This window comes from Ahaetulla prasina, chromosome 1 (assembly GCF_028640845.1).
Source record: "Ahaetulla prasina isolate Xishuangbanna chromosome 1, ASM2864084v1, whole genome shotgun sequence".
In the NCBI taxonomy this organism is placed as follows: domain Eukaryota; kingdom Metazoa; phylum Chordata; class Lepidosauria; order Squamata; family Colubridae; genus Ahaetulla; species Ahaetulla prasina.
This window is the reverse complement of record NC_080539.1, coordinates 333,615,385-333,903,742: the sequence shown is the minus strand read 5'-3', so window position 1 is coordinate 333,903,742 and position 288,358 is coordinate 333,615,385. Positions and strand designations below refer to the sequence as shown.

Below are 288,358 nucleotides of genomic sequence, written 5' to 3'. Positions count from 1 at the left end.
GTAGTCACTACATAAAACTGTGATTCTGCTTGTAATCTGATTTTGGCTTTCCTTTGCTTTTGTGAACTACAAAAAGTCATATACAAGAGGATTGGTCATAAAGTTACTTTTTCATCACCATCATAAAATGAGGCAGTTGCTAAATGAGGACTGTCTTTATTGTTGTTAAGGAAGTTGATTAAGTAAATCCATGAAGCTACCAAGAATCAAACCTGACTTGGGGATGTCTATGCCTTAAAATTCAACGTAACATCCATTAGAATTACCATTCCAATTAATGTGAACATTAGTTTTAGTAATAAATCCCATTAATTTCAGTGGGATTTGGTTTGCATAGTACCTATGAATTCTGAAAACATCTTATTTAGAAAGTCGATATATCATATGAAATATTAAATAAACACATGATAGAATATACTATTCAAGTCCTAATAGATTTAATATGCAAATTCATTGAAGTCTTGCATTAATTATTTCAATGATCTTCAAGTAGTAAACTTGTGGTAAATTTGGACTTCTTAATAGGCTTCCAGACAGGAAAACTAGCCTCTTCTCTGCTGTTTTCCAGACAAGCAGTTAAGCCATTTTTATTCCAGTAGGTTTTTATGTATTTTAAATTGGCTAATTATAATCTCACTTTATTTATTTTCTACTCTGACACTGAACATTCTATTTAACCATATAAATATGACTAGGATCCATTTTAAAGCCAAAAGATAATCTACTGTACAAGTGTTTTAATATATTTTTTTTAAAAAAAGAAAGACTTATTTTTGAGGTTTTTAATTGGAAGGTGTTTGAATTCCAATCTTAAGTGAAAACAAGTTACAGATACAATATTCTTTGAGTGCACTTAAAACGTACATAATAAAGGGTAATTAAACCAGACCTCTCTTTCTCTCTTGCTATATGAAATAGACTGCAGTATTCTGATTACACACCCTCTCCAAGTGTTGTGCAGTAGTTTTTGATTCAAAAATATCTCTGTTGGGGGGAAATGTATACAAGAACACCAAATGATCAGTCTAAAAGCTTATGTGGTCTAGTACTCTATGAAACACAGTCATTAACTAGATACACTGGAAAAGTGTGCACTATCCTGCCAGGAAAGAGGATTAGGGCTTTTCCTTACTTGTTATTGGCAATTTTATTGTATTCAACTCATGAAATAGTATCCACCAATACACCAAGATGTGTAGTAGCCTTTGATTGTTCTTCATCAATGTGTCTCATCCCCCTGTGAAGACTAGATAACCATAGGCAAATATGTTAAAAGTGGATTCCATAATTTATCTAAGCATTTCTCCTCCTATTTCTGAATCTCCACACAAAGAGCTTCAGTGCATGACCTGACATTGCCAAAGGGTAGTATCTATCTATCTACATTTTCCATTCAATGCATGAATTTATGTATTTTTGTAATACCAGTAGTGGGTTTCAAGTCCTGTCACTACTGGTTTGCTTGTGGATGCGTGTGTGCTTGAGCAATGTCCAGGCCACTGGGCAGAGCCTCCCACTGCTGCTGCTACTAGTTCGCCTGATCCGGGGTGAACTGGTAGCAACCCACCACTGTGTAATACCCCCCCACCTAAAATGCTTCAACCTTCTAGCCCAGGGCTGTCAAACTCACGGCCTGCAGGCCAGATGCGTCACGCGCTGGCCACATCCACACCCAATTTAGTGAGGGGGGGAAAGTTCCGATACATCACATGATGCCACCATGACGCCGCAAGTTTGACACCCGTGTTCTAGCCATTTTGATTGCTTTAACAGCCAAAACAGGTACAAAAATATTATTACAGATGTGTGCATATGTATATGAGCAATGTAAATATGAAATGTTTTATACTGTTTTAATCTCAATATTGTCAGTCCTCACCAAACCAAAAAAGAAACAGTTACTTCTAAAGAATTTCCTTTATTATTCTTCACATGTAGACAGAAATCTGGTCAAACTAAGGCAAACTAATTGCATCATTAAAGATATACTCTAGAACTATGTTTTTCAACCTGATCAACTTTAAGATAGATGTACTTCAACTCTCAGAATTCCTCAGCCAACTTTGAAGTCCATCTATCTTAAAGTTGATAAGGTTGAGAAACACTGCTCTAGATGTTTTAGGGTGAAGCTGACTTGACTCTCTTCCTTCCAACCAAACTATCTAAACCATATTTCATTGTCACTTATTCCTCTGGAACGCACTATCTTTCTCCTGGGAATCTAGCATCAGGGTTCCAGGTAAGAGCCCATAGGAATTCAAAACTTCAAGGCAGGATTATTCAAAGTACAGATTTATTAGGCATGTCATATTGACACAGCTGGTGAAAACCCAAATCTAAAGTCTCCCAGGTTTTCCCCACCCAGTTCAAAATCCAAAGTTCTGCCCCACGTTACACATAACCATCACATGCGGCAATCAGGTCTCTGTCCCCATTCCGGATGCCTCCCATCCACGCCCCTCCAGGTGCTGGTGAGAGTGACCTTGGTTCCCAGAAGAAAGAATGTTATTTTGGCTACATATCACCCTCAACTATCTCTACTCCCCCTCCCTTTCCCACAGCTCCAGCGAGCCTCGCTGTGGCAACCCTGAAGACACTCAGAGATGGCTCCAGGGTTGACATCTGATTACATTCCACCACAATAAGGAACAAAGTGGACATGCACATTAAACAGATATACGTCTCATCTCTCAACTGACTTATTTCTTTTTCCAGAGATGAGATTTTTAGAATCACAGCTCCGTGTCATATATTTTTTCATAGCAGACCTTACATAACAGACAATTCTTACTTTTCCATGTGAGGGAAACCACAAAATTAACATTTGTAAATACACCTTCATGTTCTTGTGTCTGCCTATAAGATTGCCAATACTTTGCTTCTGATAATGCTCCTATAAACAGCAGCATTAATTTTAGCTTCTGGACTTTATAGTTTTACCAGGAGAGCTATGTAGTGGGAAAGTTGTTTTAATTCCAAATGAGGAATTCATCTTGACTCTGTTCTGAGCCCTGAGCCTTTATGCTCAACCACATAAAGTTTTTGATTTCTACCCTAAATCTCACTTCCTTGACATACTATTTACTTATTTTGATGACCGGTTGACATTAAAAAATTCAGCATGAAAAACATTTATTGGGCTGGAAATGTGAAGGTGAGGGGAAATTGTTTAAATTCAGCCCATAAAATTTCACCATGGCAATGGGAATTCTCCACTTGAAAAGAAAAGGGTTTGGGGTTTTAAACATTCAAGAGAAGGCTTTGGTAAAGTACACTTAGTTGGAAAAGGCATTTTGATCATAAAATCAGCTGTTACTCTGCAGTTTTGCCTATTTCTGTCTAGTACCTGGGATGTATATATATTTTTTCCCTGCAAAGAAATGGTTTTTTAAAATTATATATATATACCCTCCCAAACAAAATCTGTTTTTTAAAAAAAGTTTGCTCGTGTTGCAAAACACTATCTGTTAAGTCCTCCAGCTAGGCTAAAAACCTATCCTACTGCTCCTCGGGAATTCTAGTGAATTAATAATGCCACTGATGAATATTCAAAAGTAGGCAGCTATTGTGCCTTCAAGCACATAATTAATTATTCATTACACATTTTTATTCACTGAATTAAAAAACCCAGGGTGCTCTGGGAAATGAAGTGTACTTCACTGCAGGGGCATGAAATTCTACACTGTCCCTTTAAGGATTATTACTCTGTATTTATGGTTGCCAGGCAACATAAATGCTGGGCAATTAGATCATGGGTTGTCCCTGAAGACTGATGGGATAATAAGCAGTAGTCAAGTATTAAGTTGACCTAGTAAAGGTCCCATATGAATAAACCTGGGGTAGGACCACAGCTGGCATCTTTCAAATGCAACTTTTACATTTGTCTCCTGTAAAGGAGGAGTGCATTCAGACAGGAATTTCACATCTGGGAGAAAAGTGAAAGGCTGCAGGCTTTGGATTAACGTTGCTTAAGTGGAATGGATTTAATGTGATCAACACTCACTGCTATGTCATTTTCCAGCTGAAGTTAACCGAATATTGAGTTTAAAAGTACAGCATCAGTCCATCAAGAAATGGAGTCCAAAATATGGTTTTAGTAAGTCTTTCCTTATCCCCATATTAAACTTCAATTTTCATAATTTCCAGTTGGCATAACTGGGAAACATAAGATTATAGTCAGCATACTTGGAAGGGTGGGAAGGGTGATTGATGCAATGTTATAAGCAGCAAAAGATTTCTTGCAAAGGTTAGGAAAAGATGAGACACAAGTTCTGTTTCCTGGGACCTGCATCAGTTCTGTGATCTAATCTCTTCAGTACGCTGCATCTAAATACACATGAACATGCTAAAATTCCAATTACAGAGGAGGAGGAGGAGGAAAAGGGGATTTAAAATATGGTGCCTCATCTGATATACAACTCATCAGATACACAGTTGTTTCTTGTGTACATGGCTGCATAAACAGCTATACTGTGTATAAACAGCCATCATATAAAACTATTCTGCTCTAGACGCTATACAAGCACAGTCTCCAAAAATATGGTGGATGTGTTCCAGAAAGTCATAGCCAATGCTGGCTCTTTGGCTCCCTTCCTCTTTGAATCTCTGAGCTTTCCTTTTTACGTGGCCAAACACTGGTGGCCCCATGGTGCTGAGTAATTTATGAAAATAGCAACAACCCTGCCATTTCAGAAAGTAGGATGCAAATATGTTCTATGCTTGCATATGGTCTTTTATGGGAGTCACATACCTTGCATAATTTAGCACACGCAGCTAGCTCCATCAATCCAGGCCACCAGCCCCATGTAAAATTACACAATCTAATATGTTGGATGGAAAAGAGTGCCAAGAGCTGCCTTGCCGTGCAGCACAATACTCGGGGATATAAGAAAAGCTTTGTGTGCAAAAAGTCAGAACTTTAGCATTCGCTTTAAAGAGGATAACATAACATAACATAACATAACATCAGAGTTGGAAGGGACCTTGGAGGCCTTCTAGTCCAACCCCCTGCCCAGGCAGGAAACCCTATACCATCTCAGTCAGATGGTTATCCAACATTTTCTTAAAAATTTCCAGTGTTGGAGCATTCACAACTTCTGAAGGCAAGTCGTTCCACTTATTAATTGTTCTAACTGTCAGGAAATTTCTCCTTAGTTCTAAGTTGCTTCTTTCTTTGACCAGTTTCCACCCATTGCTTCTTGTTCTACCCTCAGGTGCTTTGGTGAACAGCCTGACTCCCTCTTCTTTGTGGCATCAGGCCACTAGTAAGGGAAAAACCTTTGCAGAGATGTTGCAGAGCTCAAAGTAAGGGGCTAGATCAGGGGTGAAATCAAGCAGGTTCTGACAGGTTCTGACAGGTTCTGGAGAACCGGTAGCAGAAATTTTGAGAAGTTCAGAGAACCGGCAAATATCAACTCTGGCTGTCCCCAGAGTGGGTAGGAATGGAGATTTTATGATATCCTTCCCCAAGAGTGGGAGGAATGGGATTTTGCAGTATCCTTCCTCTGCAGTGGGGTGGAATGGAGATTTTGCAATATCCTTCCCCCAAGAGTGGGAAGGGAATGGGGATTTTGCAGTATCTTTCCCCCTGCAGTGGGGTGGGAATGGAGATTTTTCAATATCCTTCCCCTGCCACGCCCACCAAGCCATGCCTACCAAGCCACGCCCACAGAACCGTAGTAGTAGTAAAAAAATTTACTACATTTCATCACTGGGCTAGATGGACAAGTACCCAAAGCCAGTAGAGATTCCTCTCTGCTTGATTTCAAGGATATGCTCTAGATCCATATCAAGTCTGAATTCCACAGTGAATCGGGGTCTTTATGGGAGTCACATACCTTGCATAATTTAGCACACGCAGCTAGCTCCATCAATCCAGGCCACCAGCCCCATGTAAAATTACACAATCTAATATGTTGGATGGAAAAGAGTGCCAAGAGCTGCCTTGCCGTGCAGCACAATACTCGGGGATATAAGAAAAGCTTTGTGTGCAAAAAGTCAGAACTTTAGCATTCGCTTTAAAGAGGATAACATAACATAACATAACATAACATCAGAGTTGGAAGGGACCTTGGAGGCCTTCTAGTCCAACCCCCTGCCCAGGCAGGAAACCCTATACCATCTCAGTCAGATGGTTATCCAACATTTTCTTAAAAATTTCCAGTGTTGGAGCATTCACAACTTCTGAAGGCAAGTCGTTCCACTTATTAATTGTTCTAACTGTCAGGAAATTTCTCCTTAGTTCTAAGTTGCTTCTTTCTTTGACCAGTTTCCACCCATTGCTTCTTGTTCTACCCTCAGGTGCTTTGGTGAACAGCCTGACTCCCTCTTCTTTGTGGCATCAGGCCACTAGTAAGGGAAAAACCTTTGCAGAGATGTTGCAGAGCTCAAAGTAAGGGGCTAGATCAGGGGTGAAATCAAGCAGGTTCTGACAGGTTCTGACAGGTTCTGGAGAACCGGTAGCAGAAATTTTGAGAAGTTCAGAGAACCGGCAAATATCAACTCTGGCTGTCCCCAGAGTGGGTAGGAATGGAGATTTTGCGATATCCTTCCCCCAAGAGTGGGGAGGGAATGGGGATTTTGCAGTATCCTTCCCTCTGCAGTGGGGTGGGAATGGAGATTTTGCAATATCCTTCCCCCAAGAGTGGGGAGGGAATGGGGATTTTGCAGTATCTTTCCCCCTGCAGTGGGGTGGGAATGGAGATTTTTCAATATCCTTCCCCTGCCACGCCCACCAAGCCATGCCTACCAAGCCACGCCCACAGAACCGTAGTAGTAGTAAAAAAATTTACTACATTTCATCACTGGGCTAGATGGACAAGTACCCAAAGCCAGTAGAGATTCCTCTCTGCTTGATTTCAAGGATATGCTCTAGATCCATATCAAGTCTGAATTCCACAGTGAATCGGGGTCTTTTGCGTTAGTTGTCTAAAGGAGGACCTTTCCTGACACAAACAGCCATTTCAAAACTGGGTAGAAGAGCTTCCAATAAAAATGCCTTACAGCCTTGGATTGCAGACTCCAAAATTCTTCTAGAGAGAGTGTGCATAATTTGCTGCTTGAGAGGGAGACGTTTCCTTTTTTTTAAAAAAAAGGCTTTTGTTCTACCACTTTCTAGGCCTATCGAAGAAAAAGTGCAACAGGAGGAAAGCTCCAATCGTTTTCTCATTTAAGGAAGAGAAGAAATCCACCCATGCTGGGATTTTTTTCAATACAGGGTAAACTCTCCCGGAGAAAATGGAGCTTTATTTTTTTCAAATCCTGCTCTTGATCCAGAGAATAAGTCAGATTAAATCCCAAAGATGCTTTTTTCAGGAGGCAACTGAACTTTCTTGTTTTTTCTTTTGAAGACGTTTTGCTTCTCATCCAAGAAGCTTCTTCAGTTCTGACAAGATTCTTCCATTCCTTGCTTAACCTGTCAGAGCTGAAGAAGCTTCTTGGATGAGAAGTGAAGCATCTTCAAAAGAAAAAAAACAAAGTCTAGTTGCCTCCTAAAAAGCACCTTTGGGACAACCATGACCTGAATGACTGAGAATCTCTACAGACTTTAAGTCAGATTAAGGTATTTCTGAAGCTCCAGATCCAGCTCACAAAGTGAATCAGTCAGTTTTGTATATCTCAAGAAGGTGCCTGCCTTTGCATCATGGCGTCAGTAGGGAATAGTCTGAGGTCATGACATAATAATACTACCCAGATTTAAAATTTTAAGCTTTTAAATTTTTGCCATGAATAAAAGCTTAAACTTGTTCTTTGCTTTCTCTTCTTTTCCCACAAAAAATACTACCAATTCCTTCTACTTAATTTCAGAACTGTCTTTTGTTCTCTCAGAATTATTTGTAAATTGAAACACATCTGTCGTAGGGTATTCCTACTTCCACTACTACAAAAAAGGTAAAATCTGCTCTACTGTCCCACAGGTGACATAGTGATAATGGTTTTGTTATACTTTTCTATCATTTATTTTATAGAGATAACTAGGAAACTATGCCTTATCTCTATCCACAGACATTTCCCTGTGATGCAGCATGAAATAGTTCACAGTTGGAGATGCAATGAAGATTTCTATACTTTTGTAATATGAAGAGATTATGCACACGCACACAATACACAGATACATCCAGAAACAATGCTCTTATCAGAAAAAATGCTGATGCTTGTAGGTATATCCTGCACACAGACTATTTAGTTATCCCATCCCTCTAATATAGCACATATCCAAACATCCAGTCCTGGATCCTGATTACAGGATCCTGATTACAGCATCCTGACAATAAGTTTATCAGTAGGCAGAGGTGGAAGAAAAACATTTGTTTAATTACTGTTACATTAACTCAATTGCTATAAATACTGTCGATTGATTTCTGCAGGTATTCATCAGGGCTCTGATTAAAATTTTCAGGTCTTTCAATTATTTGTCTTGGCTTTAAAATTGTACCTGCTTATTTGTTTTGCTATTATATTTTAATCCACTACAATCCTCTGACTCTCTGTAGTTTATGGAAATAAAACAGCCACAATACAACAACATAAGTAAAGATAAACTTCATAAATTTAAAATTAAAACAATATCTCAGTCATAGCTTAACAACGTGTAACACTTTAGTAACTCAATAACAATAATTGTCCAGATTCTCTTGGTAAAGAGATGGGCAGCATACAAGGGTGGGTTCTACTTACCTGTAATACCGATTCGCATCATGCCCATGTGCAGATCACTTTTGATGATGTTCGGGTCAGTGGGCTGAGCCTCCCACCGGTTATACTACCGGTTCTATAGAACCAGTCCAAACCGGGGGTAACCCACCACTGGCAGCATACCAATTTAATAAAATCAATAAATAAAATAAACGTAAATAAGGAGGATATCTGGATCAGAGGTTGGCAAATGCTTCAAAAGAATGATTACAGGCAACTATAGGAAACAGAGGTTCAATGTTTCCAAACAACACAAGCAACCTTCTCCTAATTCATCTAAGAAGAAAGAAATTATTATTAGAGTTTTCCATATTCATCTCCTTTTCAGTATGTTGCTTTAAGCTGTGAATAGTCACATACATCTCTATAAGAGATAGCTCTCCAGATAATGGTAAACTCTAGCTGATTTATTTATTTATTTATTTATTTATTTATTTATTTATTTATTTATTTTATTAAATTTTTATACCGCCCTTCTCCCAAAGGACTCAGGGCGGTGTACAGCCAAAGATAAAACACGAAATATATACAATTAAAACATTTAAAACATAGCAAATTACAAAAAGGCTGATAATTAAAAATTTAGTTTTAAAATTTTAGAAATATTAATAAAACCCCGAATTAAAATTTAACACTATTATGCCAGTCCCGCTTGAATAAATAGGTGTGTTTTTAGCTCACGACGGAAGGTCCGAAGATCAGGCACTTGACGTAAGCCAGGGGGAAGTTCGTTCCAGAGCGTCGATGCCCCCACAGAGAAGGCCCTACTCCTGGGGGCCGCCAGCCGACACTGTTTGGCAGACGGCATCCTGAGGAGACCCTCTCTGTGAGAGCGTACGGGTCGGTGGGAGGCAAAGGGTAACAGCAGGCGGTCTCGTAAGTACCCGGGTCCTAAGCCATGGAGCGCCATGATGATCCAGCCATCATGACCAGGGGTGGGTTCTACTTACCTTAACTACCGGTTTGCATTTTGCTCATGCACTCGCTCCATTCTCTCTCTCTCTCTTCTGCGCATGTGCAGAAACTTCTGCGCATGCGCAGATCACTTTTGATGACGTTCAGGTCAGTGGGTGAAGCTTCCCGCTGGTTTTACTACCAGTTCTATAGAACCGGTCCGAACCAGGGGCAACCCACCACTGATCATGACCAATAATAAAGTATGATGAGAATAATTACTTAGCAATATTTTGAGGACTGGGAGCACCAACAGGATTTATTCATGGCCTGAAAGAAACATGAAAATGTAGATCAGTTTAAAATACCAAAAACTAAATGAGTTCAAATGCTTCTTATGTTTCAAAGGATAAAGAAGGAAGAACAAGTTTATCATACATGTAATAACAATAACAATATATTAGAAACTCCTATCAGGCAGACAGTATTTATGCTACAAGATAATCAGTCAAATAGGATCACAAATAACGATTGTTGCTTCCATCATTGGAATGAACTAACTGATTTTTAGTCCACCAGTGGTCATTATGTTTGATCTAGCTGTCCATGATGCACTGAATGGACAGTCAACTCAGCTGGTGCTCATCAAATATGATCCAGCCACAAGATTATCCAGGCATGATGAGCCAGATGAATTCCCAAGATCAGCTCTTTTGAAATGAACCCCTAAGTGCTTCTTACTCTCTAAGTGCTTGTCTGACTTTTGATAGTCAGCCTAGTCCTCTGGAACCAAAACTCAATAACAAAACTCTTTGTTGCCATGTGGTAGCCATCCAGCATTTCCATAGCCTATATCTGATTAGTCCTTGCTGTTAAAAGGATTCAAATGGTGAAACTAGAACAGAATCCAAGTTCTTCAAGATGTAATAAACCTGTTGTGATCTATCATAGTGCTACCAGACCTGGATGACAAAAACCTGGATGACAACTAAATGGAAGCAAATACATAGAAACTCTACCTAATAGTTATTTAGATATTTGCTGTCCTGATCTCATAACTCTAGTTTGGCAATGGTTCTAAACAATTGGAAGACAGAAACAAGTGGATTGTGAAGATGGTAGAACTTGCTGAAATGGCCAAATTGACTTTTCTGATTAGGGAAGGAACAGTAACTACTTTTACAAAAAAAAAAATATTGGAAACCATTTATGGACTTCTTGCTGAAAATGGACAAAAATGAATTGATGATTTTGGAAACTACTGAATAAAAGGGGTTGTTTCTTGGAAGAAAGAAACAATGTTGTATAAATGGGAAGAGTGGAAATGGTAATAATTATGTTTCTAACCATTGTAAAGAAAATTGGAGGATGCCTCTTTTGATTTTTTTTCTTTTTTCTTCTCTTTTCTCAACTTTTCACTGTTTCTCACATTTTATCTTTCTTTTCTCTTTTCTCTTTCTTAATTCTTTCCTTATGTATCTGTAGCTGTAAAATATTCTCAATAAAAATTATACCTTTAAAAAAAGGAAGAGAGAGATAAACAGAGGTGGAGTAGTAGAAGAAGAAGAAATATACAAGCTAGCAAGATCTGAAACAGGATGTCAAGAGAGATCATCATCAAAGAATTAAGCTGTCTGCCAGTCATCACTCATGGGATAGTTTTCAAGATTCAAGGTAATGGATGCTCAGTAATATAGGGATTAATGTTTCAGTTTTAAAGGTTGTCCTCTTCATGTTGCTGTATCCAGAAATGTATGCAGCAGAAAGGATTCCGAACTTTTGAATCTATTTCTATGGTATTTGCTCATTTCTCAGTAGCATTCTCAGTCTGATCATCCACTTATGGCTGTTTTAATAAAACGTGAGCATTTTTATAAGAACAAATAACTGATCTAAGCTTGAAGCTAATCTAACCTTGAAGCCATTTGCTCAAATTGTATATACAACACAAACATGAACAGAACAAGAAGCAATGGATGGAAACTAATCAAGGAGAGAAGCAATCTAGAACTAAGATGAAATTTCCTGACAGTTAGAACAATTAACCAGTGGAACAACTTGCCTCCAGAAATTGTGAATTCTCCAACACTGGAAGTTTTTAAGAAGAAATTGGACAACCATTTCTTTCAAATGGTATAGGGTTTCCTGCCTGAGGATGGGGTTGGACTAGAAGACCTCCAACGTCCATTCCAACTATGTTATTCTATTCTGTTTGCTTCTATTCTATTCTATTGCACAAATTTATCTCATCTGTCTATGCAGTGGAATGGAATGGTGAGACCATTAATCTATTAATAATAGTTGTACAACTTTGCCTACATGATGACCAGATTCCATCACAATATTTTGCTTCAACTTTACCTTTATAACCTTTCTTATATTTTTAAATCTTTTTAATGTTTCTTTAAATGGTTTTGTTTAAATTGTGTATACCGTACATGCGAGATGGGCAGCTACATACATTTTATAAATAAAGATACTTAAAGCTTGAGAAAGTGAAGCTTACTGACTTTTTTAAAAATATCATTTCTGCTTTTCTTATTAAGAAAGCTATGTGATAAGATTATGGAAAATAGGGCTACCACATCTGGATTGGAAAGCTTTGAATAATCGCTAAGTGGCAGAAAAGAGAAGATTCTATATCTCCTTTTGCCATCTAGTGGTCAACCAGATTTTTGCAGCCCACATATAGTAACCTAAGGGAAATACGGCTAAAGGAATACTGCAGAGTGTCCATCATTTTTGAGGCCTCAAAGAAAAATGTTTTAGGCCTCCACAAAATTTCAGATGATCAAGGAATACAAAATGAAAACTACTAAATCAAATGTAATAATTTCGTGGCATGACATAAAACCAGGGGTGGGCTTTAGCAAGGCGTTCTCTGCCCAGTTACTGGGTGGGCGTGGCCATGGTGGGCGTGGCCTAGTCAGCCTCCTGCACAACGGCAGGGGTTGGGTTTGCCCTCCCCAGACTCCGGAGGCTTTTCCTCAAGCCTCTGGGAGGGCATCACCGAGCCTCCGTGCACATCCTGCACTTACCTGCATCCAAAACAGGCCGCTTGGGGACTCTTGGGAGAAGCAGGGCAGAGTGGGTGGGGCCATTCAAGATTGGGATTTGGAGGTTCTCTGAACTGCACAGAATCTTAGCTAGAGGTTCTCCCAAACCACACGAACCCCCAGCAGCCCACTCCTGCATAAAACCTTTAATTTCCAAAAGGGGCAACAGTAAAAGGAAGTTATACCTATATCCACAAAAAGATTCATGAAAAGGAACAAGAAATAGAAAAGTCAGAGAGAGGAAGCTTAGATGCATCAACTAAATTTCAGTAAAAGGACAGGAAAAGATATGAAAGGAACTGAATGGCTGCTAACTTCTTATTCTTGAACTGGCTGCATCACCATCAAATAAAGGAGAATATTTGTAGCTCAGGGTTAAAATGAGGACTTTTTGGCGCTCTCTGAGCTTAGTTGTTTTGCAGATGTTTCATTAGCCAAACTAGGTAACATTAATGCTGGTGAGGAGTGGGGTTTTCTATCAGTTTATAGTCTAGTGGCCTGCCCTATCAGTGTTGGTGGAAATGGCCTTGGAAGTTCTTTGTTTGAGCTATTTACTGTTGGCTTGTTTGGCAGCTCCTTGATTGGAGTATCGTTTATTTCTTGATTTTTGGTCTGATATTAATCTTGGAGTTAATATATGCTCACCTGGGCATTGATTGCTGATGGGAATGTGTTTTTGCCTTCTTGTTTCCTTTTTGGCTCATTGATTGTCTTTTTTTGCACAGTATGTAGCTATTGGTTTATGTATACATATCTATTAATTTTTTTCAAGGAACCCCAGCTGGCTACAATACTAATACAATATGTGGTATTATATAATATCAATATATGATGTTCTTTGTTGTGGTCCGTCAGCAGCTTGCGGAGCTGGCAATGGAGTTGGACAGCGATGAGGCAGAGGAAGAACATGGGCTAGTCCTGGAAACTGGGGAAGGCCCGGATGAGGGCTCTGCGTCAGAGGCAGAGATGGGGCCAGGACCATCGGGGAGTGATGTGCCAACTCTGGAGCTTCCAGAAGCTGACAATAGTGAGGCAGAGGAACAGGAGGAGCCTGTTCCTAATGCACGCATGAGAAGAGCTGCCAGAAGGCAAGAGCAGTTAAAAAAAAAGAGGATGACTCGGGAGTAGGACCAAGAGATGATTGGCCCCTCCCATAAGGCTTAAAAGACCAGCAACAGCATTTGGGCTCTTTATCAGAAAACAACATTGATAGCCTTGCTCCTTGTCTTGTTGCATTTATTTCTTGTCGGTGTCTTCTGCTTTTAAATTTTTGCCAAGAAAAGCCTTTGGCAGTTTGCCTAATTAGACCAAGGTTGGTGATAAGACTGAAGAATTGTGTTATGAAGAATTTGCTTTGATTTAGTTTAGACGACACTGGGAATGAGTTAATTCTCAGCTGTTCTAATAAAGTCTGTTTTTGAACTGATTGCGTTTACTACTACCTACTTGGCCTGGGTCACAACATTCTTCAGATGGTAACATCTTACAATTTTCCTTAGTTTATTACAATCAGGTCCCATAATTTGTATGTGACTATATATTTTTTTTACCAAACTCTTCAAATCAATAATTCTAACAAACTGTTGTCACTTGAACTCAAAGTTCTTACCACTTTAAAATCTTCAAGGATCTCCTTCCTTCAATGATCAGATCCAAGATAGCAGATTTTCTAGTACCCACTTCCATATTTTAAAAGAGGAAATTGTTTATTTATTTATTTATTTATTAGTTTGTCAAACATGTACAAGATAGTAGGTATGAATATGAACATAGACATGAACGAAGGAAATGAATACAAATAAATGGGGACAGTAGGACAGGGACAGTAGGCATGCTGGTGTGCTTATGCACACCCCCTTTACTGACCTCTTAGGAATGAGGTGAGGTCCACGGTAGACAGTTAAAGGTCGAAGCTGTGAGGATTTGAGGATGTAACAACAGAGTCAGGGGGAGCATTCCAGGCATTGACTACCCTGTTGCTGAAGTTGTATTTTCTACAATCGAGTTTGGAGCGGTTTACCTTGAGTTTGTATCGATTGTTTGCCCATGTATTATTGAGGTTGAAGCTGAAGAAATCATTGACAGGTAAGACATTGTAGCAGACAATTTTGTGTACTAAGCTTAGGTCAGACCACTGAGGTCTGTTTGAAAAAATCTGTTTGATAAAATGAGATTTTATCCTCAACAAAAGTCAATTTTTTTTAACATCATGTTTTTGGAAGAATACTATATTCTAGCAAATGTAGCAGTTGTTCAAATCTCCCACCATAACCACTGATATACTGAGGCTACAGTTATCTGCTTTAATAAATGAAATACTTGTTCTGGCTGATTTTGGTGGTCTGTGGCAGACTCCTACTAAAACATCTCCTCTGCTAGATCACTCTTATGATGTGTGCAGTTTACTGAAACACATCCAGGATGTGCTGTTATTGTCTCAGTCCTCCAAAAGTTCAGAATTCTTCTACTAACAAAAACTAAAACTGATCTGTAGGAAATCTCTCTCTCTCTCTCTCTCTCTCTCTCTCTCTCTCTCTGAGAGGGGGGAAGAGAGAGAGAGAGAGAAAGAGAGAGAGTGGGGGAGATGTTTAACATCTCTGGAGGCTACAGGACAGCCTCAGCATCTGACACAGAAAAGTTGCTCTAAATTCCTCCAGGCAGGTTGGAAAGCAATGCTGGTTTGAATTATGTGAAGGGCCTGTGGAGCATACATATGCCCTGTTTTCTGGAACACTTTTCTTTCTGGAAGTCTTGCCAACTTGGGTTTGGCAAACAGAACAGGAAACCAGCCTCTCTATGTATGGCATTCTGTTTCCTTTATATAAATGGATTTGTCTTCCAAACTGAAGTTTTTATTGTTATTCAGGTGTATTTCTTCTTCCCGAGTGGCACTCTTCTTTTGGAGGCACATACGCTCCCCCCACCCTTTCCCTTCTACTCGGTCTGTTTGCCTCTTTATCCCACGCTGAAATTCCATTTTCATCTCCAAAAAGAGTAGTTGAAAGGATAGGGTGAACGTTTCATTACATATAGGCTGTAACGACTTCATATATGAATAGAAATGCATGGATATAACAACCCTAAATATATTGTTCCCGTTTCAGTCATTCGAGAACAATGAAAAAAAGGCAGGGCTCTTCCCTTTGCTCCTCTCTGAACTTCATTACCCGTGGAAATAGACTGTGCTGTGCATCTCAGTCGATGGCTTCCCTATTTGGCATCTCAGGTTTCGTTCGTGGCACTTCCACACCACAACTGTTTTTCTTCCACAAACCCCAGGAAACAGTTTGAAAATCACTTGTTGGGTTTTTTTTCTTCTCATCACAGCCCACTTCAAACACCTATTGTGCTCCTTCCAGATGACCATTTAGAGTGGTGTTTTTTAAATTTGCCAACTTTTAGCTATTTAGGTGTCAACTCCCAGAATTCTCCAGCTAACACGCAAGGCTGAGAAATTCTCAGTGTTGGCATCTACAAGTCAACAAGTTGCAAATTTGAAATACATTGATTTAGAACATCAGGAAATGACTGAACTGGCCTTTTTCTCCTCACGCACACTGATTTGTAAGTAATCACTGCCAGAGGGGCCTATAAACCATCGTAATACCATCTTTCCCTCAGCTTGGTACAGGCTACTGGCTGCAAGCTCCTGAAAGGCTAGTAGGTATAGAAAAGAGCCAAAAGACAGAAATTCTCACCAATGCAAAAATGGCCCACCTCCAAACTACTTAGAGCTCTAACATCTCAAAAAGAAAACTTCACCCCATTCTACGGCTTAGCTGGAAGCTAATCCAGACAATATCCCTGTCACCATGCTGAAGTAATGTTAAACCCCCCAAGTGACATTTCCCTTTATTTATTTATTTATATATATTTTTTATTTTGTCACAACAGTATATATAAGCATATGCATGAAATAATTATACAATATATAAGCATATATATAAGCATAAGTATGTAATAACTATATTAATTGGATATAATGAAAGGAAGCAATAGGACAGGAATGGTAGGCACATATGTGCTCTTATGCACGCCCCTTACAGACCTCTTAGAAATGGGGTGAGGTCAATAATAGACAGTTTTTGGTTGAAGCTTTTGGGATTTTGGGAAGAGACCACAGAGTCAGGTAGTGTGTTCCAAGAATTAACAACACTGTTACTGAAGTCATAGTTTCTGCAATCAAGATTGGAGCTCTTAACATTAAGCTTAAATCTAATGTGTGCTCTTGTATTGTTGCAATTGAAGCTGAAGTAGTCTTCGACAGGAAGGATGCTTGTATCCCTACTGTTATAACTCAAAACAAATGAAATATTACAATTGATAGATTTCTCTGGCTTCCTTCCTTCCTGCTAATAGTTACTTGCCAGTGAGAAAAATAACCAAAGTGTTTTTCTGAATGTAGGAGGTGGTGGGGTTGGAGAGATATAGATGGCCTTTTAGAATGGAAAGGTTAGTCACTTTTCAAGATCTCAGGAGATGTTCTTCAGCTGTGTCCTATCAGCCGAGCCATTTATGAACATGAGTCTAGGGGTATTCTTGAAAAGTGCTAAATCTAGGTCAAAAAATGACCCATGTTGGCCAATCAAAAGCTTGGATGAAAGACTGGGATAATGATGGAGGATAATGCTCCTGCTTGTTGTACTTCTTCCTGCTTCATCCTGTCTCATATCTCCTCCAGCATTCACTCCCTACTAGGCAAAGGACCTCCAGACTAGTTCAGGGACTAAGAGACGGAACTAGAAAAGGAGGAGCAAGAGAACCCAGATAATAGTTACATGCTTCAAAATTTAGGGTGATGTTTGAACTGAAAGAGGGTTTCTTCTGCAATTGCATGGGCAACACAAGGATCCATAGCCATCACTGGAACACCTTGCTTTCTTTGTAGAAGAGGAGTGTGGTTAAAAAAAAAAAAGAGGAAAGATGATAGCCACAGTGGTGTGATCAGAGCTCTGTCCACTTTCGTTATGTAAAATGCAAAAAAAAAAACACCCCACCATTAAATATGTTTAATGTTACAGTTCTACAGAGGAATTATTGAGTCTGTCATCTGCTCCTATATAACTGTCTGGTTTGGTTCTGCAACCCAACAAGACAGACACAGACTTCAGAAGATAATTAGAACTGCAGAAAAAAAAATTGCTATCAACCTGCCTTCCATTGAGGACCTGTATACTGCATGAATAAAAAAGAGGGCTGTGAAAATATTTACAAACCCCTCACATCCTGGACATAAACTGTTTCAACTCCTACCCTCAAAATGACTATAGAGCACTGCACATCAGAACAACTAGACACAATAACAGTTTTTTCCCGAAGGCCATCACTCTGCTAAACAATTAATTCTCTCAACACTGTCAAACTATTTACTAAATCTGCACTACTATTAATCTTCTCATCGTTCCCATCACCCATCTCCTTCCACTTATGACTGTATGACTGTAACTTGTTGCTTGTATCCTTACGATTTACATTGATTGTTTCCTAATATGATTCAATTGCTTATTTGTACCCTGTGACTATCATTAAGTGTTGTACCTTATGATTCTTGACGAACATATTTTTTCTTTTTATGTCCACTGAGAGCATATGCACCAAAGACAAATTCCTTGTGTGTCCAATCACACTTAGCCGATAAAGAATTCTATTTTATTCTATTCATATGGTGGCACTTTGATCACATTACCACAACTGCCATCTTGACTCATTCAGATATATTTTGTAGAAACCCCTTTTGTGGAGCCTTGACAATCTCTCTCTTTTTCTTTCTTTTTCTCTTTCTCTCTCTCTCCCTCTCTCTCTCTCTCCCTCTCTCTCTCTCTCCCTCTCCCTCTCTCTCCCCCTCCCTCCCTTTCCAAAACAGCAAGAAAAAGGAAAATACCAATTGTCCTATATTTGACAGAGAAGAAGAAGCAGAAGTCCTCCTAAAGACAAAAAGTATCCCTACTCTTCTCTTCTGAACCACAAATCATCTTTGTCTTCTTCTCTATCTCCCTGTTCTGATCCCCGCAGTTCATTAGCTACCTGCCCAAATGAGCCCCCATAATGATCTGAATCAATGGAAAATGCTCGTGTATGTCTTGTACGCCAACAGATCAAACAGAACACATCAAAGGGAAGAAGAAGAAAGACAAGAATGAAGCAGCCGGGTTTCATGGTCCCTCAATGCTGCAAAGCAGAGTCCCATTCCCTTCACATACAGCCGCTACTCTCATCCAGAGACAGAGGCAATGTAGTTGTGGGCTCTTCCCAAAAGCTCAGGGAGAAGGAGGAGGGGGAGTTTCAGGGGTGGGGGGGGCAGGGAGGCAAGAAAAGACAGTCTCTAGTGACTACATGACCAGTTATTGCACTATTCGTGCTCAGACACACTGAGGGGCTAATTAGTACTTTTAATATGCAAATGAGAACTGGAACAGATTAAATCTAGGGGAAAAAAACAGCTGGTGAATATGTTATTTTAATTATTGCTCCAAAGAAAATATGGACATATTAAGATGATGACAGAAAGGCCTGCTATTTTACCTGCATTTGCAAAGTTGCAGCACAGACACTGGTAAAGGGACATATCAACAATAGGAAACCTACAACCAGGAGAGTATTAATAATTAGTGCAGACTACTTGCAATAACCTGAACTCGGGGTTCATCCTCATAGTTCCCTAGTTCCCTTAACATGCCTCAGTAAATATTTTTAAATGGCATATACAAGATACAATTCCTGACTGGATTACTGCAACATGCTCTTGATGGGGCTACCCTTGAACACCATCTTGAAATTTCAACTGGTCCAGCATGCAGCAACATGCACAATTTTGGGTGTCCCAAGGTTGACCCTCACTACTGTTCTGTGAGCTGTACTGGGTCCCCTTTTCTTTCAACATGAACATGAAGGTGCTGTTTATCATCTTTAAAGCTCTGAATAACAAACATCACATTATTTGTGAGATTGTCTCCCCCCCCCCAAAAAAAATATTATCCCATTCCACTAGCTCAGACAGGGTGGGTGTAGTCCAGGTGCCTTTCCTTAAAAATAGCTATCTAATGGGACTTAGTCAATGCACTCTCTCGATAGAGTGCACTGATTTGCATTGACCTAAGATCTAACACAGGGGTCTGCAAACTTGGCTCTTTTAAGACTTTATTATTAATTTATTTATTTAGTCACACAGTATATATAAGCATAAGTATGAAATAACTATACAATATATAAGCATATATATGAGTATGAGTATGTAATAACTATATTAATTGGATATAACAAAAGAAAACAATAGGACAGGAATGGTAGGCACGTTTGTGCTCTTATGCACGCCTCTTACAGACCTCTTAGGAATGGGGAGGTCAATAGTAGACAGTTTTTGGTTGAAGCTTTGGGGATTTTGGGAAGAGACCACAGAGTCAGGTAGTGTATTTCAAGCATTAACAATTCTGTTACTGAAGTCATATTTTCTGCAATCAAGATTGGAGCGGTTAACATTAACCTTAAATCTATTGTGTGCTCTTGTATTGTTGCAATTGAAGCTGAAGCAGTCTTCGACAGGAAGGACTTTGTAATAGATGATTCTATGAGTTAAACTCAGGTCATGTTGAAGGCGGTGTAGTTCTAAATTTTCTAAACCCAGGATTTCAAGTCTGGTGGCAATTTCAAGCTTTGCTGGCTGAGGAACTCTGGGAGTTGAAGTCCACAAGTCTTAAAAGAGCCGAGTTTGCAGACCCCTGATCTAACAGAACCTATCCTCCTGCCATTCCAGAAAACCTTGAAGATTTGACTTTTCCACAAGCGTTGGGGTGGAGTGTGGCAGGAGCCAGCAAAGTTGCTTGTTGGCATTTGGAGATCTGTTGTTTTGGAAGACACTGGATTTAAAAAAAAAATATGGGTATTTTTTATCATTTTTATTATTATTTGTAAGGCATCCAAGGTAATGGTACATGATGGGCAGCTATATGTCTTTTAAATAAATATCCTTAAGATATTGCCTACGTCTCGTGTCTAGCACAGATATACGTGGGTTGAAGATTGTTTTGAGAGAATATTAAATCTGTTTTTAAACATGGGTTTAGCCCTTCTGTGCTGCACAGAAGGAAAATGCTCTTCACTGCCAATGTGGGCTTGATCAAAGCCCCCCAAAATGCAGTGGAATTTCTTGCTCTCCAAGATCTTGGTCTCTGATCCTCCCAGGAAAAATGATTTGCACACAGACTCTAGGATCACTCATTTATTTTATTTTTGCAAGGATTCATTCAGGCAAGCAACTAATGAACTGCAGGGCTCAGAACAAGATAATAAAAACTGCACTGGAGAAGAAGGGAGGCAAAGGTAATCTGTGTGATCAGAAAGGAAGATTAGACGTCTTTGACACTCTGTCCTTGAGAGGGCTCCAGTAGCCTCCCACCTCCTCCAATCCCTCATTGAAGATCCTTTCCTCAATTTTGGCACAGCATTCATTATCCTTTTCTTTGTAGGTCAGTAAGGGAACAGGAAAGACACCTTCACTTTTTCCGTCATTATTTTGTTAAATCTAGCTGAAGAGATCATTTGACTGTCTTCATAAATCAACTTTGAAGCCACAGAATTAGTTCTGCTGCTGGCTGCTTCTCAGTTTCTTCAGGCTGCTGGTGCTGCCCATTGAGTGGAATCTCAATTTTGTTTTCTCTGGTTAAGAGAAGTTGGTATCACCTAATAGCCAAGAAGTTATGCCGACTCTGCCCTCAAACTCACTCAGATAAACAGGGATTCATCTCTCTTTTTTTTTTTTTTGCAAGTGCAACATTTAGTTTCAAACATTGTATAAAGTTTTTGCATCATTGACATAGAAGGAGCTTTATTTTATTTATTTATTTTGTCAAGCATGTATAAGGTAACAGATACAAGTAGAAACATGATACTGATTATGAATACAGGAAATGGATACGAATAAATGGGGACGGTAGGACAGGGATGGGAGGCACGCTGGTGCATTTAAGCATGCACCTTACAGACCTCTTGGGAATGGGGTGAGCTCAACAGTACATAGTCTAAGGTTAAAATTTGGGGGGTTTTGGGATGAAACCACAGAGTCAGGTAATGCATTCCAGGCATTGACCACTCTGTGGCTGAAGTCGTATTTTCTGCAATCGAGTTTGAAGCGGTTTACCTTAAGTTTGTATCTATTGTGTGCTCGTGTATTGTTGTGGTTGAAGCTGAAGTAGTCATTGCCAGGTAGGACATTGTAGCAGATCATTGTATGTACTACACTTAGGGCAGACCAAAGGCGGAGTAGTTCTAAGTTGTCTAAGCCCAAAATTTATATTATGTTTCATGTTATATTATATTTTATGTTATAGTCTTTCCATAAAAGCAATAGTCCTATACCACCCTGAAACCAGGGGTGAAATGCTCCCGGTTTGCACCGGCTCCCCCGATTAGGTAGCAATGGCAGCTGCTGGTTTGGAGGACCGATAGAAAAAATCCCTGGCTCCGCCCCGCCTGCCTCTGCTGAGCCGCACCATCAAAAGAGGTTTTTGGGTTTTTTTTACTTTTAAAAGTTTTTCTTCAGCTGAAACATGCCTTTAAAAGTGAAAAAAAAAACCTCTGATGATCGCGGGGCTGAGCAGAGATCAAAACCCTTTAAAAGTTTTTTTAAAAAAACCCTCTTCAGCCGAAGGGGAGGGGGGAAGAAAAAACCCCCAGGATTTAAAAGCCTCCTCTGGCGATACCAGAGGAGTTTCCTGATCCTCACAGGCTTTTAAACTCACTTTTTAACAGCCCCCACTTACAAAAACCCCCACCCATGCCCAGCCAACTCCCCCTCCTCACTTACCTATAATTACTGCTATTTTCCGGCTGCAACTGCATGCTTTCTTCAGCTACTGAAGAAAAAAAAAAGCTTGCTTTGACTTCCTGCTTTGCTAGCTGAGGAACTCAGGGATTTGAAGTCCACAATAAAATAAAATAAAATAAAATAAAATAAAATATTTGTGCAGCTTTCTGAGATTTGGTGTGTTTCTGTAGTGTTTCACTCTAACTACACAAACACACAAAATCTCAGAAAGCTATATGTGGCATTTTGTGTGTGTGTGAGTTGTGTGTGTGTAAAAGTGTGAAAGTTGGTTTTTGAGCTTTTTGTGGCTGTGTGAAGTGTGAAGTGCTTTTACATTGTGTGTGAGTCAGTTCTGTTATGTTGTGTTGTGTGTATGTAAAGTGTGAAAGTTGGTTTTTGATACCTCTTATTGTTTTTTATACTTTGTTTATTATTTTTATTATTTATTGTTATTGGCCACGCCCACCCAGTCATCTGACCACCAAGCCACACCCACCAATTAAGCCACGTAGGGAAAATTTTTAAATTTCACCCCTGCCTGAAACATATGTGTTATTTAAAAGTTACTTAGGTATTCATAAGGGATAATTTGTTAAATATAATATGGAGAATGTAAAACTGGATAGGCACATAGGATATGAAACCGAATTGTAAATAGATATTACTATAATTTAAATAAGGATGTATTTCAAGATAGAGATGCTTAGAATTAGAATCTTTGTAAATATGTTTGTTATGATAGAGATAACAATATGGAAAAACTGCCATTAGTGTTCAATTTTTGCTGTGTCTTTTTTTCTGCTTTTTTTCTTTTGTTGTGTTTTTTGGATTTTGTGTTTTATATGTTGAAAATTTAAAGTTACTTAGGTATTCAAAGCAGAATTTTTAAAAAGTTTCCAAGTGACAGAGTTGTTTTTATTTGAAAAGAAGCAGATAACAGACTCTGGTCAGAACTCCCTCAATGGATGCTAGTATGAAGTAGTGATTAAGATGTTGGAGTAAGAGAAGAGGAGGAAGAGGAAAGGAAGGAAGAGGGATAGAAGAGGGAGAAGAAAGGAGTAGGGAGGAAGAAGGAGAGGAGGTAGATAAGAGAAGGGGAGGATGATCGTGGAAAGTAGAAGAAGGTTGAGAAGGGAAGAGAGTTAAAGGAAAGGGGTGGTGACCGGGCAGGTCTGATTAATTGTATGTGATGGTACATTAAATATGTTATTGGATATTAATGTTAAAATAAAACTTTAAAAAAAAAAGATGTTGGAGTAACACTAGGGAGACCCAAGTTCAAGTCCAACCTCAGCCATGGAAACTTTCTATATGGGTTTGACTGAATCAATGACACTCAGCTCAACCAACCTCAAAGAGACTAGAATTAATTGCTCTCCTATGGTAGCTGCATTCAGCTCTTGGAGGAAAGGAGGAACAATGTTTATAATTTCTGGCAAAATTATTTCATAGATTTCAGACCCATAAAATGTATACAAAATAATTTATGAAATTATAAAAAATGTGTATTTAGGCAAAATATGGATATAGGTAATTAGATGTTCACACATAGACATAAATGTATAGGTAATCCTCAGTTAATGATGGTAATTGAAGCAGGAACTCTATTGCTAAGTGATGAAGTCATAAAGTGCAACATCACGTGACCATGCTGAGGTATGATGGCAGTTCTGCCATTTCCAGTTGCCACCATTAGGTGAATCGCATGCATTCATTAGGCAAGAGGTCACGTGATTGTCATTGGAGATCTGTAAGCTTCCTTTTAATTTTCCTTGTGAGAAGTCAGTGCTGAAGGTTACCAAAGGTGACCATGTGACCATGGGACACTGCAACAGCCTCAGTTTTGAAGATCAACTGTCTGTTTGTTCAGCACCATAATAACTTTGAGTGGATGCTAAATGGGTGATCTCAGACATGGAAGACCCAGGTTAAAGTTCACCTTGGGCCTGAAATCCCATAGTCATAGTCATCCAACCTATTCTTCAAATTTATTATTTTGCAGAAACAAGTTGGAGATTAGAATTATCAAATGTATAAATAAAAATGGATGTGCAGCACCGCAGAAGTCTACTAATATAGAAATATAGATAAGAAGTCAAATTTGCTAATTTTAAGATAAAATTTAAAGAAATGGTAATGGTAAGAAATAAGTTTCATGGACTTATTGCACTGCACAAATATTAGTCAAACAACAAGAGAATATATGTCCACCAGATATTATTCATAGTAGGATGAAGAGGTAAGATTAAAGCTTAAGACTGATAAAAAATATAGTCAGGGAGTATTTTTGAATGGGTGTAAAACTCTAGGCTCAGATGAATAGCCTCCTAGGGTTGACATGCTAATGATTATGTCAAAATTGTATGTATTGTCTTGAGAAATCATGGAGAACATGGGAAGTGTCAGGTAAGTGAAAGAGAGCAGATGTTGCTCCTATTTTTAAAAAATGGGGAGAAACATTCTAAGGCACTACACACATGTTACTCTGACAACTCTGCCTTGAAGATTCTATAGCAAGTGTTTAAGTATCTTAAAAATAATATGGTGATTCCAATAAAGGAGAATATTTGTAGCTCAGGATTGAAATAAGGAGTCCTTATGGTGCTCTCTGAGTCAGAGAGCACCAAGGACCCCTCAATATGGTGATTTCCAAATTTTGAAGAACAAATTCTAGCAGTGTAAACTTACCTCCTTTTTTTCATTGGATAACTTTATGGAAATGTTACGGATGTAAAATATCTTGATATCAGCAAAACATTTAGAATAATACCCCCTGTCATTTTGATTCTCAAGCCAGTTAATAGTGTGCTGGATGATATGACAACTGTAGATACATAATTTATTAAGTTAATCAGATGTCATAGTCTGGTTCGACTCCAAGTGATTCTGAGGACAATTGCTCTCCAATCATCCTAACTAGTTTTTTAGGAGTACTTTTTCCAAGGATATTTCAGTAATCTCTTCAATCCTATGAAGAATATCTATGGAGATTCTCAGTCATCCAGGTCATGGTTGTCCTGAGCTGAAGAAGCTTCTTGGACGAGAAGCGAAACGTCTTCAAAGGAAAACTAGAAAATCCAGTTGCCTCTTGAAAAAGTACCTTTGGAATCCTATGAAGACTTCTTCTATCAGCATTGCCAAGCATAATCATTTTTTCAACTCATCATCTGCTCATATCACAATCCCATAGTATGTGAATTTCTGCTTGCAGATCATGAACAATCAATCATTATTTATTCTTGTGTGGATTGAAAGGTTCTGCTTGAGAGACATGGTACTCTTAGTAAGTAAGTAGTCAATATCTCCAAATATATAAATCAAAAGCTTATATCTTTTCTATAAAAATCTGATCAGAAACTTCATCTCCCAACCCACCAACCAGAGGCCAAGAGAACTACCTGTTGCAGTAAGAACATGTTTTTAAAAAGCTGTACATGTCACAACCTGTTGGCATCTTTATAATTCAAATACATATTTTCCTGAGATCTTATGGCTACCATGTGACTTGTTTAAAACGTTACTGACAGGTGTGAGGGTGCCCAAGCTCATTTCAAAACAAATTTTCTACTTCAGATAAATTAGCTGCACCTTCCAGATGTTATCTTCTAGACAACTGCTGGACCATCCCTGAAATGGCCTGGTCTGGAAAGAGAAATAGAATGCTTTGGAGGTCTTTGGAACAGTAGGTTTTCATGAAAAATGGTGTGGTCTGCATACATCATAGTTTGCTGTTTTATTTCGTTTTAATTTCAGGTGCCACCTGTTCTGATATTGCAAATTTTATAATAAAATTACTGTTCAATGTAAACAGACACAGATATAGACTTTTGTTTCATTTCCCTTCTCTCTTCTGAATCATTGTGTCAGGGAATTTGGAAGTAAGGAAATTTCTCAAGTAAAGGCCAGTGCTCTGTCTACATCTGTGGAAGAGAATGCAGAGATTCTACATCCTATTTTGGTGGTTGCATGGTGAGGGTTTTAAAAAAGTAGAATTGAATTGGTTGGAAGAAAATGCAAGAAATATGATAGACGAGTTTGAATCTGCTTACATGCAGACAGTTCTTCACTATCTATTAGAATTGCTCAATAGTCTTGTTTGATCCTTAAACTACTTGCAATGAAACTTAGTCCTTACCATGTCACGTGATTCCTTGAAAAGACAGCAGCAGCTAAGTTTTTGAATTGGAGAACCTGACACTCTCCTTCTCTAACTATAGTTCTTCATTGCAAAAACCCTTCAGAAAAAAAGGAATAGGTTTGGCATACCCATTAGCCTTAATATTAATCCCTAATTATTAAAAAGGTAAAATAAGTCTGCTTCAAAAATCAAGGAGAGCTTATCAACGGTTGTTCAATAAATTACAAAGGAATATCAAATAGGATGCCAGAAGATTTATTTATTATTTATTTATTAATTTTATACGCCACCCATTTTGCTATTTGAGGTGACTGTTTAGGGCTCTGAATTCTTCAAGATTTTTGACATAGAGGAAGAGTTAAAAGAATGTATATGAGGTTTGCAAATAAAAAAAGGGTGGTATTGTGAATAACAGAAAACAGACATAAAATCCAAAATAAACTTGACGGTTTAGGAAATTGAACTCAGAATAACATAATATAATTTTAAAAGTGCAAAGTTATACACTTAAAAACAGACTTCAAATGCATAAGTATAGAAAGGGGAATATGTACAGTAGCTTAGCAATAAGTCTTTGAAAATCATCTTGGATTGTTGTTTTTAGTTGCGAAGTTGTGTCCGACCCATCGTGATCCCATGAACAATGTTCCTCCAGGCCTTTCTGTCTTCTACCATCCTCCAGAGTCCATTTAAGCTCATGTTGACTGCTTCAGTGACTCCATCCAACCACCTCGTTCTCTGTCGTCCCCTTCTTCTTTTGCCCTCAGTTGTTACCAGCATTAGGCTCTTCTCCAGTGAGTCTTTCCTTCTCATTAGGTGGCCAAAGTATTTGAGCTTCATCTTCAGGATCTGGCCTTCTACAGAGCAGTCAGATGTGATCTCCTCTAGGACTGACTTTGTTCGCTCGCATTGCAATCCAAGAGATTCGCAGGAGTCTTCTCCAGCACCATAGTTCAAAGGCTTCAATTCTTTGGCGCTCAGCTTTTCTTATAGTCCAACTTTCACAGCCATATATTGCAACTGGGAAAACTATAGCCTTGACTATAACACTTCTGTTGGCAGGGTGGTGCCTCTGCTGTTTAGTACGCTGTCTAGATTTGCCGTGGCTTTCCTCCTCAGGAGCAAGCATCTTTTAATTTCTTGGCTGTAATCCCCATCTGCGGTGATCTTGGAGCCCAGGAAAATAAAATCTGTCACTTGCTACATTTCTTCCCCATCTATCTGCCACGAATTGAGAGGGCTGGATGCTATGATCTTAGTTTTCTTAATGTTGAGTTTCAAGCCAACTTTTGTACTCTCCTCCTTCACCCACATCAAAAGGCTCTTTAGTTCCTCTTCATTTTCTGCCATTAGAATGGTATCATCTGCACATCTTGGATTACAATTGTTTATAAGATGAATAAGGCTTAATGATGTGATGCTGTTGCAAAAAAACCCACAAATACAAAAATACAAAGGATGATTAGAGAGCCTTTTATTTCAACATTGTGATCTATCTCATTCTAGGTTTACAAGACTACAGTCTATTATTTCAGGACTTTTCATTCCTTTTCTACACTGAGAATGTGTGGTATGCATGTCCAATGATTTATGTTTTAGGATGGTTCTTTGGGGAGATCACAATATCTGTTCTATAACTAATACAATCAATTTAAATTTAAGTTATATTCAGTTCATGGTAGGACCAGATTTCATAACATGGGCGGACAGAGGAGAAGAATGTATCCGCAAGTGCAGCTGGAAAAACAGTTGAAAGAGTGAAATGAAGCAAGCATGGAAATTAAGTGGGTAAGTAAGTAGAGAAAGTCTAAGAAGTAGAAAGTAGTTGATTCTTCATTAAAAAAAATAGATGTGTAGTAAAGGGATTTCTAAGACCCATAAACTCCCAATAATTGTTTACTTTTAAGAAAACAATTTTACTGCAGACAATTCTGAAAAACAGCAATCAAGTAACCGATTCTGAAACTGCTACAAATTATGGATCATTCAAAATATATTACTTTTCTAGTTCCTCCCATTTATCCTGCAGTGATGTCACTTCATCATACATGAAAGGCCAAAAGGTATTGCAAACCCAATGCTGGAGAATTGGGTTCAGACTGAGGATGCTCTTGCTAGGGGAGGAATCTTTTCTTTCCATAAAAATAAACTTCCTCATGTTCACTGATTGTCTAGCTAAGGAAAACATAGATCATTTTTTATACAACAAGGTCAATAGCAACTTTGAAAGACGGGCTAATCTTCACCAAGAACACTGAGAAAAAATTGACTTTCCTACTCATAAACCATGCAGTAAATCATTCCTACCTGCTTTCTAGGGCTCAGTGGCTAAGACGGCGAGCTTGTTGATCGAAAAGTTGGCAGTTCAGCAGTTCGAATCCCTAGTGCCACGTAACGGGGTGAGCTCCCATTACTTCTCCCAGCTTCTGCCAACCTAGCAGTTCGAAAGCACATTAAAAAAAATGCAAATAGAAAAATAGGGACCACCTTTGATGGGAAGGCAACAGCGTTCTATGCGCCTTTGGCGTTGAGTCATGCTGGCCACATGACCATGGAGACGTCTTTGGACAGCGCTGGCTCTTTGGCTTTAAAACGGAGATGAGCACCGCCCCCTAGAGACAGGAACGAATAGCATATATGTGCGAGGGGAATCTTTACCTTTACCTTTACCTGCTTTCTAATAATGCTTTCCCATCTATTTTAAAAGATGGGGAAAAGCCAAACCTTCAAATGTTACATTGTTTGGCCTTGGGGATTTATTTAGTTGTCCCTGTGTGATGGCTTGTTATTTGAACAAATTACTCTGGATTGAAGAGTACAGATGCTTTTCGGTGGAATCAGCTCAGGTATTTAACTTCAGGATCTGCCACCCTGATGCATAGCAGTGCTGCAGCCAAATTGTTTCATGTACTTGTGTTCAAGCTTTCCTGGAAACTTCATTACCTCATTTCGGCAACATCCTACAGTCAAAACTGGCTTCTTTTATCTGTTCTGTTGGCAAAACTCTTCAGAAGCTCTATTGATTCCCAATTGGGGGCCCCCACACAGATTTAAGGACTGAAGAGAATATGTGCTACAAGATGTATCATTACACTGTGGAATTTTTAGCTGTGGCTTTTAATCTTTGTACAACTGACAGCTCCTCTTTGACTCAGTCTCTGGAGTAGAAGCAACCAGTTGCCATATTGTATCCTGAGTTTTAGAATTGCTGCAGCTGCTAAGTACAGGTTAAGAAAATGTCTGAGACATCTTTTATCTCTTATGCACTGGGACCTTGGCTCAGCAGCATGTAATAGGAGCCATGACAATTTTATAGGCTTTGAAAGCCAACCTCTACTTCCCTAAGCAGGCCAAACCCCACTGTTCTGCCTCTTCAGTTGTAGAAAAGATGTTTTCTGAAAATAATTGGGCCTGGCAGCATCACACTTGTTCCCAAAAAATAAAACCAGTAGTTCCAAATCTCACTGAATATTTGTGCTCTGTAAAACAGTCACAGGCTTAGATGTTGTTTCCAATGAATCTGGGATGTTTGAAGGAGCAGGGAAAGCCATGAATTGCTCTGGGTTTATCTAAGGAAAGAAATCATTCTAGCCTTTCTTTTTACCAGATAAAAATTATTGCGTTTATTATAGTCTCCGCTGGTGAAAAAGTTATTGTACATTTCTTGGTCATTAAATAATATTGAATTGCTTACTGGATAGTATTATGAACAGTCCATTTGAATATGTATCGTGCAGTTGCATTCGGTTTTTCTAATCAAATTGAGTAAGGAAGGTTCAGTCAAAATGAAGCAATTTACCCAGAGGGATAGCAAAGCGTAACATTTCAGTGGACTCCCAATCCAGAGTTTCACACCTATAATTTGTATGGGAAGAATAGAAAAACTCTTATTTGCTTCTGTGCTAAAAAAATTGAGAATTTGTTCTCCTAATTGATACATTCTCTAACTCTTCTATAGTATTATCTTTCAGAGAAGGTTTAAAAAAAAAAAAAGAAATTAGAAAAAATACTGAGAAACTTTTTTTTCGAATCAAAGCCTGCAGACTAAAAATTAATGATTGTAGATTTTATTTTAGTTAAATGTTCAGTGTTAATATAGTTAAACATCTGATATGATTATTCTTGAGCCCTCCTCCTCTTTGTATTAGAAATTTGAAGTTGGTAATGACTTTTAGAGACTTCTGGAAACCAGCATCAGGGCTTTTGGAAGCCAGATGTCTTCCAATTATGTTTCTGCTCTATTGCAATGTGTCAGGGTTTTTTTTTTCCAAAGCAGCTTTCTTACCTTATCAGGGGCACATACTATGGAACTATTTAACAATCACAATTTCATTACAACAGATCATTCACTGCTCACTCCTTTTCTATCAGCATTATATATCTTGTATATATAATATCATTATATATCATTATATATCATTATATAACTTTAGTAACCATTCTGCCAAAGAACACAAGTTCATCTACTTGCTCTAATTTTTCATTATTTATGTATAACTTACTCTTATTCACTTTTTCCTCCCTGGGAATCACAATAACCTTTTATACAATAATGTTCAAATCCTCTCTGCATCACACATTCTAATATTCTGTACAAATAATCTAGGTTTTCAGTCAATAGCAGGACAACATGTGCATACAAAGTACACATATATTTATGTCTGCAACCAGGCATATTTCTAATGTCTACACCAGCATTTACACATTTATGTATAAATGCATTCAACAACCAAAAAGAATTCACAGTATTAAATCATTTACTAAGCATTGAATTTACTCTTGTGCCTTTGCTATTTTCATCTTATATCCATCTTACTTGATTTAGCAACCAACCATCCATATTTATGCAAACATTCCATACTTCAATTCTATTAACTTTATCACATGCTTTTTCCAAATCAGTAAACATACAGTAAATGTTCTTGCTCACTTTCATATATTTTTCATTGCCTTGAGGAAGAGCCAAAATCTGATTGTAATGAAGTAAAAGTCTGAAGTAAAGTCACACTTTCAGTATAAAGCCACACTGCACTTGCCAGATTTTTTCCCCTCATTGCTACCACTTGTATCCTTTCAATAAGAACTGTGCCAAACACTTTACTAGGCACACTTAACACACTAATCCCTATGTACGTTTTGCATCCATTCTTGTTTTCTATCCCTTTGTGTAATGGAACAATAATGGCATTCTTCCAATCATCAGACACAGATGCAATCTTGACAAACACGTTCAACAAACCAGATTCATATTTTAGCATTTCTCCAGTTACAACATTTACATATATCTGAAGATTTATCATTTTTCAGCATTAGTTTTAGGACTTTCTTTTCAACAATTTTATTTCTTAAATACTAATATTTATAAAATTCATTTTGATTCCACTATTTGCAAATCTCTAAAGTTGCTTTTCACTTCAGTTCTATGTCTTCTATTTTTAAATCTGTTCCAATTCTATTCACTCTGTTGTTTAGCCCTCTTTACCTACTTCCAGAAGAGCACTTTATTTCTTCCAAAGCCCCTTATAACCAATTTCTCTGACTGACTGAATTATTTGAATTTTTTTTATTTTTAACAACACTTTTTTTTATCCAGAGATAGTAAACTTCTTTTTTTCATGTGAACAAAAAAATAATTCAGGCTTGTGAAAGAGCAACATGGATGAACAGGTACAGTTGACTGATATTTTCCTTTAATCTGCATGAATGACCTTTGAGCCAAGTTCAACTGCTTGTGACATGTCCCTACCAGAGATGGGTTTCAGCAGGTTCTGATCAGTTCTGGAGAACCGGTAGCGGAAATTTTGAGTAGTTTGGAGAACCGGTAGTAAAAATTCTGACCTTTTCCGCCCCATCTATTCTCTGCCTCCCGAGTCCCAGCTGATCAGGAGGAAATGGGGATTTTGCAGTAAGCTTCCCATGGATTGAGGAGGGAATGGAGATTTTGCAGTATCCTTCCCATGCCACACCCACCAAGCCATGCCCACTAAGCCATACCACGCCCATCAAGCCACACCCCCAGAACCAGTAGTAAAAGATTTTGAAACCAACCACCGAAACCTACTCATATGTTCCTGGTCACAGTACCTGTTGTGCAAGCCTAGCACTCGGATAAATACTTTTTAATACCCAATGGAAAGATCCTTTACATACCAATGGAAAACGCCTCATACCTTTCTTGTATCTGGAAAAGAAGTCTTTCGTCCATTACTAAGAAAAAGTTATTCAACCAAAAACTTGAGAAACCAAACCCAGTATTTTGAGAAAAAAACTTTTTGCAATGTCTTCGCCAACTCTTACACTGATTTATTAATGACTTTGATACATTACAAGGAATTTAGGATGACTGAAAAGAGCCTGGCTTAACCTGCACATTCATGTCATTATCTTGAATTTATGACCCTCCAGAAACACCCCTGGCTCGATCAATTCTGCTTCCTTGAAGAAAGGTAAGTAGAAGTGCTTGGAACATTTCCCTAGTCTTACTGAAACTCTTCCGACTTCCCTTAAAGCAGGGGTCTCCAAATTTGGCAAACTCAGCAAAGCTGGCTGAGGAATTCTGGAAGTCGAAGTCAAGAAGTCTTAAAATTGCCAATTTTGGAGACCCCTGCTTTAAAGTTTCTTATGGTCCAAGCAAAAAGGTCTTCCAGATAAGCTCTGAGTCTGCCCTATGTGACATTTCTATGACAATTCTAGGTTGGCTTTCCACCTTGGTAGAAACAATTTCATTCTTGCATTCTGCATTTGGTGTTTCCAGTATGTTGTTCAGTTGCCATGTTACCTTAAAATCCTCCATCTGCCTATTTTGCCATTACACTTTTCTTTTTTAAGGATTATTATCTTACACTGCTAAAGTGCTAATATTCAGTGATGGGATTCAGCCAGTTCGCACCTATTCGGGAGAACCGGTTGTTAACTTTCTAAGCAGTTTGGAGAACTGGTTGTTGGAAGAAATCTTATTTTTTTTTACCACTTTACAGGGCTAATCCTGGAAGGAAGTCAGGAAAGAAACATTCTGGTGCTGTTTCTAGCCTAATCTTTATTCCGCTGCTTACAGAAACTGCCTCTCTGGTTAACCCTTATTACATTGTAACTGCTAAGGCGAAGCGCCCATAGACATAAGTGACGTTGAGTTGGCCACGCCCACATGGTCACATGACCACTGAGCCACGCCTACCCAGCTGGTCATTAGGGCAGAGAACTGGTAGTTAAATTATTTGAATCCCACCACTGACTATATTGTAATGAATATGATGCCAACCACCCCTGGGAGCAATGAAGAAAATTTGAGGTCACTGATAAAGGGCTATTGAGAGTCAGAAGATCATTAAAAGACAGAGTTGTGATGTAGTGGAGCTGTAACAGAACAACAGAGGAGTAAAAGTTTTAGATTGTGGTTTGAAAACAATGAAGCCATCTAGTTGATGTTTTCCAGGATATTATAAGAAATGACATAGTAAAAAGTTGGGATTTAGCAGAAAGAAAAGGAAAACATCACAGAAGGAAGTGCTATAAAGTTGTAACATAGTGCATAATGCATTAATTTATCATAGATATAAATCACTGAACAGGTAAAGGTTCCCCTAGCACATATATGCTAGTCATTCCCGTCTCTAGGGGGCGGTGCTCATCTCCGTTTCAAAGCCAAAGAGCCAGAGCTATCCAAAGACATCTCCATGGTCATGTGGCTGGCATGACTCAACGTCAAAAGCGCACGGAATGCTGTTACCTTCCCACCAAAGGTGGTCCCTATTTTTCTACGTGCATTTTTTATGTGCTTTCGAACTGCTAGGTTGGCAGAGGCTGAGACAAATAACGGGAGATCACCCTATTACGCGGCACTAGGGATTGAACCGCTGAACTGCTGACCTTTTGATCGACAAGCTCGGCATCTTAGCCACTGAGCTACCATGTCCCTTACTGAATAAATAGGGGCAAGCAATAAAACGTATATATAGAGTCAGAAATATATAGCTGAGACAGAATATATGTTAAGAGATGCCAGGTTTTGCGAAACACTTCTTCAAAAACACTCTTTTATTACATCACACTTTGCAGCCCATCCAATCTCCTCCACTTGACCCCCATAATAATATTCCTATGGTAACCTCTGTGGTATATTTATTGATCTTGAACAAAGTATGTGAGCATCAGATATTGCTTCGATACTAGTTTCAGCAACGTCTTCATAACGAAGCAGGTTGGAAATCAGGGTCAGTAGTAAACCAACATGGAGAATTCCCAAATAAGAAAACTGTGCAAGATGCATGTTTTGAAGATCAGATATGGATCAGATGACCAGTAAAGGAGTAACTGACTTCCCAGAAATAAAAAAAAAAAACACCTTCCTTTTCTTGTCCATTTTCTTCGGATTTGTCATAGTCTAATTTTTGTACAGTTGTTGGCATTTTGGAGCAATTATTGCAAGATTATTGGGTTATTTCTTATCATACCCATTTGTTCTGTAAAATAGTTCATTTTATTATGACCTGATATGTTCATTCAGATTTTGGTGTTGCCATTGCTAACCTTACAATGACTACTTTTCTGTCAGATGCATAACTGCTTTCAAATCTTGAAGTTATGTTCAAATAACTGGTAAAATTACCTCACAGATATCTTAACATGTCAAAAAATTAGCATGATAGTTCATGCAATTTAGAGTTGAGTAAAGGGAACATGACTGAGGAACACATATGTTGCCACAAGATTTTCTACGTCCAAGAACATGATAGCCTTGAGAGGTACAATGAGTTTTTTTTTTAAAAAAAAAAACCCTCTATAAAGTATAATTATATTGTGAGGCTAAACATGTAAGCTGTAAAATAATTCAGATGACTTTGGCAATGTAAATACATTTGGAGTATGTAACGGTACATGTAAATGGTGAATTAAAAGTCTACTGTTATGTGGAGGGAGGTTTGGAGCTCAACTTGAAATAAATAATGACACCAGCAAGAGTTAATACCTTATGCTTCAAGAGAAATTGGCAACTTAGAGAAAATGCAAACTTCTTTTTTATTTTCCTGCTAGCTAATTTGCTTGAAAGAAGAACCTGCATTTAAACAATTGTCCAAGCACAGACGGCCAAGTTGCAGCTTTGGAAAGTTACCATCATCCTCTCACATCCTACATTTAAAAGCTTTGGAGCAGCCTCGTTTCCTTCCAATTCCGCTTCCCCCTCCCCACCCCTCCCTCCTTAATTTCCAAGAGAGATGAAATCTGGAGCAGTGGGTTTGCGTCTGTCTTTTGGCTTTAAGCCCCAGATTATGTGGAGTTCCCACCAACAATAACATTGCAAGGTGTCGTCTCCATGTGCATCGTCACCAAAGCAGAACCGAGGGGCTCTTGGGTTTCTTTGTAGGATTTTGAGAGAGCAGACCCATTTTTGAAAGAGCTGCATATGTGTTCAGGGAACTATCTGTACAGGGCCTGTGGTGCTCCTCTTCACGCAACCCCCCTGCCCTTTCCACGCCCCACGTTGGAACAGCAACAGCAACAATCAACCCCCAAGGATAGCTCACATTTCTGACCAGATTGTGCGTAAAGGTTCCAACAGGCGCCTGGAAAGTCATTCCAGCAATTAAGCGTTTGCTAGTGATTTTTCTCCCCCCCTTATGAAGGATATGCCCCACTGTGCAGGGTATTGCAGCCACCCTCCCTGTCAGGCCGTTTCACAGTAGCATTGTGGCGCCATGGAGAGTAGCTAATTGGATTTGTTGTCACCTCCCGAAGCTGCCAGGAGCTCACGTCTGCTCTGGTTACAGATGAAGACATCACGGTGACAGGCTTAGAGATGGCTCAGCTGGCATCCTACGGACACTAATAGAGCCATGTTGATTTAATGTCCGAGCGGAGAGGTGCGGACAAGCTGTTCAAGTTTTCTATTCCAAACAAAGCAAAGATCTGTTATATCAGTCATTTGAGGATCAGTAAATAAACTTCCATTTGGGTGCCTCTCAGTTCCCAGCACCTAACTGACTCTACAGAAGGATGACAAAGTATTTTAAACACTGAGATGGTACTTTCTTCCCCCCTCAGCCCCCTTCATTGCATCTAACCAGAGAGAGAGCACTGTCTCTATGCTTTATATTGCCCTGAGGGAAATCAGTTAATTCCTTCATACATAAATTTTACTTAACTGTGTAATTATGGATGAATCCTATTAGTCTTTAAATTGCTCACTAGTTAAAAGGTATGTGTGTTTCTGTGGGATGTGTGTATGTGTGGAAAATTTACAGAACATTTGATTTAAGATTAAAAAGTTGATTTGTAGTCATCTGATTTCTTCTGATCACAGAAGAAAAACAGAACGGAGCCAAACATTTTAATATTCTCCCATATGCACCAATTCCGTGTTATAATATTAACAATTTGGGAACATTAACAACATTAACTCAGTCACTGTAAAAAGTCTATGGATTAGTTAGTCCCTGTTATTCTCACAGTATAGACTGCAATGTGGTAGATTCGAGAGGACCTGTGCATATACACAATGAGTTTTTTTGTGCACAGGAAAGAGGGTTGAACCCATTGGAAGGTAAATTAAAACTCTGTATGAATACATGTGGCTGTGGAGTGCAACCAATCATTTTACTTCTCAAAGTACTTCCTAAAAAGGATACCTGATCTTCAGGTGAGGTCAGTGTCATGAATATGGAATGGAAAAGCTGAAAAATTCCAGAAAGCATGTGACATTCTGCATCAATATTTTGGTTCCTTCTTAGACGTGATGTCTTGGACACTAACAATGACCACTGAATAAAGTAATTACTTTAGGTAGGAAGGCAAGGAATTTTAGTCCTAAACTATGTGGAGCAGTAGTGAAATCCAATTTTTTTTACTACCGATTCTGTGGGTATGACTGCAAAATCTCCATTCCCACCCCACTCCAGGGGAAGGATACTGTAAAATCCCCATTTCCTCCCCAATCCTGGGGGAAGGATATTGCAAAATCTCCATTCCCACCCCACTCTGGGGCCAGCCAGAGGTGGCATTTTCTGGTTCTCCATATTACTCAAAATTTCCGCTGCCGGTTCTCCAAACTGCTCAAAATTTCTGCTATCAGTTATCCAGAACCCGTCAGAACCTGCTGGATTTCACCACTGATGTGGAGGTACCTAGGGAAATCTGAATGATTAATCAAGATCAGCTGACCTTATATTTACACTGTAATACTAACAGTGAAGTTGAAATGAAGTGGGGAGGCAGTGTTTGTAGTTGACAACAAGAATAAGCTGGGGCCCTGGAGTTTTTTTAGAGGGGCAGATGCTTTTTTAGGATGAGTGATGCCTTCTTAATTATTCCTGCCTTTTTTCCAATTTGCTGTATTTATTCATATAAATATTTTTATTTGATTTCACACACTCACACACACACACACACACACACACACACACACACTCAAACACAAACCACTTTGAGACAAAACTGCTTTCTTACCAAACAGCCTGTAATAACATGAAAGTAAAACAGCAATGAAAACCAATAAAGCAGCAAAACTAAAAGGGTTTTTAATTTACTGAGTCAACATTTATATACCAAACTAATAATAAAATACTTTCTTGAGTAAAAATTAAATGATAAATTATTACATAGCACATGCCTTAAACTTCAATCAATCCTGAAAAAGTTATCATTCCTGGAACTTCGTTGGGAAACTGAGAAAGATGAAATGGCAATGATGTGCTGTATGTTTATGTGACTTGGTGTGATATACCACAAACACTTATTTTTATATCTGGCGGGTGGGGATGATTTTATATGATTAATAAAACCAGTATGACCAGGATTTTAATTAAGGCTGTTTTTCAGTTCTAGAAAATCTAGATCAGAGTTTCTCAACCTCAACAACTTTAAGATGTGTGAGTTTCACTTCCCAGAATGCTGGGTAGGGAATTCTGGGAATTGAAGTTCATATATCTTAAAGTTGCTGAAGCACTGGTCTACATCAGTGGTAAAATCTAAATTTCTTTCCTACTGGTTCTGTGGGTGTGGCTTGGTGGGCATGGCTTGGTGGGTGGGGTTATGTGATTGGGTGGGCATGGCTATGTAACCATGTGACTGGGAGATCAAAAGACAAAAACTCACTAACAATGTCTTGCTGGAGCAGGGTTGGACTAAATGACCTCCAGGTCCCTTCCAGCCCTGGATTATCCTCTGAAGCTACGTCTAGTGCCAGGCTTGTAGTCCTTCCTTCCTCTCCTTTTTCGTCCCTCCCTCCATCCCTCCATCCCTCCTTTCTTTCTTTCTTTCTTTCTTTCTTTCTTTCTTTCTTTCTTTCTTTCTTTCTTTCTTTCTTTCTTTCCCTCCCTCCCTTCCTTCCTTCCTTCCTTTCTTTCTCTCTCTCTCTCTCAAAAACGAAACCCCCCCCCCATTTTTTGCCTAGCAGGCTTCAGCTTTTTTACCTTTTAAAAAATACTTTTAAAAGTTAAAAAAAAGCCTCTGACGATCAGGCACCTCAGATGGGATCATCAGAGCCTTTTTTTAACCCTTTAAAAGCATTTTTTTGGCCGAAAAGGTTGTTAAAAAAATGCTTTTAAAAGTAAAAAAAAAAAAAAGGCACGGCTCAGCTGGGCATGGGGGGCAGGGATTTTTGCTACCAGTTCTCTGAACCACCCGCCACCATTGCTACCGGATCGGGAGATCCAGTCCGAACCGGGAGCATTTCACCCCTGGTCTACATGAACTTTAGTTTAGCCTAAGGCTAATGGTACAGATAGTCCTTGGTTTAAAACAGTTCACTTAGTGACTGTTCAAAGTTACAACAGCCCTGAAAAAAAATGAGTTATGACAATTTTTCACTCTTATGCCCACTTCAGCATCCCTATGGTCATGTGGTTTACATTCAGATGCTTGACAACTGACTTGCATTTATGACTGTTGCAGTGTTTCGGGAACATGTGATCCTTTTTTACAACCTTCTGACAAGCAAAGTCAATGGGGAAACCAGATTCACTTAACAACCATGTTACTAATTTAACAGCTGCAGTGATTCACTTAATAAAAGTGGCAATAAAAGTCGTAAAATGGGGCAAAACTCACTTAAGAAATTTCTCACTTAGCGAAATTAATTTTGGGCTCAATTGTGGCCATAAGTTGAGAAATACCTGTATATACTTCCATACCAGACAACACAGTATCAACAGTAGAGACCTTCAAATTTCTAGGTTCTACCATATCACAAGATCTAAAATGGACAGCTAACATCAAAAACGTCATCAAAAAAGCACAACAAAGAATGTTCTTTCTGTGCCAACTCAGAAAGCTCAAACTGCCCAAGGAGCTGCTGATTCAGTTCTACAGAGGAATTATTGAGTCTGTCAATTGCACCTCTATAACTGTCTGGTTCGGTTCTGCAACCCAACAAGACAGACACAGACTTCAGAGAATAATTAGAACTGCAGAAAAAATAATTGCTACCAACCTGCCTTCCATTGAGGACCTGTATACTGCATGAGTCAAAAGAGGGCTGTGAAAATATTTATAGACCCCTCACATCCTGGACATAAACTGTTTCAACTCCTACCCTCAAAACGACGCTATAGAGCACTGCACACCAGAACAACTAGACATAAAAACAGTTTTTTCCAAATGCCATCACTCTGCTAAACAAATAATTCCCTCAACAGTATCAAACTATTTACTAAGTCTGCACTACTATTAATCTTCTCATCATTCCTATCACCCATCTCCTCCCATTTATGACTGTATGACTGTAATGTTTATATTGACTGTTTCCTAATATCATTTGATTGCTTATTTGTTCCCTATGATTATCATTAAGTGTTGAACCTTATGATTCTTGATGAACATATCTTTTCTTTTATATACACTGAGAGCATATGCACCAAGACAAATTTCTTGTGTGTCCAGTCACACTTGGCCAATAAAGAATTCTATTCTATTCTATACCACATTTTTTGTCCCACAAGAGATAATAAAATAGAAGCTGAATAAGTAGATGACTTTAAACCAGCCACTGTCCCTTAAGCTATCCTATCTCACTGAATGCTTGTTTGGGGAATACATGAAAGAAAAAGTACTAACTATACCTCTTTGTGCTTTTAGAGAAAAAAGGATATAAATGAAATATTTTATTATTATTAAAAGCATTGCTTAAGTTAATTGTAAAACTTAAGAAGCTTCTCAGTTGTACTGAGAATTTAATTGTCATTGTCAAAGCAATTTTTTTGGTTATGTATATGATTTATACTATCTCACCGCAGTAACTCTTTCTCTCCTGGAATTTTCTGTATATGAATGGGAAGCTTAGAAAGTTAGAATACAATGGAATGGAATTCTTTATTGGCCAAATGTGATTGGACACATAAGATATTTGTTATTATGATAGTGTGCATATTTTCTGCCAACTTAATGTCCTAGATCATTGTTTCTCAACTTTGCCAACTTTAAAATGTGTGGTCAATGTATCCTAAAGTTGCCAAGATTGAGAATCGAAGTCCTGGATAATAGATCCATCAAGTATCAGAAAGGGTTACATCAGGATCTGGGCAATTGTGTGAAAGCCAATTGTCCACTGGCTCTTAGCTTTACCTGAAGATCTGGAGGCTGATGAGGGGAACATAGCCTGATAGATTGAGACTTCACCCGGTATATCTGCAGAATTTGGTCAAAAAAGTTAAGATGGCTGCCATTACAGTGCAACTGAAGTGCCACTAGTTTAGTTTAGTTTAGTTTAGTTTAGTTTAGTTTAGTTTAGTTTAGTTTAGTTTATTATTTTATTATTTATTTCCAAGAATTACAGAAGTAATTCTAAGCATATAACTGGCAGCATGATTTCACTTCCAGATTAAGCCAATTATTCAGAATTTTGCCTGCAAGATTGCTGAGTCAACATTTTCTTTTCCTTTTCCTTTGGATCAATAGTGTGGAGAAGCAATAGGCTTGGCCTGGGGAGAACCTATTTCAGGTCCACCTTCAGCCATCTACAGCTACTGGATAATTGTTGAATAATGTCTTTCCTTCTCTCTCTCAGCTCAGTCTAGTACACAAGTTTAGGATTAGAGGAGAACTGCCTTGAGCTCTTACTGGGAAAACGGGATATATAAACCAAATGGGTAAATAATCAAATATATAAATAGTTTGGATGTATGGCAAGGGGAAGTAATCCCCAGAGGCAGAATTGAGTTTAAAGATTTTCTGCAGGACTAATTCTTTGCTCTGGAATTCCTTTGAAAGGAACCAGAGAAATTGTTTGTGTCTGAAGTAGCCTTGTGAAAGGAAGAAAAATGGACTGAAGCCCCCACTTCATCTCTCCAAAGACTATGTGTGCATTAACTAGCCTTTTATCCCTTCATTTTCCTGACATAATTCCAATTCTTCCATCCACCATCGCTTTTATCAACCTGGGAAAAGATCTATGGACTGTCCATTGCTATCAAATAAATCCCTTGAGGTTTTCTTCTAGAAAAAGTTCTTGGTAGCAGTGGTGTTATAAAAAATCAGTTAAATGAGCATTACTCTGTTTTGAGGAATAATTCTGTTAGCGGAATGTAACATTTCACTCATATTTTATAGATTCTCAGTCTCATTCTGCTCTCTGTTTTGCCTCAACGTTGCTGGAAATAAATCAAGCCAGAAGGAATAAAATGAATCCAAAGTGCACCTGATGTTTCTCTGCCAAAATAGTTCGTTGCCCTAGGCAGGAGAAATACTTTCAAACAATGCTAATAAAAGAGAGTTCTTTGAAAAGAATATATAACTCAGATGATCAACTGGTTACTTAGAACGCTGAGTAGTGAAACAAACCATATAATAAATAAAGACACATTTCCATCTCCCGAATGTTTGAGTTTCTACTTTTCTTAATCTGTTAATCCTTTTTCTAACAGAAACATAAAAGAAAAAGTAGGAAAGAAAGACTTCTTTCACATCTTTACTCATACCACTTTATTAATACCACTTGGTAAGGCCATATTTGGAATACTGCATTCAGTTTTGGTCTTCATGATGTAAAAAAGATGTGGAGACTCTAGAAAGAGTGCAGAGAAAAGTAACAAAGATGATTAGGGAGCTAAAACATATGTAGAATGGTTGCAGGAACTGGTTATGTCTAATGAAAAGAATGACTAGCAGTGTTCCAATATCTTGGGGGCTGCCCAGGGGTGGGTTCTACTTACCTTTACTACTGGTTTGCAACGGGACTGCATGCACGTGCACTTCTACACATGCGCAGGTCATCCGCCGCTTTTATTACCGGTTCTAAAGAACCAGACAGAACCAGGAGCAACCCAACACTGGGGTTGCCACAAAGAGCGAGTCAAGCTATTGTCCAAAGCATCTGAGGCAGGACAAGAAGCAATGGGTGGAAACTAATCAAGGAGAGAAGCAACTTAGAATTAAGGAGAAATTTCCTGACAATTAGAACAATTAATCAGTGGAACAACTTGCCTCCAGAAGTTCTGAATGCTCCAACACTGAAAGTTTATAAGGAGATTTTGGATAACCACTTGTCTGAAGTGGTGTAGAGTTTTCTACCTAAGCAGAGGGTTGGACTAGAAGACCCCCAAGGTCCCTTCCAACTCTGTTATTATTCTTATTCTCATTCTCTTTCAGATTATCATCTCCCCCTTTTCTTCTGTTTCCTCCAAGACAAAGGAACAGTTTAATCTATTATGTATAAGCATATAATAGATCTTTCATTGTGGTATGTAAGCGGTCTTCATACGTTTCAAGTGTTGTGAACAGAATCCATTATAGGTTTTTTTTTCATAAATCTTGGTTGTGCAGTCTTGGGTTTGCATGATGTGTGATGTAGTCCATGCTGTGCTTCCTACCTCTTTTTTCCCCTAAGATTTATATTTAACCATTGCTTTTAAATCTACAATTAGTCTCCTCCTAATTGAGATTCATTAGATACACAGAGCTATAATAATTATTGCAGATCAGGAGTGTCAAACTTGTGGCATCGCATTGTTGTCACATGACGTATCACAACTTTTTCCCCCTTTGCTAAACTGGGGGTGGGTATGGCCAGCGTCTGGCCTGTGGGCCGCGAATTTGACAGCCCTGTTGTAGATCATATGTTTCAAACCTCTCTTCTGGGAATTGAATTTACTGACTACTGTGCTACTGACAGTGCAGCCAACTTTATGAACTATAACAGCCTTGTTGAACTAAATTGATAGAAACAGAGATTCACTATATGTGGATGTTCTGTAAGTAATATCCATTCACTATTGGCTGTCTGTATGCATATTGCTAAATCTCAATATGGTTTCTTTGGTTCTGGCTGCACAATTCCTAAAATGGAACACTGACATGTTGTTCAACCAACTGTGGTTCAAAATAACCATGGCTTGGTGTAATTTCTCACTTTGCACAAGATGTTATCTCTTAATTTCCGTGGCTCTTTTCTTCAGGGCTGACTTTACTTGCATGGCATGCTTATCTATGATTGGTTTTGTTGCATTTTCTATTTGATTTACACAAAACATTTAATTATAAACTAACCATAGAAACTGAATTTGCACAATGCCCTATTCAGGCATCTGTAGAGGAGTCAACATCAAAATGGTTGGTACAACTCAGATTCACTTACCTTCCGTACTGGTTCCCAAATGTGAGCGTGTATGCGCACGCACACACCACCTCTGAGCATGTGCACGGCCTTCTGCACTGTGCAGTGCTCACGCATTATGTCTGGGTGGATGGGCAGAGCCTCCCGTAGTCGCCACTACCGGTTCGCCCGATCTGGAGAGAACCAGCTGAATCCCACCACTGATACAACTAGAAACATCAAGAGTGTTGACCCCTTTTTGTATACATGCCATTCATCTGGTGTATGTTAGAAAGGAGTAGTGATTTGATAATGTCCACCTTCGCTTCTTATAGATGCTATTGATCCTTACTGTAGGTACACCTTCCTTAGGCTAAAATAAAGTTCATTAGTTTACTTTTGTGTATTTTGGGCAAACATCCACTTTTGCTTTAGTGAAACAGAGTTTCACTACAGGAAATATTTTCCTCATGAGTTCAGTCATTATCACCTAGGTTGCTGCTTGCTAATGTATGGTTGATATGCTACTCTTTCCTTATCTTTGCTATTTCTGCCTTAAAAACATGCAAAAGAATTATTTCAAACATGTCTTGAAATGAAATCCTTAAAGGTATCCAGCTGTCTTGGCAAGGTCAGTGTTCTCTAAAGAGTTTATCACCCCTGCTATACTTATCCCATTCTACCAAAAAAATGAAACATCTGCAGGCATTGTGATACTTCCTTATTATAGCCAATGAACTAATCTTTCTTTCCTTTTCTTTTTTCAAATTGAATCTTTCTTCATTTCAAATTGAATTCTGACTTCTAATAGTTTGAATAAATTCTCAGACCTCAGCTCTGAAATGTTGAAGCGCAAACTTAAATCGAATCATGTCCACCTGAATCTCAAAGTTTTGATTTGCACCAGCCTATTGTGCATAAAAAGATTTGCTCAATATCTCAACATACAATTCTTGATTGAAAACTTCATTTCTTGAGGTTAAACTTGCAAGGATGAAATCAGCACACTCTTACTGATAGCAAGATCTAGCAATGACCCATTTAGGGCCATCTGGGTAGCAGACAGCTAGGAATGTACTTAATTCCACCAAACTAAGTTTCCATAGAAAGAAAAAGGATAAGTCAGGAGGGTAGAAGAAGACAGCACTGATGCAGAAAACAAGTTTATTTAAATTAAAGGATTTACCACAACAAATATATACATATAAGTAAAATATGCATATTGTTTTGCGCTCTCCAATTTCCCAAATAGAAATTGCATGGAATATTGATAAAATCTACTAAATTTGCTGAGCTGGTAACAAACATGCAGGCCCCCCATTCATAACGTATTACACCCCATGGAATATCACAACCTGAGTAGTAGATTTGAACTGTGATTAATTTTAAGTAATCAGAGATACATTTCCAGATTTGCCTGTGGTTTAATTCCAACTCTCTTCTTCTTTTTCTTTGTTTATGAGAATCAACATGGTGAACTGTTTAAGGAGTTGGACCAGAACTGGGGAATTCTGAGTTCAAATTCACCTTTCATCATGGAAATGTGATGATTGTTTTGCAGCCTGTAATTCCCTCTTAGGCCAACCAACCCTGTCATGGGCTTCTGGAGAAAGAAAGTAAGGAAGGGAGGGAGGGAGGGTTATGCATATAGTGACCAGACGTCCTGCTTTTGGCGGGACAGTCCCGCTTTTTAATAATTTGTCCCGCGTCCCGCAGCATTTCAAAAAAGTCCTGATTTTTTTCCCCACTCCCATTCTGAAAATGGGAGGTGGCAACGCAAGAGGAGGAGGAGGAGGCGGAGAAGGGGGCGCGAGATTGCCCGCTGCCTGGAAGAGCCGAGAGGAGAGCCGAGGAGAGCCGAGCCTGCCTGGAAGAGCCGAGAGGAAAGGAGAGCCGAGCCTGCCTGGAAGAACCGAGAAGCAGCAGCTGCTCCTCCTCCTTCAGCCAGGTGGCGAGACTCAGCGCGCATGCGCAGCCCCGCCCCCCGTCAATGGTGTCCCGCTTTGCCATCGCTGAAATCTGGTCACTTGCAGCTTGGAATGAACCAGTTTCCACAATGACAAAACATTCCAATAGATTTACTATGCATAAATAGCAGAATGTTCCCAATTGTCTGAAGTACAAAAAAAATCCCATTGTATTATGTTATCATTGAACAAATAGAGCATAAAACATAAAATTAATAAGGTTGGAAGGGATGTTAGAGTTTTTCTAGTCCAATCCCCTGTTCAATCTCTTCTTTAAACCTTATATTGTTCCGCCTCTTCATTCTGCACACATACACACCCAAAATAGGGCTTCTTTACAAATAATGTTTTTCTCTCCACTGTCCCGCACATGCCCCAGAGAGGACTGGATGGGGAATGAAAGGAGATAGGGAGAAATTGATTTTACCAACTCTGTGAGTGTTAGTCAACAGTTGGAGGGGAAGGAATGGCAGGAAATAACAGCCTTTCAGCCATCATAGTGATAATTGGAAAGCTATGAAAGATGGCTCTTCCTCATTTGGCTGAGACCCTTGTGATCATGCATTACAGTTAGTCCTCACTTATGATGGGGTAAAAAAAATACCTTTGCAATCAATCCTATCACAGTATCCCATGGTCATGACTGCTATTCATGTGCGTTGCAATTAGTTTACGACAGAGTTAATAGAGAGGCAAAAATAAAATTATAAGTCACAGTGATGTAAAGTTTCACTTAAGATTTGCAGCGCTTCACCTAACAGCCAAATGGAAAGTACGTTCGTTAGCCCATCATGGTCATGTGATTTTTCCAGTGACCACAGTGCTTTGCAACCTAGCTGTCAGTCCCAATTGTGGTCGATGAGCAAGGACCACCTGTACTGGGGTAGTGGCTAGTTCATCCATCCTGTGTGAATAGCTCCACTGAGAGCTATTTTTTGCTTTACTCAAAAAGGGGGGGACAGCATGATGGACAAGTATGCGATTGAAGAATTGTGTAGAACTGACCTGTATTAAAGCTGTGACTTACAACACAATCGAGACCAGAATTTTCATTGCTAAGCAAGGTAATTGTTAAGCAAATCACTGCAGTTAAATGAATCACGTGGTTGTTAAGTGAATTTGACTTCCTCCACTGACTTTACTTGTTGGAAGCCGGCTGGGAAAGTCTCAAATGGCAAACATGTGTCCCCAGGTCCCTGCAATTCTCATAAATACATGCTACTTGCAAAATGCCCAAATCTTTGTCACATGATTATGAGAATGCTGCAATGGTTTAAGAGCCAGGGCAGATCATAATGCTTTGTTTTCCATTGTTGTAACTTTGAAGAAACACTAAAATGGTTGTAGGTCAAAGACTATTTGTAAATAACCCACTTTGAGCAGGCTTTATTCAAGATTTTATTATAAATTTTATAAATGGTTATTAATATTACTTCTCACATAACGCCTATTATATTGGAAAGAATAGGTAGAACTGCACTTTTTGGTGTCTTCTCACTTGCATCCAGCCAGGGGATGTTCATAGGTGGTCCAAAGTCACCCAACCAGCTTTCATGCCTAAGGCAAGATTAAAACTCATAGTCTCCTGGTTTCTAGACTAGTGCCTTAACTATTATACCAAAATGGGTCTCAAGGTTTTCCTCATAAAGCTGATAGAAATCCATGGCAATTTCAAGGAAAATAAAATTGGTACTTCTAAGGTTATAAGTAGAGCTCTCCACTTACAGGGAGATTTCTATAGCTTTCTTGAGTTAAAATGACAGATGGATAGCACTTCAATTAAGCAGTGGAGAAAAACCCAGTCTAGACTTGCTTAGCTGCAACTAAAGAGTTTCATTCTTCAAATCAGTGTTGCAATTTTTGAGTTCTCTTCAAGAATGGATTCACATAGAGCTCGTTGTCATATCCAAATGGAAGGTTATTAGAACATGGTGCTGTTGTGTAAACCCAGTCAATCATTATTTGTTCAGTAGCCAAGGTCAAGGGAATCATGAACTGTGAACCCAGTCTGTCCCAGTATTAGGTCAATGTGATCATATCATCAGTAGAGTACTTAACTTTGGGTAGCACAATAGAACTTGGATAATTTTTTTTATAAAAACTGTAAAACGTGTAAAGCATATATTTTTAAAAGGTAATAAAATTGTGTTTTAAAAATACTTCAGCAGCAATACATAGAGTTTGGCAAAGTTCTGTTCTCTTGGCTTTGCTGAACTCCTGAACACAGATGTCCCATTCGTGTTTCATTAGGACATCAGCTTCACAGAGGCTCATGACCTCCGCACCAGGCAATAATTACCTGGCTCAGACCCATTCTCTCGCCAGCTGGCTGGGGAGCTGGTCTCCTCAGGCCGGGGCCTTAATTCCATCAGCCTTTTCCAGTCAACTGGACAGCTCAATCAGCTGAAAATATTTTAAAAATTGGACAGCATAATACTCAGACAGCGTTGCTTTGGCCTGGTCTAACAATGCATTTTCCAAAAGTAAGAGAATGGAAAAGATAACCTTTCCAAAAGAGGAACTGAGAATGCTCTCTATGGAGATGAAGAGTTGATGAGGGCTTTTTGTACCTTCTTTGATTTTGTTTTAAAAAGAAATATTGCCTCTGAAGATTGGAAAATTATTTTCTTAGAATTATCTTAACAGAAAATGAATAGGCAACGGCTAGAGGTAGATGGAAATACACATTTTACATGCAAAAAAAAAAAAAGCTCTTTTCTGGCCTCTGCAGACAGGAATGGGAAAGCAGCAACTCTAAAAATCTAGAACAATATGTTTCAACCTTAACGTGGCTAGGGAATTCTGGGAGTGGAAATCCACATAGGTCAAAGTTGTTAAGGTTGAGAAATACTGCTGTAGAACAACTTGCTTTTCATTCTGAGGTCTTCAAATTCACAGTCAAAAAGTAATCCTGGGAACCTCATGATTTAAGATGGAAAGAGGACCCACTAGTCCAGTGATCACCAACCGGTGGTCCGTGGACCACTGGTGGTCCGCAAGAGAATTTTGGTGATCCACAGAACCATAATTTACATTTTTATATTGCACTAAATACTATTTATGCTTTTGAAAAATTCATGTTAGTGGTCCGTGGGATTTAAAATTATGAATTTAGTGGTCCCTGAGGTCCGAAAGGTTGGCAGCCCTTGCACTAGTTTTTCTGCATGAATTCTCTAACACAGCCATTCTCTCATGAAGAAGAATACTGCAATCTACTCTTTAAGACCAGTCTAAAGTGATGCTTCTGACTGATGGTGATGCTATCCATTCAGTCATGTTCAATTGTTGGCAATTCTATAGGCCAGGTTTCTCCACACCTTCCAATCTTGCACTGCTTCTTTGAATATGTTATTGACTACCTATGCTAAAACTGGCTTTTAGGGCAATTCTGCACTGCATATTAAATGTTTCTTAAGCCACCTTCAGAAATTATAATATGGATTTTAGTGTGTTAGCAATGGAGACAGACGGGTATAGACGGTATACCTTGCTTCTTGCCTTTACCATCTATGCACCGAAGGCAGACATAGTTGGCTAGTTCCTAGGTGGACCAATCTAGAATAGAATAGAATAACAGAGTTGGAAGGGATCTTGGAGGTCTTCTAGTCCAACCCCCTGCTTAGGCAGGAAACCCTGCACCATTCAGACAAATGGTTATCCAACATCTTCTTAAAAACTTCCAGTGTTGGAGCATTTGCAATGTCTGGAGGCAAGTTGTTCTACTGATTAATTGTTCTGTCAGAAAATTTCCCCTTCTAAGTTGCTTCTTTCCTTGATCAGTTTTCACCCGTTGCTTCTTGTTCTACCTTCAGGTGCTTTGGATAATAGCTTGACTGCCTCTTCTCTGTGGCAGCCCCTGAGATACTGGAATACTGTTATCATGTCTCCCCTAGTCCTTCTTTTCATTAAACTAGACATACCGAGTTCCTGCAACCATTCTTTGTTGCCTCCAGTCCCCTAATCATCTTTGTTGCTCTTCTCTGCACTCATTCTAGAGTCTCCACATCTTTTTTACATTGTGGAGACCAAAACTGAATGCAGTATTCCAAGTGTGGTCTTACTAAGGCATTATAAAGTGGTATTAACACTTCACATGATCTACAATCTATTTGTTACTGCCTTCTCTTTTGGGTAAAGATTGTTCCCTTCTCACCAACACATGTGCCTCTCCTTTGCTTTCTCAGTTGTTTGCAATATTTCACAGCCTTTCCTCATAGCCATTTTAGTACTGATACTAGCCTTTCTTTTTTGTCTCTTATGGTACCATCCTAGCACCAAAGCTATGATAATCAAAGCAACAGGGAAGAGCTTATTCTCCGCTCTCATGTTCCTCCCCAGAACTACAGAAATTCTATATCAACAAAGAAGTGATAGTTGAGCTACAGTTTTATGAATCTCAGTATTAAAATATTTTATTTTTTAATTTAATATTTAAAATTTTAGAGACAATTTTAGCATTTGAAAAGCTAGCTTTCTAGATGAATGTTGTGACAAAAGAAAAAAAATCACACATGCACAAACTACGCACATATTATTGGCTGAGCCATAATGTGCTTTGTATGGTTTACATGCTTAGCTTCTTGAGTGACCCTACTCATTGTGATTACACAATAAACCAGGATTAAATTAACTATGATTTAATGCATAAACCAAGAGACTAGTAGGTGATCTGCAGGTATATAGTTTTGCTATGAATCTGCTAAGACTGAATAATTTTAATTTCAGTTTTGAAGATAGGTGACACTTCAAAATGGAGGCTGGCCTACCAGGGTCAACTGAAAATTGAATAACATGACTTTCAAAGTTTCAAATGTAGTATCTGGGGATTAAATGTGTAAAGATATTAAATATAAACAATAGGGGCCAATATATTGATAGATTTGGCACTAGGTGTTTGGTGAATGAATGTAATTTTTAAAGGACTACAACATTTTTTATTGTTTTAACTGATTTTTTTTATCATATTGTATTTTATTTTGTTTGCATCCCATAGTTTTTCCAGGTTCAGCTGCATAAGTTTAGTTAATAAAGAAATAAACAAGTCATTTGTTAAATAAGGTCAATTAAAGCTGTACAAGTTATATAGGAAATTAAAAACCCCAAAAAGTATTTCATAAGGTAGATAGGAAAACATTAGATTGCATATGGCATGGTATGATAAGAAAAGAAAAGTGAATTACAAGTACTGATGTAATGTATTTATAAGTTTTTTTAAATAGAAACATCATTATGTTGCAACCTGATTCTCACAATCATGGTATCTATGCCAAGTACTAGAAATCTCAGAATGTCTTATTCTTTTATTTACATTTTTGCTCTTTGCTATACAAACAGTTCTGTATCATCTTGAAGACAATGATTATGCATAAGAGCTAGAAGTGTAGATGCTGTTGACCAGCCTGTGAACATGTATATCTCCTTTGAATAACACAATCAAACATGATCATATTACAAACACAAATTAAATTTGGGTTATTGTATTGTTTTTATATAATTTGAGCCTAATTGTATTTCTGTTATTTCATTTTGGTTTAAAACTTGTTGACACAGAGCTATATCTAGGCCAATTTTTTAAGTATCACCAGACAGTTAAAATATAAATTCAACACAAAAATAGTTTGTCGCAAAAGCGACTGCCTGCAAAAGCTCCTGGAGTGGGCTGAAAGGCAAAAGTGGAAGCAGTATGCTCCTTCCGATATTTGGGTAGACCAGGTTGCCCTGATAGACCAGTCTCACCAGAAAAAACACTTCTCACCAGACAGATGATTTGGAAAGCTAGCATGTGATAAGTTGATGCTGATGCTGTCAGTGGTGTCATCACGATAGGAAAGAACTCATAATTCTGATTTAACAGTGGAGTCACTCACAAATGCTTCAGTATTATTTAATATAACTGCTAAGTCTACCATAGAAAAAAGAGAGCATTCCTTTTCTCAGTGATTGCGCTACTCTGAAGCACAAATGTCTCTTAGCCTTTTGCTGGTTAAAAGATCCCTATGACAAGAGGCAATGTTTATTTATTTCTAATTTTCTATAAAGGGTAAATTTCCTCTTCCATGTCTTTGTTATTATATATATATACATGGAACACTTTGAAATCCAAGCTCTAGAAAAATCTGATCACAAACCCAAACTCTGGCTCAGATACGTAGACGACACCTTCATAATCTGGCCACACGGGAAAGAAAAACTTGACAACTTCCTTACACACCTCAATAGCCTACACCCCAAAATACAGTTCACCATGGAAACAGAAGTTAACAACCAACTTCCCTTCCTGGATGTCTTAGTCTACAGGAAACCCAGTGGCTCCCTAGGACACACCATCTACCAGAAGAAAACACACACAAACCGCTATCTGCATGCACTCTCACACCACCACCCAGCACAGATCAACTCCGTAGCCAAGACACTCATCTCCAGAACAAAATGCTTAGCTGACGAACAACACCTAAAAACTGAACTACACACTCTCACTAATGTACTAACATCCAATGGATTCCAAAGAAATAAGATTACCAAGCTAATCCAAAAAGAACCCCCCCACTAAAACCCAAGACAGAGAACAAGAAAACGGCACAGCCCTCCTCCCATATATAAAAGGCACCACAGACAGAATCAGCAAGATCCTCCACAAACACAACATCAAGACAGCATTCTGCACAAACCAAAAAATATCCACCATCCTAAGAAACCCCAAAGACAAAATTGAGTTAGAAAATCAAGGAGTATATGAAATCCCATGCACCGCCTGCCCCACCACATACATCGGACAAACCAACAGAAGAATAAGTGCACGCATTGAAGAACACAAGAACTCAGTCAAAAAAGAGGAACCAACTTCTTCCCTGGTCCAACACTTTAAAGTCACAGGACATGATATTGACTTTAAAAGACCAGAACTATCGCCAAAACTGAACACTTTAACAACAGAATAATCAGAGAAGCCATTGAGATAGAAAACGCCCACACAGCATGAACAAACGAGATGATACCTCCGCCTACCAGCCATTTGAAACCCGCCCTTATTGACAAACGAGTCCTTAACACGAGGAATGACACCAGATCCACACTCACGAGGTCCACACAGGATGTCACCACCACACATCCACCCAGAAAGCAGACCCAAACCCACACTGATCAGGAAGCACGACCAAGGACCAGAAGCCAGACCGCAGCTGCAACATTAGCCATTTCAAACCCCTCCAATCCATACATGCAGCAGACTGACACCCACTACGAAGATGTAGCACGACCACAACCACGAAGCCAAACAGCAACAGTGCAGCTCACCAGCTCAAATCCCCCTGCAACTCAGACTAATCTGAGCACAACCAAGCCCCCACCCAAACAGGACACACCCCCAGCCAATCAGAGCACAAAAAAAACCCCAGCCAATCAGAGCACAGTGTTGCAGGGGGATTTGAGCTGGTGAGCTGCATTGCTGTTGTTTGGCTTTGTGGTTGTGGTTGTGCTACATCTTCATTGTGGGTGTCAGTCTGCTGCATGTATGGATTGGAGGAGTTTGAAATGGCTGATGTTATACACACACACACACACCAATCTTAGGAGCGTGCAAAGTATGCAAACTTTCCACTCACAGTTTAAGAGGGGAAAATATATCAGATTAGTTCTCCCCAACTTTTGTTGGAGAAATGTAAAATGAGGCTGGCATGCTGAGTGAATGAGCATGAGTGCTGATCTGGAGACACACATAAAATGGGAGCACCCAGCCTTGGAGTTGATACATATTAATTCCCTTTCACTGGTTTTAATGGGAAGGAATTTGTAGGGAGAAAAGGGGGAAGTGACAGGCTACATTGCTTCTTTTTCACTTAATTCATATCATAGGTATTAAAAGACAGCATACCTGTCTTTAGACAACATAGTCCAAAGATTGCTCATTATCTGAAAAGAAATTACTTATCATCAGGCTGAAGAACAGCTCAGCAAGAACTTTATATAAAGAATGGAAACAAGTCCAGTCTTACAATTCAACAATAAGCAGCCAATTTAAACAGCTGATGACATCTCCTAAATTAAAGCTAAGCCTCCACTCATTAATCTCCCAGCCTACCACCCAGAGTCTCTATATAAATACAATTAAATAACAGCTCTCTACAAGTGTCTTGCTCTCTCAACTGGTTGCCTCGTAGTGTTACTCAGAGGTTTTTCTGAGTGACATTCTGGAAGGTAGTTATACTATTTTTCTGCACAGGCAGATATAATGGCTACTTCACTATGTGCCATGTTAAAGGTAAGCTCTGTTGCCACTGAGAAACCGTCACAGATCAGAGCGAGGACAAGAACTCCGCAAGATCTTATGCGGTTCTTCCTCTTAGGCTGTGCCTATAGGAAGCAGCTTTGAAGCAGTTTCTTGAACCTGAACAAATGGGTCAGAGTATAATTTCCATACTTTTTATGGCTTGCTGCATTAGGAATATGGAAGCAAGATTTCAACTCATCTTCTGGTATGAATTGCATATTTTCTTACATTGAATTGGCTAAAGATTTGAGCTAAGCCAGAAATCATTCCTGAGTGGTTTTCTGGTGGACATTATACTAATTGAACATGGAACTTAATGTCAATTGGGATGGGAAAAAGGGGAAACAGTGGTTGGGGCTAGGATGCCCTGGGTGAGAGCAAGCTACGTCCTGAACAACAGAAACTAAGTTCAGAATGATCTATTAACAAAAACAAGTAATGTGACCATTTCTTAACTCAAAGTTACCAGCTATCGTTTCTGCATTGATGGAGGGAGAGATAGAGAGATCAGAACAAGATCCGGTCTCCATTGCAAACTTGCATAAGGTTGAATTTACCAATCTGTTTGGGTTATACTGTAAATAAGAGCAGGATTAGCTGCCATTCCACATGGGATCTTAGACTAGCACATGCATTTTCAACCAGATGCTATTAATCCAAGAGTCCCTGTCAAAAAGAGATCAGTATAGTTGTGTTGTACCTATTTTGGGCTTTGGAGTATACATCACACTTTCTTTTTGTATGTCCCTGAATTTAACATTCATTTTCTGGACTTTAACAATTTAGCAGCTTGAACTCCATTCTTCAATTATGTTTCTATGAGAATCAAACCAAGAAATCCTCAGGAAACATTTATGAAATTCAGAGGCCAAAACACCCTGAGTCCTGGAAGCCATCTTTTACTTTGGATCTTCAGGGCTGCCACATTTAGTACTGTGGGAAACTGGGAGGGGGGATTGTACGGAGTTGGAGAAATATCTAGCCATAATAACATTCTTTATTATATCAAGAACATCCTGCCCTGCACCTGGAGTGGTGTGACTGTGAGGCATCTCCAGTTGGGATGGTGCATTGATTGGATCATGTAATGGACATGTGGGTTCTGAGGCAGGGACTTGCACTTTCTTTTGGGTGGGGAAAACCTGGAAACTTTCAGATTCAGGTTTTCCCAGATGTGCCATATGACATCTCTATTAAAATGGAACTTTGAGGAACTTCTAACCTCAGTCTTCTTTCATTGGGGGTGGTGGTGTTATTTAGAACTCTGACATTAACCTGAATCTCATTTAAAACTTCAACCAGCTCTCCGAATTCCAGGATGCTGTCCGAGGTCCTGAGCCCCGAGCACCAACCTGACACTGGGCGGTGTGAAGACACAGGGAAGATGAAGGAAGACAAAGTGACCACGGAGGGTACCATGGGGGCTGGTTCGATGGTCCACATCGAGACCCTCTACTCCTCTTCCAAAGCTGTGGCGAAGGCAGCAGAGGCTGCCGAAGTGGAGTGGAACACTGACAGGGTGCTCAGTCCAAAGAGCAGGTGCTCTGGCAAGCCGCTCAACTGGATTCTTCCCTGTGGGGCGAAGCCGTGGAAGCTGTGCTTCCCCAGGAGATGTTGACTGGGGTTATGCTGCAGGAACAGCAGATGGGAGCAAGCAGAGCAGAGCAGACCCAAGCCCTCAAATGGAGAGCATTGGGACCAGCTGATCTCAGCAACTCCCAAGAGTGGGGCTTCTCACCACGTTCCCGGAGCCAGTTGCTGGCGAGCCTACCGCAGCGGTTCAGCATGGACAGCATCACACAACCTCCTAGTACTGGCCCACCCAGATGGACTCTGACTCAACCCATATTCACCTTTCCGGGCCCGGGGTCCACAGCAGCACCAAGTGGAGCATCAACCTCCTTTCACTCAGCACCATAGCCTCACACATCGGGGCCGATCTACCAGAGTGACAGCTCCTGGTGGAATCGGAGCGGTGCCACAGCAAGGCCCATTAAGCCAATCCAGTCCAGTGTTACAAAACCCTCAAATTTTTTGAGAAGTGTAAGATTAATGTAAATAGCCTTAGTTGATTTCTTTATTTAGCTATTTAAGAAATTACAAAATTGAACATAAATATAAAAATTAAATAAAATAAAATAAATAAATAAAAACATCTGAAATGCAGTAAATGATTGCAAAACTTAGAGAACTAGTTTAAAGGAAGGGGAAAAGAAAGTGAATGTTGATAAGTTGAGGGAACTAGAGATGTTTCCAAGGTACAGGGGCTTCCTTTTTGCATTCTGATATTAAGCACTCATTGTTCATAGTAATTTCCTCTCTTAAAGGCAAGGACACCTAAAGGGTTTCTAGGAAAGGCAGCAACCAGCTAGCTTGTTTGCCCCAGAAGGCAAGGTTTCCTTGTTGTCTCCCTTTTTTAAAGAACCTTCCTTTTTATTCAATCAGAATAGAGCTGGAAGGGACCTTGGATGTCTTCTAGTCCAACTGTTCAAGCAGGAGACCCTGTATTTCAGATTTCAGATAAATGGCTGTCCAATCTTTTCTTAAAAACCTCCAGTGATGAAACACCTACAACTACTGAAGGCTAGCTGTTCCACTGGTTAATTGTTTTCACTGTTAGGAAGTTTCTCCTTAATTCCAAGTTGCTTCTCCCCTTGACTAGTTTTCATCCATTGTTTCTTGTCTTGCCTTTTGGTGCTTTGAAAACTAAGTTGACCCCATCCTCTTTGTGGCAGCCCCTCAAATACTGGAATATTGCTATCATGTCCCCCCTAATCATTTTCTTTAGACTAGCCATATCCAATTCCTGCAACTGTTCTTCATATGTTTTGGTCTCCAGGCCCTTAATCATTTTATAGTTGCTCTTTGCACATTTTCCAAAGTCTCAACATATTTTTTATAATGTGGTGACCAAAACTGCAGTATTCCAGTCTTACTAAGATGCTATAAAGTGGTGCTAATACTTCATGTGATTTTGATTCTTTTAGAATCTTCTGGAGTTGCAATTTCTAATTTCTTGTTAATGCTTTAATATAATTTCTCCTTATATAGGCTTCTCTCTTGTCTTCCTTTCCTGCTTTTCCATTTGCTGAACCATGGGTCTGCTTATAGTATTAAATTCCTCTTTCTTGCTTCCTCTGGCAAGTTAGCACCTGTATCAACTTTTCCTATAAAATCTAAAAAAGATATGCAGGTGGGTGGGAAGACAAGTAAATAGATCTATACATAATCATTGAAGGCTGGGGATTGTATAACTTGAAGTTCAACTCATATGGTAGGGTTCTGAGTTGAGAAAAAAATGCACTAAGCTGTGTATTAAGTGGCCACTTTGTCAAATAAACTGAGTTTATAAAAAGAGTTCCTTTCATGAATAACTCCATAATTTATTTTGCAGGATAAGCAGATTTCAGGTCACATGCAAGCGAGGCTCTCCATATTCTGCATTAATGGCAGGCAAATTCCATTTCATGATGATTTCCATGCTGTGTTGGATTTAAACTGCTATCAACTATTGCTGTTTTTAGCTTTGATAATGATATTGCTTTTTCCTTTGTTTAAAAACAGTTGCTAATGGTAATGCTTGATAAATGTGGCTAGCACGGTGGAGAAATTCTTTGCATTCCCGTGAAAAAGGCATTGTTTTCTATGCTTCTTTCACAGTGGAAGAATTTCTTTAAACATTTGCAACAGGAAGAGGAGAAATTATATATGCCCCTTATTAAGTGCTCAAGATGGCTAAAGGATCTGTCTATCTCTTCTTACATTAAAATGCTTCTCATTTCCATTAAAAAAATTTGCAGCAGTGTGGGGAAGTATCCCTATAATTTTAAAATCAAAAACCGATAAGCAGGCATGGGACAGTATGAAAAAGAGAGAAAATAGATTGTTGGGTCACTCTGTTGCAGCAAATAGATATTCACAACCTCTCTTCCCTCCCCATTACAAATGTCAGAGGAAATTTCCCCATTTCTTGACAATTTTCTTTCCTTGCTCTCCATTCCACCCACCCTATAACAAGGAAATAATATACATTAATATGCACACACAATTATTTTATATTTTTCAATTTCTTTTGTAAGTTGTGTTTAGAAAGGTTTTATTCAGGAAACTCCTTCCATGTATTTTAAATAAATCCATTGATGCCATAAAAATAGAGAAGGAATGACAGGGTCTTGTCACGTTACTTTACTCAGACACTTCTTAAGGTTTTACAGTCTTGGATATTCCCATTTCATTTGCAGAATTATTGCTATAGCCGTAACAACTTTCCCCCCTCCTTCCCTAAAATGAAAAGTTCACATATCATACATATCAGGCTTCATGCACTGAATTGCTGAAGCAAGAAAGAAGCAATGGTAGCTATGTGATTGTGTGAATTTAGGTAGGTCCTGTCACAGGAGTCAGAAAGAAACAGGGACTTGAAACAACCTTTTTCTCCTAGGGCGATTAATCCAGATCAATGTGAAAGAAAATACTCTGGTATGAGGTGGACAGGGAAATGAATACGTAATTTCTTCTTTTTAGTAAAAGGCAGTGAAGGAACCTCATGAAGGTTGATCTGAATACTCTGGCACAAAGAGTAAAATAAAGAATCGGTAGTAGCAAGCACAGGCTTTTGTGTTATTCAATAATACACAGAGAGAAAGGGGTGAGAGTGAGGTTCAAGGCAAGCGCAGAGTAACATAATTTCTCTCTGCACAATCACAAATAAAATGACTCTCAATTGGGCAGGATTAAATTAAAGACGGATCTTGTACTTGGTGATGGTTTGATAGAAGTGAAGTTTGTAGTGCTTGTATCATGAACATAAGTGGGTGTCTCTAGTGGCTACCTAGTATTTTCTTTATACTCAAGCGTTTTCTATACAACACACAAATGCTAACTGGTTTTCTCACATGTTCATAATATCTTTTCCCCCTGTTATTTTTTAAATACTATTCAGGTAACCCTTGCTATAAGAGGCTGATTTCCGCATCTGCAAATCCCAGAGATAGCTATTTATAACAATTGAACAATTGTTCAAGATTTTTTCCCCTTTAATAAAGCATTCTGTAGAATACAAGAGAACCTTTTATTTTATTCTCACATTTTAAAAGTTTCTTAGATCAGGACTGAAAATCGCTATTTCAAATCATTCTCCGTTTTCAGATCACCCATAGAGCTTTCACAGATATTCGCATTCAAGAGTGAAAGTTTAGCTAGAAGATTCAGGCTTTCTGACAAACACCGCAAGTTGGAAAGCAGAGTTTTTAAAATATACATGCACCCCCACATATGCATGAAAAGGACATCAGTGCTAATTTGAAGATATTTCTTTTGGTGTAAATGAAAGAAAAGAAGAGGGAAAAAACAAATTCTGCCTTGGGTTTTCAAAGCAAACAGGTTTACTTAAGCTTTCTTCCAACATGGAGTTAATGTGCAGTCATACATTTAAAACATGACTTAATCACTGGGCTTCTTCTCATGCTTACTAGTGAATATAACATTCAGAATCAGAAGGAGCCGTTCATTGCAAAATTCCATGAATTATTTTTCTTATTGTTGGTTTTTTAATAATTTTTGAGCTAGCAATCCTACATCTATTTAACCTGAGCATTAGCCCCACTAAAAGCAGTGGGAATTACTTCTGAAGAAGGGATTTTGGCATCTGGGAGGTTAATTTTCTTTATCAAAAGTGTACAAAAAATTTCCTAATTTTGCAGAGTAGCAATTTGGTTAAAAAAAAAATCAGCAATGGGGGAAAATGTTGGTTATGCTGCAGGAACAGCAGATGGGAGCAAGCAGAGCAGAGCAGACCCAAGCCCTCAAATGGAGAGCATCGGGACCAGCTGATCTCAGCAACTCCCGAGAGTGGGGCTTCTCACCACATTCCCGCAGCCAGTTGCTGGCGAGCCTACCGGAGCGGTTCAGCATGGACAGCATCACACAACCTCCTAGTACTGGCCCACCCAGATGGACTCTGACTCAACCCATATTCACCTTTCCGGGCCCGGGGTCCACAGCAGCACCAAGTGGAGCATCAACCTCCTTTCACTCAGCACCATAGCCTCACACATTGGGGCCGATCTACCAGAGTGACAGCTCCTGGTGGAATCGGAGCGGTGCCACAGCAAGGCCCATTAAGCCAATCCAGTCCAGCGTTACAAAACCCTCAAATTTTTTGAGAAGTGTAAGATTAATGTAAGTAGCCTTAGTTGATTTCTTTATTTAGCTATTTAAGAAATTACAAAATTGAACATCTGAAATGCAGTAAATGATTGCAAAACTGTGTGGATATTACTGGATAAATGTTAGCCCAATAAAAGAGATCATCATCTGCTATTTGTATGCATTTACTTGACACTAAAAGATCTTTGTGAAGGATTGCTGCCTCTTCTTCTTCCTTTTTCTCCTAGGGCGATTAATCCAGATCAATGTGAAAGAAAATACTCTGGTATGAGGTGGACAGGGAAATGAATACGTAATTTCTTCTTTTTAGTAAAAGGCAGTGAAGGAACCTCATGAAGGTTGATCTGAATACTCTGGCACAAAGAGTAAAATAAAGAATCGGTAGTAGCAAGCACAGGCTTTTGTGTTATTCAATAATACACAGAGAGAAAGGGGTGAGAGTGAGGTTCAAGGCAAGCGCAGAGTAACATAATTTCTCTCTGCACAATCACAAATAAAATGACTCTCAATTGGGCAGGATTAAATTAAAGACGGATCTTGTACTTGGTGATGGTTTGATAGAAGTGAAGTTTGTAGTGCTTGTATCATGAACATAAGTGGGTGTCTCTAGTGGCTACCTAGTATTTTCTTTATCAAAAGTGTACAAAAAATTTCCTAATTTTGCAGAGTAGCAATTTGGTTAAAAAAAAAATCAGCAATGGGGGAAAATGTTGGTTATGCTGCACTAGACATTCAGTACTCAGGGGATCAATTATAAAAACACTCGTTCAGCTATTTCTATTCAAATGAACACCTGAAGAGAAGGTCTCAAATGGTTTTAAAAGTGTGTGGATATTACTGGATAAATGTTAGCCCAATAAAAGAGATCATCATCTGCTATTTGTATGCATTTACTTGACACTAAAAGATCTTTGTGAAGGATTGCTGCTGCCTCTTCTTCTTCCTTTTTCTCCTAGGGCGATTAATCCAGATCAATGTGAAAGAAAATACTCTGGTATGAGGTGGACAGGAAATGAATACGTAATTTCTTCTTTTAGTAAAAGGCAGTGAAGGAACCTCATGAAGGTTGATCTGAATACTCTGGCACAAAGAGTAAAATAAAGAATCGGTAGTAGCAAGCACAGGCTTTTGTGTTATTCAATAATACACAGAGAGAAAGGGGTGAGAGTGAGGTTCAAGGCAAGCGCAGAGTAACATAATTTCTCTCTGCACAATCACAAATAAAATGACTCTCAATTGGGCAGGATTAAATTAAAGACGGATCTTGTACTTGGTGATGGTTTGATAGAAGTGAAGTTTGTAGTGCTTGTATCATGAACATAAGTGGGTGTCTCTAGTGGCTACCTAGTATTTTCTTTATACTCAAGCGTTTTCTATACAACACACAAATGCTAACTGGTTTTCTCACATGTTCATAATATCTTTTCCCCCTGTTATTTTTTAAATACTATTCAGGTAACCCTTGCTATAAGAGGCTGATTTCGCATCTGCAAATCCCAGAGATAGCTATTTATAACAATTGAACAATTGTTCAAGATTTTTTCCCCTTTAATAAAGCATTCTGTAGAATACAAGAGAACCTTTTATTTTATTCTCACATTTTAAAAGTTTCTTAGATCAGGACTGAAAATCGCTATTTCAAATCATTCTCCGTTTTCAGATCACCCATAGAGCTTTCACAGATATTCGCATTCAAGAGTGAAAGTTTAGCTGGAAGATTCAGGCTTTCTGACAAACACCGCAAGTTGGAAAGCAGAGTTTTTAAAATATACATGCACCCCCACATATGCATGAAAAGGACATCAGTGCTAATTTGAAGATATTTCTTTTGGTGTAAATGAAAGAAAAGAAAAGGGAAAAAACAAATTCTGCCTTGGGTTTTCAAAGCAAACAGGTTTACTTAAGCTTTCTTCCAACATGGAGATACTGTGCAGTCATACATTTAAAACATGACTTAATCACTGGGCTTCTTCTCATGCTTACTAGTGAATATAACATTCAGAATCAGAAGGAGCCGTTCATTGCAAAATTCCATGAATTATTTTTCTTATTGTTGGTTTTTTAATAATTTTTGAGCTAGCAATCCTACATCTATTTAACCTGAGCATTAGCCCCACTAAAAGCAGTGGGAATTACTTCTGAAGAAGGGATTTTGGCATCTGGGAGGTTAATTTTCTTTATCAAAAGTGTACAAAAAATTTCCTAATTTTGCAGAGTAGCAATTTGGTTAAAAAAAAATCAGCAATGGGGGAAAATGTTGGTTATGCTGCACTAGACATTCAGTACTCAGGGGATCAATTATAAAAACACTCGTTCAGCTATTTCTATTCAAATGAACACCTGAAGAGAAGGTCTCAAATGGTTTTAAAAGTGTGTGGATATTACTGGATAAATGTTAGCCCAATAAAAGAGATCATCATCTGCTATTTGTATGCATTTACTTGACACTAAAAAGATCTTTGTGAAGGATTGCTGCTGCCTCTTCTTCTTCCTTTTTTCTCCTCTTTTTTTTTTTGGTAAGCATGCATCTTTTATCTCCTATTCCCGTAACAATTTGGGAATTAAAGAAAACATACCAGATGAGCTGTTCTTTAGGATTAAAGGGGCCACATTTAGCTGAACACACCTGAAGAGAAGGTCTCAAATGGTTTTAAAAGTGTGTGGATATTACTGGATAAATGTTAGCCCAATAAAAGAGATCATCATCTGCTATTTGTATGCATTTACTTGACACTAAAAAGATCTTTGTGAAGGATTGCTGCTGCCTCTTCTTCTTCCTTTTTTCTCCTCTTTTTTTTTTTTTTTTTGGTAAGCATGCATCTTTTATCTCCTATTCCCGTAACAATTTGGGAATTAAAGAAAACATACCAGATGAGCTGTTCTTTAGGATTAAAGGGGCCACATTTAGCTGAACACACCTGAAGAGAAGGTCTCAAATGGTTTTAAAAGTGTGTGGATATTACTGGATAAATGTTAGCCCAATAAAAGAGATCATCATCTGCTATTTGTATGCATTTACTTGACACTAAAAAGATCTTTGTGAAGGATTGCTGCTGCCTCTTCTTCTTCCTTTTTTCTCCTCTTTTTTTTTTTGGTAAGCATGCATCTTTTATCTCCTATTCCCGTAACAATTTGGGAATTAAAGAAAACATACCAGATGAGCTGTTCTTTAGGATTAAAGGGGCCACATTTAGCTGAACACACCTGAAGAAGGAAAAAGCCTATTTCCTTCACCACTTATAAATATGGAATGATGTGCTTGGAGGTGAAGTCACAAATTCCTAGTAGATTTCATCAGTCAGTGCTTGAAAACAGATTTACATTTACCCTTTGGACCCAGGGCATGGGCCATTTCAAGTCCAAATTGTACTAGCTTTTTCCTCCAGTTCCTTTGGCCGTTTCTCCCACCTCCCTCCCCAAAAAAATTTTTTTCATCTTATGCAAAATCTCACCACTACCATTTAAGGAATACTGCCCTCCAGTATTCCTATATTTATTTAGAAAGGCTGAACAATTATTCAAAGAGGCTATACTTTGCAATATGTCGATCCAGATTGTCTATTCTTGGAACTGGAAGAGGCATGATGTGTCAGATGATGACAGTCATCACCAAGACTTGGGACTTCTGAAATGAACACCGGCATGGAAGCAAACCAATATAGTTTTGGTGCTCAGGAGGAAAAAAGAGAGAAAGGGGTGGGAGGGGTGGAGAAGTGGGGGTGGAGAGAGAGAGAGAGAGAGAGATGCCAGTAACAGCACTGGAAGCAGCATTACCATCTGGAAAGCAAACAAACAAACAGCTCTTAAATGTCAGTGAGGAATATGGTATAGTTATATATGTAAAGTATTTTTATTGATTTCTGTAAACTGCTACAGCAACCTTTTAGGTGAAGTGTGAGACTTAAAAAGTAAGAAAATAAATATCAAGATTAATAAGTTAAATGAATTATCCAGAAGTATGTATCTAGGGGCAGTGGAGAAAAATAAAGAGATAGCAACTAATATTCACAATGAAAATATTTTTTGATGTGTGATTTGGAAACACAAACATTAAAACTATTATGTTACTTTCAATCTTTCGTATAATTTCTTTTGCTTCCAACAAGGTAATTTTTTTTCTTTTTGGGATTTGAGATTTTAAACCAGGAAACAGAAGGTTAAACTTCATTTTTAAAAGAGAAAATAAATTTATTTACCTAATCATAGTGTTTCTTTGTTAAGCATTTCACTATAAAACGTAGCAATGCTTTAAAAACTAAACAAGATATTCATGATTGTTATGCTCATTTGGTAGATTTTAATCTAAGTGAAATTCTTATTTGTTTATGTAGAAAATGTAGAAAAGTCACTCCAAATAGCACAGTCCTGTGATGTTTTCATCTTTTTAGGATTACTTCATATCTATTTGCTTTAAAAATGGGGAAGGGGGAGAAAACCTAAAAATAACAACAGATTTGTGAACATGCATTTGCAGTGACTGATTTTCTTAGAGAGCAAAAATAATTTCTGCGGTCCATAATCAAATCAATATATATATTTTAATTCATTCATTCTTAATTGCACATTGGTGAGGGGAGAGGAAGGAGCTAGTACCACCTTTTAAGCAATGAAATATTTTTCACTCAAAAGTAATGCCATTTCTCTTCCCATTTCTAGCTCCGAAATTCTAAATATACTGCCTGGGTTCAGAGATGGTTTATCACGCAAGCACACAACTGTACATTGAAAGCGTTCGTTATATATGTCCACTTGATCCTTCTTTATCCCCCAAACCTTTATTGTTGCTTTGATCACTGTGTTTTGAAGAAGGAAACAGAAATTACTCTGAAGGATAGCAACTGTCAAAAAGCAAGCTCTGATTCCAAATCTTACAGTGACACCTGCAGTCGAGTCCTACTCATTGATAATTTTATCCTGAGGCATAAATGCGTCTCTTGTGCCGTCAATAACATGCCCATATTTATTGTGCTGGTCCATTGAGGTACAAAACTATATTGGACAATGTCCATCCCAAAGAATGTATGAATGAAGCTTCAGTTTATCAGACATATATTTACATTATTTGCATTAATGTAAAGCTGTCAGTCACTTGGAATCTAAAACACTATTGCACGATATGAGAAAAACCTGGGCATATGATCCATGGTGGTTCACTAGCAGTTCACCTTATTAATCTAATTCATCCAGTATATTCAAGAACAGTGAAGGACAATTCGGTAATAGTACGTAGTGTGTGAACTTAAATTTCTCTCCTTTCTGTCTCTACGAGATGTTTAGTCACAGACTGGACAGAATGTCTGCTTGATGAAACTTTGTAAAAGCTGATCTAGATGAACCAGTCATCTATTTCAGTATAAGTCCATGTTACAAAGATTTTATGTTGGTCCTACTTCTATGCTTTTAATAATATCCTTAAAATACTAATATAGAAAAAGGCCACCAACTTTGTATATCCCAGAGTGAAAGACAGAATAATCTTAACTCACTGGGAAGCCTATGGTCTATTAGAAAATTAGGAAAAATATCTTTAAAGAAGGAACATTTTGAGAAAAATTATCTGAAAAACAGGACTTCTCCCTTTCTTTAAACATACCCAAACAAATGCAGGATAGTTGTGAATGGTTTAATTTATGTTTCTGGATAGGGCACAAAGTTGAACTAGTTTAAATGTAAGCTTCTTTAAATATAAAATATTGTTTTTAAGATAACCTTTAAGATTAAGCAAGGTAAACTTTCCTTATCACTTTCTAATTCTGCAAAGATAAGTTATCTGTTTAACTGCTCAATGTCGGATTGCATTGCTATTTAGCATAGGATTTAATTTAGCAAAAGGATAGAAAAAAAGAGGGAAAGAGACCGTTATCTGGAACAAGCAATATTTAACATTAACAAACAAATCAGACATGTGTGAGGAAGACTGAAACCTTGCCAATTACAAAGAGAGCCACGTATAGATGCATTATTCAGTGCTGCATCTAAAGAGATTTCAGTTTTCTGAACCAATTCAGCGCCTATGAACTTTTATGCTTTATGGAAGAACTGTCCTTCCTTGATTCAGCAGTAAACTATGCCAGCATAAAACGTATCATGCCCTATTTTGCATCTCTGTTACATCTGTTTTCAAATTACTACAGATACTAGAGTTCCCTCCAAGGTAGTTGGTGATTTTACACACCTTGAGGCTATCCTTGGACTATGTCAGAATGAAGCCGGAAATACTTCCTTAACACTGATACAGCTGAGAAGAACCAAAGCCTGTCTGCCTTGTGTGCTGGAGACAAGAAGGCAGCTTCAGGCTTTTGAGCACATTTATAGCACATGTAGGTGCAAGTAGGTAAGAACCAATTTGCTGTAGTAGTTAAGGTTCTGGCCTAGAAACCAGGAGACTGTGAGTTCTAGTCCAGCTTTAGCACAAAAGCTGGCTGGGTGACTTTGGACAAGTTATTTTCTCAGCTCACAGGGTTGTTATTGTCGGGGGGGGGGAATTATTATTAGGCATATTTGTGTGTGTGTGTGTGTGTGTGTGTGTGTGTGTGTGTGTGTGTGTATGTATGGCAAGATGTTTTATATTCCCAAAAGAAGACTGGATGGAGATGAACATTTCTGGTTCCCACAGAGGCACCTTCTTCTGAAGAGTTTCCATAAAATACATATTTTTCTGGTGTGTATGGCGCTCAAAGTAACTCAAGGCACTAAATTATCCAGAAGTCTAGTTTATTCTTCCAGGTTAGCAAGTCAGATCTTTATCAGTTTCTATCGCTTCTAACAGTACTTATCCGTCAATATATAGACAGGCACTTAGGGCTACAACTTGAGATCCACAAATCTCTATGCTATTGGTTTATGTGAGAATCCACTATGGCTAAAGGTCAGAGACGAACTGCTCAATCCTAGGTAAAATTATTTCTACTTGTAGCTCAGTTGAAAAGGAAGTCTTCACATCTTCCTTGAAAACATGAAAAAGCCTACACACATTTCATCCATGATCAATATAAATATTGTTTATTCTGAGTGGGTTGGAGTCCCTAAAAAGCCTACTCCCATTTGACTCTTCCATGTCTTTGGGTTACAATTCTCAGAATTCTCAATTGGCATGAGAATTCTGGGACTTATCCTGATGTCTGAAAGTACTTGATTAGGAAAATTATGTAGGATATTTGGTGAGATTCTGCCTATTTCTTTTCCCCTGCAGCAGACTAAGCCTAGGAACTTCAGTGTAAACTAAACAAACTAAAACCAACATCTCCTGCTGAGCTAGCAATCTTACTTTTTCTTCTAATGAAGGAGAAAATTACTCCAGATTTCATCCACTCCATCCAGCCATTGATTCTTTATCACCAGGAAGTCTCATAATATCTTTCACGTCAGAGGTGTGGTTAAGATTAGGATACGGGCTAGGGTTAGAGTCACAGTTACGGTTCTGCAGCTTGTGATTCAGCAGCGTTACACCTGGATTGAATTATTTTCATTTCCCGATAGTTCATCAATCCTTTGATAAAGGTCAATAGCCTAAAGTGTACAATTGTTCTTGCCTCAATGCAATCTTCTTAGGGAAAGGAAAATATTGCACATTTGTCTCTTTGAGTCACAAAATTCTATTCACTTGTATAAAATAAAACAGAAGAAAAAGTACAATTATGTTCTGATTTTTCTGTTTTCATATACTTTGATCCAGTGGTGGGATTCAAATTTTTTTACTGCCGGTTCTGTGGGCGTGGCTTGGGGGCATGGCAGAGGAAGGATATTGTAAAATCTCCATTCCCACCCCACTCCAGGGGAAGGTTCCTGCAAAATCCCCATTTCCTCCCAATCAGCTGGGATTCAGGAGGCAGAGAATAGATGGGGGAGGGGCCAATCAGAGGTGGTATTTACCAGTTCTCCGAACTACTCAAAATTTCCACTACCGGTTCTCCAGAACTGGTTAGAACCTGCTGAATATCACCTCTGCTCTGATCATAGTCCTATATACAATATCACAAGCAGGACATTATGAGATGTGTGTGTGTTGTAACACCAATATTTTGAAATAATCACAATAATTTAAATAGAAACATATACATACTACTATATGGCTACTATATAAGAAGACCTTTCCTTAAGTGGAAAGTTGTGCAGAATAGGCAGGGCAAGAACCGCTGAACTCATTTTGCAAATGGTTCCTTAATTCAAAAATAGCCCAACCCAACTTGCATCAGTCTATGAATAATAGAGCCTGACTTATACTTGAATATGGAATGAGAGAATTTTTGTTCCTCCATTATGCAGCTTTATTATATCTTCAGCCACATTATGAGCTTAATAAATAAATGCCATGACAATGGCATTTGTTGTCACAAAAAAATGAAATTTGCAATTAAGTTAGAATTATATAAACAGTAAAGGCACGCCACATTTCTTTGAAATTGGTGTATAAGGGGTTGAGCTATGCATCTTTCAGATCTGTTTTTTAAACTGCAGTTTGCTCTGAAGGGTCACGTTTCAGAGAAATTACTCCAAGGATTTACCAAACCTTTCCTGATTATACATATAACTTTTTATTTAGAGAGAAAATGGACCTTGTACAAAAGGCTATCTACAAATAGATTGAAAGTTTTTGTGCAAATTAGTGGTGGATTTCAATTTTTTTTACTACCGATTCTGTGGGTGTGGCCTGGTGGGCATAGCATGGCCTGGTGGGCGTAGCATGATCTGGTGGATGTGGCTTGGTGGGCATGGCAGGGGAAGGATACTGTAAAATCTCCATTCCCACCCCACTCCGGGGGAAGGTTACTGCAAAATCCCCATTTCCTCCCCATCAGCTGGGACTTGGGAGGCAGAGAATAGATGAGGGTGGGGCCAGTCAGAATTTTTACTACCAGTTCTCTGACCTACTCAAAATTTCTGCCACCAGTTCTCCAGAACTGGCCAGAACCTGCTGAAACCCACCTCTGGTACAAATCATTTTAGAAAGGAATAATTATGCTTCTTTCTGCACAGATTGGAGCTATTAGAGAGTAGAAGAGCTTAATTTATTTGACTTTTGCATAAAATAAAATGTAGTCCTCACTCCAGCCAGTTAAATAAAGCCACTACAAAATGTCTTCTATTTATAAGGAGTAGTGAAGCATTGAGGTGACTAGAGTAAATGATTAGATCAAGAATATCCTCTAAAGTTCTCTCCAGGTGATCATCAAGTCAATGTGATTTGGCAACAAATTACGGTCTGATTTCAAGAATCACTCTCTTGTAGATCTATCGCTCATTGAACCTCAGTCTACCTGACTGTCTACCTTCCCTCCCCACCAAAGTATTTGGTGCTAAATGTAAAAAAGTGTTTAAAACAAAAATAGTGTTTCTTTAAACAATAAAAATCATTTTTTGCACATGGAAGAACTCTCAAATAATGTATCAGAGATGGAACATCACAGATGATTCATTTTTCCATGAGTGAAGACCCAAATCTGCATGAGATTTTTGGTTTGATGCTGAGTTGGAGCACAGCTCTAGTGCAAAGTAATATGTCCTTGAGTGGCTCAGACTGCTAAGACAGCCTGTTATCCGGGGCCGGTTTAGCTCTGCCTGGTAAGGCCTGTTATTAAGAACACAAAGCCTGCAATTACTGCAGGTTCGAGCCCGGCCCAAGGTTGACTCAGCCTTCCATCCTTTATAAGGTAGGTAAAATGAGGACCCAGATTGTTGGGGGGGCAATAAGTTGACTTTGTAAATATATACAAATAGAATGAGACTATTGCCCTATACATTGTAAGCCGCCCTGAGTCTTCGGAGAAGGGCGGGGTATAAATGTAAACAAAAAAAACAAACAAAAAAAAATTAACAGCAGCTGCTTGCAATTACTGCAAGTTCAAGCCCCACCAGGCCCAAGGTTGACTCAGCCTTCCATCCTTTATAAGGTAGGTAAAATGAGGACCCAGATTGTTGGGGGCAATAAGTTGACTTTGTATATAATATACAAATGGATGAAGACTATTGCTTAACATAGTGTAAGCCGCCCTGAGTCTTCGGAGAAGGGCGGGATATAAATGCAAATAAAAAAAATAAAAAAAAATAAAAATGTTCCAAAGGTGCTATATTGTTAATCTCATAAGAATAAGCTACAGATAGTTTCTGGCTCCTTGGCAACCTTTGTCTTTAAAAACAGTTCTACATGGGTTTTAGACACCAGTGAGAATTGGTCCTCAGGAATGCAGGCCCAAAAGTTTTGCTGATCTCTCTCTCTCTCTTTCTCTGCATTACAGGCAGTCCAGAATTGGAACCTGAATTTTCATTGCTAAAGCAGTTTTTATTTGAGTTGTGAAGATAATCCAGCTCCCCTATTGACTTTCTCAGAGGCTGGCTGGGAACGATGCATATAGTGATCACATAACCTGGGGACACTGCAACCGTCCTAAATACATGTCAGTTGCCAAGCCCCCAAATTTTGATCATGTAACTGTGAGGATGCTGTGACTGTCATAAGTGTGAGGATAGGTTAGATATCACATTTTTTCTGTGCCACTGTAACTCTGAACAGTCCCTAAATGAATGGTTTATAAGTTGAGGACTACATGTATTATGAATTACTAGTAGCCTTTCACATCATCTGAGTATGAACTAACCGGGAAAAGAGGGGGACTCCCATAATCCATTACCGTATTTTTCGGAGTATAAGATGCTCCGGAGTATAAGGAGCACCCTAGTTTTGGGAGGGGAAAATAAGGGGAAAAAATCTGCCTCTGCCTACCAGCATCCATCGGTATTCATCTGGCTACCGTGTTTCCCTGAAAATAAGACCCTGTCTTATATTTTTTTGAACCCTGAAATAAGCACTTGGCCTTATTGCCATGCACTCAAAAGTCCGATTGAGCTTATTATCAGGAGATGTCTTATTTTGGGGGAAACAGGGTAGCGTCCTTAGCAAACACCCAGGTCAGCTTCAGCACATTAGCCTGATTCAGCATGAGCAGTTGATTGGTGGGTGGATTGTCTCCTGGATTACCCCCAATCAGCTGTTCCCAGAGGTGAACTTTAGCAACAGGTTTGCTAGTTGCACCTCTTTGGGGCAGATAACGCGACTTCAAAAATGCAGCTGGTCGTTGCAGGGCACTCCAGTGAGTACAGCAGGGGAAGTGTGGAACTGGTTGGACAAGGCAGCAGCTGTTCTGGGTTGCCATTTTGGCTTCTGCACCTTGCTTTTTCACCTCCCAAAAGCTCCGTTTGAGAGGCTGACTTTGCAAAGAGAAGCTCCTTTGCAAATGGAGCTTTTGGAGGCTGTTTGAGAGGCTCTCCGTTTGAGAGGCAGCTGTCGTGTCCCACTCCTCCGCTGACGGCCGGGTCAGGGAAATCCGAATCAGGCTTGCCTCTGCAGCTCTGCCCAAAGTCCTAGCAAAGTCCTCAGAGCAGGCAGGAGACCAGAAAGTGACTTCAGCAAGATAAGTTCGACTTTGCCTGACTCAGAGACTGCCAGAAAGCAGATCCTTTATATAGGCCATGGGGTGTGGCTCCATGACTCAGCACTCATTAAGGCCTGCCCCTCCCTTCCTTCTGTTGCCTCCGCCTATCCAGTCTTCTGATGTGAGGGTCACTCCAATCAGCAGCTGTTGGAAATAAACTTTCCTCAGGCTCACATGCTGTGGAGGAGGGGGAGGGGTCTAGCTGCTCCGTTTGCCTGGGCATGGAGCCAGGGCTGGGGCCGGGGGGTGCTCCCTCCTCTGCAGCCTGCTTGGGCATGGAGCCAGGGCTGGGACCGGGAGGTGCCCCCTCCTCTTCAGCTTGTCTGGGCATGGAGCCAGGACTGGGGCCGGGAGGCATACATTCCTCCGTGTTCGGGAGCAGATAAGAAGGCCCCGGCTGCTGTGAGAGCGGGCAAGACACAACAGCAGCCTTCAAAAACTCCAAAAGCTCCCTTTGAGAGGATGCGCAGAGGCCGAAGGGTGGGGGCTGGCGGGTGGGCAGGGCTACATTCGGTGTATAAGACTCATCCAAATTTTCACCCTCTTTTAGGGGGGAAAAATGTGTCTTATACTCTGAAGAATATGGTACTTGTTTTGCCATTTCACTGTTGTTATTCTGCTTTACCATGCTGCTTGTAAAATAGATGAACCAGCTAGTCATATTATAAGGGAAGCACTGGGCTTTATCTCTGATTTTGTGTTCTTGAATTTCACAGATCTACTTCTAGAGACAGAGAATAGGAGGGATCATTGCAAAGTTCAGATCTAGTATTCCTCCTCCCCTTCCTCCACCAACTACTCCTTGAAAACTTTATAATTTGCTGGTCTTCTCATGTATTTGAGCTGCAAATCTCTGTCTGATTCCTCCAATATGCAAATATCCTTACTACGAATGTGTTTGAGAGAGACTATGTTCAAATGTGCAAAAAAAAAAAAAATTCTTTTATAACTTTTCTCAATATTCTGCTGATTGCCAGCTCAGTAGCAGATGTGCTGTGCTTAATGGTGCATATACAAGAAGCGTTCCCTAATCCCTAAATGAACTTCTTATCTCTAAATATATACAGGATAAGCTATATAAACTCCATTTAGTTACTCTGCTATTAAATCTACCAGAACTGAAAAGGCAATGAATATTGTTAAAGCTAGCACCTGTTAATGAAAAAAAAATATTATGCCCCCTCCCCAATACAAAACAACAATGCCAACAAATCAAAATTATCAAAACAGAAGTTAAAGCAAGCTAGGATTGTTTAGGCTCACTGAGAGAGCATTTGGCACTTTCACTAATGAAGAAAGATTTCCATTCCCACGTAGAAAAGCAAGAGGTATCAACCCATTACAAGATCCTGTGTCCCCTCTGTGAATTTACCACTTATTGCTAGATGGAGCTAATGTGGATAAAGGGAGATGTGTTCAGAATGAATATTTCATTAGGGCATTTCTTAATAAAGGTTTAGGAACTGCTAGAACAATTGGTACAAGCTGAATTACTTTTCTGCTTCTTGTACAAAGGAAGATCCTCATGTACCCTACTTTATTCAGATTAGTAGTAACATCACCACATAGATCTCTGGAGTTAATTTTCTCCTTGAGAATGAGAGTTCAGTTCAAAACCAGTGTAACGCGCCCCCCCCCCAAAAAAAAGTCCAATTAGAAAGGAATGAAAGGGCCTTCAGGCTGTCCCTCCAAATTTGGCACCTGAATAATTTAAGCAGACAAAAAATCACCTGGCCTATTTTCCTCTGTAGTAAAAGGCACTTCTGTGCTGCTCTTCCATTAATTATTCCTGAGGTTTATAATCAAAACACATAGCAATGATGCCAGAGACAAGAAGACTGGCCTGGATATATAGGATCTGATAATGTCAGTCCAATCGGACTTCGCAGTAAGCTCAGCACTACATTTTGCCATATACTTAATCCTGCAAACAGAGACTTGATTATAGCAGAAGCTGATAGAGATTAATACTGCTAGATAAATTGCTTAACTGCAGACAAAATAAAGTCATACCTATAGAGAAGAACTGCCTCCTGCAGAATGTAGAAATCAAGCCGGTGTGTCTCTTCTGGAGTTTACATCTTAGAATTTTGTCTCCCAAATTTTTGAGTCAGTGAAAAGAGGGCCCCTCTCTTATTAGGACCGGGTCTAACTGCTCAACGTCTACACAAGGACTTGATCTGGCTAGAAAACCACTGCTTCTCAGCTCCCCCACTCCAGCCCTTATATTTCCCATGCTTAGGGTAGAGTAGACCATTTAGCAATCACAATAGCATTTAGACTTATATACCACCCCATAGTGCTTTACAGCACTCTCTGGGTTTACAATGCAAGCATTATCTGCATATTGCCCCCAACATTCCTCATTTTACCAACTTTAGAAAGATGAGTCAACCTTGAACCCCACCCAGTTCAAACTCTGGACTGTGGGCAGAATTTGCCTGCAATACTGCTCTTTAATCACTGCGTCACCAAATCCTCTCTGTTGATCTTTCTCACTTATATAGTCTCTTACCAGTCATATCTTCTACGTCTGCCGCAGCTCAAAGAGGCTAGACAAGTAAGATGGTGATGGCAAATGCTTTTGTTATTTTCATGTTCATTGCTGCTTGTACTGATCAGAAGGAAGAAGCTGGAGAACAGAAAAGTACCAGTAACAAAAAATTTTTTTAAAAAAATTATTATTTTTTTAAATACTTTTTTTAAAAAAAGTAGCTTGAAGAATATCCAATGATATTAACTTATGGTTGCAATGAATGTGCAATGCATGCTACAATAAAAGCCACTGTAATACCAGTTGTGTCAAGCACATGTAGGCACAGCAAGTATAGATAAGTCTGCCCCATTATTCTCCTTTTAAGGAGAACAGAACAATGGGATTCAGTGATCTGGGTGATCCACATAGGAGTCCTAGAAAGACATCACCACACCTTTTCCCCTCCTACGTAGCTCTGGCAGATAAGGGGATCCTATTTATATTATTCTGTAAGACACCTAGAGTCGCCTTGATGAGATGGGTGGCATAAATAAATTATTATTATTATTATTATTTATTAGATTTCTATACCGCCCTTCTCCCGAAGGACTCAGGGCGGTGTACAACCAGAATAAAAACCCAAACAATACAATATACAATTAAAACAAAATTAAAAAACTTATATACAATTGGCCGAAAACTTTAAAACATTTAAAATTTTAAAAACCCATTAAAATTCATATAAAATTTAGAAATATAAAATATAAATTTAAAAATACAACAAAATTTAAGCCAGCCCAGCGTGAGTAAATAAATACGTTTTCAATTCGCGGCGAAAGGTCCGAAGGTCAGATATTTGGCGTAAACCAGGGGGAAGTTCGTTCCAGAGGGTAGGAGCCCCCACAGAGAAGGATCTTCCCCTGGGGGCCGCCAGCCGACATTTTTTGGCGGACGGCACCCTGAGAAGTCCCTCTCTGTGTGAGCGTACGGGTCGGTGGGAGGCATGAGGTAACAGTAGGCGGTCCCGTAAGTAATTCAAATAATTCTGCCCCTTTTACTTTTCAGTCCCAGTGGAAACATAATGGAAGTTGAATCCTAAAATTAATTGCACTCCATTAAAGATAAAGCTTTTCTTCAGACCGGATGATCAAACTTAATGTGGGATGGATATGGGATAGCACAAACAGCAGCCTTGCAGAGCTGCAGCTTTCAGCATTTAGTGCTTCAACTTGCAGCGCACCTGCCTACATTATGCTCAGATATGTCCAGGCAATTCTATTGTCACCTTGGATAAACATTAAAACATTTACCATGTTTATGATGGAAAACATGAGGAGGAGGGAGGGAAATTCCTCCAAACAAAGAAAAGCCAACGTTTAAAAGAGAAATTGCTTATCCATATGCAAATGTTTTGCGATTATTCCATAGAAAAGCTGTGTCCTAGTTTTTGAAATATATATTTCACTTTATGTTGCACACAGCTGGGTTTATATTGGCACTCATGCTAATATGCAAAATACAAGTCTCTTGCATTCAGAAATGACTCTCTTTATAAAATGCCAGGAGGGCACCTGCTTTCTTTTGAAGGCTTGATCGTGCCAAACACTGAGCAGCCGTTTGTGGCCATTTTCCAGCTCTGACCACATAGCTTTCCTGGCTTCATGCCAACTCTAGACCAAAGAGTGTTTACTTCAATTACTATGGCCTGGTCAAAAAGTTTCACACATTCCATGGGAAGGCTGCAATAATGAGATGCAGCGCATTGAAGAGGGAAGGATGTCAAAGTTGATTGTGCGCAGTGTAATTACAGGGAAGCTTAGATGCACTCACACACTCACACAGTGTCCTGATCAGCTGGATGAACAGGAGTCTCATCTGCATAATACAAAATACTCCTCACATACAGAATATTAACCAGTCTTTGCAAAACTTAGATTGACATTCACACGGTTGCTGGCTAATCAGAAGCTACAATTCACATTCATTTGGAAAGTGAAGAGTGATATCAACTGGAAGGGATGTGCTGTTGTATCACTATACAAAGAAGTCATTACTCTGCCAGAAACAAATCTGTTATTTGATGAAGTTTTAGTTTCCTGGAAAATGTTTGAGATCAACTTCCATAGACTTTACCAGCTCATCTGATTCTTTTCCAAACCACTATTCTCTATGACATCCTGCATTTCATGTGATAATTGCTAGAAAGGCAACATGTAAAATAATTACACAGCTAAAGAACTCTGCATGTGATATCCTAGTTCAAAATTCAGAGAGAAGGAGAAGAAAAGATGGTCAGGCAGTTAGCCAGTTCAAAAAAACCTTGTTTTTGAAAATATTTATGAACAAATGAGGAGCCTCCATAGACTCTTGCATTATCATTGCAAAGCCCCACTTATAAGCTAATTCGCCTCATCCAAAAGTTGTGTTTTCCCTTTGTGACTCCCAATAGCGCCAGTGCATCCCTTGGTTGCATGTGAGGTTTGTGAAGGCATGTGAGGTTTGTTCTTCTCCATAAAAAAATGAATGAATTCTAAAGAAAAGATGCTTCATCAACATCATAGCTCTTGACGTTGCTCTACTACCAAGTCAGAGGAAAACTAGATCATTTTTTGGTAAAATCTCACTTGCCCTCCTTAATTATCAGGAATTATATAGGCTTTTGTTGTTGTTGTTGCAGTAACTATTTTGAGATTTGATTTCATGAGTGTGCTTTCAGGACTGATAGGATTTCTGCTAGAAGGTGTCTTGTTTATCTATGGAACTGAATAACCCATAAATACATAATCAGATGGCTCAGTGGAAGAACATATGCTTTGCATATAGAACCATAGAGAATGCATGTTTTACACCCAGATTGAATCACTACCATCTTCAGCAGAAGGGAATGTGAAAGTTCTCTATCAGGAATTCAATAGTAGTTCTGTCCAATTAGATCAGTAGAGTCAATTAACTTCACGGCTTAATTTTTCATTCCTTTTAACTTTTTATATATGATTTCAACCCCAGGTAGAATAAATTTAGATGACTGCCCAAGATCACTGCTGAACTCTAGAAGTCTTCCAGGTTTCTTTTTAAAAAAAAAATGCAAGCTGCCCTGATGATGTCATTATCATTAATCAAAATCTCTCCTTCCCCTCCCCTTCAAATTTCTGTATTTAGTTAACAGTGTAATTAGAGGCAAGTGGGAAAACAGCACTGTCAAAGAACAGCCTGCATCAAGTGCTTTGTTATTCCCTTATGATTTTGAATAGGAACTGGAGAGAACATTTTAATTAGCATGTTAGGGCCATTTCACACATTACAAAACAATAAACCCAGGTTTGCCATAGTGTTTGCAGTCAATACGAAATTGCCACTGACCTGATTTTCTGAGAATTCCTACAGATACGTGGGCTTTTTCACACAATTATTTTTTGCATTTTGGAAGCATAAACTTCACAATATTATATGCAAGGACACCCATAACATGCAGTTCAGAACTGACTATAAAACAGATTGTTATATACAACTGAAAGTCTTGTTGGCTTAATTGTAAAACATATAAAATAAACAAAGGGAGTAAATACTATAAATATATAACAAGGAAAGAATGGCAGGTTTCAAAGTAACAATTATTTGTCTGTGTTCACACGTAATACATGCTAAGATTTTGTAATAAAAACCTATGATAGAGGGTAAATTGTGATCCTAAAGATATAGTTGAATTGAAGAAATCTAATACATACAATGGTTGCGTTCTTCATCCCTGATGAGTTTTCATTGAATAGTAGCACCTTCTTTGCCTTCATTAAACTTAGCTTTCACCCATACAACCTTTTGAGATATTAGACACTGTTATAGAACATCAACATCTTCTTGAGGAATGATTTTCAGTCCTTTTTTTTTTTTTTTTTTACATTTATACCCCGCCCTTCTCCGAAGACTCAGGGCGGCTTACAATGTATAAGGCAATACATTGAGAAGCTTAAACCCCTATATCCGTGATGGCAAACCTATGGCACGCGAAGCCATATCGGTGGGCACGTGAGTTCAGCTCCGGTGCACATGTGTGCATTGGCCAGCTGATTTTTGGGCCTTCTGGGCCCACTGGAAGTCAGGAAACAGGCCTCCAGAGGGCCTCCAGGGGTGGGGTGGGGAAGGCCCATTTTTCGCACTCCCCAGGCTCCAGAGCCTTTCTAGGAGTTTGTCAATTTCCAGTCCCACCAGAAGTCAGTAAATGGGCTGTTTCCAGCTTCTAGAGGGCCTCCGGGGTGTGTGGGGAAGGCCGTTTTAGCCCTTCCCAGGCTCCTAGAAAGGCTCTGGAGCCTGGGGACAGCAAAAAAACAGGCCTACAGGGCCCACGGTGCCATCACGTGCCAAAAGTGGGGGAAGCAGAGGTGTCGCGTGCACATGTGCAGGACGCATAGAATTATAGGCGTGGGCACGCATGTGCATGACTCCTCCATGCTCCCCACGCTTTTGGCACACAATGGCAAAAAGGTTAGCCATCACTAGATATCTAGGGATATCTCCTGTTCACCAGAACTATTAGAAGTGGTAATCATGGTCTTTGATACTTTTTAAAAAATTAAGCATACAACTAGGTAAAACATGCTTCTAGAAAAAAAACACATATGTGCAGTTCAAAAGAAAGAATGGAAAGAAGATCCACAAGGGACTACACCCGTAGTACTGTAAAGTACTAATAAGCCGCAGTGTGGCTCAGGCTGTAAGAAGCCTGTTATTAAACACAGCTGCCTGCAATTACTGAAGGCTCGAGTCCCACCAGGCCCAAGGTTGACTCAGCCTTCCATCCTTTATAAGGTAGGTAAAATGAGGACCCAGATTGTTGGGGGGGCAATAAGTTGACTTTGTATATAAATATACAAATAGAATGAGACTATTGCCTTATACAATGTAAGCCGCCCTGAGTCTTCGGAGAAGGGCGGGATATAAATGTAAAAAAAAAAAAATATTCAGGAGCTATCAAATTGACAATAACGAAGAAAGAATAACATGGAGTATTATGGAGGAGTCCATGGCTGGATGATAGATTAGAAAGCTGGACAACTTGATACTGAAACATTTGGTTGCAGACCACATTTTTAATACAATTTGGTTTTACTTTGATTAATTTTGTAGAAACGAGAAGAAGCCAAGGGCTTGGAGGTTTTAACAATAGAAATGTTATTTAATAATACCTCTGCCTTCTGACATGACAGTTGATTTCCATTAACCTTTAAGTTTAATTATGCATGCCAAAAACTTGCCAAATAAATATATTAAAAGTACATTTCAATCCCTGGCATTGCTTCCCAAAATACTTCTGTGATGCCATCCCCCACAAAATCCAGCTTTTCTGATACCTAGTGGACACAACTCCCTAGTTCCAATATATATCTGCAAATAAACTTATAATTAAAATAGGGCCTCAAATTTCATACTCTCCCATTTAACCCCATCTGCAAACTACGGGTGATATTATCATCAAGTGACTTTTGTGTCTGTTATATTTTACTCCATTTATCTCTTATTCAAATTTTTGCACATGACTTTATCCTAATAATTCATACGCACCATCAAGAAACCAGGGACAGTGAGGGAGGAAAGGAGTCAAGAGAATTAGAGATTCCGTGTCCATCACTATGCACCTTTCAGCCCTACTGCTGACTCCCTGGGTGACCTTGCTTAAATTGCAACCTTTCGGTCTTCCTTTATCCATCTAATATGAATCTAACTCCTATGGCCCAATATTTGTTTAGCTTCTAGGTCTGTTATGAAGCTTAATTAATGTTTGCCAAAAGCTTTGAGATCAGATGATTGAAAGTGCTTATATAAAGTTCAAAATATGACAAAGACAATGAAGGTGTTTTGGGGAGGCAGTGGATGGACATTTTGGCTAAGTGCCAGAAAGTTTAATTGAACCAAATAGCTTGCAGTATCAGGGCCACCTTTCTTTCTAATTCAGCAATTAAAAATATCCAAAGTTCTTTAAATAAGGACTCAAACATATTCAGCTGTATATGGATCCAGTTGCCTATATTTCCATGATCTGAAAACAGAGCTACCAAAGGGGGGGGGGGCGCCTTAAGCATTGTGCTGTAAATAAAATCTGCTTTACATAGCTTGTATCCTGTGGACAAACATCTATCACAAATTACAAGCAAAACCTTTCAGCTTAAAGCAATAAACTGGTTCTTTCTGGGTTTTTTACACATAACCTTTAGCAAAAGCTGAATGTGTTTATATGTCAGATATTTCTAATACTTTCTTATTAAGCAGTAAAAAGGAAATTAAAATTTAAATATAAAGCAATTCAGGTTTTAAAAATATTAAGTGTCTCCAAACCTTTCCCATTATTGTAACTGGCATGGTAAAATTAAGGGACATCCATACATAAGCTGCCTTAAGTCTCCAAAGACAGGATATATATTCACTAAGGAGTTAAATGACAATTATACTTATCATTTAATTTCTTTCAACCCAAAAAAAATGGAAAGAAAATTACATAAAAGGATCAAGCTTGTCTATTTGTCTTGACACTTACCAATACAACTTCCTGATGAACAGAACAGACTGGAGAGGAATGTAGGGTAGCAGCAGCTGGACCAAAGCCCAATATTATGATTCCTCCATACTAAGACATCCTCCCCAAGCATGCATCTATGCAGCTTTTTGTATCTTTTGAGTTTAGGAGCATCGTCAGAATCCAGGACTTTCATCAAAATGATGGAGGCAGCATCCTACGGCTGTAATGTAAGCTCCACTCCATTTGTATGTGCAAGGTCACAATGGACACACAAAAGGGTTCTAGCCTTTACCTCGTAGCCACAATGTTGATTTCATCATTTGTTCCACCACCACTGATGGGATGCAAGACTAACCAAAGCTCACCCAAAGAACTTTATGCCCAAGCAAGAGCATGAATCTGAATCTCACAACCAACTGCTTCCCCTCTTGACTTTGTCAAGCTATCTCAATCTTTGGGAAATCCTTTGTGTTGGGCTTGCCTCTCCTTTCTCCTCAAATTAGGAATGGGGATGAGCGGCTTTCAGTGTTGATATTCAAAATTTGGAATGTATAATGCACAAACATGAGTCCCCCGGGAGATAGGGCGGTATAAAAATGCGATTAAATAAATAAATAAAACTGAATTGAATGATTTTTCAGGCCTTTTTGGTGTTTGTTCTTTTAAAGGTTATTTTGACATGGCTGTTATTTTTGCTTTTTTAAAACATGTATATTCATGTATTTTGTTCTTTTGAAATGCTTTCTTTTAAAAAAAATATTTGGTGAGATTAATTGCTTCTTAAAATACTTACAAAACATTCTGAAGATAAAATAATTATTATAACATAATGTTATAATTAATTATAAAATAAATAATAATAATAAAATAATATTTAAAATAATTAAATATAAGATAAAATAATAATTAAGGACAGTGGAAGAGCAACATTTCTATCCTATGAGAAAAAGGAATTTAAGGCATTTAAAAAGAATATTAAAAACAGATTATTTCTAATCATGATTAAAGTTACTAATTTTCACAATTGTTTTTGTACTTAAGGGGAAAAATAATTTTGAAAAATTATTTCTATTCTTCATCCTAGAAATGTATTTCATCCAACTTAAGTCAATTAAAATAATCTATTTCCTCATTTAAAGAATTATACATAGCAATATTTTAGTGAAAAGATAATGGATCTGACATTTTTAGAATAAAAATTTGATTTTTATATACAAGGAAGCTAATCCTAATCGAAATCCTATGTTAAAAACAAATACCATCGTAAAACAAAATTACAAAACATTATTTTCCCAAATGTTAAGCATTTATTTTCCTAAATGTTAAGCAGACACGTATTTTAGTTTAAAATGTTCATAAATGTTTAGGCCAGGGAATCTAATAAATTAATAAATTTATTATGAATAGGCCACAAAGCTCATAATGAAACTCATCTTTCCTTTCCCTTGGATCAAGGAAACTAATCCTAACCCAAATACCAGCATAAAACAAAAATGACCAGCAATAACAAAAGATATTCCTATTATGAAAGCTCTGAAAGGCTCCACATCACTGATAACTTTCACATAATATCTAAGCAAGTCACTTCTCTATTGTAGGCAGTATTCTTGGCTGTGACAGTAAAACATGCCCTCTGTTGCTGGTGGAGAACATTTTCCCAACTGTCTCTTTTTGACTACTTCAGTACCAGGTTTTTTTAGTAACAATTCCAGCAGTGGACTGAATGTAGACACAACTGAAATGGAAGGTTCCAGGGAGTGCATATTACTCTGGGTCACCCACTGGGTGGGACTTAACATTGGATCACAATACATGAAATGAAAGGGTCAAACTTTTCTACGACAATTTTTCCGTCCAACATAAGACAAAGTGGCAATACAGAAATTCCAAACTGAAAACCCATGGGTTTATCAAATATAGAAACCTGAGAACTAAATATATAATCCCCGCAAGTCCACTCTCACATGTGCTGTTTTCAAGTGTTTAAATCTTCATAGTTTCAAGTTTTTAAGCCTCCTATCAAATGTACAAGTGGGAATTCCAAAGTTGCTTTTTACCTGGATGATTGAGAATCTCCATAGACATACAAGTGTAAAGTATATCTTGAGAGTATCCATTTGGTTATAGTCGTTAAGGCACCAGACTAGAAACCCTATGTTCTAGTCCTGCCACAGGCACAGAGCCAGCTGGGTGACCTTAGGCCAGATATTCTCAGCCACAACATCAGCTAACCACTTCTGAAAATCTTGTCAAGAGAATTATTTGAACCTGTGCAGGCAGTCACAAAGAATCAACATTGTCTTGAAACCAATAAAATAAATATAAAAGGTGTCTTGAAGTACACTAGTTTTCCAGTATATTATTTGCACTCTCTCTAGGACTGAGCTTTATATTTGTTTTTTAAAAATCTCAAAACACTTCTATCAGCTATAGCATTTGTAACATTCAGGTACCATAGCTCACTTGTATCCATTATGACTCCAAACTGCCACTTTTATATGCATACATATAATGTCTACATATAAAAACATGACTATTATATAAAACCGTTTTTATTATAAATGTGCATATAAAATGTGACTTTTATGTTCGTGTTTAACTATTTTCTGTGGGATGTTCAATCTGGTGCCTGTCATGAACAAAGCAATACTGTTATTCATTACACAAAATACATATCTCTAAATTTAAAGGAAGGTGGAATTTGAGGTCATATACTATTTGTCCTACAGAGCAATCATTGTTTAAAAAAAAACAAACCTAGACACTGCTGTTATGTTAAAAAATTATCCACCCACTTTTACTGGGGAAAAAAGCTCTTCTTTGGGTAGAAACACTTATTTAAAAGCGGCAATTTAATGTTATGTCTCTATAGACTAATTAATGCACAGTTTTTTCAATTGGTTACTAAACAATTTTATTTGAATTCAGCTTCTCTGCACTTTGCTTTAGTTTATTTTGCTTTATCTTTATAGAAACAATGATGGGAATTCCTAATGTGCTTAAAGCAAATTAAAATCAGTTCCCTTTAGCACTATAAATATCGTGAATATGAACATGGATTGAAAACGGAATATAGGCTGCTTGTCATGATTCAACCCTCATCTAAATATGATCGCCAAACATTGTGGAATTTAGTATCAACAATATGACATACTAAGCATCACTTGAAAGCCATTAAGGTTCTAAGTATGAACCAAAACAGATGGAATATCCAGCAATGGTTCATTGTGATTTTTTTTTTTAACAACACCCTGACTCGGAAGTTTGATACAAACTTAGCACTCTTTTGGTGATAATAGCGGCAGATGTTTGATGCCTATAGATTTTAAATATTCATTTAACCCTTTCACGTTGCATCTGCTCCTATCAACAAAATTTGTATACACTGATTCTGTTGAATAATGAAGTAATGCTTTGAAGATTAAAACAAACAAAAATAATTAATAAAAGTTCTGTTCTAGTACATGTGCAACGTACTTTTAAATTTGTTTGCTTTTTGTTTTTCATATTATTAAATTAGCAATAAAAATGAATACCACACTTCAAAATTCAGTTTTCTTAACTAGGATGTGTAGAAATTTCCAAATTTCTAGATATGTAGAAATATAATAAAAATACAAAATAAATACATGGACATCAAGGAATATATGAATATATTTTCTCATTTAAAAAAACTGATTTCATTAGTCATTTAAAGATGTACTTATATACTCGGAATACCAGATAGAAGTTCCTTGAAAAGTCGGGAGTTTCTACTTGCATTAAGATGCCTTTGACCTTTATTCTGCTTACTTAAGTTTTACAGTGGCTTCTGTTCCTACACAAACAGTGGCAGCTGGGCAAATTCTAAAATGCATATTTGAAAGACAATACTTTCTAACTAAAGATTATAAGTTAATGCAACTCTTAATCACTTGCTACAAACTGTTATGTTTAAATTTAAACTAACTACATTCCAATAGATATGTAAATCATCTTCTATTTAAGTCAAGACTGCTTTTTCAAGTTTAAAATAAAAATGAGTAGATAACATTGAGACTTTTCAATGGATTTGTTTTAACCACAAAGCTGGTGGAAAAATAATATTAAGTGGTAGGTACATGGATTTTGGTATGTCTTTGTTTTTGTTGTGCAGATTTTACTCACTGAAAGAAAGAAACAGTGCCATCTCCTGGCTGAACTACTAATTTATACTGCTGATCAGTTCAATAACAAAAATAGAAATATCACTAGCAGTTTCAAGCTTAAATTCCACTCTTCCCCAAGTGAATTAAATTCTCATTATTCCATAGTTCTATACTTAGATCAATTATATGCAGCATTAAGTAATGGATATACTCTTTGGTCCTTTGAAAAATAAAAGCCAGGCAGTGTTATTTCAGGTTTTTTTTTAATACAGATTCTGACTCGTGTGTGTGTGTGTGTGTGTGTGTGTGTGTGTGTGTGTGTGTGCGCGTGTGTGTAAAAATTAGTGGTTTTAAATGAGCTTCTTTTATTTTCAGCAATATTGTATTCACATCTAGGTTTCTTATTTAGACTAATTTAATAATTGTGGAATACCACTATTTATACATTCAAAAGAAACCAAGCAACTGTGGGATTGTGCTGTTTTTTTTATTGTTTTCCATGGAGAAATACATCATCTGTTTACAAAATAGCTCTTGAAAAATACAAGGAGTACAGATACTATAAAACAAAGCAACTCCAGTCATGAGACACCTACGTACATCATGCGAAAGCAACAGTCTGATCTCCAGGTTATGAAAACTAGAATTAAAAAGTCACTATACAGGAAAGATTCCAAGTTCCCAGCTTGGCAAAACTTGGGTGCAGATACATGAAACGTTTAATAAAATGAAGGGGGGGGGAGATGTCCTGATGTGTAAACAAGACTAAATTTGTGCCTGGCAAGTTCGATCTAAACTCCATAGCTACACAAAATGCACAGATAGCTTGTACACTTCAACTGATACCCTTCTTGTTTGGGCAGCAGGGGAAAGAGAAGGAGCAAGGAGGGTGTGGGAAAATTTAAGGGGGTGGAAGCTGGATCACTGGAGGCAGAAGAGGGCAGGGGTAAGAATTTTTTATACTAGACTTCATAGACAAAATGGCAGAAAATAAAGATCTTGGTTACTGCGTGGCTGAGGACATAGATAGGGAGTAAGCTACATTCTCTTGACTTTGGAAAATTAACTTATCCGGAAAAGGGAAAGAGCAATTAATTTTTTCTTTAATATGGAAATGCACATGTAGAAGGATTGAGCACAATGCAGGGAAGGAAGTTATTAAACATGCTGATCAGAAAAAATGGGAAGGGCAATTTAACCATCCCACTTAATTTTGCTGAAATCAAGGTTACGTGTAGTTTGTTATCTCCATCTGATAATCACTGGCATTCCACACTTTCTGTTTAGTCATGAGAGATTTCCATTTTTAAACAAACTTGCTAATAATTTTATAGCTCTACAGAACAAAGCAAAAACAACTGGTTAAGGAGAGCTTTATCAGATAATTTAAGTGCCTGCTAGAAATGTGATTCTAAAAAAATGAAACATTCAGAATGTAAAGCTATTTTCAGATGAGCTATCTAAAAATAAAACTGTTAAAACCCTACAGTAGGTAAGATCTGCCTTAAAATATGAAATCTTTGTAATGCAGACAGGACTCCTCTGGAGTATACAAAACTCTTATACTTAATGATGAAAAAGCCATCAAAACAGGACTATGCTTCACAGGCACACTTTTATTTACTGTATTTCATTTCTGGGGGAAAGTAGCATCTGTACCTAAGGGCTACAGAGCTTAAAAGAAAAACTACCAGCATTTCACTGACAACAATAGTCCAATTTTGTGCATACAAACAAAACATGAATTAAATGCAAACATTTCTTTTTCCTCTCCAAAAAATATGGTAATAGGAATGGGAAGGTAATAAGGAGAAGGCTTGATTAAACCGAAGGAAACAATTATTTGCTTTTTGATAGCTGATTTGTATGCACCATAAAATAACCCCAAAAATAAAAAATAGACAATTTCTTAATCATGTCCCATCAAATATTTTAAATGAATTTCACCAAACTTAGAACCTCAAGATCTGACATTTTCTTATAAGGGTTTGCTGCATCCTAATGGTGACTGAGCTAGATACAGTGCATACTTTTACCTTCAGTATACAATATATCAAGCCATTTTCTAATTTGAAGGTCGAAGATTTTGAAGAAATTTTTTAATAAAAATAAAATCTATCAAGCTGAAGCACTAAAATTAGTCATATTCCAATAAAAAAGTACATAAAAGTGCATTTAAGGAATTGTTTTGCCAGTTTTAGCTGAATTTCTTTTCTTCCAAACAATGCATCAACACAAACCCAATCAGTACATCAAATATGGCTAGAAATAGTATTCCCATTCCTTTTTTTAGGCAGTAATCCTTTAAAGAATTTAATGTAACTGTTGCTAACACATTAATAGTACTCCTGGCTCCACAAATACGAACCTGGACTTCCAGATCAAGTGATTATAGCCCAGCAAGGGAAGTGCACAAAATATACCTAAATCCATCTGTGTTCACATTCTCGTCTTGCACCTTCTGTTCTCCTTTCCAGTATTAGAAGACAACAGGTTAAATTGGCAGATACTGTTTATGGACCCCTGAGGTTGGTTTTACCGATTCAATCTTAGTTTTATTGAATTTTTGATAACTGGAATAGGATTTGCAGGGAGAGCAGGGATATCTGAAAGATCGGTACTGGGCATTTTCTGGGTAGAGAAAAAAAGGAAGAAATATTAGATAGAATTTTGATTATACATTATTAAAAGGTTAAACATGAAACTTCCATTTGTTTTAATTGTTTCAAATCTTAGTTCCCCCTCCCCAATTTTACAATTTGGCCAATTTATTTCAGAATGATGCTAATAAACTTAGCATGGATTTTTGAAAATTTACACAGATCAACAAATTTCTCTGCTTCTTCACCAACTGTTGTTTTGGTTATTCAATAACTCCCATTGCAATCTGCCGTTTTCCAGAAATGTAATTTATGTTCAATTATGTCAAAGGCTGTAGAATCCACTATACAGAATTCACTATGGGGGCACAGAAAGCAATGAAATCTATATGAATCCACAAATCAGAATGCAGACCACAGCTTTATACCTCAGGAGGTGGCAGTGTGTTGCCTACCTTGGCAACTAAGTAGGGTTGCTCTTAATTCAAGTTGGTCGGTCAAGACTGCAAAGTAGTATCTAAGAGACAACACAACCACTTCTATGGTACTCCCAAGAAAATGCAAACATGCAGTTGTCAAGAGTCAGGTTGAAGTTGAAGGCTTTTATTTCTACAAAACACAGAAATAGATCCATTCTAGTACCTGAGGAGCTTGTAGAGATACTGTGGTCTGAAGAGTTTCCTGCTGAGAAGCCATATCTGATTCTGTATCAAAAAGTTCCTGAAAAGAAGTAAAATATGCCAACATTTCTTAGTGGATCACTGTAATTCAATTATGAGTTATTTGGATTCCTAACATTTTAATATTAACAAAGTTTATTAAATTTATTTGGAAAAAAATAATCCGAGGTAGTTCAAACACAATTATATCATTCCCCTTCTAACATCTACCTTCAGAGCCCTGAAAAATGATTTCATTTTGCCCCATTTGTGTCACTCCTCGGGGTCGATTCTGTTGAAGTCACTGAGAATGAGGGGGTATTTCACCAAACCCCACTTTCCCTTGGAGGATTTATAACTGTCCCAAGCATATTTCAGAGGACACTCTGGTTGCAAAGGAAGTGGTGAAGTAATTGACATTAAGGTAATTACCAAGCTTCTGCTATTTTTTGGTGTGTTGAATTTGTCTTTTTTGGTTGCTCTGATGGACCATCCAAAAAATTGAAAAAGTCTTTTACAGAAAGTAAGAATTGGATCCAAGCCACTGAGTTCCCTTTTGTAGGTTCTTTTTTCAGTGTTCTGCCAAGTGACAGCCAATAGATGCCTACCAGGAGAAACTTTTGTAAAAGCTATGCTGTAGTCTTTTCAGCTGCAGCTAGAGCCTTTTATTGTCCTGGATCTTTCAAGACTAAAATGTATTTTAATTTTAAACCATTATAATTGTTCTGAGCTGCTGTTAATGTCATTTTAGAGTGTAAGACTGTTTTTATTTTCTGCTATTGAGAAATGGTCATGATGTATTACCTATAATTGAATGTAAAACTGTGTTCCAGTGATAAAACATTGCAGGAAACACCAGAAAATTCCCTGAGCCAAAGAACCTGGCACATTCCTGATTATCACTATTTCTAATTATTTATTTTATTGTTCTTTTAAATCATTAAGCTGTCAACAAATATTAATCGTTTAGAGCATACAGAAATTAATAACAAATGGAAACTGTAGATTTCCTGATGCTGTTGAAGTCCATTTCAAAGCAACATGAACTCCTATAACTAGTGGTCAGGGAGGATTAGTTTGATTCAAACTTTGGAGGATGATTTTCTTAACTTTATCAAATCTCTTACTGAGAGGTACCATATCTGTCAATACAGTTTGAAGGGCAGGAAGCAAGTGGAGAAAATAGTTTTATAACCTCATTATTGATTCCCAAAGGTATGTGATTGGAGTTGATGAAGGTGAAACTTCAAACAAGCTGGACAATTATCTATTGAGCTTACGTGTATTAGAATGTCTTCAGTCAAAGAGTAGATTCTCAAAATATATAACGGCTGGAGTGAAAATGATACCTTGGTTTTAAACATTGTAGGTATTCAATACACTATGGCTACTACACAGTATAAGAAAAGTACCTTAGTTTCCATCTTATCATGATCACTCATATCAATGCAACTAACATCTTCATTTATTTCATCCTGTAATAAAGCAGAATAATCACAAGGAAATGGGATACTTGTCCCAAGAAACAAAAATAAAGTGTCTATCCAGAATTTAATTGCAACTAAGTTATATCTCTTAAGAACACAAGGATCCATAAAACTTGAGCATAACAAATATGAACAAAAAGAAACTAGCCACAATGAGTGTTCATCGTTGTGAAATTGTACTGGCATTCAATTGCAGATATCATGGTTTTTCCTGCTCACATAATTGCATAAGTAGCTAATCAAATGTATAAAATTTATTTCAGGAATAGCTATATTGAGTTCTGACTCATCCCTCTACAAAGCACTGATCTATTTTATAGCAATAGCACTTAGACTTATATATCACTTCATAGTGTTTTATAGCACTCTTTGAGCAGTTTACAGAGTCAGCATATTGCCTCCAACAGTCTGTATCCTCATTTTATGACCAGAAGGGTGGAAGGCTGAGTCAATCTTGAGCCCTTCAGGATCAAACTCCAACTGTTGGCAGAGTTAGCTTGCAAAACTCCATTTTGTGTTTTCATTTTGCTTTTATGTAACAGGGTTTTCTTAATCATCTTGGATACTTTTGGGTTGAAAAGATATTTTGAGTAAATGTTATTTTATATATAAAAATAACGTACGTGTGTGTGTATGTGTGTGTGTTATAACACCAAACTATATACTATCTCTCATTATGAAAATACAGAGATTATTGGTAGTTATTAATAGTTTTTTAAAATTTCTGATCTACCTTTAAATGCTTTCTGAAAGTATGTTATGCATGATTAACTTTCTAAAATTCTTTATAGTGTAAACATGCACTAAGGCAGTGATGATTAACCTTTTCAGCATTGAGTGTGGATGCGCGCGGCGGCCAACAGCTCTTCCAGGTTCCGGTGCGCATGCACACCAGCCAGCTGCTCTCTACCGGTTCTGGCGTGCACATGTGCGCCGGCCAGCTGGTCTTCACGTGAAGACCAGGTGCCGGAACCTGCAAGAGAGCAGCTGGCCAGTGTGCATGTGTGCGACGAAAACCGGAAGAACAGCTGGCGATGGAACGTGTATCCACAGAAAGGGTTGTGTGCCACCTCTGGCACGCATGCCATCATGGCACTAAGCTATTAGTGTTCCATTTAATATTTCTTTAACTTTTATCATCACTCTCTCCCCCTCAGGAATGGGCAATTTTTTAGTGATCAAGACCTGAGAGAACCAAAATGGGAAAAAAAATGTTTTGCTGCGCCAAGGAAATAGAAATACCTCATCAGTCTTTATTTTTTTAGGAGATTCTTCTTTATGGGGAGATGATGTCCTCTTCACACCTGCTACAGGGCTAGTTACTTTAGTTGCAGTGTTTCCTGAAGGTCTCTGTGGTTGGTTGACAACACGGGTTGAAGAAACTACTCTAGAGATGGTAGGCTTTGGTGGTGGAGAGATGGCTGGCTGTGTGGCAGTTTGAGGAATGCTTTCACTTGAAGTACCTATCGAAATATACTTTAATGTTTACAATGTCATCCAATTTTTAGTTTATAACTTCAAGGGCAAAAAACAAATTTGAATTCTTTTCTTCAAGCAAACCATATTCTTCACCAAGGGAGGTTACATTTTATGACTCATTTAATTGTAGTAAATTAAGCAAAATGTATTATTTCTTCTTATTTGACATAATTTATTCTGCGGGGTTTACTATCAAAAGCTGCATATCCTGTCTAAAGAATTAATTAACATGATAGGGGAACTGCAAGCACCAAATCTATGACATTATCCATAGTTTTTGGTTTTTATTCTAGATTAAAAAATTTGGAACACACGTATCAGCATTACAATGCTGAACAAGACTAAAAAAAAAGGCCATACATTTAAGTTCCACCTCTAGTGTTCTCTTATATGCAAGTTCTACTTAGAATTAATCATGCAGAGAAAATCTGGTTTGTACTCCCTCATCCCTAGTTCAAGTTTTGGCTTATATACTCTCATTCAAAGCCTGTGCATAACTAAAGTCAGTAACAACAAGCAAATAAATTAAGTAAAGCAACTTTGTCATTTCTATTTTGCTGCTTAATCAGTTATTTCAATGATTTAAAGTTGCAAATGATAGTTTAATTCTACACTGCAAATAAGTTGCTATTGAAAATCTAAACCCGACAAATGGTTTTCAATAATCTAGGAACAAATTTGAAGATTCATGTGGGTTTCTTACCCCCTGAGCTTTCACTGGAATTTATTTGTGGCACAGTGACTTCAGTAGCTTGTATGTTGGTCACAGATGCTGCTGTCACAGCTGGAGCAGGACTGCTTCTGCTAAAATATTTTTAAAAAGAGAGCATGAATTACAGAAAGGCATCTTTCCCTTCTCCTCCACCTAAAGCTTCTGAAGTTTACTTCTTCTCAGAAAGACTAAGATGGAAGCAGTGAAGTATGACTGAGGAATGCAGTAAGTTAGGTGGATTACTAGTTTGCATGTCTGAATTAACAGTATTATGCTTGATTTGGTAGGCCCATGTGTCACTACTGCTTCATAAGCTGCAATGGTTACCAGTGAACTTCTGAATGCAATTCAAAGTACAGGAAATTACCTTTAAATATATCATACTGTATGATATAGATTCCTGCCCATCTATTAAATAATATCATTTATCAGGATATGTATAGTAGTATGGTAGGGGTACCGTACAATACAACACAATACAATCTTTGTAAAGATCCAAGTTTGAAGGAAGAAATAAGATTACTTGCAAATTTATAGTGTTTAAAATCTGAAGCAAACTATATATTATTTAAAGTTAAAAGATTCTCTGTGTAAATATTATAGTATGAATGATAGATACCAATAATGCTCTGAACATTACGGTAAGTATTGGAGACAAATACCCCTGAGAGCTTCCAGAACTGTTCAAAGGACTTGTCTTCATAGCACTGGTAGGAGAAGGCACAGAAGTGCTGTTATCACTATCCATAGATAAGTCTAGGCTGCTGTCATTCAGCGCCGTCAACCTGACTCCTTCTGTTGAATGCTGCAACCAAGAAGACAATGTATCACCGAAGCAATTCAGAAGAAGTAAAAAAGACACATTGTAATACAAAAACTAAGGGCTATCATTTTATGGGCCTGTTTAACTATTAACATTTTATAGTTTGTTCAGGGACCACCAGCAATTCCCATGCTTTCTGGACTTTCTAGACTACATGTACATATATGCACTGCAAATATATTGCTTTCAAAATAAGCATTCCAAATATATATTGACTGTTTTCTTACAATTATGTTATGAGGTATACAAGTGTTATAGAAAATCCTAAGCTTCTACAAGCTTTGCTTTTTGCAATTAATAACTAAACATTGCTAATGCTACATCCCTGTATTATTTGTAGTTAGCCAGTCAGAAATTAGAGAAGAGCAGAGTACCAATTTTAAAAAATAAAAATAACATGATCCATTTTTTCTGTGCAGCAATGGACCTTATATACTGCTAGTCCTCAAATTACAACTGCAATTGGGACTGGGCTTGGTAAGTGATGTAGTCATGAGGAACAATTTCACAGGACTGCAATACTTAGTGATGGAAATCGAGGCAGTCCCATTTGCAGATGTCAGGGTCATAGGTCATTAAGCAGGAAGTGGAGGGAGTTGCCAGTAAGGAGAGTGGGGTACAAAGGGGGGTGGGATTCTAGCATTTGTTCAGCACCATCGTAACTTTGGTCACTGAATGAATGGTCATAACTTGAGGACTACCTGTACTTTTTTTTCTTTCTCTCTTCTCCTCCATTACCTGCCTCCTGGTTTTAGTAAGAAAAGGTGCAAAACCAAGGTAGTGCTTTATAGGAAACAAGATCAATGCAACTAATTTTTCATAATTTTGATGGTTTTCATACTGCAACGTCTTTAACAAACTTTAAACTATTGTCTATTGCCTTGAGTACAAATGTTTAAGATTACTCCTATTAACCAATGCAAACTATTTAAAATATCAGTAATTACATCTGAACAAATCATCCCAAGCTAAAAGTTAAAGCTAAACCAGGAAGCCAGTAGGTGGGATAAATATAAATGGGATTAATTTCTTATGAATGCGTAAGAATATTTTTTGAGGGAAGCAGTACATACATGAAATAATTAATAACAAAAACAACAGAGAACTAAAACACACACACACAGAGAGAGAGATTTTATCACAATATCAGTTAACACTCAAATGTTACCTTTTTCTTTTTCTGAAGGACATGACTGGGTAGTAATTGATGAAGTTGTTTTTTCCTAACATGCATTGCAGCAATTTTCATATCCATTTCAAACATCTTGCTGTTTATTGCTTGCCTATAAACTATATAATTAGAATAAAATGAAGGCATTTTACATTTCGGAAAGCTGAAACTTCCCCTGAAATAAATTTCATTCTGCACATATACTGATTCAAGCAGCAATATCATAATCTTCACAAAATACAATATCCTGTTTCCCCCAAAATAAGACATCCCCTGATAATAAGGCCAATCAGGTTTTTGAGCGCATGGCAATACGGCCAAACGCTTATTTTAGGGTCCCAAAAAATATAAGACACGGTCTTATTTTTGGGGAAACATGGTATCATTGTTATTCCCAATACCATTCTTATCCTTCCTTTGCTGAGGTATGTATATTTTTATAATATTTATTTTTTAACCTGGATTTTTTATTTTTCCTGTTTCTATATTTGTTGTTCAATTGTTATATGCCATCCAGTGTTGCACATTGTGAGATGGATAGCTAATACAAATTTGACTCTTGGATAATAGATAATGGATCCTACTATTATAACTAAAACCTGGAATTTAATCCAGTTTACCTATCCACAAAATAAAAGATCCCTTCTCTCTGTGGAATGAACCAGAATACAGAAGAATCTTTTCACATACAGAACCAAATGGTTCAAACATTATTTCTTCTTTCTCCAACATCCAGTATCTATATGCTTCAAATAGAGTCTTCCCTTCTCTAAAAAAGCCATTCAGAGAAATAATGCAGAGGAATGCAAGATGAGTTTATAAAAACTACCATCTCTCCTTTTTGCATCACTCATGGATTTAGATAACTGGACATATATGAAACAATTTTTCAAAAAGCTGCACAATATTTCTTTTTATGTAACTTAGGAGAGTTATATCTATTATTTATCCAAAAGGAAGATAGTTTAAAATAGTAGATTAAAAATAAGACGTATAGACGAAACCCTTCCCAGGGGATAGAGCCCAGTTTGCAAAATCTACCAATTCGAATCCTAAAGATTTTTTCCCTTTCATTCAATAAATGTGTGCATGAAACAAGTATATATATATATATCCTTATATGTATGTGTGTATATATGCCTGTCAGGAGCCACACTCCAAAGAAATGCCAGGACTCAACAAAATTATAATTGAATTAATAACTAAAAATTAATTGTTTTAAAATAAATGTTACCTAATTAGAAAATAACTGATTTCCATTTACATAAATTAAAATCATCTTTCACATTATCATTCTTCCTGCTCCTAACAGAAAACAGAAAAGAGGGATAGAAATATGGCAAGATGGATAATTGCATTGGGGGAGTAAGATGAAGGGGAATAGGGAATCTAAAGCAAGATGAGAGAAAATGCAACCAGACAAAGAAGGAAAGAAAAGATTGGGCTGTGTAGTTATTATATACAGAGCTAAATTCACCAGGCAAACAGTCTCATCAAGCATAATTCACTTTGCCGTTTACATCAAATGTTTCATTTAAATGGTTTTCTTGAAGAGATTTTCTCTCATCCAAAAAGAAGAAAAGAAATCAAGGCCCTGTGGCGCCTCTTTAGTAACAAATTTTAGTAAAAGACACAGCACTCCAATATCGGGGGTTTAGAGTTGCTAGACTGAAATAGGATTTATTTGGAAGAGGATGGAGGGGAAGGCTGGTTGGTTATACAGATACAGTTTATATGTTAAGTCAGCTTGTAAGTACATAATCAATTAACAGCTGTAATGTTTAATAACCCATTGTGTCTGACTGAGACCTTCTGATTTTGCCTGAAACCTTTTGATACATGTTGAGTTCATATATTTGAGTTCTGAGCTGCGGGTGGCAATCAGTGGGGTTTTTTGTTCTGTTTCTGTTTCTATTGTTCTGTTTGTCTTTTAACAGATACTCCCTGGGACTTGATCTGCTCTACAGGTATCCTCATTTAATGACCACTTGTTCAGCAACCATTCAAACTTGCACTGAACAAGAAGTATGATGTCCTTGAAGTTCTGGCCAGTGTAAGAACCTTCCCTGCCAGCTTTCCACAAACAATATGGAAGCCAACAGGAAGTCAGAAGTCGCAACCACATGAGATCATTTTATGACCTATGTGATCCTTGTTTAAAAATACAGGTAGTCCTCAACTTACAACAGTTCATTTAGTGGCACTGAGCAAAGGGACTTATGACCATTTTTCAACTTATGACCACTGCAGCATCCCCATGGTCAAATGATTTACTGTATTTTTCAGACTATAAGATGCTCCGGAATATAAGACACACCTAGCTTTTGGGTAGGAAAACAAGAAAAAAAAAATCTGCCTCTGCCTCTGCTTCCCAGCAACTTGCCTCCTTGTAACAAACAGCAAACAGCCTGGTCAGCTACAGCACAGCCTGATTTAGCTACAAGCAGCTGATTGGCGGTTGGATCTGCCTCCTGGAATACCACCGATCAGCTATTCCAGGCTGTGGAGATCGCCGCTACCCATTGCCACTGCCACCTATCACTGCCTCCAGGCACCCCAATTTTGACCTCCGGGTGTCCGATCCCCACAGCCTGGAACAGCTGATTGGTGGTATTCCAGGAGGCAGATCCAACTGCCAATCAGCTGCTAATGCTAAATTAGTCTGTGCTGAGGCTGACCAGGCTATTTGTTGTTTGCTGCAAGGAGGCAAACTGCTGGGAGGCAGAGGCTGAAGGGTGGGAATCAGCTGGTGGGAGGGGCTTCTGCAACATTCACTCTATAAGAGGCACAGCCATTTCCATCCACTTTGGGGGCGGGGGGGAATTTGGATGGTTGACAACTAGTATGGTTGCAGTGTCTCGGGGTCATGTAATCATCTTTAGTGACCTCCTGACAAGCAAAGTCAATGGGGAAGCCAAATTCATTAACAACCGTGTTACCAATTTAACAACTGCAACAAATCACTTTACAAATGTGGCAAGAAAAGTTGTAAAATGGGGCAAGAATCACTTTACAAAATTTCTCACTTAGCAACATAAATTGCCAGAACCACTGTCACTATGCAGCATGATCATGTGACACTGAACTTTACAAATGCAATGCTTAGCAACAGAAATTCCAATTACTATTGTTAACCGAGAACTACCTGTATTGATTTGATTGTTTACCTCATGCAGCTCAGCCTCCTGAATGCCTGATTTAATTTCAATTGCACATGTCTGTGAAATGGGTCTGAACAAATGTGATTGTAGTTTAGAGCCTCGCTGAAGACGAGAGAGTTGGTGGTGTACTGGCAGCGTTGAAGTATATGCAGCAGGGCAATCTGTAGGTTTCCTGCATGATAGGGCATTTATATGTTCTTATTGCTTTGTCTTCAACCTACCCCTTTTGGGGAATATTGCTGAGACAGTGGCAAAGGATCAAATACAATTGGTCAACCAAGTAAATAACCTGTATTTATTTCAATTATTTTTTTCAACATATCAATATTATTCCTGCACAAATTTCTAAAATGCTCCTTTCAGTGTTACTAAATTTAGTTGTATTCCAGAACATTTAATCATCACAAAGGGATAATAAGCAAAATGATTAGGAAACTAGAACAGGCTCTTTACAAAGAAAGACCATAGTGTTTAGGGACCAATAAAAAAAAGAATATGACGGGAGTATCATATGTGGGGTAGAACACACATATTGAGAACTGAAGTTTATGCAATGAAGGTAAATTGAAAAGAATCCAAAAGGAGGCACACTTTAAACGAACAATCACCAACTAGTGGTCCATGGACCATTGGTGGTCTGTGAGAAAAATTTGGTGGTCCACAGAAAAATTATTTGCATTTTTTGCATTGCACTAAATCAGGGATCCTCAAACTATGGCCCCTGGGCAGGATACATACAATGAACGTTTGTGTTGCTGCAGAAAGTCTCCCCCTTCAGGGTCATTTTTTGAGGGTTGGAGGGGGGCAATAATTCTGATTTGGGGACTGCTTCAGCCTCCTGGGGCATGGCTTTGGGTGAAGGCTGAAGGGAAGCACCACTGGTGGCAAAGAGCCAGAGGGCCTTGCTCCAGTGGGACTGCATCATGGCCTGGAACTGGCTGACCATCTAAGCCTGCTGAGCCTCCAGGCAATGGTACCCGGCCTTGCACTCTCGCAAGTCTTCTCTCTGCTTGGAAAGTCTATGCTCATAGTCCTCAGTGAGGTGCTTCTGCTGAGCCTCCTTCTCAGCCAGATCCAATTTGAACTGAACCAGCTGTTTTGCCAACTCTTTCTCATGGTGGCTGCTTAGATCCAACAACTGCTTTCTGTTAGGGCCCTAAGGAGCCCAGGCAGGCAGGCAGGCAGGCAGGTGAGGAGTGGCTGGGAGGGGAGGGGTGAGTAGAGGCTGGTGAGGTACCCCTCGATGCGAGTGACATTGAGTTGGCCATGCCCACACAATCACATGCCCACCTAGCCACACCCACTTAGCTGGTCATTAGGCAGATCATATTAGTGGTCCATGGGATTTTAAAGTATGAATTTAGTGGTCCCTGAGGTCTGAAAGGTTGGTGACCCCTGCTTTAAACTATAAATAGTTAAACTGAAGAATAAACTGCTATTAGATATAAAAACAGCCTCCATTTCAGACAGATTTTAAAAAGAACCTAAAAAATTCATGAAAAATAGAATTACAAAGCTTTTTACTAACTCATAATCAAAGATGGCATTCTTAAATATCAGTTGCTAAGGAACAACACTGAAACAGAACTCCTCCTTTTGCAAGTCTGAGATTCATCTGGTCACCCTCTATGAGTCCAGAATGCTGGAATTTTGTTCTTATTCATTTATTATCATTGTGGAAGCTTTATTGCGTTTTATAGACAAAAGTATAGGTGATTTTGAATTTTCTGTATTAGTATTCAAACTGAATTTAAATCACTGCCATGTTATGGAAACTATAGCGTAAGAGAGTATGATCAGCTGTACTATTACAATTATTGCTGATACTAATCAGAAGACTATAGTATTTATATTTAAAACTTGGGGAGGGGCAAAATTATAAATATGAAGGCCAATACTTTGCTAATTGTTGCCAGTACCATGAAAGCATATTTCTATAATCCAAAGCAAAAATAGTTGCCAAACTAATATAGCTTAGGGGAATGGTTGGAAGAGAACAATTTCAGTCAGTCAAACTTACCAGTATCAGTAAAAGACTGAATGTCAAATGTAAGATCAACACTCAGATTTTCAGAATTCTCAGTTTTCTTGAACACTAATCCAATCACCCACATTGTACGAAACTCTTCCCTGTGGAAAAATAACTAAAGTCATAAAGGACAATAGAAAGAATCCTAAAATATAACTTTCGGTAAATAACTAATTCCAACATCAGCCATTTGTGTAAAATGTTATAAAATATTCAACAGAGCTATGATAGTTCAGTGATTTTAGAATTATATAAAGATCTTGGAATTCTCAGAAACTACTGCTCAGTTGCAAGAGGACAAAACAGCCAGAGACCTGTTAGCAAAACAGGATAAGTAAAGTTGTGTCTAGGCTGATTTCAACCACTTCATGATAGACACAGAAAATTATGGATTTTTAAGTTCCCATCAAATTAAATAAACATTAGCTCATATTGATTTCAACCTTCTTATCTATGTGAGGAATGCAAACCAAATCTAGTTTGGGTATGGCAAGCTTGTTTTCTCCTGTGCCTAATCCATCTATCAAGTCTTTTTCAGCTCCTCTAAAAAATAAATAATAGCTTAACAGAAATGCATTTCTGCCAACACAGACCTACTTCACTCAAGTACATCTCTAAATTAGGACTGCACTCTACCTGTTCAACATTTAATGATTGTTAAATGCAACAAATTTTGGGTTATACATTTTATATATATACATTTTGTAAATAGTACCAAACAACTACTTGAACTACTTTGTCCCTTTATCAAGAAAGGACACATAAGCTGTTTAAGTTTGAGATCCTATTCCATGGTATACTGCAGGTTTAGTAACTGTGAACTGCTTTTCTGATTAAAAACATTAGTATTTTCTAACAATGTAAAGGATAACAAATGGATAAATCTTTTTAATACAACTATTTAAATAACATTGGATGGGATAAACATAATAATAAATGTTATCATTTTCCATAATCCCACCGAAAATTGTCTTGTTTACTTTTGTTGACATCCTACTCATTGAATAGAGTTTGCACCCAGAAGTGCAGTTCTCTGCATAGAAGACTTTGTACAAAAGACTTCTGGGGGTAAATTCAAAAGTATATGTCCATTTGCACAAAGTCTCGCAGAATATCTCAAAATGTGTAACAATCCAAGGCAAAATTTTAGACATGATTTTGTGAACGTCAGCATACAATATCTTCTGCTACCTCACTTACACAAGTGTTGTCAATTTTTCTACTGTCCTACATTTCCTGTGGAGAACAAGAAACTGATTTTCTTCCATGACCTAAATTAAACTGTCAACCTTCTGACAGAGTTAATAGGAAAAACTGCTTTTTTTTCCTTTTTAATAACATTTCTTCCAGTAGTTTTATTAAGTTTTAAGTGCCTTACTTGTCAGGATTTTCTTTGGGTGCTGGGAATGACTGAGGATTTACATGAGCCAGTGTAATGAATTCATTCTTCTCCAAGCTTCCAACCAAGATACGAATTTTTGACTCTACTAAGCCAACCCTAAAAGATAACAGGCAATATTGAATAATAAAAGTAGTAAATCAACTAGAATAAATATAACTGCTTGTGAATGAAATCTCATAGAATATTTCTGCCAATGACAATATTCTCCTTCATCCACTATTTCTCAGGAGGACTGCAGAACCTTCCACAAATGCATGAGTGGAAAGGTAGAGTTGTGGAAGATAAGAAAAAATAGTTGTTTTCACAAGAGAATCCAGTGCATAAAAGAGCTATCCAGAAACATTTAATTATTTCAAATTCATACTTTTTAGAAAATGCTGATTTAGGTTTATGGCATCTAATTTTCCAGGCTAATCTATCCACCATCAGTTAAAGATTTATTCCACCACAGGCAAGGTAGTAAAGATTCTAGCTTTTTTGTCCACTAGAACCTCTTGCTGAATATCTTAATTCTACATGGGAAAAATATGTTATTTACAGAACCTAGCTGTTTCAGAAGTTTTTGGAAATTAATAATATGGTAATCTTTGTGGCTAGGGCTGTGGTTCTCAGTGTGTTAATATCATAGCTAGGAAGTTGGTTGTTTGGAATTTTAGATTTTATGTACTTATTTATATCCCACCTTTATTATTTTTTACAAATAACTGAAGGTGATGAACATATCCAGCATACTTTCCAAATCCTACTTTCCCCACGATAACAACCCTGTGAGGTGAGTTGGGCTGACTGGTGTAAGGCCAGCTAATTGGCTTCCACGGTCAAGATAGGACTTGAACTCACAGTGAGTTCTTGCCTGATGCCTTAGCCACTGGACCAAATTTTATTTTGAATCTTTTTATTTTAGTTTTTTCATTTGTAAGATAGTCCTAGCCTTTTTAGAACTGAATACCATTCAGATTTTAGGAAGTAAATAAATACAATAATCAAAGAAGAAGAGTTATGCATACTTATGGAGCAATGATTGTTTTCTGTGAATTTGCCTCAATATGATTGTGACATGTAGTCAAGTTGGTAGTCAAACATATTATTTTCTTAAGAAGCTATCAAACTCTGAATGAGGCATTATCTGGTAATGCTAGTTTTCTAAAGTTGATTTAGAGCCCTATCAAATAGAGAAAAGAATAAGTTGATTACAATAAGTTGATTAGAATAAGTTGTGTGAAGTCTGGCATTCAGACAAATCAGCCATCAAGAGACACATAGAGATAAGCCATTCAGAGACAGTAAAAAAGCTAAGAAGGAAACAGAAAGATCAAAACACATTTTCTCAGCAGCCAAAACCCAGATAAACAGGGATAAACACCAGACAAACTCCAATCAAGCAGAAAACAATAGCCTACTCCCAATCAAAGAATTACGAAGCAGTAAGACAGACCCCCACCAATACTGGCAGGGCAAGCTTCATTAACACTAATGATGTTACCTAGTCAAGTAATGAACCGTCTGCTTAGCAAACAACAAGTTCAGAGAGCCTCACAATTCCACAAAAATGATTATTGTGCTCTGGTTTTACATGGGTTTTTTCCTCGTTTTTCTTTTTAGTTGTATTTTTTGTTGTAAGTTTTAACTGAGCAAATTTGCTCTGTTGGCAGCCTAAATAAAGTGGGGTGATGATTTAAAATGAATATAATCCCACTTATACTTAGTTTTATTAACTCCGGTTAGTGAAAACAGAAGTAAAGATAGTTATCAAATGATCCCCCAGAATGATTTACCCAATTTTGCATCACACTTTTTTAGAATATGTGCTTATCAGCCAAACAATAAAGAACTTTGTTGTTTCTGAGTTTCACCTTTACTGATCATTTGTTCCCCAATAGGAGGAAAAAGTAAATCACAGATGTGGGTTACAGTGTTATGTATAGCAGTCATTTGCAGTGTTCTGCTTAGACCAAATTATCTGGCCATAATCACAGAAGGATCACATTCAAATGCTAAAAGATGATAATATGGAGAATTTGACTCACCATTCTAATCGTTGTTTTTCGGTTGGTGCACTTGCTAGAAGTACAATATAATGCCTTTGAAAATAAAAAATAACATACTAACTTTCTTTTGAAAATTTGATTTGTATCCTATTTTTCAACATTTATTGTATCTTCCTATATGAACGTTGTCTCCAGTTAACCCAGTATCTGATATAACTATTTTAACTTTTAAAATCTGCCCAGACCTTATATTGGTTAATTTTATCAGTCAAAACAATATTAACAAAATCAAAACACAGCCTTACAAGTTGAAATAAAATGAGATTCAGATTATGTACTTAAAAACTTTACTAGAACTAAGAAATTTATCTTTTAGTTGAAAAAGATGGTTAATATTCTAGTAGTCCATTTTTCTGAAACTGACTTCTAAAACAGAGCCATCTTCCCACATCTATACTGATAGCATGGAATATATTCACGGTAATTCTGAAATATTTTACATTTATGAGTCAGCAAATCATTTACACTTCTACAAAAACTCTGTTAAATATAATGGCCTCAATCCAGAACTCACTATGTGCTTTGATGAGTATGCAGAACTGCTTCAGAAAACAAAAACAGCAATTGTGACAAGAAAAGTTCACAGCAATTATCTGCCTCTACTGAAGTGAATTAGTTTGTGGGCATCTTTTGGCCTGTCTACTGGAAGTTCTGTGATAAATATGACTGTTTTAACATACTGTAAGTTAACCATTGCTTTACAGTGGGTGAGTGCATGCACATATAAAAGTAAAGGTTTCCCTGTCCAGTCATCTCTGACTCTAGAGCGTGGTGCTCATCACTGTTTCTTCAGTAAGGGAGCCAGTGTTGTACTAAGACATTTTCCATGGTCATGTGGCCAGTATGGCTATATGCCAAAGGCGTACGGCACACAGAAATTTGGTTAGGATCACTACAGGTACAAAAAAATAAATAAAACAACAAAAGCAAATCACGGCATTTCTGACTTCCAGAACAGACTTAGAAAATTGTAGCGAGTGATATAGGGAATGAACAATGTAGAATAGTATAATCTGCTACCTGTCATCTTCAAACTCTGTTCTTTATTATTGCTGCTAGGCAAAATAAAACTAGAAGCATCATATGCTCTTGATGGCCTGCAAATAATATTACAATGGACTTTCCCAAACAAATGATAGGATTTGTTCAAATTTCTTTTCCAGCAAAATGTATACAGTAAATTCTTTCATAAAGTTAGTCCAAAATAATCCTACTTTATTGATGTTTAGTTTTGGTTTACAATTCTTATAAATTTTAGGTTATAGTCTCTGATTTGTTATTAATAGTAAACTGAGCATCCAAGCTATTTCAAATGAAATGAAAACTCTTTTTAACAATTAAATGTATCCTAGGCTTGTGCTTTTTCAGCATTTTCTTAGCATGATAATTTGTATCTGAGAGATAGATGCTATTTTCTGATGGATTTTGCTTTAATTAAATACTTCAATAAAGTATAATTTAAGTTCTGAGTTTTTTGTGGCAGAATACACAAAACAAAATATTGGAACATTATTGCATCACCGTTAAATATTAATCAATCTATATTTATTAAACTTGCACTTCTCAATATTTGGAATTGGATCTTTTAATGTAGTATCCTCTAGTTACCACTGCAGTTACTGTTAAGACACATTGTACAGTAAATTCCATACGCTATTACTATACTGAAACCACACATTATTTTAGTCAAGGTGCTTTCTGCATATGGAATTTACTGTAACATTGTAACTATATAAGCATTTTAGATCTAGGGAATCAACCTTTATCAAAACATCCTTGGGAACCTACAACATATGTGTTTTACTTAAACCCAGTTTTACACATAGCTTTTCAGAAAAGATAGTATGCTTGATTATTCAGGTAAGTTAAACTGAAGATTTTTTTCCTCTCCAAAGTAAAATTATTATTCATTGTTTATTTGGGAAGAACGGAAAGGGATGTGCTTAAAGGAGGTCTCTGAATTGGCAACAGAACACTCAAAGCTGTTACAAAGCAAACCATTATATAAAATTCTGTGCAATATAAGGAATTTTGTAGAATTATATGAAATATTTTTCCTTTTATTTCTTTTCTACATCTTATATTTAATTTATATCTCATTCATTAAATGTCTATAATAGATCCTACAATAACCAATGATATGTTTATAACAGTATTATTTTTACAAATGTCCATATTATGTTTTTGCAAAGTAAAATAATCAGAACTCACTTATCTTTTAATAACAAAAGTTAAAATTAACTTTTAAACTTAAAAGTTAAATTTGTGCAATATTTTTAACAATAGAAACTTATGGCAATGAACTACAAAATATATGTGAAATGAGATTTTTATGTTACTGCAACATAAAAGTTTACTTGCTTAAAACATTTACTTACTTAAATGATAAAAGCTTACATAAGAAAAATGTTGAACATCCCTTACATTATGGCAGTTGGAAACATTTTAATATTAAGCAAAAAATAATAATAATCCAAGAACATTGGGGGGGATAACCTCAAAAAGAAGTTCAAAAGTAATATTAGAAAGTATTATTTCTCAGGAAGAATAGTGGAAGCTTGGAACCAACTTCCAGCAGAGGTAATGACTCAATCATCAGTAACTGAGTTTAAACATGCTTGGGATAACTGCATGTCCATCATCCGACAAAAATTTTAAAATAAAAATAAAAATTAATAGCATAATATAAAAATAAATTAAAAGTAATTAATTAACTAAAAAGAAAACAAAAAACAAATAAGTTCAAAAGGCACACTCAATGGACTATTAGGTTTTTTTCTGCGATCACCTTTTTGTTTCTAATGAAATTACTAAAAGTAGAAGAGAAGATAATTGTATCTATTCCTATGCAGAAGAATAACTAGCCCAATTTTCTTTAGTATTCTACAATCTATAATGCAAGAATTAGAATAAAAAAAAACTCAAGACACATTATAATGGTGGCCAGTCTTCTTTTAATAGTGGGAGGGATTGCATTGAAGTATAGGTACCAAGCTCAGACAAAGACAACAGTAAACTACTGCTGAGAGTGGACATCTGTAACTGTAATAGAGGTTACATAAAAATACACACATTTCAAAATATTTTTAATATTTATTTTAATATATATATTCTAAAATAAGTTATATCTTTTCTACAAAAATAGCTATAGCACTTAGATTTATACACTGCTCTATAGAGGTTTATAGCACTCTGAGTAGTTTACAATGTTGCCTCCAACTATCTGGGTCCAGGATCAAACTCCAAACTGTGGGTAGAATTAGTTTGCAATACTGCATTCTAATCATTGCACCATCAGGGCTCCTGACTATTCCACTAATCCAACTCTTTCCCATTATGCTACTTCAATCTCTAATAAGTAATTTGCAAAGCCCCCAAAATCCCATGAAAATATTATAGAGGTGATTTGCTAATTATTAGAATTCACATATATATTCCATATTCAGTTGAAATAATAAAATCAATTCCTATTTCTCCTAGAAGAAATTTAATCAGCAGTGTTTGATCAATTCAGCGTTTGTCCATTACAGCAATGCCAGTCAATTTATCAGTTGAAAACATAGCATTAAACATAAGAATGTTAAGAGATACTTAGAAAGCATCTTTCATACCATAAAATACATACTTGTATTTTTGAAAGAAGTTTGGCGCTTCAAAAAGTTTGGACCACTCTGCCTTACTCAGCAAAATTTCATCTGTGATAGCAAGACCTGAATTACAAAAACACATATTCAGCCTTTTATACATTTTATATTTGAACATAAATTTGCAAATTACAAGGGCTAAGACTAGTATTACAATTAAATATCTTCATTATGAGGGCTTTTTCAGTTTATTATTTAAACTTATCAACAAAGTATCAGAACTCTATACTAACAAGCATATACTCTACTCAGTTTGCTGTGTAAGATTTCAACAAAAATGTATTTGCTTTATCACTCAAGCTCTTGAAAATCAAGAGGGATCAATTTTGGTGCAATTATGTTTTCATGTCATTAAACTGGGTAGGAGTTATATATGATCAGATATTTAGAAACCAAATTGTAGTATGGCTAAAATAATTAACTGAAAGATTTGCTGCCAGTTGAAAGTTTACTGTTCTTAGGATATATATTGTGGTATATAATTACTATTATGGTATATCTGAAAACGTACCAGCTGTAGGTAGGAGCTCCTGGAATATTTTAGAAAGCAAGAACTGGATAAAATACCATACTCAATTACTTTCCATTTGGGAAATGTTCTTCCAAAGTTTTAGTATTTGGGAAATCCATAAATTCATAACTTACTACTATTCATTAAGTGCTTGGCTCTATTATCCATTTAGAACAGGGTTGTCAAACTCAAGGCCCAAGGGCCAGATCTGGCCTGTGGGGGGGGGGGAGTGCACCGCTTAGATCTGGCATGTGGGGCCGCCCTGGAAACAGTGAAGGACTGGCTGTAGTGCCTCTACCAGCAAAAACACAGCTCGGGAGGGCTATATGCAGCTGTGAGTTCCATTTTCACTGGCAGAGGGTTGCAGGAGGCCATCGCAGCAGAAAACAGAGCTTGGGAGCCTGTTTTCGCTGGCAGAGTGGTCTGGCCACCAAAGGCACCCCCAACAAGACTGATGTCAAACTGGCCACACCCAAGTTGGCCATGCCCACCCTGGCCTCCCAAGGTCAAACATATGCGGCCCTCGGTATAATAGTTTGACACCCCTGATTTAGAGCATATACGTAGGGCAGAATTTAACTTTCAGGAATTAGATCTTCAGAATTGCTTACCTTGCTTAAATTCTTCAACCATGACCATACGTGTAGAAACAGACACATTGTAGGTAGAGTTCTGCTGGGGATATGCTGGTGTAATTATAGGCATAAGATGGTACCTATCACTGGGATTTACCTATACATAACAACAGCCAATCAGTTTTCTTCAATCACATTCAAGTAAAAAAATGTGGATCTGTCCATTGAAAAAAAACTTCAAAATGATTATTCTGGTAAGAACTAGTGTGAATCATTTTAAATAGTTAAACGATTTCAAACATAAAAAATGGCCAACGAAAGGTTATTTTGCTTTCAGCAATTGAAAAAAAAAACCTGCTATATTATTATGATCATAGAACTGAATCACTACTTCAATACTGAGGAATGTTGAATTACCTGGCATTAATCCAGGCAGTACAATATTGATGAACCTGGTGGCACATTACTACTTGGATCTGCTTTGTAATATGTAGTCCAAATTTTATTGTAGTATAAATTAAGAAAAGGCCAATTTTATTTTTTTTAAAAAACACAAACAAAAAAAGACTAAGCACCCACAGGATCATATGTTTTTAACGTATCTTTTATTTAGAACAGTTTGTTTGTTGAAGGAATAGCAAATGCATTTCAGTATTTTTAAAAGTTTCATTTTTAGACTTGAAACCCTATTATTCCCTTACATTTGTTTTACTTATCTATTAGAGTACACATTTTTATTGTGCCAAAAGGTAACAAGGCAATAGGAATGGTAAGCATAACATAACATTTAGTAAGGGCTTTTATTGAAGTAAACTATTTATTGTAAACAAAAACTGTACAGTCTTCACATACACCCATTTTGCTTGTTTTGGTGAACCAAACGAGCTCCGATTCCATGTGCTCTGTAGACATAGATCTTAAATCCAGCTGGGATTTCAGCAAGTCCCAAATTCAAATGAGATAGCCACATACAATAGGGAGAAAAATATTCTATTCTTTTTAACCTCTTATGTAAGTCATCCAGAAACCCAATAGATTGTCCAGCAGTACATCAGCCTACAGTACTGCTGAACTAAGGGGATGTGGAGCTGGGTAGGACTGAGTTAAAAAAAAATAATCACCGGGAATCCCATGAAAGTCACTCTGAATTTTCTAATGGAATAATTGAGGAATAGAAAACCATGCTCACAACCATCCACAGAAAAAAGGATACTGTAAGCAACTGCCCATTAGCAGGCATATGTGACATACGTGTACAATACTGGGCCCTCATAGAACCATTATTTCTAATAAAACTATGGATCATTAACACTTAATTCTCAAATTGTATGGTGAATGAACGGATGTAACTTTAAACCTGAAGCACAGTTACATTTTAAGGCTCATCGCTGGTGAATTTTTAGCAACTGAGGGCAGACTTTAAAGCAGACTTGAAATGTAATCCAGGACAAAAAGTAACCATAATCTATATGTTACAAAGAACAGGAAATTCTGAAAAACTACTTGATGTTTGAATTTGTAATGAATAAGTTCTCAGGGGTTTCATCACTTTGCTTTACAGTTTGAACTTATATGGGGAAAAAATAATACACTAACCCTTGGGTCCCATACAGGCAAATTAAGATTGCATTCTTCTGGCTGTTTCAATAGCACTGGATTTGGCCATTCCCTGTTTAGAGAGATTGTAGCACTGAGTAAGAAAAGCACTTATTAAAAAGCAAACAAGCATGTTTGAATGTGAGCTTTTATTTTATACAGATGCAGTATTAGCTGAAACTTTTTTCAAAAGAAATCTCTCTACTTTTATTTATGAAGGAATGTTCTTTCCTTAATTAAAAAAAAATCAGGCCACAGAGTCAGCAATGCCATTTTAAATAAATCACTCCCCCCCAATTAATCTTCATATTTAAAGGGCTCCTGTGGGGGTATATAATTATACTGTTTATGGAGAACATTATTTTAACATTTATAATCCATTTCTCATGCCCGAATGGATAAGAACTGCCATCAGCAAAGAGTATGAATGGTAGGAATATTTTCTATTACTTGGCAAATGAACACAGCATTTGTCTGTTAGTTGTATCCTTACAGAAGAGTGCCTTGATCATTTAAAAATGAATTTAATATGTAAATTAACCAATATATTATTATGTTTTAATGAGTTAACTAACCTTAATAATTCTATTATTCTACCCAATCAAAAGGTGTTTCTTCTGAGAAACAAATTTCAATGCAAATTTGAAAAGCCACATTTTATGCACACCATTCCATCCATCTTACTCAATATTTATAATGTTCCCAGCATAAGGCAATGGTGCATATGTATAAAGTACCACAATGTTTTTACGTTTAATTCTGACCTATACAGGTATTATTGGTCATTCCAGTTCAAACAATATTATAAAAATTAAACCCAACATTAAGAATGACCATGAAGACAGTGATTATGTTTTTTTTATCATAGAGCATTCTTTTTATGAAGAAATAATGAAATTGTTCCCTAGTGGTACCTGGAATTATTTCAGTCTCACCCACCCGTAAAAAAAATCTTAGCGGGGAAGGCTTAAAAAGCATTCAGACCACAATTAAGCATCTCAATTATTCCATGAAATATGTAGCATGGAAATTACATCATGCATGGTCATTGTGGACTAACTATCCTTTAAGGGTCTTAATACCACTGCATCAAACCATTTAGGCTACAAATGTTTGTGTACCCCCTAATCAGTTAAAATTAAAATGGATGACATTATAAGCCAGGAGCTCCTAGGCTCACAAAGGCCATGTTCGGTTTAGTTTAAATGCCTTATATAATGTAAATAGAAGCTTTATACTGGCAGCTATAAAATAACGTTTAGCAACTGTAAATCTCTGCTGCAATGTCTTGCAATCTCCTGGGAGAATAAATGCTCGTTTAAGTGAAACTCTTAACCTGACACCATCTGAATAAATGCCATAGAAACAACACTAAAATTCAGGGTCTATAATAATTTTTATTTTAGTGTAATCTAAAGAGACATACCATTTAGAAAATACCAAGAAAAATTTATGTACAAGAGTTGATGCTATTGCATTTGGATAAAGCTGGCAAGTTCTTGCTACTAGCATAGCCCAGGAAACTCCACCAAGGAAACCTAATATATTGGAATAGATGTTGTGCCCTGTTGTTTAGAAGGGAAAAGAGACAGATAAGTTTAGTTACTTTCATTCAATAGCACAGTATCCTTTTTTAAAATCTAGTTTCATAAGACTCCACTTACGTTTGGCCCACAGTTTGATAGCTCTCAGTGTTAACCTGAAATTGTCAATGTTTGGTACTAGATGGAGAATTTCATCAGTTACTCTGCAACCTGAAACACAGAAGCAAAAAAAACCCTCCATCATAATTTTATGTTTCTTCCAAATACTTGGAAATTTAGTCAAAAGATAACGTTAAACTGTAATATCTAGCTGGGAGGTTTTATATTTGTAATCTAATGCACTTATCGACAAAATGATACACAAACTGATTCTCAATCTCAAGTTTGAAATTCTTAAGTTCAGATGGAAACCATTAAACACAAGCCCAAGTAATTTTGTTATGGGGCAGGCAAAAATTATGATAAATAAAGTACTAAATAATAGTACTAGTCTTAATACAGAGGTGCAGTAGTAGCAGCAATTTATTTCCCAGAAGTTATTTCTCCAAAATGTACTACTTCTTAACAGATAAGACAAATGTGCATTATTATGCAAGCTAAATAATAAGCCAACATTCCAGCAGACAGCTGTTACTCTTCAAAGAATTGTTTACTACTTTCATACCCAAAGCCATGTCATTTAAAAAAACCTTTTTCAATTTGCCACAAATTACTTAGTTTAATGGGGACAAGAAACAAATGGTCCCAACTTCTTAAATCCTCTGCCACATGGTTTTCTACAATAGGTTACACAACTGTTTTATCTTCAGGAGAATGAGAAATAAGTTAATGTCCAATCTGGCTAAATAATGAATTGTGAAAAACATCTACTGTATGCAATTAAGAACGGAAATCATTATGAGAAGTCACTTCCTTAAAAACTAAGGTTCAACTTTTGCTTTGATTACACAAATCTGGTTAAAATAAACTCACCATTAAGACTTCGTATGCATCTAATGTCTAAATTTTTAAGTAGACTATCATCTCGAAGGTCTAGGTCTTCAGGAATAGTTTGCAGTGCTAACCTGGCAAACAAGATATCAATCTAAACAAAAACAAATAAGATAGAATAAGCTCTTAATCATATTATCCCATTTGTTGACAAAATATTACAAAGGTGCAGCTTTTAGGGGAATTCTAATGTAATTTTATTATACAGTTCTCTCAACCAGAATAGCCAGTAATTTTCATAATGCATTTTGCAGCTTTGAATGAGGTAGAAATCTAAACAGAAGATACTTTCATTATTTCCTAATAAAACCTGTTACATGTAATCCTTGCATAAGTTATCATTCATTCAATGACCCTCAAAATTTCCTACAAGTTATAGCCATTGCAGCGTCCGCATGATCACATGATTACAATCTGGAATCTTGGCAATTAGCCTTACAACAGGCTTATTGAATATATAGGGAGTCCTCAACTTAAAACCATTCATTTAGTGATCATTGGAAGTTACAATAGCACTAAACGAAGAGAGTTACAACTAAATACCTGAAGTTATAGCTGTTGCAACATTACCATGGTCATATCATCAAAATTTGGCCACTTAGCAGCCTGCCTGTATTTATGGCTGCAAGGACACTGCAAATATGCTCTTTTGGGTTCCTGCACTCTGCAGCCCGACAGACCTCTGCTATCCTCTTGCTCCCACTCTGACCAAGCATGCTCAGATTGGGCCTCCAAGAGGCAGCTGCTGCCATTTTTCAAGTCTATCTTTCTTTGTCCTTTACTCTTTTACTTTTAAATGAGTCTTGTGACACTCCTTTCTTTTCTCACATCCTCCGAATAGTGCATTCATATATCAAAAGTGCAAGGTAAAGTTCAAGAAGATGTGCAGTTAATTTCACATGACGATTGCAAATAAAATTATGCATGAAGAAAGCCTTTAGTGAAAAAGATTTCATCCCTTACTACTTCAGTAAATAAACAGATTTCCTATTAAATGAGTTTATCCCATATTAAAGTGTGTTTTTGACATTTTGATAGGTTTGGTACTGCTTGTTGCTTTTATAGCGCTACATAGTATGGGACCAGTTTATTTAAAGGACTGCAATAGCTTCTGTTCATCCCATCAGATCTGGCAGAATTGGCGTGTTCCAGGTACGAGTCAGAAAACAATCTCATCTAGCAACTGTAAGGAAGTGTGCTTTCTTTGTCACATGCCCTATGGAACAGCTTCCTTCTTCAAATACATTTGCAAGGTCATAAAAATCTGGGCATTTGGAAAAAAATGTTAATTTGGGAGATTCGGTATGAGTGTATATATCCAATAGTTTATTTCTAATGAATCTTGATGCAGTTTTAATTGCCGTTGTTTTAATATAATTCTCTGCTTTTGTTTCTTTGCTGTCCAGAGTTTCTTAGACAGCAAAGCTTTTAGTTTTGATTTAGCCTCCAAAAGGAAGAAGGCGGAGTCAATACCCATACTTTGGATTCTCATGGCAGTACATCGGAGAATTGTGGACCCCTTTGAAAACAGCCAAGTGTGACTTTATTCTAAAGAGGAGATGTGTAACATATAAGAAAAAGGATTTCATTTACCTCTATTCCATCAAAACACAATTTAATAACAGGAACAAATGCTTCTTCAACAGCCTGAAAAATAAGCATTTTGCAATGAGAACTATTCATTCTATGCATAAACAAAGCTACAGATTGTCCTAGAGTTACAACTCTTTGTTCTGTGATTGTTTCAAGTTATGACATGCTGAAGGGACTTACAACCAATCTCCAAAGTTACAACTGTTGCAGTACCTCTGCAGTCACGTTCAAAATTTAGATACCTGTCCACCCTTAGGACCACAGTGGTGTTTCAACTCTCCTCCCTCTGCCTATCTCTTTCTCATTTATGCCCTATTTGTCCCCTGCACTCTGTGGCCTGAGGCCCCAGATGACTTTTACCATCTTCCTGCTCTGGCTGCTGACCAATTATGCCTGGCCTGGTCCTTTAGGAGGTAACTGCTGACCACACAAGGCTTTCTTCCAGAGATCACACATGGCAGTTTCCTCAGGAGACCTGGGGAAAATGGGCTCACATTGTGGGCTCATGTGAAGAGCCAGGGCGGGCATGCATTGTCAGCAACAAGTGCAAGATGGAAAAGGTCAGCTGGGGATATGGAGTGCAGGGCAGCAAGGTTCTCAAAGCACAGGATAGCAAAAGCTGCAGCAGCTGGGCTTCCTAGGACACAGTGACTTTGTGCTGCTTGGCAGATCTGCACCATGTTACTGGGCCTTCCCAGGACATGGCAACTTTGCACCATACTGCTGGGCTGAATTGTGACAGGTGAGCTTTCAGGGACAGCTATGTTTTTGCACTGTGCTATGGCTCAGAGGCTTCTTGCATTCCCACAGCCTCGGTGCACCAAGAAGCCATTGAACCAAAGTGTGGCAAGTAACCCCAGAGCCATGATGTTTTGGGACCACTTGCTGCACCACAAGGCAGGGTTCAGAGCAGCCAAAAGGGCAGAAATGTCAGAAAGATAGACAGGTTGGGCCGGGGAAGTTGGAGGCAGTCCCTTACTTTACTAAGGTTCAAGGCTGAGAGGGACTAAGCCCAGAATGGCTTGGGGTGGGTCCTTAGCTAACAATTGGTGGAATTAGCTTCACAAAAGCAATAGGGAGCATGAGAATTGCCACTGCTAAGTGATGCAGTCACACGATGTCACACTTTATTCCACAGTTGGGAATTTTGGTCCCAACTGTGGTCCTAATCAAAGACTAAAAAGATGGGATTGGTTTTGAGTCCTACTGTATCTAATTCTATAATAAATATCAACAAAACAATTAAGCAATTGCAATAGAAATAGAATTGCACTGTTGGAGGATATTGCAAAACTAGCATTACTTCATCATGCACTATAGAATAACTTTTTGGATTGTTTGGTTTGGATTTATAAAATTTATAAATTAAAAGAGAATCTGCATACCCGTAAGTCTTTGACCTCTTCCTGTAATTTCAGTTTTTCATAAAATGAGGTGAAAAAATCACTTCTGTCAACATGCCTCGGCGCCACACATAATGCATCAATGTCTGCACCTAAAACAAGCAAACATAAACTGTTAAATATCACATAAACTGCCAAAATGTCAAGGCTGAAATGTCTACTTTCAGTAATAATATTCTTTAGTTCAATATATTAAAGTACATTGGACAATATTCACCATGATTTTCTTGTTAATTTGAATGCATACTTTCAAATCTGCCATTTACAATCACCCCCAAATAATCTAATTGTCAGTTACATTTCTAATTTCCTCAAATTTAAGATAAAATAACCAATTCAAAACATGAAATTTAATATCTCTATAATTTTGCAGCTTATTTCTTCTAGTGAAGAACTGTTATTCTTAATTCAACATTTAAGTAAATGTTTCATGATATGCATATCACATGGCCCAAATAGAAAGCTACATTACCATTGATTGGTAATATTTAACTAAAATAAGACATATATTTTTCATTCTCCAAATATATAGTATTTTAAGCAGAGTATGTTTTTAAATTAATGAAGCTAATGCTAGGTTCTATTCACTTACATAGAATCAACTGGGCAGAATTAACAGTTTATATTAGGGTTACTTTTCACTGAAAGTGTGAAAGGCTGCTTCAGAGCTTCCTGAAGCTCTGGGATGATCATAGACTGCTGCACTGACATCAAAGGAAGAAGAAGGGCTCAACTTTTGGGGATCTTCTTGTAGAGTTCAAAGATGGGAATAGGAGAACTCTTTGATTACAAGAAATCCTTGAGAAATCTCCAAAACAAAGAAAGTAATACACAAATAGAGACTACGAAGTACATAACTATCACCAAGACATGGAAGGATACCCATGCTGGTTTTTGAAGAATGCATTATCTTTACAATAGGTGCAACATTCTTCATTGTTCTGACGGCAAAAATACCAAAGACTAAAAACTACTGTATACTTCATTGTAAGACATAATCACAGAGATTTGAGTTGAACAGAAAAGTTTTAGTTGATTTAATTGAAATAGGAATTGTTAACATTATAGGGCTAACATCACACAGTGGCCCCATGAAAAATTTTCTGCCCAATCTTCTCTAATAGCCAAGATCAGTTTAGAAGAGGTAACCAGATGACACTGCCTGAGGCAGCAAAGGGCCTTTCTTGCCACAAGGAGATGCATCTGAACATTTACTTGTCACAAGTGGGAAACCTTCTACTAATTTTACTTCCAACATAATTCTTGTGAAAATTGTGTACATTTCCGAGATGTTGTACTTTTTTTTTGTAACTGAACACAGATCTGTCTGTCCATCCATCCATCCATCCACCCACCCATGATAAATTACCTTTTGTGTGCACGCCTAATCGATATGAGCCAAATGTAAAAATTTTCCCACCAACGTTTTCTATTACAGATTGTGGAAGATTCTGAAGAAATAAAAATATGATTTGAGTTTTTTTTCAATTTTGTAAACCATGCAGCCAACACTGGAAGTTTTAAAGAAGATGTTGGATAACCATGTCTGAAGTGGTGTAGGGTTTCCTGCCTATGCAGGGGGTTGGACTAGAAGACCTCCAAGATCCCTTCCAATTCTGTTATTATTTTCTGTTCTACTAATATTGAAAGATAGGGAACAGAAGCTAGTTACCATATAGACAGCACAATAGCTATCATGTATCCTGAGCTCCAATTAGTAGTTTATTGCTCAGACATATAGAACAAATTCATCTAAATATAATAAAATCATACCAATTATAATGGCTTTCTCTAGCTCAACAGAACTATACTGAAATATAGAAATATAGTATAGTTCAACATGAACAATTATACATTTAATGTATCTAATGAGAAGTTATAAAAAGTTGTTTCCTTATACACTAAAATCCACTTGTTGAAATAGTGCATTGTAAGATTACAACAAGAAAGAGAAATATAACAAATTGAGGATTGCAAAGAAAATCATTACAAAGTTCAATCACCCTCAGTTACATTCATTTTAGGGAATCCATAATCTCTGTCTACTGGAAATGATAAGACTTGTAAGAGACTAAATAAACAAGTTTCTAATTAAATCTGCAAGGATAAATATCTGAAAGTCCACTTTTTCCCCCTTGAAACGTTTTATTATTTCTGGTTTATTTATACTAAAAACTATAAATATGTAATATTCCTCTCAAGATATCTTTTATCCATCTGAAAGAGTATCTCCTACAAGTTTACACCATAATACATGTGATCTTTTTAAGCTTTGTCATTTTTAAATGAATAAAAATATTCATACCTTAATTTCACTGATTTCTCGTATCCATTCCTTTACTAAGTTATTTAGCTTTCCCAAAATTAGAATTCTGTTGATGAAATATACAATTATTACATCTACATAAATTGCTAATGTTACTATCATCATCATCATTACAATGTTTCTATATTTGATGTTTTTATTTGCTAGGCTGTTAGCTATTTTAGGACTTCCACATGTTTAAAAAAAGTCTTTAAATACTAAATAACATTGTACTTGAAAGGTAATTCACAAAAAATACTCCCATTTGCTAACAATTCAGCAATTGTTATGTTAATTTTGTGCTGAAAAACTGTGCAATAGATATAATTCCCATTTCACTCTTATATGTGATGAACATGACCAGAAAATTCCTATATGATAGGAACAACTATATTGCAAAATAAGAATCAAACTATGAATGAAAATTTCACAAAACTAAACTTTTTAAAATATAAAAACAGAACTGAGATGTCGTTCAGAAATTTAAATTTTCAACAACTGGAGCCTGAAACAATTGGAAGAACATTTTTGTTCTATGTTGCTTCCATTATGAATTTTCATTTTTCCTGAGAAAGTTTCACACAAGAAAACTAAAGAGTTGTATTCACCTGCGTTGCAGTTCTTCCTCCTCTTCAAAGACACCAAAGGGTTTTAGGGTTTCAATTAGCTTTTGGGTAAGTGTACAGTCATTTTCCTTAGGGGAAGCTAAACTGATTGGTGAGGTAATGCCATAATGTTTCTGCGGCTGTTGTGTTTGTTGTGATCCCTGGGTTGTAACTGGACTGCAAGCAAACAAAACAAAATTAAAATAAATAAAATTTTAACAAGAAGTAGTTACTGTAGTCAACAGAAAAAAATAAACTGAAGAAAGCTAGAAATTTGAAAACAGTTATTTAATGAAATATCTATTTATAAATTTGCAAAAGTTATTAAATAAGCATACTATTACATATGAAACCATCTCTATATTAAGTAACTTATTTTGCCTAGTTCATCATCAACTCTTCGTTTTCTTAAGAAAAATTATTAACATATGATAGCACCAAAATAAACAAACCAACAAACCATACTCAACATGTAGTCCTTAATGGAAGTATGTCTACATGGAGGCAAGCATGTAATGGGATACCTCAAGGTTCAATTTTATCCCCAATACTTTTTGACATCTTCATAAACAATTTAGATGAAGAAATAAAATTTGCAGTCAACAAGCTGGCAGGAATAGCCAATGCCAGAAAGATTGACAGACTTGAACACAATAAAAAAACCCGCAATTCAGTGGTAATAAAAGTAAGGTTTTACATTTAGGCAAGAAAAGCCAAGTGCACAAGTATAGAATAGGTCCATGATGGCGAACCTATGGCATGCATATCAGAGGTGACACACAGCACCTTCTCTGTGGGCATACGAGCCATCACTCCATCTCAGATCCGCTGCGCATGTGCGTGTGCCTCCAGCTAACCAGCTGGTCTGTGGGTCTCTGCCGCACATGCACGGGGGGGCATGCATTTGGCGCACATGGGGGGGCATGCTTGCATTCGTGGGGGGCAGGGCGCATGCACCAAGCGTGCATTGCATTCGTGCATGCACACACACGCTTTGGGCACTTGATCCAGAAAAGGTTAGCCATCACTGGAATAGATGGTACCTGGCTCAATGGCAATAATTGTTAGAGGGATCTAGAAGTCCTAGGGAACAACCACTTAAATATGAGCCAGCAGCATGCTTCAATTTCAAAAAACAGGCAGCATAGTCCTAGTCTACATCATCAGAGGGACAGAATCATGATCACGGGAAGTGTTAGTACTAGTTTATAATACTTTGGCAAGACCACACTTGGAATACTGCATCCAGTTTTGGTCACCACAATACAAAAAAGATGTTGAAACTTTAGAAAAGAGTACAGAGAAGAGCAACAAAGATGATTAAAGGACTGGAAGCTAAAACATATATAGAAGGGTTGCAGTTCATTGAGATTTAATATTCTGGAAATATGCCGAAACTGTACTGTTGACTTCATTTTGTAAATGAAAACATTTTGGGAAATCAAACACTTTCAGTGTGATTAACAACATATCTACTGACTTGTATTTCCTTTTTGTTCTAATGTTTCCTCCAAAAGTTTATGAGAAGCCTGAAACTAATTAGGCCACAGTACCTTTTTCCTAGTTCTCAGTATAGATGGTGGAATTAGCACAATAGTTGATCAGCATTTTTAATGTGATATAATTTAGTATTTCCAAACATTTTTCCTTCAAATTTTGCAATTCTGAGGGTTGTGTGGCAGTTCTTAACTTAGCAACTGGATACAGCCATGTATTAGAATGATAGACAACAAAAAATAAAAACAAAACTCATGAAATATTACCAAATTTTCTAGAATAATAACATAATACATGAGTCAGTTTAGTGTTTAAGGCACATGAATAGGAAGGAGACCATGAGTTCTAATGTTGCCTTAGGTACAAAGTCAGCTGGGTGAAATCAGTGAGTTAATCATTTTCACACATCACTTCCAAAAATCTTGATGGGAAACTGAAGGGATTAGTTGAAGCATTTGCCAAGACTCAACATTGACTGGAAGGCACACCAAAAAAAAAATAATAAAATGTACAAAACATAATGCACGCAAAACTGAAATTGACCAAATACAGAATGACCCATACATTCTTAATTTCCAAGGCAGTTAAAATAACAGCTAAATGAGTAGTTTCAGAAAGAAACTACAGTTTATTTGATCTTGTTTCCACAAAAGATTTAAATATATTTAATTAACTTGCCAAACAACATAAATAAGACATTAAGGATAAATATTCCAAATTAACCTTTGAATAACTTCAAATTTTAAGCATACTGCCTCTACAATAATTGCTATTAGTATTGGTCCAGAGCTTTACTCAAGAATATCATTTTATCAAACAGATTAATGTTAATATACATACATCCTACTGTGAGTTTTTACAGCCAGGCAAAAACAAAAATATAAACATTAAAAACATTTTAAAAACTAAATTCAGTTTGGCTAAGAGAGACTAAAAAACTCTAATAAAAAAAACCCATTAAAACTATTAGGCCAGCCTTGCGCGATGAAACAAAAGTGTCTTCAGCTCGCGGCGAAAGGTCCGGAGTCAGGGATTTGACATAACCCTGGGGGCAGCTCGTTCCAGAGGGCAGGAGCCTCCACAGAGAAGGCCCTCCCCCTGGAGGTCGCCAGTCGACATTGTCTGACCGACGGCACCCTGAGGAGACCCTCCCTATGGGAGCACACTGGTTGATGGGAGGCAATTGGTAGCAGCAGGCAGTCCGGTAAATAATCCGGTCCTATGCCATGGAGCGCTTTAAAGGTGGTAACCAGCACCTTGAATTGCACCCAGAAGACCACCGGCAACCAGTGTAGCTTGCGCAGGAGAGGTGTTACATGGGAGCCTCGAGTTGCTCCCTCTACTACCCGCGCAGCCGCATTCTGGACCAGTTGGAGCCTCCAGGTGCTCTTCAAGGGTACCCCCATGTAGAGAGCGTTGCAGTAGTCCAGGCGGGAAGTGACGAGGGCATGAGTGACTATGCATAAGGAATCCCGGTCTAGGAAAGGGTGCAACTGGCGTATCAGGCGAACCTGATAGAAAGCACCCCTGGCGACAGCCGTCATATGCTCTTCTAAAGACAGCCGTACATCCAGGAGGACGCCTAGATTGCGAACCCTTTCTATGGGGGCCAATGACTCGCCCCCAACAGTCAGCGATGGAGTCAGCTGACTATACTGGGATGCCGGCATCCACAGCCACTCAGTCTTGGAAGGGTTGAGTCGAAGCCTGTTTTTCCCCATTCAGACCCGCACGGCCTGCAAACACCAGGACATCACTTCAACGGCTTCGTTGGGGTGGTTAGGGGTGGAAATGTACAGCTGTGTATCATCAGCATACAGATGACATCGCACCCCAAAACCACGGATGATCTCACCCAGCGGCTTCATGTAGATGTTGAACAGGAGAGGCGAGAGAACCGACCCCTGTGGCACCCCACATGAGGCGTCTCGCGGTCGAACTCTGTCCCCCTGCCAACACCATCTGCAACCGGTCAGAAAGGTAGGAGGAGAACCACCGGAAAACGGTGCCCCCCACTCCCAACCCCTCCAGCCGTCGCAGCAAGATACCATGGTCGATGGTATCAAAAGCCGCTGAAAGATCCAATAGGACCAGGGCAGAGGAACAACCCCTGTCCTGGGCCCTCCAGAGATCATCTACCAACGCGACCAATGCCGTCTCCGTGCTGTACCCAGGCCGAAAGCCGGACTGGAACGGGTCAAGATAGATAGTTTCATCCAGGTACTGGGGGAGCTGTTGCGCCACCACACTCTCAACAACCTTCGCCACAAAACGAAGAATTGGAGACGGGACGATAATTCTCTAAAGCAGCTGGATCCAGGGAGGGCTTCTTGAGGAGGGGCCTCACCGCCGCCTGTTTTAAGGCAGCGGGGAAGACAACCTCCATCAGACGCGTTGACAATTCCCTGAAGCCAGCCTCGTGTAACCTCCCGGGTGGCCAGTACCAGCCAGGAGGGACACGGGTCTAATAAACATGTGGTCGCGTTAAGCCTCCCCAATATCCTGTCCATGACACAACCATGATACAACCATGATACAACCATCATGCCACTCTGATTGTATCCAACTGGATACTATATCATATTCCAAGTCCATACCAGTTATAACCAGTTTAAGACTTGGAGTATTTTATTTCAATGGTTTCCAACCTGTGACCCGTGAGATCTATCAATCCCTTGGCTGATTTCTCTTCCATAGACTCCATAAAGTCTCAGAAGCAGCTTTGGGGGAAACGGAGAAAGGCACTATCTTTTTATCATCCATATGTTTGAAACTTAAACCACTGGACTCTGTTAGAATCTCTCTTACAGATATATACCCACAAACTTTACATGTTTACTAATTGATACTTGTTAATGAAATGGTTTTGGAGGGAAAATAAAATACAAGAATGTACTAGCTAAGAAATAGTAAATTAATGTTGTTTCATTTGCCAATCAACTTATCCTTTCCATTATCTGTCAATCTTAAAATGCTGTGTTGTATTCTACTAAATTATTCCTGCCATAGTGATATTTAATATAGCTGAGATCTCAATGTCATGGATAGTTTAAAAGTTGTAGCTGCTTTACATAGATAATCCTTGCTTACTGATCACTTGTTCAGTGACTGTGGTTGCCATTTGTGACTTTGCCTGCCAACTTTCCACAAGCAATAAATGGGAAAGCAGGCAGGGAAAGACACAAGTCACTCTGGTATGTGCCCAAAGGCTTCCTGCAGTTGCGTGTCATTCACTCCCCAGCTTTCCAGTATTCGCATGCAGCCTGTCCAAGCACTTCCCTAACTCACACACAGCTAGCCCTCCCAAGGCCTTTCCCAACCCCCTGTGGCATTTCCATGCTCCTTACTGGTACTTTCCCTGCTCTCTATGGTACTTTTAACAACCTGCAAATCTTAGGTTACAACAGCAACTAGGACTGCTGAAATTGTCATTGCTAAGTGATGTGGTTATGTGACATTGCTCTTTACAAATGCATTGGTTAACAATGGCAAACTCAGTTCCAAATACAGTACTATAGTTACCCAAAGACACCTGCATGTTATTTTATTTGGCAGTCTCCCTCAAATCTGCCCATGCCAGAAACACTGTTTTGGAATATCAAACTGGAAGTGATTGCTGTTGATCAAAAAGCACAAGCATTAAGAAAAAATTCAACCAGCAATATATCTCGATCTAACATATTTCATAAATAAGATTTCAAGTTTTAAAAGATATTCAGAGAACTTGTGCATTATAAAGAATAGTTTTGTTAAATTTAGAATAAATTTCTAAGTAAACACCTATCAACCGGTTATGTAAACTTGAGACAAAAATAATTTATTGTTTATATTTAGAAGTAATGAAGAATAAACATTCAAAATCAAATAAATACATGCATTTGCAATGCTTTTAGACTGTTGAAAGGAATCAAAATAAACTTAAACTGAATTTTTGACTTAACTTTTGACTCTACATCTACAAAAGGACATCCAATAGTGGGTATTTTTCTACCACTTGATCTGTAAGCAGAACCACTGTCATTGTCTTCTTTCTTATAGGTCTGATGGTTAGTTAATTAAGAGCATATTATTGCAGATAATATAATAAAAAAGTCAGTAGATGCTTCATGGATTATAGAAACATCTTTGATTGCATGGATAACATCATTCTCAGGAAAGTGCTCAGAAAAATTGGTATCTCTGAACATCTCATTGTCCTCATGAGAAATTTACATAGCGCTCAGGACACTACAGTATGAACAGAATATGGCGAAAATCACTGGCTCCAGGTTTGCAAAGAAGGGTGACAAGACTGCTTATTCTCCCTTTATTTATTAAACATTCATGTTGAATATATATTGAAGTAAGATGGATTGGAAGAAAAATATTTTAAAACTGGAGGAAGAAGCACCAATACCAGTGCTAATCTGATATTACCCTGATAGTCAAAAAATGTAAAGGATGTGCAAACCTTTGTATAAAAGTCAAAGAGCACAGTAAAAAAATTAAACTAAAATTAAATATAAAGAAAAGCAAACTAAAGACAACAAGTAGAACAACCAGGCTTAGAATTGACAATGAAGATACTGACTTGGTGGTAGCTTTCGCCATTTAGGATCTACCATTTACCGTAAAGAAACAAGCAGTCAAGAAATTTGCCACAGACTAGCACTTGGTACAGCAGCTATGAAGACCTTGGAAAAATACATGCAAGTCATTGTATTCCCTATGACTCTATGGAAGTGAAAGTTGGACTTGAGAAAGAAGCAGAATAGGAGCAGCACTGATGTCTTTGAACTTTGATTTTGGAGAAGAGTTTTGAGCCCATTGGGAACAATCAATAAAACAAACTGATGGATCACTGAATGAATCAACCCAGAATTCTCATTCAAGGCACAAATGACAAAGCTGAAATTATCCTATTTAGGATACATTATGTGAAGACCCAGCTCTCAGAAGAACACTCTAATACTGGGAAAGGTGAAAAGAAAAAGAAAATGACGTCCAGTTGCAAGGTGGATGGATTCAGTTACAGTGCAATGAGTATTGTAACTGAGTCCATGACCATTGGAAGAGCTGGAAGAACAGATTATAGAGACAGACCGTCATGGACTAATGTAGTCACTAGGAGTTGAAAAATGTTTTGATAGGCTATGCCCCATAGACTAGTAAAAATGGAAGCTTTGATCCATCTTGTGATGATGGCTGAAAAGACTATGTGACTCAAGGGCACCTCTTAGAAGAATACTACATAGTCTGTGAGCATGTAACTTCCACCTTCCATTTGGCTCAAGTGACAAGAAACGAAACTCTTGACTGTGGTGAACTATATAGTATCTCTGGCATGAAAGTTCAAAAAATTCAAAAAATCTATTTATGTGATGCACTGATCCTCTGTAGTAGAAGTTCCAATCTCCAAGACTAGTGACAGATATTAGGAAGGCCACCTTCACAATAACCATTTTAAGGGTATGGTGTATAAAGATTCAAGATGTGATTATCTTAATGCCTTGGCTAGGTTAAGTACAACATTGAAAAGCAATGCAACATCAGTACCAAAAGTACAGGGGACTTGCTAACTTGGATTATTATGCAAAAGTGGGCCAAAAAAACGTCCTCTGAAATAACTGATTGGGACCAAGAACCACACTTAAGGTGCTTGATATAGGCTATACTGTCTCAACTCTTGAGAGGTCAGAATTTGGGGCATTATCAGAGCTTAAGTAGATGTTTATATCTTTTTTTTCTTTCTAGGTCTGATTTTGTAAAGTGATTCTGTGAGATGATTTTCAGCTGTTATTTGGCATAACCTAACTGGCACAGCTGGTTCTCTTCAACCTTCAGTAACACAATTCTAAATAGCAAGGGTCTCAAATATGAAATTCTATTTGGACAATAATTATATGGACAGATCTGAGTATTTTAGGGTCATCCAATTCTATGTTCTGTTCCTTTGTTAAGTAAAATAGAGTGAGAATCAGCAGGAGCAGAAAGAGGCACAGAAAACCGTTAGGTCCCTGTTGTGAGTACACTATCCACTCCTGCCCCTTTCCTAGGGAAATGTGGTAAGCATTTCACCTTGCAGTTGTCTATTTACTAGTAGGTTGTTTTCTGCCTTCTAGATCATGTAATACTCTGACTGGCAAGCACCTCTACAATTTACTGTAAGGCAGTGGAAGGGTAACAGTATCCACTCAGTGGTTATGATTGTAACTTGCCAACTAGGTGCTATCTATATACAATTATTATTCTTCAGGTGACTAAAGGACTACCATAAACTAGATTTCCTTTATACACTCACTTTCTGCTTTAGAATGGAACCTAAATGTTGCAGTCTGTACAATAAGGTCAGTGGGATGTTTTGCTTCTTAAGAAGTACAAGCCCTGGAGGGTTCTGACCCTCAATTGCATACTTCTATTTTGTGACAGAGACAGGAAATGAAATAGCAGTTTACTGAGATATAGGAAGATATATATTCCTTGGGATTTGAACAAGCCACAATGGGCCAGGACCACTTTTATTAATACTCAGGGAAGAAAGTTAGATCAAAAGGTAATACTGGTAATATACTTTGTTTTTGAACAGAGGAATTTTCTACAGGACAGATAAATGGGGATATGTAAATATGCTTCCTACAGGTTAGGGAAAGCTAATCCATCTCATTTCTGGAGGCATCCCATCTCAGTCTCCTCACGCAAAATCAACGGTGTTCTGTTTCAGTTTATAAATTTTAGGTGAAGGATAGCTGGCCCTTGTTTTTTTCAGAGCTACAGCTTAAATAGGAGCCTGAATACTTCTGAACTAATGACACTAGTGTGCCTGCCTTCTTTAAGGAAACATGCCTATGATCTGCAAGAGAAGGTGGGCGGTTTATTGGTGGGATATAAGGGAAGAATTAAGAGAAGATTCCAAGGGAAGCCTGGGAAATAGCAAAGAAGGACTATTAATTACCTACCAAAGCAATCTGGACATTGGTTATCACTTCCTCAGCTATAGGCAGCAGAATATAGGTTAAGATGTGGACCCAAACCCAGGATACAGTGAGTTTTCTTTTGAGCATGGAAGCAAACTGGGTGATCTTGGAGCAATCACTCTCTAAATCCAACCCACAACTCAAGGTTATTGTGGTGGGAAAAATAAAACCATGCATTGACTGAAGCTGTATAAAATTAAGTGAAAATATTAATCTAATAAATAAATAAGGTGGGTGTTATGTGCTATGGCTATTACCCAGAATTCACAAAGAGAAGAGAGGTAAATTAACATACTTGAAGGCCTCAACTGCCAGATTGTTACTTCCTAGTATGGCAATCACTTTTGATATACTATATCAAAGTACTATAGTACTATAGGATCCCCATCCTTGAAACAGATAGATCTGGAGTTTAAAACCTAGTTTAAAAAGCTACAAAAAGTTATGAAGCATTGTGTTCTCTGTAGCATCTGTACATCAAGGCAAGCCAGGGCTGAAATTTGGGGACAGGTTCTCTCCCTCTCTCTCCTCTCTCTCTCTCTCTCTAAGTAGGATAACAAAACTGGAGTAAGTGAAAGACGACTTTCAGTACTGAATGCAGGGCTCTACTTTAAGAAACAGCCATTCTCCTAACTGAATTTAGAGAAGCTTCAATAGGAAAAATGAAACCCCAAAGTTTTCCAGTTTGATTACTTATTCATGTAAAACAGGGCTGGGCAATTAATTTTCCCAATGAGCCACTTGAGAAACTGTTGTGGAACACTGCCTCTGCTGCCCCCCACACCTGCAACGGTGCCCCTACCCTGCCCAACACTGATGCCATAAAGCTGGACAGGGACCATGCACAGCCCATATGTTGGATGTCAGCAACGCAGCTCTTTCATCCCCCTGCTGTGGCTCCCTGCCAGCTGGCTGGCCCTGCCCCTCGGCCTCTGCTCCTAGTCACTTCTCACCTGAACTGAGAAGGTCAGGCAACTGCGGGGATGGAGACTCGCTCCATATTCCAGAGCGGGAGGGAAGCACCCTTGTACTTGCCTCTCATCTCGTAGGTGCTTCTTGATGTTGTGCACACCTCAGTCGCTCGGGGAGATGTGCGACTTTCTCTCTGCCCAGAGACACTGGCCCAGCTGCGGCCGATGCTCCGCATTGTAATGTGCTCCAGAAGGAGGGAAGGGATGCTGTCTCCCCCATTGTGAAGCGTGCTAAATTTAAGTGTGCTGTGCAAGGCCATGGAGGTGGCGAGAGCAGTGGTGCCAGCCACAGCCGGGCCAGTGCTCTAGACTTGCAACTTACTCTCGCTGCCTCCATGGCCTGCTCACTGCTCTCACTGCGCCTTGCACAGAACACTTAAATTTAGCACACTTCACAATGGGGCAGATGGCATTTCCTCCTCCTCCTGGAGCACATTACAATGTGGAGCATCAGCCACAGCTGGGCTGGACCAGTATCTCAGGGTGGAGAGAAAGTTGCGTGCCTCCCCAAGTGACCTGTGCACGCAGCACCAAGAACTGCCAGAAGAAGCACCCGTGAGATGAGAGGCAAGTACAAGGACACTTCCCTCCTGCTCTGGAATATGGAGCAAGTCTCCATCCTAGCCGTTGGCCTTACCTTCTCAGGCCATGCGGGGAGTGACTGGGAGGGCGAGGGGTGGGGCCAGCCAGTGGACAGGGAGCTACAGCAGGGGGACAAAAGAGCTTCATTTATCTGGGAACCTGAAATGACTCTTGTTTTAAATCATATGGTAAAAAGCACCCAAAGAAGAAGAAAGAACATCAGAAAAAAAAAAAAACCAACCGTCGCCTGTTTTGGGAATGGCTCAGGAGGGAACACACACACACATGGGGGGGCGGAAGAGGGAGGGGGAAAGAGAGAGGGAGGGAAAGAGAGATAGAGAGATGAGAGAGAGAAAAAGGGAAAAAGAAAGAGAGAAATGAGAAAATGATGGAGAGAATGAGAGAGGAAAAAGAAAAAATGAGAGAAAGAAGGGGGAGAGAGAGAGGGATACAGAAATGAGAGCTGGAGGGAGAGAATGAGAGGGAAAAGAGGGGAGAGAGAAGGGGAGAGAAAGAAAGGAAAGAAAGAAAAGAAGAAAGCGAGAAAGCGAGAGGGAGAAGAAAAAGAGAAAAACAAGAGGGAGGGAGGGAAGGAAGGAGAGAGACCCATTTGCCACAGAAAACACCTGGATCCACAAAACCAGATGTGGGTAGATGTGGCTGGGGGGTGTCATGTGACTGGGTGGGAGTAACGTTGAATGGGCCACACCCACCCAGTGTTTTCTTTTCTGTGGGAAACAGGTCCAAATGGCTCTTATGTTTAAGGTTGCAAACCTCTGCCATAGGTCATAAAATGGCCATGTCATTTTACATTGATGTTTACAGAAAACCCCTACACACAGGTCAATGTTTATATTTTGATTCCCACCATCCACTGGAGCATTAAATGGGAGTCATCAGAACCCTACACCAGAGCTGAAGGCCTGCCTACAAGCAAAGATGGGAAAGAAAAAGAACTAAAACACATCAAAAGAACGTATGGCTATCCTAAGTGGGCCTTAGGCCAAATCTCAAAAAAAATCCTACAGGAGCTCCTCCATAACAGACAATGTGAACAATGAACGAAGCAATGTTGTCATTCCATACATTGCAGGAATATCAGAAAAACTCAGTAAGATCTTCAGTCAACACAAGATACGTGTACATTTCAAACTCAAGAACTGTCTAAGGCAGAAGCTTGTCCACCCCAAAGATAATACACCCAGACACAAACTGAGCAACATAATATATGCAGGACAATGCAGTGAGCCATGTGCATATCTGCACATTGGGGAAACAAAACAACCACTTCATAAGCACATGGCACAACATAGGAGAACAAACCCATCAGTACTAGATTCAGAGTCCATCTGCATTTAAAAGACAAAGGCCACTCTTTTGAACCAGCAAACTCCACATTTTGGACAGAGAGGATCGCTGGTTTGAAAGAAGGGTTAAAAAGACCATGTATGTTAAAATTGAACAGCCCTCTCTCAACAGAAGGGGAGGGATATGACAACATCTATCTACAACAGCCTTTCAACAGTTCCAAGAAGGTTCCATACCCATTTGCACTACTCAGGTGACCCTGATGACACAGATAAACCTCCAGGTGGTCTTAATGACTCACTAAAAGAATACAAATGACCAGCTGTTTGCAAGCAAGGAGCATAAATCTTTCCATTCCCCACCATCCAGTCAGAGCTGAAGAAGCTTCTTGGATGAGAGACAAAAGTCCTTCAAAGAAAAAATAAGGAAGTTCAGTTTCTTTTTGAAAAAGCACCTTTGGGATGCTCAGGTCTCATGTAAAGAGTTAACTGTGACATGGGCAGCAAATAAATTAGCAAAAGATACTCGCTACATTGCACAACCCATTGCAGCATCTCAGAACCCTATAAAAATCCATGTACTTATCAAACCAATTTGTCAACTGTCCCAGCACTACATGCTGTTGTTGGTTCTGCTCAGAGTCCTTCTTTCCAATCAGGTTCCATTTTATTTCCAGCGCCTTTCTCCTGACTTAGAACCGGACCAGATTTTTCGTCCTACAACCACATATCCTATGACTGAATGGAAGCACTGCATGTAAACCAAACCACAGAGGTGGAAGTTCACTGCAATTAATTTCTCCTTCTGCCATCCAGGCAAAGAGATGAGAAAGAAGTAGCCCTGAAATAGGGCCACTCCAAACTGCAGCATCTCTGCTATCCTGAGTGACATTGGGAGATTTCAGTTATCCCATTTCATTAGCCCATTAAACAAAATTACAAAAACTTACCAAAAGATACAGAAAGTATCAGCCAATCTGCCAATATAAATATGACAATGATAAAAACCAACAGAAATGGTGACCTGTAACCTGTGGCTCACAATCATTTCCTTTTTAGTTGACACAATCGCCATGAATGAATAATTGAGCATGTTATATTTCAGCTCCAGTATATTTCACAAATTATTATTAGTTATTTGTTATATCCTCTTTTATACTTGGAAAAGTAGGAAGTTTTGGAATGCTCAGTAAGAAAAAGAGAGAAAAAGAAACAATATTAACAAATTATTGCACCTTTATAAAGCAAGCTAATTTCAGTTAAATTTTCAGTAAATCTAAGAGACTTTTAGTCAGAACTTTGATACTTTCCTTAACTCAGTCTTCTAAATTTGCTTCCAAAAAGATGCTTTGGATTGCACAGGGACCCAAGCATAGCATTTATCTGCAACAACTTAAAGCTGCCTCAAGAAGCTGCATACAGGTAACTCAATCACAGGCATTCCAATGCTCCTTTTTGAAATTCAGTCTGAAATATTGAACTTAAACTGCAACTGCAATTTAAATCGTTGCAACGTATTCACAAAAAATCATAACAATTGTTTCCTGATGCTATTTTAACACAGGCTCTACAAGCATACATGACTATAACAGTTTATGCATTTATATGTACAGAAGATAGCAAAGTAATCCTATATGATTCAGTAATACAATTAGAATGCAAAAGTATTCATGCTTGGAAACTATTTTTAAAAAACGGCCTTAGAAAATTCTCACATAAATCAACTCATTTAAGCTGTTGCGCTTTCAAATCTTAATAGTCCTGAACGTACCAAAACATTACAATCACAACGGGCTGGGGGGATGGGATGGAGGCCATACTACACCAATGACAAACAGAAGCAAGCAAGAAAAGAGGATGGGTAAGGAATAAGTTCGCCCTTCTTCAAGACCACATACAATTCATGTTAGGAATAGCTGTATACGAAACGTTCCTTAAAAAGAGATCAAAATTAAAATCTCCCTCGCTGAGTGCTTCTTGCATTAGGGGAGACAGATGGGTTGCAACCCCGCGAACAACTTTCATTAAGCGGATTCCAGCCAAGGCAGCATGGATGCACGGAAACCTCCAGGTCTCCACCAGACCAACCAAGCCGCCCAAGAGCTTTGTACCCAGACGCCCTCCTCCTCCTCCTGCCAGGCCCCACTGAGGTTTTAGGCATCACGTGAGCGGGGGTAAAAAAACAAAACCCCGCCACTTGAGTGCCACCTACGGCGCGGGGAACGGCTTTTGCCGAGGATCGGCCAGGGACTACGGAAGCGCTATCCCCGACTCCCCAAAGTTGTTCGGTTAAAGTCGCAAGAGGGGAGAAGGGGGGGAAAGAGCTATTTAATGAGACTCCCGGCCCGATTCCATCTCTGGGCGAGAAGAAATGGATTCGGCTGAGGGAAGACGCTGTCCGGCCTAATAGCGTGGGAAAAGGGAGCTTTTTCTTCGCCACCAAAGAAAAAAAAAGGGGGGGGGCTGAAATGTGGACACGAGAAGAAAGCCGGCCGGCCGGGCAAATGGCCGCGAACTCGCCACGGCCCGGAAGCGCTCACTCAGGTTGCCTCCCAAGGCTCCTGCCAGGCCTCACGAGTAAGCCCGAGACAATCCCTCTCCCTCCTTTGGCGGCCCTCAACTTACAACGGCATCGTCTCTCCGGCTGTGGTTAAACGCCGTCTCTTCTTCTCCGGAACAGTCACTCTTTCCGCCCCTGAAAAACGGGCCCCGTGAGCATGATATGGGCCTGGCTGGGGCCCTCTCAGAGAGGGTGAAGAACCTCTCACTAGGCCTGCTAGTTGCTGCTGTTGGTGCTGCCGCCGCTTCTAATTCTTCCTCTTCCCCTCCGGCCTCCTAACATGGCGCCGAGGCGCTACCACAGCAACGTTCTGGAGATGGGGAAGAGAAGGAGGGGCCGCGGTGCAGAGGCCAGTAGAACGTGCTGACGCAACGGCGTTTCCCAACCCTCTGCGTCAAGTGACGAAAGAGGGCTTCGGGTAATGCGCTTGACTGTCGCCGCTTTTACAATGGTTTGTGGGTGATGTAGTCCTCCAGGCGATTCGAGCGTTTGAAGTGGGAACGAATTAAAGTTTAATGATAACGGTTCCTGCACTGACTGAGCATGCGCCGCAGAAAGGCACGGAAGTTAGTCGTCTTGATTGGTGTTGCGAGAGATGTTTATGTAGAGGGTAATTATTTTTTCCTTTATCAAAGGGGTGACGGGAGGAGATTGAAAGAGAAATCTCCCATTTACACTTAAGAGGTAAAGCTTGTACTTCGTAGTAATCTGTTTTTCCCTTAGAATGTTGTATAATTTGTCGTTTGTTCATTACCTCTTTTCTTTGGTTCATATATATTTGAGCCATTATTTTATTATCCATGGTTTATGAATAAGCTAAAATTGGAAACTGTGCAATAGATACTAGTAGAGGTATTTATGCAACATACTAAGTTAAAACCAAACAAATCATGGCTTAGCATATTTGAACCCAATCTTGTATAATTAAGAAAGGGGAAGATTTCATTCATAAGCTGCCCGAATAGAAGAATAAAAGCAGACAATTTAAGTATACAGAAGCAAAGATTTTCTAAGAAAAATCAAAATATCTAATAATTATTGTCCATAATGCCCAAATGAAATATTTATATTTGAAGTATATCAAATATAAAGGATCACTAGATGTAGTGAGACCTGGTCCATTGAATCTCCAAGAGTTGAGACAACTGAATAGATATCATCATCATCATCATTATATAGAATAGAATAGAATAGAATAGAATTTTTTATTGGCCAAGTGTGATTGGACACGCAAGGAATTTGTCTTGGTGCATATGCTCTCAATGTACAGCAAGAATTCATCAAGAATTCTAAGGTACAACACTTAATGATAGTCATAGGGCACAAATAAGCAATCGGGAAACAATATCAATATAAATCATAAGGATACAAGCAACAAAGTTACAGTCATACAGTCATAAGTGGAAGATGGGTGATGGGAGTGATGAGAATATCCTGAGGATAAGATAAAAAGATGAGTTAGAGAGGCATACACTCATATTTGAAATGTGTGCCAAAGGCTGTAGTTCAATATTAGAGCAGAACCAAATGTTTGGTATATAGATCTTATGTTTCACCGGATAAGACTGGGAAAAAATATTGCTTGAAAGTCTGAACCTCAAAGTCTCATCATAGCTGCTGGTAGAAAATTCTGGGATCTGTACTCTAGATCAATAATATAAGGAGAGCTGCATGTTTTAAATCCTATTTTCTAGGGTAAATCTGAACTCATTCAGATTGTGCCATTCTAAGTATTGAATAGTGGAGCACACCAAAAATGGTGAAGAGATTTGAGATAAGGATTTTTGACACTATAAAAAACATCTTAAACTATCAAGGAAAGAAATTTAAAATCCTCAGATAATTTTTTATATAAATCTTAATTGTCCCATCTGAATAAGGTGGTCGTACTCCAAAAAAGCTAAATATTTATATTATACGTGATTGATTCTTAAAGTATTCTGCTTCGTGATAAGATATTTTTAATATCCAAACAGTGGGAAAGCTCACATAATATGGACTTTGTTATCCAAAGTGTGATTCCTATTTATTTAGGAAGTTATTGTGAGTTTTACTTATTTTTGATGAGACAGATTCCCCAAAAATAGTCTCATCAGTGGAAACTAAATGGGATTTTTAGATTTGAATCAAGAGTGAACCTGACTGAACACTTAGTTTACTATGGAACAATAAGGAGAGAGCAACATTTTTCTGCCTTTATTGTATCTACAGAGTGCCAAGTGGTGGGCTTATGCTCCCTCCTGGGTGGTAAGTAAGGCTCACAGGAATGCTTGCAGGCCCCCTATAAGAACCATTCTAGGCATCTGTTGTATGTCACTTGGATTCAAAATCTGGCTATACAGTCTATTGGAGTTGCCTAAGGTCAAAATTTGGCCCAGTTATCCTGGAAGAGTTCAAGCCAGTCATCACTGATGAAGTCAACAGTGTCGTCAACGGTTTGAGTTCAGTCTCCTGTGTTTTCTATCACCTATTGAAATCTTCTGGGAAGTAATGGTTGGGTCAGGTAATGATGAATATTTATCTGCAGAAGGAGGTGATTCTCTCTGGCTTGAAGGAGACAGATGTCTTGCGCCCCAACCCCAATGAACAGAAGATTGCTGTGACCAGTTTTGTACCCAATGGATCCGAACAATTTTCATCCAATTTCTAGCTAAGACAGAGGATGGTATACAGTTCTGGAAGAAGCAAATTATCTGAATTGTTCGTGGTTATAAACTGAGACAGCATTGATAATGTGGATTATCTGTGACAGATCCAATATGGCGGTAGAGTCCATCCTACCTTCCTTGATTTCTCTGTCATCTTTGATAGCATCAACCATGGAACTATTCTGGCCCATCTTAGAAAATTGGGAGGCTGTGTTATAGTGGATTTCCTCCTTTGTTTGGATTTCAATCCAACAAGTGTTGGTAGGAGAAATCAAATTCTACCTTGAGAGGTAGACTACTATCTTGGCACTACTATTTAACATCTAAATGGAGCAGCTAATGAAATCATTTGTTCATGTGGGTGTGGTATTATCAGTATCTCCATTCAGGATCAAGTGATACCGCTGAGGTCCTTTCCTTTGTGTCTGGAAGTTGTTAGGGTCAGGTTGGGGGCAAATGGACTCTGGCTCAAAACACTAGCTAGACTGATTGGCTGTGGATATTGATCCTCCTTTCTGACACCAGAGATTTCTCACATTTAATTTTGGCTGGGAGGGTGCACTTCACCAGTGAGAGTGTTCAATTTGGGAGTCCTCCTGGACTCATGCTTCTGCTTGATGAGTAGATGGCAGCCATGGCTGGAGGGGTCTTTGTACAGGTTTGCCTTGTGCACCAATTGTACCCATTCCTAGACTAAGTTCCTAGCAACTCACGTCATAGTCATAATAAGCTAATAAAGTGATTACATTTGGATTACTTTAACACACGCATGGGACTCCCCTTGAAGAGTATTCAGTAGCTGCAGCTGGTCTAAAATGCTTGGCATGAGCAGTTTTTGGTTTTTCTCAATATATTCATGTAAAACCACTGCTCTGAGCAGCACTGGTTCCCAATAGGTTTATGGAGCACTGGTTCCCAATAGGTTTATGGCTCATAACAATTGTTTTAATCTTTGCACACTGTCTGGAGTCATTGGTATGAGATGCATGGCCATCTACATCATTTTTGTTTCTAGATTCAGAGGCTAATAGGTGACCCACTACATCTTTCTGAACTTCCCAATGGCACTTTGTCAAACAGTGTTAAAGGCAATGCAAGGCTAAAGGCATTTCTCCATTAGTGACTAAGAATACATAATCAAGTAATGTAATTCTTCCACCTCCTTATTAAATAGGGTTATTTTAATAATTGAAACTATGAGCCCTTTTGTCACCTGGGTAAATTTCTCCACATACAATAATGATCACCATTCTTAAGACCATCATGAAAGAAATGCATGCTTTATGTCTTAAATCAGGTCCTGAGAGTCGTTTTTATCTGTCCATTTGAATCAAACAGATATTTACTAAAGTATTCCTTTGGCTAGAGGAGCAGGAATCACCTGAATCCTAGGATGACACATAAAGTTAAGACAGTGAATTCTAACTTTACAGTTGCCTTTTGCATATGTCATTAGGATTGAGGCCTGGTGTTGTCAAGATGCAGCAACATTTCCTTCCTTCAGATTGTTGTTTCAAAGTATTGTTAAAAAATAACACTTTGGATGATAGTTTAGGATTGAAATTTCATCACCAAGCAATGTGGTTTAAAGCCCGATGTCATGTGATCACATCACTTAATGGCAATCCTGGCATGCTTCATTGCCATCATAAAGTGAGTCCTAGGCTGTTTGTACCTAGCCAGCAGGCTGGTAAGGCACAACACAAGTGTAGTGCTGCCAGGAATGGGTGCTGCTAGGCAGGGGAAGGGTGCAAGCAGCTCAACAGAGTGACTTGTGACCTCTCTCTGTTTCCCCATTATCTTTGCTTGTGGGAAGCTGACAGAGAAGGTAGGGAATGGTTTTCACATGACAGCAGGATACTGTGACTTGTTAATGTGAGCTGGTTGCCAAGAGTCCAGATTGTGGTCATGTAACCATGGGAACTTTGAACATTAATTGTAAGTGTCCTTGTATTGAAGCCATTGTGGCTTCAAATGGTTGCTAAATGAATGGTCAGTAAGCGAGGGCTGCCTGTAAGCATTTCCTGCCAAAACTTGGGTTTTGACAATAGAGGGCTGACAATACAGAAAAATATTAATACGATCCACACATTCCTGTGAAAAGCCAAGCTTGACAGCAATTTTCTTTGACTTTATCAATTGTCCTTAATCAGTTCAACAACCTTTCTCATGTGAAAGTCCTCTTCTTGGTTCATTGTTTCACATTTTTTTGCCCAGCTATTCAGTACTCATATCAAAAGGGTTATCACCAAAACATCCTGTATTTGGTGGTGAATTTCACAAGGAGAGCGGAGAACATTCCATTAGCAATCAAAAATTCAATTATTGAAGCACACTTAGTAGCTTCCATTTCACAAGCAATAACAATATACATTTTATTCACAGCAGCTTCCCAACAATTGAAGTGAAAGAATAGATGCTAAAGGAAATGTGACAGCTTCTAGCATGCCAGTACTGTCAATTGTTGGTCACTTGTACCATTGGAAGTATTGTTTTTCATTCAATCCTCATATTATAGTGTCACCCAGCTATCGGAGGTGATGCAGTGCATGATCTCATTATTGCTTTACATTACCTCAAGGATACTTTATTTCATGCTATATCATGGAAGAAATGCCTTAAAGCTATAGTTCTATTCTGCCAATATAACTGAATTAATTGCAGAGAAACAACTTTGAATAAACTTCCTTATGGCTGCATTGTAGAAGGATTTTTGGTACAATTGAACAAGTACCAATATTCTTCTTTTCCTTTACTTCATAACTTAAGTACATATTGTCATAAATAGTTCCTTTTCCAAGAACAATAATTCTGAAGCTTTCTTTTTAAATGTTTTAAAGGAACTTCCTGCAATTTATCAGATATTCTATAAATTGTCGCTTCTTTTAGATAAATGTACATATCCTCAAATTTTAGATTTCTTATTTTTTTAAAAAAAAAAAGTAAATTAGTGAATGTATATTTTACAAGAGTATTACACAACAATCATTAACATTAAATTTAACAAGGCATAACAGGACAACTGTTTAGACTTCTTAGTCAAATTCCGGATTATTCTTGAAGAGATATTCTGCCTGTTGATTAAAAAAAATCCATATAAAAAGATACGTTCAGTTTCTATAGGTTAAAAATAGCATTGCATTTCCTAAAGTTAATAGAAGTGGACTGAATTATTGTTAGATAATCCTGGTATAGGTGAAGGATTAGATAGTATCTTGAACCAAAGCTGCTTGGTATTCACAGTACAATTCCTGCTATAGGCAATCCCATTATGAAAGTGTGCTTCAGATGTGGAAGTGAATGTACAGTATATCTGGAATCCAAATCAAGGAAGAATGTAATCAACAGAGACAGACAGCATATTGGAAAATTGTTGAGCTCAGGTTCCATTAATCAGATGAAAACTTGCATAAGCCAAATCACCCACCATATTGAGATGATCTATTAATTAAAATCAAAGTCCAAACCAAAGCTACCTCCATAAAATTATACCAAGGAGATTCTATCTCAAAACAAGATAACCTGTGTTTATACTCTGAAATATAAGGTCTATTGTTATGTAAATTAATGTTTAAGATAAAATTTCTGAAATGTTTATAAACTGTATGTCAGCTTAATAAGCTTTTTCCCCTTCCCTTGTCATTCTGTGTTGATCACCTAATAAACTAAATTAGACTAAATATTTTGTCTCAGCCTCCTTTTTTATTTTTATATTTTATTGATAATGGGCCCAGTCTGTATTACAATGTGTCATTTTCTTATATATGCTAATGTCTGCTTATTTGGTGTCCCCAAATAGAAATCTTATCCATATGTACCTGGAAGTAAACAATCATTTACATAGGGGAATGTAACTTTAAATAGGTAGGATTGCACTGTCCATGGTAGAAAACAGTTACAAATTGAAGTGTACAGTAAAACCTGGGAGGAAATTACTGTATGTTGCTACAAGAGAAACAATATTCTATGCATACCAATAAGATTGACTCTAGAGCTAAAATCAACCAAAAGTCTGTTTTTAGGACTGTAAAAAATGCTTATGACTATCCCTGATGGTTAGAAAACAGCTTATAGGATAACAGCAGATGTATTATCTTTAGCATGGTGAATAGAAATAAGAGGCCAAATTAGAAAATCTTATTGGGTATTATTGACTTAGATGTACAACATGTTTTTTTGTTTTTCTACACTGGATAAAATACAATTTCAAAAAACAAGCCTTTTTTGAAGGAATTGTGCCAAGGGCACTGTAGATTGTATAAAGTAACTGATAGCTGTATTGTAGGCTTCTTATAAAGTTATAGTAATACTTGGCAATATTGCTGCAACCAGAAGATCTACAAATAAGTTGTAAAAGAAATAACTAAGGTTTACAAATAAGTAATAAAAGAATATTATTTTTGTCTCCTACATAGGAAGATGGATGGATGGATGGACGGACAGACTGAGATAGATAGATTGATTGATTGATTGATTGATAGATAGATAGATAGATAGATAGATAGATAGATAGATAGATAGATAGATAGATACTCCCTTACCAGAAAGTCAACCGGATCATCTGGCCTAACCATGCAACATTGATTCAGCCCCTGCATAAGTGTTGGCATCACATGCTTCATTAAGTAGTTTCTCAGTGGAATTGATTGGGCTTCCAGAAGTTCTTGTTCTTGCCGCTTCACTTCTTCTAAACGCTTATTCTAAACACAGACAAATATATTAAATTTCATATAACAATATAACAAAGATCAGAGCAATAATATAAAAAAACCTGATTTTTTAAACCTCTTTTCAGATCATATACCTGACTTTAGTCTCTTGAATTCTACATCCACTCATTATTAAAATCTAGCAAAGTTTGTATAGCCTACAGTACATATCATGCATATGCCTAAAAGAAAATGTCTACTGTGATGTTTCCTGTACTTATCTTTCTATATAAATCATATCTAAACCAGCTGGGCATGTTTCAGATACACATGCATGTATACACTGTAGATTTTTAAAGCAATGGAAATGATGCCAATCATGATTGTGAGATCAGGTGACCAAAAAAAATTGCATGTATTTGCCCAATGTAAATTTATTTCCCCCAAAAAAACCCAGAGACATCATATCAAGGCTCTCTCACTAGGAAGGAAAATGCTTCAAGAATTTATTTCTTCAGATACAAAGACTCAACAAAAAGATCAAATGTAACAAAACAGTAAAGACATTATAAAAAGTACATAGCAACAGTTATGTTCAGTATCAAACTCACACTATTTATCCTACTATGAAAGTTGAAATCATCTAAAGGGCTAGAAGCAATTCTCTTTCATTCAGAATTTTCCATTTGTTTTTTTATGACTTAATTTTATTAATTTTTGAACGTATGAAGACTTCACATAACAAATTTTAGCACAAGAAACTTATATTTATGGAGGTGATTTGTCCAAAGTTCAGTATATATACAGTATGTTAATTAACAATAACTGTAACTGCAACAGCTATTATGGTATGAGTGAGCTATGTTCCTTTCCTAAATCTATTGTTTCTTACCAGCATGTCAAACTAACACAGATAATTTATCACTAAAACAGTATATCTAGTTTTGTTAATTCATTTGAGGCAGAGGTATGCTCAACCTGCATATTTGTAAATTATCAACAACATTCACAATGTTTTGTTAAAATGTAGCCCAAATGATAAGATCATGATGCACGCAGAAAAATGCCAAAAGTTGTAAACCAGTAAGATGATGATGATGATGCAGGACTGCTTTCATCATATGCCCCTATAGCCTCTCCTGCAAATCCCTCTAGTTATAAAAGTTACAAAATGCCTATAAGTCTCTGATGACCTCACAGTAAAGTAAGGAACACACACTAGTGATTCTTACTATTAATACCATAGAACAGGGGTGCCAAACTTGCGGCATCACATGATGTATTGGGACTTTTTCCCCCTTCGCTAAACTGGCCCTGGCCATGCCAGCACGTGATGGATCCAGCCCATGGGCAGTACTGCCATAAAAGGTTCTGAGGGAAGGAAATCTCTATATCCAAAAATTAACGATACAAAATGCAAAATCACACTTCCTTTAACCTTTCTGTTTCTGTCATGCTTATAGACAAATGCTGGATTTCTCAACACTTTTTGTTACAAAAGCTTATTACCATTGAGTGAAACTTTCTACTCTCAGTTTCTTCAGAATAGTTATCAGAATTTTTCTCAACAGGAACTGGAGTGCTGCTTGGTTATTGTTTGGTGTTAAGAGATATAGGAGATAAATGGGATATAGGAGATGTAGGAAAGTGGAAGATGAAAAATTTTATGGAAGTAAACACTGACGTTTAATGCATTGGGGGAAATGTGGCACCTTCTCCCTCTTGGTTAAACTATGGGATCTTACACAAACTACTTTTATTTGAGGGTTCCTCAGGTAATATTAAAAAGTATTTATTTGCTGCTGAAGTAGACATTTCATTTGGTAATTTACTAGTTATAATTAACCTGGTTATGAAGACTTAAAAACCATTCATATTATTCAACTGCTTCCTAACTACTACTTGTCTGGGATTACTACTCATGGAATTTCTTCATGGAAATTGTTCTGATTCAGTTGATTGAAAATTGTTTTGTTTTGGGGTGGGTGGGATAGAAGCAAAGCAGGAATTGAAGACCTGTCTACTTTCTGTAATGTGTTACTATCCATCCTTTCCAAGCAGTCAGTCTACTCCCCCTCCCATAATGCTTAATTTTGACAGAACTAAAAGTCTGTTTTAGTGATTTTTCCCTTATAAAATTAGAGTCCTTTGCTATTCTAGTATGTCTGAATTTCTACAGGTATTAGGTACTTGCTCTTATATTTCCTTGGTGAGTCACCAATCTTCCATTACTTATGCATGATATGGATAACTCTTAGTAAAAAGTCCTTTTACTAAGTAATCAACACTCAGGTCAGCATAGATTAACTCCAAAGTCAACTTCAGACTAACAATCAAGTAAGCAATACCCCAATCAAGAAACTGCCAAAGAGCCATTAGTAAACCACCCAAACAAAGAACCCCTAAGACCGCCTCCACTCACACAGGCAGACAAGATACCAGAATATAAACTGATAGCAAACAGCACTCCTTGCTAGCACTGATGATATACCTAGTTAGGGCGGGTTTCGGTAAAGTGCCTATCCTGAGCTTGCATGAGGCTCTTTTGTCCCCCTGCTGTGGGTCCCTGCTGGCTGGCTGGCCCCGCCCTTTGCCCTCCCAGTTACTCCCAGGGAAGCACAGCCATGCTGGGCCAGTGTCTCAGGACGGAGAGAAAGTTGTAGGTCTGGATGTCATAAAATCTACTGTGTCTAAATGACTATATCCCAATTTCCCTTTCTGTAGTGTTTTGAATCTCAAGAATACATTTTTGTTACCTGTAAAATTATCACTACTTTTCTCTCTTCAACTGGTTCCTTCCTGTTAATTAGGATCAAATTTAGTAGCGCTCTAGCAGAAATAGGCAAGATGACATAAAATACAGACTACAGCAAGATTTGCACAGAGGGATAGAAATTATAATAGGAGGTAAAACTGACATTGTCTATTCCTGTTTTCAAAAATCGTTTGCTGTCTCTTTCTGGTAATTGGACAACTAGGTAACGCAGATTTGTCAGTTCTCTAAGACAGATCAGACTAGGAAATCAAGTTTATAGTAACAAAATCTTGCAAATTTGAATGCATTTCCAATCTCCCTCCCTTAATCTTCAAACTAGAACTAGGGAGAATCTTGTCTAAAATGTTTACATAGGCTACACATCTGGTATAGATTCAAATTACTTTTATCTGGCCATTATTTTGGTTTTATCTCTTCTTCCTGTTTTTCAAGGTCATTCCTCCTTCCTATTACATCAGCCTTTGGAATAAGTTAAAAGTTGAATGAACTGAATTTTAAACTATTGAAGGAATTTGCTGAAGGGTTGGCTAAATATTTATATATTAATTTCTCAATTTTGGAGAACAGATAAAGAGTTGAATGACTTGACAGCAAATGTCCTGTTTTCAAAAGGTCTGGAACATAACACCAATATGTGAATATTACATCAATATGGGAGAAGATTCTAGAGATTTTCAAATATTAAAAAAAAAAAGCAATGATTATAAGGGGCCAGCTTGGACTAGCAAAGGTATAGGTTTTTCCCCCCTAATTGCATATCTCTCTCTCTCTCTCTTTCTCTCTCTCTCTCTTTTTATTAACTTCCATAGTAGTAAGTGAGAATGCTCTAAATAGAAAATTTGATACTATTTTGCTACTTTGATACTAATAAAAGAATTTTAAAAAGTACCCCATAACATCTTGATTAGCACGTGTCTGCTGGCATGATGGTTAAAACAATAAAGCAGGAATGAAAACTATACACAAAGAACACTAATCACAAAATTCCTCATTACATTGAAGTGAGGTTTCAAATGGGATGTTAAAAGATTCATTTCTTGGCCCAAAACTTTTCAATATTTGCATTCATGAGTTGCAGGAAGCGATAACATGAGTCTTATCAGATTTGCAGATGAGATAATCCTAATATAGTAGAAGACAAAAATAAGATTCAAAGAAATGGGCTGAAACATTAACATAAAATGCTAAGATAGTTGTATAAAAAAAAGAAATCAGATGTAGATATATAGAACAGGTTATATTTGGCAGTAGTTTATGTGAAAAAGATTTAATCATTGCTGACTACAAACGATATAAGTCAGCAGTGTTATGTGCCTGGGAAAAATAATGCAACTTTAGGCTGCATTTACAGAAATTAATTTCCAAATCAAAGGAAATGATAAATCTATTGTATATTAGGCCCAATTGAATATTGCATCCAATTTTGCCCCTCCCTAGAAGGTATTCCCCAAGAAAGTGGGAAAAGTTCAGAGAAAATCAAGAAAGATTATCAGGACTGGAAATTAAGACCTGTGAAGAGAGGCTCTGGGGATGTTAAAATTTTAGAAAAGAAGACCTAAAAGAATATCAAATAAGGAAACTAAGTCACATGAGGAGCATGGGTAACAAAAGGTAATTTGGGACTGTATTTAACACATGTATTTAATGTCATAAAAAAGAACATTTTTCTCTATCATCCCAGGACACATAAGTAAAACAATGAATTAAGTTCCATGAATAAAAGAGGTTGGACAAAAGAGGTTGTCTGGGGTGCTTCATGGTGAGTTCCTGCACTGAGGAGAGAGGTGAACTCAATGGTAATTTCTAATTCTAATTTTATTTTTTTACTGTGTTCAATTCAGCTCTTATCACTGCTCCTAAGCATGTTTATTAGAGTTTAGATACAAAATATCTAAGCCTCTTAGCAGCATTTCCTTTCAAACAAACTAAATAGAAAAATCAGGTGCAGGGAGCCCTCAACTTACAACCACGTTTGATGCCAACATTTATGTTGCTAAGTGAGACATTGGTTAAGTGAGCTTTGCCCTATTTTATGACACAATTGTTAAGTGAATAATTGCAGTTGTTAAATTAGTAACATGATTGTTAAGTGAATCTGACTTTACCATTGAGTTTGCTTGCCAGAAGGTTGCAAAAGTTGATCACATGACCCTGGGACACTGCAACCGTTATAAAGATGAACCAGTTGCCAAGCATCTGAATCTTGATCATGTGATCAGGGAGATGCTACAATGGTCGTAAGTGTTAAAAATGATCAAAAGTAACTTTTTTCAGTGTCGTCGTAACTTTGAACAGTCACTAAATGAACTCTTGTAAATCAACGGCTATCTATATACTGCTTCCTGAAAGAGAATTTTTTTCTCTTTCTTCCTCCTTTGGTAAGAAATCTGTAAATATGCTAAAATTTTCTTGTATTTAGGATTAACTTACCCATTCTTCCCAGTTTGCTATTTTCTGGGCTCTTTCTTCCAACTCCTGTTTCTCCAAGTCAGCCTTTTCTTTAGCTTCTCTAGCAAGGCGTTCTTCTGCTAGTTTCCGTTCAAATTCTTCCTTTTCTTCTTCTGTCATACCATAATTTCTAGGTTCACCAATGTTTTTGATTATTTCTTTTGCTATAACTCTGTTTTCCAGGCCCTCAAATTTTGAAACATCTTTTAAGTATAAAAAGGCAAGATAGAAAAAAAAAAGTGAGTTGCATAAAATTAGATTCAACATTATGACTTTTTAATTGTTCTAAACAAGCCAGTTGCTTTCAATGTTAAAAATGCCTCCTTGCAAATTTAGCAAAAATTATGCCAAATGAATGGCACTAAAGTGATATTCAATATATATATATTTCTATTAATATAAGCAAATGTATAGTAATATTTGAGGGAACCATGTATTTTTGAATGATACAACCCAGAATAATGTATGTGTGGAGGAAAAGTAATGACATTTGTCAAATGTACAAAATTGTTCATTAAAACAGTTTTAAAAAGTACACATGGAACATCTATGGCTTTATAACTGTTATCGATAACAGCAAGAAAATATAAAATTGTGGACATTCCACTATGATAGCTTTAAATCTAAGCAGTCATTTAATTCATTTGCTTGTCATATTTATATCACATATTTCCTCGAAGACCTCTAGGCAACATACATACTAATTCTTTCTCTAATTTTCTTCCATAATAACTATCTTGTAAGATAATGCAATAAACTGATTCTTGGATGACACAACAGTGATATGATAAATCCCCTATGCTTGAAAGATTAAATTCATCTTTTCCAAACAAAATCTTTAACCATGTTGAAAACCTTTTCTAACCAGCCATTTTGTAATTCTCTGGGTTACTGGTTACACAAAAGGACATCAGAGAAGAAGCATTTTGCCTGAGTGGGCAAAGTCAGACAAGCTTCTCAAAACAGCATCCATTTATCTCCCTTATTCTCTAAAACAGTACAGTACTGAGGAGAAAAAAAAAGATGAGGAGAGGATCCTGCCTAACAGCATTCAAGCAGAAGGTACACACTAGCTTTCTCCAACTATCCTCTCTTCAATAAATTCTGAACAGGTACTTTTCTTTCGAGATTGATCAGTCCAGGAAACAGATATCAGAAGAACTATTGGAATTCTATCATTCAAGTTATTGTTAATTAATTAATTTAATTATTATTATTTATTTGATTAATTAAAACAGAATCTTGAAAGCCTGAACAGAAATTCTCTCTCGCCCTATTATACCAAAGAGAATCAATGTGGAGCAATCTTGAAACATAGGCTGACTACTGTTTTTATTTGGAGTCCTGCATTTGTACAGAGAAAGAGAAACTTTTTTTTCCTATAATCCCTTTTTCTCAATAAAGGAAATGGTAAATGATCAGCATACAAATCCTGATGTAGCTAACTAACGATATTGCCCAATTGGGTAAAGAAATGTCTGCAAGAAAACAATCAAGCTCAGAGAGAACCAAGGACTCTCCCTTTCAACCCTGAGTTACATATATTCTCTTCTATTGGAAACTTAGGTGACCATACTCCATTTTGTTTCTAGGGATTTGGTTTAATAGTGGAATTTCTCATTAAAACCTTTGCCACATGCAAACATTTTCTTCTGTGTTTTGAGTTTGTTCTTTTTCTGACAGCATGGGAAGGCCCTGACTGAGCATTAAAGAATTCAGGATGGACAATTAAAGTACATCAGGAAGTATCCAATGGTGGGATTCAGCCAGTTCGCACCACTTCAGGAGAACCGGTTGTTAACTTTCTGAACAGTTTGGCAAACTGGTTGTTGGAAGAAATCATTAGGGCAGAGAACTGGTTGTTAAATTACATGAATCCCACCACTGGTGATATCCCATCACAAATATCAGTAGTTGAATCCTTGGAAGCAATTTGCCAGCGAAACTGTATTATTCCCACTATCACTGAAAAGAGGTAGTTTGGGCTGAGAGCCTGTTACTTGTACCACTTATTGAGACTGTATAATTGAGAAGAGATTTGAATCTGGGCCTACCGTTCTCTTGTCTACCACTTTTGTCAATAAACAAATAACCTCTGAATACAGGTAGTCTTTGACTTACAACCATCTGTTTAGTGACCATTCGAGGTTACAATACTGCTGAAAAAAGGGACTTCTGAACATATCTCTCATGACTGACAGCAGCCCTGTGATCATGTGATCAAAATTCAGCTGCTTGGCAACTGGCATGTACTTGTTTGCAAGATTGTTGCAGTGTCATGTGATTAGCTTTTGTGATCTTCTATCAAGCAAAGTCAATTGGGAAGTCAGATTCACTTAACAACCGTGTTACTAACTTAAGAACTGCAGTGATTCACTTAACAACTGTGGCAAGAAAGATTGTAAAATAGGGCAAAACTCATTTAACTACTACCTTGCTTAGCAATGGAAATTTCAGGTTCAATTGTGGTCATAAGTCAAGGACTACCTGTAGTAAAAGAAATAAGGATATCTATAACTTAAAATAATCAATTGCCATATATCTGAATAAAGTGTTTAGCAGCATATAATTACATCATTTAGAAAGAATATCTGATCTGATTTTGTGAGAAGATTCTTCAAAGAGAGCTCACACAGTCACTTGACAAGTGTGAATAGGTTCATGTGTGAGAAAAGGATATGATGTGTGCAAAAATGTATGAATAGGCAGGGTGTAAAGTAAATGCCAGTCTGGAGCCTATTCCCACTGTTACTTCATCTTTTGTTGGTCTCCCCAGTCATAGCCAAAAAATTCTTCAATCATCAGTGTGGCCTTTCATATGAAAAAAGTCACACAAATTTATCTCATTGCTATTAATAACATATCATTTGATCTGATGCTAGTTTTATTTTCATAATTTAGTGATTATTGTTGTGGTGAAACAATGATTTTATAGAAGTGTTGGTTTCTTTAATTACCTCACAATGCAGCTGAGGTTACATATGCTGACTGTGGAGGGCAATAATCCTTTTTTATATTTTAATTCTCTTTTATGACTTCCTTTTCACATGTTGAGAAAATTGGCTTGGTATGAGAAATTAAGACCGGAAGGCATAATTAAAATAATTAAGCGATTTTCTTGTTTCCCTTCATTTACTGTTTTCAAGTCGGCTTAACAAAATTTGACGTATAATACTATGCATGTTGTAATTTTAATCATTTGTTATCTATTGATAGTACATGAAAATGACACAGAAGATCATAATACTGTGTTTCCCCGAAAATAAAACCCTGTCTTGTATTTTTTTGAACCCTGAAATAAGCGCTTGGCTTTATTGCCATGCGCTCAAAAGCCCGATTGGGCTTATTATCAGGGGATGTCTTATTTTGGGGAAAACAGGGTAGTAGTTAAAATGAAATGGAATTGTATTTTGTATCATACCAATAAATTGTGGATGTATTTCTATTTCATCAAAATAGTTGAGAACAGTTTCATCCTCAGTGTTTAAGTCCCTAAAAAGACTGAGGGACCTTAAATATCGATCCTGGGCATAATGCGTTCCAGCAACAATGCTTTCGGGAAGATTCATGATTCGGTTTTTCAAGAATTCATCAGAAGCATTCAAAGAAACAACATAGTCTACAAGGTAAAAAACATTTCAGATATTAGAATGGTATTAGAATGATCTGCTTAGTTCATCTTTTGAATCACCTTTCTGTGCACAATGATGAATCAGTACCATGAGATCCTGTTTAAAACAATACATAAAGGCATATAAAGATTACAAAGATGCTGAAATGTACATGGCTTACATGGAGACAAAATTGGATTTGAACTACCAAGCAGACATCCGACTTTACATAATTAAAGATACATTTACTATTATCTTTAATTCAAGGTACCTTACATATCCATGGACAAAATATCAATGTGAATAAATCATTTTTGAAAGACTGAATTCACATATTGTACTGATTCAAGATATAATTTGCTCAGTCGTAGTTTGTTGCATAGCATTAATAGGATGACAGGGAATAGTATTTCATCACTTAATTTACATATTTCAAGACACAATTATATAATGGGTGATTGTATGATGACATCATTATGTGTCTGTTACTTTGCTGTCATTGCAGTTTATTACAGATGATGCTGTGTGTTTTGAAGAATCCAGAGTTAACTAGAACCACACATGATACTCTACAAAGCATGTTTTACAAACCATGCTGGCTAGATTCAAATATAATTAACCAACCATTATATTTAGTGCAGTAAGTGGATTAGCCAAACTCTTTGTGATTTATTTACCATTAGATGTATAATCCACCTTTTTATTTATGTGAATATCAAGATATTTACTGCAGTTAAATTGTTAACTTATTAATTACTTGTATTTTTGTAAATTACTGTTGTATTTACTGTAAATGCAAATCATGCACACATTTTAATAATTTCAGTAACAAGTGATTCTGCCACAATGTTGCAACATAAAAACCCCTATCTTAGTGTCAATGAGTCATATCTTTTCCCATTTTATTAGAAATCCATTCTCACAAGAAGGAAATGACTTGACAGTTATTCAAGGGGAGTCCGCGGACCTTATGGGCATTACGGAGACCTGGTTGGGTCAAGGGGGGGGGGTTCCCCTTGTTGAGCTGTGCCCTCCAGGTTTCCGAGCATTTCATCAGCCGAGGGCCCAAGGTAGGGGTGGGGGGGTGGCGGTTGTTATTAAGGAAGATCTAGAGCCAAGGGAGGCCACTGTTCCTCAGATTGCCGGCTGTGAATCCCTCTATGTGCGGTGGGGCCATAGAAATCAGTTGGGCTTGTTGATCGCGTACCTGGCTCCTTGCTGCGTGACCACAGCCCTGCCTGAGCTGTTGGAGGTACTTGCCGCTGTGGCGGTTGAGACCCCCAGACTTATAGTCATGGGGGATTTCAACCTTCCATCAGCTGGCTTGTTATCGACGGCAGCTCGGGAGTTCCAGGCTTCCATGACGGCCTTGGACTTGATTCGAGTAAATGATGGCCCTACGCACATGGGGGGAGGCACGCTGGATCTGATTTATATCTCTGGACAGTGGTTAAATGATCTGGAATTAGATGATTTAGTAACAGAACCAATGTCATGGTCCGATCATTTTCTCCTTCGCCTAGACTTCCGAACCGCCACTCACCATCGCAGGGAGACGGAACCTATACGTTGGTTCCGTCCCAGGCGCCTGATGGACCCCGAGAGGTTCCTGACGGAGCTTGGGCCATTCCCTGAGGATCTGGCCCACGGCACGACTGAGGAACTAGTCGTGGCCTGGGAACAGGCGCGGCTGGGGCCTTGACCGTGTCGCGCCTTTGCGGCCTCTGCCCCCGCGCAGATCTCGTCCGCCCCCTTGGTCCTCCGAGGGGCTGAGGGAGATGAAATGCCGGAGAAGACGCCTAGAGAGCACCTGGAGGTCCAGTCGTTCCGGTTGATCGACACTAGTTAGGTCCTATTCTAGGACCTACCTAGTGGCAATGAGGGAGGCGAGGCGCCTACGCCCACCCTCATTGCGCCGGCAGATAACCGCCCGGCCGCCCTGTTTGGTGACCCGCCTCCTTCATCAGGAGGTGCGGATGACCCTTTGCAGGACGAGCCGAGGAGTTTAGTGGTTATCTATACGATAAGATCGCTCAGCTCCGGGACGGTCTGGACCGAAATTGGGATGATCCAAGCGAGGGAGAGGAGGCACGTCTTGTTGAGTCTGTTTGGGATGAGTTTGACCCTGTGGCTCCGAGGGCGTGGACAGGTTGTTGGGAAGGCTTCACGCCACTACATGTTTACTGGACCCGTGTCCTTCCTGGCTGGTACTGGCCACTCAGGAAGTGACACGAGGCTGGCTCCAGGGGATTATCAACGCTTCTTTGTTGGAAGGGGTTTTCCCTGCCGCCTTGAAAGAGGCGGTGGTGAGACCCCTCCTCAAGAAGCCCTCCTCGGACCCAGCTATTTTGGGTAATTACCGTCCAGTCTCCAACCTTCGCTTCGTTGCGAAGGTTGTAGAGAGTGCTGTGGCGCGACAGCTACCCCAATTCCTGGATGAAGCCATCTATCTAGACCCAGTCCGGCTTCCGACCCGGATACAGCACGGAGACAGCTTTGGTCGCGTTGGTGGATGATCTCTGGAGGGCCTCTGCCCTGGTCCTATTAGACCTCTCAGCGGCTTTTGATACCATCGACCATGGTATCTTGCTGCGCTGGTTGGGGGGATTGGGAGTGGGAGGCACCGTGTATCGGTGGTTCTCCTCCTATCTCTCCGACCGGCCGCAGACGGTGTTGACAGGGGGGCAGAGGTCGACCGCGAGGTGCCTCACTTGTGGGGTGCCGCAGGGGTCGATCCTCTCGCCCCTCCTGTTCAACATCTATATGGAGCCGTTGGGTGAGATCATCAGTGGCTTCGGGTGAGATACCAGCTGTACGCTGATGACACCCAGCTGTACTTTTCCACCCCGGCCACCCCAATGAAGTTGTTGAAGTGCTGTCCCGTGTTTGGAAGCCGACGGGTCTGGATGGGGAGAAAGAGGCTCAAGCTGAACCCCTCCAAGACGGAGTGGCTGTGGATGCCGGCATCCCGATTCAGTCAGCTGCAGCCGCAGCTGACTGTTGGAGGCGAGTTATTGGCCCCAAAGGATAGGGTGCGCAACTTAGGTGTCCTCCTGGATGAACGGCTGTCGCTTGAAGATCATTTGACGGCCGCTCCAGGAGGGCCTTCCACCAGGTTCGCCTGGTTCGCAGTTGCGCCTTCCTTGATCGGGATGCCTTGTGCACAGTCACTCATGCGCTCGTTACCTCTCGCTTGGATTATTGTAATGCTCTCTACATGGGGCTCCTTGAGGTGCACTCGAGGCTTCAGTTAGTCCAGAATGCAGCTGCGGGTGATAGAGGAGCTACGCGTAGCTCCCACGTAACACCGCCTCCTGCGCAGACTGCACTGGCTACCTGTGGCCTTCGAGTGCACTTTAAGGTTTTGGTTACGACCTTTAAAGCGCCCATGGCTTAGGGCCTGGGTACTTACGGGACCGCCTGCTGTTACCACATGCCTCCCACCGACCCGCACGCCTCACAGAGAGGGACTTCTCAGGGTGCCGTCCGCCAAGCAATGTCGGCTGGCGGCCCCAGGAAGGTCCTTCTGTGGGGCTCCACACTCTGGAACGAGCTTCCCGGTTTACGCCAAATACCTGACCTTCGGACCTTCCGTCATGAACTGAAGACACACCTTTTCATTCGCGCGGGGCTGGCTTAAATTTTATCGATTTTAAATTTTTTATTAATAATTTTTAATGGGGTTTTAGTTTATTATATATTTTAAACTTTTTAGGCTAATTATAAAATAAGTTTTTTAATTTGCATTTTAAATTGTACATTGTATTGCCTGTTTTATTTTTGCCTGTACACCGCCCTGAGTCCTTCGGGAGAAGGGCGGTATAAAAATCAAAATAATAAAATAAATAAAATAAATAAAAAATACAGTAAATTAATATTGAATTTAAAAAATGTTTAACCAAATTATTTGATTTATTTAGTATTTTATATATTCTATAGCTCTTGGCCACTGGTTACAGAAATTGGCTAATATTGAGCTTTACATTTGGTTGCCAATATCTTTTTTAGGATAGTTATTGTCCTGATTGTATTGAAAGTAGAGGCATTTAAGACTATCGAAGAGATATTTTGACTCTTTCATTTGAACAATTTAAAATTTATCTGAAATGGTGTAGGGTTGGGCAGGAGGTTGGACTAGACCTCCAAGGTCCCTTCCAACTCTGTTATTATTATTATAAATTTATCAATGTCCAGTTAGCAATTCTGGGATTAGTTTTGGAGTCTGAAGTAGCTTGGGCATTTTTACTCTTATTTCCCACTTAATTTTCATTCCCCCTATCTTGCTGGACAATTTTTCAATGAGTAGTGGATTCAGAACTGCACTGGTTGGATACTTCTGTATTTCTCACCAACTTTTTATATTGATCAGTATTTAAAATAATGTCTCACAGATGGGATTTGGGGTTGTGAAATCATTATGCTTGCAGTTATTTTTAAAGAAATTGTGTAGGAAGATGTGCTACTGTAAACTATGAATGGGGGAAGGTCAGAGGCAATATGTAAACAACCTTCCCCTCAAATACTTGTATCTTCAGCTTGAATCTTTTTATACAATAAATGCCATGGATGAAGAATATGTGTTAACAGAAGAGGATGTGGGAAAATTGAAGGCAAAGAGCCTTTAGTTTTCAGCAATATGTCACTTAGATTTTTATTATGAATGCTATCCATATTTTTTCAATCCCATATGACTACGACCAATCTAGGTTTAAATATATAGAATTGAAATGAATATTACAGGTACACTTACCAGGAGTTATTAATTTGTCATAGCGATACATTTTGCCTCTCATATCATCTTCTTCTTCCTCCTCTTCAACTATTTTTTTAAAAAAAATAAATTAACATGGTTCTAATAACAACTGGTATTTTGCAGTTTGCAATAGAGATCTAGTACCATGTTTCCCTGAAAATAATAAAAATATAAGAGGTCTTATATTTTTTTGAACCCCGAAATAAGTGCTTGGCCTTATTTTGGGGGAGGTCTTATTATTTTGGGGTGGAGCAAGACGGGACTCCTCTTGCCATCTTACCTGATTTCCAGGTCTGTCTCCCTAACCCTAACCAGAGGAAATAGCGGGGATCAGCTGCACATGGGGTTAAATATTTTTGGAGAGGGCTTATTTTTAGGGAGGGCTTATTTTTGAGGGGGAGGGGCTTATTTTAGCACATGCAATCAAAAGCCCAATTGGGCTTATTATCAGGGGATGTCTCATTTTCAGGGAAACAGGGTATTAATGAGTATATTTTAGGCCATTCCAAATATAATTATTGCCCTTCCTACTAAGACAGATTATACACCTTTCTTTAGTCTTACTCTTACTCTTGCTTCTTTCCCTTTCATTTTTGTAGATAATCACACTATAACATTATGTATATTACTGACATTTTCATAAAAACATTTCTGGACCTTCTGTATCTAGGCTAAAAAAATACAGACAACCATTAGAAGGCAGGACAGACATTTTTCTATATTTTTATTCCAATACTGCATTTGTCTAGATTTTCCCACACTGTATTTGTCTAAATTTGTCATATACAGTATAATTAATTTATAATGGGTAGAAACCTTAAAAGAGATACATAAAATTAGGGTCTTAGATAACCAGTTACAATGATCTAATTTCATTCCACTATGAGCTTCAAAAATTAAAAAGGGATGGGGAAATGATAGGATGAAAAGCTTTAGGAGGCTATGCATCTCACAATTTCATAAATGCCATATGGTTAGAAGAATACCTAATATGTTTTTACCTAGCATTTCAGTAAGTTTTACATTAAATATTAGGCTGTGACAAAGTGCCTTGATTATTGATTGCATATTATATTTTGACTAAATAATTCCATTTCAGCTGGAGAAGCTTTTGGTTGGAGAAGCGTGCCCTCCCTGTCCTAATGTTCCTTTTTATATGTATCCATTTCATGTATTCATAATTATGTTTATACTTATATCTGTTACCTATTACATGCTTGATGAAATAAATAAATAAATAAAAACCAGAAAGTCCAGTTGCCTCTTGAAAAAGCACCTTTGGGACAACCATGACCTGAATGATTGAGAATTTCCATAGACAAATTTTTCACTATTTCATCAACCTGCCTTTTAGAATTTCTCAGCAGCAGTCTTTCTTATCGTTTGCCATGTTGTGGGTATGTTAGCTATCCATGATTATCACTACAACATAGGTGCTACAAGATGAATACTTTATTTCAGCTCAATTTACAAGGTATGAGAAATCTGTTATTGTGAAACTGGCCACAGGTAAGTAGCTGTAATGCAATACAATGCACTGTAGTCTACATTAATATCTAATAGAGCAGTATACAAATACTTACTGTTAAAAAGATCTTTTGCCAGGTCATAGATTTTTGGAAACCCATCCAAAACATATCCTTGGTTTTTACAAGGCATAGATGTTAGCGTTTCCTTCATGAACCGAATCACATAGTTATCATCTAGACGACCTAATTTTAATGGGAGATGTATTAGTTGAGTGGTCAAAACTGAAAAGTACTATTATCTGGACACATACTTATTACACCTGTAGTGTATTAGAATTACATAGGCATGAATTACATTAGCCCAATTAAACTGATCCATAAAATAACTGCAAAGATTGGCAATTCACAACATGCTACACTAAAACATGGTTTGCTAGTTTGTGACTCAGTTTGTCGCACAAATCAGTCACTTTTTTTTAGTGCTGTTGTAACTTTGAACAGTCACTAAATGAACTGTTGTAAGTCGAGGACTACTTGTATTTCTCTTTAGAGCAGCTGAAGGGATGTTCCAAAATCATTGATCATTAGATCTACCAAATCCTCAACTGCAATGTTCAATATCATCATCATTTTAAACATTGTCTATCCACAGCGAGATGAAGACCTCTATATAGTGAGGCGCTAATGTAACAACCAGCTCTATCAGTTTCATTGCTGCCCACTATGCTCCAAGCTGCCAAAGAGCTAATTTGCATGGTACACATTGTATAGCTCAACTCTGCCCTCAAGCAGCTTGCAAAATTCCTGAAAATTTTCATACAGGTAGTCCTTGATTTATGACCACAATTTATGACCACAGCAAAATTCTGTTGCTAAGTGAGATATTTGTTAAATGAATTTTGCCCCATTTTACGACCTGTATTGCCACAATTGTTAAGTGAATCATTGCAGTTAAGTTAGTAACATAATTCTTAAGTGAATTAGGAATGAAACTTGAAACTTTGTCAGAAGGTTGCACAAGTTGATCACATGAGACCAGGACACAGCAGCGGTCATAAATATGAGACAGTTGCCAAGCATCTGAATTTTGATCATGTGACCATGGGAATGTCGCAATAGTTTTAAGTGTGAAAAATGGTCATAAATCACTTTTTTTAGTTATGTTGTAACTTTGAATGGTCACTAAATGAACTGTTGTAAATTGAAGACTACCTGTAATCGGCTCTTGTGAACTGGTATGAACGGATTCTATCACACCACTCATTCCGCATTTTATATTGTCTAGATTTTTTTTAGGCAAGATCTGGTGGCCTGTCTATTACAACAATACTATTTCCAGCTATTTCTATCATTTCTTTCCTGCTCATCATTTCTTATTCATATTTTATCTCATGTTTATGTTCTGATTTTCCTCTAAAGCGTTCACTATAATCTAGATAAGTGATGAATCTGGGAGATGATGGCTGGATTCATATATTGTATATATTGTATCCTCTAGGCATGGCAAATTGAATTAATCACAAATGGTTGAGATTACCAAATATTCAAAGCTATAAACCATGGTTTGCAAACCACAAAATATAGGTTTACACAAAATCAATAAAACCAGGTTATAATTCCATATTTTTGTGAAAGTTAAATGGAAGAAACACTATAAGAAAATCATTGCATTTACTCTTGAAGAGTGAATTTTTGCTAATTTTTCATTTACCTGAATTTTGCTCCATGTTTTCTTTAACTCCATCTAATAATTCCTGTGCTTCTTCTATATTATCTGCTTGTTCTTCTTCCTCCTCTTCCTCTTCTTCTTCCCCTTCTTCTGTAGACTCTGTTCCCTCTCGAGGAGCAACTATTTTTTCCTGCAGTTAAAAGTAAAATAAAATGCCAAGAAAATTTGGACTAAACTTTGATTCAACTGGGGAAAAATTAAAGCAACTTTGTCCTGTTGTTTCTACAATCTATGACAGTTCCCCAACGTTTCCGGCTTTGTGGGCCAGTGGGGGTGGCAGGCAGAGGGAATGGTTTCATGCAAGCGGCCGGCAAGTGCATGCCCGCAAATAGCTCCATTTGCATGAGCAGCATGCAAATTCCATGGCCCAGTTGCAATCCCCTCATGGCCCACAGATTGGGACCCCTGGTCTATAATATATTTGAGTGAAAGTTGCAAGAAAGTAGGCTCTATAAGAAATATTAAACAATTTTTTTTAAAAAAAGATATATCCTTCTGAAAATATTCCAATTTATCTCTTCTCCATCATCACAAAACTGTACACTGTGGCATGTTGTCTTTGGATGCATGTATGTGGAAACACAGATTGTTAAATAATTTATCACTAGATATGTCATGAAGAATATCTGACCATCATGATCAATTCTCCTTAACTTCATTATTTATTATTCCTAAGATTTGCAGTCTGGACAAATTTTAGTTTTGACATTCTTGATGTAATTAGATCTTTATAATAATCTACAAGTTTAGCAATATTTTTCTTTTCATTCACTTTATCAGACTTTTTCCAGATACGTAAGATTGCAATTTTTTTATCCATAACGGGAAACAAATTTTATCGCTCTCAGGAGAGCATCTTAAAATTGATATTCTGTTAGCACTCTACAATTACTTTTCCTCTTATGCCCTTTTCTTCATTTAAATTTCACTTCAGTTTTTTAAATTAACATTTTACCTAATGTCAAATATACTTTCTTAGAGGTAACCCTGCATTCAGTAGGAGTTATCATAATTTTCACAGTACATATTTGTGCAAGCTAATCAGATTGACAAGAGAATATAAACACCTATTTTACCCCCTTGTTTCTATTACCTCCTACTTGCTTATTTGTGCAGCTTTTAAACAAATTGTCAAGATAATCTATCTGCAATACATTGAGACAGTTAGAGAAACTCTCTTACGTATACTGAAATATGTAACAACTAAATTATGTACTGATTATTTGGAATTTAACATGTTCTGAACAAAAAAAAGCTTTCTGCTTTAATAGCAAAAAGAATAACACTTGGGGCAATGGAAAAATACTAAATTTCAAATATAAAGGGTTAGATTTCAGAAATGTGCGACTTAATAATTTTTGAGAAAATTGTAAATTTAGTTAATATACAATGTCACATCTTTCCCTTTGGGAAAAAATTTCTTCGATAGACTTGGTCAATACTGAAGAAACTGAGGGTGGTTTTTTTTAGAGACTCATAAGTTCAAATGAATTGGAATATGGTTTTAATTACAATTTTTTTGTTTTTTTTACATTATTTTTTGTTTCTTTGAATATAGATTAATAAAAAATAATCATAAAAATGAAAAAAAAAACATAGGTACACACCAAACCTAGGATAGTTATCAGTTCAGATTTGTAAGAACTGTTGCTGATAAACATGGTTAAATAACATATTGACATCTTAGATTTTCTGGCTGGAGGAGTTTTTATTCTTTTTTTTTTTAAGCCCCTCGGCTTATACTCGAGTATATACGGCTTATACTCGAGTTTTTTTTCTTTTTCTTTTTTTCACATTTTACCGGACGGCGGGGAAGCCCTGCCGGTGCAGTGAGAGGGCGGGGCGGGGGAGCCGCCAGCCTTCTCAGCTGAGGGAGGGAGGGTTTCCCCAACCGGTAGGTGCCTCATTTCCCACCCTCGGCTTATACTCGGGTCCCCAGTTTACCCCAGTTTTTGGGGTAAAATTGGGGACCTCGGCTTATACTCGGATCGGCTTATATTCGAGTATATACGGTAATAAAAAATAATCATAAAAATGAAAAAAAAAACATAGGTACAAACCAAACCTAGGATAGTTATCAGTTCAGATTTGTAAGAACTGTTGCTGATAAATATGGTTAAATAACATATTGACATCTTAGATTTTCTGGCTGGAGGAGTTTTTATTCTTTCCACCTAACAGAAACTTGATGAAAAATGTAGAAAGAGGTTCATATTTTATCCGTTGACATTGTAACTATTTGGGGGAAAATATAGGACCAAATTTATTAATTGAAGGGAAGAACTGGGCAAACTAAATATCAAGTTTGAAAATGGTCTGGATCCATCCAGAGGCTGTAGAGCAGGGGTGTCAAACTCACACTCACACACTGGCCACCCCCACCCCCATTTTACCAAAGGGGAAAAGTTGTGATACGTCACGTGACAAACTGACAACATGAATTTGACACCCCTGCTGTAGAGAAAAGAAACTAGAAAAAATATCCACCTCTGTATCTCTATGGAGTAGGGAATTGAATAGTTTCTATCAAAACTGACTCTGAACAGTGCACATATCAAATAATAAGGATTTTTAAAAAAAAAAAACATACACAGTCAAGTTATCCCAGATAATACTGAATAGCTAATCCATATAAGCACACCCTTTGCAAGAGGGATCAGCATCAAATATTTCAGATCCCAATTCTCCCACGAGAGTTGGAGAAAGGTAAGCTTTGATTCCTCAATTGAAAATAGTTAACTAACTATAGTTGTACAAATGCAATCTTGGCTACTACCAAACCTGTCCATCCAAATTCAAGGCTGAGTTTAAAAATGTACCCATGCTGCTGCAAATCTAAATCTTCATTAGAAATGTGACATTATCAAAGAAAATTTGAATTCTTATTCCCTGATTGGTTATGCATCCTGAATTGGAAGCCAGCTATCATGTCTGTGTTGCCCTAAGTCCATGATCATACAATTGATTTAGGCTTTGTACAAATCCAACTTTCAATGATTGTGCCAATAAACTTTAAACTAATTTTTTAAGTTTAAACTGGACTTCTATGTTTAATTTAAAGAAATATTTAAGAGAAATGTACACAGAAGTCTACCATACCGAAATACAATATTTAACAGCAGAACTATATATGTTCCAAGTTTTTCAATTGAAATATTGAAAAGCAGAGAATGGAATGAACTTAAGTTATAAAGAACATGTTTGGCATGCAAAATGAATGAATGACATGACATCATGTCGGAAACCATAAAATGCATAATCTGATGACATACAATACAGGACATTTTTTAAAAAAGTATATTACTGTAAAAATTATTTTTAATTCTACTCATACTCCTATAATCTTGTATAATAGCCCACAACATTGGTAATCTGCTTACCAGATTTTCTATGGCTTTAGTGATCACTTCCTTTATTTTAATGTGGTGTATTTTGTAATATTTGCATAGTTCTTCTGCAATTGAAGTTTTCCCTACTCCAGGAGGACCAAGTATACAAATTTTAACTGGCTAAAAGAGAAGGATTTAAAAATGCATATTTATTAATAATTCTTCATGCACCATGAACAAAATGAAAATTAAAAAAAAACACAGGTTCACAATGGCTGAAGCATACAGGGTTTGAAAAAATTCTTTGTTGGTTCAATTCTAGGCTTGCTGCCATCATAGATGACTAGCTGGCAAAACACTATTGCTATAGTTGTTCTGCCAATTAAGACATAGTGGCACAATGATTGAAATATAGCAATCATAAACAGGATGAAAGGCACTGCAAAGGAGACTACAGCTTATGGTGCATTGCATATTCCCATTAGGTCAGCCTCTCTCCCCCAATAGTACAAATTTACATCTACCTAAAGTGGGGAAATAGCTCTATCTATACTGACTAATCCATTGATGGCTGTAAAATAGCTTAGGATATAGTATAATTGAGGAACTTTTGCCCAAGGATCACAAGTACCCCAAGCTCTGTTTTTGTAGCCCTTAGAGGAGTTTCATGGTGGCTGATTCCTGATGAAAATCTTTTTCCCACTGGGGGTAGGAAACACAAGAAGGTACAGTGCTAGCCTTAGAACAAGCTTTTCATGGTTAAAAGAGTGGGGGGAATCAACTGCTGCCAGTCCTACCCACACATGATGGGGGTTCCACTCAATTTCTGTTGATCAATAAAATCCTGTCTCAGACATAGTTGAAAAACTGTACAGTAAGATCAAAATATGGGATTATATTTATGTAATTTAAGATTATATATATATATATAAAACCAAAACAGCGAATTTTAATTAATAGAAGACAGGGACAAAAAGCATTCCTATCTGCATGAAAAGGGAACTTTTTATCTGCAGATAGGAAGTATTTAACTACATTCCTCACAACTTAAATCAAGACTCTTCTGATTGACTTTGGCTATGTTTCCATAGTCAGGTACCAACATTTATATTGTTTTTAGATTATTATAGAGTAGAATGATTGTTCTATTAATATACTGTACAGGAGTACTGTATCTTCTCTAGTATATTGGAATATGGGATTTGAACACTAATGAGATATTTTTATAGATAATCAGTTGAACAATGCAATCTTAAGCAGGTGTACCCAAAAGTAATTCTGGTCTATTCAGAGAAGCATACTTCCATGTTAATATACCGTATTTTTCAGAGTATAAGACACACCTTCCCCCCCCCCTAAAAAAGGGTGAAAATTTGGGTGCGTCTTATACACCAAATGTAGCCCCGCCTGTAGTAATCAGGGTCCAGGCATTTGCAAGGTGCAAAGATGTCTCTCTATCTGCGCAGCGTTTTATTACTTTTATACAGTTTTTACAAGCAGAATAAGGCAAACTGGTCTCAGTGTTTTCATTGGTAGATTCCTCTCCCCCCTGAAATACCAACCAGGGGCCCTGGTGGTGAAGTAAGGTGCGGTAAGGCGAACCAAAGCCAGAATGAGATAAGGCAGAGATGCAAGGTGAGTAAGCAGTCAGTCCGTAGCAGTTTGCTGCACACGGCCCTATACCACGACCTCTCACCTCTACACCCGCCCAGCCTCTGAAATGGAAGTTTCAGAAGCTGAAAAAAGCCTCTTAAAGGGAGGTTTTAGAGGCTGGAAAAAAGCAAAGCACAGAGCTCAGAACCAACAAACCTGTTGCTAAAGTTCACCTATGGGAACAGCTGATTAGGGTTATTCCGGGAGGCATCCACCTGCCAATCAGCTTTTTTCTTATTTTCCTCCCCAAAAACTATAAGTGTCATATACTCTAGTGCGTCTTATAGTCTGAAAAATACGGTAGTTCAAATTGCAGTTTACAACTGATATATAAGTACATATTTTTTCCAAATTGTACAGGAAATAATAGTTCACAGTTCACTCATGCATTACAAGTGTGGATTTCCATTATTATTATTACCAATAATCCACGAGTTTGTTTATACTCATTGACAACTTGTTCAATGTTTTCTACTATTCCTCCTTGAGCAACCCATTTTATGTTGAAGTTCTCCTTCAAGAATACAGCTTCCATTCGTAGATTCACAAACAATTCATCTAAGTATGTTTGCTGTAGGAAGTGCAAGAAACTGTTATTAGCAGTATTTATAAACAACCTTTCTGCATAGTACAATATAGCAGGATACTTCATAATTAAACTTTAAAATCCATAGGAATAACAAAAAAGGTAAAAAAAACTTTTCTAAATGTCCAAGGAATTATAAATATCTTAATCTGGGGATGTAAAAGAGCTTTCTCCAGGCTATAACTGATAAAGTTTTACTAAGTACAGTGTTTCTTTCTTCATAGCAGGATGGAAGGTGTCAGAGGCAGATCTTAAACTCATGGTAGGATGTACAAACAATAGCACTTAGAATTATATACCGTTTTACAGTGCTTTACAGCCCTCTCTAAATAGTTTACAGAGTCAGCCTACTGCCTCCAACAATTTGAGCCCTCATTTTACCCACTTTGGAAGGATGGAAGGCTGAGTCAACCTTGAGCCTGGTGAGATTTGAACTGCCAATTTGCGGTCAGCCAGCAGTCAGCAGACGTAGCCTGCAGTACTGCACTCTAACCACTGTGCCACCGTGGCTCATGCAACAATGAATAATACAAAGAACAATAATTGCTTCTGACATTTGGGGTTCAGACTTTTAGCTAGAGTACAGGTAGTCCTCGAGTTACAACAGTTCATTTAGTGACTGTTCAAAGTTACAACGGCACTGTAAATATAACTTATGACTGTTTTTCATAGTTACAACTTTTGCAGCATCCCCATGATCATGTGATCAAAATTCAGATGTTTGGCAACTGGTTCATATTTATGACCTTTGCTGTGTCTCAGGATCATGTGATCTCCTTTTATGACCTTCTGACAAGCAGTCAATGGGGAAGCCAGATTCACTTAATAATCAGGTTACCAACTATAGCGATTCACTGTTGCAAGAGAAGTTGTACAATGGGCTAAAATGCACTTAACCAATGTCTCACTAAACAACAGAAATTTTGAGCTCCATTATGATCATAAGTCAAGAACTACCTGTATAAGGATGTTTAAAAAGAAATTTCAACTGAATTCAATGAATATTTTACAGTAGGGTATTTTCTCTGTAACTCACATTGGACGAACAATGTTATCGATGTACTAGTTTAAGCTTACAAACCATATCTATGCACACATTCATTTGGGTTCTTGGCAACAGTGCAGAAGTGGTTTGCTATTGCTTTTGCCCAGAGTGTTTTTTCAACTTTTCAATCTATCCTAAACCCCTGGAAACTCCTGGTGACTTTTTCCTTTATTGAATAATTTAAAACTAATCTAGAGGCCCTTCAGATTCAGCTGGGAACTGCACCTGCTGTGACAAAACCTATTACAATATATTAAAATGAACATCACCAAGGTACATGATTGATACTTAGATTTATCTTTTGGGGTTTGTAATATAGTAAATGAATAAATAGAATATCAGTATAACAGATGTAAAGTGTTGCTTATACATTTAACTGATTACTCACATTCTTTCAAATTGATCTCCCTCCACCCCGCTCCTTTTCTGTTAATTAGAAGTCTGAGATTTTGACCATATTAGATACCCTGAGCTTCAGAAAATCTTATTTTTAAATAGCAATACAGTTCTTTCCTCTTATTGTAAATACCAGTTGCAATCCTTCCAAACTGATCAACCTCTGCCCAGAGCTTCTATATGATATGGGAAGGAAACAGGTGGGTTTCAGCAGGTTCTGACCAGTTCTGGAGAACCAATAGCGGAAATATTGAGTAGTTCGGAGAACCAGTAGTAAAAATTCTGACTGGCCCTGCCCCCATCTATTCTCTTCCTCCCAAGTCCCTGCTGATTGGGAGGAAATGGGGATTTTGCAGTAACCTTCCTCTGGAGTGGGGTGGGAATGGAGATTTTACAGTATCCTTCCCCTGCCACAGCCACCAAGCCATGCCACACCCACCAAGCCACACCCACAGAACTGGTAATAAAAAATTTTGAAACCTGGAAGAAAACTGCAACCAGTTGAACTTTATCAAATTTACAAGGCTGCCCCACTCCGTGACAATTCTTGGCAACATAATATATTTAAAAAGATTGAAATAGATATGCAATGAGAAAAATATGAATACCCAGAATAGAACAACAGATACCTGATCAGTTATAATAACATTCCCACAAGCTAACCTAGCCAAAAAATTTAAGGCCTTATTTAAATGAAGTCAATTTGAGGGCAATACAAATCTCTTCTTCAAATGATCTATTGTTAGATAATATCCTTTCTAGTAGAAATATTCAGAAAGATAATAATACCGTTAATTCTTTGCTTAGGAAAGCATTTTCTCTTGGAATCTTCTGTATTTTTCCTGGGCCCACATTTTTGCTGATGCACTGATATAGAGAAAAACAACAACTGAGTTTCAAATCTTCCACAAATAACCAAACATTAAAAATACAAAGTTTATTGCTTATTACCTTTTAAGCCATAAAACCAGATAATATTAACACTTAATATTGAATCAATGGCTAAGCTAAGCTAAGAAACAAAGCAAAATCCACCATCTTTTTGCTCAGTGCTACCCCTGCACTTCCATACAGAACTGCTGTAGATTGTAGAAGCTGTAAACTATGAAACCAGAGTACATGGTGGTCGTGGCAGGAGGGCCTTTGCACAACTGTGGGTTGTGCATCAGTTACGCCCTTTCCTGGACCAACAATCCATACTCATAGTCACTCATGCCCTCGTCACTTCCCGTCTAGACTATTGCAACATACTCTACATGGGGCTGCCCTTGAAGAGCATCTGGAAGCTCCAGTTGGTGCAAAATGCAGCGGCCCACATGGTTCTGTGCAGACCCTGGTGTGCATATGTATCACCTCTCCTGCGGGAGCTGCATTGGCTGCTGATTTGCTTCTGGGTACAATTCAAGGTGCTGGTTGTCACCTTTAAAGCCCTTCATGGCTTGGGACTAGGTTATCTGAGGGACTGTCTCTTGCCAGTCACATCTACCTGACCCATCAGAGCGGGAAGGCACCAGGTGTCTCTCCCCTAGGGAGAGACACATGGTGGGGCCCACAAGAAGGGCCTTCTCTGTGGTTGCTCCCTCTCTCTGGAACATCATTCTCCCAGAAATTAAAATGTCCCCCACTCTAACACTTTTCAGGAAGGCACTGAAGACCTGGTTCTGGCAGCGGGCCTGGGGAACCCAGAGCAGAATGGAGCCCTTTAAATGGCTGGTGTGATCTGTTGCCAGGGCGGGAGGCAGAGGATGGGGAGTAATTTTATGATATCATATTATATTAATTTATTTGATTCTTTTTTATTAGTTTTATTGTTTTAAATGAGATTTTTACATTCTGCGACTCACCTTGAGTCACCATGTGTGAATAGGCAGCAATATAAATTCAATAAATAAATAATAAATGTTTTATGATGCAGATATGTTCATTTGAAAAATGCTACATTTTTAGTTAAGAGATACGGTCCAGAGTCAACCTTAAATTGTATATCTGCTTTTTGGGCAGGTATAATTCCATTCAGGAGATTTATCATCTTTCAAGGATTGTGATCCTGGGACAATAATCATCTTTTTCTTGTCTGGTTTCAGGTTTAATATATTCTTCTTTTAATCTATTACTCATTTCAGGCAGGGGAGAATTGGAAAGGGTAGGTGTGACCTTCTAATGGTTCTGATTCCTCTGACAATAGCAAATGCCAGAGCATTCTCCCTCTTAGCTCTATAAATCACACATTTATTATATATTTCATTTGTCTTCTATGTGCCACATCCTTTTAACTGTATTTAGAACAGAGATTTTGAAAATGTGTTGCGTACCATGAAAATAAATCTGACACTTAAAATTCTTCAACCATTTTACCTTCACAATTTCACTCAGGGTTTGTGTTGATTCATCCACTGCAAGTAAGTAATTGGTCCTTGGTCTATGATCTGCTATATTCTGCAATACTCTAATGTGAATGGATACATAGAATGTACAGTGAATACATAGTATATAATAAATATATAAAAGTGAAGAAATAATAATTTAGTTTCTTCCACAAAAATCCGGAAAAATTGATTCAGTACGGTTCGTAGATTTAAAAGGATAATGGTCGAGTGTTGGGAGTGGAAGTTGATATCTGGTCCGAAATAATTAGAGATATCCCTACCGTATTAGCACTCTCTAACTATTGTGGGGTTTTTTGTTCAATAAAGTCCAATTTTCAAAGACTGCCTGGCCAAGTTCCTGCAGATTTCTTGATGAAGTTTTTCAGAATTGGTTGCATTGCCTTCAGCCTAAGGCTGACAGAGAGAGAGTAACTAGCCCAATGTCTCCCAGCTGTCTTTGTGCCAAACACAGGACTAGAAGAACTCTCAGTCTTTAGTTTTCTAGTCTGATATTTTAACCACTGTTCCAGACTGGTTCTTTATATCAAACTGGCGCTCTAACTATTGCTCACAGATAATTAAATGAGATAATCAATTGCATCATTTCATGCACATTTAGACCATAATCAAAGACATGAAAGTTTTACTTTTTTTAGGTACTTGGCATTAGGCAACATTCCTTTTCATATGCAGGAATTTGTAAATTAAAGTGCAGGAATTTGTAAATTAAAAAATTAATTTGGAAACCTACAAAAAGGCTTAAAGCTGGTTTATATTTTATTTATTAATTTGTATCTTGCCTTTATTATTTTTACACGTAACTCAAGGCAAAAAACATATTAACTGATTCACTGCCATGAACATGAAGGGAACATGCCAATAGTTTCAGCAAGGCTACAGGGAAGACATCAGCAAATTTCTGACGTTCTGGGGTATAGATAGTTCTCGACTTACGGTCATAACTGAGCCCAACATTTTTGTTGCTAAGCAAGGCAGTTGTTAAGTGACTTGTGCCCTCTTCTACGACTTTTTTTGCAATAGTTGTTAAGTGAATCACAGCAGTTGTTAAGTGAATCATACGGTTGTTAAGCATATCTGGTTTTCTCCATTGACTTTGCTTGACGGAAGCCAACTGGGAAAGTTTTAAATGATGATCATATGACCCCAGGACAGTGTCATAAATACATGCCAGTTGCCAAGTGCTCAAATTTTGATCACAAGACCAGGGGGATGCTGCAATGGTCATAAGTGTGAAAACCAGTCACTTTTTTCAGTGCTGTTGTATCCTTGAACTGTCACTAAATGAATGGCTGTAAGTCAACAACTACTTCTATAGCACACACACACAAAAAGGATACTTACGCTGCTAAGTCAGTAATGTGAATGGTTGGAACCACATTTCGTCCATCTCCAAAACATGGTATTGTAGGAGTCTCACCAAGCCAAGATAACTGCAAATATTTACCAAGTGGCTTAATCTACCATATATATAGTAGTATGCTTTTACATCATTCCCTTAAGAAGATTACCAATTGAAAGGACCACATTACACATTATATGTTTTATAGGACTTGAATAATACATCTGGCTTTAAGTTTATAAACAGCCATTAAATGACAAATTACAACTACAAATGGTAGAGAAAATGCATAATTGCAAAACGTATCACAGCTGTTTTGTCAGAAATAGATTAGGAACCATGAGTGGGAACACCTTAAACAAAGGAGTATAAAACTGTTTTGGGTTGAAGGCAGCACTTCAGTATTGAATGATTAATCATGGACCATATTTCAGAAATAGGTAAGTCAAAATAAGTAAGTTGCACCGGGACAGAAATAAATGTTTTAATGTGCTTAAAACTAGCTGTAATGTATCATAATAATCAATACACTATAATCAGTAGCAACTTCTAAAAACCTCTAGGGTTCTATTTAATTATGGGGGAGGCTGCAGTTTCAGGCAATGCACCCTACAGCTATTGCCATCTGCAAGTTTGAAGAAGCTCCGGAAGAAGGTTGTGGCTGTGATTACCTAGCCTTTCTAATCTGTTAGGTTAGAAATGTTTTTTTTTCCTGGATAAGTTGTACAATATTAATTTTGTAGTACCTTACCTTAAAAAAGTAGTGGAGAAGCCTTTCTTCAGCTCCATACTGAACACCTGAAGCAACAACGTATGTGCCAAATTTGTTTTTGCTCTGGGGAGAAAGATTTTTAAAAAGTCTCTGTTCAAAAAAATTTCAAAACTTAATTGATTTCATTTCTACTGTAACAACCCATGTATTGAGATCGAAGAGAATAAATTAGAACAGCAAACTGGATGGAGATAAAAGAAGTAACTGGGCTAAGAAGGAAAAAAAGTTCTGTTTAGATATTATTTAAAATGTTAAATTTAATAGGCAAATAAAAACTTCTAAGTAAAGGCTAACTGTCAGGCTAATCTTCAAAATAAGCAGACATTTTAGTAGATAACTTCAATCATTTTGACTTCCTGGCAAGTCCTTACTTTCAATAGCCTGTGTTCTTGTTAGCCAATGAAAGGATGGTGCTATAGCTGCACAGCATTTTTTTTTGGGGGGGGGAAGAAACTCTTCAACTTCTTTAGAAGTTCTCAGTTTATTGATCCCAATCTTGCAGGGAGTTGTGAACATCAGATGGGGCTTGCAAAACTAAATCCTTTAACAGGACTTCTGTCTTGTACTTTGCAAGGATGACTTTGAAAAATGGTGCCTGCATGATAGTTCCTACTACCAGAAAGTTTGGGAACCATTGTGATATAGAGTGCTATATATGTTTGCTTATTAAAAGCTATATACTTATTATTTAACCCTAATCCTAGTGAAATCAATAGCTTTATTTATGAAGATCTCATCCATTTACCAATTTAGAGGATCATGATACTGCAAAGTTTGGACCCTTGGTCTACTTGCTGAAGATAAAATATTTAGAACATTTATTCTTTCTAGGTGAAAGAATCAGAAAGAGCCTCTAGAGTAGGGCTGTCAAACTCACGGGCCGGATGCATCACACGCTGGCCATCCCTACACCCGGTTTAGCGAAGGGGGAAAATGTGATACGTCCATGATGCCGCCATGATGCTGCAAGTTTGACATCCCTGCTCTAGGGGCAGTAGCCTTTGGCACTTTGTGGGAGAGAGATGAAATATACAATCTGTTGTGTTAATACTTACTGTTTTCCCAAGTTTGATAATGGTTTTTTCAGCATTGATGTGTTCCATAAAATTAAGATGTGGTTTTCTTCTACGATAGTCTTCTTCAGTGAAAGGTATTTCTGGATCTTCCTGGATAGAATAGGTAGGCAGAGGATGATTTTCTTAATGTGAACATTGTAAATTTCCAATGTTTTTAATATACTGTATTTCATCTGAAAGCTATTCAAGTCTTAATGGGAAGGATCATGTTTAAGTTCAGTACCACCAAGATCGGTTATCTCTCAGTGGCTTATCTGAACAATGGTATGAGATAGCAATACTTAATCTCGGTTTCCAAGCTGGTAGAAGACTAATCAGTAAAATTAATTATATTGTATTATTTGTTTGCTTCTTCCATCACTCACCGGATCAAGAGGCTTGCTTCGTGCCCATGTCATTATTGTTGATAGAAGAATGAATAATTTCTGCTTTTCAAAATGTTTTGATTCTGCGTGTAATGCTGTAGTTTATAGTTTATAGGTTAATATAAATGGAAAATGTTTCAATTTATACCTTATCACAAATATCGAGCTTTATCTTTCCCGAGTACTATACAGAGAATAGCATTACTAAATACTGCATTGAAAAATTCTTATAATGCCCACCTATCATCTATGGGGGAGGGTCAATACAGCTTACATAGTCCATATGGATAGTGCTTAGTTGGAGAAGACAGAAATCAGATATCTTAATCCAGGGGTCACCAACCTTTCAGACTTCAGGGACCACTAAATTCATAATTTTAAATCTCAAGGACCACTAATATGATCTGCCTGATGACCGGCTGGGTGGGCGTGGCAAGGTGGTCATGTGACTGGGTGGGTGCCGTGGTCAACTTGATGTCACTCACGAGGGGCGTCTCGCCGGCCTCTATTCGCCCCTCCCCTCCCAGCTCCTCCCCGCCTGCCTGCCCAGGCTCCTTAGTGCCCCAACAAGAAGCAGTTGTTGGAGCGTAGCATTCACCATGAGAAAGAGTTGGTAAAATAGCTCAGTTCAAATTGCATCTGACCGAGAAGCAGGCTCAGCAGAAGCACCTCACTGAAGACTAGGAGCATAGGTTTTCCAAGCAGAGGGAAGACCTGCAGGAGTACAAGGCCAGGTACCTCCACCGGCGCCTGGAGGCTCAGAGGGCTGAGATGGTCGAACAGTTCCAGGCCATGATGCAGTCCCATTGGAACAACACCCTGCAGCTCTTTGCCACCAGCAGCGTTTCCCTCCAGCCTTCGCCCAAAGCCCCACACCAGGAGGCTGAAGCAGACCCCGAGTCGGAATTTCTGCCCCTCTCCAACCCACACAAAAAGACCCCAAAGGGGGAGACTCTGTGCAGCAACACAAATGTCCATTGCATTTATCCAGCCCAGGGGCTGTAGTTTGAGGACCCCTGATTTAGTGCAATATTAAAAATGCAAATAATTTTTCTGTGGACCACCAAAATTTCCTCACGGACCACCAGTTGGTGACTGCTGTCTTAATCCATTAACAAAGACTGTGATACTGTACACACATATCAGGGTTTCACACTTCTTCACTGCCTCTCCATGACTGCTTTCTGCTTACAGTATATGCTTATACAGAACGGGTGTCAAACCTGATCACGTCACAGGACATCACATGATGTATTGTGATTTTTTTGCCTTTGTGGAACCAGGGTGCATGGCCTGTGCATGATGCATCCGGCCTGCCGGCCACCAGTTTGACAACCCTGTATACAGAATAATTTTGAAGCTGGAGTGAGTTTGAAAACATATGACTTAAGTAATGTATGATAATCCTCTGTCGCCTCACAAGGAGCATATCCTATGCATTCCAATTTAAGCATTATGATAAGCACTGCTAAAATTCACCTGTACACTTGGATCAAGCCATTTAATCCAGCATTGTCACTGGACAAATAGTCACTCAGTATGAATGTCTTAAGATGCTTTATATTTAGCACAAATTAAAAAACAAGGAAAACTACAGCAAGATATGCCCAAGTGAATTTCTGAAGGATTTGAGAAAATTATTTATAATTTAATGCTTCATTTGCTAAACTAGATTTACCATCTAAAATTCGGTAATACAAGATTATTGCATTTTCCATATTATTTAAAGAACAAATTTGACTGACCTGTTGCTGCCCAGATTGCCTCCTCAATTTGTTTGGTGTCTTCAGTGATGTTATAAATAATGACATCACATTCTAACATGTGAGTTAGCAACTCATCTCGAGAAGTTGTCTAAAAACAAGCAATTTATCTTAGGTTATTGTGGGGTTTTTCTATTGATATTCATAACATAACATAACATCAGAGTTGGAAGGGACCTTGGAGGCCTTCTAGTCCAACCCCCTGCCCAGGCAGGAAACCCTACACCATCTCAGTCAGATGGTTATCCAACATTTTCTTAAAAATTTCCAGTGTTGGAGCATTCACAACTTCTGAAGGCAAGTCGTTCCACTTATTAATTGTTCTAACTGTCAGGAAATTTCTCCTTAGTTCTAAGTTGCTTCTTTCCTTGATCAGTTTCCACCCATTGCTTCTTGTTCTACCCTCAGGTGCTTTGGAGAACAGCCCGACTCCCTCTTCTTTGTGGCAGCCCCTGAGATATTGGAACACAGCTATCATGTCTCCCCTAGTCCTTCTTTTTGTTAAACTAGACATGCCCAGTTCCTGCAACCGTTCTTCATATGTTTTATCCTCCAGTCCCCTAATCATCTTTGTTGCTCTTCTCTGCACTCTTTCTAGAGTCTCAACATCTTTTTTACATCGTGGCGACCAAAACTGGATGCAATATTCCAAGTGTGGCCTTACCAAGGCATTATAAAGTGGTACTAGCACTTCACGTGGTCTTGATTCTATCCCTCTGTTTATGCAGCCCAGAACTGTGTTGGCTTTTTTAACAGCTGCTGCACACTGCTGGCTCATATCTAGATGGTTATATATTCATCTGATAATCTTTCACTGCCTAGCTGAATTTAGTCACCAAAGCTAAAATTGGGCATGATTATGAGATGATGACACAGCTAACTTTAAAATCATGTGTTTTTTCAGTGATTTATCATTAAATCAGTATGAAATATCAAATGGAATGCAACAAGGAAAACACTGCAGAGGTATGGGATGCAAAATACAGGGTTGTTTTTTTTAGTTTCATAACAGTGCATGTATATAACTAAGCATATGAATAAGCCGTATATGAATCAACTTCTGAAAATACATATGTTGTCTGAATTTGTATAAGTGCAGTATAGTTTCTGAATAACAGAAAATAATACTTCCATTATGTTTTTGTATAGGGAGACCACATTCATTCATTCATTTCCTACCTTTTAATATATATTTTATACAAAACTCAAAGCACAGACATCCTCCTCCTAAGAGCAAAGAGCATTAAGGATAATAGGAAAACTGGTTTTCATTGGCATGTAATATTGAAGTATATGTAGAAAATGGCTGGAATTTGCATTATCAGACAACACAATTTATCATTTGTTACTCCTTTCCCTACCCAAGAATGCCTATATACTTTCTTTTGCTGCTTTATATCGTAAGTTCCTGCAATAAAAAAAAATTGAATCAAAGTGAATCAAATACACATCAAAGATTTTATTCAATAAAATGAATACTTACTGTATATATTTCCATGGCAAAATCTGGTTTTGTATTCTCTGCCTGTGAAAGAGTTCCCACTATTTGATATATTCCTTCTTTTGGTTTAGGGGGCCCAGTTTCAACAACTGATCTCCCTTCCTCATCTTCTTCCTCTTCCTCTGCTATTTCTTCCAAGGAGGCGCCAACAATACAACTGGCCAGATACTTACAATGTACAATAAATGATAAAAAGGGGAAAGGTAATTCAGTGTTGTTAATTACAGTTATTCATTATTTATTTTGTGTGTCTGTCTGTCTGTCTTTCTGTCTATCTATCTATCTATCTATCTATCTATCTATCTATCTATCTATCTATCTATCTATCTATCTCAATGTTGCAATCTAGGAGTGTGCTTCCTCAGTAGCAAGATCTGCCCTGTGGAACACACTCTCCCTTGAGATCTGGCAAGCATCACTATTCCAGCTTTCCAGAAAGACTCAAACATTTGACTCTTCCCCCAAACATTGGGATGGGGTCTAATTGGAGCCAAACAATTGTTTGTTATTTGGGAGTGGCATTTTAGAGTCCCAAGTGCTGTTTCATGAGATTTGTTTTTACGTATTTCCTCCTTTTGTGTTTTAGTTATTTTACTGTAAGTCACTCAGAGTTCTGATATATAAGATGGGCAACCCTGTTAAAATAATAAATTTTCTCTCTTTAAATAAATAAATAAATTCTCTCTCTCTCTCTCTCTCTCTCTCTCTCTCTCTCTCTCTCTCTCCCTCCCTCCCTCCCTCCCTCCCTCCCTCTCTCTCTCTTTCTCCCATCTTTCCACCCAGTGTTCTAGGCAACATATTTCATGTACAGCAGACAAGAAGCACAAGCAAAAGTACTATCTGTATTGTAAGGCTATATTAACAGAATTTTGCAACACTGAAAATTTTCCTTTTACTCTAGAAACCTTGGAAAGGTCCCTTCTCAAATGAGAAAGAAAGGGTGGGAGAGAGGTGGGAGAGAGAGAGAAAGAGAGAGGGGGGGAGAGAGAGAGAGAGGGGGAGAGAGAGAGAATGAGAGAGAAAGAGTGGGAGAGAACCTGGAGAGAGGGAGGAGAAAGAGAGAGAGAAAGAGGGGGGGGAGAGAGAAAGAGAGAGAAAGAATGGGAAAGGGAGGAGAGAGGGAGGAGAGAGAAAGAGTGGGGGGAGGAGAAAGAGAGAGAAAGAGAAAGGAGAGTGCCTGATGGACCCTATCCTGTCACTGAAAGTCCAGGCGCTTCAGTAAGTGGCGCACTGGATTTGTATTAGTGGTCCGCGGAATTTAAAATTATGAACTTGGTGGTCCCTGAGGTCCAAAAGGTTGGGGACCCATGTTCTAGATGACACAACTGCCCAGGGGGAAAAACAGCTTACAGTTCTCTATGACCACTACATATGACAGACGTTATTTGAGACAAGCTCATGGAAGACATGAACATCTAAAAACCAACCTCTAGGGCAAGAAGGCTGGAATTCCCAAATAGTGGAAATTCTCTATTATCAGCCCAAATATCTGTTCCAGAAACTCAGGAAGGAATCCTATGGAGCAAGAATTGGTACAGCAGCACATCCCAAACTACAGCCCAATTCAACAAATAGGTATTCACACCACAGTGACTAAATCATAGAATTCCCGATTACAGATACACCCTCCTCTCAATCAACCCCACCCCTCCAACCATGTTGTTCCAGTAATGTAAGAGACTGAATAACTGTCTCTGATTGTACATCTTCAGTAACTTGCAGCTACCTACACTGCCATGAGTCCTGGCTTTAGTAACGTATTGGAGAATATATAGGTTAGCTAAGTTTGCATGAGAAACGACAACAATCTTGTGCAAACTCCCTTGTATTTAGTCAATGAGTGTGGACTAGCATTAGAACTTTTCATGAATTGAATTAACTGAATAAATCATTGCAAGTATGTTATACATTGACGGACATGGGCAGTTCAAAAATGTGAAAAATAAATAAAAGATACAAAATAATCAAAATCCTGTCCCAGAAGGGGGAAAATACAAAGATATAAATATGAATATGAAAAAGCCACAAGGTTTAATCTCCTTCACAAAATATGGTTGGCAGAGTTCAAAAGGAGAGACTTTTCTGTCCTGGCTCTCATCCTTTGGAATATTGTACCCCTTGAGGTAAGATCTATGCCCATCTTCTTTAGCCTTTGAAAAAGGCCTTAAAACCTTTCTTGAGGATTGTTTTGGAGCCTGGATGGGGGTGTGCAATTTTGAAAGTGGTTATTGGATTAAATAGAAGGTTCCACTTTTAACTCATTGTATACCCTTTTGACTTGTTAATTGTGTTAATTCTGTTTTTATACTTACTGTTTTAATATTTTGCATACTATTTTTATTATGTTGTAAGCAGCTCAGAGTTGTGTGACAGCAAGATGCCAGCACATAAATTTAATAAATAAGTTTTAAAGAATGAAATGAGATCTAGGGGTTGGGCAGGAGGTAAAAGAAAAAGCCATGAAAATACTGTATTTGGTTAAAAGCAACACAGGAGAAAAGCCTAATTTGGGCAGAAAATATGATGTTGTCTGAAGTCAAGTTGATTCTTTGTTTTCATGCCTCTTTTTGGATTCATATCAAATAACTACAATCTTCATAATTGTTGTGTATGTTCCCATTGGAGGGAATTTCAGCGGACCCAATCTAACAATAATCATTATTTATCCCTTAGGACAGAATATACTGAGTTCATGATGACTGGCTTCCTGCAGATAAATATCAGAAGGAGGGCTCCCAAAATGCATAAAACTGTGATTGACATATAATCCCTTTGGGAAGACCTTTGAATGCTCTCAGTCCAACCCCTAGATCTTATTACTACAGACGATCTCGCTGAATATTGGGGATTGGAAAAATCGGCTGCTCTGAATGGCTGTAGGAAAAATAGGTTATCTTGCATTAAACTTATGCCATCAACTACCAAAGTCCAGCAAATATTCAGACATCCTTCATTTCCTCTCTCACCCCTTCCCATATAACCTGTTAAAAAAATTATAATTTATATATCGCGACTGGGGGAAAAAAAAGCCGTGTGGACTCCTTAACCAATGCTTCCCCTCCTTTCCAACCCTCTCTACAAATGATGACGGCGTCATCCGTTCAGTCGTCTCCGACTTTCCCGTAACTTTGCTGCGATGGAGATGCATCGGGCGGGTCCGCGGCGTGCCCCGAAGTGGGCAGCCACCCTCCCTCCCGTTTCTGAGCAGTGCAGCCTTTGCGCTCCCACCTTCCCAATGTTTTTGCCGCAATAGCTGTCCAAATGGTTGAGGAAGATCCTCTGGCTGCGAATGATCTCTTCTGCCTCCGCCACCGCCTCCTCTTCGTCCGACATGGTTGCAGTTGACAGAAACGCCCGGTGGTTGCTGGGCAACCGAACCACGCGCTTGGCATCGGGGGGAGGGAATGGGAGGAGGAGCAAAAGGGCAAGCAGCCAAAGACGGGGAGGGGGGCGGAGCTTCAGACTGAAGGGAAATCTCTCGCCCTCCGCTATGCCCCCCACTAAAGAGGAGTCTCCAACCTTGGCAACTTTAAGACTTGGGGACTTCAACTCCCAGAGTTCCTCAGCCAGCAAAGCCCAGTGCTGCAATCCAACTACCCTGGAGCGCTAAGGACATGCTTCTGAAGCATACATTTATCAATCCAACTTGGTTTTGGGTGCAGATTTTACCATGTAGGGGAAATAGAGGGATAATAATTTAGATGAAATAAACTCCCATCCATCCAACTCTTGTGTGTACTTCTAATCAGAAACACTGGCTACATTTACTTATTACTCTATATCAATTTTTCTTAATCATAGCATCCTTCTCACAGGTCCTCAAAATTAAAATTATGCGCCAGCCTATTTTGAAAAATAATTTAGTATTAAAATCCCTTCAAACTATTATGAGAAATGATAGAGGCAGTGAATGCATCAATTTTAATTTTTAATATAGTAAATATTGATAAATGTAACCCATACAAACAAAAGCTTTTTTGTAAAGTGAGAAGGGGTCCTAAGTGTAAGACCCATTGTACAGATCATTTATGTGCCTTTATTTAAATGTACAACTTCTAACATAAACCAGCAAACAATAAACATGGCTAGGTTATTCACAAAGGAGTACGAAGTCAACTACGTAAAGTACATTTCCTCCTATAGGTCTAAATGTGAGCATACATCTACTCCATTGTTTGTGCACTTCATATATTTAAACAAATGTACAAAATGAAATACAGCGTTATAACAGTTAAAAGTGTAAATTCCTGGACTAAATTCTCAGCTATTTTAAAACTATCACTCAAATAAATTCAAAGGCGCAAGATATATTTAAGTCCTTCAAATTATAAGTTCATCTGTCTGAGAACTAGGAATGTTATCATTATATAGCAAAACGTATGACTGCTATACATAAACTTTCACTTAAAAACAGGCCCTTTTTGTAAGCAGTAAAAATTAAAAAAAAAGACCACCGTTAGCAAATTTCATATTTAGGTTCTCTCAATTCAAATCCAACTTGACTCTTTGGTTTTGAATTAATATTGTGTTGTACATTATTTTAAAACAATGGCTAAAATACTTAAATATAGAAATATTTAGTAACTGGGAATATATTAAGGCGTGCAAAAGTTTCCAATATACTATACATTGTGTAAACATTTAAACTGTAAATAACCCTTTATAGAATATGCATTCCATTTTAGCAAAAACTGTAAGAAAGATGGGGCTTTATGAAGAATGCACTTTTTAGTTCCTTATCTTTGTGCTTATACCATTTGTATTTCAACTGATGAATACATTCATTATGCCAACAATTCATCTTCTGTTCAGTATTCAAAGTTTGCAACCCATACAATAAACACTGCTTTTTACTGCTCATCAGTATGGAGCTTAAAATGTTTGAGAGTATTCATTATGATCTCCTAGTGAGTTAGAGAATGCACAACAAATGGAGATAAATATTGTAAATGAAAAATCTATTTTTCTAAGCTTGGCAAGGCAATTTTCTGTTCTTCATAAAATTCCAAGTTAGTCTTGGAAAACACGACTGTATTGTGCAAATTTTGAACAAGCATTATCTTGTTACAAACATTTAATGCCAACTGCAGGATTGCTAAAACTAAGCACTGATTAAAACGGAAACATTATTCAATCACTTGAAAGAAAATTAACCAAGTATATAACTTTGTTTGGAATTTTGAGAACAAAGTGAGTTATTTACTGAGAACAGCTTCAGTTATGAAGGTTATAGATAGTGCCATTACAACTAATAGAGCAACTAATGTTAAAAGCAAGGAATGCAAGTTAAAGAAAGTATTCCTTTGCAAGTACTCAGCATCAGCTGCTCAAAATTCTCAGTTACAACACTTTTTTGGAGCTCTGTTTTGGTTGTGGATTCAATCAGGACTGCCCATCGCTTTTCAAATCTTCTAGCCTTTGTAGTAATGCATTTCCAAAAGCTTCCCGATATGCTGGGCTAACTGAGTCTAACAAAGAGTAAACAGTCTCATGGTAGGGATTCTGTAGACTGTCATCCATCTGGTCAAAATCATAAGCAACCACCTACAAGAGAAAAATATATTTCAAAAGTAAGAAGGGATTCAGTACAATATAAACACATGGATAAAGTGATATAACATAAAATGTTCTGAAGACCTGTCCCCCCCCTTTGAATATTTAAAAGACAACCAATAACATGGAATTCTCAATTATGAAGCATTTATTGCATCAAATTACTGATTCCTGGAAATTTATTTTCTATATAAAATATTTGGAACTTAAGGAAAAGGAAGTAGACTGCTTTTATAACAATGTACTGTTGTTTACTAAATAGTCTGCAGTAAATACTTAAAAATGCATACACAAAAGGAACATTACCCTGAGTCCTGCTTCTGTTAGCTCTAGGCAATATCTGTTCTTCTCCCTAGTTTCCACATTGATGTATGCTACCTCTTCAACACATGGGAGATTTTTAGAGACAAACATGTTGCTCACAGCAAACAAAACATCATTCACAACAGCTTCTGCTTCTATTCTCATGTCTTTCACATCTGTTCCTTCAAAATGGTTCTCAGTTCCACTGTTACTGGATTCATCCATGGAATTATAATCAATCTCCATTCTGCACATAAAAATATGTGTATAATATTTAGTACATATCCAAAGACCTCTTGCATTTATTCAGCCAGAACATTTAATACATAATAATCCTTGGGTTACAACAGTTCATTTAGTGACCAACAGTACTGAAAAAAGTGACTTATGACCATTTTTCAGTTATGACCATTGCAACATCCCTATAATCATGTGATCAAAATTCAGATGCTTGGCAACTGGTTCACATTTATGACCGTTGCTGTGTCCCAAGGTTCAGGGATTGCCTTTTGCGACCTTGTAACAAAGTCAATGGGGAAGCCAGATTCACTTAACAACCAGGTTATTAACTTATCAACTGCAGGATTCACTTAACAACTGTGGCAAGAAAGGATGTAAAATGGGGCAAAACTCAGTTAACACATGTCTCACTCAACAACAGAAATTTTGGGCTTTGGGGGAAATTTTGAAGTTTAGGACTACCTGCATATTCATATATTGGGGACAAACTAACAATTGCAAAGCATCTGTACGAATGCATACCCAGGTCACTCTCTGGCCGACACACCAGAGTTGAGATGGAGAAGCTTCCCTGTTTCTCTAGAAACCATGGAAGTTGTAGTCCCAACACCTCTGGAAGATCCCAGGTGGAGAAGGTGTGCACATGTATCCCCTCTCCTGCGGGAACTGCTTTGGTTGCCGATTTGCTTCCTGGTCCAGGTGCTGGTTGCCACCTTTAAAGCTCTTCCCAGCTTGGGACCAAGTCATCTGAGGGTCTCTTGCTGGTCACATCTACCCGAACCACTAGAGTAGGGAGGCAAGGTATGTTGCGGGTCCCGTCTCCTAAGGAGATACATCTGGCGGTACCCAGAAGAAGGGCCTTCTCCGGATGGCCGACTCTCTCTGGATCATTAGATTAGATCAAAGATTAGACTGACCTTCCCTCTAACACTCTTTCGAAAGACCCTGAAGACATTGTTCTGCCAGCGACCTGGGGAACCCAGAGCGGGAATAGAGCCCATTAAATGACTAGTATGAATGAGCGTTACTGGGGAGGGATGGGGGGGGTTTATTATTTTATTATGTTTATTTTTTATTATTTTGATTTCTTTTAGATTGTCTTTTTATGTCCTGGTAAAAAGGCCAGATCCTGAAGATGAAACTCAAATACTTTGGCCACCTAATGAGAAGGAAGGACTCACTGGAGAAGAGCCTAATGCTGGGAAAGATTGAGGGCAAAAGAAGAAGGTGACGGCAGAGAATGAGGTGGCTGGATGGAGTCACTGAAGCAGTAGGCGTGAGCTTAAATGGATTCCAGAGGATGGTAGAGGACAGGAAGGCCTTGAGGAACGTTGTCCATGGGGTTCATCACTCTACTAAACAACTAATTCCCACAACATTGTCAAATTAACTACTAAAACTGTATTACTATTCTTCTCCTCATCCTTACTAGTACCTATATATTTCCACTTATGACTTATATCCATGTTGCTTGTATCTTTACAACTTTATTTTATTTATTTATTTATTTTGCCAAGTACATATTAGATAATATATATAAGTATAAGCATGAATTGAATACATAAAATGAATACAATTAAAGGAAACATTAAGACAGGGACTGTGGGCACGCTGGTGCTCTTAGGCACACCCCTTATAGACCTCTTAGGAATGGGGTGAGGTCAACAGTAGCCAGTCTTAGGTTAAAGTTTTGGGAATTTTGAACTTATATTGATTTTGTTCCCTAGTATGATTTGATTGCTTATTAGTATCCTATGACTATCACTAGGTTGTATCTTATGATTCCTGACGAATATATTTTATTTTTTCTTTATGTACACTGAGAGCATATGCACCAAAGGCAAAAATTCCTTGTCTGTCCAATCACACTTGGCCAATAAAAGAATTCTATTCTATTCGCGACTAACAACAACAAAGCCGCCTTGAGTCGCCATGTGCGAGCGGGCGGCAATATACATTTTCTAAATAAATAAAAATAAAATAAATAACGCAGGGCAGAGGCTCCTTTCTCTCCGACGTTGCACTGAACGGTCGCATCGCCACCCCAGCGGTCTCCAGTGCAACACCCCCAACACCCCAGACGATTTCGCCCTCCGGTCGCGATGGCATTATCTACCCGTATCCATTCTCCTTCGGCGTCTGCCCGTCGAATAGGTCTTGCATGAGAATTGCTCCCGGCCCCTTCAGTAACGGAGACGATAAGCCTCTCTCCCTCTCTCTCTGCTCCCAACAGCGAAACCAACTCGGCTCGCCTCTTCTCACTTTCCAAGCTGTCACGTGCCACGACCACCAGCGACCGGCGGCCTGAGAAAAACAAGAGGCGCCACTTCCGGCTGCCGATGGAGCTCGCACGTGGTTTCAGGGAGAGGGAGGGAATCGTAGGACTGCAGAGACGAGGAGGAGCGGCCCGAGGGATGTATTTTTCATGAAAGATAAGCCTCTCTAAGGACACGGTGATATCATTGCGTATTTCAGTGCATTGCGAAAACACGAATAGTTTAGGCCAGGGGTCTCCAACCTTGGCGACTTTAAGACTTGTGGACTTCAACTCCCAGAATTCTGAGAGTTGAAGTCCACAAGTCTTAAAGTTGCCAAGGTTGGAGACCCCTGGTTTAGACTTTAAAAAAACAAAACAAATAGCCTTTATAAACGTCTATAAAGACGTATCTTGTCTTTTTATGTACACTGAGAGCATATGCACCAAAGACAAATTTCTTATGTGTCCAATCACACTTGGCCAATAAAAAATTCAATTCAGTTCAATTCTATTCTATTCACTAACATTTGCATCGGGACGTGATGCTTGCATTGCATTGCGAAAGTGCGAATAGTTTAGGCTTTAAAAAACAAAACAAAATAGCCCTTCTCAATTAAACCTTGCATTCATCTCCACTTTGGATTTAGTTTTGTCTTTTATACGTATTTTCTACCAAACTAATATGACATCTTTTTTTTTTAAAAAAAAAGTTATGGAGAGAAATGGTGGGAAACCTTTTGAATATCTCCCTGCAGGGGCTTGTGAATATTTCCCTTCCCTTTTTTAAAAAAAATATTTGACGTCGACTTGCAAACCAAAGGCCTCCGCTACTCTTCACTTTTCTTATCTCTACATCCAAAGGCCTGCGTGCGGGACACGTGACTTCCCCGGGGCCTTCTCTCCCTTCCCGCAGCCCAGAAGATGACGAAGCTTCCTCGCAAGAACTTGACGTCCTCCGAAGCGTGGCGACGCGACCCAAGCTGAGCGGCGCAACGACTCAGCCTCGCCGCCCCCCTCAAGACAGTGGGGCGGGGAAAGGGGGCGGAGAGAGAGCGTGAGGGGAAAAAAAAACCCCTCGCGGCGAGACTTCTCCGCTGGACGTTGAGAGAGGTTTTGGCGGGGTGGGAGGGGGAGGAAGCCTAACGAGGACCCTTGTGGGCCGTTAAAAATCTCCCACGGCCGCCCCTTTAAATTTCCCGGGGGGGGGCGGGCCTCGGAGAAGATGGCGGCGGTTTGAGAGGCGAGATGAAACCGGCCGCTCTCGCCGTCGCGGCGGTGCTCTTACGACGTGAAGCCGCCTCGGACAGGACTGAATAGACTCTTTCTGACCACTAACCGAGACCCCGGACGGGTCCCCTTTCTTTCCCTCTCAAGCAGGCTTATTGTCCCGGTCCCCGCCACCACACCTTTCAACTCTCTGACATTCAGTGACAGCCTCGGCACGCCCTTTCTGGAGTTCCTGACTGGTGGGGCTATCGACCCTCCCCCTCCCGTCTGGCAACTGCCGAAGACTCGTTTTTGTGGGGTTCTTGGCTCCCGTCCTCCAAACCCTCCCTCCCCCCGCATCTCCTTTTTCCTTTAACTTCCCTGCACTTCCCATCGATCTCTCTTCCTCTAGACTGTCTCGCGCTCTCTCTCTCCTTGGCCATCATGCCTTGGCCCTTCTCGGAGTCGATCAAAAAAAGGGCCTGCAGGTATCTGCTGCAGAGGTACCTGGGGCACTTTCTCCAGGAGAAGCTCAGCTTGGAGCAGCTCACGCTGGATCTTTACCAAGGCACGGGCTGCGGAGGCGAGGAGGAGCGGCCCGAGGGATGTATTTTTCATGAAAGATAAGCCTCTCTAAGGACACGGTGATATCATTGCGTATTTCAGTGCATTGCGAAAACACGAATAGTTTAGGCCAGGGGTCTCCAACCTTGGCGACTTTAAGACTTGTGGACTTCAACTCCCAGAATTCTGAGAGTTGAAGTCCACAAGTCTTAAAGTTGCCAAGGTTGGAGACCCCTGGTTTAGTCTTTAAAAAACAAAACAAATAGCCTTTATAAACGTCTATAAAGACGTATCTTGTCTTTTTATGTACACTGAGAGCATATGCACCAAAGACAAATTTCTTATGTGTCCAATCACACTTGGCCAATAAAGAATTCAATTCAGTTCAATTTTATTCTATTCTATTCACTAACATTTGCATCGGGACTTGATGCTTGCATTGCATTGCGAAAGTGCGAATAGTTTAGGCTTTAAAAAACAAAACAAAATAGCCCTTCTCAATTAAACCTTGCATTCATCTCCACTTTGGATTTAGTTTTGTCTTTTATATGTATTTTCCACCAAACTAATATGACATCTTTTTTAAAAAAAAAAAAAGCTATGGAGAGAAATGGTGGGAAACCTTTTGAATATCTCCCTGCAGGGGCTTGTGAATATTTCCCTTCCCTTTAAAAAAAAAAAAATTGACGTCGACTTGCAAACCTAAGGCCTCCGCTACTCTTCACTTTTCTTATCTCTACATCCAAAGGCCTGCGTGCGGGGCACGTGACTTCCCCGGTTCCACTTCCCTGGGGCCTTCTCTCCCTTCCCGCAGCCCAGAAGATGACGAGGCTTCCTCTCAAGAACTTGACGTCCTCCGAAGCGTGGCGACGCGACCCAAGCTGAGCGGCGCAACGACTCAGCCTCGCCACCCCCCTCAAGACAGTGGGGCGGGGAAAGGGGGCGGAGAGAGAGCGTGAGGGGGAAAAAAAACCCCTCGCGGCGAGACTTCTCCGCTGGACGTTGAGAGAGGTTTTGGCGGGGTGGGAGGAGGAGGAAGCCTAACGAGGACCCTTGTGGGCCGTTAAAAATCTCCCACGGCCGCCCCTTTAAATTTCCCAGGGGGGGGGGCGGGCCTCGGAGAAGATGGCGGCGGTTTGAGAGGCGAGATGAAACCGGCCGCTCTCGCCGTCGCGGCGGTGCTCTTACGACGTGAAGCCTCCAACGACAGGATTGAATAGACTCTTTCTGACCACTAACCGAGACCCCGGACGGGTCCCCTTTCTTTCCCTCTCAAGCAGGCTTATTGTCCCGGTCCCCGCCACCACACCTTTCAACTCTCTCTGACATTCAGTGACAGCCCCGGCACGCCCCTTTCTGGAGTTCCTGACTGGTGGGGCTATCGACCCCCTCCCCTTCTCCCCCCCCTCCCGTCTGGCAACTGCCGAAGACTCGTTTTTGTGGGGTTCTTGGCTCCCGTCCTCCAAACCCTCCCTCCCCCCGCATCTCCTTTTTCCTTTAACTTCCCTGCACTTCCCATCGCTCTCTCTTCCTCTAGACTGTCTCGCGCTCTCTCTCTCCTTGGCCATCATGCCTTGGCCCTTCTCGGAGTCGATCAAAAAAAGGGCCTGCAGGTATCTGCTGCAGAGGTACCTGGGGCACTTTCTCCAGGAGAAGCTCAGCTTGGAGCAGCTCACGCTGGATCTTTACCAAGGCACGGGCTGCTTGGCACAGGTGCCTCTAGACAAATGGGTAAGTGATCCTGTTCAAGCTGGCAAGGGAGGAATTGTCTTTTGACAGGTATAGCCAGTCTTGTTTGTTTCAGTTTCCTGCCTGTCTTTTATTTTTTTTTATTATTATTGCTCCAATTATCATTGTCTTGACAAAATATTGGAGAGTGCTAGAGCGTATTGAGGCTGTTGGGAGTAATCCAGGTTTGATAAGTTTTAAAAACAGATTTACCTGTGAGCAATGTCTCATTCTCATATAATTTGGATCATAATCAAGTACTTATTTCTATCCTTTTGAATTGAAGCAGTCAAAATTGATTTTTTTATTTTATACTTAAGGAGAGAAAAAAAGGGAATGATAAAAGAAATGGAAAACGGTTGCCTCATTCAGGTTGTTTTCAGTTGGTTCACTTGGAAGAAGTGCAAATTCATGTTAGAGTTAACATCTGTATCAACTCACATTTTGATACATTTTATTTGGTTCTGCTGAACAATACTCTTAAGACTTTCAAAAAGAGGCCAGGTAAAGAAAAAATATCTAGATTATGGAAATTCTACTACTGGAAATTTATTTTGCTTATGATTTGAATTGTGAGATGAATGGATTAGTAGGATTAAGGTAAAGGTAAAGGTTCCCCCACACATGCGTGCTAGTCATTCCCAGCTCTAGGGCTATTGCTCATCTCCGTTTCAAAGCCGAAGAGGCAGCGCTGTCCAAAGACGTCTCAGTGGTCATGTGGCCAGCATGACTAAATGGCAAAGGCTCATGGAGCGCTGTTACCTTCCCACCAAAGTGGCCCCTATTTTTCGGAGCTCACTCCATTACACGGTGCTAGGGATTTGAACCGCTGAACTGCCGACCTTCTGATCAACAAGCTCAGCATCTTAGCCACTGAGCCACCACATCCCCTTTAGTAAGATTGCTAGGTGCCTAATTTCATTGTTTGCATGATCCTGTGAAAGTTTAATACACAACTCATAGCTATGGTAGGTATTTGATCAAATCCATATTTGACAGCATTATAATTTACGGATAAAGACATGTTTTAAAAAACAATTCTGTCTATGTAGTGCAAATCATGCCTTTATATTTTAATATAAACATCAAGGGTCTTCGTAAGCAGCAACACTTGTGATTTTATGCCTCAGTTTAGCTTTTATAGATCAAGTATGTTTTTACAGAAATTTAGAAGGTATTTAGACAGTGGTGGGATTCAAGTAATTTAACAACCGGTTCTCTGCTCTAATAATTTCTTCCAACAACCAGTTTGCCAAACTGCTCAGTAAGTTAACAACCGGTTCTCCCGAAGTGGTGCAAACTGGCTGAATCCCACCACTGTATTTAGAAATTTTGGAAAAGGGTTTTTTTTTACTAAAGTTTTATTTTGTAGAATATTTATCAGTATCTTTCTCTATTTTTATATTTTAATTGATATGGAAAATATTACACTTCAACCCCAGCAAGACAGAGTGCCTGTGGGTATTTGGAGACAAAGTACTTCCATGTTTCTGTCTGGGGTTGCCCTACCTCAGACAGACCTAGTACACAATCTCGGGGTCCTTCTGGACTTGCAGCTCCTGCTTTTGGTGATGCATCAGTTACAACCATACCTGAACCTGAATACTGCTCACAGTAACTCAGGCTGATTCAAGGTGGTAGTAGTTACCTTTAAAGCCCTACATAGCGGGGACTGAAGTACTTGAAGGATTGCAGGACTGCCTTTTTCCAAAGCCTCTACCTGCCCAACCAGATATAGCAGAATGGGCATGCTGCAGATTCTCTGACAGAGTGTCTGCTGACAGGGACCAAAAGACAGCATTTTTTGCAATGGCCCCTCCTCTATGGAACATTGTCCCTTCAGAGATTAGAATGGCTCCAACCTTGTTAACCTTTTTTAAGGCCTAAAAACCTGAAGTATTTGAAGGATTGCAGGACTATGTTTCCAACCCTGGATGCTGAATTTTATTTTATTTTATGCTGCCCATCTCCTCTACAAGGTGACTTTGGACAGCTATGTGAATGTGTTAAGGGCCCCGTTTCCTGACTGTATTGCTAACTAGCCAAATATCATGGCTGTTATGTAAATTTATTTTGTTTCAGTTGTTTTATTCTTTAAAAAAATGTTTTTAGTATTTTGATTGCAATATATATATATATATATTTGAATTGTAAGCTGCCCAGAGTCGTTGACTGAGATGGGCGGCTATAGAAATTGAATGAATAAATAAAATTACTTGAAATAAATTGTTTACTTTTAATATAGTTATTTATAAATTTTGGATTCAGGAAATTTGATTTAAAGAATCTTATGGTTTAGGAATCTTAACTCTCTTTAGAACTTCTCAATCAGAAACCTTGTAGCTGAGAAAAAGGTATGGCTACTCACTGATTGCCTTCATTATCTGCAGCAGCATGCATTTTCCTTTCCATAGCTTCAGTCTGTCCTTTCAACTGCTAAATCTTCTCTTTGGAAAATTTTCATCCTGATATCGAGCATCTGTTGAATGTTATAATTGTTTCCTTTCTAGCTTTCCTTCTCCCTTTTAAAATACTTATAGCTGTTAACATTGGTCTTCAATGCATTATGATAACATTGCTTTGACTCAGGTTACCAGAAGAGGTAATTGTTAGCAGTAACCACCAATGACTTGTTGAGGCTTTCATGTTGGTTATAATTAGTAAGCAAAGCCTTTTTGTTCCTTCAATTTAGCATTAAACATCCTCAGTTTGTCTACCTATTAAAACTTTTTATTTAATTCTCTAATAATCTGATACATAATAAATATTAAATTAGCACTAAATGCAACCACCATTTAGTGTAACATGTAAGAATTAAATGTGTAAAAATATACATGAGTACTAAAGATACAATTTGTTTCTTAAAACATAGGCTCTTTTTAGAACAATTGTAATTATAATCAGTACTTTCTGTGTTATGATAAAATGTGAAATTGACAATGGTAAGTATTGGGAGATGCAAGATAAGCTTCATATAATTTGCCCAAGTTCATGTTGTTATGATTTGATAACATTTCTCTTCATATAATATCAACAGCTAGAATTCTGTGCGTTACTTGATCTGGAGCAAATTCCCTGTCTTTGCTTATTCTACCTTTTAATAAAATATAGAAAATTACAAAGAGTATTTGTCTTTTGGCTTGAAAATAAACTTTTTAAATATTTTCATGTAGAGGAAGGTAATTATGAAGGTTAAGGCAATTCTAAATATTGACATTTAAAAGTGCAAGGTTGGGAAGCTATTGGATTGATTTGTAAGTATGGTAAGATATGTGTACTATGACCATACTTCATTGCCCAACAGTTGTGGATCTGAAATGTCCAGTCCACATGTGTAAGACTGATTAATCAATAATTTTTAGCAGCTTATTGAAAATTGATACAACCTGCTATTTATTCAATTCTGTAGTTTGATTCCCTGGAATATTGCAGTCATTTTGATGGTTTTCTGATTAAAGCAAATAATCTATGTTACTTTAGGGAGTTTTGAATGAAGGTTTTGGGAGTGCAGAATTAAACACAAAAGTTTTTCTCCTTGTGACAAAGCTAGTGGGTCTAATTCTGCCTAAAGCTGATTCAAATTCTGATTTGGGGATTAATTCTGGATGGGGAGAAACAGGCTCAAGCTTAATCCCTCCAAGATGGAGTGGCTGTGGATGCCGGCATCCCGATTCAGTCAACTGCAGCCGCGGTTGACTGTTGGAGGCGAGTTACTGGCCCCAAAGGACAGGGTGCGCAACTTAGGTGTCCTCCTGGATGATTGGCTGTCGTTTGAAGATCATTTGACGGCCGTCTCCAGGAGGGCCTTCCACCAGGTCCGCCTGGTTCGGCAGTTGCGCCCCTTCCTTGATCGGGATGCCTTGTGCACAGTCACTCATGCGCTCGTTACCTCTCGCTTGGATTATTGTAATGCTCTCTACATGGGGCTCCCCCTGAAGGGGAGGCTTCAGTTAGTCCAGAATGCAGCTGCGCGGGTGATAGAGGGAGCTACGCGTAGCTCCCATGTAACACCGCTCCTGCGCAGACTGCACTGGCTACCTGTGGCCTTTCGAGTGCACTTTAAGGTGTTGGTTACGACCTTTAAAGCGCTCCATGGCTTAGGGCCTGGGTACTTACGGGACCGCCTGCTGTTACCACATGCCTCCCACCGACCCGTACGCTCTCACAGAGAGGGACTTCTCAGGGTGCCGTCCGCCAAACAATGTCGGCTGGCGGCCCCCAGGGGAAGGGCCTTCTCTGTGGGGGCTCCCACACTCTGGAACGAGCTTCCCCCAGGTTTACGCCAAATACCTGACCTTCGGACTTTCCGCCGCGAACTGAAGACACATCTTTTTATCCGCGCGGGGCTGGCTTAAATTGAATTTTAAATGTCAATTTTATTAATTTTAATTGGGGTTTTTTAGTGTATGGTAAATTTTTAAATTTTCAGGCTAATTTAAATAAGTTTTTTAAATTGCATTTTAATTGTATTTTGTATTGTTCGTTTTATTCTGCCTGTACACCGCCCCGAGTCCTTCGGGAGAAGGGCGGTATAAAAATCAAATAAATAATAATAATAATAATAATTCAAGTGTAGCAAAGAAGGTCCACTTATATTGTAAAGTGTCATTATTCTAAATAACAAGAAACCTTCATTTGAGGCTACTGGATTTTTTTGGTAGTTTGCTGTGAATTATTTGCTAAGCTGTCTGATAAGTTGTTCATTTTTGTTGAAGTCCATCTTGGAGAATGATAAATATAGTATGAGTCTCCTTTTTGCATAGTCACATTTGCTTATTTCAGTTGCTATAGCCTGAGGATGTAGAGAGAGTCCCTGGAGAGGTATAATTTATCACATCTACTCTTGTCTGTTTGGGCACTAATGTTATCCAAGTCTAAGCACCTGAAAGAGAGTTTTCAGTGTACTTAGTTTTACATAGTCTTTAAATGTATATCTCCTAATAGTTTCCTGGATATCTCAGTCATATTCAGTACCATTTTTATGGGGTCTGGCTTCATTGGACACAATCCTACTTATTAAGCACTCAAAGAATCAACATTTCTCTGTCCCCATGGCTACCAAGTAGAACTTCCCACACAGGAAGGAATATAATTACTTTGGTACAGTTCTTCCAACCCATTCAGGTGGTCCTGAAGGCTATTTATTAGACTTCTTGGAGGTTTCTGATATTGATTATATGACAAAAATGGTCATGTTTCCTTCACCAGAGTCCCTCTATGGGTCATCCATGAAGGAAGCCAGCTTGGTTTCAATCTCATTCCTAGGCCTCAAATCTTGAATGTCACATGTCTAGATGTAACCTGTTTCTTCTACTCTTTCTACAACCTTCCTCTAATATTCAAGACATGTTTAGTGAGCTTTTTTATAAATTTGTTTTCCTTGATTTTTTTGTATATATTCAGTGTCCTGTATTGTGACTGACATCTTTTAGAGCTTCTTAAGCCTAATAAGCTCCCTGGGTGATATTTTCTAAAGTAGTGGGTCATGCTAAGAGAAACAATATTGACTGTCTCAAGGTTATTAGATTAACTACAGGAAAATGCAATTGAGAATATCAGTAATGGTAAAGATGTCTGAGCTATAAGCTGAATTCTTCAGGAAGTATTGTATGTTCTTAAATGAACACCATTTTCTGTTATGTGCACTTTTATGGGATTCTGCTTACATAAGCACAAATAGTTGTTGGCAAGTATGACAGGTATTTTGCTAAAAATAATAATTTATCTTAATGGTGATAAAGCTTTTATAATCAGCTTTTACCTGCTCTGTTAGAAATGTTTATCTGTGACATTACATTAAATTTTGTAATACTTAAAATAGTAGTGATAGCTACCATATTTTTTGGTGTATAAGATGCACTTTCCTCCCCCTAAAAAGTGGATGGAAATGTCTATGCGTCTTAAACAGTGAATGTTGCCGAAGTCTCGCCCACCTGCTGGCCCCCACTCTTCAGCTTCTGCCTCCTAGCAATTTGCCCCCTTGCAGCAAAAAGCCTGGTCAGCTTCATCACAGCCTGATTTAGCACGAGCAGCTGATTGGCGATTGGCTCTGCCTCTTGGAATACTGCCTATCAGCTGTTCCAAGCTGTGGGGATCGCCACCACCCATCACTGTCGTCGCCACTCATTGCCTCCCCTGCCTATCGGCGCCTCCACACACCCCATTTTCACCCTCTGTTCATCCCATTTTCGGCCCATTCCAGATGATGGGGATTGCTGCTGCCGCCTATCCCCGCCACCTAGACCGGGTCAAAAATGGGGCACATGGAGGTGGTGATAGGTGGCAGTGGCGATGGATGGTGGTGATGGGCTGTGGCGATTGCCACAGCCTAGAACAGCTGATAGCCGGTATTCTGATCAGGCTGTTTGCTGTTAGGAGGCAAATTGCTGGGAGGCAGATTTTTTTTTCTTGTTTTCCTCCCCAAAAGCTAGGTGCGTCTTATAGTCCAAAATATACGGTAATTGGATTTGTCGACACTGGATATATGAAGCAAAATATTATTTTATTGCAGCATAAAAGTTATAGAAATGGGTGTATCCAGCCATATTGAGTATGTGCATTTCTATGAATGCATATCCGATTTGCATTAAAATTACAGATTGCAGAGGAGAATATTTTTCATGTATGTTTTACACATACCAGAACCATTGTATACTCATTGTGACTAGTAGACTTTGGTAATTTTAACCTGTATGGATTGGCCTAATCATCTCCCAAAGGCATCCAAATTGGCAACCATCTTTGTTATTATAAACACAGAGGGATTTTTAAAATTGTTTTTGGTGTGTGCAGTGCTTCAGCTTAAGTCTTCAAAAAGAGCTTCAAAGCACATGAGAGTATGAAAATAAGATCTGTCTGCAACATGTTTTCCTATCCACCTATTTTCCCCTAATTATGGGGCAGCTTTGGAAGGTAGCCACAAGGTGGATCTAATAACCACACACCAAATACCAAAAAGTATTTTTTTTAAAATACCATATCCACATTTCCACATATTGAAAAACACCTTTTGAAGATTGAACCTAAAGCATTGTACTACCCTAACTGAAACTTGTATTTTTTAGGCAGTTAAATCTAATTTGCCCTAGATGCAGAAGAGAAATTGATTACCCATATTTATATTAAAAATGGTAATTGGTATTACAAATTCTCATAAATACTACAAATTCTATGTTCTTCCATATGTTTAGAGCCTGAACGAGATTCTGGAATCGGCAGATGCTCCATTGGAAGTTACTGAAGGATTTATTCAGTCAATATCTCTGTCCATTCCTTGGGGCTCTTTGCTTCAAGATAACTGTGCACTTGAAGTAAAGGGCTTAGAGATGGTCTTAAAGCCAAGGCCATGTCTAGGTAAGTTAATAAACAACAGTTGCTTGTCATTACAAGTTGTATATTTTTTTTGCATGTTAGAAGATAAGTCGATTAGTGTAAATGAACTAGTATCACAATACAGGTAGTTCTTGCTTAATGACCTTAATTGGGACTGGCAAGTCCATCGCTGAGTAAACATCATGTGATTGCCCACATCTCAATAGAAGTCCTGGCAGTCCATATTTCAGTTAAGCAAATCACCCATGGTCTTTAAGTAAGACATTACATGATGCCATCACATGACCTCCTCCTGGCTTCCCTGTTGATTTTGCCAGCTGAGAAGGTTGTAAATGGTGCTCACATGACCACTGTGATATGTGTGAGGCCTAGTGATAAGCCACTTTTTCAGCACTGTTGTAACTTTGAACTGCAATAAACAAATAGTTGTTAAGCAAGCACTACTTGTATCCATTTAATTTTTCTAGGTAGAATATTTGAATATCAAATAGGTATGGTATCATGAGGCATTGTGTATGTTTATCCATATCTAATCAGATTATAAGGAAATAAGTATTACTGCAAATAATCTCCTTGACTTGGGACAAAGGATATTGGTCAATGTTCAAATATATACATTTTTGGCTCAAATACATTATTTCAAAACTATGATATCCTTTGTCTTGTAAACAATTTTTATCTTACTTTATAAAGGCAGTTGTAGGCTATCGAGATGTATATAGATTCACTGTGTTTACAATTTGAAATTTTAAAGAAGAGATTGGACAGCCAGTTGAAATGATACAGGGTCTTCTGCTTTGGACTAGAAGACCACCAAGATTCCTTCCAACTCTCTGTTATTCTGTATATTATAAACTCGCATCTGATTTGAAGTTTCTTCATAAAATAATAATCTTCATACTGCTTTAGTTTTGTTCAGAATCTTGACCATAACTACAAAATTAGATCTATTGTCTGACTCCTGACTATATGAAAAACCAGTCTTATTTTATAATGAGGACCCAAATTGTTGGAGACAATATGTTTGACTCTGTAAACGGCTTAGAGAGGGCTGTAAAGCACTGGGAAGCAGTATATAAGTTTAAGTGCTATTGCTATTATAAATAAAAAGGAGTGTGCCTTTGTCCATATTTTGAAGCTCAGAGGTTCTATTGCTATTTTGTAGCTGTATAATTTTCATATATCATGTTCATACTTGGAGAGGTCCTGCTTTTCATTCACAGGCAATATAAGATTATTGATTGGCATCTTGGAGCTGTTGGAAAAACCCTCAGAATGCTTAAGACCAAACTTATTACACGTATTGGACGTTTGTAATATAATTATCCACACTTCCATGTTCTGCTGTAGAAGTCTACCATTTTGACTTCTACAGCAGAAAAATAATTTTGTGTATTCCATTGATCTTGCAATATTTGGGCAGAACATTCTCCATACATGTATGAAGTAAAAGCAGACATATCCTACAATCTAATTTACTCCATAATATTCTTTTTCTAGTTTTTACTTTGCTACATTTAATGTTACTAGTGAAAAGTTTCTGTGTGAATAAGTATAAACTTTGAGAGGCTTCACTTTTTGTTTACTACATAGGAAATCACTGCTGTGCAAATAGAAAGAATTAGTCAGCAATGTTTTGTTGATTAAGTTCATGATTTACTATTACTGACTCATCCTCATGATTTAATATTAATAGTGGCTGAAGTTGACTAAAAATAAAAGCATGTTTAACTTTTTTTGGTAGCTTCTAGTTCAGAACCAATGTATTGGTCAAGCTTTATGACGAGTAGCATGCAGCTTGCAAAAGAATGTCTTAGTCAAAAACTGACAGATGAACAAGGAGAAGGGTCCCAGCCTTTTGAAGGACTTGAGAAATTTGCTGAAACAATTGAAACAGGTACTGTTTGCTTCATAAACTGCAAAGCAAATTATCCGTTAACCAAAAGTATATTTTGTTAATTAAGTCACAATAATTGTCAAGTTTTAAAATGTTGTGGCATTATTTAGTAGCATATAGGTCCTGCTGCTATGCTGTGATGGGACAGGTTTGCATGCATAAATCACTTTCACAGTTAGAAAAGGGAGGCCAGTGACAATGTTTCACATGTTCATTCAGCAGTCTCTCTTGCCCAATATTTTAGTCCTTAAATGTTTTCTACTGAGATGGACTCTGAATTGTTACAAGAAATGCACATACCAATTGTTTTTCTTACATAGAGATTAGTGCATTGTAATCTGATTTTACTTGGGGAGGTGGGGGGATGAAAGAGTTCATTACTGTATAATTAAAAGGATAGTAGCAGCATCATTACTTCAATTTTTTTATCCCGCATTTCTAGCTATCAGGTGTAAAAACAACCAGGAGCCAGGATAGAATTCAAAAGTACTACATGTTTATTTCATGCTATCTATGCAAGAATCTGATCTACTAACAATCAAGGCAAATTGATGCCAAATAAGAGTCAAGGGACTTCAAGGGTAGCTGGACTTAAATCTCTTTTAGAGTCATAGCAGTGCCAAACTGATGATGTGTTTAACTCCACCTTCAGACTCAATCTGGTCATTCCTACATCAGCCAGCGGATGCTTGGAAATAGCAGTATCTACTTAGCTGATGCAAGTTTATATAGGTTTTTAAGTACTATGTTTCCCCAAAAATAAGACCCTGTGTTATATTTTTTTGAACCCTGGAATAAGCTCTTGGCCTTATTGCTATGTGCTCAAAAGCCTGATTGGGCTTATTATCAAGGGGTGTCTTATTTGGCGGGAAACTATTGATTTCCTTCAGGCTTAATATATTATGTGATCAATTATTTATAAGCTGTAGTTTATTGCTCAGTGTAATGTATATTGAATTTGTCTTGATAATATGATTCTTTCTGCCTAGTCTGAATCTAGCAGGTATAACACTTATTTCTTATCTTGATATTTTTACTATAGTTTTAAGAAGAGTGAAAATCAATTTTTTAGACACTGTTCTGAGAATTGAACATGTCCCAGATAATTCTAAAAGTGGAACAGCACTGGAAATTCATATTGAGAAGTAAGTAGGTTTTGATTTCTATTTTAAATGATGGCTGGAATAGAATCAGTACTTTATAAGAATTTAAAATAAAGGTTCTACTGTATTCCTCAATAATAGAACTTGTCATTGATTATGTCTGTAGCAATAATGATTGGGATTTTAAACATGTAAGAAGATACAGGAATTTTGTAATTAAATTGGTGCATTAATATTATTAGAGGTTAAGTTGCATATGCTTCTATGCCCGTGTGATACAGTAATGCTTTGCTAGATTTTTATGGAGATTCTCAGTCATCCAGGTCATGGTTGTTCCAAAGGTGCTTTTTCAAAAGGCAACTGGACTTTTTCAGGGGTTTTTCTTTGAAGCTATTCATGTGATATAAACAAGAAAATTGTAAATTTATATTCTATCCTTATTTCATTATTGATTTCACTGCTTACAGAATGGTGTACTGTGATGAAACTGCTGATGAATGTTCTGGAAATGTGCATCAGCCCACAGCTTTTGCTCACAAATTATTACAGCTCTCAGGTGTCTCTTTTTTCTGGGATGAATTTCCGGCATCAGCAAAATCCTCTCCAGTCTGTTCCACTACACAGTTGGTAAAATTCTGTTTATTTTTTATTGTATTACTATAGCACCAGAAATTTAAATTTCAAAATATGGATCTTGGTAGGTTATACTATAAAAGCAAAGCAGATTGAGAGCATAATATTAATTCAATAAAAGCAAAAATAATAATATCATGATACAGATATATAAAATGCTAATGTGATGTAGCAACCATTTATTTTGCAAATGCCCTCCACTGATCAGTCAGTAAGTGTTTTTAGAAGGACAGCAAAGCTGCTAGCCTACCTTCAATGGGAGAGTTTGGTGTTATGTGGCAGACAAAATTGAAAATCATTGCCTTTTCCTCTGACCTCAGAGGCATGAAGGATCCTTAACAAGTGTTGATGCAAAGTATGCAGTGGATGTTCAGCAGGGTTCTTCCATATGAGAAGCCCCCAATTCCAGTTGAACTTCCAGTGAAGAAGATGGCAATCTCATGACCAAAACTACAGCTGAGCTGTCATTCAGCAGAGACAGTAACTTTCCATCTATTAAGACTAGATAGCTGCTGTCCTGTCACCATCAGTATTCCAAGAACTTGTGTAGTATTTGTCATGATGGAGACTGAAAAATATATATAAATGTATACAGGTTGTCCTTGCTTAACATCCACTTGTTTAGTGATGCATTTGAAGTTATGATGATGCTAAAGAAGAGACACTTACAGTGATCCTTGTAGTTGCAGCCGATGTAGCATCTCTGAGGTTTCACTACCTGCTTCCATGAAGCAAAGTCAGTGGGGAAATTGACAGGAAATTGCAAATGATAATCATTTGACCATCCCTACAGTTGTGTGGAATTTGCCTAACATCTGGGACAATCAAAACTGCTGTCATAAGTTGGTGTGGTTATGTGACATTGTGCTTTATGACTTTGTCACTAAGCAACGGCTGTTTCTCTGTCAGTTATCATCAGTTAGCAAGGACTACCCATATAATTATCTGTATGTATTGCACAAATTATGTACTTAAGGCATAAGCATTCCTGCCCGTTTTCTCTCCCAATTTTCATATTTTCTCTCCCAAGCATTTGCAGTTTTGAGTGTCTAGTTCTGTGAAGGCTAAATTGAGTAATTGAGCATTTACCAAAATTTTGTTAAATCCATCCATACAGATTACATGCAAATTTGTTTGTAAAATATAGTAGTATAGAATATTCTGAATTAAATACTCAATGTTGCTTCATGGTCAGTTATAAGACCAAGTAACCCTTCTACCCTCCCAAATTGTTCAGTGTAATTTCAGCTTACCGTTGCCTTTTTTTCTGGGCATTTTGCTGTAAAGCACAGGCCTATCACCACCATCATGTTATTTAAAATGCCTTTTAAGATCTATTGTCTCTGTTAGGTTGGTGGTTAGCTTTGTATTAAAAAGAAGTGAAGTGGGAAGAGGTACTTCTGAGTTAGTATTCTTCCCAAATTAGAGTTATCTTGCTAGAAACTAGAGCAATTAAAAAAAGGAGTTTATATAACAGTTTAGCATATGATAATCACAAAAGCTCCAGCTCATAATTTAAGTGACCTATATCATAGAGTATTATGCACTATTATTTATTTATCAAATTAAGCACTACCCATCTGACTATCTAAATATCTCTGGGTGGTTTATAGATAAAAATCATAGAACCATACAAAAAGATTAAAATAGACTAAACAGAATGAGAAACAAGTAAAAATAAAGAAAAACGGTAAGTTAAAGGCAGAGACAACACCTTTAAGGCAACCTCAAGGTTGCATAGTGCCCTTGTATCCCCACAAAAGTTGGCAGAGTCAGATCTTCATACTCTTCTAGAAGGCCAGGACATAGGGTGAGAACAATTGCAGAGACATTTTGCTATAAAACCATAGTTAAATTTGCAATGTTAACAATATTTTATCCCGTTATTGCAGTGTTTCTAATTTTGTGCTTTACTGAAAAATTGTATTGAAAACTACAGTACAATATGTATTTTTCTAATGGCTTGAATACGTGTATTTCTGCACACAGCAAAGAAAGTGTGCTTATATAGTTACCTCTATATTTTTATTTATGTGTTTCAAAGTTAACAGAACCAAAGCTTTCACCTAGCTGGAATCCAAAAATTATGTATGAGCCACACCCTCAACTAGCACGAAACCTACCTGAAGTTTCTCCCTCAGATCCTGTGCAAATATGTAAGTTGATTGGAAGGATGGAACTGAGTCTTACATTAAAACAAAATGAAGTGCTTCCAGGAGCAAAGGTTAGTTGTTGATCATAGTCATGTTTTTTTTTCACCCTTGATACATGTTATTCAAGTCTTGGTATAGATATCTCTCTTTATTCTGCATTCCAATTTTCCTTGATAAAGTTTTTTTGTATGTAGTTGAATTCTGTTTAGTCTACTGTGTAAAATGAAGAATAAGCATGTTGCAGTTATTAGGCCGTTGCATGTCCCTTCTTTAAAATCAGTGCAGATAATCTGAAGTGTGTGTCACTAACTGCTTCATGCTTGCTGCCTATGGTTTGATCTTTTTTTCTATTTTAAGGCGAAGAAGGGCAAAAGAATCAGAAGACATAAATACAACTAAATAATAATACATGCAATTAAAAACAGTGGTATTTCAGTTATAGACCCAGACAAGAAGTACAATGTCATTTGTAACATTTTAAAATTAAATTATTTAACTAGTAGTCATCACTTGTCAAGTTTAACTCAAAGGCAAGAAACAAGTACATCAAAAGCAAAATAATAGTAGCTTTTCTTTGAGTTTTTGCAGAACTAAAACTTGGGTGCTTCAATATTAAGTAGAGAAATTATTGGCAGCAGAAAACAGAGAAACAAAGAAACCTTTGAAATAATCCCAAATTGTCGGGTGCAAAGAATCAGGTCCATTTATAAGATTTTAACATCAAAGATTTATTCAAACCTATACATAAGAATCTGATCAACTAAAGTGCAACACTAAATTGGTATCAGATAAGGATCAACAGAATTCAGGAGGGTTTGGATTTGGGGCACTTGTGGGAACACAGTGACTCTAAACTTAAATCCAGTCCCATCCTCCTCTGCCTGCTCTTCTATACAAAGATCTTTTTAAAATATGAGAGTGGGGTGGGGTGTTTTTTTTGGGGGGGGTATCTCTTTAATTAAATCAATGATACATAGAGACTCAATTTTATTCAGGATATAGAGTAGGTATATATACAGTTAAATCTCCACAGTTGACCATCTTCCTAAATTGACCGATCAATTGTATATATAGCTTTTCAAGTACATATTTCCTAGGTTTTACTTGACTTATATGTTGCAGGTGTGCGGTCCTTGGTGGTTCTGAACTTAGTTGTTTTCTTGCAGATGTTTCATTATCCAACTGTGCAACATCATCAGGCTGCTGATGTTACCTAGTTGGGTAATTAAATGTCTGCAAGAAAACAAACCAAGCTCAGAGGGAACCACAGACTTCCCAGCTCAGCCCTGACCCACAAATACTCTTTTCTATTGCTACTATATATTTCAGGTGTTTAAGCATGTCTGCACACAGTAATAAAGCCTTGGAGCTCCAGCTGCTCATTTCTATATATGCAAAAAGAGACTGTTCAGTTTGGAGATACCAAAGAATATGTGTAAACAATTAAGCTAAAACATATGAATGCTAATCAAAAATAATATGTAAGCTGGATTCTGATAAATCATTATATTTCACAGACTATCCATAGTATATTTCATAAGATAAAGAATTAAAATCAGAGATAAAAGTTTTTGTTCAATGGCAAGATTGATAACTGGGGAAACTGGTTCTTATCAAATGTATTAAATCTTTTTTTTAAGTTGGACGTAGATGGACAGATAGATTCCATACACCTGTTCCTGTCACCGAGACAGGTACATCTTTTATTGGATATGTTTGCAGCCATTGCCAGACCAGGTAAGTTGAAACTGTGTTGTTTAATATGATTGAAATAAAAGGAGCAGTCTGAGTTTTGCATGTTGCCACAGCTTTAAATATTTGCTAGGCAACTTTTTTATGTAGTTACAAGAAGGGGTACAGCTTTTAATGAGGAAGCATGACTGATAATGTTATGCTATTACTGGAATAGTGGGGCTGAATTATTTCAAATATGGGCTTTGAAGCTAAGGTGGGGAAAATTGTGTTTCCTGGGACTTTGGAATTAGATACCATATTTTTCTATTTTTCGTTTGCAGAGAATCCTGGCAGAATAGAATTATCTAATAAAGACAGAAAAAATCGGCCAATGCAGCAGGAAGATGAGTATCGAATTCAGATGGAGCTCAATCGTTACTTGAGAAAAGAAACTTTGCCAGTAGGCACACAATCTGATCTGAGTTTTTATGAAGCTGAGGCAGCTAGAACTCCTTCAAGTCGTGGTAAGGAAACACACAAGCTTCATAGTGTGGGGGCCAGTGGTGGGTTTCTACCGGTTCATCCCGGTTCAGGCGAACCAGTAGTGATGGCGGTGGGAGGCTCTGCCCACCTGCCTAGACGTCATCATGGACGCTTTGTGCATGTGTAGAAGTGCTGTGCGCGAGCACGCACACACACACACACACACACACACACACACACACACACACACACCCCGAACCAGGAGCAAAGGTAACTGGAACCCACTACTGGTGGGGGCATATTGCTATTTATATGCATTTGCACATAATACTAACTTATGACTTTTAAATCATGATTTGTGGATTTGACCTTACGGATTTAAACATTGCATTTAGCCAAAACCAAACAAGCCACATAATAGTTTAACATGAATTAGCAACTGAAGAATAGAGTTGTAAGAAATTCAACATTATTTATTTTCCTCATTTCTACTCCTCCACAATCCAGAAGGGTTGACAGCTTGCATTAAAAACTCATTAAATATCCACAATACAATCCTTGTACAATCAGCAAAACAATGCCAGTCAAATGGAGGTATTTTTATAAGTAAAAGCCTGAGTATCATCAGTTCATACTAAATATTTTAAAGTCATTGAATAATGTTAAATATAACATCAATTCAAACTTCTCAGAGTGAAAGAAAAGGACTTAAACAGTAAGCTAAACACTTAGACATCAGATTTAATTTTGAATATGGTACATTTTTACTGTCTTAACAGCAATCCCAATGTCACTCTTGTACATAGCAAGAAAGAATGAAACAAAAGTAATAATAAGCATATTTAATATTATTCAAATTCCACCTTTAAAATATTTGCATTCCAACATATGATGCAAGTAGATAAATTGTGATAATTGGATCATGATATCTATTTTGTTACTTGCACATTATCTCACTTGTGAAAGCTGATAAGTAGCTAGTGAATTTTGTTGATATATTATTAATAATTAACCATTGTTAAATATGTATAATTTATTTTTATGCATTAGATAATATACTTCTCCATTACCATGATAGACTGAGAAGTTGAGAGTGGTGGGGAAGTTGGTGTAGAAGAAATTCCATATAATCTTAAATTATGTAGTGACTTTTAGGGAAATATATATGATTCAGTACACAGTACATACAGTATTTTTCAGAGTATAAAATGCTCCAGACTATAAGACGCACCTACCTTTTTTGGGGAGGAAAACAAGAAAAAAAATCTGCCTCTGCCTCCCAGCAATTTGCCTCATTGCAGCAAACAACAAACAACCTGTTTCAGTTTCATTTTCAGCATAGCCTGATTACCAAAAGAAAAAAAAGTCTGCCTCTGCCTCCCTACAATTTGCCTCCTTGCAGCAAACAGCCCGTTTCAATTTCAGCTTCAGGACAGCCTGATTAGCACAAGCAGCTGATTGTTGGTTGGATCAGCCTTCCGAAGATCAGCTGTTTCAGGCTTCAGGTATTGCCATAGCTTATTGCCACCTCCGTGTGCCCCATTTTCTGGGGAGCCGGCTGGTGGGCGGGGCTATATTTGGTATATAAGACTCACCCAAATTTTCACCCTCTTTTATGGGGGAAAAAGTGTGTCTTATACTCCAAAAAATGCGCTATGTATTGTTTTCTTACTTCTCTCTGTGTGACATAATGTATTATTCAATGCTTGTGCTTCTTTTCTAAATTGTGGTTTTCTTCCACATAAGAGATTGCATAAATAATGCTGTTTTTGAGACCTACAGCTTTATGTTTTTCCTTAATTTGAATGTTAAAAACAATATCTACTCTTTTCTTTTAGAAGAAGAGGTTTTTTTCTCAATGGCTGACATGGAGATGTCTCACAGTCTTTCTTCATTGCCACCTCTTGGAGAACCACCAACTATGGATTTAGATCTTTCTTTAACTAGTACATATACTGCTACCCCAGCAGGATCTCCACTTGGTGCTGCAGTGGTATGTAATACTTAACTGTTTGCATTTGAGTAGAGGAACTTTATGTGTTTTGGAGTGATTGTGTTTGTAAAACATACTAAGCTAAATTTAGTGATAACCATGGCCAAAAGCATGCATGCCAGTTAACCAGCATACAATAATATTTACTACCGCAGTATCAATAGTACCTTCTGTGGGTCTGGAACCACACTTATTGCAACAAGTTTTGTGCTAGTTAATTGTTTAGGTCAGTGATGGTGAACCTTCTAGGGACTGAGTGCCCAAACTGCAATGCAAAACCCACTGATTTATCATAAAGTGCCAACATGGCAATTTAACCTGAATAATGAGGTTTTGTGAGGAATTTCAATCACTCTTTCACAACTTGACTTCTTCCTCGTGGCACTGGATTTCTTTAACAGCACAACTCAGGAATAATGGGAGTGTGGTGCAGTAGTTTCTGAAGGGCCATCATATTCTGATTCCTTCCTCCCTTCCTCCTCTGATTTCACCTTCCTTTCTTTAATCCTGTATATTATGGTTCATTATTGATAGTATTTATTAAAGAATGTTGTGTAGCTTAGAAGTTCTCAGCAAAAATAACAGCAGCTGTTGTTTGTGGCTGAAGCTATCCCGGGCTTTACACACACACACACACACACACACACACACACACACACACACACACCCCTAGCTATTTTTATTCTACTTTCCCTGGGTCCTTGGAAAGGAAGAGCATCTTTTCCCCATCCCCGTATTTAATAAACCCTAACCTCTCGCAGCCATTTAGCTACTTTTGTCCCACTTTGCTTCCCCCCTCCTTTAACATGAGGCTAGGGAAGAAAGCCAGGAGGGGGGAATCTAAGGGGGAGGGAAGAAGAGACCAAGGCAGATCCCTCTCTGAATAGCCTCCTGGCCAGATTTCAACTGATTTCCTCTCCAATCCTCCGACAAACAGACCCCAGACCCCTTTTTGGACGCTGGACCGCCAGGTCTTTATTTTCCCCATTTATTGGGGAAAATTGGATTTTTATTGGGTCTTCCCCCTGCCCCACACCAATAGTGATGGAGAAACACAGTTGGAGCTGGGCTGGGGCGACAGCGTGCATGCCCACAGAGATGGCTCTGCGTGCCACAGGTTCGCCATCACGGATCTAGATTTTTAATATACGTTTGTAAATAGTAAAGTCTGTAATGGCCTGATAGGCTTTGGAGCCAAAATACATGAATTGTGGACAAGCTAATACTCATCCTGCACCAGCTCATTTGTTTCCAAACATATTTATTTGTTTGTTTGTGTTACTACATCTTGTATGCTGTTGTATTTCTAGAGACACTGAACCTGTTATGATGTTTGTAAAATAAGATTCAAAACAAATAGTACAGTTAAAAACAATGAAAATTGTGTGTCACTATTCACATATAGTATAATTTTACTTCTCTCCAGATCCCTTCTGAAGAGTCATGTTTTTTATAGTTGTCCAAAAAACAAACAAACAAAAAAACCACCAGTAAGATGACATCTAGGGGCACACTTTCTAAAGGAGGGGAGCCATTGCTGAGAAGACTTAAGCCCAGGTCCTTGAAGCTGGCATTCCACTAGTGAGGGGGCTCACAACAAACTCTTTCTCCTGGATCTTACTGGATAGTCAAAATCACCTTGGAGAATGTGGTCACATATATACAGTGCCTGAGCTGTTAGAGCTTTAAAGGTATAAATCAGCACCTTGAATTGCACCCAAAAGTTATCTGGCAGCCATTACAGCTCCTTTACTAGTGGTATATTGCATTGATGAACCTTGGTATGATCATTACTACAGAGATTGTGATATATTTTACAGCTGAAACTTTTGGATGGCATTCAAGAGCAGCTGCACTTAACTTCATTGTTATAATCAAGCTGTGAGGTGACAAGAGCATTAATGATTGTGAATAAGTGATCTAGAAAATACTGCAATAGACACACAACAAGTAATTGTGCATAGGTACTTCTGGTTATATTGCACCATCTGGAAAAACGAGTCATGAGTTCAAATTTCAACATAGCTCCATCTTTGACTAAATTAGCTTCTCAATTCACAGCTACTCTGTCTTGGTAGGATTCAGTTTAAACCAGCTCTGCCATTTAGCATCCAACAACTTTCAGCGGTAATCAGGACCTTCATCCCATTTTTTCATCAGTGCTGGGTAGACATACTTAATTGGGTACCATCATCATATTTTTACTACTTCACATTGTACTGGTGGCTAGTTCCTATGGGTTTTTGTAAAGTAGTGGGGAAGAGAGTAAGCCTTCCAAGAACCACAACAGAGTGGCTGAGGGCTTGACTTCTCTCTATCCACCATATCTGGAAATGCCCACTCATGAATAAAAATCACTGAAGAAAAGAGTACCCACCTTCCAGCTTTTCAGTCAATCTAGAATAATGTTATCAAAGACCATAAAATGTTGGACAGAATGGAACCATGATGGTTGTAGTCCTTATATCCAGATCTTGCAATAATCATCAGCAAAAGTGATTACTACAATCTTAAATGCATGCCCAGGCTTGGGTCCTGATTGAAAAAAGTCCAAATAATACACTTCATCCAGGGCTCTCCATAAGTGTAGTCAAACCACTTTCTCAGTACCTAAAAGAATGGTTGGAGACCATTGACATTTGTCTGTATTAATAATTTTTTTAATAGGGAATACTTTTGGCTCTAATGAAATTAAAGTTCTCCCCTCCCAAGGAGGGGAGAAGCAACTCTTGAGTTCATGATGTGTGTTGACAGACCCAAGCCACAACTAAGGCATTACATTACATTACATTTGGTTTTGTTGTTGTTGTTTTTTGTAACAGCAGAAAGGGTAGGGGACATTTCTATTGTTTATTATTAATAATAAGCTTACAGAATTCTGAAATGTTATATAATGGAAGCATAATAACGTTTATGTTCTTATTTTAATAGCAGTCAGCATGGGGAGAATTTGATCAAAACAAGCAGGAACTGCCACAGTTAAGAAGTGCATCATTTACACCTAACACTAATCATTCAGTTCCACTACGAAGGACTTGTAAGTGAAAATTGGGGAATAGCATACCTCATTATTCAAAACCAACGTAGCATATTTTTCAACAAGGTGCAATAGAACCTTTTTGTTTGTTTCTTTTAGTGCTCTAAATAACACCATGTTTTAGTTTAAAAATAAGGTTACATTATGATACTATGTTTGAAATGGTAGTTTAAACTAGAAATCAATATTCTCACCTGCTCTTCTGTGTTGTTATTGTTAGTCTCCTGGTTTGAAATCTCAATCAAGATTTCATATATTTATAATCTAAGGTGTCACAGCAATCTATTCCTTTACCTGGTTAAGAGACTTACTGATAGAGGTAGTCCTCAACTTACAACCACAATTCAGCCCAACATTTCTGTTGCTAAGTGAGACAGTTGTTAAGTGAGTTTTGCCCATTTTATGACCTTTTTGCCACAGTTGTTAAGCGAATCTGGCTTCACTGAAGTTAAGTAAGTGACATGGTTGTTAAGTGAATCTGGCTTCCCCAATGACTTTGTAAGAAAGTTGTAAAAGATAAACACATGACTCCAGAGATACTGCAACCGTCATAAATATTGCCTTATACACTGTAAGCCGCCCTGAGTCTTCGGAGAAGGGCGGGATATAAATGTAAAAAACAAAACAAACAAAAAACAAAATATGAATGTGTTGCTAAGCATCTGAATTTTGATTATGTGACCATGGGGATGCTGCAGTGATCACAAGTCACTTTTTTCACTGCCATTGTAACTTTGGTCACTGTATGAATGGTTGTAAGTTGAGGACTCCTTTATTTGCATAGTTAGTATTGGATCCAAAGTAACTGCTGATTTTGGGGTATTTCAAAAGTTCGAGCAGAATATTTTATTTGGTTTTTTATATATGAAGCTCCTACTATTTATTTTATCTGGGGTTTGCTTCAGAAAATTTGGATAGTTGTATTTTCATAACTGCATAAGAATCTTAAAAATGCAGAATGTCACTAAGTTATATTACTGCCATATAATATATTGCTAAATATGAATTTGAATATGATATACCATATGCTTTTTTAAAAAAAATATTGAGTATTTTTATTATTGATATGCATAAATAAGGTATCTAGATACCGTCTTATTTATGTAGAGAATTGAGCCATATCTGAAATTCTGTTTCCTTAAGAAAGTAAGCATATTAAATATGTAATATAATAAAAATGTAATTAATACAAATTCTATTTTCTTATGTAAGCAGCATTTCAAATATGCCTCAACTACATGATAAATAAGAAGGTATCTAGCTTCTGCATATATTATTTAATTAATAATACATTACAGTAATAATATATTACAGTTGTAGCAGTTTAATACTTAATGCTGATGTAATAATTAAAAGTAGTGTGAAATTGTGAAGGCATACTATTGAAGATTATTTTTAAGTAGTATAATTTTTATTTCATTCCAGCTCTTCCATCCAGATCTATTTCAGTGGATGAGTCAAAACCTGAACTTCTTTTTAGGCTAGTAGTGGGTGCTTTCTCGGTGTCCGTGCTCCATATTGATCCTTTACCACCACCTGAAACTTCACTAAACATTAGCCCGCTAACATCAATGGCACAGGATTTTTTTACCCAGATAGAAAAAGTTGATCCAGCTCAGATTCCCACAGAAGATTTTTTGTTGCTCCGAAAAGTATTTGCAAAGGCTTGTTCACATGACCACCTTCGGTACATTTTTTTTCTTGTTTATCTAGTAATGTAACAAACAGAGCCCAGCAGTCTATATGAATGATGGTAGATTAACATTAATTTATTGTTTAGTTAATATATAAATTGACATTAAAGCATAACAGCTTTCAAACATAAAAGAGAATCCTGTGAATCCTGTGAATCCTGTGCGTTTCAAGTCCCTCCTAAATGTAGTAAGAAAGTGGTTGCTTCAAATCCACAGTAATTTATTCCATAATATGGGCCTCCCCATTGACACAGTTGAATTTGTTTTTGATATGAAACATATTATGATAGAACCTGTTTAAAGTGCCTGGTTGATGATTTTAAAGTATGGAGACAAATTGTATAGAAGTATTTTTAAAATTTTTGTTTTTATTTGTTTATTTGTATCCAGCCTTTATTATTTTTTAATAAATAATTCAAGGCAGTGAACATATCCACCCTTCCTCTTTCTGTTTTCCCTACAACAATCCTGTGAGGTGGGTTGGGCTGAGAGAGACTGGTGCAAAGTCACCCAGCTTTCATGCTTCAGGCAGGACTTACTCATGGTCTCCCACTTTCTAACCTGGTGCCTTAACCACTAGCTCAAACTGGCCAAGTTATTCATTTTCCTCTATTTGCAAGGCGTTTCATTGTTTTCGGTCACATAGAAGGCAGTTGGATATGTTTGGGAGGCACCTAAACCTGGACTACAGAGCAAGATTTGCCATTATTATTATTATTTTTTTTAAAAAAAACCTTGACCAATTTTTCTCTTTGGTGGCAGATAGCACTTGGAGTGGATACTTTTTCTTATATTTGAGATACTGTTGCATATTTGAAAAAGTTAGCAAAACAAATGTTTTATTTTGGCAGTTAAAATTATGTCTTTTTCACAACTTTATAACAAGCAATAAAGAGCAATTACATGTGTGTTCGTTGATTAATAGTTCTCTTATTTGTCATGTTAGATTTATAGGTATAGGCCTCAAAGTGTCCTATGAGCAGCGACAAAGATCAGCCTCTCATTGTTTGAATACAGACTTATCTATTGGACAGATGGAACTTCTGGAATGCCTGTTTTCTACAGACTCCCATTCCCAAATTCCTCACTATACAGAGGTAAATTATATGTATGCAGTTAATATTAGTAGTTGAAATACACTGAGAAAAGTATGAAATTGTACTTATATTTTTACTTATACATAAATTGCATTCAGTGGGTAAATGTGTAAACATGTTGCTTTATGACAATTGACTTTTTGGTAGCTAGATGTTTGGATTGGAAATAACTATTTAGAAAAAGTTGCTCCAGGCAGAAATCATTCTTTCCCAGTGGAGAAAACTAAGATTGTAATATAATATAAAAAGTCTACACATCCATGTTAAAAAAATGCCAGGTTTTTGAGATGTAAAAAAAATCAAATCAAGATAATCACTTCAGAATTTTCCACCTTTAGCATATAAGCTGTACAATTCAATTTAAAAACATTTAAAACATATTTTCTCCAATCGCTAAGGGTGTTGCAAAAAGCAAAATAATAATAATCATCTTAGGGATCTAAAATCTATTAGATTGCTCTAGATAACCTAAAAAAGCAAGGAAAATATGAACTCTCTGGGTTGCTTGGTAAAAGATCATGTAATAAAATGAGATGAACAATAACATTCTTATTTTTCCCCCAAATATTTTGAGCTTTGTCATTCTGATAATCTGCTGATAGAATTTTTACCCAAAGAGCAGATTTATTTCCTATTTCATCATTCCATGTCTTCACCTCCTCTCTAGTGTTTTAGAAGGCTGAGTCTGAAAGAAGAATAAGAGTAAGGGGATTTCACAGTGGACATGTGGAAACCCATTTACAAAATGGTAGACAAGAGTTTTTGGTTTTTCTAAGCTGTGTCTTAATTAGAATCATTACCAATTTTGTTGTCTTTCTTTTAAAGCTCCTTAGGTTTAATTCTGAAAAGCAAGAAAACAAGTTACATTTCCCCTCATGCCTTCAACTTCATTACAAACACTTGGACAACAAAGGGCCTCAGGTAAAGTTGATAAAAAAAATCTGAGTTTTGAAATATATAAATATACATTTATGCAATTGTGTAGAAATTGTATTTTACATTTGTAATAGGTCTGTAGTGTTTTATTAACAGGGTAGCCAGGGGAGACTGAGTTCTGTTCCCCAGAAAGCAGATTTACAAATCAAGCTGAGTCCAGCATTCTGTGAATTGGATATTAGCATTGTAGACAGACTAAATTCATTGCTTCAACCACAAAAGCTAACCACAGTGGAAACTATGGCATCTCACATGTACACTTCTTACAACAAACATATTAGCCTGGTAAGTAGAAAATCATTCTGCTTTACTTGTGTACTGGTTACATTTTGATTATTTATAGAAACATTTGGTTTGTTGGAAATTTGATGTACTGACATTTTTGCTTTTTATTTATTTGTTTATTTATTAGTGATATACTGTAACTGTCCCCTAGATAACTCAGAGAAAAATAAAAAGACCAAAAACAAAAATAAGATACAGTAAGATACAAAACAGTAAAAACTAATATAAAAATTTCACCAGCAATAATATTAGACAGATTTGCAAATCCTTCTGACTAAATCCCTGAGAGGAAAGCTAGGCATTATGAAAAGTATCGCCCTGAAAAGCAGCGGTGAAATCCCCCCCTGCCCGGTTCTATCTGGCTCGCGGAACTGGTAGCTCTGGCAGCAGGAGGCTCCGCCCACCCGTCGGGACGTCATTATGTCCTGGTATTTTACCATCTGCGCATGCATAGAACCAGTAAGTGGATTTCACCACTGCTGAAAAGGTCTTTTAGTGTAGTGATTTTTACATATGAGAAGACCTGAAGGTATTTCTTGGTTGGGAGCCTCCTAGAGTTCAATATTAGATGGGCAGCTATACAAAATATTTAAATAAATAAATACATAAATACAAACATTAATTTGTAATAGTAGTCCTCAACTTACGACCATAATTGAGCCTGAACTTGCATTTATAAATCCAGGCACCCAGGTGACTGGATGTAATTTTCTGACCTTTCTTGGGATGATAGTCAAGCAAAATTTGAGATCTTTAAAGAAATGCCACATTCATTTGGGTTTTTTTGTCAGAAATCAGCAAAATATGCTGAAAACTGACAAATAACATCGTGAAATACTTGGCTTCTCGTAAAGCTGACCCATCTGAAGTGCGGTCACATGACTGCAGGGAGCAATGATGCGACTTGTATACATAAACAGATACGGTAAAGCTACTAAAAATATACCCCATCTAATGGAAATTATAGATATTTGCTAGAATTCAGAGATCCATAAATCTTCAATCCAACTCTAGTATCTGTATGCCTGGATTTCATCATACCTTGCCTAGGTTAAATTATGTGACATGGGGAAGATGTCCAGCCCTGAATGAAGGGTTAGTTTGCAAAAACTTCCGTGTGAGATTAGAAATCTTACAAATAGTTTTATGATTTATTTGTTTTAGCAGAATATTGTGTATATAGCAACCATAAGAGGTGGATAGTTTCAGCTAAGAAATATAGTATAGCACAAATACATACATACAAATATATTTGTGCTATACTATATTTTTTATATATTTCAATTAAGGTCCCCCCCATGCTTTAAAAAGAGTGTTTATTTTTTATTATTATGCACTGTTTTAGCACAAGGCATTTGCTGAAGTTTTTCTGGATGATTCACGTACTCCCACTAATTGCAAAGTATCAGTTCAAGTGACTGCACCAGCACTGAAGCTTTCAGTTCGCTTCCCAATACCTGACCTACGATCAGATCCAGAACGAGGACCATGGTTTAAAAAATCACTTCAAAAGGAAATTCTTCAATTAGAATTCTCAGACACAGAACTTAAAACAGAATTTATTGGAGGGCCATCTTCAGAGGAAATTCAAATAGAGCTCACTTTTAAAGAACTAACTGGTAAGATAAAGAACCAATAATAGTTTATAATATTTATTTATTTATTTATTTATTGTTTATATTTATATAATAGTTGCTGCCATGAAGTACAAATGATCAGATAACAATAGCATATTTACTATTTCCTTTAGGAAGGGAAAGGGAAATAGTTTTAAACATTTGGCATATAAGTGAAAATAATTAATTATAACTTTGAATAAAGCCCTTATGTTCTTGTTATCGTAAGACAGGGATAGGGAACTATGGCCCTTTTATGACTTGAATTCCAGAAGTCATAAAGGGGTCATAGCGCCCCACCTCTGTCTTAAGAGGACATCTGCAACTTACAGGATAGCTACTCTTCTTTGCAATTGAGAATCATGGTTACAAAAAACTTTTTCTGATGAATGTAAAGACAAAACAATTCTACTAAGTTTCCTGTATGATTTGTTATTGCTTCACTATTGTTCATAGGAACATATGTAATTATTTTCTCTGTTTTCGTCGCAGGATCATTTGAAGAGAACAAAGATCAATCTGCTACACAGTTTTTTAAAGTTTCCAGTGGTGTTCTTGGAGAAATGGTTTCATCAGACAATTTTGACTGGCCACGGTAAAGCAAGATATTTCATCTTCTTCCTGCATTCTTAAAATGTTGATACACTGTTACACAATATCTGTTACATTTATTCCCTGTGTAAATCTTGGATTTTCTACCCAAAAACCATATTATTAAAACCAAATTAATTATACTCTGACAAATTTGCAAAAATGGTTGAATGCGATTGTAACAGTTGGATATTGTATTTTTTTAATTTATATTTATAAATTGGATGTGTCCCCTATTGCTGTGGAGGTGCTTTACCATACCCCCAGGTTAAACATTTCTCAAGTCAAGCATGGAATGCTATGCTTCTATAGCATTAAATGGCAATTATACAAGTGATTTGCCATTGTTTCTGCTAGAATATATTTAAATTTCTTACTTGAATTTACACTCATGGGATTTTCTGGTGGCCTCCTATCCAATTATTAACAAGATCTGACCCTGCTAAGCCTTTTCCAGATTTACCAAGATAAATTAGGTGCCATCATCTCAAGCCATCATAATTGCTCTAAGATATATATGTTATAATCATTTAAAATAAGGGTCCCCAACCTGTGGCCCGCAGCCCACTACCAGGCTGTCATCTGTTGGCCACCAGGTTGGCCAGTGTGTGCGTGCCCCCCCCCCACTTGGGCTACCATCGCCATGAGTGCTACACAGGTCTACTGTTGATGCAAGTGTGGCACATGCACATACATACGTAAAGGCACCTGCTCCCCCCACCCTCCGGACTGCCAAGCCAGAAAGATTGGAGAAATCTGATTTAAAACATCAAGGATAAAAATATCATTGAGACAGTTTACAAATTAGCACATCATGTTGTGAGCTTATAAAGACATTAAAAAATACATGAAATGTAAAGAATGAAATGAGAACACTTGACAATACAAGGTGAAAAGGGGTGCTATAGGAAAAGGAATGAAAAGGATGTATGATGTTTCCTGCTTACCTTTCATAACATTAACTGTTTCAGGAATTTGTTGTGTTAATTTGCTTGTTTGGAAAACAGGATTGTACTGAAAATAAACCCACTTGCTGTACACTCCATTTTGGAAAGAATGGCTCCAGAGGAAGAGGAGGAAATGGATGGTCATTTTCATGAGGAAGAAGAAGGAGGATGTCAATCCCTGAAGGAGCTGTGTGATCTTAGAAGACCAGAACCGTCTCCCTTTTCCTCTCGTAGAGTAATGTTTGAGAATGAAGAGGTAGGATGAATATTCATGTTTAGAGATCATTTATATGATTTTAGAAATTTACATGTTTTTTTTAAAGCGTATTTTATTGTAATCTCAAAATGTAGTAGCATAACTAATGAAACTAACAAAAGAATAATGCCAAATAAGCACAGCCTGATTTCAATTTAGGAACTTAGAATTAATTCTGTGCTGCTTCATTTACAATTATATCTTGAAGTTGTTGATAGTATACTGTGTAAAATACTTGTCCATTCATCTATTCTCCAAAGCACCTGAGGGTAGAACAAGAAGCAATGGGTGGAAACTAATCAAGGAGAGAAGCAACTTAGAACTAAGGAGAAATTTCCTGACAGTTAGAACAATTAATCAGTGGAACAACTTGCCTGCAGAGGTTGTGAATGCTCCAACACTGGAAATTTTTAAGAAAATGTTGGATTACCATTTGTCTGAAATAGTGTAGGATTTCCTGCCTAGGCGGGGGGTTGGACTAGAAGACCTCCCTTCCAACTCTGTTGTTGTTGTTGTTGTTGTTGTTGTTGTTGTTAACATTTCTAGCCTACAGAACAACTGTACTCAGCTTGATTCGTTTTCCTCACCATGTGCATCTATACATCCAAACTAGACTGTGTTGTTTCTCCTTGTCATAATATATGTGGGTATATGCATAATTATGTGTGTGTGTGTGTGTGTGTGCTTGTTTGTTTTTTCATGTTTATGTAATGTATTTTGGAGGTGAAGACCCTTTGAGAGCTGTGTGCAACGAAATTTTATTTTAACGTACTTGAATTAGTGTACATTCAAAGTGATAATAAAGCTATTCTAAGTCTAACTCTCACTCTGGATGGCTTTACAATCAAAAATAGCAAACAATAAAATATAAGAAAAATACGGCAATAGCTTGAAGGAAGTAGATAGAAAGAAAAACAGTCATCCTACCTGTCTTAAAGCAGCCTGACCACTGATGATGTAAAGCCTGGAGGAATAGCCAAGTTTTTAAAGTTCATTTAAAGGAGAGTAGAGTGAGGGCTTTGTGGATCTCCAGGGGTATCTGTTGCAGAGGACAGGTACAGCAACAGATAAGACTCACTTCCTTGATCCAACTAGATTATACTGCTTAATTGAAGGGACCCTAAAGCAAGCTGGTTCTATTGGCTCATACAGGACAGGCAGACATTACTGAAGGGTAGATGATTCCTCAAATAATTAGGCTTTAGGTATTGCAGTACTTTAAAAATAATCACAATCTTGAATTGTACCCAGAGGTTAATAGTAATTAGTGCAATTCACAGAACAAAGGTGTTAAAAACACAGACTTCAGAGGATAATTAGAACTGCAGAAAAAATAATTGCTACCAACCTGCCTTCCATTGAGGACCTGTATACTGCACGAATCAAGAAGAGGGCTGTGAAAATATTTGCAGATCCCTCGCATCCTGGACATAAACTGTTTCAACTCCTACCCTCAAAACGACGCTATAGAGCACTGCACACCAGAACAACTAGACACAAGAACAGTTTTTTCCCGAAGGCCATCACTCTGCTAAACAAATAATTCCCTCAACACTGTCAGACTATTTACTGAATCTGCACTACTATTAATCGTTTCATAGTTCCCATCACCAATCTCTTTCCACTTATGACTGTATGACTATAACTTGTTGCTGGCAATCCTTATGATTTATATTGATATATTGATCATCAATTGTGTTGTAAATGTTGTACCTTGATGAACGTATCTTTTCTTTTATGTACACTGAGAGCATATGCACCAAGACAAATTCCTTGTGTGTCCAATCACACTTGGCCAATAAAATTCTATTCTATTCTATTCTATTCTATTATATAGGCATAGCTGTCCCATAACGCCACAGCACAAACAATGATGATTGTGCATCACTGTGCTACAGCATCCTGGCCCAGGCTCAGCTCTTGGTGATTTTCAAAAGTAGCCCCATGTAGAGCTTATTACAGTAGCTGACATGCAAAGTAAGAGAGCCATTGTGGTTGTAAGGAGGATTTCTTGGTTTTGGAATGGACACAACTGATGTACAAACTGAACTGTAGAAAAGCCTTCCTACTCAGATCTGCCTACTGATTGAAAGGAGTTAGGGTGAACTCAGGATAAACCCTAGATTGCATATTAGACCTCATGGGGCATTGTAACTCTGTTTAGGACCAAAGGTTGACGATCCCCAGAACCAGGTGGTCTAAGACTCCACAGCCACTTGGACTTGCTAGGATTAAATTTCTGTTCTTCCTCATCCAAACTCCAACATCCTCTAGGTACTGGGAGAAGACAACATCATTGCTTAATTGGCCAGAGATAGATATATTCAACTGAATATTATCAACATACTGATGAGCGCGTGGACTAAAAGCACAGAGCCCTGAGATACTCAACAAAGCTTTTGGAATTGACCCTCTAACACCTAGAACCAGCCAAGGAGACAGAAGAAGAGCCAACCTAATACAATATACGCCCACTCCATACATTTTTTTTGAAAATATTTTTTGGACGTGGGTTTTCTAGGGTTAAAAGTGATTAGCTCAAAGTTGCCCAACTAGCTTTGTGCTTATCTCAGACTTTTTAGATGGATGGGGCCAGAACGAGGGGCATCACCAATGAGAATTTTCCTTGCTTTAGTGTCATCAGTCTCTGGGCAGAGTCCTTTGGGACTTTACCTGAAGGAGGAGAGAGACAGTTCGGAAAGAGAGAAGCGGAGAAAGTTGGAGGGGGGAACTTGGCTTGAATAACCAACTTGGGCTTCTTCTCTGCAGGGAACACTCTCCTCAAGTGGGTGAAGTCAAGGGAGACTGCCTGGGAACCGATGACGCTGTAGAAGGGAGAATTCCCATTGGTCTTCCTTCCTGGACACTCCCAATTCCAAAGTTCAAGGAAGCCCCATTCCCGGCTTACAGACCAGCTCTTCTGGTTTCTGGCACTGCCGCACACACAAAGGCCAGCTGATCATCACGTGCGCATGCGTGTCAGAAACCCAGAAGAGAAACAGGCGATGTTGCGCGTGCCAGGTGGCATGACTTCAAGTGCCACTTCAGGCAAACGTGCCATAGGTTTGCCATCATGGCCTTAGCAGGTCCTTAGATTTAGAGCTCCTCTGCAAAACAAAATTATTTGCTTTCAAAACTTTTTACTTTTAATTGGTATATGTACATGTCTCTAAGAAATCTGTTCTTTGATTAAATATCAATTAGTCAAAGTGCTAATTAAAATTCAAAGACTCTAGGTTCAGAATGTTTTGGTAGCCCTTCTCATCTCAAATCTCACATTAATTGATTGGCCTGGGTTGAAGAAACAATAAAATTGAGATAAATATTTTAGCCATTTTAATTTTTAAATTGAATTAAATTTAAACAAGGTTTATTTGAAAATATGTCATTTTTTTCTGGAAAGAGAACATGCTAAAATTGATACTAGAGCTTGCATTTCTGTTTGTACTTCTGGTTTTATTATTTCTGTCTCTGTTTTATTTTCCTCATTTGTTTCATTTCTAGATGGTGATGCCAGGAGATGCAGTGGAGATGACTGAGTTTCAAGATAAAGCAATCAGCAATTCCCATTATGTGTTAGAACTCATGTTGCCAAATGTTTATTTAACATTACCAAACAAGAGTTTTTATGAGAAACTTTACAATAGGTAAGTATAAAATTAAACGTCTTTGGGATCCATCAGAGACATTTTGAAATAAAAACCTGGGAAGGTAACTTTCTTCCCCTGCAGCCCATTATGATATTTTCCGTATGATCTTCAAAATTCTTCAGCCTGCTGAGTGATATTTTCAGCAATTACAGGGAAGTGCAGGATACTTAGTTTTTCAAAGAAAAAGCATGAGGTGTTTTGGAGCACCAGCCTATAAATTGATTCCTGATTGCTGGCAAATATTTGAACCATATTCATATGTTTGTGTGTATCTATGCTATTTCTAAAGAAGTATATTACAGGTGGTCCTTGACTTACAACAGTTCCTTTATTGACTGTTTAAAGTTACAACAGCACTGAAAAAAGTGACTTATGACCATTTTTCACATTTACAACCGTTGCAGCATCCCCAGGAACACATGATCAAAATTCAGATGCTTGGCAACTGGATCATATTTATGACCATTGCAGTGGCCTGAGATCATGTGATCACCTTTTGCAACCTTCTTACAAGCAAAGTCAATGGGGAAGCCAGATTCATTTAACAACCGTGTTACTAACTTAACATCTGCAATGATTCACTTAACAACTGTGGTAAGAAAGATCGTAAAATGGAGCAAAACTAACTTAACAAAGGTCTTATTTAGCAACATAAATTTTTGGGCTCAATTGTGATCATAAGTTGAGGACTAACAGTACACATTCACATGTCGAGTTGCAAGACAGTCACCCTTTTTGTCTTATCTTAGTGTTTCTTCCAAATACATTTGACAAATATAGCAAGTAAGATAAGGAAAGATAAATTAAACAACCTATATTTATCTGATGTACAGGTGTTTCTCTGATGCAGAGGTTCACTCCTCTGTTAGAATATATTACTGAGTTTCATACGGTTAATCATTTTAAAAATATTTTTTCCACAGCATAGTTTTGTCATGATTCATTTTATTCCCACATTCACTTGGTTAATATCAGAATTTTTTCTTTCTTTCTAGGATTAGCAATGATCTACTATTGTGGGAACCCACAGCTCCCTCTCCTGTAGAAACATTTGAGAATATTTCATATGGTGTTGGGATTTCAGTCGCCAGCCAGCTGATCAACACATTTAGTAAAGACAGTTTTAGCCAGTTCAAATCTACTATTCATTATGGTAATGTATTGCATAAAATATATATCCAATGTTATTCTGTTAAACAAAAATATGTGTACGTATTTACGGTAATCTATTTAAAAGAATTTAAGAATTAACACTGGGAAAATCTGTGCATAAATATTCTCGACCTAGGTATACTGTCCACCTAAGTATATAATGAACCAGTTATCTTGATTAGTTTCACTAATTAAATACTTAATTGGTTTTATAGATGATGAAAGTGGCTCTGAGGAGGAAACATTACAATATTTCTCCACTCTTGATTCTAATCATTGTTCCCGGAGAAGGAAAAAAACTGAATTGCAAAACAGAAGCACACAGAATTTTCTTTCACTTCTTTTAAATATAAACCATGGATTATTGTCAATATTCACAGATATAAAGGTGAGATACCTAAGTAGGAATGACTAGTGTGGGTTGCAGTAGTGGGATTTTATGTATAAAACACTATTTTGGTATGTTGACATTTGGCCAACCCCCCTACCACCACTACCACCATTTTTAAAAAAAAACAAAACTAGCTGTTAGTACAGCTGTTATGGGAGCACCTGAGAAGTCCAGGGCTATTGATTACATTGAGAAGAAAAAAAGATCTTCAGAAGGCAGCAGAGACCATTTCAATAATACTGCTAAGAGAGCTGCATATTATAGACAGAACTGCAGGTGTCAGTATCAGATCAAGGATGTCTTTATCTTTGTATATTAAGCAGCATAATATTCTTACGAATAATACAATTCATTCTAAAACAAAGGCTATCAGATTCAGCCAGCAAATGATGCTAATATATATTTTCCCCTATTTCTGTAGCAGGATGATGGAAGAGTATTTGAAGACAAACATGGAGAATTTTGGTTTGAATTTTGTAACGGATCTTTATTTTGTGTAACCAAGTATGAAGGGTTTGAAGACAAACATTATATATGTCTCCATTCTAATAGTCTCAACTTATATCATCAAGGTATGAAATTGAAATATTAGTGTAGATAATGAATTTGTGTTCAACTTTTTGAAAAGATGGGTTAGTGAAAATCATAAAACGTATTATAATTTTAGAAAAAAAATGCAAACGTAATTTTTTGCTAATATTAAAAGATTACTACTGTGTTGCTAAAATAGAATTATATTTAATTACACTTCATTCAGAAAATTGCAGCTAGGAGTTTTTTAAAGAATATAGCATGATTTTAATTTTGCTTATGGAACAAAAATTAAAAGGTCAATAGTTAATGTACTTAATTCATCCATTCCCACTTATATGTTGCCTAATCTCACAACTCATATTTTGATATCATTAGTTTATATTTAATTACAATTTTGGTGATTTATAAAACTATATATACAGAGAAGAATGGAAATAATTTGGAATAATTATATCAAAACTGGATAGTATAATGCCGTGATGATGAACTTATGGCATCGCCCTCTCTGTGGATATGTGAGCCGTCACCCCAGTTCAGCTGCGCCATGCATGCGTGCGTGCTTCCCACCAGCCAGCTGGTCATTGGGTCGCTGCTGCGCCTATGTGTGGGGGGGGCGGCGGGGTGTGTGCATTCACAGTCGTTATGAATATTACCAGACTTTGTCTATCTTCATTTATTCTGAAAGATAGAATGTGTGTTTTCATTCTACATTCCAAATTGCTTTAAGTAATAAGCAAATCATCCTTTTGCAGGAGTGGTAGAAGAGACAGTCTCTCTGTCTGAAATAAAACTGCCAAGTACAACACATCCACATTGGCTAGAACCTACTGTTTATTTTTCGGAAGAAGAAGGTCCTAATACAGCTTTTTCAGATGGTGTAGGAGCGGAATGCTTAAGCATGTTGTCAGTTGCCGTTAAAATACAGTCAAATAAATCAGAAACAAATACAAAGGTTTGTATTTAGAATTAACTTTTTATTTATCTGTCAATATATTTATATTTTGGCTTTTCTGTGAAAGCTTAGGAGAGGAATTTAGGATTATCCTCACAGTAAATTCATTGGATAAGATTGTATTATAGAAAAATGACTGGTAAATAGAGTCAGGTAGGAATTTGAACCCATAATTCTATACATTTGACCCTGCTTGTTATGGCTACCTGGACTTCTACTCCAAAAGTCTTCGAATTTCCAGTCAGATACTAACTTCTTATACTGTTTACATAGTTCTTGTAATGTTACTAACATTATTAGCATTGTTAGTATCAAAGAAAGGATACGTTATGATGTTCATTTAATTCATTTAATTAAAACTGACTAGATATACTTTTTTTTCTAGGAGTTTTTAGTTGCAGTTGGGTTAAGAGGAGCCACTCTGCAGCATAGAGTGCTTCCTTCTGGTTTAAGCTGGCATGAACAGGTATATCACTCTGCTAATTGTTTTTTGTTTTCAATTACTCGTCACTCAGTCTAATGACCTCACAGCCAAATGAAACCACTGAGAAACATAGATATTCTCAGGAATTAACAGAAAAACCCTTAATTAGACAAAAATGCCTAATGACAACTTAAATATACTCCATGGAATGTAGAGCATATATTGCTAAAGCAAAAATCAGCTGGGAGAATGACATAACTTATTTGAAAGAAAGTCTACATCCTGAACAATAGCATCAGTTTTATGGTCATCCTTGTCTTACGACCATTCATTCAATGACCATTCAAAATTACAAAGGTGCTGAACAAGAGGACTTATGACCTGAAGTTATGGCCATTGCAGCTCCCCAACAGTCATCATTGTGTGCACATACAAGTAGTTGCCAAATGCCCCCACGATTATGAGATCACCATTTGCAATCTTCCCTGCCAGCTTCCCCAGAAAGTCAAATGTCTCTGTCCTCTGCTAAGAGAAGTTGCTCTAGTTTCAGGAGGCTGACGAAAAAGGTCCATGCTGAAATCCAAGCAGGATTTTTAGCCACAGAAAAGTTTCATTTTTGGATCAGAGAAACTTATATCTCCACACAGTGCTAAAAATCCTGCTCGGATTTTGACAGGGAGGATTTTCAACTCTGGATCAGAGAGACTTGCAGTGTTTCCATAGCTTCATTCTCCAAACCGTGCAAGGCTTGCAGAATGATGCACGGTGGCTTGCAGAAAGAAGGTCTGGCATGAGCACGAGCTGTTTCAGATATGCTGGCCAGGCCTTTCAGCAGGAGGAGAAAAATAGCTGAAGGTGAGTGGTGCAAAGCAGATCGGAGGGGCGGGGGGCAGCAGCCAGGGCAATCTTGCTGGCCTCTCAGTCTTGCACACCTTGAAGAACAACGCACATTTGTCAGCGGTAGCATAGTGCTAGGGGTGAAGATGAAGCCTGGGGGAGTGACAGTTGACTGAGACTACTGATAGCATTGGGTCTTTGTTTTGAGTTCAGGCCCAGCGTTACAGCCAAATGCTGCAGGGCAAGCAACCTAGGTCACAAAGGAAATAGGTGGATGTGGGAAATTGGGCAGCATTTCTCAGTGGCCTCAATGGGTTAGGGCTGAAGTCATGGCCTGGGAGCAGAGGCAAGTGGAGAAGACTGCTGAAGGCCTACAGACCTCTGCATAAATATTGCTGCCAACAAGTGTGGCACTTCATTCCTGAACTTGCACACTGCCTCCCAGGGCCTCCCCCACCCATCTGAGGTACTTCATTGCTCCATGGGACGGTACCCGCTTAAAGTTCTATGAGTTCATTTAGCAGAAATTTATTTATTTTATTTATTTATTTATTTATTAGATTTATAAACCGCCCTTCTCCCGAAGGACTCAGGGCGGTGTACAGCCAGAATAAAAAAAGCAATATACAGTTAAAATACAGTTAAAAAACTTATTATACAATGTGGCTGAATTTAAAATAATTAAGAATCTAAAAAACCCCAATTAACACCAAAGAGAAATTTAGAAGTTAAAACTAAACAATTTAAGAAAGCCCCGCACGAACAAACAGATATGTTTTCAGTTCGCGGCGAAAAGTCCGAAGGTCAGGTATTTGGCGTAAACCAGGGGGGAGTTCGTTCCAAAGAGTGGGGGCCCCCACAGAGAAGGATCTTCCTCTGGGGGCTGCCAGCCGGCATTGTCTGGCGGACGGCACCCTGAGAAGGCCCTCTCTGTGCGAGCGTACGGGTCGGTGGGAGGCATGAGGTAACAGAAGGCGGTCCCGTAAGTACCCAGGTCCCAAGCCATGGAGCGCTTTAAAGGTGGTTACCAAAACCTTGAAATGCACCCGAAAGGCAACAGGAAGCCAGTGCAGTCTGCGCAGGAGAGGTGTCACATGGGAGCTACGTGTGACTCCCTCTACCACCCGCGCAGCTGCATTCTGGACCAACTGAAGCCTCCGAGTGCATCTCAAGGGGAGCCCCATGTAGAGAGCATTGCAATAATCCAGGCGGGAGGTAACAAGAGCGTGAGTGACTGTGCATAGGGCATCCCGATCAAGGAAGGGGCGCAACTGGCGAACCAGGCGAACCTGGTGAAAGGCTCTCCTGGAGACGGCCGCCAAATGATCTTCAAACGACAGCCGTGCATCCAGGAGAACACCCAAGTTGCGCACTCCCTCCTTTGGGGCCAATAACTCGCCCCCAACAGTCAGCTGCGGCTGCAGCTGACTGTATCGGGGTGCCGGCATCCACAGCCACTCCGTCTTGGAGGGATTGAGCTTGAGCCTGTTCCTCCCCATCCAGACCCGTACGGCTTCCAAACACCGGGACAACACTTCGACAGCTTCGTTGGGGTGGCCCGGGGTGGAAAAGTACAGCTGAGTATCATCAGCGTACAGTTGATATCTCACCCCAAAGCCACTGATGATCTCACCCAACGGCTTCATATAGATGTTGAACAGGAGGGGTGAGAGAATCGACCCCTGCGGCACCCCACAAGTGAGGTGTCTCGCGGTCGACCTCTGCCCCCCTGTCAACACCGTCTGCGACCGATCGGAGAGATAGGAGGAGAACCACTGATAAACGGTGCCTCCCACTCCCAATCCCTCCAACCGGTGCAGCAGGATACCATGGTCGATGGTATCGAAAGCCGCTGAGAGGTCTAATAGGACCAGGGCAGAGGAATAACCCCTGTCTCTGGCCCTCCAGAGATCATCCACCAACGCGACCAAAGCTGTCTCCGTGCTGTATCCGGGTCGGAAACCGGACTGGAACGGGTCTAGATAGACGGCTTCATCCAGGTACTGGGGTAGCTGCTGTGCCACAGCACTCTCTACAACCTTCGCAGTGAAGCGAAGGTTGGAGACCGGATGGTAATTACCTAAAATAGCTGGGTCCAGGGAGGGCTTCTTGAGGAGGGGTCTCACCACTGCCTCCTTCAAGGCAGCAGGGAAAATTTCAAGGCAGCAGGGAAAGAAATGGGATTGCAGTAGTTGAGCAAATTGGTCAAAGTGACATCTTACTTAACCACCCCTTTACGATCAAGATTGCAGTCCCAGTCATGATCATATGTTGAGGACTAGTTGTAATATGGGACAAAATAAAAATTTATAAAAATATATCTTAAAAGCATTGCAACATTTTAATTTTGCAGCTATTTTTCACCATCCTTGTTTTCTAACTTCTTTATTAGTATTAAAAAAATTGGTCCGCAGCCTCAGTAAGTTCTTATAAGCTCAAATGAAAGATTCTATCCAGAAACAGTTTAGCAGAGCTCTGTATGCTCCTCAAAGCATAGGCTAGTTCTCACTCATCCTGAGGCCTGGGTGCCTTCTAGAAACCTACACTGGAAGTAACAAGATTTGAACAAGCAAAGCTGCAGTAGGATAGTAAAACTATGCAAGCTACGACTGGGTCCACTATTTCACTTTTTAATATATGTTTTGAAGTGGCCTTAAATTGTGGATAATTGGAAATCACTGGGTCTACTTTTATGCTTTTGTAATTGTAGATTTTGTATTTTTTGAATATTTCTGATGAACCTGTATTGGGATATAATCCTCCAGCCTCCGTTACAACATTTCACGTCCATCTCTGGAGCTGTGCTCTGAATTACAAGTAAGTTAAATGAGAAGAATATTCAGAGTAGCACATTATGGCGATTTTTGTCAGTCTTAAATCTCTTAAATACTTTGGTCCAAACTTTTGGAAATAACAACATTGGTGGGATTTTTTTTTTTTTGGCAGGCCTTTATTTTTACCAACTAGATGTCTTCTTACTGTTGAAACATTTAGCATTTCAAGTAGCATGGCACTGGATAAATCATCTTCTACTCTCAGGTAACATTTAAAAGGACAACAGCCTCATTTTTATTTTATAACTCATTTTTACCTCATTTTTAGGTATTACGAAAATATGAAACCATATACCTTGTTTCCCCAAAAATAAGACATCCCTGATAATAAGCTCAATTGAGCTTTTGAGTGCATGCACTAAAATAAGTCTCCCCCTGAAAATAAGCCTCCCCAAAAATATTTAAACGCAGAGCTGGAAATCAGGTAAGACGGCAAGAGGAGCCCCATCTTGCTCCACACACCCCAAAATAATAAGACCTCCCTGAAAATAAGGCCAAGTGTTTATTTCGGGGTTCAAAAAAATATAAGACAGGGTCTTATTTTTAATGAAATTCAATGTTTGAATTTTTCATAAGTCACAAAAATCCATTATAAATCTATAATTGTTAATACTTGTTGAATCACCCATTTTTTGACCATATGTGATATGCATATATTTTTGTTTTAAAATATTTGCAAATATTTGTAAATATTTTCAACAATAACAATTTAAACTTTAAAAAGTTTTTTTCCCCAACATGTTGTCCTTCCCTTGGTTTCTCGCCTACAGAATTATAGTTTGAAGACATAAACGTGGTTTTAAGGAAGCTTTGACTCCATTAAAACTTATTTTTTTCCTCTACCATTACACATATTTAAAATTCATTCTTGTTGTAGTTTCTCACTTTTTTCTGAGAACCAAAGACTTTATTTGCTTGTATGTAGTTTTTTGTGATCTTTCCAGTTGCAATTCAATGAACAGTGCATGTCAATTTTGTTTTCACTTTGAGAATCTATTCCTACTTGTAGTTAAACTGCCTTATCAGAACAAATTCAATAACAGTGAAAAGTTAATTCAATGATTACATTTGTATTCTTAGGTCAAGTAGTTAAATGCATCATTTATTTGTATACCAAATACACAATTTAGGGTTTTTTGGCTATAGGATAATCTTGGATGAAGCTGCTTTGCATTTATCTGACAAAAGTAATGCTACTGTGAATCTCCAAAAAGGTAAGTGTATTTCACATTTGAAAAGAACCCAGAGAACTAAACATAACCAGTTAGGATATTGAAAAGTGTTACAATATTAAGCATGTAGGATTGGTTAGTAAAATGTCAACTGGATCTCTAGTTTTCTAGAGTACATAAAGACTCTATAGCCTGTCGTCTAATCTTAAAAGACATCTGTGGTGACAAATAATCTTTCTAGCTGAAGCCAGAAATGCAAATAGTGATGCATTTTGGAGCTAAAACTCATGAAACTCTAAACTGAGCAGGACCAACTCAGATTTAAGGTACTCTTTTACTCAGTGCTTCATTTGCATATTTTCTTCTACAATAACAGACCACTGAAATAGATCTCAAAGATCTATCCCTTCTTTATCTTTCTATCCTTGCACATACACATTCAATTATTTGCCTCACCTCCTTATTTTTTTTTACTGTTGTCACTTTCCTATCCAATTTGCCCAGTTTCCTTCTGGATATTTGCAGACTTAGTTCCATATATATATCCATTTAGAATAGAATAGAATAGAATAGAATAGAATAGAATAGAGTAGAGTAGAGTAGAGTAGAGTAGAGTAGAGTAGAGTAGAGTAGGATAGGATAGGATAGGATAGGATAGGATAGGATAGGATAGGATAGGATAGGATAGGATAGGATAGGATAGGATAGGATTGGATTTTTTATTGGCCTAGTGTGATTGGACCCGCAAGGAATTTGTCTTGGTGCATATGCTGTCAGTGTACATAAAAGAAAAGATACGTTCATCAAGAATTCTAAGGTACAACAATTAATGATAGTCATAGGGTACAAATAAGCAATCAGGAAACAATATCAATATAAATTGATCTTCCCTTCTGCTCTCTATTCTTCTGTGCTGAGTTAGGATGAAAATGTTTATTGTTTCCCAGCCTAGCAGGAAAGGAATCATAGCAAGGATACAGAATATTTGATAGGGAAAAAAAAACGAATGTGGGAGGGGAGAGTAGCTTGGACACTGACTGTTGGACACAGTAATGGCCATATACGTATATGCTGATTAAATATATTCCCAATCAGAAGTGAAATTCACCCCTTAAAGATGAATGTCTGTTAATTTATATGCTTATTTTCTCTAGATTAGAATGGGTTTGCATATTAATAGTAATACTATTTTGTACAAGCGGGAAGTGCAAAAAAAGCAGGTAGCTTGGACAAATAAAGCTAAAATGTCATTAATTATAAGGAAATTACATTACAGTAATAACCTCAATTTAACTGACTTCCATTTAACAGTCTTTGGATGCAATTGAGCAAACAACCATTTAGGGTTCACCTTGGAAATAAAGAAATCTGTTGTTACTGAAGTATATTTGGCAGTTTACTTCATGCAAATGATATAAATTGGTACAAATCACATTAAACTGTGTACAGTATAATAGGAGAAATGACAAAAGTTGAAAATGGTTAGGGGTTTACTATACATTAATATGGAAACTGAATTTAAAATGTGTGAAAACTTAAGTAATTTTCTTTTTAAAAAAACAAGCAGTACCGGTATTAAAGCAGATCTTTTTATTCTTTTTTTCCAGATTATGTTCAAGTTATGGATATGGGATTATTGGAACTGACCATAAGGACAGTGAAACCTGAATCTGGTGAAGAGAGGGTAAGTTAAAACATAAAAACTAAATTATTTCTTTACAATTTTGACAAAATAAGGTTAATTTTGAACATATATAAAACACACAAACACACAAATAAATAATCTTTACAGGACTTACTTACAAAGTAAAGAGGGGTTTATTTACAATGAAAATGAAAATCACTTAGTAGGACTAGAATTGTATTGGATTCCTGAACAGACTCTTTTTTAGTATTTGTTTTCTGGTTTTTTTTGTTTTTTATATAAGATGGTGAATATATCTTAATATGCCTTCCTCCTCCTTTTTTTACCCCACAGTAGTAACTTTGTGAGGTGAATTGGACTGAAAAAGTGACTTACCCAAGCTGACTTTCATGCCTAAAGTGGAATTAGACTCACTATCTCCTAATTTCTAGCCTGATGCTTTAAACCACTACACTGGGGATCTTCTAAACGTGCATGTTTTGTTTGTTGGTAAATATGAGTGTGTATAGTTTTCATAGGGAAAAATGTTTTACTTTTTTACTTTCTGTTGCCTAGAGCAATCCATATTTTGAACTACATTGTTCTAGTGATGTTATCCACATTCGAACATGCTCAGATTCCTGCGCTGCATTGATGAATCTCATACAATATATTGCAAGTTATGGTGATTTGAATCCTCCTGCTAAAATGGAGTGCACTTCTGGAGTGACCAAACAGAATGTGAAGGTATGAATATATATTTCTCTTAACCTTTACCCCCCTCCCCAGGAATCATCTAATTTTCATTATTTAGTTTTGTCCAGTGGTGAAATGTAAAATTTGTTACTACCGATTCTGTGGGCGTGGCTTGGTGGGGAGGGGGGGTAATGTGACTGAGTGGGAATGGCCAACTTTTTTTTTACTTTTAAAAGCATTTTTTCTACAACCTCTTTGGCCAAAGAGGTTGTAAAAAAATGCTTCTAAAAGGCTCCTCTGACGATCCCAGCTGAGTTGCCTGATCGTCAGAGGCTTTTCTTTTCTTTTAAAAGCATTTTTTTTTTGCTTTTAAAAGAAAAAAAAAGCCTCTGACGATCAGGCAACTCAGCTGGGATTGTCAGAGAAGCCTTTTAAAAGCATTTTTTACAACCTCTTCAGTCAAAGAGGTTGTAAAAATATGTTTCTAAAAGGCTCCTCTGACGATCCCGGCTGAGTTGCCTGATCGTCAGAGGCTTTTCTTTTCTTTTAAAAGCATTTTTTCAGCCGAAGAAAAAATGCTTTTAAACGTAAAAAAAACAACAACTGATGATCACGCGGCTCACCTGGGCATGTGGGGGAGGGGCAGGGATTTTTCCTACCGGTTCTTCAAACCACCCACTGCCATTTTACCCCTGGTTTTGGCCATATTAATACAATTTTTTTTATTTTTTTTATTTTTTTTGATGTTTAGGAGTAATTTCTGAAGAGGTTCATTGCATGTCCATTTCAAATGTGGTTCTGTATAACTTTCTTATTTAGGCAGATTCTTCTAGTTGGCCACCTTCCCAAGGACCAGTTCTTCCTGAAGCTGATCAACAAATTTTACGTGATTTAATGAGTGATGCTATGGAAGAGATCGAAACCCAGCAATTGCTTTCCCCCTCTAACCTACAGGCTAATGGTAAATCTATTTGGACTTTTATTTTTAATCAAAAGCTATTTAAGTTTCATATTTGTTTTTTGAACACATTGTATTATGTTTATCATTTGCACACCTATGGGTATTAAATGCTTTATTAACGTTTTAAGAAGATTAAAAATTCATAGAAACTTATTTGATGTTAAGACAAAAGAAATCATTGAAAAAGCTAAGAGTGCAAAAGCAAAGGAAGAAAGAAAATAGAAAGAAGTAGCTTTTGATTTTCTTTACAACCGTGATAAGTACAATTATAAATTTACCTCTTGTTCTATGGTTAGAGTACAACTTTTATTTTTTCTATAATTACTCTTTCTAATAATCAAAACCATAAATCATAATTCTGTTTTTCTGTTTCATGCAACAAATCTATAAGGAGTTTCTAATCAGCCATAAACATAGATATTGTTTTTTTCTCTAATTAAAGAATTTGGCCATTTCTTCAAGTTCATCATCTTCGTCATTGCTCTTCATCATTGCTCTATTGTGGATGATACTGAATCCTTCCATCTTTCTGTGTATAACAATCTTGCTGCAGTGATCATATATAAAAAGAAAATGTCTTTTTCCAATTGTTTGTCCATCGGTCTCAAAAAAAAAAAAGCCTCCAACTAATATAATTGTATATTAGTCTTTAAAATCCTCTGAATTAATGTATTGAACATAAAATTTTCTGGCTTTTTACATATCCATGAGAAAAAAGAAAAAATATTCTTTCTTGTTCACATTTCCAATGTAAATTTGAGGTACTTTTAAATATTCTAGAAAATTTCTTGGATGCCATTTACCAATGATACATTGTTTTATAAAAATACTCTTTAAGATCATAACATAATATAAATTTCAGCCTCATATTTTCCCATTATTCCATCAATACATTATAGCCAAAGGTTTTAACCCATTTATCCTACTTTTATCCCATACCATTCTTAAGTAAGTGTCTTTATCTAAGTTATCTTCAAAAAATTATTTTAATTTTGTTTTACAGTCCTTCACTATTGCTTCTTTCTGTAACAACCTTTGGCATGTAAAAAACTAAAAACAGTAAAAATTGGACAGTTTAAAAATTTGGGTGACATACTAAAGTATGGTTAATTTCTGATCTTCTCACAGCCATATTAGAAGAGTAAAGAATTGCATCCAGATGTAGTCAGTCTATCTTGATAATCTCTTGATTACATGGAAAAGTTGAAACTTTTACAACTTTTTCTCCTCTCTTCTTTAGGAAGCATGGATGAAAAGAGTCAAACACCAGCACCAGCATGTTCAGATCTTTTCCTATTTCCTGATGAAAGTGGGAATCTCTCCCAAGAGCCAAGTCCTACCTATGCATCATTTACTCCCAACATGATTAATGAAGTTATAGGAGATGCACCTTCTGAAAACGATGACTTCTGTATTCTTTTTGCACCCAAGGCAGTTATTTCTGTAAGAAACTCCTAATGCTATTGAAAAATAAGAAATTTAAAAATTGAAAGTAGATTTTTGAATACATAAATTAAATTATGGCTATTAAAATACCATCTGGAAAGTCATTAATGTTAATAATAACATATATATATATTGGTAATATTCTAAATATTAGAATCCTTGATGGAGTGATTGAATATCATTTAGTAATGATATTTATTCATCCATTCATCTATCCATTTAGAGGGATTTGGCCTAAATTGAAAATTTTCAGACTTTTAACCAGTGTTTTTGCCTTGCATTAATAATGACTTCAGTTGCTTTTCGTATATATTGAGTTTTAAGTATTTTGTTTCGTCATTATTTTTATTGCATTAGCTGTTTTAGAAAATAATTATCAATTGTGAACTTAAATTGTCTTGGATTAAGGAGATAAAATGAATTAGTTGGTTTGGTTTAATTTTTTTTAATTTTATGACTGGATAAAAATAAAATCTAAATTAATCATTGGAAATACTAATTCCAAATTTTACCTCCCTTTTTACAGAATATTTTGGCTGCACTTCAAATCATATATCTCTTTTCATCAATTTGAATAAAATAATTCAACGTTTCATCATACATTAAGATTCTGAATAATTTATACTATTACTGTCCTTCTGAAAATATGCATCATATTTTTATTAATTTATAACTTTATTTTTCTCAGTTCCAATTTTACATTTGACATTATTTCATTTGAGTAATATATAATTATATTTATAATGCAAAAGAAGTTTCAAATTATAGAACCTAGAAGTATAAAAATAAAAAAAATAGAAAAAGAAAAAAATACACATTTAGCTAATAGTCTGTAATCTTTTAGGATAAGGAAGAAGAGCCAGTAGTGAAAACAATGGTCGAAGATGCTATAATAATAAAAGAAAACCATTTTAGTTTACCAGTGAAAAAGGCAGATACAAGCAAGACACCACTGCATTTTCCTGTTCCCCTCATGCGCTATGTTGTGAAAGAAATTTCACTCATTTGGCATCTTTATGGAGGAAAGGATTTTGGGAACATAACACCTACATCTCCAGCTAAAAGTTATATGTAAGTATTTCAGTACCAGTCCCTTCTGTTTTTACACAGGAGCTGAAAATTAGACTTCTAAAAATTAGATATTAACTTAAAGAATTCCAGTTATTCAGAAATATACACACCTTCTCGGTCATTTTTCTTTGGTAACTGCGGCGGCAGCATTGAAAGAGAGGATATGGTCTACCAGCCGTGACTCTGAGCTCCCTGAATGCATCAAGTATTGTTGACCATTATAGGTCATGGAGTACTGGACTGGATGTGTAATGTAGGCCTGATAATTAGCATTATATTAAGCAGAAATGATTGCTTCTTAAATTGTAATTTGTTAAACAAAACATTCTCTTCATATCCAGTAGTCCTCAGAGTTCTCCTTCTCATACCCCAACAAGACATGGACGTAGTACTGCCTGTGGAGGAAAAGGAAGGAATCCTGATTTTTTGATAGAAATACAGTTAAGCAAGGTAAGAGGGGAAATGACTTTTTTTTTTTTGTTTACATTTATATCCCGCCCTTCTCCGAAGACTCAGGGCGGCTTACATTGTGTAAGGCAATAGTCTCATTCTATTTGTATATTTATATAGGGCCGTGGTGGCTCAGGCTGTAAGAAGCCTGTTATTAAAACACAGCTGCCTGCAATTACTGCAGGTTCAAGTCCCACCAGGTCCAAGGTTGACTCAGCCTTCCATCCTTTATAAGGTAGGTAAAATGAGGACCCAGATTGTTGGGGGGGGCAATAAGTTGACTTTGTAAATATACAAATAGGATGAGACTATTGCCTTACACAGTGTAAGCCGCCCTGAGTCTTCGGAGAAGGGCGGGATATAAATGTAAACAAAACAAAAACAAACAAAGTCAACTTATTGCCCCCCCAACAATCTGGGTCCTCATTTTACCTACCTTATAAAGGATGGAAGGCTGAGTCAACCTTGGGCCTGGTGGGACTAGAACCTGCAGTAATTGCAGGTAGCTATATTTAATAACAGGCTTCTTACAGCCTGAGCCACACCGCGGCCCATAAAATAAATGACATTATTTCTTTATTTCTCTAAAACCTTAACCCATCAAATTTGCCCTTTTTCCTATCCCTTGTTTTTTTAAAGGTGAAATTCCAACATGAGGTATATCCCTCAGGTGAACCAGAGTGTGAACTCAGCATATTGGAACAACCTGTATCTCGTCAAATATTTATGGTTCAAGATCTTGAAATCAGAGATCGCTTGGCTACATCGCAAATGAATAAATTTCTTTATCTTTACTGTAGTAAGGAGATGCCCAGAAAGGCGCATTCTAACATGGTAAGAGCTCATAAGCATTTAATTATGAGAATTACAAAGGAAGATAATACGTTGAATTGTAGACCACCCAGAGTCATTGACTGAGATGTACAACTATAAAAATAAACAAATAAATAAATAACAACCAAGTGCACTGCAGAAGTATGTGTTCTTTATCATCTGTGCATCATTTACAAGTTGTCAGTTCAGCACTATTTCACTACTGAGCTTTACTTTTATGTGTCACTTAAAAGAAAAAAGCTATTTGACTTCTTTAGACTTGTTTTGGGCATTTAAGGCATCCATATCAACTTCTTAGGGTCTTGACTATCCCATTTAGAGAATGTATCAAACATGGAATAAGCATCCACTTCAGATGGACACTTATTTATTTTATTCAGAAGAAAGGCTCTTTATGGACTTTTCAATCACTTTGTGCTATCTCTGTCATTTGCAGAATGTGGAAGCTGATTTTGGAATAGTTCTTTTGGAAAATAGGCATATATATCCAGAATGACTGGTTTACTAAATTATCCAAATGATTGATAACTCAAATCCAGTCTGGTAATGCTTTAGCCAAAGTTTGTATCCTGATCTTACTAGCTTCTTGCAGAATTACTATAACATGCTGACAAAAATCAATATTCACAGCCCTGATACTACACATATTTGATAGTGAAGAACTTTTTAAAGAAGAGATTGCTAGATCTAATGTCTAAATAGTGCCTCTTGAAAAAGCACCTTTGGGATCTAATGGCTAATTCATTATAATGAAAATTGCACAAAACAGTAGCAAACTTTATTACAGTCTTAGATAAGAATTTAAATATAACAACTGTTACATAAAATCAGTAAATATTGTAATTACAATATTGATCTCCAAGAAATCTAGAATTTGCCACATATATATCAGGGTTAATTTATTCTACCCAGATCAATAATCTTAATCCTAATAATAAGAGAATGTTATTGATTGGAAACTACACATACTATTATTTTTAATTATGTTTATAAATATTTTAGACATAAATTATTAACACCAAAATGTTCTTGTTCTCTCAAAGACATTTCTATCCATGTCTATTCCCGTAATGGTATAAGATCCAGTGCATATACTGTGAATATGAAATTGACTTTGTTCATGTTTGCCTTGTAATGCAGGAAAAAAAATGTGATTATTCAAAGAGATGACATATATATATATATATGAATCCTCTATTGATTATTTATTTATTTAAGCAATTTATATGGGGTGCCCATCTGACAAAAGTGACTTTGAGCAGCATACAACCATGTTACATGTTAATAAATCAGCTATAATGTCCAGAATCACAAACGATCCCAACTGGTAAAAGGACAACATTAACCAATATATGTTTCATTTAACAGTTGACAGTTAAGGCATTGCATGTTCGTCCTGAGTCTGGCAGATCACCACAAGAATGTTGTTTACGAGTATCTTTAATGCCACTTCGTCTCAACATTGACCAGGTTAGTTAAGAAGACACCATGTTGGGGAGATGGGTGGACCAATTGCCCCTTTTTTTCCTCTTTGAAGAAAAATACTACTCAATTGGGTACCCTAGCTTATTGTTATTATATTCTTTTAATCTTTTTATGCATCAGTCAATGCAGCAAACATACCTAATGCTTCTGCCTCCCATTTTCCCACAACAACAACCCTGCAAGGTGAATTGTGCTGAAAGTGACTAGCCCAAAGTCACCAGCTGGTTTTTCATGTTTAAAGCAAACCTAGAACTCAGTGTCTCCTGATTTCTAGGTCAGCACATTACCATTACTTCAGCTCTTCGTATTTGATACTCTTTCATTAATTTTGAAAGTATTTTGAATGTCTCTTTACTTTATGAATATTTTTTAAAAAATACTGCGGAGAAATTAAAACTTGTTTTGGAACCTAGACAGTTTTGTAGGATATAGATATTTTTCTTTTAGCAAAACAAAGTCTGAGTAGTTACGTATTGAGCGTGTTTTGTGTGTCACATATACATAGACGTGTGTTTATGGAATTCAAATACATATGATTGTAAGATAAACTTCATTGTTAATAATACAGTACTTCGGGTTTTATATTCAAAAATTCCATCTGACAATGATTAGTTAGTCAAATATTAGTGTTTAATATACTATTTATTATTATACTAATGAGTAATAATACTAATGCTATTAATACTGTGTATTACTATAACTAGTAAATATTATTATTTTCCACCTCTACATAATGAACAATGTAATAATATCCTTTTTTTAGTATATACTGCTTTTTATTTTGTAGGATGCCTTGTTTTTCTTGAAGGATTTTTTCACTAGCCTATCAACAGAAGTAGAAGTCCTAATGACTCCAGATCCTGAGGGTAAATATTCTATTGTAAAATCATATTATACAGCATAGATATTTAATATAAATTATATGAATTACATAAGTATATAATTAATTTGAAAACAGTGTAGAAATGTAGAAATGCAATGTAGAAATAATTACTATTTGTTTGTCTTGGATTTTAATATTAATTATTTTATTTGCAGTTAAAAAGCCTCCTGGTCCTGAAGTAACATGTATTTTGCCCAGGCATCAGAGTGGTTTCAAAGAACCAAATCCAGTCATTTCTTTTTCATTACATAAGCAATCAAGTCAGAATGGAAGTGTTGATTCTGTGGATATGCTCAATGGGGATGACCATAATCTCTCACATGAAGAGGCATCATTCAGTGATCAGCCAGTATTTTTCAGGTACACTTTGTGAACCTGCTGAAAACCTTTATTTGCTTTTGAATTTTGGCTATTTGATCTGCAGTGTGCTGCAAATAGGAGGGACACTATCCAATCAGTGGTTGCGTTCCTCTACTCCAGGGGTGAAATCTACTTCCTTCCCTACTGGTTCAGAAGTGCACACGCCGTGTGGACCCTCTGCGCATGCGCAGAGGATAAAAAACAAGTTACTTCTTGGTTAAAAAGCAGGAAGTAATGACGACCGGGTGGGTGGGTGGAGCCTCACGCCATTATCACTACCGGTTCTCCAAACCACCCGCCACCATCGCTACCGGATTGGCTGAACCGGTAGCATTTCACCCCTGACCTACCCTAAAATTTCTGTCTTTTTTCATGTTACTTTTTCAAAAGCTCTATTTTGGCACTCTTGCCTGTAAAATCAACTGACTTTTTTCAGATGCTTGTAGTCATGAATTCTCTATATATAGTTATGCTAAATATAATTACAGCTAAATATTTCCTTTCAATAGAGAGGACAATTTACCTCTCTATGATAATATTTTTTATTAAAGTGTATTGTAATAGGAAATTTAAATGAAAACAAAGATCAGAAAAGAAAGGGAAATGAGAGAAGGAGGAAGAAATGCAAGGGTATAGAAAGAAAAGAAAAAGCAGTGATTTCTGATTTTTTTCAGTGCAGTAAAGTACAGAATAAAGTTACAACCAGCTTCTTGCTTTACATTTCTAGTAGATACAAGCTACTTCTTTAACAGTTAATCTAATTTATTTATTTATTTATTTTTCGTATTTTTATACCGCCCTATCTCCCTAGGGACTCAGGGCGGTTAACAACCAGATAAAAATATACATATAAATACAAATAAAAACATCCATTAAAAAACTTATTATAATTGGCCGAATAATTAAAATGATGATAATAAAATAATAAAATCCCCATTAAAACCAATTCGAATTTAAAATCTAGTCCAGTCCTGCGCAAATAAATAGATGTGTCTTAAGCTCGTGGCGAAAGGTTCGGAGGTCAGGAAGTTGGCGAAGTCCTGGGGGAAGCTCGTACCAGAGGGTGGGAGCCCCCACAGAGAAGGCCCTTCCCCTGGGTGTCACCAGCCGGCACTGTTTGGCCGACGGCACCCTGAGGAGTCCCTCTCTGTGAGAGCGCACGGGTCTAAACCTCAGATTACTTAGATAATAATAAAGGCTGGAGATAGGCCCTGTGTTTAAAAAATCAGCAATGCTGATTCTAAGAGCATCCAGAGATTAAGATTGTGATACTTGTAAATATTGTTTTTACCTTCCATTCTCATTTTTCCCCTGAGCTTTTTTCTGTGTATCATCTTACCACTTCTCTTCTTTTCAGAGAGTTTCGATTTACATCAGAAGTCCCGATACGTCTTGATTATCATGGTAAACATGTGTCTATGGATCAGGTTTGTTAAACCTTATGCTGTCAGATAAAATATCTTCTTTCCATTAATCATGTGGGTTCATCTCTGCTTTAGTAATACCAAATAGTTTTTCACATCTTGATATTATACAGAGCTGAATTAGAATAATTCTACACCAAGTTAGAAATTTAATTACACACAAAGAATTTAACCAACCATTTTTGAAAACTTGTGTTTTTAAAGAATGAATCTCCTGGTTTTTTTTTTTTTTAATAAAGGATTCATGTTGTTCACTGGAATATTTGCCCTGTTTTCCAACCTGAAATAAACAATGAGACCCCTTCAAATCAATTGCTTTTTCCCCAGTTTATTCATTAGTTTTTTAGGCCACTGATCTTAGGACATGTGGTCAGTTTGCAGGAAAAAAAGCATCTATGCTGGGATAATACCATATAGTAAGTATGCCTTACAGCTCTCTCTAAGCAGCTTACAGAGTCAGCATATTCCCCCAACAATCTAGGTCCTCATTTTATCCACTTCGGAAGGATGGAAGGCTGAGTCAACCTTGAGCTGGTGAGACTTGAACTGCCAAACTGCTGGTAGCTAACAGTTAGCAGAAGTAACCTGCAGTACTGCATTCTCCACGCCACAATATACCAATTCATATTGCAGTATTCTATTTAGTTTTTAAAAAAGCCCTCTGGAAGAAATCCTATTTTGGCCAACTTCAAAAAAGTCAGTAAAGTTGAAGCAAGCCTTCCTTCCTTAGAAAGCGGTTGTTCCCTAGGAGGATAATATATATGGAATTTGGGAGCAGTATCTGAAAAGTATCACACAAAAGACAGTTACTATATTTTTAAAAAATCCTAGTTGGGCTTATTTTGGATTTCCATTACAGATAGTCCTCAAGGTACAACCACTCATTCAGCAATTGTTCACAGTACAACAGAATTGAATGAGGGGGACTGGTCTGCAAAATTACAGCCATTACAACATCCTACAGTCATGTAATCATCATTTGCAACCTTCCCTGCCTTCTTCCCACAAGCAAAGTCAATGGGAAAGACAGGAGGAGGTTGCAAATCACTGCTGCTACCATCTCTCTCTTTTTTTTTTTGCCTTCCCATTCACAGGATCCGTGCATGTGTCCACTCTTCATAGCATCCACCCACATTTCTTACCCACAGTTAACTATTAAATGAAAATAGGCATAATATATGAAAAGCAGACTGAAGGATTTTTTTTTCTCTGAGTTGATGATGATGATTGATGATGATATAGATGAACTAAACATATTTAATTTTCAGGGTACATTGGCTGGGATTCTGATTGGTCTTGCTCAGTTAAATTGCTCAGAATTAAAATTGAAGAGACTTTGTTATCGACATGGGTAAGCTTATTTAATTATCCTATTTATTTGAATACTTAATCTCTACCAACAGAATAAAACAAATCAAAGCAGTTTAATTTTCACTTTTCTTTTTTTTAATTTTCAAATATCAGTAGCTTGTGTGTATTAATAATACTATTTAATATAGGTTGCTGGGTGTGGATAAGCTGTTTTCTTATGCCTTATCTGAATGGCTTAATGACATCAGAAAGAACCAGCTACCAGGTATTCTTGGAGGTGTTGGGCCAATTCATTCATTAATTCAACTAGGTAAGGCTGTGAAATGTTCCTGACATTTTTTTGAAAATTATTATTATTTGTATTATTAAGAGCATTTTAGTTTAAATATATATGTGAATGTGTTTTTCATACCTGCTTAAAGAAGAAATACTTGGCCATATTGGTTATTTGTAATATTCTCTCTTTGATTCAGTTCAGGGCCTAAAAGACTTGGTGTGGTTACCAATAGAGCAATACCGAAAAGATGGCCGTATTGTGAGGGGCTTTCAGAGAGGAGCAGCTTCTTTTGGTACATGTACTGCAATGGCAGCATTAGAACTAACAAACAGAATGGTTCAGACCATACAGGTATATTTTCCATTTATGCTTGCTGACAATTGAAGACTATTTTTTGGTTAATTTTGAAACACATAAAATATTAGAACATACATGAATATACAAGCCTTCAGCTGAACAAATTTAAGGTGTCTGTCACCTACTTAATTTGAATAAGGGAAGTTCTAGCCCAGTGGTAGTCAACCTGGTCCCTACCACCCACTAGTGGGCGTTCCAGCTTTCATGGTGGGCGGTAGGGGTTTTGTCTGATACTGAAGCACTTTCCTTTTTTTTAATTTAATTGACTTTTTAGAAAAATTTCATAGCATTATTTAAAAACATTTTCATTAAGTTTTCATAAAATTCCCCGTGACAATTTAAATTTCTGAAAATATACTATTTGTATCGCTCGTGCATAGGTTTAGTTCACGTTATGTAAGTGAAACTAAATGGCGCTATAGTGCGACCGCAAACAAAAGAGCATCATCCCAAAATAGCTCACGCATCTCCCCCCACACTACCCAGCTGTAACAGACAAGCAGTGCTGGTTCCCGGGCCCCCCCCCCAACCCAATCCACAATGCGCGAGAGGCTGGTGCAGACGAGGATACATGGCACATTACTGTGGAACCGGTGGGCAGTTTGAAAATTTTACTACTAACAGAGATACAAAAGTGGGTGGTAGGTATAAAAAGGTTGACTACCCCCTGTTCTAGCCTGTAATGAAGAATAACTTCAAGGTTTTGGAACAATGTATGAATGGTTTAGTTTTTTGTTAGATTGACTTTATTCAAAACTAGACAAATACCTATTGAGTTGATAGGCAACATGGAAGGTAGTAGAGAAAGGAGGGAACCTTAATTTTGTCACTGCTACATGGGATGCATGTGATACTCTACATTAACTCCATGTTGACAAAGGCCAGATAACTAAGCAGAAAACTGGTTTTGGCCTGTATCTTCCAACAGGCTCTGAGAGTTATGTATGATTTTCTAAGCACTAGCAATGGTGTAATACATCTGATTTGTTCCTTCTAGAATAGTTATTTTTAATGGTTTTAAAATTGTTTTAACCCTCTAGAAGTAGGCAATTTTAAAAATCAGTTAAATACATAAAATTTCCCACATGATATTTCATCTCTTTAAGAGTTCATAACAGCTATCTAGATTATGCAGTAAATGAATGTATTTTGAACAATTGTCTTATAACTGGCATCCTTAATAAATAAGATTCAAATAGAATTCATTTCTGTGAAAATAGTTGTTCCCTTTAAATTTCAATACCCAATCTTGAACTTTTGTAAATAACTTTTGTAAACATAACTTATAAATGTTCTATTATGTTCTATTAAATGTTATATGATGTGTTACATTAAGATACATCTTAAGTCCTTAGGCTTAAGATGTGCATGCTTAACAGTGCATGCTAGGGATGAAACATAGTTTTAATTCATAAATCATTAGTTTATTCTTTGTCTATTAATGATATATTGTTATTTTTATTAAAATTGAAATCTAGGCAGCTGCAGAAACAGCTTATGACATGGTTTCCCCTGGGCCTAGCTTAAATGAGACAAAGAAGATCAAACGACTTTCTCGTCGTCTAGCTTACCAGCCTGTGGATCTGCGTGAGGGTGTGGCAAAAGCCTACAGTGTTGTAAAAGAGGTAAAGTATAAATTAATTACTAAAAAATCCCCTGTTTTATTGGTAGATTGTATCCTTCTTGTTGTTTGCTATAATTTGAGATATACAGTGGGGCAAAAAAGTATTTAGTCAGCCACCAGTTGTGCAAGTTCTCTCACTGAAAAAGATGAGAGAGGCCTGTAATTGTCATCATAGGTATACCTCAACTAGGAGAGACAACATGAGAAAACACATCCAGAAAATCACATTGTCTGATAGGCGAATACTCCAAAAACATGAATTATCTAGCAAAAACATCATTTTAATTCTGGGATGTTTGCTGTATTTAGATCATTTCCTACAATATTACAAAAATGTCAAAAATGCATAACATTTCTAATTATTTTGTATAATAATATCACTGTACTAATCAGCTTTTTATGATTAGCAAAGTTTGATAACAGATTTTCCCTTACACCTAATCTGAATTGAATATTCCAATAACTTTAGTCAGCAAACTAATATTATTAACTCCTTTAGTCAGCAAACTAGTAATATTAACCGAAAAGGAGAGATACCATCAATCCATATGCCATAAAATGAGGAGTTTGAGACTTTCCAGCCCGAGTTTACAGTAGCTAACAAGAATATTTGCATATCAGTCATTAGTTCCTGTTTATTTGTCTATTCTGTACTTCTTTCATTTTTGTTAATAAAATTATATTTTTAATGAAATAACGTAATTAAAAAAAGAAAAAATGAATTCAAGGGAGACAGAAATTATAGTGTAAACAGAATTGAATGTTTTTGTAAAAGAACTTTATAGAATTTTTAGTCTTCCAAAAAAAAATGGAGTAATTGGGCCCTTTCAAAAAAGAAATAAGTAAAAGAATTGATATGTGCAAGAAACAATATCATACTTTTATTTGACATGTCTTGTCTTGGAGAGTGTTATTTCCTTGTATTTACTTTTCTAGGAGAACATTTAAAAGGTTTGTGTACTGTGCATCTATTAAACAGCAACTGTTTTTATATTCTAATCTTTTGAAAGGATACTTCTGTATTCCAATGTAGGTTTTGACTATTGTAAGATAATCTTTTCCTTCATAATCTGCATTGATTGATTAAAGTCACACTCAGTATTTTGTATCTGCAAAAGATTTGCCGCAAAAATATGTTCTATTTTTCATTTCTATTTGAATTCACTCCCTCTGAAAATAATTTTTTGAGCAATCTTTTTGATTGCTCAAAAACAAACAACATATAGAATAACAGAGTTGGAAGGGACCTTGGAGGTCTTCTAGTCTTGAGTCCTTCGGGAGAAGGGCGGTATACAAATGCAATAAATAAATAAATAAATAATAAATAAAATAGTCTAAGCCCCTGCTTAGGCAGGAAACTCTATAGCATTTCAGACAAATGGTTATCCAATCTCTTCTTAAAAACTTCCAGTGTTGGAACACTATAGTGTTGCAGAATGCTGATTCATTGTATTACCTCCGTATGGGAAGGCAATGCCAGCTCTCGGGTGAAACAGAGAGATTTTGTTGAACAAGATCCTCGCCTAGAAAACTGCTGATCTAAATCTCTGAAATGATTTTTGGAGAAGTGACTTTATTAGACAAGACTGTTCAACTCCACTTACGTTGTTTTGTATGTTTGTAATTTTCTCAGGGGATTACAGATACGGCACATACAATTTATGAAACTGCTACACGTGAACATGAAAACAGAGGGGTAACTGGAGCAGTAGGAGGAGTTCTCCGCCAGATTCCACCAACTGTAGTAAAACCGCTAATAGTTGCAACAGAAGCAACATCAAATGTTTTAGGAGGCATGAGGAATCAGATAAGGCCTGATGTACGTCAGGAGGAGTCTCAGAAGTGGCGTCTTGAAGAGGATTAATATGTTAAATATATTTGAAATGCAGAGATTGGGAATCTGGAAGAAACAATTTCCTCATGGTAATTTAAGATGGGGACATACCTTTTCCATATGCTCATCTCAGGAATTTTAAAAGCGCATAAACATATTTGATGTCAAAAACTGGATTATTCATAGAGAAAAGCAAATTTGGTATTTTAGTCATTGGCATAATGCATGTTCCCAGTACCTGCTGGTCAGTGCCAAACAAGGTCGTCATGTGTTGCCAAATCCATAGTGGGTTGGTTTGTGACCAGGTACCATATTTTCCTCAATGTTTTGTGTTGGAATCTTTATTTTTTCCTTTGAAACAACGTCCCATCAGCTACTCTGAGTGTACATGTAAGTTTTAAAAGATTCCCAACTTTAGGGCTGTATCAGTTCCCTTCTGTAACAGGGTAAATTTGACATGAGAGAGGTCATTTCAGGATATTAAAAATTGAATTTTCAAATATTTTCGGATTGTTACTTTGCCTTTCACGCAGCACTTAAAAAAGAGGACAATCTGTCTTGATACCTAATCAAAATGTCAATTGCATATAATTGTGAAGATTAATTGTGTTGACTACATACTGAATTTCTCCTTTTGTGGAGATCCGAGCAATCTGAACGTTTCAGACATGTTCTGTTGTTTTGCACTTTAAAGAATTTAGCCTGTACATTGCTTTTTTAAAATAGTTAATAAAATGAACTTTGTGGTTTATCCTAATATGAGTTCAGCATTTATGCAAGTTATTATTTATAAGACAAAATACTACATGATTGTCAATGACAATAAAAATGGATTATGGTGCTTAAAAGTATTCAGGTTTGCTGTGTAGCAACAAATATTGCAAGATGTGTGCACTCGCACATACACACAAATAGGAACTATAAAGGAAGAGTGGTTTCTTGAAATAAAAGTACTGGTGATTATATAAGTTAGTATGGATTTTTGTTTCAGCTTAAAAACCTTTGCGTGTTGCATGTTTACCCTATATTTTCCTTCAATTTTCTCTATAAGAATACGACTTCCAAAGCTGACAATTAATTTCATATGATTTTAAAATATACTGCTTCTTTCTTAATGGTTTCTTTAATGGTTTTGTCTTCAAATGCTACTTTTTTCTAAGTCCATCCTAGTAAGACAGCCAATCCTGTGCAGAGTTCAGTAATTATATATATGCAGAAAAGATACTTCTATAGTTTCCTGATACCAAAAACAAAAAACAGAAAAAACACCCAAACTTTTTAATAGATGAAAAATATAATTCACCTATCTCTTCCCAACAAAATTTCCACTATTTATTAATGTAAGTATTTGGAAAATAAATAAGCTGCTTTTCAAACATGCTATTTGTAAGTTTAATGAACTTTAAAAAGCCTACTAAATGGAGGTAGCCAAACAGTATGTTTTTATGCATGTGCTATAGACAGAAATTGTCAGTATCTTGCAATTCTGTTGGATTTAGATGCTAATAGAATAAAGAATGTCATGAAATCTTGGTGCATGAGTAAATTTAGCAAAACAGCAATATAAAAGTCAAGTGTGTGTTAATAGGAAAATTGCATACTAACCTGCTATCCTCTTAATCCAATATTTATATTTATGACATGAGTTATAATAACTAATCCTAAGACATTTGGCACCTGCCCATAGATGAATTCTTATGAGTTCAAATTATTGCCTGATAGTCGTACAAGGTTGTGGTCCTCTAAGTTGGATGCTAAAAGTCCTTTATAAAATTATTTAATATCAGTTAATAATTCTCTTTCCATAGTGATTGTAAGATCAGCAAAAACACCAAACTATAAAGCAGTATGTTTTATTGATTTAGGATATAAACACTATATATGTGCTAAGTGCATTACAGAGAGCATCTACTATTAATAGCAATTTAGTTAGGTGGCCATGACCTGTTACAATTTAAGATGAAATGTAAAGAAAGATGAATTGATAAACTTTCAGGGAGTGTTTCTAATAAGGACTAACTGTATCATAGAAATAAATAAAAAAAAGCATTTTTCTTGGTGAATTTCTAAAACCACATTGTACCTACTAATTATTATTTTATAATAAAAATAATGATGTCCTATTTAAGAATTTTATCCAAGCCCTACTTACGACTAAATCACATTATATTTGCTGAATGAGTGAGATGAACCAGGTCATGATAATCCTGACTTCCTGATGTTGCACTTTTTGGGACCTGGAGGCGTCTGCTTATAGTCAAACAAGCAGTTATGTTCTTCTCATTGCTCAGCACTGGCTGTCCAGAAATTTAAATGCAGGACAAGTAGACATGTTTTTGTCCCCTTTATCTTCTGCGCATTGGCACTTTCTTTGCCAATTTTTATTAGTTCTTTATTTGGCTTCTTAGTTCCAGTGCCAAACAAGCAAACAAAACAATCCAACATTTCCTTTTTAGATTTGTATGCTATATAGATAGATAATTTCTCACTATGGTGCAGTGGTCAAATCTCTAAAAGTGACAATAGAAATAAGGGCATGGTATAGTTTTGATTGCTTTACTCACTCTGAGTCCTTCATGATTGTTGTAGATTATTTCAGTAAGAACAGACTTAAATAGACTCTGGTGGTTTTGTTGTTGTTAGTTGCGAAGTCGTGTCCGACCCATCGCGATCCCATGGACAACGTTCCTCCAGGCCTTCCTATCCTCTACCATCCTCTGGAATCCATTTAAGCTCACGCCTACTGCTTCAGTGACTCCATCCAGCCACCTCATCCTCTGTCATCCCATTCTTTTGCCCTCAATCTTTCCTAGCATTAGGCTCTTCTCCAGTGAGTCCTTCCTTCTCATATGGTGGCCAAAGTATTTGAGTTTCATCTTCAGGATCTGGCCTTCTACAGAGTAGTCAGGGTTGATCTCCTCTAGGACTGACTTATTTGTTCGCCTTGCAGTCCAAGGGACTTGCAGGAGTCTTCTCCAGTACCAGAGTTCAAAGGCCTCAATTCTTTGGCGCTCAGTTCTGGTGCAAGTGTAAAATGCTCCCGGTTTGGACCAGATCGCACAATCCGGTAGTGATGGGGGTGGGTAGTTTGGAGAACCGGTAGCAAAAATCCCTGCCCCCCCACGCCCACGCCTTGCTATTCCTCTTCTCTGTCCCTGAAGCTCTCGGTGGTGATATAGCTGCAAACAGCCTTAAATGACTGCCGCGGCACTTCAAAGGGCCATACTACAGCTGATCAGCGCTGTAGGCAGCTAGTAGACCGGTGCCTCTATTTTTAAAGAATAGGCTGGTGCCTCCCAAAAAAAGGCAATTGGTAGACCGGTGCCTCTATTTTTAAAGAAAGTAGACCGGTGCCTCCCAAACAAAGGCAATTGGTAGACTGGTGCCTCTATTTTTAAAGAAGGTAGACTGGTGCCACCCCAAAAAAAGGCAATTAGTAGACCGGTGCCTCTATTTTCAAAGAAAGTAGACCGGTGCATTTTGTATACTTTATTATTTTTATTTTTTATTATTATTGGCCATGCCCATCCAGTCACCTGACCACCAAGCCATGCCCACCAATTAAGCCACGCCCACAGAAGCAGTAGGGAAAATTTTTAGGTTTCACCCCTGTTCTGGTGGTTTACAAATATGTAACACTGATTAAAACCGCCCTGAGTCCTTCGGGAGAAGGGCGGTATAGAAATCAAATAAATAAATAAATAAATAAATAAAATAATCAAAACACAGACAAAACAGCCTGGACTAAAAACATCCATTGAAGCATACCATGACAACCCATTCCCCTAAACCCATTGATTGCAGGCCTGTGAGTAAAGTCAGGTTTTAACTCTTGTAAGAGACACTATTCTTTAAAAAAATATTAACAGTCAAACTCTTGATGTAGATTAGGAGTTTCCAAACTTGGCAACTGTAAGACCTATGGACTTCAACTCCCAGAATTCCCCAGCCAGCATAGAGTTGAAGTCCACAATCTTAAAGTTGCCAAGGCTGGACATCCCTGATGATAATAAGATGATAATGAGATAGTTGTTGTACAGTGAAAAAATCATGTGTTCTTTTTGAAACCACATCTTCATATTTAAAATATCATATGTAAATAACTGCCTGTATAGGTCTTACTTAATTCTAAAAAAAGCTGCTAACAACTCCTGATCTCTGATTTTGAAACAATATATCTCTAGGTTGTAGGAATTGAACAATTTGTTTTCCTCTCAAAATGTTACTTGGTGATAGTTAAAGCAGATGGGCTCATTAGCATACAATTAGCAAGTGAATTGAATTATCTATGGAAAGTGATTCAAAGTACAGGGGTTTCATGTATTTATTTAAAGCAATGTTTAAGGTTGGCAAGTCGACAGCAAGTTGCAAGTCGAGAACACTGGCCTGGCTCAACTGCAGCTGATGCCATTGCTCTCACCACCTCCATGGCCTGCTCTCTGCTTTCACAGCACTTTGCACAGCACACTTAAATTTAGCGTGCTTCACAATGGGGGAGACGGTGCCCCCTCCTCCTCCTGGAGCCCATTATGATGTGGAGCATCGGCCACAGCCGGTCTGGGCCAGTGTCTTGGGGCGGAGAGAAAATTGTGCATCTCCCCGAGTGACTGAGGTGCATGCAGCACCAAGAAGCGCTGGAAGAAGCACCCGTGAGATTAGAAGCACGTATAGGGGTGCTTCCCTCCCACTCTGGAATATGGAGCAAGTCTCCATCCCCGCTGTCACCCTTACCTTCCCAGGCTACATGAGGAGTAACTGGGAAGGCAGGGCAGGGGCAGGGCCGGCCAGCCAGCCAGCAGGGAGCCACAGCAGGGGGATGAAAGAGCCGCATGTGACTTGGGAGCTCCACGTTGCTGATACCCGATCTAAAGAAAGTACTTAGAAAAAAAGTAAATCCCTACAAATGTATGAAGCTTCACAGCCATAGAATAGCCATGGGTCATAATTGATAAGGCATTTATACTTTGTCCTTTGCTGAAGAACCATACTTGGTTTGTATTAACATCATTTTATTTAACATTGTTTAGTGATCTATACCATAAAAAGAATTCTTAGAATTTTGTATCTCATATCAGCTGCAGATGTAAAGAAAGAAACTGGGTCTATTTCAGATGAAGCATTTAGTCAACCTGTAAATGTGATAACTATTTTTATTTGTATCATACATGTAAAATAATAGTAACAGTTAATTAAGGCTAAATGTATATTACAAAATAGCATCATAGCAATAGAATATAGTTTTCAACACTAAAAACAGGTGGGTGTTTGCGTTCCTGGATTATTTATTATTTCACCTCATCTATCACCAGCCTAATAGAATTTATGCTTTTCAGAGCAAATTTGATGTGCTGAAAAAGCTGAATCATGTTTACATTTTGAAATCGAGTTAGCTCATTACTACTAATAATGATTCACTTCTTCTGGATTTCTGATAAAAAAACATTGGTCAAGAAAATGCACTCTTTACATACGTGTGTATTTTTACTTATATCTGTTGATTACTTTTTGTGGTATCATTTGTATATAGTTACTAATGCAAAGCAACTGTATAATCATGAAAAATGGAAGCTTCTCTGGAAATAGAAAATAGTTGTACTCTATTTTTCTGTATACTTCTAATCAATGTAATGCCTCCTTTCTCCAAGCTACATTTCAGCAGCAAAGTTCATTTATCATTAGTTTTGATGCATACTCAATAATAGAGACTTTATATTAACAAAGTATTCTGTCCATAACTTTTTCAACTGGTGTCATTATTGAAATAAACATAAACTGCTTCATGTGAATGTTCTTGTATGAGTATATTAGCACTTGGTTTACTTCTTTTGTTATAATCTTCCTGGACAGAAATAAAACGTAAGACTGCTGCATTCTACATAACACAGCATGGCCCATCTCATTTGCAGAATACAACACATTAAATTGGAATCTAAAGGACAGTGCACCTGAAGGCAGGAATATCAGCATTGAATAGTGAGATGGGACATGGATTAGTAAATGAGCCAGTATAGGTCAAATACTATTGTTATTTGATGCTGACTTACAAACATTGTTTACTGTCAACAGTCAATGAGATTTGAAAGGATATGTACATATGATGAACATGTTATCAAAATACTATTGAAAAACCCTTTTGATGAAGTGTTATCAAAATACTATTGAAAAACCCTTCAGTGTACCCTTCTTCGGGAACTAAGACAGATATGTCTCAGCCTGGTCTTTCAGCTCTTCCAACGTGTACCCATCACCGCTGTAACATGGTGCAAAATAGAAAAACAGTCATTTCACACATTTAATCTATATGCCCAGTTTTAATGGGAGGAGTATTGTAGCAGCAATTCGTTTCAACAATTTATGTTAAACCTTCAAAATAAAATATTAATAGTTTATCAGATTTATAACCTGCAATCAGAAAAAAAATTCCCTCTGGCTCACAGTAATGAAACAACAATACAGATGTGGTTTTTTTTTTTAAAAATAAAATCTCATAAACAATGCATGGTGTTAGATATCCAAAGCCCTCTGAAACATACTGCTTACCAATATCTTCTGGAAGGTAGGTTATGCTGGAGACAAAAGAAGGCCTGCTTCATCACAAAAAATTCTTCCAGGCTTCATCCCTTCACCAATGTCCTGCAAATGAGGGACAACTGCCTGCTTTTCCTGATACCATGGAAATGATTAGTTTAATTCTATTGGGGAAATGCAATCCTGCAGGAAACACAGCATCAACCAGTGAATTGCTTTATAAAGGACTATATAATGACCAGTACTGTAAAGTGCACCTAGAATTTAATAGGAAGCCAGGGCAGGGCCTGCAAAAGATATGTAATATATGCTCTACTGGTAAGCACATATGAGAACCTAGGCCACTGCATTTTGCATCAACTGAAGTTTCTAGATGGTCTTTAAAGTCAGCTCCATATAGTGTGCATTGCACTAAACTAATTGGTGATAAGGGTATAAACCATTGTGGTCAGGTTCTCCAATCCCAAATGAGGCCACAATGACATTTCAGTTGAAGCTGGGCTAAAGACTCCTGGCTTGGGTCTCCATCTGCTGAACCAGGAGGTCCCTCATGTTGCTCTTGAGTGGCAGTGTAACCCCATCCAGAGGGGGAAAATGGGGATTATAAGAACCTTAATGTGCAAATAGTTCCATAGGCAATGGTACTTACTGAAGGCCAAAAGGCTAGAACAAGCACCTGTTATCTCCATCCAAGTCCCAACACAGCTCATCAACAAAAGCAAGCAATGATTAATATCCAGGTCTAAACCCTGACTGATTAGGGTCCAAATAACCTGCTTTTTCTAGAATGCTCCCTAGTCAGTCCCAAACCACTGTTTCAACTATCTTTGCCAAGAAAGGGAAGTCAGAGACCTGGTAGTAGTTATCTATCATCTTCAGATCCAAAGGGCTGCTTCTTTTTTTTCCTTCTTTTTTTTGGGGTGGGTATTGTGTTTTTATTTTTAAACATATATTTATTTTAATTTATTTTTTATTTTATTTATTTGTCACAACAGTATATACAAGCATAAGCATGAAATAACTATACTATATATAAGCATATATATAATCATAAGTATATAATAACTATATGAAATTGGATACAATCAAAGGAAACATTAGGACAGGAACGGTGGGCACGTTGGTGCTCTTATGCATGCCCCTTACAGACCTCTTAGGAATGGGGTGAGGTCGATAGTAGGCAGTTTTTGGTTAAAGCTTTGGGGATTTTGGGAGACCACAGAGTCAGATAGTGCATTCCAGGCATTAACAACTCTGTTTCTGAAATCATATTTTCTGCAATCAAGATTGGAGCGGTTCACATTAAGCTTAAATCTATTGTGTGCTCGCATATTGTTGCGATTGAAGCTGAAGTAGTCTTCAACAGGAAGGACGTTGTAACAGATGATTCTATGAGTTAAACTCAGGTCATGTCAAAGGCAGCGGAGTTCTAAATTTTCTAAACCCAGGATTTCAAGTCTAGTGGCATAAGGTATTTTGTTGTAATCAGAGGAGTGGAGAACTCTTCTTGTAAAATATTTCTGGACACGCTCAATTGTATTAATGTCTGAAATGAGGTATGGGTTCCAGACAGGCGAGCTGTATTCAAGAATTGGTCTAGCAAATGTTTTATATGCTCTCGTTAGTAGTGTAGTGATCAACATCAGTACATGAACAGTGTGGCTTCTGGGTATGGTTCATATTAATACAAATAATAATAGTCAATTATTAAATTAATCAAATTTATATAATCCTAATATTAATGCATTGGATTATTTTAAAGTAGTTATTCAATATTTCAGTGTTCCATTCTAATGTCATAACATAACATAACATAACATAACATCAGAGTTGGAAGGGACCTTGGAGGCCTTCTAGTCCAACCCCCTGCCCAGGCAGGAAACCCTACACCATCTCAGTCAGATGGTTATCCAACATTTTCTTAAAAATTTCCAGTGTTGGAGCATTCACAACTTCTGAAGGCAAGTCGTTCCAGTGATGGTCAGTGATCTTGAATAGATGGTAATTCTTAGTAATACCATCTTTCAACCTCTCAACTTTCCATCTAATTGCTACTTATTTTCAATTTATGTAGTAATTATTACTACTAATATTGCCCCTAATTCTTATTTCTACCTCTATTCTGGCTTCTAATCAGGTCACTCTTACTAATCCTAATGTTAAAACACATATTTATGTTAATACATACTTCACATAAAAGTCTATATTCTTATTTCTACCTCTATTTCTAGTTTTTAATCAGGCCATCATTATAGTAGAAAAAAGAAGAAAGAAAAAAAATAGGAAAAAATTTAGCTCTATTCTATCCATCATTCCTTGCCCAGCTTTCCTCCCATACGCCTCTATTGGATCTTTGTCTCTGTCAACATCTGTATCTTCATTATTCCATCTAAATATTTCTCCTATCTCTATCCTCCTAAATTGCCATATCTCCAGAGTATCCACCCATACTCCTGTCTCCCTTTCAAAAACATCTTCCAGATTATTCAATTCCAATTCCATTTTTTATATCTGTCAAAAAGTTTTTTTCATCCTCTTAATTTATTTGGGATTTGTCTGTTCTATCCAAAGGGCTTCTTAGGGAGAAGGTTTAAGGCAGCAGTTCTCAACCTGTCAGTCACGACCCCGTTGGGGGTCGAATGACGATTTGCCAGGGGTCACCTAAGACCATCGGAAATATGGGAAGTATACTTGCGAGTCGAAGAATCGCGCTCCAATGGTTGACTCCACAAGCCAGCTGCAGGCTCTTCAAATCGCTAGCCGAATTCGGCTTCAGGCATGATGAATTAAAAAAGAGAGAAATCTTTGCTCTGATGTCTCCCTCTCAAGCCAGCTGCAATCACTCCCAATCGCTAGCCTAATCTGGCTTCAGGCGCGATAAACTTAATAGGGGAGGAGTCTCCGCTTTAATGCCTCCGTCCTCAAGGCAATCGCAAGCAGTTCAGATCACTAGCCTAATCTGACTTCAGGTGCGATAAATTCAAAACGAAAATAATTTTATGGTTGGGGGTCGCCACATCGTAGGGAATTGTATTAAAGGGGTCGCAACACTATAAAGGTTGAGAACCACTGGTTTAAGGGCTGTTGGCATCAATCACAACCTCCCAGATGCAGGGAAATACCGCATTCTGCAGGGTTACTGTTGATAAGCTCATTTTAAGGCTCAATTCAACCACCAAGTTGGACCACAGAAATGGCAATAAAATAAAATATAAAACAAAGCAAAAACTCTGATTCTTCCAGGATTTCTGTGGCGAACTATTTCTAATATATCTAGAAAATCGGTTAAGCAACTGTTGGCAAAACTCACTTAACAAATGTTTCATTTAAAACAGAAATTTTGGGCTCAGTCGTGGTTGAGGACCACCTGTATTATTGGTCTTTCCTTTTTTTTTGGTATTTATTATTTTCATATCTCATTCCTCTTTTCTCATTGTTTTTTTTCTGCATCATTATATATAACTGAATGTGGCTAAATACTGTATGTTTGCTAATTTTGGATGATGTTAAAGGTAAAGGTTCCCCTCGCACATATGTGCTAGTCATTCCCAACTCTAGGGGCCGGTGCTCATCTCCGTTTCTAAGCCAAAGAGCCAGCGCTGTCCGAAGACGTCTCCATGGTCATGTGACCAGCATGACTAAACACAGAAGGCACATGGAATGCTGTTACCCTCCAAGATGGTCCCTATATTTCATTTTACATGCTTTCAAACTGTTAGGTTGGCAGAAGCTGGGGCAAGGAACGGGAGTTCACTCTGTTATGTGGTGATAGGGATTTGAACCACCGAACTGCCGACCTTTCTGATCGACAAGCTCAGTGTCATAACCACTGAGCCACCGTGTCCCCATAATAAATATGTTAGGATTCATATATTACATTTCCTATTACCACAGGGTAGTGTACCAATAACTTAAATCTTCTTGTCTTGGATTCCATTTTAATTTTGCATTTTGATTAGATATCTAACACATGAAAGACTGTCATATAGAACTGATTTAAAATGTTCACTTCTGTATTCATTTATTGAGATATAATGGTTGAACAGTAGAGGGAGCACAATCAATATCTATTTGGTTTTTCTTTGTTCAGCTTTTTAAGACTACAGTATTAACATAAAGTAGCTTGATTCATTTTTGTTATTGGCTTAAAACTAAAAAAAAAAATCAATCTGTACAAGTTGTGCTTTTACGTTGCACCTTGTGAGATACATGCCAGACTAGGAGGTGGAAAGTTATCTTCTATCACTGTTCTGTCTGTTCTAAAATTGTAAAAAATTATGATTATGTAGCAACGGTTTCTGAGAATTGCATGTGGTCCATGAGCTTCCATGTCTCGTAAATATTGCTTCCTTAATTTGATCAGGCACCACCTCACACAAAAAGAAGAGACAAAATAAACAATGTTTTCTGTTCCTTCATGTTCTCCATGTCTGCTAACTTGGAAGGTTAACTAAACACCATGAATAGCAAGGAGGAGTAGCAGTCTCCACTGATAGTTAATCTACCCCTACCAACTCATAGCAGGAGTCCAACATTACTGGCTCATAATGCTGGTTGCTAACACGAAAAAGCAATTTTCTTTTAAAATAATAATACAAATTAAACTAATCATTATCCATTATTCATAATATGCAAAATATCATCATGCAAATATGCTGTATTATTGTTATTATTTCTTATAAAGCTGTTGTTTAAAAATACATCATCTGCTGCATTTTTCAAAATCAATTTTATGGCAGTGTTAATATGTTAAAATGTCTTTCAAAATTACTAGTCTCAGCACCTTATAATTGCATTGTAACAAGGATGGCGACAGAGAAGATCCCCAGAGCTATTTAAACAATTAGCAATACTTGGGTTGAGGTGATTCCTAAGAAGCAGTGAAATGTCTCACATGCTCAAGGTTGACTCAGCCTCCCATCCTTCCAAGGTCAATAAAATGAGGACCCAGATTGTTGGGGGCAAAATGCTAACGGTAAACCGCTTAGAGAGGGCTATAAAGCACTGTGAAGCAGTATATAAGTTTAAGTGCTATTGCTAATATAAATAAAAAAGAGGGTATCTTTGTCCATATTTTGAAGCTCAGAGGTTCCTTTTAGTACTATGATTAAACTAAACTCATGGTACTTTTGCCTCAAGTTCATAGAAGTAAAAAGTTAGCTGATGGATTTATTAAGTCATAGTGCTGTTTGCTTTGACTGGGCAAATATACTTATGATAGCTTGTGTACAATCAGCCATTGTAATTTATTTGACAAACCTTGATTAAAAATATTTTAATTTTTTAAGACCTACTGTACTAGTATATGTATGTGCACAGCTATTTTGTTATCATCAAGTATTTGAGACTTAGAGCAGCTTGCTGACATACAGTGGTTCTCCTAGCTATTTGTCATTAGATCTCAACAAGTGGTGGGTTTTAAATTTTTTTACTACTGGTTCTGTGGGTGTGGCTTGGTGGGTGTGGCATGGCTTGGTGGGCGTGGCTTGGTGGGTGTGGCAGGGGAAGTTTACTGCAAAATCCCCATTTCCTATTGATCAGCTGGGACTTGGGAGGCAGAGAATAGACGGGGGTGGGGCCAGTGAGAAGTTTTACTACCGGTTCTCTGAACTATTCAAAATTTCCACTACCAGTTCTCCAGAACTGGTCAGAACCTGCTGTAACCTACATCTGATCTCAACATACTTTTAGGCTACCCAAGTTAAGATAGAAGATTATATAATGTGAAGCACTATCCATCTGAATGACTCCAGATTAGGCAAGTCTGTTTAACGTGTTTGTATCTTTATACCTGAAAACATGTGAACAATGAAGATTATAAATTAGGAGTTAGTGGGGAACTTAGATGTGGTTGAGCTACAATTCCTACCATAATCACCAGGAAAGAAAGATGCTGGGAGATAATTCAGCAACTCTTGCAGTGCTATATCCCGGGTATGAGAATCATAGTGTCAACAGCTTATAATCCTAAATTTCAATTCATTGTTTTGAACATTTCACGAAATGCTTTTGAGTATTTCAGAACAAGTACTGTGTCAATGCAGCTAACACAGTGGTTCTCAACCTTTATAGTGCTGCGACCCCTTTAATACAATTGCCCACGATGTGGTGACCCCTTTAATACAATTCCCCATGATGTGGCGACCCCAACCATAAAATTATTTTCGTTTTGAATTTATCACACCTGAAGCCAGATTAGGCTAGCGATTGGGAGTGATTGCAGTTGGCTTGAGTGGGAGATATCAGAGCAAAGATTTCTTTTTTAATTCATTGCGCCTGAAGCCGAATTCGGCTAGCGATTTGAAGAGCCTGCAGCTGGCTTGTGGAGTCAACCATTGGAGCGCGATTCTTCGACTCGCAAGTATACTTCCCATATTTCCGATGGTCTTAGGCGACCCCTGGCAAATCGTCATTCGACCCCCAACGGGGTCCCGACCCACAGGTTGAGAGCCATTGAGCTAACATGATTATGTGGACAGATGAAGTTGTAATGCCAAAACACTATGTGGTTCTACTGAATAGATAGGCTGTGTCCATCCCATTACTTTTCTGGAATCTACATGGAGAATGCTAGAAAATACAAAATTCTAGGATCTGTAACATCTGATTAAATAAAATAGAATTTCAGCATATATTAATTTTATTTAACATGTGCTAAGCACAGCTCAAGACCTTTATTACATAATAATATTATTACAAAATAACAATTTTGGAATTTAGAGAACGGATTGATTCCTAAGTGAGCAAGATACAGCATGGTAGTTCCACAGGAGAAAGCATTTTCTACAAGCAAACTGTTTTCAAAGCAAAAGACCATTTAAAAAATTACATGTGTTCATGTGCATTTATATTTACAAACATATATGTATACAAATCAAGTAAAGCAATAGAAACAACACAAATATTCATAATTCATCATTTCAGTGGCAAACAAGTCCATTCAAAGAAATACAGATTTACAACTGAATTAAGACAGCAGGTAAAATATGAACATGATTCAGGTTTTGCTGCTGAAAGCCTTAGTTGGTCCCTGACAAAACATAGCTATCTCGCTCTACCTTCCACTCACCTTACTGTAAGGTGGAGCAATTGATTATATGTATATTGCCAATGCAATAGCATTCAGGTAAAAAGAATCACTGCTTTTACTGTTCTCTAGATCACGGGTCTCCAACCTTGGCAACTTTAAGACTTGTGGACTTCAACTCCCAGAGTTCTGGGAATTCTGGGAATTGAAGTCCACAAGTCTTAAAGTTGCCAAGGTTGGAGACCCCTGCTCTAGATGCTAGTGGTTCACTGAGGAAAAAAGGGGCAATCTGGCACTTCACACTTTTACTACATTCAGGACTAGCCACACTAAAAAGAAGAGTACTGTTGATTTCTGCTGGCTGATGTCATGGAACAACAGGGCCAGTACTTCCAGACCCTTCCCTATGCCTCATAACTATCTCGCCCCTGCTATACCCATTAGCTGCCAGACCTATTGACTTGTATAGGCAGAGCAGGTGGAGGTTTATCAGTTTATTAGACAACTGAATTACTGAAGCAACTCTAGGTGGCTATTATAGGTAGTCCTCGATTTACAACAGTTCATTTAGTGACTGTTCGAAGTTACAACGGCACTGAAAAAAGTGACTTAGGACCATTTTTCCACACTTATAACCATTGCAGCATCTCTATGGTCATGTGATTTGCATTCAGATGATTGACACCTGGTTCATATTTATGACCGTTGCATTGTCTTGGGGTCATGAGATCACCTTTTGCGACCTTTCTGACAACCAAAGTCAATGGGGAAGCCAGATTCACTTTAACAACTGTGTTACTAACTTAACAACTGCAGTGATTCACTTAACAAATGTGGCAAGAAAATGGGGCAAAACTCACTTAACAAATGTCTCATTTAGCAACATAAATTTGGGGCTCAATGGTGGTCATACGTTAAGGGCTACGTATCGTGTTTCCCCCCAAAAAAGACCCTGCCTTATATTTTTTTGAACCCTGAAATAAGCGCTTGGCCTTATTGCCATGCACTCAAAAGCCCGATTGGCTTTATTATCAGGAGATGTCTTATTTTGGGGGAAACAGGGTATATAGCTTTAGCTCCCAATCATGGTGAATAAGAACTGAACATGTACATGTGGGTCTGAAGTATTCATCATGGCAGGGCTGCTACCATTTTTTTAAAAAAAATATATTAAGCTTTTATTTTATAACATACAAAAATTCCAAATTCCATTGAACAGTGTGTTGTCTGGGTACAAATCATTTTAGAAAATAATAAAGTGTTTACAACAATATCCATTGCATTAATATAAATTCTAATATTATTAATAATAATCATATTTGTTTAACCAATTTAACATACCTTCCTTATATCACTGATCCTTCTATATAGTTCCCTGTTTCTAACTCCTGTTTTTGTCAGCTAACCATTGAAAAAAATAAGTCGCAAGTCAAAAAATATTCAGTTTCTTTCTTTTCTGCTTCCTCAGTACCAGACTTTGTTAAAAGGGCCTAATGGCAGGGGTGAAATTTGTCAGATGGTAACAAGGTCAGCCAATGAACAGGCATAGCAACTAAGTCAGCCAATTGGGAGCTGAGGCAGACTGGAGCCAGGGCGTATCTTAGTCTACGGCTTCTGAGTCTGTGCAGAGAATTGAAACTGAAACCATTGTGAACTTGTCTGCTGCTCTGCTGAAATGAAACTAACTGTTCTCTCCTGCCTTGGGTTTTTCTTGTAAGAAGAATCTATATTGGTATTGTACGTTTATCTTCATATATAAAGTTAATGAATACTGCTGCATCAGTCTCCCTATGTGTGCTTTCTAAATTTGATTTTTTGCAACAAACTGTCAAAATTCAGCAGGTTCTAACAGATTTTGGAGAACCAGTAGCAGAAATTTTGAGTAGTTCAGAGAACCACCAAATACCACCTCTGGCTGGCCCCACAGTAGGGTGGGAATGGAGATTTTGCAGTATCCTTCCCCTGGAGTGGGGTGAGAATGGAGATTTTGCAGTAACCTTCCCCTGCCACGCCCACCAAGCCATGCCTAGAGAACCACTAGGGAAACATTTTGAATTTCACCTCTGCCTTATTGGTAAACAGTTGCACAACTGATCTGGCAGGAAAGTAAATGCTTGGAGCTGACACAAAATGTATTGTAACTTAGAGCTTTTTGCATGGAAGTCACAACAGAAGCTGTCATCTTCTCCTTTTTGTATATTCACTGGGAAATCTGGATAGGATTTGGGCTAACTCTCGTGTTCAAGCCAAATAGAGCCTATACAATGGCTCTTCTTTCTATGGCAGAAGAGCAAGGATTCCAGAGCAAAGGGGTGCATCAGAAGATTTCCCAAGTATTTGAGCATCTTTGAATTCCCTATTAAAATACTATAGAAGACATACATGACTTTTATTTGCAGAAAGATTTTTGGTTTTTTTGAAAAGGATCTTCAGAATCTGGTATCTGATGCAGATATTTGATATACACATGCACATATATACAAGCAAATATGTACAAACATACTAACTAAACCCCATTCATTAACTGGAGCTGGCGTCCTACGCAAACCAATGTCATCTTCCACAAACTTTAATCAGCAATAAATTAGTCTTTATCACTGAAAATGAGGTTCCAGGTAAAACCATAATTTTACTTAATCTCTTATCTTTTTTTTTCATGAAGTAAGCAAATTATGCTTTGTGGATAAACTGGCAGCAGATTTTTTCCTTTGATTATCTGATGAAAAGGAAATACGGAAAATTTCCATGGTTGTCATTGATGGTGCTGAACTAGGTCTTCGAAGAACTCTGCCAAAGTAGACTTCCTTGCATTTCCTTCGGAAATGTTTGCCTACAATGACATAGACTATTGGATTAAGACAACTGTTGATGAAACCGCAACCAGCAGCAATCTGGCTAGCCACAACAAGGCCTTGATCTACAGCACAACCAGAAATGATACCTATTTGAAATAACACATCTATGAATGTGGTGGTCTGGAATGGAAGCCAACAGATGATAAACAGGAGGAGGACTGCAAAAACCAGTATGGTGGCTTTTTTCTCAGTCTGAATGGTTTTGATCTTTTGAAAGTCACGGTTTTGTAAAGCTTGAATGATTTGAACAGAACAGTAGGTAATGATACAGACTGGTATCAGAAAGCCCACTGTGTTTAGCAAAATGGCCGTGGTAATTGTCCACTGAAAAACAGAAGGATACTCCAAAACACAGGCCATACCCTCATATCCTTCCACATCCTTTAATGACCTGAATGCCAGAGCAGGAAAGCTAAGTAAAAGGGCAGAAACCCAAATCATAAAGCAGTTCCATTTGGCATACCTTGGCTGGCGCATGCGTCCCAGAGACATTGTTTTCACCAAGACCAAGTAGCGATCAATGCTCACCATGACCACAAAATAAATGCTTGAATATAAGTTGATAACAAGGAATGAGTTGATGATTTTGCAAAGGATGAGCCCAAATGGCCAATAGAAGTTGTTGGCTGTGTTGATAGCCCAGAAAGGCAACCCACAGAGCAACAGAAGGTCAGCTGCTGCTAAATTTGCCAGGTAAATTTCAGCCACAGTGGAGCGGCTCTTATGGAAGCACCAGACACTGAGAACAAATAAATTCCCCAGTGTTCCCACTACAGTAAGAAACCAGAGAAAGGCAGGCAGGATACGTAACAACCATTGCCAGTCTTCTGGCCAAGGGCAGCTGGTGGAAGGTGTTGTACTCCAGCTGATTGTACCATTAGGAAAGGCTGTACCATGCTCAGCCATGATAGTCGTTGCTTCAATGCTAAAAAATAAAAAAAAGGATTATTGTTCAGAAATATTATTCAGTGCAATATTTAAAAATCAAATCTTAAATAAAAACTAAGGATGGAATTCAGTTCTATTAGAAGAAATTGGGGCAAGTAAAACAATTAAATGTCCCAGGAACTTAGACTTACAACTTAGAATAACTTTATTGTCACTTTAAATGTACACTAATTGGCATACATTAAAATAGTGTTTTGTTGCATACGGCTCTCAAAGGGTCACCACCTCCAATATATGCTACATAAACATGACAAGATAAACAAACACAAAATTATGCATATACCCACATACCCACATATATTATATGATGCAGAGAAACAATACAGTCTGGTACGGATATTTTTATTTATAGAATTTATAGAATTTTATTGGCCAAGTGTGATTGGACACACAAGGAATTTGTCTTGGTGCATATGCTCTCAGTGTACATAAAAGAAAAGATACGTTCATCAAGGTACAACAATATATATATATATATATATATACATGTACATGGCGAGAAAAACGAATCTTGTGCATTTACGAGACAGATGGCAACACTGCAAGATGCTAAAGAAAATATTACAGACAAGTGTTCTTGCTAATAGCAATTCCTACTGTGATAGTATATCAGTGAAGCCAAAGGTACAATGTAGATGTAGGCTGAAAGTAAAAAATCATCCTAGCCACCCGCAGAACCTCAGTAACACTAACATAACGTTGTGTTTGGCTGCTCCAAGTTATTGCTGAGACTTTATTATTGACTCTCCTTTAGTCAGCTTGTTCATTCAGTGGTGAAATCTGAACCAGTTTCCTGCCAGTTTGCTAGCTAGCTGCATATGTGTGCTGTGCGTCAAGCGTGCGCTGCATGCGCGCAATTGTCCAAACCTTTTTTTTACTTTTTTAAAGCATTTTTTTACTACCTATTCAAAAAAAAAAGTAAAAAGTAAAAAAAAAGCTTAAAAAGTAAAAAAAAAAAAGTTCCGATAATCAGCTGAGCGACGCACAATCGTTGGAACTTTATTTTTACTTTTTAAAACATTTTTAACTACCGGTTCTGGAGAACCGGTAGTAAAAAATGCTTTAAAAGTAAAAAAAAAAGTTCTGACGACCGCACATCGCTCAGCTGATCGTTGGAACTTTTTTTTTTACATTTTTTACTACCGGTTCCGCGAACCGATAGCATTTTTTATTACCGATTCAGGCAAACCAGCCCGAACCGGTAGCACTTTACCCCGTGTTCATTTCAAGCTTAATGTCTGTTGCTAGGTTGTTTTGAAGAGAAACTTAAGAATTGCCAGGTGCTTCAAAATTGACAAAATCTTGCTGAATGGCTGAATAAATTGGGGGTGTCGTGTAGACATTTGCAGTCACCCTGGGAGTATTTATGTCAGAGGTGTCCTACCTTGGCAACTTTAAGACTTGTGGACTTCAACTCCCAGAATTCCCCTGCAATCATGGGTCTTAAAATTGCCAAGGTTGGACATCCTGGTCTATATCATCATAAAGAAATTATTTTTGAAGATAAGTACAAGATTATTTACGCGTTTGTATTTTCATATGCACATATATACCACTATTACATTTTGGGGTAGTCATGCAATTTTTGGACGTAGTTTAGTATTCTTTCAAAAGACCACAGGACTCATATTCAGATATAGCTTGACAGGTATGTTGTATGGAGGAAGGATTGAATAAAGTAGGAGTACTGGAAATGTTCCCTTCTGCTTCACCCTCTTCTCTATCCCAATTAATGGAATCTGTTAGCTGGGCAACTTAACTGATGAATAAACATACTATTCTCTGTGTATGATTACATTTGCCTGCCCCACATTACAGACAATGATTAGTTTCCAGCTAGTTGGGGGAAGGCGGAGGGGTGAAAGCTAGGGAATAATCTGTTAGTCACTTTTCATAAGTTGTCCTGATTTAATGATAGTCTGTTTTTAATTTGATGAAATAAGGCTGGATAATTGGCTAGGATATTTCATGCAGATGTACTTTCAGGGACTGGTGAATAGCATATGCACCAAGACAAATTCCTTGTGTGTCCAATCACACTTGGCCAATAAAAAAATCTATTCTATTCTATTCTATTCTATTCTATTCTATTCTATTCTATTCTATTCTATTCTATTCTATTCTACTCTACTCTACTCTACTCTATTCTACTCTACAGTGGTCAGTGTAACCTATTTGGGAATGTGTTAACTTGGTTCAAGCATTGTGAATTGGTAGTTAAAGACTTATAAGGAGAAAATGGATATTGTGTCCAGCCATAAAAAAAAGGTGCAGAATACTGCTTTATAGTCTGACTTGCCTTGTTCTGGGGAACATAAACCAGAGATATACCTCTCATATAATGTGTTATTTGTGGAGTGAAGGAGAGAGATTTTGAATTGAAACTATCCCAGCTGCTATAAACCGATGGGGGGTGGGAGGTATTTTAGGGTGCTTGTTTGACTTATATGGTAAATTCTTGGTTTTACATGTTGCATAATTAATGAAAGGGGTTATTTTTCTAAATGTTTAAATTAGTTGAATGGAAATATTTATCTAGAGAAAATAAGTCTCGTAAAATGCACTTAAAACATGCTTCACTGTTACTTTACTTCAATGAATCTTAGATTATCTATATCTATAGTTATAGATAGATACTATAGATATATAGATGTAGAGATCTCAACACCATATCTCTCATGTATGTGGTGCTGAGTTACTCCAAGGTAGCATGGATGGGACTGAAGTCTTAGCTTGAAATCTGAACTCAGTGAGACTTATTTTGCTGTAGATACAAATAAAAAAAATATTACCATGTGGTAAAATCCTACAGGACTTCAGCTGGCCATACCCTCTGTAAGAATGTTCCATTCCATGCCCACCTAATCATGCAGCATCTGTGCACCAATGGAAGATTATGAAGAGGCTTAGATAAAGCCCACATTTTGAAGAACTGCAGAAAAACAAATGAGGTGACCTAGTAAGAACTGGAACATGGGTTATAATATAGAATCTGGGTTTATCAGTTGAGGAAAAGTGACAGATAGATTGAGAAGGAGAAAGGAGTTAAGCATCCTTGACAAGGATAAAATTCCAACCCTGAGCAAATGCATAACCCTGCAATGTTTCATGGCAAATTCTACTAGTAAGTGACATTGTATAAGGAGGACAACTTTGGGGATTTATATATTATTGCGGGAAGCCATTCTTTCTCATATATTTATAGCCACAGAACAATAGAAAAGGAAATGGAGATCATGGTTGGATTTCCTGCCACTATTGCTGCATAATAATATTTTGACTTCACACAAAATATTCAGATATATTGTAGAATCAAGGAAAGGGATTTTTCCCTAATTCAGTCTATCAAACTTTAACCTGCTGCAGAGCAGTACAAATTTTCCAATTGTGAAGCGATCATTTGGCCCTGTGTTAGGGAAACATATTTCAAGGAATTTTTCCTGGTTTATGGAAATTATACTCACATTTGTGAATTGGTAGCAAGGGTAAATGAATACTACCCCTAGTTTGTATTGATCACCAGGGAGCGATATCTGACTGGTGACTCATGGCTCATAGTAGGTACCGTTTGAGTTTGCAGCTCATAGAAAAATCTGTAGCTATGTATGCCTGATGATTCCAAATAGGTTAAAACATATTGCATACTGCCTCCTGGTGATCAATGTAATTTTTTTTAAAAAAAACCACCCAGGATATATATATTTATTTGATTATTTTTATCTCACCTTGATTATTTTTATAAATAACTCAGGGGAATGAACATAGATAACACTTTTTCCTCCTTCTATTTTCCCCACAACAACCCTATGAGGAGGGATGCACTGAAAGAAAGTGAGTAACCCAAGATTGCACAGCTGGCTTTTATTCCTAACGAGGACTAGAACTCAGTACTATGTAAAATGTCCTTCGCTACTCAGGGTTGTGAGGTGAGAATGGAAGAGAAGTTATGCAAAGTCTCCTCCATGAGGGCAAGATGTAACAGCTCCTTTTTCTGATATTTAGACCTTTAAAAAATGAAGGTGGATTGACTACTGCAGGGGTGTCAAACTCATGGTTCGTGGGCTGGATGTGTCACGTGTTGGCCATGCCGACCCCCAGTTTAGCAAAGTGGAAAAAAGTCACGATACATCATGTGACGACAATGTGACGCTACAAGTTTAACACCACTGGTATACTGTATCAATATCTAAATCATCCAGATTCCCTTGGTGAGATGGGTGGTGTCTAAATTTTATAAATGAAATAAACACCATCCTGAAGATAGAATCTGTTAATTATTTTGCGGTCAAAAGTCCATGCAAAAGGGCTGCTGGTGACCTAAGCCTCATATTGCACATGTAGTTTTGTGTTGTTCATTTATTGAGTGTACTTTTATTGGTCAATGACCAAAATGAAGTTCTGCCTGTTTGTCTACATTTTGTTTGAAGTACAGCATAATCTTCACTCCATTAGGGTGTTCTGGTTATCTCTTATTTTAGCTATTGTAGCAGAGGTGGGTTTCAGCAGGTTCTGACCAGTTCTGGACAACCGGTAGTGAAAATTTTGAGTAGTTCGGAGAACCGGTAGTAAAAATTCTGACTGGCCCCACCCTCATCTATTCTCTGCCTCCCAAGACCCAGCTGATGGGGAGGAAATGTGGATTTTGCAGTAACCTTCCCCTGGATTGGGGAGGGAATGGAGATTTTAAAGTATCCTTCCTTTGCCATGCCCACCAAGCCACGTCCACAGAACTGGTAGTAAAAAATTTTGAAACCTACCACTGTATTGTAGGGAAGTAATTGTGGGAAAATCCACATGACAGTTCAGTTAGAGAAAAATGGGTGCTAATGGTAGCTAACCAAACCTTTACTAATACCCACAGTAAAAAGGAAAAAAGATAAAAAGCTGCATGCTGGATTCTTATAATTCTAATTATAATGCTCAAGCACTTGGAATTCGCTACTCAATCATCCAGTAACCATGAAGAGCATTTCTGAGAGGATAAAGAAAATTATTTTGTCAAAATATATTTGGCAATGTTACCATTGTTATATTATGCTACTGTACATTTATGAATGCCCTAGGCTTGCCTTTTAAAATTAATTTTGTTTTACACAAATTATAATTTTCCAGAAAGTGATATCAAGTAGCGATTTCATTACTTTTGTTGCCTGTAACATTTGAGGTTATGTTCCCACCATGCAGCTGGGAAGAAGGATTGTACAGTATTCTGAAAGTGCTTGTCTGAAAGTGCTTGCGTGCCAGAGCAAGTGGAAAACAGCTCTGCAGGAAACAAAGGAAACGTCATTAAAGCACAATTCTATCCTGGTCAGTTTAAAATGGTTTCTTCAGGTTATTTCTAAGAAGAACTAAGTACATGGAAATCAACTTCCTGCCCAAGTGGATGTAGACTCAGCTTATTATAACCGAAATAGTTTTAGTTTAATTCTTCTGGGCACGCAATCTGCTTCCTTGCCTCAGAAATTTTTATTTTCAGTCACTAGCATTTTAGATTAATATGAGAAGCGTTTGTCCAATTTCCCATTCAGTGGTAGAGTAATTCTCATTTCAACTGATAGTTTTCCTCTGTCCAAGACTCAATAACAAAATCACAACTTTATCTGAGCCAAACTTTTTGAATTGCTGTAATCACTAAATAATTCTAATTTTAATAATTTTAATTCTACTTCTAATACTAAACATAGCTACATTTAACTTTATGTCATTAAAAAAATCACACACAAATAGAAATATATGAATAAACGTCAAAATCAATACAGTAATGATTTGAGAATGAAAAGGCCAGAATCTAAAGTAGACCAAGAATTTTAAAATTAATTACCCTTTTTATTTTATTTATAAATACCTAAATATATATGTGAACTTATATGATTTTTATAGCTACCCACCCCACACCAGTGATACTGAGTGGCTTCAAAAATTAAAGCACAGAAAGCCCATTACATATAAACTGTGGTACCAGTGGTAGGATTCAATTTTTTTTACTACTGATTCTGTGGGTGTGGTTTGGTGGGCATGGCAGGGGAAGGATACTGTAAAATGTCCATTCCCCCTCCAATCCAGGGAAGGTTACTGCAAAATCCCCATTTCCTCCCCATCAGCTGGGTCTTGGGAGGCAGAGAATAGATGAGGGTGGGGCCAGTCAGAATTTTTACTACCGGTTCTCCAAACTACTCAAAATTTCCACTACTGGTTCTCCAGAACTGGTCAGAACCTGCTGAATAACACCTCTGTGTGGTACCCAAGGATAAACTATAATCATAACAGAAAAATTCTGGTATCTTGACTTGCCAATGAAACTGGTGGCAATGGAAGGTACCAGTTCAGGGATATAACAAATCTGAAAGGGCAGTTATATACAATACACTTGGACATAATAGAGGAAATGCCAATAATTCTTTCCCTAATGTTCATCTTTGTTTAATATTTCAATCCATTTCTGCTTATTGGGTGCTAAAGGAAGCTAGTTTATATTAGAGATGGATTATGTTTTAAAATTGGCTCTTTTTCTTTGCAGGGGGAGGCCATGCAATTCTAAATCTCAGTTTATCACTTGTGCAACATATGGAAGAGTAGGAGGAACATCTCCTGTTGATGAAAGGTTTTTTACATAATGCATTAATTCAAGTTTAGAATTTGCTGTGATGAGAAGTGGTGCTGGTTTCAAAACAAGGTTTGTCCAATACATGAAAATCTTGGAGATCAGTGGCTATTAGTCTTGATGCCTTTGAATGAAACGTCTGCAAAAAAGAAGCAAGCTCAGAGAGCATCAAAACCAGAAAACAGAATAACAGAGTTGGAAGGGACCTTGGAGGTCTTCTAGTCCAACCTCCGGTTTAGGAAGGAAATCCTATACCACTTTAGACAAATAGTTATCCAATCTCTTCTTAAAAACTTCCAGTGTTGGAGCATTTACAACTTCTGGAGGCAAGTTGTTCCATTGATTAATTGTTCTAACCGTCAGAAAACTTCTTCTTAGTTCTAGGTTGCTTCTCTCCAGGGGTGAAATCTAAAAATTTTCCCTACCGGTTCTGTGGGCATGGCTTAATTGGTGGGCGTGGCTTGGTGGTCAGATGAGTTGGGAGGCAATAACAATAAATAATAAAAATAATAAACAAAGTATACAAAACAATAAGAGGTACCAAAAACCAACTTTCACACTTTACACGCAAACAATACAACACAACTGACTCACACACAATGTAAAAGCAGCTGCACTTCACACTTCACGCACTTCACACAACCACAAAAAGCTCAAAAACCAACTTTCACACTTTACACACACACAACACAACACAACTCAACTGACACACACACACACACACACACACACAAAATGCCACATACAGCTTTGTGAGATTTTGTGTGTTTGTGTAGTTAGAGTGAAACACTACAGAAACACATCAAATCTCAGAAAGCTGTACAAATATTTTATTTTATTTTATTTTATTTTTATTTTTAGATCAGGGGTCTCCAACCTTAGTAACTTGGTTTGTGGACTTCAATTCCCAGAGTTTCTCAGCCAGCAAAGCAGTTGCTGACTGAGCAGATGGATTTCAGGCAGGCAGTTGCTACTGATGCAATTGATTTAAAGCATGGCTTTTGCAGCCGGAAAGGAACAAATTAGGTAAGTGCTTTATCGGAGCCGAGAATCTCTTAAAAGGAGGTTTTCTACAAGCTCTTAGGCTGAAGAGCTTGTAGAAAACATGTGGTTTTTTTTTACTTTTAAAGGCATGTTTTCAGCTGAAGAAAAACTGATTTTAAAAGTAAAAAAACAAACAAACCCTCATAGCTCAGCTCAGCAGAGGCAGGGGGTGGGGTCAGGGATTTTTGCTACCAGTCCTCCGAACCACCCGCCACGGTCGCTACCGGATCGGGCGAGCCGGTCCTAACCGGGAGCATTTCACCCCGCTTCTCTCCTTGATTAGTTTCCATCCATTGCTTCTTGTTCTGCCCTCAGGTGCTATGGAGAATAGCTTGACTCCCTCTTCCTTGTGGCAGCCCCATAGATATTGGAACACTGCTATCATGTCACCACAGTCCTTTTTTTCATTAAGCTAGACATACCCAGTTCCTGGAACTGTTCTTCATATGTTTTAGCTCCAGTCCCCTAATCATTTTGTTGCTCTTCTCTGTACTGTTTCTAGAGCCTCCCCATTTCAACCCTGAGGTTGAACCCCTCCTTTCAACCCTGAGCTAGAAATAGTCTCCTTTATTGGTAGCCTTGATGCCTTTGAAGGCCATCTGCAGAGATATTAGTGGTCTTCCTTGTGCAATTGGTTTGGCCAACTGTGAAAACAGAATACTACAACAGAAGGGACAGTGGCCCAATCCGATAAAGGAATTGTTTTTTGGTAAAACAGAAATCAAAAGCTAATAAATTATTTCTACAGGAAATTCAAAAGAGAGCAAAGAAACTTTACATTTCCCAGTTGCAGGGTGTGTCTTTTCTTAGAAAGAATAAGGTTTGTGGCATAAAATCAAAACAAATAACTTTTTATTATTATTTTTGCCCTGAGTCACAAAGTCCCATAGAACCCCCCAGGATGCTAATTCTCTAATCCCATCACTATCATAGTTGGCTGTAGGAGCTCAGCTGGCAGAATCTTTTACAAAAATTATGTTTTTGTTCTTTCATGTCCTGCATTTGTCAGAATAAATAAAGGATTACTCTTCAAACTACAGTAGCATCATAAACTCACCCTGTTCCAGTTTTCCTCACCCGACTGTGGCCATTGATGATATTACAATGCTCACTGGACTATTTTGGGGCTAACGACAACCTTAGAATTGCCTTGAAGACTTTAAAAAAAACACAAAAAACTTCTGCAAAGCATAAGGCTCACTGAGCATAAAGAATATCTGAACCACACAATTCACATTTAAGCCATCCTCAGCATGATATAAACCCAAAAAGAATGTAATTTATTTTCAATCCACAATTCTAACATGACATTTTGGCACATGTTTGAATACATCTTTATTGGACTGGTAAGGATAATTTCTGGGAGTGGTTCTGAATCTTTGATATATGTTTGATATGAAGCTATTATCAAATGATTGATATGAAATCAGAATGTTTACATGTATATTGTAAACATTTCCCTCCTCCCCGTTGACTAGCCCATAAATTGAGTTACAAAAGGGCTTAATTGATATATACTATATAATAATTTCAAAATAAAATTGTAAAAGGGCTATTAAAAAATAATTCTAAGTTTTAGCTGAAACTGTCTTCCTATTGATTATATGCCAATCATAAAAGCTTTCTCATTCTCTTTCAAAGAGTTGCCGGTAAAATAACAATAACAAAGCACCCTATTTAGTTTTGCAGAGACTCACAAAGAAAATAAAGCTTATCTATTTCAGTTCTTTTTGTCAACTGCAAGGTTCTTTGTTACTCATAGAAATTTATTTATTTATTTATTCTGTCACAACAATATATATAAGCATCACATAAAAAGATTATATAGTATGTAAACATATATATGAGATAATATAAGGAAGTATAAGCATATATATATATATAAGAAGAAAAAAAGAAAAGAAAGAAACAAGCAAACAATAGGACAGGAACGGTGCAAAACTATGTATTTCATCAACTGGAATTGTGTAGCGACCATGATCAATTTATTTATTTATTTATTTATTTATTTTGTTACAACAATATATAAGTATCATACAAAAAGATTATATAGTATATAAACATATATATGAGTAAATATTAGGAAGTATAAGCATATATATATATATATAAGAAGAAGAAAAAGAAAAACAATAGGAGAGGAATGGTAGGCACGTTTGTGCTCTTATGCAGGCCCCTTATAATCCTTTTAGGAATGGGGTGAGGTCAATAGTAGAAAGCTTTTGTTTAAAGCTTTTGGGATTATGGGAAGAGACCACAGAGTCAGGTAATGTGTTCCAAGCACTGATAACTCTGTTACAGAAGTCATATTTTCTGCAATCTAGATTAAAGCAGTTAACATTAAGTTTGAATCTATTGGTTGCTCTTGTATTATTGCAACTGAAGTTGAAGTAGTCTTTAACAGGAAGGACATTACAATAGATGATTCTATGAGTTAAACTTAGGTCTTGTCGAAGGCGACGGAGTTCTAAGTTTTCTAAGCCTAGGATTTCAAGTCAGGTGGGATAAGGTATTTTGTTGTGTTCAGAGGAATGGAGAACTCTTCTTGTAAAATATTTCTGGACACGTTCAATTGTATTGATGTCAGAAATGTGGTGTGGGTTCCAGACAGGCGAGCTGTATTCAAGAATTGGCCTAGCAAATGTTTTATATCCTCTGGTTAGTAGTGTAGTGTTTTTGGAAAAGAAGCTACGCAAAATTAGGTTTACAACATAGCCTTTTTTGCTATGTAGTTGCAGTGGGCTTTAGCATTTAGGTCATTTGATATGAAAACTCCAAGGTCTTTGACAGGGTGGGCATCATCTGTAAGGTAATGTCCATCAAGCATGTACTTAGTGTTTGGGTTCTTTTTTCCAATATGTAAGACTGAGCATTTCCTGGTTGAGATTTGGAGTTGCTAAGTTTTAGACCAAGCGGTTAGATGATCAAGGTCTTTTTGAATGGTAGATGTATTGTCGGTACATCTACCATTCATATTGATGTACAATCTGATAGGGTTAAAAACAAGCTTGAGTTTTCTTTTCCAATTATTTCTCTAGACGAGTTGGTATTTCTTTTCTTGTTTTCTAGCAATTGGATCAGGCTAGCTTAATTCATTCATTCTTTTCATGAATCAAGACCATTTCTGAGCATTTATATCTCAGAGGACCTTTCATGGACTATGAATGTTAACATGCTTGTGAAGAAGGCACAGAAGAGGCTGTACCTTCTGAGAATGCTCAGGAAGATAAATCTATCTCAGCATCTACTTCTGTCCTACTATGGTAGCACCATTGAGAGTATCCTGACATACGGCATTCTTGCATGGTATGGGAGCAGCTTTGCAGTGGACATAAAAGCTCTACAGAGAATCATTAAAACTGCCCAGAATATCATCGGGCTCCAGCTACCAGCCCTGAATGACATCTTAGCATCTTGCTGTTTCAGGAAGTTGCATAACGTTCTCAGAGACTCTTCCTATCCTGCTTACAATCTTTTTGGATTGTTGCCTTCTGGCAGAAGATAGAGAACAATTAAAACTTGGATCACACGTTTTCTGAATAGTTTTTATCCCAGAGCTATAACTGCACTCAACAATGAACTAAAGGGCCACCATCAGTGAGCTTTTGGACAGCATTACTTGGTCTGTTGTGTGGCTATTTTGGTGATTTTAGGGGTGGGGAATTTTTGGTGGGAGGGAGGGTGTCTGGGGATTGTCATGTGAGTTGGGTCTGGTTTCTGGGTGTTATGTGAATTTCGTTGTATGGGTATACTGTGTATACACATATAATGACAATAAACTTTTATTTTTTATTTTTATTTTTATTTTATTTTTTTTATTATTATTATTATTATTATTATTATTATTATTATTATTATTATTATTATTATTATTATTATTATTATTATTATTATTATTATTATTCTGCATTAGTAATTTTGCAAAAGGAGGAATTACTTGCAGTTCATGGAGATTTTATGATCTCCTTCATGTTACTAATGCAAAGAACTAAAATGACTACAGTGGATATGAGCATTTTTGCTTCATTCTAGTGAATGTGTTCTTTTTAAAAAGTGTCTTACACCTTGATATTATTCTGCAGGGAATATTGCCCCAAAATACCTAGTAAACAATATACTAGAAGAACTGTATATGTCAGCTTCAGTGAAGGAGGATTATGAATTACGAAGTGTATTAGTAAGTCTCTAATGACCTAAAGAGCAGAAGTGCAGCAACCTGGTTGCATTTTTCTTGACTCCAGGTTACTAGATTACATCTGTGATATGTAGGATGAAAGTATTAGTAACTGGATTCACATATACACCAAGTCAAAATGTTTACGTTATGTACTTGTACTATATTTTATTTCTTTACTAAGAGGGAAGTTTGAATGAGTTCAGAAGATTTCCTTCTTAGTAAACAGGCAATTGGACTGTAGCCCAACCCAATCTTCAGTATTTTCTACATCAAGGCCCTTGCATTAAGAAAGGCAAGCACGTGGTAGACTCTGCATGTTATAGACTACAAATCCCACAGTCCTTTGCCCTGATGAACACCGATGAGAGCTGAAGTCCAACTCATCAGGGGGAACCAAACCATTTTGTCAGAGTGTGCACAGTGTGACTTCTATTTTGAGGCAACCCAGGAGCAAAATACAGTTCCCTGCTGTAGGGAAATTGAGATTGGCTGTTCCTAGTATACAGTATTATCCTTTTCATAATAGTGGCTTCATCTAGCAATTTCCATTTCATTTTTTTTAATGAAGGACAACTTTTTAATTCTGTTGCTAATGTATTCTTCTTTCATCTCTCTGGTTTTCTTCTCTTTCCCTTATTTTTTTTTAATCAAAACACTAAAAAGATCATCAAGTTACAAATAAATCTCATCTTGACTGACGACCTGACCTCTGCTTAGAGGTTCTGACCAGCAAGCTTACTGTCATCAACATAAATAAAATCCCTCTACAACTGCTTGCACCATTACCACCCCTCCCTCCCCAAAAAAAGAATTTTGACTTAATGAGCAATACTTAGATTTTAACAACCTTCCTCAGCTTATAGTTGTCCCGGCATGTTAAAATGTGTTTCCCATAGTTTCCACCCATCAGGGCTGTAGTGCATTTTATTCAGTTGTGCTTCAAAATAGCCAAGCAAAATGAATATTCAAGCACATACAAAACAAAGCAATCCCGCTGTCTAGGAAAATTACAGCAGTTGATTTCCCTCCGTCTGGAGAGCACCAAGTTAGGAAACATTCGTTTATAATTTACAGCTTCTCTGTTTTTGGTTTTTGGTTTTTAAAAAAGTCTCACTGCATCCACTCTTGCTCCTCGGTGTGTTCCAGAGCTGTTGTGCCCAATGTTTCTTATATTCTTCTAATCTGCCTTATTGCAGTTCACTATAATCAAAACCAGACACACACACACACACACACACACACACACACACACACACACACACACACATCTGTTATCTATCAATGGTAAGTCTTTTTAGTTTGTGCTGGGACAAATAAATCTAAATAATCATTGTATTCAACAATAAAAATAGGGATTAGAGAACCAGCAAAAGTTTTAAAGAGGAGAAAGGAAGAACAATTGTAAGAAAGATTTAGGAAAGTTTTACATTTAACAATCTATTCAAAGAAAAACAAGACTACTCTACATACCCCATTCCAGCAGAAGCTTCAGGCTTTGGATGTTCACTCAAATTGTAGCTGCCTTTATGAATCACTTTCTGCTGCTGCTGTTGCTTTTTTGGAAAGAATTGAAACAGCTCCTCCCACCGTAGATTAAACTAATTTATGTTTCTATCTACACCCAACTTTTCTAGTGTTCTCAAAGTAGCTGCATTTGGCTTTATGAAATTGTGGGCTTTTGATGAGCAGCTGAGAATAAAATATAAACCATCCCCAGACACTGATAATTTCAGGAACACAGCACCTTTTTCTGGATGCAAATGTGAAGCTACTTTACATTTCATTAACCCAGCATTCTTAAATGGTTTGTGTTGTCTTCTTTTTTTATTTGTCAGTTGGTGATTCCCCCCCACCTTCCTTTTTTTGTATGGCACTTTGAGTCACATTGTTTGTGTTGGGTGCTCTCTAAATCAGGGATCTCCAACCTTGGCAACTTTAAGCCTGGAGGACTTCAACTCCCAGAACTCCCAGGGGATTCTTGGAATTGAAGTCCCCAGGCTTAATGTTGCCAAGGTTGGAGACCCCTGCTCTAAATGCTTCAATAAATAGTCTGCTTCTGCTCTTCAGTTATTCCTGTTCAGTCTTACATTTGTAATAGAATTGATAAACATGAATGACAATTTGAGATTATGTCACAATGTAACACCTGGAGGAAGTGTATGTATTAAAGGGACACCAGGGATTGTAAAATTATATGGGTTGGTTGGAGATTAGAGTGGAAGAAGGGAAAATAATACTTTACTGGAGAGTTTTGGGACTGTGTCTGGTCTGTGTCTGGTTGGAGGCAGGGATGAAATCCAGCAGGTTCTGACAGGAGAAGAGAACTGTTCTGGAGAACTGGTAGCGGAAATTTTGAGCAGTTTGGAGAACCGGCAAATACCACCTCTGGCTGGCCCAGAGTGGGGTGGGAATGGAGATTTTGCAATATCTTCCCCCAGGAATGGGGATTTTGCAGTATCCTTCACCTGCCACGCCCACCAAGCCACACCACGCCCACCAAGCCACACCCACAGAACCGGTAGAAAAAAAAATTGGATTTCATCATTGGTTGGAGGGTATGGTCAGCTGTTATAGGTAAGTGTCAATACTGCTCCACAAGCTGCATTGTTTACTTCTGGGTGCAAGTCATGATAATAGTTATCATACACAGAGCCCTATATGGCATAAAACTTAATAAGTTGAAGGATCATCTATCTCTCATAGTTTCTCACCAGGATCTCATTGAGTAAGCAGTGCCCTCTAGTGGTACCCATGAATGTGCCTTCTCTGCCACAGCACCAGCCGTCTGGAGCAGATATTGCCAAGAGATTCAAACTACCCCATGGTTTGCCTGCCTTTAGACAAGCTCTGAAACTTGGCTCTTTCTCTAGTCCTTGGAGTAGGGTGAGAGTTGGGTCTCTTTAAGTTATGTGTTGTAAGGAAAACAGGGTTTGTATTCTTCTCTCCGGGTAACTATTATCTTTCTTGATATTGTGATGTTTCTTCCTTTTAAACTTGTCAGGGCCTCAGAAATGTGTTTTGTAAAAAAATAAACGATAGGATTTTTTGGGGGTGGGGATATAAGACTTCTCCAAATAGCAGTTTTTGACTGGCTTAATGACTACTGGCCTTTTACAAACAACACATCTAACCAAATCAAATGACTTCGTTTTTTCTGGAAATTAACAGTCGCCATTTAGCAAACAGAATCTCCACCTAAGCTCCACTACCAGGAGTTGCTTACGCCCCACAAAGCTTTATATTGAGAGAGAACTGGCAAACCTGACTAGTTTTTTTCTCAAATGGGCAGATAGGCTCTTATAGACAGGAGGGTTATTTGGTGTGGAGAAATTCTCTTCTGGTAGATTTCAGCAATCAGGTCTGTAATAGTGAGCCCTAAATTTTTAGCCATTCTTTCTTTTGGTGTCCTTCAACAACATTGACCAGATTTAGCTGTTCCCATACCATGATTGACTGGGTAAATTTAATTTAATCCTATATATGACTACATTGGTTTCTGGGTAAATTTGACCCCCTGGTTTAGTTGACTGATGAGTATAACTGTGTTTTGCTACAACACCCTCATTAACCTAAGGGAACAGGGTTATTATGAGGTGGGCATCAATTTCAATGTTAAAATGCCACATGATGGCATAAATGGCACATTTGGCATAAGTGGCACATGATGTATGGACATGCAATGATAAACAGTAGGATAGGAAGTCTCCTTGCTCTTTGAAAGATTTCTCTATTGAAAGAAGTTCTCCCAGTTTATCACCATTTGCCAGTAACTGTGTCTTGCATTATGCCAGTGATCTTTGCACAAAGCTTCTGATATTTCTAGCGATTCCTATTATTTATAAGTATTTGAATTATCCAGTCATGTGGCAAAGAGTCCAGTGTCTTCTTGTAATCATTCCAGGCTACATTCAAGTTGATCTTCCGTGTCTTACGGTCCTCCAAAAGCATCTTGTTAATTAGGAGCTGATATTTTGTCCCTCTGCTATTTGTGCCGTTTCCTTTCTGCACAGATTTTGAACTAGATGCTATTGTACTGCATTGGCTATCACACCAGTTAGCAATTTTAAAGTTGTTGGTAAGCAGGTAATTAGCCTGTAGTTGTCTGGTGCTGCCCTTTTCATTGGATCTTTCATTATCATTTGGCTTTTGCCAGATGTTAACCAATCTTCAGTTTCACCTCCTTAAAATTTGTGGTTAAATTGCTTGGTGATGAGTGGGTGCAGGCTTGTCAGACACTGCAACCAAAATCTAAGCAGTTCATATTCACTATATTCATTTTAGTGCTGATCAATTCTTGATCTTCCTTGCCTTTCCCCCTGTCAGGATTCCAAGGAATACCCCCAACGTAATAAAGCTCTGAGGCTTGAGGTTCCTCAAAGTTCCAATTTATAAGAGATGTCATGTTGGCACAGCTGGGAAAACCCAAAACTGAAAGCTTCCAGGTTTTTCACACCCAGTTGACAGTTCACATCCCTGCCCCACACCCACAAGTTCACACCCACAACATTGTCCAATCAACTCTTCACACTCAATTGGATACAATCTTCAGGCAGTCTACATCAGACACAGGCAAAAGTCCTTGAATACGGAATGTTATGACTAACTTTCTATCGCTCCAACAATAAGCCCCACCCAACTTCCCCAGCTAAAATATGTGGCAGTTAAGAAGCAAAAAGAAAATTGTCTTCCAAAACTGACACCCCCCACCATTTCTACTGTTATTACAAATTCTTTCATTTTTTTATTCTTATCCATCTCCTTTAACTAAACTGTGTTCTTGTTGTATTTCTTTGGGCTATCCTATATATGTGTCCAAAATTGCACTGTTTCTTCCTTGTCAGGTGTTGACTGATTCACTTCAGTCTCTCCACTAATGGATTGGTAGAAACATTTCTGGTGGATTGAAATGGGAGAATATGCCTATAATTTGCAATTTAAGCTTTGTATCTGCTGATTTCCTTGGATATAGCTGTTATTTGCTGCTTTACTATCTCCAGTGCTTCCTTGATCTTCCTTGTTTTTTAGTGATATTTTTTGACCAGGGGTATTGTTTGATCTTCTTGTTCTTGAACTTTTTTTTTCATCTGTTCTAGCTTGCTTACATCTGATCTTAGCCAATTGACCTTATTTTCCAGTCTAATCCTCCATTTTGGTGGTGTACTGTTTGGTTTTTTTTTCTTCTTTGTTGACTTTGCATCCAAGGTGCCTCTGGTGGCTCAGCAGACTAAGTCTGTCTGTTATTAACACAGCTGCTTGCAATTACTGCAAGTTCAAGTCCCACCAGGCCCAAAGTTGACTCAGCCTTCCATCCTTTATAAGGTAGGTAAAATGAGGACCCAGATTGTTGGGGGCAATAAAAGTTGACTTTGTATATAATATACAAATGGATGAAGACTATTGCTTAACACAGTGTAAGCTGCCCTGAGTCTTCGGAGAAGGGCGGGATATAAATTCAAATAATAATAAAAAAAAGGTACATGATTTACAATAATTGCTTCCCCCCCTTGCACTAAGTTGGTGCTTAAATTTGATATTACAGTGTTGACATCTTAGTATTTGTGCTAGTTTTTTGTTTCTTGTAACAAGCAACCTTATTCTGTTTCTTTTGTACTGTTTTAGATGCTCAGTTATTCTTTGTTTCAATTCTTCTGATTTCCAAAGGGAGGCCATTCCAGAGCACTACCACAGTACTGAAGCGACCATCTCACTTTGGCTCCCCAAATCTTGCAGAAGTGTGGAACCACCAGAAGGGTCAAGGAGATTCTGGTTGAGAAGATAGCAAAGCTGACTGGGGCATTCTGGAAGTTGAAGTTACCAAGACTGGAGACCCCTGCTCTAAAGGTTCTTATGTTGAAATGACAGAAATAAAATTCAGGCCTTTAGGGTTGTGGAAACCTCTGTTAAGAAGTCATAGGCATGCAGCTGAACATGTGATGATAATCACAATGTGATAACTGCTGCTTACTTAGTAAGTAAGTAAGATCATGTCTATTATGCTATTATGTCACCACTTATAGGTGACATAATAGCAGTAGTCCAATATCTAAGGGGCTGCCACAAAGAAGAGGGGGTCAACCTATGTAATCTACAAAGCATCTGAAGACAGGACAAGAAACAATGGATGGAAACTAATTGAGGAGAGAAGCAAACTAGAGCTAAGGAGAAATTTTGTAACTGTTAGAACAATTAATCAGTTGAACAACTTGCCTCCAGAAATTGTGGATTTTCCAACACTGGAAGTTTTAAAGAAGAAATTTGGATAACCATTTATCTGACATGGCATATGGTTTCCTTCCTGAGCAGAGGGTTGGATTAAAAGACTTCCAAAGTCCCTTCCAACTATGTTATTCTGTTGTTCTGTTACTCCATCGTGATGCATTCAGCAGCTGTTGATGATGGCTGGGAGATAAAAGAAAGGATAAGGGCTTATCTTTTCCAAGAAATTATGTAGTTGAAGCCCTGGAATTATGCAATGATGTAGCATTGCCTAGGACATGTTTTGACTACAACACATTTCATTGTTTGAGTTAATTTGGTTAACAGAACCCCTTTTACTTCCTGCTGCTCACTCAGTATTTTTAGAATAGAATAGAATAGAATTTTATTGGCCAAGTGTGATTGGACACACAAGGAATTTGTCTTGGTGCATACCATCTCAGTGTACATAAAAGAAAAGATACGTTCATCAAGGTACAACATTTACAACACAATTGATGATCAATATATCAATATAAATCATAAGGATTGCCAGCAACAAGTTATAGTCATACAGTCATAAGTGGAAAGAGATTGGTGATGGGAACTATGAAACGATTAATAGTAGTGCAGATTCAGTAAATAGTCTGACAGTGTTGAGGGAATTATTTGTTTAGCAGAGTGATGGCCTTCGGGAAAAAACTGTTCTTGTGTCTAGTTGTTCTGGTGTGCAGTGCTCTATAGCGTCGTTTTGAGGGTAGGAGTTGAAACAGTTTATGTCCAGGATGCGAGGGATCTGCAAATATTTTCACGGCTCTCTTCTTGATTCGTGCAGTATACAGGTCCTCAATGGAAGGCAAGTTGGTAGCAATTATTTTTTCTGCAGTTCTAATTATCCTCTGAAGTCTGTGTTTTTCTTGTTGGGTTGCAGAACCGAACCAGACAGTTATAGAGGTGCAAATGACAGACTCAATAATTCCTCTGTAGAACTGGATCAGCAGCTCCTTTTTTAAAAAGTCACAAAGCTTTTATTATAGATGGGGCCCAAATATTGCAAAAATAGGAAGCTCTTAGTTTGTCCATCAACTGGAAAAGATATTCCTCATTTCCTCCTTTTTTTGACTTACATGGTTGGCAGCAACATAAACCTTTCAAAATCAGGAAATTACTTCTGGGCATAGGAACCATAGATTTTTCTTCCTGTCACCAGCTCATTGCTCATATCTACGCCCCTACCCCCCTGGATAATTCTTATTTAGTGCATAATATTCTTATCTCTGGACAAATATTAGCAGCTGAAAAGCTTCTGAATACGTCGTGTTTCTCTGAAAATCAGCCAAAGGTATGACATACTTTCTGGATCCTACTGAAATATTTTTGTGAGCACTTTCTACTGGTTTTGAGATAGCAGCCTTTTCTGTTTTGGTTGTGGTTAGCTACCCAAGGAATGGTTTCTTTACAACCTGGATCTTCCATTTTTCCCTGAAAAGCTTTCCAGAAGTTTTGGGTTGGAAAGTATCAGTAAATCTGATGGATTATAGAGTTGTAGAGGGTTAGATTGTTGTAGTTGGTGAAATTTAAGGTCTCTTGGCCTTCATCCTGACACATGTCCAGATTTTAATAATGTGGAAAAATAGGATTGAGGCAACAGGTTTAGTTTCAGCTATGAAAAGTAATATTGAACCTCTACGAACAGTGTTTGGGACTGTCTCTCCTACTTCTAAAGACAATCTTTTTATGTATTTATAATTTTCTAAACTGCCCATTCCCCTCACAGAGCAACTCTGGGCAGTGTACAAATAATACATAAAAATTTAAAAACCATATAGTAAGTACTGCAATACAAATGCAGATTAAAACAAGAATAAAAAATTTATTCGTTCAACTGCTGCATGCATTTCTGTGGAGCCCAAGTGAGTCGGAAGAGTCGGTCTTCAGACATTTCCAGAAGGCCAGGAGAATGGGTGCCCTTTTTTGTGCCGGGGGTGGGGGTGGGGGTTATTTATTTATTTATTTAACTTCTATGTTGCCCTTCACAAGATGCCACAAAGTGGCTTTGGGTGAATGTTCCACAAGATGGAGGCAACCACAGCGAAGGCTCTCTTCTTGAATCTAACCAATCAAAATTCTTTAACTCAGGGGTCTCCAGGGGTCGCCAGCAAAGCTGGCTGAGGAACTCTAGGAGTTGAAGTCCACAAGTCTTAAAGGGACCAAGGTTGGAGACCCCTGCTTTAACTGACAGAACATACCTGGTAGCAGAAAATTAGAGTAGTTCAGAGAACCAGCAAATACCACCTCTGGCTGGCCCCAGGTGGGGTGGAAATGGGGATTTTACAATATCCTGCCCCCAGGAATGGGGAGGGAATGGGCATTTTGCAGTATCCTTCCCCTGCCATGCCCACCAAGTCACGCCCACTTAGCCAAGCCAAGCCAAGACAAGCCAAGACAAACCCACCAAGCCACAGCCACAGAACTGGTAGTAAAAAAATTGAATTTCACCACTGCATTGAGAGCTTTAAAGGTCATAACCAACATCTTGAATTGGACCTGGAAGCAAACTGGCATTCAATACAACTAGTGCAGCAGAGATGTTACTTGACTCATCCTTGGAAAATCCAGGATTCCTTTTGTGGAGGCATTCTGTGCCATAGTTTTCTCCTCAAGCACTCAAGCCCCAGTTCAGGTGAACTGGTAGCAGCAGCAGACTCTGCCCACTCTCCCGGACATCATCAAATATTGCTCTGCGCATGCATGAGCGAACCGGTAGCAAAGGTAAGTGAAACCCACTACTGAGTCAGTCTAGTTTGGAGGTTACATTAGATTTCCACCCCCAGTTTCTAAGACAGAGCCAGGATTTGCCTACCAAATAACAGCAAAAATACTATGTGCTATGTGCTTCACTGACTTGTAAAAGTAATGTATAATCCACCTCTTTGCATATATTTCTACACCCTCGATTCCATTTCCAATGAATATAGTTAGCTTTCAAGTTCAAAAAACAGAACACAGACAAAAATTCAAGTTCAGTACTGTCTAGGATGAAGGGCTTTTTAACAATAAGAAACTGACTTATTTTCAGGATTTACCTGAAATCCAAAGCTGTATATTTCTTCATTCAATGCTGGGAGCTAAGTGGCAAAATTGGATTAGGGAAAAGCAGAATCAAATGCCAGCTAACCATGAATCATGCAGGTATTTTGGGGCAGTCACTTCTTCAAGCCAGTCTGCCTTTACAGTTATTGTTGAGAGGTTAAAATTAGTCTGTGTAAACCCTCTTGCATTCTCTGGAGAAAAAAAAAAGAGAAAGAAACAGGAAGCTCTTATTGTTCTTATTAATGTATCAGGTCTAGCCACATTCACACATTACTGAAATCTCTCTTATCTTGGAACATAGGATATATTTGATCCAAGGACAGTTTTTTACTGACCAGAACATGGCTTAGAAAAGGAAAGCTCTAAAACAGGGATGTCCAAACTTGGCCTCTTGAAGAGTGGTGGACTTCAACTCCCAGAATTCCCCAGCTAGCAACTTGCTCATATTTATAGCTCATGCTAGCTGGGGAATTCTGGGAGTTGAAGTCCACCACTCTTCAAGGGGCCAAGTTTGGACACCCTTGCTCTAAAATATATATCAGTAAAAAGTGAGGTCAATAAGAAAAAAAACACCTTATTTTCTTATTTTCCATAATAATAAAGGGAAACCGAGCGGATTAGCAAAGACAGTAATCCCCAGGTGAGGCTCATGTTAATTTTACTCATCTGGTGTTGCAGATTAAGGTAGCATCTTCCATAATTCCATTTAGATAAAATGACACTATACGTAGCAATAGGCACAGGGGAAGGAAGAGATAGGAAGCAGATTTGTTTTCATTAGAATATTACCAGGGGCTGTGGGTAATAAAAGGATGGGGATGGGGGTGGGAGATTCAATTATTGCCATGCTTGTTCAGCATCTGTTTGTATATGCACCACTTATTGAGTGAATCAAGCAACCTTTATTTTAGCAGAAAGATGGCTTAATGACTTTGGGCTGGCAAGGAGGAAATGAAATGAATGAAATGAAAGAAACCAGGGAGGAAATGTCAGCATTCTCATCCCATCAATTACGAATCAAATCAGACTTTTGAACTCCCCCCCACAAGTAAATCAGAAGATAAAGGTCCAAATGAAGCGTCCCTCCAGGAGGGTGTTGGTTGGTTTCTCAATTTGATAAATAAACAAATGAATCCAGATCATCGCTTCAAGTTCACTACAGGAAAAAGAAGATGGGTAATAAAATGGAGTAATATAGACCTTAAGTACAAGGTGACAACGTTGTAAGGAACATTAAACTTTGAAGGGGGATTTGGGCAAACAAGTTCTTGTTGGCCTGTATTAAGACTATCAGACTGAGGTTATCTAAGAATTTTTGGCCCAAAACTTTCAATTCCACCCTAAACTCCTTCTCAAAGTACATAAACATCTGACTCTTAACAGTTTGTGGAGAACTTGGTTAAAAAATTAACTCTGTTTTTCAGTGGTGAAATCCAACTTTTTTTACTACCAGTTCTGTGAGCGTGGCTTGGTGAGCATGGCAGGGGAAGAATACAGCAAAATCTCCATTCCTACCCCACTCCAGGGAAAGGATACTGCAAAATCCCCATTCCCTCCCCACTCCTGAGTCAGCCAGACGTGAAATATTTGCTGGTTCTCTGAACTACTCAAAATTTCTGCTGTGGGTTCTCCAGAACCGGTCAGAACCTGCTGGATTTCACCCCTGCTGTTTTTGTATCCGGCCATATTATTTGCTTATATGCCTTCAGTTGAATTTCTTCTAAGTATGGGATCTTATATCTGTGGGAATATGCTGTCGCTTCTAGATAAATTCAATAGGAAATTTACCAAAGAATTTATGCCCTTAGCAGAGGCTGAATTTTTAACAATGCATCAGGCTGCTTTCTTATCTCTATCCTTCCTTCCACAGAAAATTACAGGGTCAGTTTGCTAGAATAATACTTAGAACCTTGGCATCTCCCTTATATCAAAACTGCTAGGCATTTTGTAGTGTTGCCTAGCAGTTTGATGATGTCCATGTCTTCCTTTTTGTTAATTTATATCCTTATTGTCTATGGAGATTCTCAGTCATCCAGGTCATGGTTGCCCCAAAGGGTTTTTTTTCAAGAGGCAACTGGACTTTCTGGTTTTTATTTGAAGACGTTTTGCTTCTCATCCAAGAAGCTTCTTCAGCTCTGACTGGATGGTGGGGAATGGAAAGATTTATACTCCTTGCAGACAGCTGGACATTGTATTTTTTTAGTGAGTTGTTAAGGTCACTTGGAGGTTTACCTGTGTCATCAGAGTCACCTGCAGATCACCTGCAAATTGGTGTGGAGCCCTCTTGGAACTGTAGAATGGACTGTGTTGCAGATTGGAGATAGATGATATCATATCTCTCCCCCTCTGTTAAGAGAAGGCTGTTCAATTTTGACATAGATTTTGTCGTCTTCAAAATAGTGGCCTATGTCTTTTAAATGCAGATGGACTGCTGAATCTAGTCCTGATGTATTTATTATATCTTTATTAGTTGTAAAACAATTATTTCTGCATTTGGGGCTTTATGCTTGTGCATATGTATGCTCACATTATTTTTGCTCAACATTCTATGTAAGACCTACATAATCTTGGTTTGTCTGGTTGCAAAAGAACAGCGGCTTAGTAGCTTTAGAAAGTAAAACAACCACTGGATTGTCATTGTCTAGTTTTCATTGTTTATTTAGATGCGTTTTCCACCAGATTGCATACCATAGTCAGGAAGATGATTTAAGACTACGGGTTCAGATTCAGGGTGCTTTTCCAGTTCTCTATTGTTCATATTTATGGCACATAGTGCCAAATTTTATATTGCAGTGACTGCTCCCTGCCTCCGTCTTTTTCAAGTGTAGTTCCCGTTGCACTTGGGATTGTCTACCCTTTCAGCAAAACTATACATCGCCCAGTTTTGCTTCCACATTTAGTTGGCTGAAATGAAAGGGCATACCGAGAGTACCATTTGAAGTGGTTATCTTCTGCTATTAGTCTTGATGCTGCTTTCTTTTCCCACCCTATGGGGGCATTTGTAATTGCTTACTAACATCCTGCAAAGGTCCATTAACACAAAGTGTCTGCAATTGTAGCAGACATTGTGCTATGGCTCTAAAGTAATGCAGTATTTAATAAACAATTCCAAATGTCTTCCATACTAATCCCCTGGGTGTTCATCAGCATGCTGGTGGCACACTGAAATCTTACACCGGCCTTGCTTTATGGGATACACCATTTTTACAGCTCCCAAAAGGCAAGCTTTTGCATCCTGAAACTCATAGACAGACACCTTACATCCCATGTAATTGGTTATAGTGTTTAGTATTACAATACAGCTTAATAAACATAAAGTAGGAAGGTTCATCTCAGAGTTCTCAATCAAATCACAAATAACTAGACTCTAATTATCCAACTTTGGACCAGTGGTGAAATCCTGCCGGTTCTGTTAAGGCCACCTGGAGGAGAGCAAAGACCACATTTTGTACAAAGTGGACTGCTGGTTTGAAAGAGGGGTCAAAGAGGCCATGTATATCAAAACTGAACAGCCGTCTCTCAACAGAGGGAGAGGGATATGACATCATCTATCTCTAGTCTACAACACAGTGGCCTTAACGACTTGCTAAAAAGAATGCAAATCACCAGCTGTTTGCAAGGACTATAAATCCTTCCATTCCCCACCATTCAGTTACAGCTGAAGAAGTTTCTTGGATGAGAAGCGAAACATCTTCAAAGAAAGATGGCAGGTAGAGGTAGATAGTCATACTCTTTGTGGCATTCTTTGTGGATTCATATCAAAAGCACTGTATAGCCCTGATAGGCTTATTCAATGCTGCTCTTACAGAACAGTAATATTTCCCTCCCAATTAAAAGCAGTTTTTAATGCAACATTTTAAAGTTTGACAATTGCCTCACTCCTTTAGGTAACGCTAATCAAACGTACACTCACTAGCTTGGCAAATAACATTATGGCACTATACAATATTTGTCATGATTCAGACATTTATTTAAAAATATATTAATTTTGGAGCATCTCGCATAAAAACAGAAGGAAAAAAAATCTCCATGACTGGAAATGGTTTTAGCATTATGTATCCTTTGAGTCTGCATTGCCAAATATGGAATTTTTTAAGCCCTCAAGTTTTTTGTTTATAAAATGTTAATTATTAGAAGGCATTTGACTGATGTGGAAAGAAACAGCCTATTATAATTACTCCAAATATCTCACATTAAAAAAAAAAAGGCTACCCATTTTCAGGGACAGGACTATAAAAACAGTAGAAAACATTATAATTTAACACTAAGAAAAAGCAGAAGGAAAAAGAAGGAAAGGTTTCAGAATATCTTGTCTCATTAACATTCTTTGATCTCCTTCCCACTCTTCCCAGGACAGTTGCCAACAAATTGTATTGCATGGAAACAAAATAGTGTTTACTAGGAAGATGTAGTTCTTGAATAAGTATTATGACAAAATTGCAAGTTCATTTCTTGATCATGAAATCTTAAATGCTGCACAGTTTGAACAAATGTAGATAATAATATGATGTGAGACAGTCCCTTTGCAAATTTTGATGTTCCTTTTGCCTAAAATTAATTGATTCACACTGTTTACTCCAAATAAAATTGCTTCTATCTCAAACACAATGTTCTTAAAAATGAAGCTGACTCCCATATCTCTCTGTACATCATTTTATGATTATAGTAATCTCCAGAGCAGTGATAGTTAATCTTTTTGGTGCCAAGTGCCCAAAGCGAGCACACTTGCCCAACCCCCCAAATGCAATGCGAACGCCCCAAGGCACGCACGCCCTATGCATGCATCCCGCCCCCATGCATGTGTGTGCATTCCCCACAAATGCGCCCTGCCCCCCATACCCCGTTTTGTCTTCCCAGTTGCTGCAGGAGGCCTTCCAGGCCCAAAATGGGGCACAGGGGTGTGTGCACATGCAAACCCCCCAAATGCAATGGGAGCGTCCTAGTGCTTGCACCCCACTCCCCATGCATGCACCCTAACCCCGCATGTGCACATGCATCCCCTGAATGCACCCCACCCCCTGCGCATGGGCGACAGAGACCTGAAGATCAGCTGGCCGGTGGGAGGTGTGCATGTCTGCACAGTGCAGCTGGGCTGGGGTGACGGCTGGCATGCCTGCAGAAAGGGCTCTGCGTGCCACCTGTGGCATGCATGCCATAGGTTCGCCATCATGGTTCTAGGGTAAAGTTAATCAAATTAAAGAAATCAAGAGTAGGGTAAAAGACATTGGAGCATTAAATGGTAAAAATTCCAAGGAAATATTAAAGCGATAAACATGCATTCAAGAAACACAAGTCTAATATAGTGATAGGATAAAACATAAGCTAGTGGGATTTTCCAGATGTCCAGTATGAGCTAAAGATAGGTGTGAGCTAAAAAAACCAACAACGGCAAGAAAAAATTTAGACTGGCAAATTTCACCCATGCAAAACATTTATGAAAATTAATTAACTATCGGAGAAGAAAAAAAAAAGTCTTTTGTATCAGATGGCTGAAATTTTCCTTGAACTACAGTTGGTGAAAATATGAGAAGCATCTTATCTGCAACATATATAAAGTATGTAATTTTTATGAATAAGAAGGTTCTTCAAAAGAAAGATGTGCTGGAAAATTGGTTAGAAACCAGTTACATATAGATAAGCAGACAAATATATATAGCAATTACACATAGTTTGATGGCAAACAGAAAAAGCGTACAACTCAAGACACAATGAAAATTATGATATTAGAATGTAAAGAAAGCTATCTGACATTTAAAATAAGGCATTTTCATTTCTGATCTGTGATAGGGAAAATCATGCAAAGCTAGGGAAATTCTTCTTCAAGAGGCTATTTGCTTCTTAATTCTAAATCTATTCTGTATATAATATGCATGTTTGTTTTAATAATTTAAAGTGTGTGTTAACCATTTGAACCTGTTTATGAAGCTTTACCTAGAGGTTACACGGTCTGAAGGATTAGACAGATTAATAAAAAATAAGCTATAGGTCTAACAATATCTAGTAAATACTATGACTTAAGACATTTTTAGACTCAGGCATGCTATAAAATTCTCCTGCAGAAGAAAATTATGACAAATTGGTCTGACAACTCAAAATATTTCTGAATAATAATAAATTATCTGGATAGATATCATTCAGGTTTGAACTCTCCCACGAGAAGATAAAATCTTTGGTTACGTTGCCAAGAACTGAATAACGGAAGCATTTCCTTGTTAATTTTTACTGGACAACCTGTGAGCCATATTACCTTACCAGATTCCTCAATGCCTTCAACAGAACTTCTGATGTACTGCCTTTACTGGAAAAGGTGGGATACATTCAGACATTTTGACAATATTGAACTACATAGCACAGTCAAAGATCAGCACAGGAAATGTTTTATCACACTTGTATGATAAAGCAGCACAGGAAATGTTTGCATTATGACATAGACAGTTTTATAATAATTTTTATGCCACAAAATATTTTATAAAATGTGCCAAATTTCAATTTCACTGGAGTTATGGGTCCCAAATTTTGGATGAATTCTATTAAGTTAGTCCATTTGAGGTTCAGAAAGAGGAACAGAATAACCGATGGGCAAAAAAGCAGTGGGAACAGGAAGGATTTCTGACTTCCTGTCAGCTTCCCCACTGAATTTTTTTTGGTGGGAAACTGACAGAGAGCATCAGAAATTCCCTTCCCTTCCCTTCTCTTCCCTTCCCTTCTCTTCCTTTTCCTTCCCTTCCTTTTCCTTCCCTTCCCTTCCCTTCCCTTCCCTTCCCTTCTCTTCCCTTCCCTTCCCTTCTCTTCCTTTTCCTTCCCTTCTCTTCCCTTCCCTTCCCTTCTCTTCCCTTCCCTTCCCTTCTCTTCCTTTTCCTTCCCTTCTCTTCCCTTCCCTTTCCTTCTCTTCCTTTTCCTTCCCTTCCCTTGCTGGTATTGAATGGAAGAATAAGTAAAGGGAAGCTGTCATCAAACATTGAAATGAAGATCACATAATTACTGCAGCAGCAGCAGCAGCAGCAAAAGCCTATACCACTGAAGCAGCCACAACTTCCCCAAATTTCACTCCCTCCAGAGTTATGCGTCCTGGATTGTAAATTAGCCAATTTGAGGTACATTCCAAAATTGCTGCTCTCTGATGAACTATTTTGCCCAGGTAAAGCTCATGGTGAGAGTTTTAGTAGTATATAGTCTTCTCTACTTTAGTCCACCACTTTAATTATGGTATCCTTTTGGAGTGCCTGAACAGCAGAAGACTTGGAAGTCCATTTTACAGGGGCAATTCAGAAAGTATGTTAGGAAACAAACTTTTTGGAAGAGCCCAGAAGACCATGTCCCGGTCTTTCCAGGGTCACATGAAGCCCTAGAAGATGAGCTTTATGTCTGTGATTTATGTTAGGTCTCGTTCTCCAAATAGCCCCTGTTAATTGAATGAGGCTTGCTTTTCAGTTGATATGCCTATGATTGCTTTGCCAGTATCCTGACTATAACAGTAGTAATAATAACAGTAACGGAGTTGGAAGGGACCTTGGAGGTCATCTAGTCCAACCCACTGCTCATGCAGGAGACCTGTACTAGGGATTCGAGTCGCCAAACTGCTGACCTTTCTGATCGACAAGCTCAGTGTCTTAGCCACTGAGCCACCTACTTAGGGTAGGTGACTAAAGGAAGTAAGTCTTTAGAGCAGTGATTCTCAACCTTTTTCCACCACAGACCCTTTAAATCAGGGGTCTCCAACCTTGGCAATTTTAAGCCTTGGTGGACTTCAAGTCCCAGAATTCCCCAGCCAGCTTAAAATTGCCAAGGTTGGAGACCCCTGCTTTAAATATTTTTTGTGGCCACAGACCAATGCCATGGGCCACCAAGACTTAACTCCAGATTTAAATCATAACATTTCTTCAAGCCTTTGTGGATCCCCTGTGACAACATCACCCCACTCCCCCACCCTCCAGGGGTCTGCAGACCACAGGTTGAAAATCACTGCTTTGCTTTAGTGGGACATTCTTAAGTAATAGTTCAAAAAACAGTCTAAGAACAATCATAGCTAGTGGTGAAATTTTTTTTGGGGGGGAAATGAACTCATTGATCTTTAACGTATATATTATAGCCAGATATCAGCAGACTAATTATTTCTGTCAGATTAAAGTAATGTTGGAAGAAATATCCATCTGGGTTCAGTTCCAAGTGGGGAAAAAGACACTGGAAACATGAAGACTGCTTGGAAAGATGGTTTAATGATGGGCAGTGTAATGTATTACTGTAAGTTTTGGCGGGAGTTTTAGGCGGGAAATATCTCGTTCCTGATTGGTTGCAGCCTCAGGCTGAAGTGTATATAAGGAGAGGTTTTTCTCCAGAGTTTTGCTGGGTCACACTATATTAAAGAGCTGTTGTCACTAACCTGGTCTCCTGCCTCGTCAATACCCGAACTTAACATTGGCGACGAAGGTGGGATCTTGAGGCAGAGCACCAGAACAGAGCTGAACTCACTACGAGAATCAAACCCAGCAAGGTGATAGCGAATGCAGCGATGACCGGCTACACGCCACCCACTCCGTTTGACCCTGCCCAGGAAACATGGGGAATATATATGACCCGTTTCGAAAGTTTCCTGGAGGCAAACGAGTTACAGGGAGTCTCCGACAACCGCAAACGGGCTTACTTCATAAGCCACTGTGGGTCCGCAGTCATCGCCGTCGCAGAAGCCCTGGCGGAGCCAACACCGCTACACTCCGTGTCGTGGCAGACCCTTCAGACCCTCCTGAAGAATCACTTCGCACCGGCCCCGTCCAAATACGTTCGACGGGACGAGTTTGGGGGGCGCAGGCAACAAGAAGGCGAGTCTATCAGCGACTACATGGCAGCCCTGAGACAAGCCTCCAAGCATTGCGAGTACCGCGATCTGGACGAAGAGCTGCTGGAACAACTTATACGGGGGGTCAGAGACATCCGTTTGAGGAGACGGTTGCTAGCCAAGAGCAACCTGACATTGGCAAACGCTCTGGACGAAGCCAGAGCCCATGAGATGTCCAACCATGCAGCAGACACCTTGCAAAAGCGACTCACGCCGATGGCGGGCGCAAGCCGAGCACAGTCCACCACGAAGAAACCTATCGTGAGTCAACCAGCGAAGAGGAGGAAGAAGTCCACTACACGGAAAATCGACAAGGAAGACCGGAGGAATGCGGAAGCTGCGGGGCGACATCAGCGCCAAAGATGTAAGTTCAGGGCGCCATTTGCGGCGGTGTGAGAGAAGGGGCACCTGGCCCAAGTCTGCCGAGCACCCCAACCTTCCCGCCGAAAATTCAAATCGGCCAATCAGAGCGGCTCTGAGTCAGAGATGCAAACCCCACATTCCCGCCGAAATTTCAAACCAGCCAATCAGAGCGCGAAATCGGCAAGGCGACCCGCGATTGGCCAGGAAAGAAAAAGCGCGAAGTCAAACCGAATGACTGTTACCATAGACCACGCAGCTACCCGCATCGAAGAAAAGATCTTCACTAACCCAACAATTGAAGGCGTACCGTGCCGGCTGGAAGTAGACACAGGATCCGCCATCACAATCATGTCCTGGGACACTTTTGTGAAAGCCTTGCCGCACCTCGCAAAGCGCAAGCTACAGAAACAACGGCTCCGGGTGCAGGATTACCAGGGCAACCGCATCCCTGTTCGAGGGACAACGACCGTCGAGGTCAAGTATGGAACATACGAAAAGACCCTGCCCATCACGTTAGTCGAGGGAACCTTGCCAAGTTTGCTGGGGCTAGACTGGTTCCGGGCGTTGGGAATGGGGGTGACTGGCGTCCACCGGAGCGGATGCAACCTGCAAAACGCCCTAATGGAGGAATTCGCAGACGTATTCGAGGACCGTTTAGGCAAGTATAAGGGGACCCCTATATCCTTCAGTTTAGACCCCCAAATAGCTCCCATTAGGCTAAAGGCAAGGAGGGTTCCTTTTGCACTCAAACCTAAAATCGACAAAGAGCTAGATAAATTAGTCAGCCAGGGGATACTAGTGCCAGTTGACCATGCCAAATGGGAGACGCCAATCGTCACCCCTATGAAACCAGACGGGTCCATAAGAATTTGTGCCGATTACAAGGCTACCTTGAACAAAGCATTGCAAAAGAGCGCCTACCCAGTTCCAGTAGTGCAACACTTATTGCACTCACTAGGGCACGGACAAGTTTTCGCCAAATTAGACTTGG

General features: G+C 38.0%; 5 protein-coding genes and 1 long non-coding RNA gene across 12 annotated transcripts; 2 read left to right on the top strand and 4 right to left on the bottom strand.

Moving 5' to 3' along the window:
- Nucleotides 1–85,508: 85,508 nt before the first annotated feature.
- Nucleotides 85,509–131,627, bottom strand: PAPOLA (poly(A) polymerase alpha). 2 transcript variants are annotated; one of them, XM_058162644.1, is made up of 22 exons: nt 131,313–131,627; nt 117,381–117,554; nt 116,773–116,839; nt 115,837–115,918; nt 114,450–114,559; nt 113,065–113,118; nt 111,454–111,565; nt 110,602–110,691; nt 110,364–110,502; nt 108,938–109,010; nt 107,378–107,498; nt 106,237–106,321; nt 102,591–102,644; nt 100,540–100,659; nt 99,153–99,262; nt 93,969–94,090; nt 92,640–92,782; nt 91,969–92,069; nt 91,029–91,249; nt 89,712–89,774; nt 88,283–88,360; nt 85,509–87,671 (listed from the first exon to the last, which is right to left on the bottom strand). In XM_058162644.1, the coding sequence occupies exons 1-22, from the start codon at nt 131,318–131,320 to the stop codon at nt 87,576–87,578; spliced, it is 2,223 nt and encodes a 740-aa protein (XP_058018627.1). In that variant the 5' UTR covers nt 131,321–131,627; the 3' UTR covers nt 85,509–87,575. The 2 variants fall into 2 exon arrangements, with proteins under 2 accessions (XP_058018627.1, XP_058018628.1); XM_058162645.1 differs by lacking the exons at nt 85,509–87,671; nt 88,283–88,360; nt 89,712–89,774; ... (7 more) ...; nt 106,237–106,321; nt 108,938–109,010 and having other exon boundaries at nt 107,376–107,498.
- Nucleotides 131,628–136,834: 5,207 nt separating this feature from the next.
- Nucleotides 136,835–174,884, bottom strand: AK7 (adenylate kinase 7). Of its 2 annotated transcripts, XM_058162643.1 has the most exons (18): nt 174,771–174,884; nt 171,525–171,710; nt 170,024–170,132; nt 168,279–168,373; nt 167,893–168,003; nt 166,817–166,900; nt 166,068–166,156; nt 164,695–164,785; nt 163,129–163,206; nt 160,734–160,883; nt 158,711–158,839; nt 155,313–155,460; nt 153,716–153,844; nt 152,130–152,198; nt 147,190–147,387; nt 143,751–143,971; nt 138,437–138,595; nt 136,835–136,969 (listed from the first exon to the last, which is right to left on the bottom strand). In XM_058162643.1, the coding sequence occupies exons 1-18, from the start codon at nt 174,873–174,875 to the stop codon at nt 136,931–136,933; spliced, it is 2,190 nt and encodes a 729-aa protein (XP_058018626.1). In that variant the 5' UTR covers nt 174,876–174,884; the 3' UTR covers nt 136,835–136,930. The 2 variants fall into 2 exon arrangements, with proteins under 2 accessions (XP_058018626.1, XP_058018625.1); XM_058162642.1 differs by lacking the exons at nt 136,835–136,969; nt 138,437–138,595 and adding an exon at nt 146,202–146,255 and having other exon boundaries at nt 143,881–143,971; nt 174,771–174,875.
- On the top strand, nt 143,006–148,245 carry LOC131187890 (uncharacterized). The gene is made up of 3 exons (XR_009152652.1): nt 143,006–143,116; nt 147,228–147,394; nt 147,885–148,245. It is a non-coding gene; the product is annotated as an uncharacterized LOC131187890 (long non-coding RNA).
- Nucleotides 174,885–175,457: 573 nt separating the features above from the next.
- Nucleotides 175,458–179,981, bottom strand: GSKIP (GSK3B interacting protein). Its single transcript, XM_058162641.1, has 3 exons — nt 179,755–179,981; nt 177,402–177,645; nt 175,458–177,086 (listed from the first exon to the last, which is right to left on the bottom strand). The coding sequence occupies exons 1-3, from the start codon at nt 179,799–179,801 to the stop codon at nt 176,925–176,927; spliced, it is 453 nt and encodes a 150-aa protein (XP_058018624.1). The 5' UTR covers nt 179,802–179,981; the 3' UTR covers nt 175,458–176,924.
- A 2,482-nt stretch (nt 179,982–182,463) lies between these two features.
- On the top strand, nt 182,464–240,460 carry ATG2B (autophagy related 2B). 2 transcript variants are annotated; one of them, XM_058162640.1, is made up of 42 exons: nt 182,471–183,396; nt 190,584–190,746; nt 192,470–192,622; nt 193,665–193,767; nt 194,193–194,352; nt 196,403–196,582; nt 198,152–198,248; nt 198,527–198,709; nt 200,507–200,661; nt 203,593–203,698; nt 205,124–205,385; nt 206,339–206,489; nt 207,315–207,410; nt 207,522–207,710; nt 209,056–209,329; nt 209,819–209,921; nt 210,925–211,120; nt 214,625–214,767; nt 215,766–215,923; nt 216,138–216,310; nt 216,735–216,885; nt 217,600–217,799; nt 218,185–218,265; nt 221,771–221,877; nt 222,007–222,099; nt 223,041–223,108; nt 224,674–224,750; nt 225,267–225,437; nt 226,206–226,347; nt 227,588–227,790; nt 228,638–228,864; nt 229,206–229,314; nt 229,954–230,148; nt 231,517–231,618; nt 232,421–232,499; nt 232,672–232,876; nt 234,234–234,303; nt 235,569–235,651; nt 235,800–235,921; nt 236,085–236,239; nt 237,724–237,870; nt 239,503–240,460. In XM_058162640.1, exons 1-42 carry the CDS (start codon nt 183,235–183,237, stop codon nt 239,731–239,733), a joined length of 6,225 nt encoding a protein of 2,074 aa, XP_058018623.1. In that variant the 5' UTR covers nt 182,471–183,234; the 3' UTR covers nt 239,734–240,460. The 2 variants fall into 2 exon arrangements, 1 of the variants encoding a protein (XP_058018623.1); XR_009152651.1 differs by lacking the exons at nt 235,569–235,651; nt 235,800–235,921; nt 236,085–236,239; nt 237,724–237,870; nt 239,503–240,460 and having other exon boundaries at nt 182,464–183,396; nt 232,770–232,876.
- A 12,414-nt stretch (nt 240,461–252,874) lies between these two features.
- BDKRB2 (bradykinin receptor B2) lies at nt 252,875–278,281 on the bottom strand. 4 transcript variants are annotated; one of them, XM_058162635.1, is made up of 3 exons: nt 278,257–278,281; nt 262,203–262,323; nt 252,875–257,038 (listed from the first exon to the last, which is right to left on the bottom strand). In XM_058162635.1, exons 1-3 carry the CDS (start codon nt 278,264–278,266, stop codon nt 255,913–255,915), a joined length of 1,257 nt encoding a protein of 418 aa, XP_058018618.1. In that variant the 5' UTR covers nt 278,267–278,281; the 3' UTR covers nt 252,875–255,912. The 4 variants fall into 4 exon arrangements, with proteins under 4 accessions (XP_058018618.1, XP_058018620.1, XP_058018621.1 ...); XM_058162637.1 differs by lacking the exons at nt 262,203–262,323; nt 278,257–278,281 and adding exons at nt 259,854–259,993; nt 270,354–270,470; XM_058162638.1 differs by lacking the exon at nt 278,257–278,281 and adding an exon at nt 259,854–259,993 and having other exon boundaries at nt 262,203–262,218.
- Between the last annotated feature and the right edge of the window lie 10,077 nt (nt 278,282–288,358).

What these genes read in the sequence shown, in the direction of transcription:
- GSKIP (XM_058162641.1), bottom strand. Translation starts at nt 179,801, where the DNA reads ATGCAAGACCTATTCGACGGGCAGACGCCGAAGGAGAATGGATACGG. An exon ending in CCGAAGGAGAATGGATACGG is followed by an intron (nt 177,646 to 179,754) that starts GTAGATAATGCC and finishes TTTTATGTGCAG; the next exon opens with AATGGAGATTGATTATAATT. An exon ending in TAACAGAAGCAGGACTCAGG is followed by an intron (nt 177,087 to 177,401) that starts GTAATGTTCCTT and finishes TTTCTCTTGTAG; the next exon opens with GTGGTTGCTTATGATTTTGA.
- AK7 (XM_058162643.1), bottom strand. Translation starts at nt 174,875, where the DNA reads ATGTCGGACGAAGAGGAGGCGGTGGCGGAGGCAGAAGAGATCATTCGC. An exon ending in CACATTACTGACTTAGCAGC is followed by an intron (nt 164,786 to 166,067) that starts GTAAGTATCCTT and finishes CATTCACATTAG; the next exon opens with AGTATTGCAGAATATAGCAG. An exon ending in TGACAAATTAATAACTCCTG is followed by an intron (nt 147,388 to 152,129) that starts GTAAGTGTACCT and finishes TTTACCTTGTAG; the next exon opens with ACTATGTTGTTTCTTTGAAT.
- ATG2B (XM_058162640.1), top strand. Translation starts at nt 183,235, where the DNA reads ATGCCTTGGCCCTTCTCGGAGTCGATCAAAAAAAGGGCCTGCAGGTAT. An exon ending in TCTGTTCCACTACACAGTTG is followed by an intron (nt 194,353 to 196,402) that starts GTAAAATTCTGT and finishes TGTGTTTCAAAG; the next exon opens with TTAACAGAACCAAAGCTTTC. An exon ending in TGTTCACATGACCACCTTCG is followed by an intron (nt 205,386 to 206,338) that starts GTACATTTTTTT and finishes TTGTCATGTTAG; the next exon opens with ATTTATAGGTATAGGCCTCA.
- BDKRB2 (XM_058162635.1), bottom strand. An exon ending in AAATGTTACAGGCAACAAAA is followed by an intron (nt 257,039 to 262,202) that starts GTAATGAAATCG and finishes TTTATTTTTTAG; the next exon opens with CATTGAAGCAACGACTATCA.
- PAPOLA (XM_058162644.1), bottom strand. An exon ending in ATGCATACGAAGTCTTAATG is followed by an intron (nt 110,692 to 111,453) that starts GTGAGTTTATTT and finishes TCTGTGTTTCAG; the next exon opens with GTTGCAGAGTAACTGATGAA. An exon ending in TTCTTGGTATTTTCTAAATG is followed by an intron (nt 109,011 to 110,363) that starts GTATGTCTCTTT and finishes CTCTCTAAACAG; the next exon opens with GGAATGGCCAAATCCAGTGC.